Source organism: Boleophthalmus pectinirostris, unplaced genomic scaffold (assembly GCF_026225935.1).
Source record: "Boleophthalmus pectinirostris isolate CB_2022bp ecotype Guang Dong unplaced genomic scaffold, ASM2622593v1 HiC_scaffold_6, whole genome shotgun sequence".
NCBI lineage: Eukaryota > Metazoa > Chordata > Actinopteri > Gobiiformes > Gobiidae > Boleophthalmus > Boleophthalmus pectinirostris.
This window is the reverse complement of record NW_026571447.1, coordinates 30,238,076-30,453,869: the sequence shown is the minus strand read 5'-3', so window position 1 is coordinate 30,453,869 and position 215,794 is coordinate 30,238,076. Positions and strand designations below refer to the sequence as shown.

Sequence of the window (215,794 nt, the reverse complement as noted above, 5' to 3'; positions counted from 1 at the left end):
TCCTTTAATTCTTACAGAGAAGTTTAATCTAGGGGTAATGATCTACTGTTTGTTATGCTTTCAGCCCTCTGTGGTGTGCTCCCCTCCCCCCACCTTGGCTCTGGCTTTCACACAATCCTACCTGTCTGTATGCTGAGCGGACACACCCTGCTTATCCATGTCAACCAATCACCGCCTGCAGTCTCTGGCTCTAAGGAGGTGTACTTCCTATGTTTAGTGAAAGAAGAATGGGCAAGGCTTAAACTGAGAGTGGTAACTTGTTTAGCTTTGGGGTCCGCACAGGCCAGGCCGCTCTAATCGTCCCAAAAGGGGAGGGAGGAAGAAGACCTCTGGAGTTTTTTTGGACATGCTTAGCTTTCTTGGTGTTGATTTATTGTAGAGAGAGGACTAGCCCTGTGGAGTAACTGCGACTGAGAGCAGAGGACAAACTAAGAAAGAAGGAGGAGGAGGAGGAGGGTAGAGATAGTTGTCAATGTGTTGAGACTTGTTTGGGAATTTGAAGCAGGAGGGAGGTGAGGAGAGAAGGGCAAAAAACAGGGAAAGCAAGGAGAGAGCTAAGGCGTAAACATTAACTTATAAAAAAGCACTTACAAGAGCCAGTTGATACGCAGTTTGCAGCAGGATTTTTGCTATGTATGCTATGGCACCTCGACAATGAAAACGCTGGAAGGAATTTCAGTCTATTATGCAATCCAATGCTTGTGTGCTGATCTGGAGAGACCATAGGGGAGCCTAGATCTCCCCAAAGCAACAATTCAGGTAAGTCACTATATTGTATGCTGCTATAGTTCCACTTTATTTACATGTTTTTGAATACCGTTTGAGTACATTTGCTATGGGTTAACCAGCAAACCACAAATGCACTTTAGTTTTGGCTCACTTGTGACATGCCGTGCCTATGTGTCACAGGCCTCACATACTCAAATACTCAACTGTGTGTATTTGCAGGTGAGGCTTGTTAAGAAAAATAAGTAGAACCTATTTTTATGTAGTGTATGAAATTAAACAAATTGGTGTTTAATTGTGTCAAATTGTCAATGATCAGCTTGGGTATTTTTTTATCTCGAGATCATTAACTTCGGATTATGCTTATTTTTGCATAATGTCACTGATTTAAACTCTGCTTTGTCATGTTCATGTAATTAAGATTGAACGCCATATTTATTAAGACATTTTTATTGATCGCTATGAGTATGAATGCAAACACACTTTATCCCTTATCACCATGTCAAATGTCAAATTGGCCATGGTCTATTAGCAGGGCTGCTCAATATATCGTAATGACATTGAAATCGCAATTTCAAAATTACCAAAATCACAGAGGTAGTAATTTTAGGGTGATAGAATGGCGACTGCAAACAACAAAGTATACTGTATATTTAGGTAAAAAAAAAAAAAAAAAAGAAGTAACTTGAAATTTAAACCTTTACAAGCTGTTCAGAAATGCATGGGATTCTTGTGTTTCACAGTTCATATTTCAGGCTTCTCACAGATATTACTGGTAATCGACATGTTTAAAATATGCACCATGAGCTGAACGCTGATTTTAAGATATAAAATGCAAATCTAATCATAAAACTTGCCAGAAAAATTGTAATTGCATTTTTTTTCATGCTGCTCTAGCTATGAGTATATTTGCACTAGATTTAATGGTTTTTCAGTGAGCAAGTAACAAGCCTTAGCTATTTCAAATTTAGTAAAATGCTGCTCTAAGGTGGCAAGTTTCACAGCCAAGAGTTATATTTGTGAAGTATATGTTACTTTACTTCTAAACCAGTACTACAAGTTCTTGTAAGTAATATCGAGTTAATATAATGCTTGATATCTTTATTCATTACAGGCTATGGGGACACAAAGGCCCAGCTGGAGCGGCTTCGTCACTGTACCTACTGTAAACATGTCTGACCGCAAACTTCAGCCAGGTGGAAAAATCACCAGAGACCCAAGTCCGAGACCAGCGAGGACTGCCCAATCGGAGCGGGCCAGAGAGGAAGAGTGGAGAAGAGAGAGAAGGCGAGAGACAAAAGAAAGATACAAAGAACCCTTCGAACGGGACAGATACTATGACAAGGAGAGGAGACCCAAGATTCCCAAGGATGGAGAGAGGGAACGGCGGGAAGAAAGTAAAAATGTACGCCCCTTGTCCAATATCGAGATGGAAAATGCAAAAGAGGGGGACAGGGGAGTGAGGAAAGGAGATACTTTTCCAAGAAGCATGAGAGGCCATGGACCAATCATGTTAACTGCTACCCTGGAAGCAGAAGCGGGAAGAGAGGTGGCAGAGGAAGAGAGAAGAGAGAGATAGAGAGAGGGATAGAGGCAGGGATGGAGAGAAGGTTAGAGAAAGAGATAGACCAAGGGAAAAAGAAAGAGAAAGACCCAAAGATATAGAAGACTACAGAAGAACAGATGACAGCAAAGACGCAAGGGGTGAAAGAACGAGGGATAGATACCGCGAGTTTGATGACAGGAGAAGAGGCATGGATGGGGAAGAACGGAGGGATAGGTACGCCCCGAGAAAGAATGATAAACAAAGAGATGAGAGGAGGCCAAGAGAGTCAATGATGTTCTCAACAGATCGGAGGAGAGATAGGGACATGTATTTCGAGAAGGCCCAGAGGAGAGACGGAAGAAGGGACACGAGAAGCGAAGGAGAGATAGATGAAAGGGAGAGGAGGAGGGAGAGAGGGAGAGACAGGGATGAGGTGATGTATCATCATAGCAAGAGCGAAGGAGAGATGAGGGGCAGGAAAGAGAGGGAATACAGGGATCAGGAGAGGTACAGGGAGAAAGAGGGTAGACCCAGGTATAGGGATGATAGATATAGAGACGAAAGAGAGAGCGAGAGGTGGGTAAGAAGGGACAGAGCGGATGAAAAACCAAGGAGGAGAAGTCTAGATGACCAAAGACGAGAAGATGGAAATAGAGATTATGATCACTATAAAAGAGAAAGGAGATCATCAAGGGAGAGGACAAGGGAGCCAGATGTAAGTAGCCAATCACAGAGCAGCACAACGCCACTTCCTGCTGTCGGTCGCAATGAGTGGAGTTCAGAAATATCCAAAGAAGAAATGGAACAAAAAGTAAAGGAAAGAAATAAAAAAGAAAACCGGAAAATGTGGCTAGAACCAAGAAATCCAGGTAGCAAAGACGTAACTTCAGTCAGAGAAGAGATCGAGATTGTTGAAAGATACAGCGGTGAGGAGACAGAGGAGCTAAACGTAGATGGAGAGCTAGAGGAAATTTGGGAAAATAGGCCTGAAAGCTTTACAGGCAATTCTGAGGAAAGCGAAGAGGGGAGTGACGTAGCTTGGACACTGGACCAAGATCGAGTCCTGTCTGCAGAAGATGGGTTCGTAACGGTTTCCAGCGGCGATGACGATGAAGAAAGTGTGGAGTTTAAAGACTGCATGGAGTTCTGGGTGGGAGAGAAAGATGCAAATCAGGCATCGTCCAAAGAGGAAACAACGGATGAGTCTTCAGATACACCCGGAAGAGACACGCCACCAAAATTTGTCTTCTGCGTGATTGGTCAGCCTCAGTCGGATGAGTCGCGGGTTGATGATGAAACAGCAAACCAAGTGATTCTTCCTCAAATTAAACTAGAACATGAATACGATGAGGTTAGAGAAACGTTGGAGGACATGCACAGTCCTTCAAATGATCAAAATACTCTAACTCTAGATGATGTAAGACTTAGAAGCAATTCTTTTAACGAATTTGGGACAGTAAAACGAGATTCCCAAACTGAAAGACTGCTAGTGCAATGGAGAGAGAAGAACAGTGATCAAAATGAGGATGAGAAGGAGCGGTTTTCCCCTTTGCCAAGTAACCCCTACGCAGATGTCCCTGTCAAAATACCCTATGAACAAATACAATCCAATTTGGAGAAATCTGGTACTCTGACTCCCGAGGAAGAGGAGGCCATCCGAATTCGATTGAGTGGAGCTTGGAGCATGTCCGAGGAACCAAAGCGGCATTCCCAAGCCCCACATCTGAAATGGGCCACAAATGTGGTACGCGAGATCCTGGGACAATCTGATGAAAAGATTGACAGTGGTGAGGAAAGCCAAAACGAAAAGCAAGATGGTGCAGGAAAGATGGTGATTCCTGTTATAAAAGCAGATGACGAATTGGAGATGGAGGATGAGGAGTCATTGGAGATGGAGGGGTTAAGAGGTATGGAAATGGGTCGAGTTGACATGCATGGTGATTTGGGGGACGCTATGCATGCTGACACACACACAGCAGACATTTTGGTAAACACAGAAACCTCTCACGAGCAAGTGGAGGTGGAAGTTAGTGATGAGGCTAAGATAGCAGAGTCTGAGCAGTTAAACAATCATAAAGAAATGGACACGTATTTGACAGCTAGTAATACGCTGTACAAGCCAAGCAGCTGTCCTAGCCTTACTTATGAAACAGACGCCCCGGAGGTGTTAATAAGTTGCCCTGAAAACGAAGAGGACGAGCAAGAGAAGGAAAAGCAAAAGGAGTTTTCAGAAGTTTCAGAGGAGGTCACAGGGAAAGTTGAAATTGATGAGAAAAGAGAGAGAGGAGGAGGATCGGTGAACCTTAAAACCAGTTTTAGTTTTCGAGATTGGGGTACAGAGGCGCGTATTAGGAGACGGGGAATTCGCTTAACAAAAAAACAAGAAGACGCTGTAAAAGAGGAGGATGAAGACGAAGACGAAGAGGAGGAAGAAGGTGTGGGGAGAGATCGCAGAACCCGAATATTCTCAACATCAGGTAAAAGACAAGCGGACACTGGTGGTCTGCTGATTCTACTCTGCAAAAAGAGTTTCTAAAACCTTCTCCACATTAATGCCTTTTTTTTTTACAAGGTCCACATGAGTTAAAACGTGATAAATTCAAAATATTTAGTATTATATGAGTATTTTTTATTAGTTTAAATGTATTTAGTTTGTTGGTTTGATGATGTTTTTACTACATGGACTTAGTCACCGTAGCTCAGTCATACAATCAAAACATATACTTGGATACTTAAGAAAAGTGCAGTTCAAATACGTTTCAAAAGACACGTCACCTTTTTCCATTTAAGTTTTAAGTAGCCCATATATCGTAAAGCTCCACCGTGAAACCTTTCCTCTTGTGAACCTATCCTTTGTGAAATTACATAATAGATTTGACCTTTAACCAGCCCTGGTTCCAACACCTGGTTGTCTCTAAACTGAAAGATTAAAGTTGAAAGTAGAAAGTTAAAGTCCATACTGTAAAAAAAATGTATGCAAAGCAATAACATCTGTATCCACGGAGACAAGTAGGTAGCAGACGCTCAACTAGGAAATTTACATAATCCACCTTTAAAATCCAAACAATACTTTTTGGGTCAACATGAAAGAATTAAAAAGAGAAAAGTGACGTTACATATCGTACAGTAAACCTCTAATTTTCAGAGTGTAATACGAAAATGTGAATACAATAAAAAATATAAGAAATTAGTTGTTATCCATGCACTTTAAGATACAACAAAGTATCAAATTTATAATAAAAAAGGTGGAACAAGGACAGTGCTGTACAATAGACTTACTACTAATACTACTCAAAATATAACCGTAAAGTTGATGTTCATTAATCACTTTTCCTAGGTTTATTGGTTGAGTGTGAATGTGTGTGTTAATTGCGTATCATTCTCTGGAAAAATAACAATAACAAGATCAGTCAAGTCTTCTGTAATGGTGTTACACTTAATAGGACGTCACTTTGATGCAGTTATGCTGTGTGGGAGGTGAAGAGGAGGAGGAGGAGGAGGGACTGAAGGGAAAGCCAAAAGTTGAAAGAGAAGAGGAGGGCTCAATCGGTTTTGAATCAGTCTACCAGGAACATCCAATATAGAAACTCAGAAGTGTGATTGACAAACGCAGCTATTTATTTTTTACTTTGCTATTTTGTATTTTATTTTTTGAGTTTGTGAAATGTTGCTAGTGGAAGAAATGCTGCTATTGAAAGAATCCATTTCATCAGTTGGATTCTTCTTTCTTCCAGATGATGAGGACAGTAGAAGCAAAAGCTGGGGAGAGCTGGATCTAAGGTAAGACTCTACTTTTCTCTTTATTTAACTTCATAATTATATGCGATAAGTATAATATAAAATAACTGTACCTATTTTATGTAATAATAGGCTTCAAACTTACTTAAATGTAAATATTGCATCTTTTATCCTTTTTAAAAATGTACTTTAAGAGTAAAAAGTAAAAGTATTTGATGCATGTTTTCAGATGTAATGAAGCTTCAAATGTAGTGATTTTGATAAAGATTTGGGCAGAATTTTGATCAGTAGAAACAACTGAATCAATAGTTTGTTTCTAGCTGTTTTTCTTTGCATCTTTTTGTTTACTCAGATTATGAACATGATTTAAAAAAAAAAAAAACTCTCAGACTTTTCAGTAGGTTTCAAACAATAATGAAAAATACTTTTACTTTTCAGTCCTATTCAGTAATGTGTCTCCTGTATGTACTTAAGTAAAGTACAGATACCAAATTATATAAATTCAGGTACGGTACTTTCCACCACTTCTGCATTGGTATTATGTATTCCTTTATTTATTGCATGTAATAGTTTTTTTGTATCTGAACTAAACCTGGAACTAAACCTGAAACTAAATCAGGAACTAAACCTGGAACTAAACCTAGACTAGACCAAGACTAAATGTGGGCTAGACAAAGACTAAACATGGACAAGAGACCAGGACTAAACTAGAACTAAACAAGATACTTTCTAATAATCCTCTGGAAACAGTAAGAACAGGATCAGTCAAGTCATCTGTAATGCTGTTGTACTTAACACAATTAAACCTGGACTAGACCAGGACTAAAGTGACAAATAGACAGACAGATAAATAAAAAGTGAAACTTCCATGAATCTTCTACTAATAATTCCCTGGAAAAAGTAAGAGCAAGTCTAAACATAACAAGTGTGAACATGCCTTAATTGTCATTCAGAATAACACAAGCTTTAATGTCACAAGGTGCTGTTGTTTATTAAAGATTTCTTTTATTACATTTCTCTGCAGGAATGTTTTGCACATTAGAAAACGAAAGCCGAACTCCAAGTATTTCAGTAAGTGTCTTCATTTTATCCTTTTAATATTCAGGTAATGGAAGAAAACTTCAAATGCACACATGTACTAAAGATAAGTGAGGCTAGACATTGAATTGACGCATCTGGTCTGATTAAATCTACTCTGTCTTGGTCTGGGAAAACATGAGATGGGTTTCTTGTAATGTGCATCTTTCAAGTCTGTGACAACACTGTGGTTTGGGTTTGGGAGATAAAACTCTTTAAATATCTGCATTTGAGTAAACAGTTTGGCTGCTAGTCTCACTGGTGTCCACTTAGTATAATAAGGTACAATATGGAATAGTATATAATAGTATTTTATTTTATGTTACCATGCAGTCTTATATCTGTGTAATCCCTCAGTGGTTCAGGTCAGTTCCACAGTGGTCCATGGTGTGTACTAGTCTATGTGCTCTTATATTTGTGCTGATATAGCTCAAGATCATTCTAAAGTTATTCAGGAAAGGTTCATTTCTGTCCTGTAGATGTGGCTTTTTTAGTATCGGTACTTGCTCAGTTTAGCATCTACTTTCGATACTAGTTTTGATATCGATTCGTATCTGATTATCGACACATTTGACAACCCTAGGATGAATTACCAACAGTAATAGCAAAGGAGAAATTAAATTCTGTCAACTTCTTAAAATTCTGTCCACTTGACAGAATTGAATTTCCCATTTGCTATGGATCCTCTGGAACATAAAGAAAAAAGTGAACTTTACAGTGTCAATATCATCTTGAGGTTCTGTGTATTGTGTTATGAATGTTTGTACGGGCAGAAGGGGGTAGTACTCGGTTACATTTACTTCAGTAATTGTTTTATAGTATAGTACATCTCAGAGTAGTTCTCTAGCCATGCTATCATTACTACTTGGGTAACTTTTTATTGAAAAAATCTGTAAGTGATCATTTTTGTGGTCTAAGCTTTGACAAAAATTTAGATTTTATGTATCTTTATGTATTCATAATCTTTTGTCCTTCCCATTACGTTATTTTCAAATTAAATGTCACGTTAGGCCCAGAGAGTTACTAGTTCAGTAGTAACCTTTTCACTCTTGATTCATTTTTTAGATCACTACTATGTACTTCTACTTGAGTAATATTATTTTGAAGTGTACTCTTACTTGAGTGCTATTTTGGCTTCTCTACCCATCTCTGCATACATATCCCAGTAAAAAGGTGCTGAAGTCCTGAAGTGAGCAAGTTTTATAATCGCCCCCTTATGCCCATCTAGTGAAACACTGGTGACTCTTTTGAACAAAAACACATTTATCGCAGCACAAATCAAGATTTGTTGCAAAAGGTGGGACAGCAGAGTGTACTGCAGCCCAGCGCGTGTGTGTCTGCGCAGGAACAGGCAGGTTTGTGCATGTGCTCCTATCTCCAACAGATGCTGGCTCTGAAAATTCCAACAAGTTTGTGCTAAAGGAATGTCAAAGGCAAACAGCTCCTATTCACAAGTTTCCTGTTTGTAGGGGACATTTTAAGGACTTTTGACTATTCAGTATAATATTTTGTTATGATTGTTGATTGCTGTAGACTACCAGTGAAAAGTTATGACTCAACTTCTCATTCAGTGTTTTTTTTTTTTTAATATATATATATGTGTACTACTTTCTACATTTGATATAAAGTGAAAGATGAAGTAGGATATGTGGGTGTATGGAAAGTTAAATAACCAGTAAACATAAAAAAAAAAAAAATCATAACCAAATGCTTAAATCCACCCTTTGCTTTGTTGACTTTTTTTCTTTACTAAATAATATCATATATCTTGCTTCATCTATTTGATATTTTCTGTATATATCTAAAATGTAGAAAGTACTAAAAAACAAGAAAAAAAAAATGAACGAGAAGGTGTGTGTCACTAGTAGTGTACATGCAGTGTGCACACTTTCCATCACTCTGAAGCACCTGCTTTGGCTCACACTGGCCTGTATCTGGGACTGGGCACTACTGACAAAGATAAATAAGATTTATTTGACTATCACGATGATTATAGTACATCAGAAATGTACTTGCAAATGTCGTGTCGTATTTGAGGTTGAAGTATTATCCAAAACATGTAATAAAAGATTGTAATTAAGTGTAGATATACCTCTTATTTGAAATATTACACAGACTCAGTGTGTTTGTTTTATATTTTAGATTTAATCATCTCTCTTGCAGTGTTTTTAAAATGTTTTATAATAGACTATATAAAATTTCAACTCATTACAATGATAAGGATACTCTGCTCTTAAAACAAAATAATTGTTGTTCCTTTAATTTTACCATAAAGTCTTTTTTATACCAGTTCTGATACAAATCAAGGGCCAAGATCTTTGTAGAACTGATGTGGGAAGGTCCAATTTTGTCCTTGTTATGTTTTTTTTTTTTTTTTTTTTTTTTTTTTTTTGTATCGATACTTTTTCAAATCAGTGTCAACTTTCAACAGAGAGAAGCAGATTAGGGTCTGATTTCGCTGCTTTTGACTAATCGAGTTTGCTTTATTTTATAATTTTTTTATTTTTTTTGATATATCCACTTCTACCTTTATCTACTTCCTGCTGGTTTTACATGATTGTTCTGTCCATGCTGTATATTTTTGTATTTAACACCTTATTTTATGCATGTTTTATAATACCGTACATTATTCTAGGTCACAACAGTTACTAAAGCGACTAATCATTCAATACATGAAAGCTGGAACAATATTTTTTGTACTAATATTTATTGCTGTACAATAACAATTTTTTTGTTCTTTCTTTGGCTAATTATTGCTTCATCCCTTATTTGTTATAGCCCAGGCCTTTTAATGGCACTATCTGTTTAAAAATGGGATTATCCTGCTTTATGTTGGTGGCATAATGTAGTTTCAATATTATCAATTATCACAGTATTTCTTTGTGCTTTAAAATTAGTTGTCATGCCGGTACTTAATACGTTAAAGGGTCCATATTACGCCTTTTCTGATCTACTAGTATGTTGTTTTCTTATTACAAACACCTGGAGTTGTGTTTTGTTTGTTTTTTTCATTCACACATGTTTAACACAGAAATCCTGCATATTTTGGCTGAGTTCTTCTCTTAAACAGAACACGATGTTCCACCTTGTGATGTCATGTGGTAATACAGGAAGTACTCCACTGTGTTTTAAAAATAATAATTTTAAACAATAATTTGGATAATTTCAGCCCTGGAATTGCCAAATCTCTACTGAAATGAAAGTAAAAGGTTAACTTGAAAACTGTTACTTCATGACATCATAAGGTGGAGTAGAGCGTTTTGAAGGGTTACTCAAACATGTGTGAATTAAACAAAACATCACACCCGGTATGTTTTTGATGAGATAATAAGATTCTAACATGGCTTAAAGCTCACAGGAGTCAGTTTGTGTAATATAGGACCATTAATATTCATAATTTATTACTTTGATGTAAATGTATGTTCACTGACAATGACAATAAACCTTTTCTGATTCAGATTTCTTAACTTTAACCTTTCCTCGTCTGATTCGTCTCTCTTCCAGAAGCTACTCAGCTCTACCAGCAGTACAGCGAAGCCGCCCAGAACTTTGAAATCCTCCGGCAGGCTCGTTCGGATGTGGTGTCAGTCTGTGAACCATCCTCTCCTGCCACCTCCCCCTGCCCCGCTCGCAGAGCTCTCCCCCCTCTGCCCCAGGTCCCTCACCCACACTCCCTCTCCCACAGCAGCTCGGTCTCCAATGTAAGTAGTCTAAGCCCGCCACAGCCCCCCCGTCCACAGCCAGCGCAGAGCCTCGTCCCCGCGCCTCTCCATCTCTCTGGGGGGGTCGGCCACTCTCTGGAGGGAACTGCCCACCGTCGGGAACAGCCCCGAGTTACAAGAGCTCACAGAGGACCAGAGACGACTACAAGAGGTAATGTTATTGTACAATACTACAAAAAAATAACATCTTGAAAAGCCAAACTACTCAAAATTTGATGTTTTTACAATGACAGAACAACGGAACAAAAATATTTCAAGTTAATTTGTGCTGATAGAGAAAACTTTGAACTTTCTGCCAGTTTTTGTAATTACAGAGATACAAAAGGGCCCTCATTATGATGTTTTTTCCTTCAACAAAAAACATATTTCAGCCAATTTCTACTAAAGAAAAGATAAAAGTAGCTGTTAACTTGAAAACTGCAGCTTCATGAAATCGCAAGGTAGAACAGAGCATTTTGAGGTTTGGAGCTGTAGATGGACAGATAAAGGGTTTCTCAAACATGTCTGAATGGAACAAAACAGAACATGTATGTTTTTGATGCAGTAAAAATACTCCTACATGAGTCAGTTTTGCGTAATATTGGAATTTTAAATGTAAACCAGGCCAAAATGTGTTTTGAAAGACAAATTCTTCCACAGAGTTTTGACCTGCCCCCTAGGCTCAATGTTGAACTATGAGCGGTTTATGTTCTTTGGATTTGATAATGATGCTTGTTTCTTGTTCATATACAATTGCTCTGAGCATTTCACAATGATAAATGATTGTATTGTGAATGAATGTGAAGTAAGTGAAATGAAATTGAAAGTAAAATGAAAGGGACATTTTTACATAATTGCTCAATCCACAGTAGTCTAACAGTTGTCTGGCACTGGTCTGGCTTTAGGGCCAACAGAATACTATGTTGTTATTAGATTTACTTTAGATTTACTTTTTAACGCTTTTTTTAGGGTACACTTGCTAACATCTAACTACCTGCTGATTAACATAGTTGTAAATGGTTAATTTGTCATTAATTACTATTTATTCAACCCTTTTTAATGTCTAATTCCCCATACGCTTATTCTGCTATTAAACATTTACAAACACTTTCCTATTAATACACTCCTTATTACTGCTTATTAATATGATACTAGGCAATTTTTGTGTATTAATTATGATTTTAATAAACTAGTGTTGTTAAGGACTAGTACCACAAGAAGTGTAATTTTTACTTATTTGTGCAAAAAGCTTATTAGAATCATAATTCATGGACAAAAATGACCTACTATCATATTAATAAGCAGTAATAAGGAGTGTATTCATAGGAAAGTGTTTGTAAATGTCTAACTAATAGCAGAATAAGCTTATGGGGACTTAGACATTAATAAGTGCTGAATAAATACTAATTAATGACAAAATAACCATTTACAACGATGCTAATAAGCGGGTAGTTAGATGTTATTAAGTGTAAAATAAAGTGTTACCTTTACTTTTAACATTTTTGGCTTGGAATTCCATTCTCAATAATATACGACCATGACCAAAGAGTAAATCTATCCTAACTAGTCGTAATTAGCCAATTTCAGTAAAGAATTTCCTCAACAAACAGCAGAATATCTTTATCTCTATCTAGTTTTATTAAAAACATGCACTGGATTCTTGTTTGCATTTAATAGTATTCCAGTCTTCTCTCAAATGTTAAAACTCCTGGATGTTTACAATGTGAAATTTGAATCGCAATGCTTGTCCAAAAAAGCACAATAGATATTTTCCCTTACTACTCACTACTAATTTTAGTGGAGGTATTGTTTCACTTTTCCATTATAAATGACTAAATATTCAGTTTCACATTACTCAACCTATGCACAAATATTCCAATTTAAAGGAAAATATATGAATCAACCTTTCCTTTTCAAGTGCAAACAAGCTCCTAAACCAGCTTTACCGTCATCACTGTACCAGTAAACCTTTGTCTGTAGGAAATTTGAAATGGTGCAAGATGTGAATGCTTTTGACCCCCCAAGGTGTGACTCATAGTCTCCAGAAGTCAAACAAATCTCAAAACTAGATACGCATTTGAGAAAAAATAGATAGAATGATAATATAATTTCATGCGTTTGGACCTTGGTTTCATTTCATGTTAATTTATATGCATTTGTTAATTTTTTCTAGGTGAGGTTTGAGGTGGTCACATCAGAGGCGTCCTACTGCAGAAGTTTGGACATTGTTGTTGAGCACTTTGTTAAGTCTAAACAGTTGGGGGCGCTGTTGACCACTCAGGACAGGAACTGGCTGTTTTCCAGACTCTCTGATGTTCGGGCCATTAGCCACAGGTCATTTGAATTAATTACTTGTTTATTTCTGAAATTGTTACTGTTATCTCGCCTCTAGCCAATTTGATAACCACTAGAAGATTTTAAGTGTAGCTGCTGACACATTCAATCTCATCTGCCGCTTTGGTCTTTGGTCCATTGGGTTTCATGCTTTATCATTTTTTGCTTGTCTCCGTGGAGATGCTTTGGCTTTATCTGGAATGTTTCGCGGTATACATGGTGACCAGACGCCCCTATTTACCTGGGACAGTCCCAGTTTTGAGCCCTATGCCCCCTGTCCCAGCAGATTTATCCAAAACCACTGATTTGTTCCAGTTTTTTCAAGAAATGTCCCTGGTGTCCTTATTTTTGTCCAATTTGATCCCTGTCAACAGTAAAGAGAGGCATAAATTGTCACTTGTTTAGGTAAAATACAGAAAAGCTGCTTAAAAATGACCAAAACACAAAGAAAATGTGACTGTGCTGACTCACATGTTGATCATGAATGGGCCGAGTGCATAACAATTTTCCTTAATTACACACTCTTTTCAGAATTTTATTATTATCAACCAGCACAAACCTAAAAACCTGGTCACCTTAGTAATATAGCATTAAACATATCATATGTATTCAATTACATGTGTTTTTATTGCTAAAAAACTGTACTTACTATGAGCAAACTCAGCTTTCCAACTTGTAGTCACCTGCTTGTTGATAAGTTTAATGCCATACTGTGGAACATTCTAGGCAAAGCAACAACATCTCCATGGAGACCTGAAGAAAAGTTATATACCAAGCCAGTTTTGACCAAGACTTGTTAAGATTGTAAGGTTAAAACCCTGACAGTTATTAATTTCAACTCAAATTTCGTTTTTATTTTTCAGTTTTCTGGCCAAACTGGAGGAGAAGGTTGAATCGGACATCATGCACTTCTCTGTGTGTGACGTCATTGCTCGTCAGTGTCAGCGCTTTAAGATGGTTTACGTTCCCTACCTGACCAATCAGTCCTACCAAGACGCAACCTACCAGCGACTCATGTAAGACCCCTGTGCAACTGTAATGAGTCTGTACATCATCATTTTATCCTCTTGAATATACAATTTTTTCAAGAGTTTGAACAGACACATGAGGAAAATGAACTCTGATTGATTACATTTGGTTTGAACAAAAAATAATTAATGCTCCTGAGATGTAAATTGAGAAGCCAAATTGTTAAATGCATGTTGACCGTAATGATTTAGTATGTAATTATGTTAAAATCTTAAAGTCTTGTTTTGTGGGAACAGTGTCTCGCCCCACCCATATACACTACCGGTCAAAAGTTTTAGAACACCCTCATTTTTCCAGTTATTTATTGCAAATCAAGTCGTACAAGTCCAATGAAGAGCTTGAAATGGTAAAAAAGGAAAGTACTGAACAGCCAGAGGTTAAAAAAAGATAAAAGAACACAAGTCCAAGCTCTGCCAAAACTACATCTGCAAAAAAGAAGAAGATGGTAAAGCTTGAAAACATGGAGTGTCCAGCACAGTCTCCAGACTTAAACCCCATTGACGTGGTTTTGGGATGAACTGGACAGAAGAGTGAAAGTCAAGAAACCTACAAGTGCCACACATTTCTGAGAACTTCTGCAACAGACTTGGGAAGAACTTTATGAAGAATATTTGATTTCCATTGGTCAAGAGTAAAAAACTGGAAAAAGTGTGGTATTCTAAAACTTTTGACCGGTATTGTAAATGTGTGATTTCTTTTATTGACAAACCTGACAAAACTAAACTGCTGTTTTTCTTGTAGGAATGAGAATCCAGGGTTCAAGCGTGTTGTGGAGAAACTGGAGCGGAGTTCTGTGTGTCAGAGACTTCCTCTTCGGTCCTTTCTGGTTTTACCTTTTCAGAGAATCACACGGATCAAACTCCTGGTGCAGGTGCGACTTTAGACTTCACAACTAGTAATAGCTGGGTTTAAGGCTAATATACATTTTCTGTGATGAAACTGAAGATGAACTATGTAGCTTCTCTGGTGGGGGGTCTGCCACCTGCTTGTCTCCATGGAGATGTTATTGCTCTGACTGGAATGTTTTACAGTATGGCATTAAACTATTCTATCTTCATGGGGACAAGCAGGTGATGCCAAGCAAACACTTTTTTTCTTTTGTTAGAAATTTAATGCCTGTAATTATATATGTGCAAGATATATAAAGTGTTTAAGATTATATTTTGCTAATGTTCTGCAAATATTATTTTTATTTTTGTGTAGAACATTGTGAAGAGGACCACTCCAGGGACTCCTGAGGCGATACAAGCCATCAAAGCTTTAAGATTACTGGAAAAGGTACTTACATTGTGCTTCACTGTGACAAAAGACTTAGGTCTATGCACATGTTATGCTGGATTCCTTAAGACAAATTGCTGAATGTCTCTCCCCTCTCTTTACCCTCAAAATGTATATCTCAGTATTTATTTGAATTTCCTTGATAACAATAATCAGACAGTATTTTTAACAATGCATCAAGAATATCCTCAAATGTGCCTGTAAATGTTGTGGTTGAGGTTCAAGTGTCAAACAAAATGTGAATGGACGATAAAATGAACTACCAGAGTGCAGGACATATTACTTATGCCCTTGTTTGACTTCACTAGATACTGTATGTCTACGTCTTTTTGAGAATATTTTAATAGTTAAAAGTAGGGATGTAACAATATCCAAATTTCTCAGTACAATAGTTTCACAATTTACAACTACAAACAAAATTTATTGTGATATTGTAGAGGTGAACAGAATTACAATACTTTGGTTCTGCCATAATACTACTAATTAAGATTTCAAAGTGCTAAATAACAGAAATCTGCACTGAAACCGAGCGAAGAATCATGATCATGTAGTTGCTGCACCATAACAAAAAATTTAAGCAAGGAAACATGTAATTTGATATATTGTGATGGCCCACGTTATTATTGAGAGATTGTTGACGATACGATATCATGATATTTCGGTTATTGTTACATCCCTAGTTATAAGATATAATCAGTATTCAAATTTTGCATATCTCCAAAACAACCATTGGGATATTATCAATTTTTTTTTCCATCTATTTTACATTTTAGATTTCCAAGGGTTAATTTGTGCAGTAAAAAAACATGCTTTGCTCACCTTTATTGTCATGGTACAAGATACGCCACCAGTCTGATCAGGCATTCAAACTACACTGCGACCAGGGTGTGATGTTGTTGTGTCCTTGGGCAAGACACTTCACCCACTGTGCCTGTATATGAATGAGATGTTAGTGAGTGTTTGGCAGCCTCGCCTCCATCAGTCCTCCTCAGGGCATCTGTGGTGTGTTGTAGCGTACCACCATCGAGCATGAACTGAAAAAATAACGGATGCAATTTAATTTTTGATCATTTGGAAAAGTGCTATTTAAAGCTAATAATATTATGTGTTTCAATGATTTCTCTTGTAGTTAATTCAAGAAAGTAATGACAGCATCACACAAATGAAAAGCATAGAGTCGCTGGTTTCTTTGAGCGCTAAAGTGGACTTCGAATGCAAGGTAAATTCATTCACAAATTAAAATATCTGTAAAAATATCATGAATCATTATTAAACTGTTCTGTGTGTCTGTTCACTAGACCCTCCCTCTGATCAGCCAGTCTCGGATCCTGGTTCGTGAAGGCAAAGTCACCGAACTGATGGATTTCTCTGTGAAGGAACAAGAGAGGAGCTTATATTTGCACTTGTTCAACGATCACTTACTGGTCTCACAACAAAAAGAGTAAGTCAGTTTTATGCATTTAAACTGTTGAGAATTTAGAAATGACATGTGAGGCTGAGTTTACATGACGTCACAGCATTTTTAGAAGCCTATAGAGTTTCAGCTTTTTTTTAATCGAAATTGTCAATTGGTATGAAGCTAAAGGGCTGGTCAGAATAATTAGAATTAGTAGAATTTCCCTTTTAGCTGTCTAATTGCAGGTGTTTTGATCTGCTTTATGGTTAATATCTCTGTAATTACATGAAACAAAACAATTATATTTCTACATCCTCTCTGTACAAATCAACAAAGTGTTTTTATCTTTCACTTTATTAAGAAAGGAGCAGTATTATTCTAGCAAATATGCATAAAAATAGTGATTAATAGTGAATGAGTTGCTTTTAATCTCGCTGTGCATGTGTATACTGTGGATTGTACGTGTGTATAGTGACAATAAAAGGCGTTCTGTTCTTTTCTATTAAGATGAATGCATTTAACAGAGGTTTTCACAAAGCCACAGTACCTTAATTTAGGCTTAGAACAAATTTTAATGATTGCAGATGATTATTTGAGTACAGTACAGAACTAAAAACAATTAGTCTGAGGGTTTGGGCCATAGTTTAGACACCCCTATTACATCACCACACTCATTTACAGTAAGAGGCATGTGTAATATGCAGCTCCTGACTCATTCACCTGTTGCGTTTGATTGACAGGGGAGGCCGGTTCACAGTGATAGACACGTGTCCGGTGTCTGAGCTCCGAGTGGAAAACTTCAGGATCAAACTGCACTCGCTCCAGAAGAATGTGTTCAGACTGCACACGTCCCACAAGTCCCTGCTACTGCGCACAGCCACACAGTGAGTCTATATACAGGGCCCTGCTTATACAGCTGTGTGCTACTTCATACAAGGTTGTTAAATATACACTGCGTAACATTTCTGGCCAAGGGTACCATGTTACTGCTTTGTCTAGAATAGAACTGCAGGATTTGGGGGATAAAAAAAGAAATGCATATTGTTATTGCAGTTAGACTTGGGAAATATGCTTAAAAAGTAGGATTCTGTTCAGAGTACACATTGTAGAAAACGTTTTTAAGGGTGCTTTTGCTTCCCTAACCCCTGCTCGCTGGGTTAGGGAAGTAACCAAAACCAAGATGGAAAAATTTAATGAACAGGGATGTAAAAGGCAAAATAACAAAAGTGGTCTAAAATGTATACACAAAATAATCTAAACTAAGAAACTAAATAACAAGATTAACCAATAACAGGTTTTGTGTCAAAAAACAGGTCACGCAGGAGTATAGAAAAACACATAAAGGACACATAAAACACATAAAACAAAACTAAATCACAAATGACCCAAAATAAAGTCACAAAAACCACAAACAGAAGTATCTGTCTGACACCAAGTCAGACACATACTAGTACAAACAAAGTGACTGACACAAAAGAGACACAAAAAAAACACAAAATGTCAGTGGCCACAAAGAGCAGCAGTACCAAACATGTGTAACTGATCTGCTTACATAGGGGAGGGGGCTGCAGGTGAGGTGGGACTGGCCTGGTTTAGACATGCCCCACCAATCTGGGACCAGACTCCAGCAGCCAACCAAGACCAGGCTGGAGAGCAGACCACCAATTTGCTGCAAGGGCTCCCACAGCAGAAATCAGAAAAAGAAATTCAGGGCCTGTTTACGCGAGAACACTTATGGGTAAAAACTACTAAATATTTTAACGGAAGTGCCTTTTGTTTAGACACTGATGGCGTTTTTGGGGCTTAAAAATGCAAAAATCTGAAACCACCCTCCAGAGTGGAAAAGTTGAATATGCTCCACTGTAATGTTTCCGTCTACACTACCTAAGACGCAAAATTCTGGTCAGATCTGCTCACGTCGTGTACACGTTTTACGTTACATACATCAACATCTAGCGTCACCACCGAGCCGCCTGGCATGCATACCCAATTGAATTCCACACACTTTTGCATCACCGTATGCACTCAGATTTCCTCCCAAAAACACTCGTCTAAACGTGGAATAAAAAGTGAAGACGCGACGCCACTTTTGCGTCTTCTGTTCAGACCGTCATCATATAAACATAACCTAAATCACAAACAAAATAAATGGTGAACTGGAGTCCTGGGGCTGTAACAGGTGCTTTTTGACCCATATAATTGAAGAAATATAGACGATTTAATGCCATGCTTTGGAACATTCAAGGTAAAGCACTAACATCCACATGGAGACAGGCAGATTGCGTATCAGAAACTGTACTAGAAAAACTGCATTGTCCAATTGTGACATAATGAATAGAAGATTACAAAACTACAAAATCACAATTGCACTATTTAAAGCTACCATCTGTACATTTATTTGCTTTTTACCAGTCAGACCAAAGCAGGCACATTAATAACGTAGACAGCATCTAGTGGTGAAATGTGAGAATGCAACTGCTCCAGGTTGACCAATATAATTACAAATGGTATCTTTAAAAGTATGTGTGTGAAAAATGTTAAATTAGTCTGAATACTGTCTATCTGTGCGCAGGAGTGATAAGCTACGATGGATATCAGCCCTGTCCCGACCACATCCTGAAGTGGACTTTTCCACCGCACAAGGTCAGAATATCTAATGATATTTAACTTTTACTTTAGTTATACAAGAAGAACAAAAAAGTATCATGACATTAAATAGATTTTGTTTCGCATTACATCACAGTATTTTAGACTGTCCATTGGTAGTTTTCAGATTCCGATTTGTGATGGTGTCAAATTCCCAGATAGGGGGCAAGAGCCAGATTTTTGTATCGATAAAACTGAACTTGCGTATGAATTATTAAAGAGGTAAAGTTTAGACCTGGTTCACAACTGGAATAGACCTAGGTTAGACCGGATTTAGAACTGGAATAGTCTTAGTTTAGACCAGGTTTACAACTGGAATAGTCCTAGTTTAGACCGGATTTAGAACTGGAATAGTCTTAGTTTAGACCAGGTTTAGAACTGGAATAGTCTTAGTTTAGACCAGGTTTACAACTGGAATAGTCCTAGTTTAGACCGGATTTAGAACTGGAATAGTCTTAGTTTAGACCAGGTTTAGAACTGGAATAGTCTTAGTTTAGACCGGATTTAGAACTGGAATAGACCTAGTTTAGACCACGTTTCTAACTGGAATAGGGGGCAAGAGCCAGATTTTCTTATCTATAAAATTAAACTTGTAAATGAAATATTGAAAAGGTAACTTCACATATGTTGAACCTTGGTCATTTTTAGTAACGACTAGAACCATTACAACAGAAATTTGTGTTTTAATAATATTAATTTTAGCTGCCTCCATCTGTATTAAATCTTATTGTCCTAAAGAAGGTTGTGTTATCATGTGAAACAGTTTAACACTGAGCTGGAGGGCGGGCTTGGATTCTTTGGTTTTGCTTTTAAATGTCGAATTGCAGATTTGTTGACCTGGTTTATGGTTATTAATATCTCTGTAATTATTGGACCTACCCACAAGAAACCAAAACTGTCTCATGTTTTTTAAGTAGTGACATTATTCAAGCACAAATGCATAATTCCTCTGTTTAAAGGAAGTTAAGCCACAGGTATTAAGTTTGTGGACCCAGTCTCTAACACATAATAATCTGGTTTAACATTTGTTATTTTAAGTTTGTTGTTTCATTCATAAAACGTGACTCTCCCATATAGAGTTATATAAGAACACATAAGACCTCAAACATTAGAGTTTCAGAACAAAGTTTATTTAGTAGAGTAACGTGACCACGATGTTGGTGCTTGTTGAAAGGCCAGCTCATTGACCTAGTTCAAAAAATAAATATTAACATTAGTTTAGCTTTTTCCTGTGAAAAATCTCTACTGCTCCTGGAATACTCCTCACATAAAAGGAATGCCTCCACTAGTATGTGTTAAGATTAATCATGCTTTTTCTATGTTTACTGTTAATTGTGCATTGTCTTTTGCTAATGACTTATTTGTGAAGCACTTTGGTCAGCTAAATATGTTTTAAATGTGCTATATAAACAAGCTTGGATTAAATAGTTTAGATTTTTGAAGTATTTAGTAGGTCTTCATGACTGGTCAGTGGAGTAAGATTGCACTGAAAAGGTTGGCTATCTAACTTTAAACTTTAGATTAACAAGAGAAACAAATATTGATTCTGTCTGCACTATTTTATACTTTGTATGACACAGGTTGATGGATTGAACTCCACTGAATTGTATTTTCTTACTTATTTTCCAAAAGCATCTATTAACTTGAACTGTTTTTTTCTGTTTGCAGATTTTGCACAGATGCAGTGCATACGAGCTTTCGTCGGACAGCAACCAGACGAGCTCTCCTTAGACAAAGCAGACATCATTTTAGTTCACCAACAGAGCAGCGACCGTAAGTCTTTTGTTTTTAGTTGTTTGTTAGTTTAGTTTAGTTTTTTTCAGTTCACACAGTTCCACAGTATTCCATTAAGCTTGTTTTTTTCAATTACAAGTGTTGCTATTGCTAAAGAAATATCTTGATAAATGCATCTCTGAGTGAGGCAAGCTTGCCTCTCCACAGATCTGATCTGTAACCTGGTTTTGTGACCCCACCTGCAAGAGACAATCAGATGGCTCTCGCTCCATCAATAAAGTTACATAATGCCATTGTTGCATGTTTTATTATGAAGGGACGTGTGTTTTTTTTTTCTGGTGGAATGCAGGAATAATTTGGCAAGTTCAGACGTGACTTAGAACTAGAATAGTCCAATTATAGACCTGGTTTAGAGCTGAAATAGTCCTATTTTAGATCTGGTTTAGAACTGGACTAGTCTCATTTTAGACCTGGGTTACAACTGGAATAGTCCTAAATTTAGACCTGGTTTCTAACTGGAATAGTCTTAGTTTAGACCAGATTTACAACTGGAATAATCCTAGTTTAGAACGGGAACAGTCCTATTTTAGACCAGGTTTTCAACTGGAATAGTCTTAGTTTAGACCAACTTTACAACTGGAATAGTCTTAGTTTAGACCTGGTTTAGAACTGGAACAGTCCTAGTTAAGACTAGGTTTACAACTGGAATAGTCCTATTTTAGACCTGGTTTTGAACTAGAATAGTCTTAGCTTAGACCAGGTTTACAACTGGAACAGTCTTAGTTTAGACCTGGTTTAGAACTGAACAGTCCTAGTTTAGACCTGGTTTAGAACTGGAACAGTCCTAGTTTAGACCTGGTTTGGGTCCTGGTTCATTCCCTGTCTAGCTTGTTTTATCTGTATTGTAGGCTACAGATGGTTCACACTTCTGCCTTTTTTTTCCCTGCAGATTGGGTTGAGGGAACCAGATTATCCGACAGACACCGCGGATGGATCCCAGAGTCTCATTTGGACACCATCAGTATTCCTGAAATTCGACAACGCAACCTTTTAGATGCTCTTAAAATCACCACGGCAACAGCACAAGCTTGAACTGTGTGGGGTCAACCTGCGTTTGACCATGGACAGTGCGAAATGCCTAAGATTAATTATTAACAGAGACATATTGCGTGAAATCAACTTTTATAAGCTTTAAACCATGTTATAATGGTTTTCTCTGTGTAATAAGCTTACTAAAAGTTGCATTCAAGACTTGAGTGCTCAAAAAATATTGTTTTCACCTACCCCCTATCCCCACTCACATGTACTTACATTCTTGATTCTTTGATAAATTAAGACTCAGGGCCATACTTAAAGGGTTGCCAAATGTTTTGTAGCATTTTTTACAAACAAAAAAACACCATAACCAACTGTTTGCTACAGCTAAACTCTAATATGTTTCTCTAATATGAATATGGGCCAACAGCAGTGAATTAGTTGAGCAGTTTTGAGTGAATGGATCTGTTTCCAGTAAATAAATTTAGATCAATATTGGGGTTTACAATGAACAAAATGTAAAATAATGATCTGAAAAGAATAACATGTTTTCTTTAAGCGTTAAATAGCTCCAAATAGGCTTCAAATTTCTGTTTGAACTTTACAGAGAAACGTATCAAGTGGAATTATGTCATAGTGCTTCTTAAAGAGTCGGTCTCCAAGCCGCCTAAGGGCAACACTGAACTGTTGAGACATGTTTTCAAGATATCAACAAGCTTTTGAAAGACTTTGTACAGATCTGGATCAAGAGATTTTATTGAACAAATATATTTTAGGGTTGTTTAAATGCAGGACAATTGTAATTAAGAAATGGACAGTTAATATTGCCAAGTCTGTTCTGTGCATTTGTGAACTTTAATTGTCTTGCATGTCAGGAACAAAGTTTATTTTCTATGTTGTACAGACTTTTAACTGAACATTTCAGTAAATTAAAGATTTATAAACACTGATTGTGTAAATTGTATGTAAATGTTTTGTTGTTGCTGCTGTTGTTGTTGTTCTTTTCAATAATTAGGCAACTTAATTTACATATGTGGGGTAAAGGTGACCACATAATTATGAACAATACAGGCTTATAAATTAGATAAAAGTTGGCAATTTCAGACACGTTACAATTACAAAGTACTACATAATTACGTTGTCAACTAGAATGTGGGCACTTGATTACTTTAATACCTTTCTATAGACAAATTTGGCACTGACATGAAATTTTTAACTACATCTATTCACGAATAACAGAGATAAGAAGGCTCCTGAAAGTTTGTGCTGGAATGCGTCAAAATAACTTCATTCATGTGTGCAAATGACCTCTCTGTGCACACAACTATGCGCAAAGATCAAAATGCTGTGCTTCCAAAGTTTAGTACAAAGTGTGCACATCAAATTTACCATAGTACATTTAAAAAAAAGAAAAAAGAAAACACTCTCTGCACGTAGCTTCAATGACAAATACGTGACTGTAGGGCGTGACCAAGCGGAGATAAAGAACGTTTGGAACACTTTTAGAAGCGTACTATTGGCTAAAAATCCGTCAATCACTAAATATAGGGCGAGTTCGATAGTTAAATGACACGTAAATTAACCAATAGATTTGCGCCAGGACATGTTGGCTTGCTGTGATTGGTTAAAATTTCCAGTTCGGGGAAGAGTCTTGCTTCTGATTGGCCACAGCTGAGAGAGAGGCGGGACTTTGGGGTTTGTTGTTGTTTTCGTGGAGCAAAAGAAGTGGTACAGTCGACATCTTTACGCGCACGGCTTTCTCCTCGAGATGTGCAGATTTTAGGCCAAATTATTGAGTGTTTACCATAGCTGTGTGTTAGAAATCAACACGTGGGACCAAATCGCGTTGTGATATCGCCTTTTGTATCATTTCTCTTCCGCAAAGGTAAGAAATTGGCGTTTTATTCGTGCGAAAATACGCTTTGCTTGGCATTGTCTGAGTGGGCTAGCCTTGGAGCAAACAGCTGATTTCTGATCACAAGGATGATTTGGCAAAATATTACACACGTTTCATATGTAAATTATAGACACGACATATTTATAGGTAATTACACTTTGGATAGTTGTTTTGTTATTATATATACTGTATAACAAGCTCATAATAATAGTTTAGTAGAAAACATGTGTACTGCTGTTGATAAAGTGACGTGGCGTTAGCTGGGGCCTTTATAATATCTAAAATCAAGACTTAATAAAGACAAAATATCCCTTTTATTTTATTTATTTATTTATTTTTTACAAGTAAATACGAAAATACCAAACATTTCAACAACAGAGGAGAACAGGGGGGATTAGGCCTATGGGTGGGTGATCACAATCTTGCTCCACAATTTGCATAGGAAATACCGTTTATGCCACAATTTCCATATTTTAAACAAATGTAGGAGTTCATAGTGGATTGATATGAAAAGTAAGCTGATGTGTATTTTATTATAGGTTTTGTAAATCTTGTTGAATTGTTGCGAGAGGCGTGGTCTGACGGTAACAGCTGGGGACGTGCACATGCTTTCTGCTCCTCTGAACATTATAAGCTGTAGGGAAAGTAAACACGCAATTTAAACCAGCAATGTCTCACTTTTTAGCTCAGTAGTCTACTAAATGTTTGTATCCTTTGAGTTGTTATTGCATTATCTTGAATTTTTTTAACTCCTATCTCGCATTTGTTCAATTTCATGTGCATGGATAAAAACACCTTCTGTATAGATAAATATGCATATGCCATACTGTGGAATATTCCAGGTAAGGCAATAACATCTCCATGGAGGCAAACAGAAACAAGTGGTGGATAGGGGTGTGCAAAAATATTGAAATAACGATATATTGTATCACTTAATGTGATGATACAGTATCAATATTGTGGGCTGATGTATCGATATATTACCAAGAGTGTTTTTTGGTATATTTTACTCAATTATTTTGTTACAGCACTACAGTTTTGTTGCTTGTTCAGAGGAGGGAAACTCGTTTATACAACACATTTGACATTTTCACTGTTTTGATGAGTAAAATGGGTGTGTTTCATATTCACTTTGCACAAGAAGTGGTTTAACAAAGACTTTTAGTATCACAGCCATGATTTAGCCTTTATTTTTTATTGAACCATATCAATCAAATTGTAACATATCATATTGAATCAAAAATGCACTGTATCGAGATATGTATCGTATCGTGGCCTTTGTATCGAGGTATGTATCATATCAGCAACTTCTTAATGATACCCAGCCCAAGTGGTGGATCCTCAAGCAGAAAAATTGCATAGTTCAGCTTGAATGTGCAATGACTGTAAATAAACTCCATTTGGTCGCTTTACTGTGGTTGCTGTTGATGTTTATGTTAAGGCCTTTTGTTCACCCTTAGCCACACACATGACAACTGGGAATAAACTAGACTAAACCAGAACTAAAATAAAACATGTCCTGGGCTCAAAAGTTGTTTATGACTTGGTTAAAGTAGCTAGTGCCTTTTTGTTCACTTAAACATTTGACCTTTTTTCAATGACATTGTCAGCTTTTTATGGGAGGCAAAAGGGAAGTTTGGTTTCTTTTCTGGTGCTACTAAGACATTTTATAACTTCTTTTATAACTTTTAATTTGGTTTAGTTTGATTTGCTAGCTTCAGTTTCCTTTTTATCATTATATCTCTAATGCTTTTGTTTTTAATTTGACACCTGATTTAGTTGTAGAGTGATAGTACTTGAATTGGCAAAAAGTACTTACAGCAAATATACACTCGGTCTTACATTTTGCTGAGTTTAGTTGCATTATTTTTCTACAATATTATGTACTGCGTAATGGCTACTGATCTTAAAAACTGCTTTTTTGTTCAGATGGGCAGTCATTACCAGCGGTCTGTGCCTCTGGAGGTGAGGAGAGCTGAAGGAGAGAGAGTCCGGGCCAAACATCCAGACAAAATACCGGTCAGTCAACGATTTTAACCACAAAAATGTAACCTAAATATGTGGTTAAATTATACGTAAAGTTGACCATATGCTTTCTCTGTTTGATGCAGATCATTGTGGAAAGAGCACCAAGGTCCAGAGCGCCAGAGCTGGACAAAAAGAAATATCTAGTTCCATCAGATTTAACAGGTAAGTTACTTTGCAGCTTTTATTTGTAAGGACTTAAAATACAATGCCCAGTATTAGTTTTTTACTTTAATTTTGTCACTTAACTTTAATTAGCCTACTTTCTGAATGATAAAGTTTGTGAGATAAACATCCATACAAAAAGTACTTTCACCAAAAGGTTGTATACTAAATAAATATCACAGTATTTATTTCTCCAATTCTCCAAATATTTTCCTTGTTTTGTTTTAAGCTACAGTTATATTGTGATCTCAGTTATCACAAGTTTCAATTTAACATTTTTTTAGTTTGCATGTCTCAAATGTCTCAAAAATGCACAGAACTCACAGTTCTCAAGATCATCATTTGGTGTGTTCTATTATAATGTTTTTCTTACTTCCTATTAAACAAGGGCATGGCATTATGGCCAGTGTATCGTCTGGTCACTGTTTTAGTTGTTTCTGTTCCTTTTTTTAATAAATGAATATCTTTTCAAACCCTCCTTCCCATGACTTCTCTTTCAGTGGGGCAGTTGTGTTTCTTGATACGTCAGCGTGTGTCTTTGAGGCCAGAGGAGGCGCTGTTCTTCTTTGTCAACAATTCCCTTCCCCCCTCCAGCTCTCCTCTCTCCGCTGTTTACGAGGTAGACTCCGACCTGCACATGCACACGCGCACGCACACACAGAGAGTTCACATGAGGTCCCCCCTATAGGCACTACCATTTTAGAGGCCCTTGTGAATCGTTATAAAAGATACATGTTAGATTTTTCCTTACAAAACATTACAATCTTCACCCTCAAATCAAATATATATTTATGTATAAAAATATATTCAGTTATAAAAACTTGTAATTTGTTTATGTGCCTTTTTTTTCCCTTTGGTTCTTCACCCAGTTATCCAGTCAGAAAGCAGAACCCAATTACTTTTGCAAGTCGCTACAGCCCATTGGATTTCATACACACATACATTGTCAGTCATTTTAAAATATCTTTCCACCATTGAAATAGTACAAAATTACTCGTTTAGATGTGGGAGATCTATTAAAAATGTATAATATCCCATTTATTTTTTGGAGATATGCCAAATTAGAATATCGAGTAAATTGTCCATAATTAAAATGATAAAAAATTACCACAAAAAGGAACACAAATGTCTAGTAAAAATATTTTCTTCCCTTTTGTGGCAAATTTTATGGTCCCTTCACTTTTTGCACAATACTTGAACTTCACCCAAGAGATTTACTGGCACATTCTAGCACAGTGCAGATGTGCTGTTAAAATACTGAAATAGATATTAATTTTTGTCACTATCACCCACCCTTACACCTTGTTATATTTATTCATTTATTATACATTTATTGCTTGTTTTTAACTTTAGCAAATTAGCAAATTGGTGGGGGCTTTCCATCGTCTTCTATGTTAATTGTAAACACTGTATTTACCAGAGCAGAGCTGCTAATCTTGGGAAACACAGGGAAGTGTCAGTTTCAGCTTACAGGCGCATATACTCCCTCTGCTTTTCAAAACAACACGAGGCTGCAGCATTACTTCACCTTTGACTCACTGAACCGAGTCACCGAGTGTAAAAAAAAAATAATTACATGCTCAGTTACAATGCTTTGAGTTTCTTTTTGAGTAATTTGATTGATTTTTTTTTGCATACTAGACGTTTTACTTGTACTTGAGCAATAGGGCTGAATACTTCTTCTTTTCTGACAAGCACTGCAGTTTTTATTAGCTTTGAGATTTATGTTTTACTGATAGGTTTCTGTTCAAAGTTCACACGTTCCAAAGAATTGACAAAAAGACAAAGTGACATGGCTTTTTAAATTATGAATAAATCTTCTGTTTATAAAATACAGTATGAGAAGAAAGCCACGCACTTATCAACTAGAGAATAAGTTGTCAATTACTTCTATTGTACATTGAACTTTTTTTTTTTTACAAATATTGACCAAATAATGTAAAATATGCTGACTGAAGTTGGAGGATATTTGTGAAAAGGATGTGAAATATTGATAAGTAAAACAAAGTATAATTCTTAGTATCAAAGGACTTCTGACTTCTGCTTTAGAGTGAGTGTATAGTCCAGATAACCACTTTTACGACATTTATTCAAATAGTCAACCATCACTTTAGTGGTCAGTTAGTCATGATTATTCCGATACATAGTTGCAGTCTTACACTTGCTGCCTAATTACTATTCTTTCATTATTAATATGTGTAAGTTGTGTTGGTTTTGCTGAGCTGTTTCTCTTGTGTGTGTTACAGGAGCACCACGAGGATGACTTATTCCTGTACATGACCTACAGTAACGAGAGCGTGTACGGCTGAAGCGACGGAGACGCACGCAGGGCTCGGCTTTAACACTGTCCACTTTGAAACGCATGGTTCAAATTTACACCATTTAACCAGTCTGCAAGCCACAAAATATCTATGTATAATGCTCTTTGGCATAATTATACAATATGATACTTAACCTTGACAGTTTTTGTTGCAAATGTCGAGATGATAACAAAAGGCGTGTCTTGAAGAAACTATAGTATAATTACAAAGAAAGAAAACCCAATGAACCTAATCAGACTTCTGCTTCACATGTAGGACAAGACTAGTCAGAAATAATTGTAATTCCTTTTGCGTTTACTACAGGAAAATTATGTTAAAAGTTTAAGTTTACGTGTTTGTTTGATAATATCCAGAATAATCTTCCAGCACTGCAAAGGTTTTGGTTTCTGCATGGTTTAAAATGTGCTTAATTTGAATTGCTAATATGGCCTTAAATATATCACAGCATTTTGACTGCTTCCAAGATCATTTTAGCCCAATTTCAAATATGTTTAAACAACAGATGCAGTGAATTAGGGACATTTTGAAACAAGTGGGGGAGATTTATTAACCAAATGCATCTAAACTTGTCCAAGTTACTCAAGACTAATTCATATTCAGAATTGTTGTAATTTTAACTAACTTAGATCTGACTTTTTGCGTCAAAGATCTACAATAATTCCTAATGCCTAAAATTGTGGCTTTACGTAGGCTACTAGTATACAAAATCTACCTGTATTTTGCTATGTCTGGATTGTGTTATAGTCAAGCCCTGAGTGAAGAGAGGAGAGGCCAAGACGAGAAAGACAGAGGAGGGACAAATGCGTTTTAAGTCTTTGTAATGCTACACACTACTTATTATATTATTCCCTATGCGTTACTTCATTGAGAATGGCTTAAGGTTTGGGTTAACATGTGTCAGTATTTTGGGGTAAGCATGATTTTTATTTTTTATTATTAGTACTTATTTTGTTGATTTCTTTTAAAACCAGAAAATGTGTGGAAAAAAGCAAGAAAGAAGCACAGAAAAAAAGCCAAGTTATCAAAAAAGTGTCGGAAACTCCCGTCTTTCTCTGTCATCTGTATTTAATGCACATAGTATTTTTTTGTAAATTAATGTAAACTTTTGTTGAGAATAAATTTGAAAATGTTAAATGTTGTATTGTTTTGGTTTTCAGTTTCTAGTCTTACAGTTATAATGAGACAAGATTATTACAGTAAATCAGTGTTGGAACACAAAGGTCACAAACAGCAAGAAAATAGAAACATGCAATCAAGATCAATATACATTACATTTCTTATTTATTTTGCATGTAGGCCTATTTAATTCAGATGTTTCTTTATCCAGCTTTTAACCCTTTTGAAAACCAAATGACCAGAATAAATAACAGCCACCAGACATGATGACACCGAGAATTACCTACCTAACCTTCACCTGAGGAGGAAATGACACACCGACGCTCCAGACTTGAGTATGGATCAAGTGGTCATGGTCATTGATCCACAGTTGCCACGGGCACGATGGACCATAGGACGTGTCACCAAGATGATCCACAGTGACAACGGCATGATCTGAGCTACTGAGGTGGACATTAAAGGGACTATTTACACTCCGCCAGTAGCCATATTACAAATTCATTAACTGAATTTGTGGGCGGCTGTGCAAATTTCCCTGCTGTAACACTGCCATGCCTAGTTTAAGAGGATGTACTTAGTGCCCCTCCTTGACATGTGTACTGTAGCACAGGTACACAGTAAATTTCCCAGTGTAAAAAATCCATAGTAAAAGTTTTTTTACTGGAAGAGAAGATAATCATGCAGTGCATAAAGCTTCCCTCCACCCCAAAGCTGGATGACCTCCTGTTGGCTGCAGATCCTCAGGAGGATGCTGCTGGTGGTGCTGACTTTGGTAGGTTATTAGGTAATTTTTCAAATTATTTGTTAATATGCAAATGTTCTATGAGAATTTAAACTCAATTCAAAACTAACCTCTGTTTTTAAGTAAAGTAATTGTGTGCTTTTGTTTTAAGGCTGGCTTAGTGGCTTTGCTTCAGTTTGCTGCTTCTGCTGCATCTTGCTCAAGGCTGTAATAAAATGGAGAAGATGTCAGAATCTCAAGCAGAAAAACATCTTGTGGTCTTCAAGAAGGTGTGTAGAGTTTCTTGATCATATCATTGAAATTGATGTTTGTTTCTAATCATTATTATGATGTCATTAACCGACGTGCAGAATTGCCTCCATTTTATTTCTGTCTACAGATCACTTTTATGCTATTATTTAAAAACTAATCATCTTGTCTTTGTTTTTCAGTGTGGCACAAGTATTGAAGAGCATCACGACACTATCACTTGAAGCACTCGCCTTGCATTTGGCACCCAAAGGAACAGGATCAGCCAGTACTTCATTATCCTGGACAAGACTCATCCCCTGTATGTCTAACTTTTCTTTAAGTGTTGAGTTGTTCAAGACACATTTTGTGCACATCATACCAGACCATGTTGTACAACATGTACACATTCATTCAGACCACAATTTACAGTATTGATGTCAGCAAGGTAAGAGCAAGGTTACTTTAAAGCAGCTCTGCTTGTGTACAAGTCTCTCCAGGGCCGAGCACCAAAGTACATCTGTGACATGTTAGTGTCATATGAACCATCTCGCACTCTGAGGAGCTCAGGGACCGGCCTCCTGCTGGTGCCCAGAGTCAGGACTAAACAAGGGGAGTCAGCGTTTCAGGTTCATGCAGCTAAAACCTGGAACAGTCTTCCTGAACATGTGAGACAGACTCTTCTGTGATGCTGTTTAAATCCAGGCGCAAAACATTTCTGTTTAACTGTGCATATAACTGAAAGGTTTTCATTCCGAACTCTTCTCTCCAATTTATGTCTCTCTTTTTTAATTTTAATCTTCATGATTATTTATGTTTTGATTTGGTTTTATTATGATTTTAATGTATTTCTTATTCTGTAACGCACTTTGAATTACTTTGTGTACGAATTGTGCTATACAAATAGCCTTGCCTTGCCTTGCCTTGCCTTGCCTTGCCTTCTTCATTAACATTCATGTTTCTATGAAGTGCATTGTTTGCTGTGCTGAGTTTGAGTTCAAATATGCTTGCTAGTCATATTAAACAGTTTCATGGGTTTCTTCCAGAGACAACCTTTTGCCTTAGATGTGTTGAGGATTGGATTATGTAGGTTCCTTCTCTGGATTTAGAAAGCACTTAAATGCCAAGCACACTGACCATACTTTACTAGCTACTGAATTGGCTGATGTTGTCTGAGATGTTGGTGTTAAAAGTCCTATATTACGAACACTGACTCTTGTGAGATTTAAGTCATGTTCTAATGCTGTCACTTCCTCATAAATACCTTTAGTTGTATTTCATTTCATTCACACATGTTTGAGTAACCCTTTATTCTTGGTCTGTCTACATCTCCATTTCTCAAAATGTTCTGTTCCACCTTGTCATATCATGAGGTGGTAGTTTTCAAGTTAACAGCTCCTTTTATCTTTAGTTCAGTAGACAGGAAATTTCAGAGCTCAAATGATTCTAGTGAAGGTGTATGGAGTTTAAAAACACAGTGGAGCACTTAATGTATTGCCACATGACATCACAAAGTGGAACAGTATGTTGTGAATGGAACAAAACACAACTCCAGGTACATTTGTAATGAGGACAGAACATAGATCAGAAAATAGTGTAATATGGGTCCTTTAATTGTCAAAGTGAGACACACACAGAAGCCATTTCTGTGACACTGTCTATTTTGACCAACATTTCTATGCTTTTGAGATCCAACGGCATCCAGACAAAGTTATAAAAGTGTTAACAGTGAACAAGTTGTATTACTATAAGCCATTTAATGTTCAATTGAAGTGTGGAACATTGGATTCATCCAAGTATGTTGTACCTTATTGTAATTTTGTATCTTTGGTCAATGTTTTATTTAAATGTTTTAACAATAAATTGACATATTTGCAATTTGTGGTTTTATTTAGTAGTGTAAATTTCAATCTGCTACTCAATAAATTAGTGAAATTAACTCTTGCAAGAGTAAATATGATGATTAAATTTGACCCTTACAAAGAGTAATTTTTACTCTATTGTAGTGTTATTAGAGTAATTTTAATAACACATATAAGCGTCATTATTAGCAACACAACAGAGTAAAAAATGAACACTACTTTTAGTACTATTCACTCTGTGTAGAGTAAATAATCTGCCAGAGTAAAGTTCTGAAAACACTACAGAGTGTCATCATTTTACTCTGTAAGTGTAAATTTGACACTGAAAAATTTTACTCTGAAGCTAGAGTAAATCTTACTCTGTACAGATAAGGACCATATACACTCGGAAATAGAGTAAAATTTTACTTTTTATAAGTGTTATTTTGACACTTGAAAATTTACTGTGTAGCCAGTACACAGGGGGAGCCCCAAGGAGAAAGGTATGTGTCTGTCTTTCTCCGTTTAATATTCATGTTTGTGCATAAATGAAAGTAAGTATCTTGTTATGGACCTTGCTCTATATAGTTTGGTGTGCTGTTTTACCAAGTATTTTTTGCCTTATCCAACCTAATCTGTTCCTTGTAAATTTGTCAGTTCATCACCTGATCCACCCTTAATCCAACTCTGTACTAACTGTTCATCTCGTAATGAGGTAATCTCTGACACTCCCTGTTGGACATAGCCACTGTCTCTATACTGTACACTTCTAGGCCAATACCGTCCACTCTTCATACAATAGTGATTATCCTGTAAATATGTTCATTTGCATTGTTTATTGTATATATTTGTAATTATTGGTGTGTACAGTCCTAATCATTTGTATATTTCTTTCTGTTTGTTATAGATAACCACACACATACTCATATCCATAGACAACCCAGTCATCATTAAACTTTCTTCTTCAAACCTCTGTGTTTCGCTGCAGTTTTTCTGACCGAAGACTTAGGCCAGACTCCTGCACCCCAGCATACATTTTACATACAATATTTCACTGTAATAATTCAATTAAATTGTGAATCGAGTGCATAATTAAGGAAAATTGTTATGCACTATGCCCTAATGTGAGTCAGTATAGTCACATTTTCTTTGTGTTTTGGTCATTTTAAGTAGCTATTTTTATATTTTACCTTAATAAGTGACAATGGACATTTCTTGTATAAAACTAGTTTTGGAGAAATCTGCTAGGACAGGGGACACAGAGCGCAAAACTGGGACTGGGTAAATAGGGTCATCTGGTCATCTTAGTTTTAATGAAAGCCCATCTTTACTCAGATCTTCCGTTATGACTGTGTTGTAAACACTGTTAAACCAGTCCGAGTTTGGAGTTTCCCTGTAGTTGCCCTGATGCAGCCTTAATGTGAGTTATGGGAACAGCTACGACTTTTTTTTTTTTTTTTTTTTTTTTTTGGAGAACATATTATAGATCGATTTGGAGAACTGAGAAATAATTTTGATGAGTTGCCCAGATGAGAATAACCTTTACCGTGGTGAAGTTAATTTCACGCCAGACGTTAGATATTCAGTTACGCATCAACAGCGGAGATGTTCATTGCCTGTGCCCCGCTTGCTCGATCACGGTGCGGGGAGCTGTACACCAAAGCTCCGCTGAGTCCGCGGGTTAGGTACCGTCAATAAATTACCATTGCATTGAATGGAGTCTGCTAAAAAATAATAATAATAATAATAAAATAAATTAAATAAGAAAAAAGAAAAAGGGAATCAAATAAAAAGAAACAAAAAAGGGATTGTGCATGTACGTTTTATAAAATATTTGTTATTTTTATGTATTTTAAGGGTTAATTAGTTAATGCATTTTTTCAATATCTTCCAGGTCAATTAATCTAAAAACGCCAAACCAAGTTATTATAGTAGTCCTACTCCTCAGGTATCACGCACGCCTTATAGTTTTCCAATTTAACCCTTTATGGAATTTTTAATCTTGAAAATCTGTGATTTTTTTCAATAGCTTCTAAGGTAGATGACCTACCAACTCCAAACCAAGTTATTATAGTAGTCCTACTCCTCAGGTATCATGCACACCTTTTGGTTTTCCAAATTAACCCTTTGTGGGAGCTATTGAAAAAAAATCACAGATTTCCAAGGAAAAAAATTCCTTAAAATCCCACAAAGGGTTAATTTGGAAAAACAAAAGGTGTGCGTGATACATGCGGAGTAGGACTACTATAATAACTTGGTTTGGTGTTTTTAGATTAATTGACCTGGACGATATTGAAAAAATGCATTAACTAATTAACCCTCAAAATACATAAAAATAACAAATGTTTCATAAATCCCTTTTTTATTTCGCAGACTCCATTCAATGCAATGGTAATTTATTGACGGTACCTAACCCGCGGACTCAGCGGAGCTTTGGTGTACAGCTCCCCGCACCGTGATCGAGCAAGCGGGGCACAGGTAATGAACATCTCCGCTGTTGATGCGTAACTGAATATCTAACGTCTGGCGTGAAATTAACTTCACCACGGTATAAGCTTTGACCTCTCACCATGTCGCGGAGCTGTGAACGAAGAAAATGCGTAGTTTTACTGTTAGTTGGAAGTTTATTATTCCTGCTTTATTATGTTGTTTTTATAAGTTTAATATCCGTTTATTCCCACGTAATTACAGTTGTTGCAGCTATTATTTTCCTTTTTTTCTGAGCGATCTGTAGACTGACTTACGACCAGAGTCAACTTGTTTACACTGCATGCGTGTTTATCTTAGGCTATTTATAATATAAACGCACTTGAACAAAACGCGCTGGAATTTCTACGTCACAAATGGAAAGGAATGGTCTTCTCTCTGTTGTTGGAAGTAAACGCAACTCTCGCACACGGAGCTGGAGACAGCGGGAGGATTTCCTCCTGTCATTACGCACAGCGCGCACTTCAGGCGGGAGATAAAACTTTGGCGAGGCGCGTTCACAGACCGTCTGTACAGTCTGTGGTTCTGCCTTTAGCTGTCTACTATAGACCAGTGCGAAGACTACGCGAAAAACTGATGGGATCCTGACCGGTACAGGCACACAAAAGGTCTGGTAACCTCTGATGTATTTACAGATGTTTATTTCTAAATACATTGACATATGCATTCTTACTGTGAGCGGGTTTGCCTCTACACAGATCTGACTTAACCTGGTCTGCTTCATGTTTGTCTCTTTAATTAACTTAAAGAGACAAACATGAAATCATACTGCTGAATACTGTAGACAAGCATCACATATGGATGTAGTTTAGTCATTTTGTAGTCAGTTGTAGTTTTTGTCTGTCAAATGGAATACATTTTCTTTGTAGTTCAGATAAATAAATGCAATCGACAAAAACACATTTCTCCATTGACAGATATGTATTTACTCAAATAGGCTAAATATGAAATACTTTACGGGGTTATTGTAACTTACATATTAGCTTATTTTGTATATCAGTAATAGATAAAAATGGACCATGTCCTTAATTCTGTAGGCTATACATGATAAGGTTCAAAATTTTGTTTTTTTTTTACTTGAAAATGGATCATGATCACATATGGTGAAAGAATACTGTCCCTTGTCCCTTTGAGAGTAGCACATCCAGTGGTGGGAGACTACAGAACCCTTCTGAGGACCTGTATACCAACATCAAGACCGTCAGAGCAAAAAAATGATATTTCATATTTGCATTGTTTTTTAAATCCAAACTGCTTGCTGCTTGTTGAGTATCTAGCTTCTGCTCAATCAAGTAATTTATTGCATTTTAAAGGTGCACATACTTGAAAATTTACAATCCCAATATCACGTATGATAAAGGAATACTGTCCCTTGCCTTTTTTTTAGTGACGCATCCAGGGGTGGAAGGAGCTCTGAATGTTTGCAAGTAACAGTGCAGTTACATGGCTAATAATGTGCACTCAAATACTCGTACTGCTGCCAAAATTAAAAGTAAAAGTAAAAAGTATGCTTGAAAAATACTATTCTTGAGTTACTAGTTACTTTTTAACACAGTTTTAGAAACATTTTAGATCATACTTTTATACAAAACAGTGAAATTGTTGTTGTAAATCACAATTTGCATATTCTCTTAGATCAGAGCAGGTGATGTTGTCCTTTTATGTGTTTATCAGTATAGAGACAGCTGTGGATCGGGACAGTTGGGACTTGTACAGTGCTTATAACTTGTATGATTTTTAAATGTAACTGATTAGATTGCAAATACTCGAAGTAGAAGTAAAAATCCAGTTAAAAAAGTACAATAACTCCAAAATCTACTCAGTTATATTAGGGTGAGTAGGCCATTAGTTGATAACCTTTTCCACCCCTGGTATAATCAGTTACAATAAATATTGTGTATTCTTAATCTTGGAAACAATATTAATTTATAAAAACATATATAAAAAATTACAGGAAATCAAACAATTAGAGGAAGGGCGCATTTGGAAATGGGAAGTGCCTTCACCACTCGTCTCCTCTCTTAGTTTTGGTGATGTTAGATTTGGTGCTTCTTCTTTTTAGCATCGAATTTATGCCTCGTGATTGGCGTGTTGCTTAATACGCTCTTGTCTGCGTTTTGAAAAGACAAAACTGAAAGCTTCAGTTAAAGAGAAGAGCAGAGAGAAGCGATGGAGATGGAGGCGATCACGACAGAGCCAGACAGTGGAGAGGGAACAAGTGAACCCAAAGCCAAGACTGAAGGTACAAGAAATATATCTTCTATTAATACGTTTTTATTTCAGTTTTCTCTCAAATTAATGCTCCTGGAAATGTTTCAAATGTGCAGAATCTTACCATTAAGACAAATTGTAAATGTAATCTCAATCACAATGCTTGTCAGAAAAATCACAATTAAATGTTTTTACAAATCCAAAATCGTCCAGCGCTATTTCACATGGACTACTAAAATAAAATAAATAAATGAAATATTATTGTTATTAAGAAAATCCAGAACTGTAGTGACTTTGACTTTTGGTTAATGTAACACCACATTAACCAAACTGCTGTTTTTTGTTGTTTTGTTTTCAGAAGAAGCAGAGACAGACCTCTACTCCAAACTGAATAGCCCTTCTGAGGACCTGTATGCCGAAGCCAAGTATCTCTCTGATCCTTCAAAGAAAAAAAAAGGTATTTCATCTTTGTTTGCATTTTAAAAAAAATCCCAAACAACAATTTTTGCAATGTACTTTTCTAAAAAAGATAAAACTATAAACTTTTGCAGTAATGGTAAACTAAATTAAATAATATTAAATGATAATCTAGTATCTTGTCACCATTGGAAAATATTACCAGTAGTTATTTGTGTAGAAATATTTGCTTCTCAAAGTTGAATTGCCGAAGGTTGTAAATGTATGGAGGTTACTACTTATTGAGTATACATACATAGCTTCAGCTCAATCAAGAAAATTATATTATTTTAGAGGTGCGCGATGTAGCTTTTGTGATGAAGGGTCCAGCACCTGTTTATCTTAATGCTATTGCTTTGCCCGGAATGTTCCACAGTATGGCATTTAACTAAATCAGTCTTTATGGAGACAAACTGAAGCAGGTGAAAATCCATTGATTATAAAACCCATGCAAGTGAATAAATGCAAATGAAATGTGTTTGATGCCATAGAGGACGACTCCAGGCGATGCAATAACGTCTCCGTGGTGACAAGCAGGAAAGTTACATTATGCACCTTTAAATACCATAAGAGATGAATTGATGAATGATCAGAAAATGATCACATACTGCAAGATTGCACTGATTTGTCAAGAAAAAAAATTATTATTTTTTCAATAAATCATAATTCAGAGAGTACTAAGCTATATGTACAAGCAGCATTGGAAAGTAACTGATTATATATACTGAAAGTATGTATTCACTTTTTTTTAGTGATGGAAAGCAAATGTTTTTACACTATAATTTAAATTCAACTCGTGCTAAAAGTATTCGTAGTACTCTGAATACAGTACTCTGATTAGACCATGTATCAGAATATGTTACAAAATACATGTTAATGCAGCTTTTAGTATTCTGTAACTAAACACATTTTCAGAGTATTCCTCCTAAAACTGTGTTCATGTTGGTCAGTGGTGCAGGGTGCGTGGCTCTGGAAAGGAGGGTGTGTCTGCCTCGGCGCTCTCTGTCTGATCTTGCTCCTCGTGGTCATTGTACTGGCGCTGAAACGTGAGCTTAAACACCAAATCATTACTTCAGCCTTGTTTAAATTCTCTACTTTAATTTTAAAACATAAGTATTGTTAGTGTTTTATATACAGTACGTCAGGGGTGTCCAAACTATGGCTCGAGGGCTTCAATAACATCTCTTTATGCTACAGACCTAAAACGAATGTTAAAGGAACAACGGCTCTTTCAAAACTATAGAAACCCATTTGACGGATGCACATTATGGATCATTCCTGTGTGTTTGATGATGTGTCCCTCTGTGCAAAAAGTCTGGACACTCCTGCAATAGGTGGAGGCAAATGCACTCAGAGAAATACACTTTGGTTACTGCTGATTTCAGTTCACTGTCTTTTGGTCATCTTTGCTTCTTTATGCTTTATTCTCAATGCTTCTTTATTCTTTATTCTCAATTTTACCTCCCTTCTAATTTTTTTTGAGGAAATACTAGAAGTTATTTTGTGCTTTTGTGCTTTATGTGCTTTAATGCTCTCATTGTGTTTTTGCAGGCCAACAAGAGCGTCCCTGTGAAGTGAATATACCAAAACCACCATTCGTGAACAAGCCACCGTTTTCTCGCCAACGTAAGCAACAACTCTTCTCAGAAATCTTTCTACATGGGTGTATTTGTTTTAGAGGAAGTTTGTTTCTTTTCATAAAATTGAAATGGGAAATGATTCATCACTTTATTCGTTTCAAGTCATTTTAAATAGCCTATATTATTATATGTATATATGTATAATGAGTGTTTTGGACATTTCACTTCAGGTGATGGGAAATAACTTTTGTTGCCACAGCTCCCTTCATTGACGTCCCCTTCTGACCACTACCAAACACTCGCAGTCACGCCACATTTATACAAAGGCAAGATGGGCGAAGTGTCTTGCCCAAAGACACAGTGACAGTATGCACTAGTATCAAAAAACAGATTCTAATCAATACTACAACTAGCATAGAAAATTCTCTCATTTGCACTGGTATCAATACTAAAAAAGTCATGTGCAGAGACAGAAATGAGTAGAGAAGTGAAGAAATATGGGATCTGTTAAGTATAAGACCCCATAAACCAGACATGTCAAACTCAGGCCCAGGGGCCAGATTTGGCCTGTGATATAATTATATTTGGCCCGTGAGATCATATCATATATGTATTAGAGCTGCCCGCCGGCTACAGACAGTGTTGGGGAGTAACGGATTACATGTACCGCCGTTACGTAATCAGAGTACAAATTATGAGTAACTGTATTCCGTTACAGTTACTGTTTCAATGAGTGGTAATTGGATTACAGTTACTTTGCTGAAATAAGTGGATTACAAGGCGGTATTTTCCTGTTTTCACATTTTGTGCTACATCCCATTTATTTATTTTTTTATTTCGGTAATTTCACTCATTGCCGGAAACCCAAACAGAACGCGCGCAATAAATAGCGATGTAAACATCATGTTAAAGTTGGCGGTGTCAGTCACACAGTGGAAGCAGGAGTGCATTGGTAAAAACGCATTTGTGTCTTGGAAATTCTTCTCCCGATGTGAGATATATATAAAAAAAACAAAAACAAATACAAAATCGCCTACAACTTAAATGTGAAACAGGAGCTACTGGCACTGGTGAAAACAACCTGCATAGACTCATAATATCTGCACTACTGTCCTATACTGACCTGCCACATGAGTGGACGTGCACACAAACACAAACAAACACACATCTTCATCATCGTCATCAACCTGAGAACCCGCGGACCACGTCTCCTTCCGTAGTTACAGCGCGGACACCGCCGTCTCGTGCGCCGCGTGTGGACCGTGTTTTCTCGCGTAAACCGCGCTTCCGCCTGTGCGCCTCTAAACCAGAACTAACACCAGGACTAAACCAGGACTAAACCAGGACTAAAGCAGGACTAAAGTAGGACTGAACCAGGTTTAAACTAGGACTAAACCACGACTAAACCAGAAGTGAAGACCTGGTCTAGACCAGGTCTAAAATCAGGACTAAACCAGGACTAAACCAGGACTAAACAACATGACACCTAACAGTAGGTTGACATAATTTAAGGTGATCTCATATAAAAAATAATTTCTCTATCAATAATATTTTTTAATATTAAGGAAAGGCTGATCTTGTTACTGTCTTTTAACAGACAAAACCTCTTATATTAAGATATCGTGGTCTTTGTTTCTCTACAGCAAACAGTTGCTTATTCATGGAGACTTGGGCTCAGACAATTTGAAGACAACAAACAAGAATTTTCAGGATGTGGTTGCTACATTCATGTCGTTTAAAAAAACATGACAATATCAAGTAATCCAAAGTAATCAGATTACGTTACTCACTTTAAGTAATTTAATGGAGTACGTTACAAACTACATTTTGGGGTGTGTAATCTGTAATCTGTAGGGGATTACATTTTAAAAGTAACCTTCCCAACACTGGCTACAGATGAGATATAGAGACATTATTTATTTAAAATTTTGTTATTATTTTTCAATTATGCTTGTTCTGGATTCAGTGTTTAAGCAAAACTATTATTATAAACATTTATTTTAATAAGAAAAGGTTTAACATTACATATCTCGAAAGAAGAGGAAACATGCGGATGTTATTGAAAATGTTCAATAAATATTTAGTTTGGCCCACAGCATAGTCCCAGTTTTTAATTTTGGCCTCTGTGAATTTGAGTTTGACACCTCGGCCATAAACTATACGATCAAAATATCAAAGAAAGTACTACAGTTTAAATATCACATTTTATTGGCTAAAGAAAGAGTGTTTTTTTTTTTATTATTATTATTATTGTGGCATTGAAATTGTTTTTGAGTATCCAGTCTATTCCTTAGTATCGAAATCGTGCTTGAAATGTTCGTATTAGTATCATGACAACATTAGTATTCACTGATCCGCACGGGGCTTGACCCACTGCCAATGGAAACAAGTAGGCTAAGAAAAGGTCAGTAAAGTAAATCTGTTTTTACCTATTGTTGTGCTCTGTCTGTCACATATTTTGGGGTCTCTGTTTAAGTAATGCTGTAATTGATAAATCCTGTTTAGTGCATAACATTGATGTGAAATTATACAAAACTATGTAAAAAAAAAAAAAAGAAAGTTTTTTTAATGCATGCTCTTTACTTTTACTTAAGTACAATTTTGGCTGTAGTCTCTGTGAATGGGACCACATGTGTTACAGGTTGTCAGAGCTCTGTGTGTGATGACGGCTGGTTGTACTCGAGTCGCTACTGTTTTCTGTTCTCGCCGGAGAGAAAAACATGGGAGGACAGCCGCCAGTTCTGTGAGAAAAAGGGAGGGATGCTGGCAGTGATCACCAACCCGGACCTGCAGGTAGATAATATTATTATTAATAGTCTAGTGATCATGGGACTTTCAGCTCCTTTACTGGATCTGAATCTTTTGGACATGTTCACGTCAAAGAGCCGTTCAAAAGAATGGCTCTATTACGATTTATTTATATGACAGAAGCCAATGTGAGAACTCATTTAAACACCAAACTAATCACAGAGAGAAATGACCCAAGACTAAGATTTATTTTAAATGGTTCAGCTGGAAGCGCATTTATACTTTGAAATTTTGAAAATCTAAATAAAATGTTGCATTACAAAAATAATAATTATAGCTCTAACTGATTTTTGTGTTGTTTCAGAGTGAATTAGTGTAAAAACTCATATAAATTAGAAAGGAAAATATTAGGTTCTTTTAAAAAATGAGATCTGGTTCCAACGTTCCAACTCAAACATGTCCCAATCATCAAATCACTATACACTATAATATACTTCTTGTAATTGTAAATATGCATTACTCTCACTCTTACTCTTACTTTGTTAACTATATTCTGACATATTTGGTGGTTTAAAATGTGCAGTATTATATTATAACTGTTGTGGTGAGTGTTTCTGTGATTAAGGCTTTAGACATAATAAACAGGGCACTGTACATTAAGATGTTTTTAATCCTACGTTGCATTTCTTTAATTTATGCAACCTAAACTATTTTGAATACCGTTCCCTGATTCACATTACAAAATACACTTTAACACAGATATTCATTATTCTGTAGATAAAATAAGATGCATAATAAAATAAAAACAAAAAAATTTCTCACTTCAGCTAAATGTGCTTTCAAATGACACCTCTTGTATTTGTGGTTCTTGATGCTGTGTCTCATAGCTCAACGATGTGGCACAACTTCCTCAAAAGTCCAGTAAAACATTACAGAGCAGTAACTGTTGTTGATTATGTAATATAGGATTAACACCATTTTTCTTTTTAATCTTTTATGTTAAAGATGCACTATGTAACTTTTCTGGTCTGGTCCTTCTGAAGATGTTATTTTGCAGCTGATGTCTTCAACATCAACATCTAACTACAGGCATTGCTCTGTTGGAAACTCTGTTACTCAAGTTAGACTTTAATCTTTATTTTAACCAGATTGTAGATGGACCTTGCTAAGCATCCAAATAGAAAGTCAGCACTGAGGCGCTTCCAGCTTCATCGACTTCCAAAAAAGTGTCTCCCCTCTCTCTGCTGCTGCTGTGAGCCTTGTCATTTTGGTCTTAAAATGTTCATATTAACCTGCTCTACAAGATGATCCACATGATCCTAATATGGACCTGGCTTCAAAGTCGCCCCAGAACTGCATCATGAGCTTCATTTGACTGAAGTTGAACGCTGTGGGAGACGCCACACTCTCTTAGTCCACTTCTTTATGCAGTAGTAGTAGTAGTGTATGATTTTAACACAAACTGACCAGAAAGAGCTGACTTTGTTGAAACTACAAAGGTGAAAGTCATTTGTGCAGTCATTTAGTCTGTCTCTCACATATAAAATTACAGTAGCAAGCTTTCACCACAGTTTTTCAGTTACTCACATGATCATGGTCATGGTTTTCATTTCAAAAAATTATACGTGGAATTCTTACCAAACATTTTCATAGAGACAAAACACAAACTTCCCCAAAATTGCTTTTTGGACCAGACCGCTCATTTCCATATTAAGCAATCTTAAGCAATTTTCACAGAAAAGTAAAGAGGTAGAGCCACTCAGTAAGAATGCACCTTTTCAAGGATTTTTTTGTGCAATTAAAACACTTAATAATTGAATAAACAGAAAACAAATACATTTTATGCCATAATGTGTAATGTGTGTCCATCCAAGAAATGACATTGCCCCGTAAACATTTATTTCATAGAATTAAAAAAACAAAAAAACTAAAGATTGCATATTCTAGGATTTAAAGCAATTCCAGAATTTAATATAATCATGTATTAGTTCACGTTGTAGGAAAAAGTGATTTTGTGTTGTGCTTTTGCCAGACTTTTCTGACTAAGAATGCGGCGGTGCAGTACTGGATCGGCCTGAGCTACAAGGATGGGCGCTGGTCTTGGGTCAACGGTCAGGATCTCGAAGGAAAGTAAGTATCTATCATTACATCATGGTCTTGTTTGTTTGCACTGGTGGAAAGAGTTTTGAAGAGCTATATTCTTACTCGATACTCTAAATATGTACAGTTATTTACAGTTATGGCTAGTCCAAGTTGTGTTGGAAAATTTGTAAAAAGTACAGTATGCATGAAAGGTACTACGCAAAGTACTAGTTAATTTTCTACACACATTTTAGTAATATGTTAGATCATTCTTTTATACAAATTCTATTAATTAAACAACTTCAACAGCGTCCTGTGACCACACACAGTAAACCCTTACTCTCAAATATGAAACTAACCAAAACAAAGGGGAGGCTTGGAATGATTTCAGGATAAAAAGGAGGTTAAACTAAACACATTCAGTTCATGTTCATGTTCAAGTAACCGTGACTGTGGAACTGTTCAGTAGCTTATCATAGGACTCAGTATACGTATTTGAATAAGTAAACATGATCAAATCTTAGTATTTGATTTGAGCTAAAGATTAACAAGTGTACATAATGCCCTGACACAGACACATCTCGACCTAGCAGCATTTGATTGGTTGAAGAAAAATTTTTAATAATAACAGCATCATCTGGATACCCCATATCCACAGGCCTATACTGATTTCAGAGTGTAAAAAATAACTATACAACACTATAATAATACTTATATAATATGTTTGTTATATCTTTCTTTCAGTTTCTGGTTGGACTCTAACCCTGGAACAGGCAACTGTGCGATGTTGTTTGGTGTTAGAAATAATAAAACTGAGAATAACTGGGGCAAGAATCTCTGCACACGCCCCAAGTACTGCATCTGTCAAAAGCCAATGAAGGACTAATTTTAAAGCTAAAGGTCAATACGCACTTTGATAACTTTCTATTTTTCTCAAAATTAGTCAGGAAAGTCTAGGGAAGTGCTGTTAGAGATTAGTGATTCTAGTTAGCAGCAGGAGTAGCTTCAGCAGAAAAAGCAGCAGCAGCAGCAGCAGTAGTTGTAGTAGTAGTAGTAGTAGTAGTAGTAGTAGTAGTAGTAGTAGTAGTAGTAGTAGTAGTAATAGTAGACCTAGTTTAATCCTTGTTTTGGTTCTCATTTGGATTGGATTAAAACCTTTAGGACCTGGCTCAGAACTGGTTTTACCTCAGTGTAGTCCTTGTTTAGACCTGCAGTCATTTATAGACAGTCCTTATTGATTTAAATTTGCACAGTGTAACTTTTCTGGTGGAGGGTTTGCCATTTGCTTGTGTCCACAGAGAAAGTGAAAGCCGAAAGTTCCACAATATGGCTTTAAACTTCTGCATGTCAGTTGAGAGGGTGACTCCACCAAGCCAAATTACAGGCATTACAAATTACAGGTAGAGAGGCGAGCCTGTCACAGTAAGTATGCATAGGTAACTTTAATGCCATATTGTGGGGAATTCCAGGCAAAGCAATAACATTTCCACAGAAACAAGAAGGTGACAGAACCTTCAGCAGAAAAGTTACATAGTGCATCTTTAATGGTGAAACATTAACATTGTGTGTGTTGGATTTTTTTTTTAACTTCAAACAGGTTTAAAGCAGAAGTAGTGGTGCCAAGTAATGAGTTCAGCAGAAATTGATGGTGTAATATTTCAAATGGAGGACAGGGAGGAACTGATAGATTTCTGTTTGAAATGTGGTTAAGTTGCATTGTAACTTGCCTACTTATTAAAGTCTGTGTTTAAGAATTTATTAATTTGAAACAACCATTTTGAACTGCATACTCAAAATAGTTTAGGTTCATGTGGATAGGACCAGTAATGACAAAGTTAATGGGTAACACTCTATTTTAGGGTAACATCGAACTACCTGCTGATTAACATAGTTTTAGATGGTTAATTTGTCATTATTTAGCAGAGGTCAGACTTGAGTCACTATTTTTAGGACTTGAGACTTGACTTGATAAAATTAACTAAGACTTGGGTCTTGACTTGGACTTGAAGCTCAGTGACTTGGGGCTTGACTCGGACTTGAGGCCTGTAACTTGAGCAGACTTGATGCTTCTCCTAAAAATATATGAAAATATTTTTCTCTTTACAGTTGATAGATACGGTGATTTATTTTACAGGAACAAACTGGAACATGTCCGTCCCACTTTTTTATTTGTTACTTTGGATGGAACTGAAGTACTGTGATACTTAAAAGTACTACAGTAATATAAAGTAATATACAGTACAACACAGTGAAACAGAGGGAAATACAAAGAACATGATCCTTTAATTTCAGTGCAGACACACAACAAAATAACTGTTATTAAACACTTTTAAATCTGAATTCTCAGATCAAGACAATTAAAAAGGAAAAATGTCAATTTCCAAATCTTATATAAATACTCATATATAATATACACCATGACTTTTTAAGTACAATTTAGTTTAAAATTCATATAAATTGCAAAAATTTAAGCTATATTTGGTAATTTGGTTAAAAGAAATGAAATGACTTGAAGCTCAAAGCAGGCGACTTGGACTTGACTTGGACTTATGGGCCAGTGACTCGAGACTCCACTTGGACTTGCCTGTCTTCAACTTGGAACTTGAGTCGGACTTGAGGTAAAAGATTTGAGACTTACTTGAGACTTGCAAAACAACGATCTGGTCCCACCTCTGTCAATTAGTATTATTCAGTCTTTATTAATGTCTAATTCCCCATAAACTTATTCTGCTATTAGTTATTAGTTAGGTGCTATTAGTTGCAATTTGTTTGACATTTACAAACACTTTCCTATTAATACACTCCTTATTACTGCTTATTAATTATTGGTATGATACTAGATCATTTTTGTCCATGAATTATGATTCTAATAAGCTTTTGGTAATAAGCGTGTTCTTAAGGACTAGTAGCACAAGAAATGTAGTTTTTACTTATTTGCACTTAATAAATTTGGCTTAGTCTTCTGTAATAAAACACTCTCTGTTAGGTGAACTATGAATCACACATCAAACACGTCATAATACATGAATTAAGTGTGAAGAAGAAACCACTTTAGAATAGGGACCATATTTCATTTGTCTCAAACTAGTCATTTATTAGCTACGATCAAAACATCACTTTAGAATGGGGAACATATTGAGAGCTTCATGACTTAATTCATGGCTAGTTAAAGTCTATTAACACCTAACAGAGTGTGTACCCTAAAATAAAGTGTTACCATTAAAGTTATGGATGGAGATATTGACTATAAAAAGGTCAAAACATCTGCAGTTTAAATCTTTAGCAACAAGCTCCACAGAATTCCTACCTGTCCTCTACGTTAAATAAAATGTAACCTGTGTATACTGTATATTTGTATTACAATGCAGCTTTGTTCATTTTTACATTTGCTTTTATTTGAATAGAAACCTGCCGTTTATAAAACCACTGAGCTTACTGTATCCGCAAAGATTCACACGTTTGTATCAAGAGTTTTATTCTTAAATAAAAAGTCCATGACACCAACCCACATGTTCAATGTCTCTCTCTCTCTATATATATTACGTATTTTATATTACAATGTTGTTTACATTTAGGATATATGGAATTTGTATTAAAAATAGCACAAACACAATATTTATATATAATGGAAAAGAACACATATATTACTGCTACATAAGTATACAAAAATAACACACTTTTCTATAGCATAATACTGCAGTAGTAATTGCACCTATATAAAAAAGAGCAAGTGTCTCTGATGAGTTTGTTTAAAGGTCTTATATTACTAAAAAAAAATAGACTCTTTTACTCTTTAAGCCATGTTAGAATGTTGTTATCTCATCAAAAACACACTAACAGATATATTTTACGGTTTTGTTCAGAAGAGATTGGACAATTCCAGGTGTGAAATCACCCAATTGGAAACAAAACACACCCTCCAGATATGTTTTTGATAAGGAAACAACATTACAACATAGATCCGATAATGTAATATGGGCCTTTTAACTCCACTGGCAAAAATACAATGAACACATGAGCTAAAATTACTTCGTTTTCCAAGTACGAATCTAGAATTTGATGTTATAATTGATGGAAAATACAAAACTATAAAACTCTATGGGAGATTCACTGTTTCTAAATGAAATAGAAGAACATATGATTCATTATTTGTTTGGGATTGGTGAAACAAACTTGCTGTTTTAATCTTATGGAGTTCAAAAACAATGGGCTTGACTTTCTGAAGCTATCAGTATTTCACAGAGAAGGCCTAACTTTGGGCCTGTTCTTGTTTCATGTGGAGAGGTCCAGTAATTAAAGACATATTAACCCTAAAGCAGGTCAACAAATCTGTAATCTGAGAGTTAAACAGCAAATTTAACCAAAGAATTCTTCAAAACTAAGTTCCTAAACTACAATCTGGTATGTGTATCTTTGAACTCAGACATTATATAGCTGTAAATTGTCCTGTTATATAATATGTTAAGTATAAGAAAAAATATACTCTGAAGTAATTTTAACCCACATTTATATAGTTTTTTGCAGTGCACTTAGCTGTGAGCACATATCAGTCCTTTCCTCTTTGATTGCCTGAGCTTTAGACAAACTTAACGTCCTCCTCCTCCTCTGGTTCAAACGGTTCCATGTCCAGTCCCAGAGCGCTGTTCCTGATGAGCTGCCACCCGGACACCGGCCGGCCTCGTCTCTTGGGGCGGAGCTTCGGAGTGTCCTTCGTCGGGTCACTCTTCTCCTGATCCTCCTTCTCCTGCCCCGCCTTCTCTTCCTGAAAAGCTTTAATGTAGCGACGCATCTTCTGCACCATGGGGTCGTTACGGTCTTCAACCCTGGAAACAAGTAAATATATACGTAAGTCATAATGTCATGGGATTATTCTGTTAATTTTTGCTTATTTAAAGGTGCACTGTGTAACATTTCTAGGGTTTGCCACCTGCTCATGTTCATGGGGAGGCCATTGCTTTGCCTTGAATGTTTTACAGCACAGCATTAAACTCATCTAACTGCATGTAGGCAAGCAAGTGACACCATCAGACCATTTTACAGCCAAGTCAGATCATAGTCCTGCACGGGTCAATTTTTGGAGACCTGCATCCACCCTCACCCGCACAATACAGCACCACACCCGCCCGTTAACTCGTAATTATATCAAAGTTAAACCTGCATCCGCCCGGACCCGTTAACAATCCAGAAAAGTTATGACTTCAAGAATTACAATCACGAAATGATATTAAAAGGTTACACTTTCTTCAGTAAGAACACAAATTCACAGACGCGACTCGACTGTCATCACTTCACAGGTGTTAGCAGAAAAAACACTGATGGAGATGCCGCACTTTTGCACTGCACACGCCACGGACTGAACCAGGACTAACCCAGGACTAACCCATAACTAACCTACGACTGATTCCAGGACTGAACCAGGACTAAACCAGAACTGAACCGTCAAAAACAGACCTGAAGTTGTGTTTTGTTTCATTCACACATGTTTAACAGACAAACGCTGCAAACCACAGTTCTTCCCTCAAACAGAAAACACTCCACCTTGTCATGTGGTATTACAGGAAATGCCCCACTGTGTCTTTAAACTTCACTAGAATCATTTCAATAATTTCAGCTGAATTGCTATTTTTTTTCTGAACTAAAGGTAAAAAGCAGCTGTTAATTTGAAAACCACCACTACCTGACAGGGAACAGAGAATTTTATTTTGAGCTTTAGAGATGCAGACAGACTAATAATAAAGGGTTACTCAGACGTATGAATGAAACAAAACACAACTCCAGCTATGTTTTTGATGAGGTAACATGACTTAAAGCTCACAAAAATCTACTTTACGTAAATAAGCAACAAGTTAATAATAATTCTTTGGGATATTTATATAAGATTTGCATAAGTGCTGTAATAGTAGAGTGCCTCGTGCTGCTCATGATTCTGTGGCTGCAGAATGAGGTCAGTGAGTAAACAGGAATTTTAAAAATAGCAAAAGCACACAGGAACTCACACCTGATGTCACTGTTCTGAGAAATAGCCGCACAACAATTTAGGCTTGTCAAAAAATGAATGCGTAGGTGCTGCCTAAGTAAACAATAAAACTTTTATTTGTTAACCTTTATTAGCTGAGGACATTTGCTGAAAAGCTATAGATTAAAACTAGTATTATGGTGCAAGTCTTTACCTTTAAATTGAGTTTACAAGTTTTGTTTTGTATCAACTTCACTACAGTTTAGGATTTTGAGTAACCACATGCAAATCTATCAGTTTTCAAGGTTTATGATAGCTAAAAAATATTACCAGTTCCAGATATTTATAGACAAAACAGTAACTTCTATGACATTAAGGTTCATGTACCATTTGTTCTTTTGAATTTCAATTAAGAATGAAAAACAATAAAATGGGAAAACAGTTTGTTATTTCATTATTCCTCTTTAATGTTTAGATTTCAACCTATTTTTCCTATATTAATTTAAATATTAAATTAAATTCCAATTTAATTCAAAGTTGATTTCAAATAGCACCAATCAAAAAACGGTCTCGGTGCCTGTTTCAGTTTTGATATTTTATTCTCTTTGGTTTATTTGCCCTGGAAATTCTACTGCTAGAAGAGAATAAAATATCAAAATTGAAATAGGCACGATGTTTCTTTTTTAATTAGTGTTATTTGAAAAAAACTTTTAATTAAATATTGGAAATAGAGGTCAAAATCTGTTTTTTTGTTTGACACTAAAACACAATAACAAAATAACAAACAGTTTTGCCACTTTATTGTTTTTCGTTCTTAATTGAAAGGACAAATGGTACACGGACCCATTAAGACGGTAAAATGAACATTCCAAAGCACAAAAAGCCACAATTTATCAACAACCTTTATCATAATCTGGTACAATATTTTTTTTTTATTTTGTTTTGGTCAAACTAATATTGCACTCTGTCCTTTCTTAATTATACAGCCACTCCTTACCGTAGATACCAGCGCTCTGTGAGTCCATAGCTCTGTCCACAGACTCCGAGTCGAGGCCAGAGGCAGCGGGGAAGTCTCCTCTCCAGCATCAGCGTCGTAGCCACCACCTGAAAACAAACAGAACAGAAATCATAGTCAAATCATTAATTTTTTAAGATGCATTCTTCAGATTAATAAAAGCACAGGTATAAGGTATTGATGTGATAAGATGCTTTTATCAACACATCACATTTTTTGGGATTGTAAACTAGATTGAGGTAGCACCACATTTTTGTAGTTTATTAAGAGAAATTAAATGTATTTATATAACACAGTCGACACATTCACTGTGATTAGTGTATTAAATTAGTACATTAAACTACCTGTTCTATCTGTTAAATAATAAAATATAACATTCCCAAAGACTGAGTCAAGATCCTCAGGTGGGTCGCAAAAGATTTTTGGGGGGGATCGCCTTGTCATGATCTGCATGTAGTTCTGCAATATAAGTTTAATTTTGTTCCAATATTGCTGGTTCAACTGAATGTTGAAAAGAAAAATAATTTAATGTCCAAATAGGCGACTTATGGATCCTTTTATTGCTGGTTCAATGACTGTTTTTCACTGTTTAAAACTTGAGTAATACTAAGCGTTCAGAGAGACACGATCACTCAGTCAAGAAGAAAATATCCTCATAAATGTTCAATAATGGTCAAATCCAACTTTATTTTGTAATTTACGAATAATGTCTATTGTCTTGGGTCATGAAGGTTTGTGACTTTTAAAATATGGGTCCCCAGAAAAAAAGTTTGGGAAACACTGAAAAATAAGATGTAGTTTATTGATAATGACATAAGATAAGCCTTTACTGGTTAAAAAAACTGAAATTTGTCTAGAATATCAGGGGGGACAATGAAAATAGACAACATCAAAACCTAATTTCGTACAAAATGCAGTACAGTCAATACATATATCCCCCAAATCATGCCATTAATGTATTGTGAGCCATACAGTGTGAATTGTGTCGATTTCTATTTGATCCATAATGCAAAAAAGTAAACCTAAATGTAAAGTGCTTGTTGGTTTTACGCATAGAATTTACTGTATAAGGAAGTGGACTTGGGGAGTGCAACATCTCCCATAGTGTTCAGATCCAGTCCAATGAAGCTCATTGAGGCTTGAATTTATAGGGGAGAAATTTGAAGCAGATTTCGATACTTTGAATTCCTATCACAAGAATCAATAGTATCAATTTGAAGTGAGGCTGTTGAAGGGAATGCCCTTAAATTGTGTTAGCTCTGTCCATTTATATACAGTCTATGGTATTATATTTATCCAAGATGTAGTCCAGTCCTGGTTACTCTTGTTTTAGTCCAGGTGTAGTCCTAATTTTGAGTGTAAACGCAGCCTGTGATATACCTGAGTCCTCCAGAGCTCGTCCCTCTCCTGGGCCACCCTCCAGTGAGTGTCGCTCATCATGGCGATCAGCAGGTTCAGCAGTAGAATGTAAGACACCACAGAGAAGGTGCAGTGCAGGACATGGACTATAGGGGGCGTGATAAAGGTGTGGTCCACAGGCAAATCTATGAGTCCCACACTAAGCTCAAACTGAGAGAAGAGAGTGATGGGGAAGGAGTGATAGGCCGGGATGGAGTCCACTTCCTGAGTCATGTACACCACCCACAGAGCTGGAGAGGAGACAGAGGTATTCAGTCGAGCACAACACACGATAAAACATGGTCCACATACTTAAAATGACTTTAAATCAGAGTACTTTTCACTAATATTTACCTAAAATTACCTACATATATTAGTCTGAGATGTTTTCAAATTAGTTTTCATTGCAAACTAAACTGGGTACATTAGATTTTTTTTCTTTTTTGCATTAGCTTTGTGGTCTAAAACTGTAAAAAGAAAAAATTTAAATTAAAAGTAAAAGTAAAAGTAAAGTATGTACTTACAAGTGGAGAACCCAAGGAGTACAATAAAACTTAGCCACATGAACTTGGTCAGGTCGCCAAATATAATCTGAACACACACAAAAAAAAAAATCGATTAAAGGTGCACTGTGTAACTTTTCTTAAGCAGTATCCATCGACCTGTTTGTATCCATAGAAATTTTAAAGCATTGACTGTAATGTTCCAAGTATGGCATTTAACTAGGTTTTATAGGTTCAAAAATACTGCGAAAAACTTGCAAAGAGCAGGGTCACCTCTTCACAGATCTCACATGTAACCTGCCTTGGAGATATAATTAAATATCATACTGTGGAACATTCCAAGCAAGGAAATACAATTGTGGATCTTTAAATAAACAAATGGTCTATACAGTTCACAGGAAGCTGTTTGCAGTCGTACCTTCTGGATCATGATCACATAAGGACCCAGCATTTCAAATCCTCGGGCAAAAAACATGACGTTGCACCAACCCAGGACCAAACACACGGCCATCAGCTCAGCCTCTCCATTCAGCTGACACAGGCGGAAGACACAGAGGAGCACCACCAGGCAGGCGTAACTGATCCTGGACAACAAACATGCAGGTAATATAGGTTTAAATATAAATTCAGCTGAATTTACATCAATTAGCAGCTTATCTTTTCATAAATAATCTGAATTTATGTGTTTGGAGGATAAGCCCCTTGAGATGTCTTGCCATTTTGTTTTCAAGGGGGTCCTCATAGTTACAGATACAGATACAGTAGAGCAGACAGTAGGCTACATAAATTCAAATAAACATAGAAAAAACATAACAAAATCAACACAACCATAGACACTCACACTCACTCACACTTGACTGTTAGACATAATAAATCAAATCTGAACAAAAACTAAGACAGAGTTCAAATATAGTCACAAAATACAACAAGATGAACAACAAAATTCAACAAAATGATCAAAAACAATGACACGGGTAAATGTGTAAATATTAAACCAGAGCATTTTTAAATGAAGGGACAGAAGTTAATGTGCAAATAGATGAGGGAAGCTTGTTCTAATCAGAGGAGCTTTTTTCATAAATAACGCCTAATCTAATACTTGGTTTATATTGGAGTGATTGGTAGGATAGAAAGTTACCTGCCCCTTCTTTAGTCAAAGCTATAATATGGAACTTTTTTGTTTATTGCTCTAAAAAACAACATAAATGATACCCATTCCCGTATAGAATATTATGAAGTATGTTTTTAACTTTCTATTTCCAGAGAATTATGCAGGTGATGTACCACTTCCAAAAAATTTCATACTGTTGTTTAAAATATAATCATGATACATACAGGATGACGTGAAAGGGCCCTCCAAGTGCAGTCTGTCCAAAATAACGCTTTGCACCCACTCGAATGATGTCAGGAATCTGGGAGACAAAACAAAATGAGACCATAAGCCAAAGCAAATGTGGATATGCACTTGCTACATTCTTAAATTAGTTAAAACTATATTACAGATTCATATAATTTATCTTAGCATGCATTTCTGCAGCTTACAGCACATGTTAAAGCAATAGTACCTCTAACAACAGAATGACCAAAGCACCCAGCACACTGATGACCTCCCCAACCAAACGCAGACTGTCTTTGTGTGTCACATAGCTCTCCTGAATTAAAAAGGAAATAAAAATGATAGATAGTGGTTCATTTAAAATCAACAATACAATCTAATACTTAAGATATATTGTCAGGCATTTTTTTCAATTCTGTATCTTGTTATAAAGTTAGTATTAAGTTAGAATCGTACTTCTAATGTCTTCTGTATTCTTATGGTTTTGTCCAATTCTGACTGGGTGTAGTTCTCTGGAATGTCCTTTAGAGGGCGGTATGAGCAGCATAATGTGAAGGTGCCGATATAAAGCAGGTAGAGCACCAGCAGAAGCCTGAGACATGAAGCAGACACATCACATGGTCAGTTTAGGTTAATCAAGCGTTAAGTTCTGTAGTTTTTTTTCTCTGAAATAGGTTTAAATTTACCTGAAGTAGTGTTTGCCGTACAGATTCCACTTAAGACTGACCAGCTGACGGACAGGAGTCACTTCCAGGATCCTTCTGGCCTGATCACACAGAGCAAATAGTTTATTAAGAATGATTCAGGCTTAGTAACTATTTAATTTATACCCTAATTTGTAACCTTTAACCCTTTAATTAAGTAGTTACTAAGCCTGAATCATTCTTAATAAACCATAAGGCTGCAGTTACTTTAATTTGTTACGTTTTATTTTTTTTTTCCAAATGCTGAGCTCCATCATGTTAAAACTAATAAGTCCAAAGGTTAAATTGAGGAGAGTTAGAGCTGGTTGAGGGTGCGATCACACTTGCATAATCACATCGAAATTAAAAATAAAGTGAGGTTAAACCCAGAGCTAAATCAGGACTAAAACAGGCCCAATCCAAATCTACATTTATATTTGTTAGAATTTAAATTGGTCCCAAACCCTCCGGTCTAATTGTTGGTGGTTTAATCTAAACTTCAACCAGTGCACACGGTTGTTGTTGTTTGTTGTGTCCTTGGGCAAGACCTCGCTTAAGATTACCACCGTGTATGGGGACATTTGGAGTGTCTGGAATGGACAAGTACTTCATAACACTATTGCATTATGTTTGGCAATCCTTTACATCTTCTAGGGCTGGGTGTAATCCTGCATAAATCCTGGTTTAATACTGGTTCTTCCCCAGTTCATGTTCCAGTTTGGTCCTGTTTTAATCCTGGTTTAGTCCTTACATTTATAATATAAACTATATGCTGAGATGTGCCTCCTCCATCTGCATACGACCCTGTTCTAATGGGTCATATTCATTATATTTTAAATCCATGTGTTGTAATGATTGTACCTCTCTGTGGTGACTCCCCACAATGAGCTCCAGCACGGACATGTTATCTGCCCACGAGTCGATCTCCGTCAGGTCAAACAGGTTTGACGTCAGAGGACCCAGACTCCACTGGACAATCTTCCTTTTGTTCACCAGGTGCTGGAAGGCCTGGAGAAACAAAACAGACACAATTAATGAATTATAATCTATGATCAAGACATCGTTGAGCAGGGTCACCTCTCTGCAGATCAGACCTTTAACTCCTAGTTTCCTGCTTTTGTCCATGGAAATAGACATGTTTACTGCTGTACTTTTTTAGTTAGATGAAAATGTCAAGCTATTTTAGTCAACTAAATACACACTTATCCCTTCGGCCAACTGGAAAATATATTTTTCATTCTAATTACTATCAATAGATTGCATTATTTTGTTATGACTAATACGTAGATGCGGCCTTTGTTGATCTTTTGTACAGTCTGCCATGAGGCTCTGTGATTGAAACGCGGGAGCTCGGGTCTCATCTCTCTGCGCTTTGTTCATTTTGTTTATATTAATCAACTAAAATGTCTGTACTTAGTAGCTTATTATAGCTGAGTTATTAAATCATAATTCATGGGTTTCAGCTTCCTCTTATGGGCAACATTTTGAGGACTTTCACTTACGAAACAGTAGATTATTTTGTTTTAAGCTGTTAAATTGTTAAGTTAAATGATCAGGCTAATGTTAATCTTTCATTTTTATCATCCTAAAAGCCATGAGTAGTCGACAAAATGAACAAATCTGAGTGTTTTAAGTGTGTCTCACCACAGTGTTTCCTTCTTTGGCTGCCAGTTTGAAGGGGGTGAGTCCGCGGCTGTTGGGAACCATGTCGAGGGGCACGGCATGGTCCAGCTCTGCGTCTCGGGCCATGATCAGGTCCATGGCCTGGCACGCAATCGTCTTATTGGGCTGAAGTACCAGGATGTGGAGCAGTGTGTTACCTGGAGGGACACACCCAGATCAATATGTTAAAATTGACTCTTGTGAGCTTTTAGTTGTTACGTCCTCAAAAACAGACCTGGAGTTGCTTTTGTTTCATTCACAGTGTTTGAATAACCATTTTTTATCAGTCTGTCTACATCTCCAAAGCTCAAAATGCTCTGTTCCACATTGTGATGTCATGTAGTGGTAATTTTCAAGGCAACAGCTTCATTTTTTGATAATTTGAGGAAAGAACTTAGCCTAAATATGCAGGATTTGTGAATGAAACAAAACACAACTCTAGTTATATTTGTGATGAGGAAACATTTTAAGCCCAGTGCAGTTGAAATTAAATAAATAGAACAGAATAGATTAGAAATAGCAAAAATGTCCCAGTTCATTTTAACAGGACTGGTTCATCAGAGAGGACGGTGTTAGACTTTCAAGTACCCACAGCTGAGAATCAAAAGAGGAAGAGATTAAGGTAACTTCACAGGGAAGGCAAAGTTTTCGCCTTTTCACTTTTCTTAAAATATATTCTGTTTGAAATTACCAGTTTTCACAAAGATATCTGAATGCTTTGGCCATTCGTGCTGCAGAAAGTCAGTATCAAAACTCCCTAAGTAAAACATTCAATTGTACAACGTCTATGTTAAACTGTTTTTTTAATCAGTAATTTTGCTGTTTACTGCCATTTCATACAGGCTACATCTATGGGCTATCAGAGGAAGAGAGTTTGCTCTGTGACAAGTGAATGGTTAGTGGTTTGATCCCTGCTCTCACCAGTGCTGTGAATATTGTGTCCTTGGGCAAAACACTTTGAGTGCTGTCTGTGAGGATGAGCACATAAAAGCTTTTCCCAATGGAGGCGGAAAGGTGCCATGTGCATGTATAATTTTTTCATTACGAAGGTTGAGAGTTGTGAGTTGAACTTCCTGTCCAGATGTTTGGTTCATACCTCGATAATCCTGGACTCGGGTGCTGGCTCCGGCATTTATCACCATGGAGATGATGTCTTCATTACCCGCACAGGCAGCGAAGGACAGGATGTGCTCCCCTGATGTGGACAATAAGATTCATATGTAATATCACAGAGGATTCTTACATCAACAATAACACGCTGAGATTGGTTTTGTCCAAACAGAAATGTATTAAAATGCATTTTTACAAACATCAATGCCCGAGTATAAACGTGGCTACATTTCCATAAACCCGCTGGCAGGTGGATGTTAACTAAAGAAAACATGATACTAGCTGGTTTGGTAAGAGCTTAAAGGTGCACTATGTAACTTTTCTGCTAGAGGCTACAGCACCTACGGGTTTTTCTTTTACAGGAAATGTTAGAGGTGTTTTTATTGCCAAAGAATGCTTTGACAAACATGCCTTCTTGCCTCTCCACAGATCTTACCTGTAACTCGGTATGTGGCATAACCTGCATGTCTCCATGTTGATAAATACATTTAATGATCTCAGTGGAGACAAACATCTCACAAAACATACACCAGAAATGTTACACAGTGCACCTTTAACTGTTTAATGGTATTTCCATAAAAAACAAAAGGTATATAGGTCTAAAGCTATGAGCTATTATGTAATCTTATTTAAAGAAGACATTTTATACAGCCAGAACAACTGCTTTTAACCTCATTATTTCATATTCAACCCATTTGCTTGAACCACTGATATAATATTTGAATTTGAATTAATTAGTTTGGAGGATAAGCCCCTTGTCACCATCTCGTTTTCAAGGGGGTCCTCATAATATTGGAACCAATCTCAGCCAACATTGAATAGAAAAGCCTGGTTGGACTTAATCTTACCATAGTAGATGAGCCCTCCAATCCTCTTCCTGAAGTAGAGGCCGGTGGCTCTGGGAGTGGCCGCGTCCCCTCCTCTGATGATCAGGTGATGCACCAGGTTGATGTTCTGGTTCACTACAGCGATGTGCAGCGGCGTCACCCCTGGAGTCCAACAAACAATTCATCACATCGTTTGGTCTGATGAAGGCCAAATAATAATAACTTTTAACCTTGTCTGCCATGTGGTATTAAACTTTAAACTCATCACATCATTTTGCGTGTCCTGATTTTATCCTCACTAATCTCTTTTGTGTCTTCTTAACCACAACAGAAGAACAACAAATGTAATCTTGTTGAAATGTCCTGTGGATGATACTTTTCCAAATCTACAGTGCAATAAAGTCTCACACACACTCGATTAGACACCAGACTAGACACTATTGCTGGAGTTTGGGGAAACCAATGGTGCAGATTTGCAGCCTTGCTTCTGCCTGTCTACCCCAAGGCAGATGTGGCTACAGAAGTGCCTCCGCTCTTTTGGACCCCACGCAAGATTTCTGCTAGTACCTAACACTCCCTCATCTTGTAGTGCTTGTGTGTGTCCAAACCTTGGAAGAGGTCAGAGGTCATGGGTTCGTTGATGAGTTCAGGAGCTCCTTCCATCAGAGCCAAAGCGGCGTCCATGTTGTCGTGCATCACAGCCACATGAAGCGCCGTCTCCCCCAAAGCGCCTGGACAAAACACAGTTAGCAGGGCTCTGAACTTGGTCTGTCGGCACTATGTAACTTTTCTAGTGGAGGGTACGTCAAGTTGTCTCCATGGAGATGTTTTTGTCAAAATCTTCAAGGTAATTTGAGGGAAAAAAAGAGAAAGAAAAAAAAGAAAAAAGATAGACAATTGCAACATATCTTCTCCAAGAAAACAAAGATAACAGTCCCTCACCAGAGAGAAAAGTTACATAGTTCACCTTCAACACTGGGAATTGTGTATGAGTATAAAATGACTTGCAGTAGCATTTTGTCAAGGTTTTTAAGGAGGAGATTTGGTTACAAAACTCATGGGTTTTATTACATATGCACCATTTTGACTTTTGACCAAACAAAAGATAAATAACTGTTAATTGCCATGGAAACAGTCCTAAATTTCTGTCATTCTGAAACCCATGAATACACGAAATTAATGCTATAACTATGGATACTTTGCAGAAATATCACGCTGGGGGTGTTCTAGATGTATCTTTACTGGTAGAATATTCAGCAGTTACCTTGGTGACACTATGCACACATTAACAAACAGGCTCAAAACGTTTTAAGATCGTCTGAAAACTTATGAAAAAACACAAAATGAATTTAAACAACACATTTTCAGGAGCCTGTGATCGATATGAGCGTTCATGTTCGTGTTCAGGTGTTCGATTTTCAACAAAAAGGCGAGCGAAACTAATTTTATGTGTATGAGACTTGTTTAAGCACATACCTCATCTCACCTAAAACTTGTTAAATCCTGTGTTAAAATAAGGCTCAAAGTAAGTCTAACTTGCTGTAAAGTTTGGTTAAGGTGAGACTCACATGGTTCACTGAAATTAAATATAAAGTGTGCTGTTGAGGTTAGTATTTTGTTCCTCGTGTTTTACTATAAAATATGATGTTCATTTTTGGATATTGACACAGAGAGTGAACAGAGAGTGAACATAAAACAAACGCACCTCTCTCAAAGATGTTTGTGGATGAGGAGCTGAGCAGTTTCTTGATGCAGCCTGCACTGTTGGTCTTTGCCGCGTAGAAAAGAGGAATTTCATTTATGCTAAAAGTAAACACACCATGAGAAATGTTGTGCAGTTTAAGGATAACAACTTCTAACTGTGGGGGGAAAAAAAGTTGTTAGTTCCATTTTTTTTTTTTTTTTTTTTTCTTGAAGCTGTTATTGTTTATTCTGGCTTGGCTCCAGAACAACACTTACAAAGGCAGGTGACTTCTTTAAAAAGTTTAATAGTTAACAGCTGCTCTATAAAATAACTAACCCAAATTGAAAGGGACACTGTGTAACTTTTCTGGTGGACATTTCACTTGATGTTTCGATGTTGTTTGACCTAGAATGTTCTACAATGTAAACACATTTACATTATTTTTTATAATTCCAAGTTAATTATTCCGAATGAAATAATTTTAAATCTGAATTAAAGCTCTCATGTAAAGAGAACAATAAGATTCAAAACAAGTCTGGGATTAAACTCATCTATCTTATTATTTTATTGACAGATGTTTTTGTTGTGTGTGGGGTGGCCCACGGATCTGACCTGTAACTTAACCTCTTTTTTTTTTTTTTTTTTTTTTGCTTATCTCCATGTAGATAGAAATGCATTAGTCTGGAACATTCCAGGTAAAGTAAGAGAAAAGTTACATAGTTCACCTTTAAATACAGACAGCAGTGTACTACAGTTTTGAGTGTACTAAAAAGTTAAACATTCAGAGAGGCCTGTGTTCTGTACATCGCTGGATTAAAAAGATGACCTGATGTTGACGTGGACAGTGACAAAAATACATCAACCACAAGAGTCTCTCCAAATATGACACAGCAGGTAAAGCAGCTGCTGAGTCACGGGTCACAACAACACTGTGAAAAAGCAACATCTACCAGCTTGGATTAAAAACATAAGACTTTTGATATATGACCTCAATTATTTTAACAGTTAGTTTCACGACTGTTATCAATAATCATTTAGCTTGCAATAAAACAGTAACTCTGCTGGATGGTATAGGTGCACTTTTACAACTCCTTGAAATGAGAACCAATTTACTGAAACGTGTCAGCAAATAAATAAAAATAAACACATAAACAGAAAATAAATAAAGGTTACATTCACACTTGCACATAAACCACATCAAAATTGGGAATAAACTGAAAATGTGTTCAAGTCAAATGTGATCTCTGACTAGACCAGGACCAGGACCAGAACAGGACAAATCTAAACTGGGACAACATCAGGACTAAATCCAGACCAAACCAGGACAACCAGATTCAGATTTTTTGCCATGAAGAAGGCCTTTCATAGATTGGACCTGCTTTATACTACAAGGGAGGACCCTGTGAGACATCTGGTGCTAAACCAGGATCAAACTAGGACAAAACTAGAAATAATATAATACCTAAACCATTTTAACTCAGTGGGAATATTGTTATTGCTAAGAGGAAAGAGACTGGGAAATTACTGGGAAATCTGTCCAACCAGAACCAAACCAGGAAAAATAAATGAATATTCTGTATTAATTTTAACTCATTTTCAGTGTGTTACGTTCATTATTATAAATACTTTTAGCAAGACTTACTTCTTGGTGTGCAGGAGGAAAGTCTCATCCAGCATCTCATTCCATCCTTTTTTGTGTTGCAGCCGAAAGCGGAGTTGAGTCCACCAGTGGTTGAGCTCACTGGGAGCCGAGCGCGCCAAGGACGGAGACATTGTCACTTTATCCTCAACTGGAAACAAAGCAGAAGGTAGACTTACTTAAACTGACAACAATGTATAATCTATGTATTATTTTACGTAGTAGCTCTTTCTGGACATATTTGAGATTTTGGTTAATGGTAAAACTTGATAAAACTCACGGTTAAATTACGATAGAGGTGTTCATCTTGTCTCAGTTATAATAAAATCCAGTGTCTAAAATGTCCCAGTGGAGACGTAAAGTGTAGATGTTCGTGTGTTTTATTTGAAGGAGCCTGGAGGGAGGAGAGTGGGCGGAGTCGTGTGGACAACGGACAGGTAAGACAGAGAAAGTGGGCAGGTAATACACTCTCACCACTCAGTATGAATATTCACTGTAAAAAAAAAAAGAAAAAAAAAGTGATGTGTATGAGATAAGAGGATTTGAACTTAGAATGCATATTTCTTTTGAGTAGGTTTAATTTGATTTATTTAGCTAGAAAGTCTACATTAAACAAAATAAAAGCTGAATACATTATGTTATCTTTTTTGCATAATTATTTGGTTGTGATACGACATCATTTATATCTGTAAAATAAACTTAAAATTCATATGTTTGCGTAAAAAATAAATAATAATAATAATAGTAATAGATTTTTTTTTAAGTTTTTTTTTTTTTTTTTTTTTTTAAGATTTGGGCTTTCTGACTGGTTTCAAAAGTCCTGTCTAATTTCAAGTAAAACTACAAAAAACTACAGCAAGTTTGTTATCCTGCTCAGTCAATTTAATGAATGTCGCTCCCAACTCTCTCCCAATTTTCATACTTCCCTATCTGAAAAAAACAAACAAAACTAACTTTTAAAATCAACACAGTTATTTACACACTAAATTAATCTAACCTAGTCACAACCATATTTACATTTATTCATTTATGCAGTGTATTTACCACATTTTTGGAGCATTTTTGCAGTGTTACTGTAGTTTAAAGGTTTGGCATGGGGTCGAAGCAGAAACTCCATTATCTGAATTAATCTGAAATAATGGTCCACACACTGTCTGTATCTGTGGGCCCATCTCCAGCCCGGCCTGCATTCCCCAAACCTGCACGGCCACTATGAGATACAACCTCACCACATCAGCACATTCAAACGCCCGAAGAAACTGGTCTAGAAATGTTTGAGCACCTGCTGCTGTTTCATTCAAAGTGTCAAGAGATGTGTATAGATAAAGTGTAGAGGTGCTTTGTATGATTCACCTGAGACAATGCTCAAGAAATATAGTTATTGTTTATTAAATGTGAATGTGGTGGATACCTCTGCCACCCCTCCATAGTGTCAATATTATTTAATTTCATTTCATTTACATTAAGTTAATTACATTACACATCATTTAATTCCTTTATTTAGACTTATATTCTAATTTGAGTGCACACATTTTACTTAATATAAGTTTAATTTACTTACATTTGTTCTGGAGGACCCTTGGAAGAGACCACCATGGCTCAGCAAGGAGGGGGGAGCACTATTTAATTAGTTTTATTAAGTTAGTTTGTTTAGTTGCTTTAAGGTCACTTTATTATCACTTATTATTTTCTGTATTATAATAATTTCCTTTTTGCTACTTTGAATAAGTTAGTAGTTTTAGTTAATTATTTAGTTTAATTCCTCCTTCTTGTGTTCAGCTTTAGTTGGTCCTCAGGTTCCTTTGTCTGGTTGGATAAATTTTGTTCTGTTCAGTTAGATTTGAGTTACCCAAGTTGGGCTCAAGTTTTTTGTTAATAATTTGCTTAATTTGAACGTTTGATAAATTATATCTTTTTTTGACTTTATTAAATTTAAACTTATTTTTATACCTTGTGTTTGCCTTTCAGTTTGGTCCACTACAGTGAATATAAGTGAATGACGATGACAATGGTATTTCTACACATATATTGCTTTTTAACCTAATCTCCAAAATTCTCTTTTTTCCTTTCTTTCTTTTCTTTCTTTTTCTATTATGCAAACCCACTTGGCCTCTAGTATTTCTTGATTGGTTTGATTTTTGTTAATTCTAAATGTACTTGAATGTCTATTTTTCTAAAGGGGCACTGCTGGGTGACCAAATTTTCAAAATAAAAAACTGAGACACCCCCGGTTTATGGTGGTTGGTAATAATACATTTGTGAATTCAGTGTATAATTTAGTAAAACAGTTCTGCACTTTGTCCATTCACGACTAACATGAGTCAGTATAGTCACATTTTCTTTGTGTTTTGATCATTTTCAAGCAGCTTTTCTGTATTTTAACCTAAACAAATGACAATGTGTGCCTCTCTTTACTGTTAGTAAACATCAAATTGGTTAAAAATAGGGAAATTTTTTACACAAAACTGGGACAAATCCATGGTTTTGGATAAATCTGCTGGGACAGGGGACATGGGGCTCAAAACTGGGACTGTCCCAGAGAAATAGGGACATCTGGTCACCCTAGGCAGTGTGTAACTTCTGCCAGTTGCTAGTCTCCGTGTTTTTAAGCTGTGCCTGGAATCTTTCACGGTGTTGCATTCAGCATATCTATGAGCTGTGTGAGAGCAGTGGACCCATTCGATCAATTCCCGCTCTAATTAAGTTCTGTCACTTAACCCACCTTTCCAAGTGTGTGTGTTGGTCATGGTCAGAGATTTTCTAAAGGTTGTTTTTTTTTTATTTTGTGTAACTGAAGAAATATACAGTCTATATTCCACTTTTTAATATAATGAGACCTGTTATGTTCTATAATTATGCACTTGTTAAACAATGGTGATGTAAAAGTGAAAATAGTTGAAATGAGTGTATGTAAGGTGATTTTCAGAGCTGTTTGTGCCAGTGCCTCAGTCTGTCCCATTCATAGTGACTTAAGAGTGCAGCATCATTCATGTGTCAACACTATAAACCATCATTACCACATTACAAAGGCGTCATTTAGAGGTCGGCAGAAACACGTCCGAAAAGTCCGCCTCACTTTCCTCGCTGACCTGAAAACAAAAGTCCAAATATAGTCACAGCATCATTATTCAACAGGAGCAGTTTCTCTGTCGCTCTGTTTATGACCAAATGCACTGTAGAAAAATTATATCTACTGAATATATGACGTTAAACATAAAATATTCAAACGGAAAAACAAGTGACATCATATACAGTGTTTATTTAGAGTTAACATTTCACATTTTGGGGTAATCAGCATAAGGTGAACTAACTGCAATTCATAAATAATAAAAAAAATTGTTTTGTAACAGACACTTTTTTGGAGGGTCCACCACCTACTTGATGAAATATTCCCCACTATGGCATTTAATTAGAGATGCAGTTCCTATTCGGATACTGATACTACAGCTTTAAGCAGGGGTCAAATTTTTTTTGTCTGGTAGGCCACATTGTCACTCCTGCCTGTGATGGGGGCCGGGGTTGGGCTAGTTGTATAACAGAGTTGTACGACCCTGACGACGCAGATTATATTCTTTGAAAACCACCACACTTTCTTTACATATTAGACAAACTGCACGGTCCTTACACTAAACAAAAAAAAGGTCGTCCTCTGTTCTGAAAGCTCAGCACCCTCTGTCAACTTTTTGTACTTTAACACTTGCCATTTTGCTGCCCTTAACTGCACTACAGAACTCTGCTTGTACGTCGACTCTTACTGTTTGATCTTGAGGTTGTCAGGTGATGAAAATTCTGCATTAAATCTGAATATGTCATATAATTATTTAAATATAAATATAAATACTTAAGGTAAATAAATAAAAAAATAACTGAAAAAAACTACAAAATACAAGATGCAATTTGCCAAAAAGCAATAAAAAAAAATAGGCCATGACAACTTTTGAGGATTGTCTCATAGGACCAGTTCAAGTGGTGATGGGCAGAGGGGGCTGGGGGGCCGGTCAAAGGGGCATGGTGGGCCCGAATCAGCCCACGGGCCTTAGTTTGATGACCTCTGGTTTATCTGCTGATACCTCATATCAACCAATACCAGTGGCAGAACTAAACATAGACTGTATGTTCCTAAAATTTATACAGTATATTGATAAAATGTGTTATGTAGCTGTTATTTATCTGTCAAGAAACTACAGAACAGCTTTGTATAAACATTTTAACATTATGAGACTTTCTGGACCAACTATGAAGAATAATTAGTCTTATTACATCAATTTATACCATGTTTATACCATCATTTATATCAATTTATAACCAGGATATTGGCAGAACTGATATTGACCAATACCTGATCCAGCAAATTTTCCTGGATCTGCACTGATATTCGCGTTTCAGTATTTGTGCATCCCTACATTAAACAAATCCATCTTGTATTCAGTCAATTACAGGGGTTTTTAGCGATCAAAAATACTTTCTTCTATACCTCTCCACAGATCTGACCTGTAATTTGGCCTACATGTGCATGAACGCAAACAAGTGGTGAACACTTTCAGTTTTCTACCTCTAGCATAATGTTGAAACTGGTGAAAACAAGTAATGAAAACTTTGACCTACACATTATCTATCCAAAGTTCCTCAAACAAGTTACTAAATATTGTGAATTAAGGTCATTTGAACTCCTAAAAATGCCCTGAGTCTTTCTTTTACAGTGCAGATATTTGCTCCGTGGACAAAGGTGAAGTGCTGGTATTTTGCCGGACAATTATAGGCGATGACTAGAAGCCCGGGCACCGCAGGATAAACAGGATTTGTGCACTGACTATGGGAGGCCCTGCTAATGTAGTTGTCATTCACTTTAGTGCACATAATAGTTATTTACTGACCTGCTACTCCTATGTTTAAGCAGCGTCGTAAAGACCAGTGGTTTTCAATCTGTTGCCGTCTTTATATGGAAACAATAACAGCTTAAAAACACGAGTTTGTGGTGAGGGCGTCCTATGTTTTAGACAGGTGTCCGGTAGAGTTTTTCACAACAACATGTCACAAGGTGTTAAAGAACAACAAAAAACAAGTATTAACACACGACTGTGGTCCAGACAGGAAAGTGGGCAGGTTTTATTATTCAGAGGGTTAATGTTAATATATGTGGACAATGTTGACAATGTGAAGTGCCTGTTCCTATTCTATTCCCTTGCTGTTCTTGAACTGTGTGTTGCAATACTGAAATTTCCCAGTTGTGGGACAAATAAAGGGTCTCTTATCTAATTCAGAGTGACATTACATTTAAAATTGTGGTTATATATTGTTAAAGTGACAGTCGAGAATTTTGGACCTAATTTCCTAGTGAGCCAGAGTGTTGGAGACGTGTGGAGACACTTTTTAAAATATTCCATCCAGTCCTTGTATTTGAAGAGGTCACTGGTGCTAGGCTAGTGCATGTCAATGGCCATAGTTATCCTGCCACTAAAAACAGTCTTATCTATTATTACCCCAGACTATCGATGTAAATGTCTGTGTTGATAGAATATTGTTTGAAATAAAACTAACCTTGTATTGCATGAATCGTTGTATGCTGAGGGACTATTTTTTCATATATCAGTCCACCACTGCCAAGCTTTCTATCAGGAAGTACAACTCGGTGCTGCTGCTCAGACATAAATCCTTCAAATGCAAGGTTGGTTTTACTTCTGAAATTATTCTGTCAACACAGACATTTACATCGATAGTCTGGCCTAGTAATTGTTTTGCTTCAGGTGTTTTGTGGAGTGGGTAAGACTGTTTTTAGTGGCAGGATAACTATGGCCATTGACATGCACTAGCCTAGCACCAGTGACCTCTGCAAATACAAGGACTGGATGGAATATTTAAAAAAGTGTCTCCACATGTCTCCAACACTCTGACTCACTAGGAAATGAGGTACAATGTCCAAAATTCGGGACTGTCCCTTTAATATAAGCTTAGGATTTAGGATCCTATATTGCACAAAATTGTCTCTCATGAGCTTTAATGTAAGTCTTGTTATAATGCTGTTACCTCCTCAAAAACAGATCTGGAGTGTGTTTTGTTTCATTCACACATGTTTGAGTAACCCTTTATTATTAGTTTGTCTACATCTCCAAAGCTCAAAATGCTCTGTTCCACTTTGTGATGTCATGAAGTGATAGTTTTCATGTTAACAGCTCCTTTTATTTTTAGTTCAGTAGAGATGGATCACTCCCGGGCTGAATAATTCTAGTGAAGATGTATGAAATTTAAAGACACGGTGGAGCACTTCCTGTATTACCACATCACAAGGTGGAACAGAGTGTTTTCTGTTTGAGAGAACAACACTGTGACATGGATCAGAAAATAGTGTAATATTGACCCTTTAAGGTAAATTGTTCCTATAGGGAAGTTTGTCCTCTGCATTTGACTCATCCTTCAGTGCCAATGGTGCAGCCTGTCAGGAGCAGTGGACCATCTCCAGATATTGAGCTGGGCTTTGGCAGCACTTCCTTAAACGCCCAAGTCAACATAATTTGCAACCCAAAAGATGTACCACAGGTACAATACTGCAGCAAAAGCCCAATTTATGGTCATGCATCAAATCGCCTGTGTTGCGATGTAACGCTACGAGGTTAGGACTGTGTTTCTGTATACAAAATGAAGCGGGAAAGCGGAGTACTGGAAGTGTATGTAGAGAACCAATCACATCCCTTACTGTCTGCATCGCTTTCCCTTACTGTCTGCGCTGGTTCGACACGTAGTTACAAAATTTCGGAGGTGATTGGATTGGAGATGGTTTGATGCACAACTATAAATTTGGCTTTAGCTGGAGCATTTTACCTATGGTGCAGGTTTTGTATTGCAGATTATGTTGACAGTGAATATTTCAGTATGTTTTTTGATTATTTCAAAAATGACAATGGTAGAGATACCGTATACCCGACCAGACTCAGACTTTTCTTTTCAATCTGTCGATATCAACAGATACCAGAACAGAGACTGAACATACTTATTTTCTTTAAATTACAATATCTTATTAATAATAATAATAATTAATAATAATGTGTTAATGAACTTATCAATTTTTGTAAGTAACTATGGAACAGCATTGCAGAAATAAAACATAATTGAAATATGAGAAAGTTTATTTTCTGCCTGTTTCCATGGAAATGTTGTTGCTCCTCAGTATGGCATTAAACATTTAATAGAGAATGTTCTAAAGTAGTTTTAACTTCCATGGACTCATGCAGGTGACACACTGTTCCTTTAAAATCAGATCATCAGGGCTGTGCATGACAAAGCTCTTCCTATTAAAGTCCCCTATGACACAGTGTCCATGTGTAAGCATTTGTGTTATCAGGCCCACCTGACAGCCATCTGCAGCAGTGAATTGTGGGAAACGCACTCTAGGCAGATGTCATAGAGCGATTCCTCTCAAAGTGCTGACCAGAACAAAACCATGACCAAAGAGATGACTCCTTAACATTGTTACAAGGTGACACGAGTAGGGCTGCTGGCAAGATTAAACTGATAAAAAACTTAAAGGAAATTTGAAAAATTGAGAATTGTCAAATTTAGGGCTGGGCAAAAATTTTAAAAATATTAATCGCATTAATCGCATGAGTTTGAGTGAGATCGCGATTAATCGTATGTTATACACAAAACCAATTAATTGAAAATTAAAGCCGCGTAAGTGTAAACACAACACTAGTAATGTAATATTTAGATCATTGTTATAAACTTGAACTGATATTTCTTGGGAAACAAAGGTTATTTATAACCTTTTATAAGTTAATATAATGGAATAGAAATGGACCAATCACAATTTTTCTTCCAGTGGTATCTGGGTAAATCAGTGACTCTCCCTGCAGCGCTGAACCGGTGGCTGGAACGAGGTTTGAGATTGACAGTTGTCTTAGCCAATCATATTTCATTGAGTTATGGGCGGGATCATATTAGATATCAGATCTTCCGGGCCTTCGCAAATATCCTGTGACAGCATTATGTAAGTGAGACCACAGCGACGAAAACCGCACTGGACACCTCTGTTTGGACACCTCTGTTGGGACACCTCTGTTTGGACGCCTCTGTTTGGACGCCTCTGTTTGGACACCTCTGTTGGGACACCTCTGTTGAGACACCTCTGTTTGGACGCCTCAGGGGCGTCTGGAAGAAGGAAAAGACAAAGACCCATGAACCGGAGCGCGCGGCCCGGCTGGAGCTAGGAGCCTGCAGAAGCTCAGAGCCCACGGCTGGTCCGACCGCAGAGGCTCGGACACGTTGCATCTCACGTGGTCAGAAAAAAGTGAAAAAAGTGTTAAGGAAAGACATCAAACTTAAAGAAACGCTCACGGTGGACTTTTTCAAAATAAAATAATTGTCGGCAATAATGAATTGATTAGTTAACACAAAATTAACGCGTTAACGTGCCCGGCCCTAGTCACATTAGAAAGTTGTTATTTAGGTATTGCCCTCTGAAACAAAATATTCTGTCTCCTCACAACATTACTATGCATGAAACCCACTTGGCTTGCAGTATGAAATGCATGTGATTCTTTCCTGATCTTTGGTGCGTACAATGTGCAATGTGCACTGAAACAATAGTGAAATATGAAGTTTATTAAATAAATTCTTATTTATTTTACAAATTTGCACAGTTATGGAATACTGGTGAACATGTAAACACATCTAAGGTGTGTAGCCCGACACACTCCAATCTCACGGTCACATTTGAACATCTGAACACTCAAACATACAACAGCGCACAAAGCATTTCACCCTCTTCAGTAAAGTGTAAATGACATTTTCTTCTTCCTCCAAAAGCACACATTCACAATGCTTCAATGACAGTGATTTCACTTTGAACCAAACAAACAGTGAAATGTACAAAGGAGATGCTGCAGCTCAGTGCTCCTGGAGCCGCTCTGGACATGTGCCAAAAACAGGAAAAACAAGTCATCATTGAACTGTAGCAAACAAACATCTGCAGCATTAATAACACTGAGAGCTTTTTAAACACAAGCTGCATGGCAGTAGGTAGTATAAGGTCAGCCTTTTTTGCTCTTTTTTTCCACAGAATTGGGCCTTTCAGGTAAGAAAAAGTAATACATTTTTTACAAATATATAGGTTGATTGTCTGTCCGCAGTTCTCAGAGTGGAGATCTGTCCGATAATTACATAAAGTACAAAAACATGTCTGGATGCAGCAGTGATGTGAGTGGGTCGGAGGTAGGAGCAGATGGGTGAGGACGAAGTCAAAGTGAAGTTCAGTGACAAACATGGAAGAACTCAGAGTTCTGATCTTTAACAGTTCCTGGTCCAGTCAGAACCTCTCTTCAGTCACACTGGGACCAGACCATTTGACCTTTCCCCTTTTTCTTTTTAAAGTGCCCAGTTTATCAGACAGCACTGTCCAGTGGCATAAACATGCTCCATGTGATGATTACCATGGTAACTGGTACCATTTACAACAGAACTGAAGTACACAAGGGTCACACCTCCACCTGCCCCTGCGCCAGGAACGCCCTGAGCTGCTGCGCGGCGCTCACGATCTTCCTCTGGTGCCCGATCAGGTTCACCCCCAGCCCCGGCATCTCTCTGAGACAGAGAGGGAGAAAGAGGTTAAACTGGGAATAAGTGAAATAATAAACGATAAAAAATAGTGTCAAGTCATAACCAAATATGTGTTGTGGTCACTTACTCCATGGTGAGGCGGCTGACTCTGTCTAAAGAGTCCAAGTGGGCGCGGTCAAATGCATCCTGGTACCGCTCCAGCCTCAGTGCCCTCAGCCAATCACTGACGGTCGCCACGCACGACAGGTCTGTGGGGGTGGGGCTGAGCAGCGGCTGGGAGCAGCTTCTGTAGAAGAGCAAAACAGAACAAAACATCCTATCTTATTCTGATAAAAAACTGCTGGGCCAGTAGTGTACAGTATAAACATGTCCTGAAATGTAATTCTTATATTAGTACGCCAGTTCATATTTCATATTAGCAGAAGCAGAAGTACACAGCAAGGCCAAAAATTCAAGTTAATGCATCTGATATAAAAATGTATTCAACAGATAGCATATGTACTCTAGTTTATGAAACCGTTTACCTTTTTTCTGTACCATTTTTGGTTCTAAAGGTACATACGTTTTAAACAGACCATGTATGCAACATGGAACAAAAATTATTTCCCAAATCTGAAAGACCTGCAAATCATGTAAATAAATTGATGTATTTCATCATATCTTGTGTTATTTGATCTTTGAACTGTTGATGAAGGTACATGATTTTTCAAAAAAAATGTATTTAAAATTATAAAAATTTTGTTGGAAGGACTGACATATTTTATAGAAATAGTTTCCTTTCATTTTGAAGTAATATTATAGTATTCGGAAAATCATGCACTTTCTACTTGCTTGCACAATTTTCCCTCTGTTACTTTTCCCTCCGTTACCATGACCTTTCTTCATAAAAAATCTCATTACTCCAAAAGTAAGAGGTTTTTCAACCTAATCTTGTACCATATGGTAGAAAACTATATTAAGCAAATATTCAAACCAGTTAAAGTTTATTAAGGATATGTAACTGAGAACTGATAGTTATCGCTGTTTGTATTTATTGCCCAAAAAGTGCTGCATATTTCATTACCTCCGTTACCAACATGAGTTTTTAAATTTTTTGTCAACAACTTGAAAGAATATCGCAGGGTTAACTTTACCCTGTTGGAGTGTTAACTCTTTCCTACATTCTGATACCTTACTTATCTCAATAGTCCCTCTAGTTTCTGAATAAGAACTATTTGAATGTAAAAAATCTGCCCCTGTTTCCCTCCGTTACCGCTTGACCAGACCCATTCGTCAATTCTTTCTAAACTGTGAACAGAATCCAGTCATAAAAAAGTAAAAATTCAAACTAATTAAATGGTTTGCAGTGGTCCAGAGTTATTCCTTGCTTAATTTATGCATTCAGAGCATCCTAATTATTCACCACAAGTTTATAAGCACTTTTCACAACTTAAAGCTCTGTATTATTTGATGCAAACAGTACACAGTAGACATATTCTGACCTCAAGCTGCTTAAACAATATATCTGAATTATGGCGAGACAAATTTTGCTTATACATGGAAAAAAGGTACAGGCCCTTTAAAAGATAAACCACATATCCAATTGCAATTCTCATTGGATAAATCCAGGTTAGGGGGAGCCTGACCGTGTGGGCTCTGCTTTGAGGGAGGCGGGGTGTCGGATAAGTCTGTCCAATGAGGAGAGGAGGACGTCGAAGCCTGGCCGGTCTCCACGGTTGGCCTGCCAGCACTGGAGCATCAGAGAGTGCAGCGCCGCCGGGCAGTTCTGAGGGGCAGGAAGGCGGAACTGGTCAGCCACTGCCTTCATCACCTGTACATGAAGAGAAATGGGGCTAGTGTGTTTTTACAAAAGAAATAAACACAGACATAAAACAGTAGGCATGATGTCAGAGGGTTTCCCAGGGTGTCACTTCTTTTTATTTGAGTTAAAATTATGCAATTAGGCAAAAAATAGGGCTATATGTTTACACAATCATGCAGCACATTATTTTATATCCCAGATAAATACGTCTTTAATCATTTTTAAAAAAAGGAAAAGTTAATTTGTGAATGTTTCTATAAATGTATGTTCCTTGCTAAGAATTTCAACTGTTTAATACTGGTATCAGCAAGTACTAAATCATTTTTATGTTAGTCACAACAGGAAGAAGAATATTGGATTTTGGTATTGGCTCAAAAAGTAGACAAAACAAAAAAATCATTATTGAACTTTAAAGCAAAACTTAACAAAAAGTAATTTAGTCCATCCTTAATTTCATATACAGTTCATAATTCAGTGCAATCCAATTTATTCCAGATATCAGCTCCTCCTTAGTGAATATTTTAGAATTAGACATTAATAAGGCACAAGGTGTGAAGAGCGTGTTGAACAGCCCTGTAAAGGTCACCTACACTTGAGCAGAGAGAGACCACATTATGCAAATCCCTGCTCAATCATTACTGGTATTAAACGTGTCTGGTAAATGAATGACCACTCCGACCTCTGGCAAGCACAGGGTCCCTCATGATGCAAACTGATATGCAATAAATAATAAGGTGTAATTATTATAAAGATTCTCTGAAAATGTCAAATCACGGTGATGCTGCAGTGATTGATATACAAATCATTGCAACATATGTATGTAGTCCAACAGAGCCTTGTTCTCACATCTCGCCCAGCTGGAGAAGGACTGGAAGGTGAGAGCATCAGCAGACACCAGGAAAAACATCAGACATCTCAGTCCAAAAAAGTGCAGTACTAGAAACAAAGATACTGCGCAGAATTCTCAAGCTCCAAGGCCTCTGGTAAAGGACCAGAGCTGGATGACAGGGAGAGAGTTCCAACAACAGTGGAAAGTGAGGAATATAAAAAAAAAAAAAGTATATACTGATATATAAATTGATATATATCACTTTATTTAAATACACAACAAAAACTTGTGAAACATACAAAACATCTGAATACAGATATGTTGATATAGCAGCCTGTGATTAAAAGCGGCTCTGCTTGTGTACAAGTGTCTCCATGGCCAAGCACCAAAGTACATCTGTGACATGTTAGTGTCATATGAACCATCTTGCACTCTGAGGAGCTCGGGAACCGGCCTCCTGCTGGTGCCCAGGTCAGGACTAAACACGGGGAGACAGCGTTTCAGATTCATGCAACTAAAACCTGAAACAGTCTTCCCTAAGATGAGACAGGCCTCTACTTTGACAGTGTTTAAATTCAGACTCAAAAAAGGTTCTGTTTAGCTGTGTATGACTGAAAGGTTTTCATTCCGCACTCTTCTCTCTAACTTATGTAATTAATTAATGTCTCTTTCTCTTTTTAATTTCATGATGATTATTTATGTTTTGATTTGTTTTTATTGTGATTTTAATGTATTTATTATTCTGTAAAGCACTTTGAATTACGTTGCGTATGAATTGTGCTATATAAATACACTTGCTTTGCCTTGATCGATGCTGCATCTCCTGTTAAAACCCCACAATATACAATATTGTTATTTGGACATGTGCCACTAACTACATCTCAAGTAAGAATTAACCAAATTCATCATAAAGAAATAGTTTATAAAGAATAATTCAGGTTTGTTATCTACTTAATTCAGGGTAAGATATTTATTAAAGATGCCCTTTGTAATTTTCCTATATTGGTTCACTTCATTGCCACAAATGATCTTGAAAACATGCAACATTCTTACTGTGAGCGGACTTGCCTGTCCTCAGATGTGACCTTTAACTTGGCCTGATAACATCACCCGCTTGTTTCCATGGAGGTAGATAAGTTCAATGCTGACCACACCTTAAAGTATTTATTAAACCTGAATAATTCTTAATAAACTTTTTGGTCATTATGAATCAAGTCTCAGTTCATGTATTATAAAGACTAATTAAAGGCTAATTATGAGTGTTATCAATATTCAGTCCTCCTCGCACTGACCTCCTGGTTGCTCATGTCCCAGTAGGGGCGTTCTCCGTATGACATCACCTCCCACATCAGAACACCAAAGCTCCACACGTCACTGGCCGAGCTGAACTTCCTGTGCTGGAACGCCTCCGGAGCTGTCCACCGCACCGGGATCTTGCTTCCCTGTCCAACAGCCAATCAGGAGCAAGGATTAAGACCATGTGATGTTTTGGGGAATTAATTGCACTACAAAAAATCATATTTTTACTGTGTTAAAATTGTAGATTGTGATTTCTTTTTACTTGTTAAAAGATTGGAGTATATTTTCTATTTCTTTTTTTTTTATAATGCAAAAGATAATATAAAGGTTAAAGTAAATTTATCCATCCAAGTAGTTTTTGCAGTACATGTGAAACTGTAATATTTCACTTTCTAACTTTTATTGAAAACCAGTATAATACAAAGTAATCTAGACCCACAACAATATATCTAAGAGTGTAGAGAGTGACATACCAGTGATGCCGTGTATGTTGGGATGTTGTGGTCCAGCCCCCTCATGAGACGGGACAGGCCGAAGTCAGACACTTTACACACCAGGTTGGAGTTCACCAGAATGTTCCGAGCTGCCAGGTCTCGATGAACAAAGTTTCTCTCTGCAAGATACCGCATCCCTGCTCCCACTCCTCGCAACATCCCGACCAACTGCAGCACACTGAACTGGCCTTCGTTCTCCTGAGAGGATGAAGAGAGGAGGGAGTAAATGGTGAGTGGTTAATAATTTAAAGGAAAAATATTATATCTTTTCAATGGGGAGAAAGTCCTCAAATCAATGCATTTAACAGTAACATGATTTATTAATAAATGTTGTCCTGACCCTGAGGAAAGCATCGAGTGGTCCGTTCTCCATAAACTCGGTGACGATCCTCTCAGGAGTGGTGCGTGTGACCACTCCCTCCAACTTCAGGACATTGGGGTGGTCAAACTGCCCTAGGACCCCCGCCTCACTGAGGAACATGCCCCTCTCTCTGTCAGAAGCGCCCCACCTCAGGGTTTTCACCGCCACCAGCACCTCTCTGCGGCCCAGAGGACGGTAGCGCCCACGAGACACCTCTCCAAACTGGGCTGAGAACAAAAAGAGGGAAGATGTTGAAAATGTTTTGTCTTCTTTTAATAATAGATTAGGAAGTTTTAGGAAGATATTGGGATTTGTGTTTGCAATAATCGCAGTTGACTAAAAACACAATGCTGTTTCTTTTACACTGGTGATGAAACTTACCTGCTCCAATCACCTCCTCGATCTTCAGGTGTGTGGGGTCGATCTCTCGGGCAAATTCTTTAACAGCTTCACTGGGGTCCTCATAAGTCGACGGGTCCACATAATATTTGACCCCACCTAAAGGAAAACAAAAATGTACAGGATGTCCATTTCTCCCACGTCCAGGCTCTTAGATAAAATAGATTAGACCACAACGGAAATTGAAGCTATCATTCTGCTCTTAGATGATGAAAAAGCATTTGATCGTTTAAATTGGACATTTCTGGTTTATACATTACAGTGTTTCCCAAACATAAACCAATCTGTGGCACAGCGCCACAGAATGAAAATCCAGTGCCACAAATTGATTCTGAATCTTATTTTTTCAGCCTGATTCTGTCATTCTCACTCACAGAGAGAGAGAGAGAGAGAGAGAGAGAGAGAGAGAGAGAGAGAGAGAGAGAGAGAGAGAGAGAGAGAGAGAGAGAGAGAGAGAGAGAGAGAGAGAGAGAGAGACAGAGAGAGAGAGAGAGAGACAGAGAGAGAGAGAGAGAGAGAGAGAGAGAGAGAGAGAGAGAGAGAGAGAGAGAGAGACAGAGAGAGAGAGAGAGACAGAGAGAGAGAGAGAGAGAGACAGAGAGAGAGAGAGAGAGAGACGAGAGAGACAGAGAGAGAGAGAGAGAGACAGAGAGAGAGAGAGAGACAGAGAGAGAGACAGAGAGAGAGAGAGACAGAGAGACAGAGAGAGAGAGAGAGAGAGAGACGAGAGAGAGAGAGAGAGACAGAGACAGAGACAGAGAGAGAGACAGAGAGAGAGAGAGAGAGAGAGAGAGAGAGAGAGAGAGAGAGAGAGAGAGAGAGAGAGAGAGAGAGAGAGAGACAGAGAGAGAGAGAGAGACAGAGAGAGAGATAGGTCAACAGACTCACATACATGTCAATGGGAGCACACTTAGAAAACACTTGCACTATTTGTTCTCCAGACCCAACTCTCTCTGCCTTTGCTGCTGTGGGACGGGAAACTATTCCTCCTGCACCTCTAGGGACGCGGAGCCCATAGAGCAGGGTGTCCACAAAGTGCGATCAGGCGACGGCTGTGCTTAGCCCCATGGGGCGCGGTGCTCCACGCCAGTCCTTTCGCCTGCGGTCAGCTGACGGTCTACACTGCATTACATCAGTTTGGATGTGGAAAATATTTTATTGACTGGATTTAAATTATTTACACCTTACCCTACACCAAACAAAACAAACATGATTGAATCTCTCCAAGATTCAGAGAGGCAGCAGTCAAGGTTTTCCTCTTTTTCCATTGTTTTTCTATCTTTATTGAATGATCAGAACAGCTACTTTAAAGGTATCCAAACTGCTACTGTAAACCACAAATAAGTCTTTAAGCAGATGATGCACTACTCTTCCTCTCCTCTTCAATGTCCTTCCTCTCTTTAACAAACTGTCTCCTTTATAGATCAGTTCTCTTCAATCTCAGATTACTCCATCAATTGGACCGGAGCCCTCCTGGCATTCCACTGCAATCAACCAACATCAAATACATGGACATCACAGTTTTCACCAGCCTCAGAATCATATACTACTCTACAAATCAAAAATGACCTACAACAAGGAGGAATCTTTCTCATTTCATTAGATTCATGTGTCTAAACATTTTTTTATGGAAAGATAAACTGAATTTTTACTATTAATACTTTATTTAGCCAATAAACGTCAGCATATATGAATGTGGACACACGCATGGTTGGATAAAGTAAAAAACAGGAATCAAAAGTGGCAGATCTACCATTCATCAGCAGTCTCATTAAACGGCACAAGTGTTCTGACTAGATGACAATAAGCACGCCCTCTAAGCCTGGTGGGAATTCATTAAAATGACAGTTTCCACCTATCTGGAATAAATCAGACTTCTTGCAAAACAAAAAGCACAGTAAGGGCATAACTCGTCTTGAGAATATAACTGACAATGGGATATTTATCACATTTAAGACTCGATTTAGTCTCTGGCAATGTCCACTGATACAAAATTTAGGAAGGGGTTATGCTAAAACTTATCAATTTGGTTTCCCTCCCAATTCCTGTATCCCCCTCATTGTGTCTGAGACTTTTTGTACTCATGACCGTGGACCAAATTACTGCTAATATTCAAGCTGTACACAATAAAAATTGTTATGTATGTATGTTATGTCTTCATTTATTTGGAGAAAGGTAATCTATGACTAAAAACTGAATTGAATTTAAATCCTTGTGTACATGGGTGTAAATCCCAAACGACGTACACAATGTCAAATAACGTCAGGCATGGAGGAATACAGGAGGAGTGTGGTGTTGACCCCTGCCCTTATCTGTCTACACTCTTCCATACCCAAAATATAGGGTTTGGGGGACTGGTGTGAATGGGTTTCACTGCCCAAAAACAGTGGAGTTCATACCATGCAGTTGTGCAACTTTAATAGATTTTAACGCCACATTTTGGGAGAATCAGTCCAACCCCTGGCTAAACCTATCATCTTTGGGAGAATCAAGACAAGGCAAGGGTATTTGTATAGCAGAATTCATACACAAAATAATTCAAAGTGCTTTACAAAATAAGAAATACAATAAAATCACAATAAAAACAAATCAAAACATAAATGATCATAAAATTAAAAAGACAGAAAGACATTAAATTAGAGAGAAGAGGGCGGAATGAAAACCTTTCTGTCATACGCAGCTAAACAAAACTGTTTTGAGCCTGGATTTAAATAGCATCAGAGTAGAGGCCTGTCTCACATGATCAGGAAGACTGTTCCAGGTTTTAGCTGCATAAATCTGAAACGCTGACTCCCCATGTTTAGTCCTGACTCTGGGCACCAGCAGGAGGCTGGTCCCTGAGGTCTTCAGAGTACAGATGGTTCATATACTAACATGATGGAGCTGTACTTTGGTAATCTGCCATGGAGAGACTTGTACACAAGCAGAGCCGCTTTAAAGTCTATTCTCTGAGCTACAGGGGACAGTGCAGAGCCTTGAGCACAGGACTTATGTGCTCATACTTCCTAGTTCAAGTCAGGACCCGAGCTGCAGTGTTCTGGATATACTACAGCTTCTCACAGCTCAATCCAACTCCTGGCTAACCTAAACTCTCAAAGTCTAAAGCGCAGCACTGTCCTCCACACCTGCCTTGCCTTTGTGACCCGGCCTGAGCAGATATCTGCAGTCTCTACCCTCTGTACTCTTCCCTTTTCTCCGTCTCTCTTATTAATTTACCTTTATGTTATCTGCGTTCTTTCAAGATACCTAATTTTTGTAATGTCTGACCCCAACATATTACCTCAATGGTATTTTTATAATCTAGCTATTGCAGGCCTGGAAATTATCAATAATCTTTCTACCTTAAAAGGAGCCAGTTTGTGAATGTCATTGTGATGCCTGTTAATGTTAATGTCCATGCAGTGTTTGTTAAATGCTGCCCTTTAAGGTGCGTTAAAGTCTTTTTAAATTTGATATGTATTTTTTTCAAGTACACGAACAAAGTTTACCACCTACCTTTGTTACTCATGTATCTCTGCAGTCTATCGCTGTATGGGCTTTCTCTTCTCTTACTGGAAACGACAAATATAAATAAATAAAAATAAGCAGCTACACTTTTTGCAAGTTTTCATGACTCATCTAAAATGAGCTCACATGGATCTAAAAGGCGCGTCTGAGAGAATGAAGTATTGTCTAAGTGGGAAGCATTACAGGTGACACATGAATAACATTTGACACGATAAATCATGGTTTAATAAAATTAATCCAGGTATTATGCAAGGTTTAAACTAAGATTTAACCAGGACTACATGCAAACTAGGATTAAAAGTGGATTTAACCAGGTCTAAAATAGGGCTAAACCGGGACCTAACCAGGTTTAAAATGGTACTACAACGAGTCTTGGCAAAGTCTTAGTGAAGAAACAAATACTAAAACTAAACTAAGATATAAACAAGTCTAATCCAGGTCTAAACCAGGATTAGACCAAAGACTCCTAAATCCCAGACCCACCTGCGAAACACCAGGACCACGATGATGGCGATGACGACGAGGAGGAAGGCGGCCCCTCCCATCACGGAGCCCACGAGCAGAGGCAGCCGGTGCTCGATCTGCTGGGAGTGCTCCTCTGAAACACGGAGAGAAGAGCTGTTCACGTTAACATGCATAAGATATCAGCCAACAAGGCAAAAATAAACCAGGCGCATTTTAAATTAAACTTTAATGAAGTCTATTTGTGAACAACTGCATAATGTGAAAGATCTAGGATTTGGTCGTTTCTTTTTGATTTGAGGAGGACAAACATATGATATAACTAGGTTTAGATTAGAACTAAACAAGGTCTAAATTAGAACCAGAATAACAAAAAACATTCATTTTCAGGCTCATCCACAGATTCGAAACACCTTTTTTAGATATTAAAGCAAAGCAGGATGGACCTCTATCACACAACCACCCCACTCTCATCCCCAAGTGTATTTTAATGACATATAATAAGGCTCTTTCTTGCAGATTTAGCATTGATAAAATTAGACCACTGAGAGCTATCTGCGTCTTATTGTCTGATTTGGCCCTGCTTTTATTATAAGTAAAGGAAAAATAAATACATCTCTTCATTTATGTCAAACCTAATAATTCAAGTCAATAAGTGACATACGTATCTTGTGCTACAGATCATTTTGGTTGAGGTAGTAAGCAAACTTCCCAAAACAACTTAAAAAAAAATTTCTCTATTGAATTCAAATCTCTGTAAAAGTCTTGAAATGTTCATAATATACAACACAAAATAACACTGTGCATACCCAGGGGCAGAGTGGTGAAGTAGATGGTGTTGCTGTAAGGTCCAAATCCACGTTCGTTTCGGGCTCGGATCTGGAAGGCGTAGATGGAGCCGGGGACCAGTGAGCCCACACTCACTGTGTTCGTCTCACTGAAGATGGTGTGAGCACTGTCCTCATCTGACCCCTGAGACACAGGGCAAAGGGCAAAGGTCATGATGCTATATGGTTACAGTTTGCTTAAGGTGTTACTGTAGTTTTGCATTCTTTTAATCCTTTCCAACAGTATTTATTCAGCATTTCTTAGATCAGAAAGAATCACATTATACAGTTGCGTTACTCCTATTACCGTATTTTTCAGACTATAAGTCACACTTTTTTTCATAGTTTGGGTGGTACTGCGACTTCTACTCTGGTGCAACTTATATAATAAAATTTTCACACTGACAGACTCAAGAGGGCGCTCTAGTCTTGTGTGTCAGTATCTGATGCTCCTATTACTCCTGTACTACTGTCACTTGGTTCTACTGCACATGTCTCCTGCAGAAAAGCCTCTGTTCTGTCTGTATCCTGTCAGTCGATCGCACCATTACTTCTGTACCACTGAAAATAAAAAATTTAAATGACTTCAGTGAAAACTGAAACCATCCTGTCGGGATTCAGAAAGGCTGAAATAATTCAGCTACACAGAAGAGGAAGCGGCGCTCCGATTACCTCTGGAGGTCACAGAGTTGCTCAGAAGTGACACTGAGGATGAAGAATTCAATAGATTTAGAGTTTTGGAGTGAAATGGAGACTTTGGTAAACTTGTTGTGTTTTGTTGTTTATGCTATAATTATCTGAAGAACTGTTCATATGTGACATAAACACCCTGTTATTCTCTCTTCTATTGTTATTACTATAACTTGATGAAAGATGAAATGTCAGTTCCTGATCTCTAATTTTATAAAATAAATTTCCCCAAAAAAGTGCGACTTATAGTCCGGTGCAAATTAAACAAGCAACCACCCAAATACCAGATGCTCATTTAAACAGGTAAATAGGTAAAATGCATTATTTGCTGAATAGTTTTGTCTTGAATTGATTTGTATCAGAACTAGAACAAGGCCATGAGGTGATTTAAAAAAAACTACTTATTTGCATTTTGTAGCAAAATCAGTATCAAGTATCAAGATTTTTACTTAGAATCAAAATGGAGTTTTGTATCGTGAAAACACAACCCCCATCAGATATCCCATTACACTTTTGAACACGTGAGCATTTTCTAGTCACGGTAGATCTAACAGATAGTTGAATTGTTCTGGTAAAACTTCTGCACTTTGTTTGGAATTTTCCTACTTGATTTTACAATAATAACTACTCAAACTATTTTATTTACTCGTCCCTGAATGTTTAATTACTAAAAATTGTGGTAATAAAGGTGCGCTAAGTAACCTTACTGGTAGAGCGTACGTCAATTTGTCGTCTCCATGGAGATGCTATGGCTTTACCAGGAATATTCCACAGTGTGCTATTACACATACAGTATCTATCTCTAAAGAGACAAACAGGAAAGAACTCCAACTTATAGGTCAGATCTGTGAAGAGGCGGCATTGCTTACAGTTAGAATGCATGGTTTTTCAAATCAATAAAAACACCTGTTAGGATAAATGCTACATAAAATATCACAAAATATCACCTTAGAAACAAGCAAGCATATCCACCACCAGAAAAGTTACACAGTGCACCTTTAATATAAAGTTCATAAGAAGTTGGTTGATTAAATATACTTATACTGATATCCTGTCATTAACTGTCTAAATAATTAAGTGTGTCATTTTGAAGTGTTTTATGGAGCTGACAGGAGTGACCCACAGTGACCCTGAGGTTTCTTTAGCCCAGTGACCAGAGCTCAGAGAGAGAGAGAGAGAAAGAGAGGAGAGAAAGAGAAAGAGAGAAAGGGAGAGAGAGGGAGAGAAAGGGAGGGTGAGAGAGAGAGAGAGAAAGGGAGACAGAAAGAGAGAGAGAAAGGGAGACAGAAAGAGAGAAGGAGAGAGGAGAAAGAGAGAGAGAAAATGAGTAGGGGAGGGAGAAAAAGAAAGGGAGAGAGAGAGAAAGAAAGGACTGAAAGGGATAGAGGAGAGAAGGGGAGTGAGAGAGAGAAGGAGAGAGAGAGAGAGAGAGAGAGAGAGAGAGAGAGGGAAAAATACAAAGCAGCATGAGGCAGATTTGTTTACCCACATTCCTGCACACGCCCATGTCCACGATCACAGAATAACAATTTCAAGAAAGTTAAACTGCACTAGAGAGTTTACACGCCATTTGAACTACTTAGAATTAATGTGACCATTTTTGTACCTTAATTGTTTAGTTGTGCTTTTTGCTACAGTTCTGTATCTATTATTTTGCATTCTTTTGTGTTTTTTTTTTTTTTTACTTCTACAAAAGTAGAAGTAAAAAAGGATGAGTCCTTAGATCACCAACATTTCATGAAAACCAACAATATAAAAATATATGGAGGTGTGTATTACAAAACAGTTTCTTTTTCTAATTTTGTATCATCTAGTCAAGTGGTTCTCAATTTCTTCCCTCAAGTACGAGCCAAGAACTTTCCCCCTCACCTTGTCGAAGTAGCGGAGCTGGTACTCCATGATGTCTCCATTGGGCCGGTCGGGCTGAGGCCAGGACAGAGTGATGGAGTCTGGGGCGCGGCTCAGCTGGTGCATCATGGGAACTATACTGGGGACTGTGGAGGAAGCATAGGGAGAAAGTCAATGCTGAACTGGAGGCCTTTATCACAGAAAAAAAAATAAATAAATAATTACTTGAATTAACACAATTAACTCAATGTCTTCTGATGCTGCAGTTTATTTTATGGCATTTTCCTTTTGGGCAATTAATGAATATTAAAATGTTAGGTGATCTTTTTTTTTTTTGGTACTTTGCTTTTATTGGTAACATTTCAAACTATACAAAAAACAATATAACTCAAAAACAATGTAACAACAGTTTGGAGTTACGGGTTCTTATCTAAAAATGCATTTGGTCATGACACTTTAATGTATGATGTTGTTTTACTGGTGTCATTTATGAATGTATTCCACTTTTCCCATTGCTCATCATATTTATACCCTTTCAGTTTAACCTTTACAAACTGTTCTTAAGCCTTCACTATATGGTTTGGGTTAAATTTGACCCGGACCAAGAATTCCCTCATAGTAAGTGTCTATGCCAAATTTTGAACAACATATCTATTTAGAATGTCTAAATTGACTGTCCCACATTAATAAATATAATGTTTCAAAGAGCAGAAAGAGCATATTTTTCACATTTTCTTCTTCATCTTTCTTCTTTTGCATGTTTAAGACAACTGCGGTGTCCTAAGTGAAAACAAACTAAGAAGAAAAGCTCTCTCTCCCCCTTGATTGACTTGTGTTCTGACTTGTGCTCCAGGATAATCACTCCTTTCACTGTTTTGAGATTCCCCCTTTTCCCCTTCAAAAACCAACAAGTGTCTATTTCTGGAAACCTGGGACATGGGGGAATCTCAAAACAGTGAACTCTTGAACTCTGTCAACACTGTCCCATAAAAAAAATATACACAAACGATCTGTACAATTTCACAGTTTCAAGATTTCAAAAACTTCCATTTTCCTTCATTTGATCCGCACTGATAGATCTAAAATCCATCTCAACAGGATTAAACCTGAACCAGCCTCAGACAAAAACTTAATTTTTGTCTATTTTGGCAAAATTTAGAAGTCATCAAATATCAGGATAAAAGAATGATGCTTACCGTATTTTTACTACTCTTGAATGTCAAAACGAGTCAAATTTGAGCCGACTAGTATGCAAGGGTTAAGATTATATGTTATTCTTTCCATCACTGAAATACTCTCCACAATCCTGATCCAGTCTCGTTGTGCGGGTGGATCTGGTTGCAACCAACTCTTTGTAATTCCATTTTATAGACACAGCTAGAACAATTTTTGTCAGATACATGTCATGCTTCCTCACTACATCTGATATATTTCCCAGATACATCACAAGACAAGTGGTTGGAATTCCATAACCCAGAATACTAGTTAAGGCTGCGTTTAATTGTTCCCGATGTACCCTAATTTTCAGGCAACTCCAAAATACGTGTGTGATCAGCATCCATTTCTCCACACAACCTCCAGTGCTCCTGCGGGGTGGAGGTCTGCCTACTCTTGATTTTATGCGTAATGAAAAAACGTGTCAAATTCTTCGTTAGGAGATGTTTTTAGGAGGTAGTATGAGATTACATGCCAATTATTTTCTTCCAAGGTTAACTTAATAAGACCCAGGAGTTGTATACAAGACTGATAAATAAGGCAGTACAGGTTTTTCATACACATTTTTTTTTTAACCAAAAGGGATTGTCAATTTATGCACAAGAAACTTGAAACTTCACGGTGCTGGAAAGATTTTGAGCAGCAGCAGTATGCAAATGTCCACATGGGGGCGATGTTACAGAGCTCCAGGGAATAATTAGTAGAGCATAAATAAAAGTTAAACAGAGCTCAGTCTGGTCTCGCACATTAAGTAAAACAATGTAAATATAATGAGTTATACGTCTGGGTGAAAATGGCTATATGTTTAAGCTGAAAAAGTTTTTAAAATATTTCAATGGTCTTGTTGCATAATTCCCTATAGCAATAAGATAAAAATAAGGTAATGAAGGTCATTTTTACTGCAAAAATCTTCATGTTTGACCAAATACAGAGCCAATATAAATGAATAAAATCAATAAATCTAGTTTTATGTATCATCTTAAGTATCTTTTTTGCAGTGTACGTTGTTTTTGGCTATACGTTTAAGCTGAAAAAGTTTTTAAAATATTTCGCTGGCCTTGTTGCATAATTCCCTATTGCAATAAGATAAAAATAAGGTAATGAAGGTAATTTTTACTGCAAAAATCTTCACGTTTGGCCGAATACAGAGCCAATATAAATGAAAAAAATCAATAAATCTAGTTTTATGTATCATCTTAAGTATCTTTTTCGCAGTGTACATTGTTTTTTGAGCTTCCACATCTTTCATCGCCCTGTTGTTTTGTATTTTTGTATATTTTCAGTGTACCTGAGCCCTCCTGACACACTGTATTTCTTGTGTACATTGTTTTGTCTTTGATTTTGTGTTATTTTGTTGTATTTTTACAGTATACTCGCACCCAGCGGACCGTACATGAATACATCTAGTTTAACATGTCTTTTTACAGTGTACATTGTTTTGCCTTTCATCTCACTGGCCTCGTGTTGTGTTGCTGCTTTTGTTGTACCCACCTGACTGACTGGTGGTGAAATTGATGCTTGTGTATCGAGCTGGAAAAGGACTGAGAGCAGACACCTCGTTCATAGCCTGCACCTGTCAGTAAACACAGCACACGCACGTGAAATCCAAAGCCTTTTATTTACTTTAATGCGCCGCAGTGTTTGAAGAAGCAGACGCACGGACGGCCTCTGCTCTGTCAGCTGTTCAGGAAATACTACGACATGAAGAAATATCTGTCCTTTATGAATAAAATATAAAACATAGGTTATAGTGCAGGGGTGGGCAAAAATCAATAGGCTTGTGGTTATGTCCCATCTTAAACCAGTGAATACACAAAACATATACTATATACAAAACAAACCAGATTAGACAAATATTTTTAATGTACTAATTTTGCAGTACAGGCTAAAGATCTTACTCAGTTTAATCTTTTAGACAGTATGGCCACTTAAAAACTATGTATTTGAGCTGTGTGAGGAAAAAAAACACGATCCTCTCCTCCCCTTTTCCAGGAAATGTGTGAAAAAACAGGTTGACACTGTGTTGAACAACTGGACAAGCCACATGTATAAAAGCTGAGGGGGGAAAATTACAAACTACCAGGTTACATGTAAATGTTGTGGTGGAGACTATGCCACCTCATGGAGATACTATTACTTTGCCTAAAATGTTCCATAATATGGCATTAACCATATCTATATCCAAGCGACAACCATGTAACACGACAAGGGTAAGTTACAGGTAGGATTTATTGAGTTTATAGAGTTTTTCAAAAAAATTTTGACAAATAAATACACCTGTAAATGCATGCTTGTTTAATGCCTTACTGTGGAACATTCCAGATAAGAAAAAAATAAATAAAATTGACGTGGTTTGGTAGAATCAGCACAATTCTTAATCAAGATACACTTCATTTAACATTAGGGGTGTAAGAAAAAATCAATTCAGTGATATATCGTCATACTTAATTCTCGAATCAATTCAAAATGTATCTGAATTGATATTTAAAATAATATTTTTCACAAAAATGTATTAGTTACATTCACTGTTCTCATGATTTTAAAAAATAAATAAATACTGTGTTCTCCTGAAGGTGTAGTTGACAGTTTTATTAGAAGTAATTATTTGTAAGTAATTATAGTTTTATTAGAAGTAATTATTGATAAATCGCATCATTTAATGTTTTAATATCAGGATATATTGAATCGTGACATGCAAATCATCAAACTCAAGGCAATGCACACCTCTGTTTAACATATACGTATATTCTTTGTCTAAAAAGTGAATTCTAGGGAAGGGATAAGATCTCACAAGAAAAAAAAAATCACAAAAAGCAAAAATACTAAATAATCATTAAAAAATACAAAAATATGTATATATGAGGCCAAAATTATGAACTGAACTGTACAAAAAACTGTACCACTGTTCAGTTTTTTCAGCTCCAGTGTTAGTATTTTTACTTATTAATGTAAAAATAATGTATAGAGTTATTTTTTTCTTCCTTACAGTGTGGTGTGTTGTACCTGTATGAGATAGGTGACTCGGGTGAGCAGGTTGTTGAGCGTGACTTTGGTCTGCTTCAGGTTGGTCTGAGAGGGGCTGAACGTGACCCCCTCCCCACACCAGGAGCAAAGGGCAGGGTTAGAAATTGTAGGCGAGGGGCAGATCCGACACACCACGCCATACCACACCTCGCTGCGACCGCCCATGTCCAGCGGGGGGCGCCACCTCAGAGACACGCCTCCATCACCGCTCTCGTATTCCCAGGTCAGGGCCACGGGGGCAGAGGGAGGAGCTGCAGGCAAAGCAGAAGTTTTGACAAATGAACTTACATCATGTTGATAGGAATGTTTTAGACGTGGTTTAGACGTGGTTTAGACCTGGTTTAGATCTGGTTTAGCCCTGGTTTAGACCTGGTTTAGACCTGGTTTAGTTCTGGATTAATTATGTCTTAGGTTTGGCTTAGATCTGTTTTATACCAGGTTTAATACTGGTTTAGTCCTGGTTTAGATCTGGTTTACACAAGGTTTAATCTTGCATTATTCCTAGTTAATTCATTGTTTAGATATGGTTATGTCCATAGCAATAGTACAAGTTTAGACCTGGTTTAGTCCTGCTTTAGTCCTGGTTTAGATCTGTCTTAGTTCTGTTTTATACCAGGTTTCATACTGGTTTAGTCCTGGTTTAGGCCTGGATTAATCCTGGTTTAGATCTGTTTTATACCATTTTTAATACTGGTTTAGTCCTGGTTTAGATCTGGTTTAATCTTGGGTTATTCCAGGTTAATTTGTGATTTAGATATGGTTATGTCCATAATAATAGTACAAGTTTAGACTTGGTTTAGACCTGGTTTAGTCCTGGGTTAATCCTGGTTTAATTCTGTTTTAGGTCTGTCTTAGATTTGTTTTAAACCAGGTTTAATATTGGTTTAGTCCTGGTTTAGATCTGGTTTATACAAATCTTGGGTTATTCCAGTTTAATTTGTAGTTTAGATATGGTATGTCCATATTAATAGTACTATCTTAGACCTGGTTTAATCCTGGTTTATTTCTGGGTGTTTGCTTTTTTTTCTCTGACTCAGTGGTTTTTTTTCTGACTCATTGTTTTTTTTTTCTGACTAAAATTTACATTTGCTTTGTGTTGCTTGGTTTATTTGTGGTTGAGTCCTGGTTTAGCCCTGCATTATCCCTGGATTAGTCCTGGCTAAATCTTGGGTTACTCTTGGTTAAATGCTAGTTTAGATCCATATTTCCATTTTCATTAACGCTGGTAAAACCTGGTTTAATCCATTTACTTTTACTTAGTGCTGGTGTGGATTTAATTGGTTGGTACAGATCCTGATTTAGAATTATGGTTATCGATATATGTTATTGTTTACTGTGATTATACAGTATCGTTATCATGGGCTGCTGTATAGATATATTGCCAAGAGTATTTTTTGGTGTATTTTACTAAATTATTTTGTTATAGCGCTACAGTTTGGTGCTTGTTTGGAGGAAAGAAACCTTTTTATGCCACACCTTGGTCATTTTCACTGTTTTGATGATTAAAATGGGTGTGTTTCATATTAACTTTGCACAAGAAGTGGTTTAACAAAGACTTTTCGTATCACAGCCATGAGTTAGGCTTTATTTATTTTTTTATCGTATCGACTCGATTTGAAATGCATCGTATTAAATGTATCGAATCGTAAGCTCATTGTATCGAGGTATGTATCGTATCGGCAACTTCTTAATGATACCAGCCCTAGTCTAGTTATGGTAAAGTCTTGGTTCAGTCCCACTTAAAACCTACTCTTGTTGTGGTCTTGTCCTGATTTGACCCTGGTTAAAGCTTCATTCAATCATGGACTAGTTTGCACCTGGATTAGTGAATTTTCTTCTTTAGATTTGTTTTGTGGTGTCTCATGCCCTGATTTGGTTTTTGTTTAGTCATGGTTCAGACCTCGTTTAGCCCCATCTTAGTCTTCATTTTGTCCTACTTAAATTAAGAAAAATACCAGTGAGACCTCTAGGGTGCCTTGCTGCAGAGAGCACTAAATTAAATGAGCAGTTGCACATCCATAATGTATGTGGACCTCACTTAGATGAAAGCGTCTGCTAAAAAGTTTAACATCTTAGCTCTGAACTGGAAAAGTAATTGACTAAGAGAGGAAACTTTGTGACAGTCTGGCAGATAAAAAACTTTGCACTAAACACTTTTTATTTCTTGGAAGCTGACATAAGTTTTGTACTACTTTAGTGTAATACCAGAAGTGTCAAAAGTCGGTGACTAAGTTTGTTCCGCCTAAACTATTGCAGATTTTGTAATTTTCTGCGAGTAACTTTGTCAAAGACGTGACTTGGAATTTGTGCGTTTAAAAAATAATTTCATCATTTCAATCACTCAAAGTGTTTCCGGGTGACTCACTAGTGCAGGCAGAGGAGTTGGCGTCGTTGGCCGCTCGGTAGAAGCCGCTTCGACACTCGCACACAGAGGCTCCGTCCAGACTGGTCCGACTGTTGGGGGGGCACAGCGCGCAAGGGCGGGGCCAGACAGAGGCTTGAAGTATCCGCTCGGACACGCTGTGGACAGAAAAGAGAAGACCCTTGAATATAATCTGTCACGGTGATGTTCACAGGTATTAATCTGTCTGTAAGATAATGTCTGTTGTGTTTTGGGGCAGCCTTTTAGTTTTCATTACAGAAGATGCTCACACTTCACATTAAACCTGGAACTAAACATAGGACTAAAATAGAACTAGACCAGGACCAAACCAAGTCTACATCAAGACTAAACCAAACAAATACAACTTATAAATGTGCCTTGCCAAAGAAGCGGGTTGTTCACAGAGAGCTGTATCCAGGGATATTCATAAAAAAAATTGAATGGAGGAAAAAAATGTGGTAGGAAAAGGCGCACCAGCCAAAAGGATGACCGCAGCCTTCAGAGGAGTGTCAAACAAAATCCACTCAAAAACTTGGAGGAGCTTCATAAGTAGTGGACTGAGGCTGAAGTAAATGCATCAATAGCCAGTAAGCACAGATGAAGCCAATATGGCACAAGAGACGATGTCAGGAAAGTCTTACTACATCCACACCACCGCACATTGATGCAGTAATTCATGCCAAAGGAGCCATAACCAATATTGAGTCCATAGAAATTAACATATTTTTCCGAAGTCTAATATCATTTTTTGATTGATTCTAATTTCTGAGACAGTGAATTTAGTTTTTTCATTATCTATAAGCCACAATCATAAAAATTCAAGAAAATTACTTGAAATATTTCACTCTATGAACATGCATGAACATTCACACAGACAGTGGCTCCCTCTTTTCTACATCACTCGAGGACAAAATAAAACTAAAACATAACAGTAACCACATCAGTCCATAAAATGCTTCTTTATAAAAGAAAAATTGATATTTATAATATAATAATATATAATATAATGTATAAATTGCTATTCTATGATTTTGCTCTTATTTTTATTTTTATTAATTTAAGCATAGTATAATTAAATCTGAGATTTTATTTGATCACTATACTATTATTGTTGTTATTAGTACGTATTTGTGCAGCACTTTGGAAACTGTGACATGTGCTATATAAATAAAGTGTATTGGATTGGATTGGATGAGTCTACACAATACTTGGGTTTGACTTTCTGAAAAGAATGGCAAAAAATATTGAACATTTCCATGATATTCTAATTACTTGAGATAGACTTGTATACCATTTATACCATGTTTTGTTTGTTTTCTTGGAGTTACTGTGTATAAGTAATTTGCCTAAGGGAGATGGTAGCTGGTTTTGTCCTGGTTTAGTCCTGGGTGCTGACATGAAAGCTGAGCCACAAGAATGCATATGTTTTATTTATGATGCATACTTACAATAGTATCTGAGGCATTGAGTATAACGGCATTACAGGTTGAAAGTTATACTCTGCACCTGTTTATTACACAGCAGATTAACACCTCCACATACGCCACTGCAGTAGCTATATTCTACATTACAGCACTCAGCCTTTACTTTAGGACATCTTATCCTTGATCTTTCACTTTGAATAAACACTGTGGTAAACAAATGCATCTGTGTTTATAATACACCAGCAGAGGGCGCAAAGACTCCAGCTTTTTGTTTGTTGAACAATAGCAGTTTCAGGTGAAAAACAGTGTCTGCTTCATCAAAGTTGGTTAGCTGTATGAGGGAATTTTAATGCTGAAATGAGTATGAACTACACAGACTACTAGATAAATAGAAAACAATTAACATCTGGTGTAAATTCAGAAATCTGGGGCCTGAGAGTGAACTTGGACTGAGGTTCATCTTGAGGGATTCCAAAATATTACTGCCTACTGTGTGTAATTGGTTTGTCCAGCTGCAGTCTTATGCTTTTGTTTACACAGAAAGCAAATCTGAAATCTCCAGACAAGTGACCAGTCAAACAAACAAAACTCTGGCCACTCTCCCTGCTTCAGTTCCTGAGTAGATATGTCTAGATGAATCGGTTTATAAATAACCACTAGGGGCTGGGTATAATTAAGAATTTGCCGATACGATACATACCTCGATACAGTGAGCTTTTGATTCAATACAATTCAGTGTGATATATTTCAAGTCGATTTGATATGCTTCAATAAAAATAATGGCTAAATCATGGCTGTGTAGGGGTGGCAGGGTTCACAAAATTCACGGTTCATATTGCGGTTTAAGGTCGCGGTTTTCAGTTTGGTACGGTTATTGTTGTAATTTTTTCTTTTTAATCTCTAATCTCCAGAAATATACTTCAACATATGCTATGTTAGTTTAATTATCCACAATGTAGGATACAGCATTAAAAAAGTTATACAATTATAGTTAGTATTGTAATCATGCACAAACTGAATTTGACTTGACTTGAATGGAGTACATTATTATTGGACATAGGCAGCTGTTGTGCTTCGGTGAAAAAATTTTACCACCTTCCTAACCCTCCTCAGGAGTCGGGATACTTGGTTTAGTGAGATTGCACTCTTGGCTGCAAAGTCAAGGGCCTGGCTCCACTGCAAGCGTCAGCGTTTACGCGCGTAACCTCATGAAACCACAGCCACGTGTCAACGTAAAGGCGGCTCCACCGGCAGCTGCAGCAGGACGTACACGCACAGCACTGGCTCTGTGTTTGTCAAGGGGAAAGACGATCAAACTTGACTGGGCGCGTTTAGCCACTTGTATCAAGTCCACAGTGAAACTAAAAGCTGAACAGACTTGTATTTTCCTTCTGTACAGGCTCACCACAGCATACGCGAGGATTTCAAAAGTACATTTTAAAGCACTTATTAACAGTCTTTCTGGGCTCTTACACACGACACAGAAATGGCTCAAGAGCAAGTTGTGCTGATGGTAAATGCACAAATACACCCAAAGATTCATGCTCTCTGTGTATTTTGACGGAGACACACACGCAGGGTGTGCTGCTCCAGTGCTGCTCAATCACTTTCAATGCATCCTAAAAGTTATGTGTCCAAAAGTTGCAGGTTTTACGCTCGCATAGAGCGAAATACGTGTGCAGTGGAACCAGGCCCTTAGTTTCACTGTGATCTGATACAAGCGGCTAAACGGGCCCTGTCAAGTTTGATCGTCTTTCCCATTGATAAACACAGAGCCAGTGCTGCATGTGTATGTCCTGCTGCAGCTGCCGGTGGAGCCGCCTTTACGTTGACGCGCGGCTGTGATTTCGGGAGGTAACGACACGGGTGCATCCTCCATCTCCTGGCAGCCCTCTTCTCTCCTACTTGCCATTTCTACACGTGACGCGCAGCATCCACCCTCCACACCTCTTCTATTGCGTCAAAGAGAAACAAGTCACATACGGGCATGAGGCTACAATGTGCAAGCCGGGAACCATGTAAACTGTGTGGTACGCGCACATCCCGAACTGTGACAAGCGAACCAAATGGTTTGTTTTTTTTCATGTACCGTGGCACCCCTATGGCTGTGATACTAATAGTCTTTGTTAAACCACTTCTTGTGCCAACTTAATATGGAACACACCCATGTTTAATCATCGAAACTGTTAATATGTCAAATGTGTTGTATAAACAACTTTCCTTCCTCTAAACAAACAACTAACTGTAACGCTGCAACAGAATAATTTTGTAAAATATACCAAAAAATACTCTTGGGGATATATCAATACAGCAGGCAATGATATCGATACTGTATCATCACATTAATTGATATGATATACCGATATTTCAATATTTTTGCACACTCCTAATAATCACTTATCACAATTAATTCACATTATAACCATTAACAACAATTTTTCAATGTATGTATTTATATTAATGAGACGGAGACAGTGCACAATTTATATTCACCTTAACAGAAGACATGCATTGTACCAGGTCATAGCACCAGTGCTAATTTCCACCTGTAGTCCCTGGGTAGGTTCATTAATTGATATTTAATTGACCTTAGCTATCAGCTATTCCTCCTGAAGACCGATGTAGCATATTTTGGGTTGATGGAGGAAACCAGAGCGCCTGGAGAAAACCCATCGAGACATGGGGAGAAACATGCTAATTCCACACAGAAAGGCTCAGGTGACAGCCACCGTGCCACCAACTAAAAAATATGATCATGATCATTTTAGAAGCAAAACAAAATAGTAAAATTTAAACATGAAGTAGTTTTTATTTTGCTGTTTATGTCACAGTTACCTTTACATGATCATAAAGTTTGATTTCATAAAGCTGGTCACGTCGGCTTTACTAAAGGAATGTAGCTGAAGATCTGGAGATGGGTGCTGAACTGGAGTTGCCCCACTACTTCTGACAAATTGCCCCTCTGGCATTTAAGCACGGGCCAAAGGCATTAGAGAAATTTCCTATATATATGGATTTCAGTCACATTATTCTCTCCTGTTCATGGTTGCCATTTTGAGGACTTTTTTGCTTTGAACTGTTAATTGTTATGGCAGCAGTCCAGATTTGTCATATCTCAAAAATCCATGGATAGTGACAGTGTTATGTGTTCCTAATCCTTGATGCTTCTTCTGGAAAAGTGTTCTAGTAATTTCCGACATGTGGTAATAGAGAAAGCCTTTTAAAACATGAAATAATGTAAATTGCACACATTTTATCACACCTGAAAAAGCCATTAGAGCCAGGAGCTGCGCCTCTTTTACTGTGGAAACTGTGGAGCGTGCCAGTTGTTAATGTGACTGTTGGGAGTGCTATGCTCGGGGGTCAAAGGTCAAGGTAGCGCCGCACACAGGACGTCCTGAGCACAGGCAGAGTGGGACACTCTGCCATACACAGCACTGCCTCCGGGCCCAGGGACATTTTTATTCTGACGTCCTTTAGCTGTGTCCAACAGAGGGAACAGCGGTCACTAAGAGGAGAGTCAGGGAGAGCATGGTTCAGCTTGTGTCAACAGATAATTATAGATAAATCAGTCCACAGTAGGAGATATACTGAAAAATTATAATATTGAAATAGTTGCTTTGGAGAACATTTTTATATTGAGTAAATTATCTGAAATTAAAACAATAAAAACTACTTCAAAAAAAGATAGAAACATCCAGTGTAATCTATTAAACAAAAAGTAATATTCCTGCACTTTACCGTATTTTCCAGACTATTGAGTGCACCTGAATATAAGCCGCATCAACTAAATTTTAACAAAAATTTAAAATTGTACGTATATAGGCCGCACTTGTATATAACCTGCAGGTGTCCACGTCTTCAAGAACGTTTTCAAGTTCGGGCCGTCTGCTTTTATCGCTTTTTGCAGTGAGTCAGTTCATCACGCTGCAGAGGCCAACGTCTCACCATGGACTCACTGATGCAGAGTTCATGTGCAGCAGCTCTGTTTTGTTCTTCGACAGCCACATCAATTGGCGTTAACTTAAAAGCTGCATCATCTACATTTCTTCGTGTGTTTTCCATGAGGAGAGTGTGTGTATGAAGCGTAAAATAACTGTTCGAAACATAATCAAACAAATACCTTCCTTGGTGCAACACCCTTGTCTCTGCCCAAGCTCTACTGCACATGTCTCCTGCAGAAAGAGCAGCTGTCCTGTCTGCATCATGTCAGAGTCTTGGAGGATTTCAGATTCTCTCGGGAGCGGGGCTAGTTCTATCAGTCAGGTATGAGTGGATGTCCGGCTACTACAGTTTGAGACGTTTCTTCTTGTCATTTACGCAGAGGGGTAAGACGTATCCCCCTCACTAATGTTCATTTAGCATTATAACTTATTTTATCACATGGCGATAAACTATTTGAGTGAACTGACAATATCTCTAGCTAGTGTTGCAACTTCATGTGAACCCTAGATCCATGTGTTAATCGCACAGACAGCGGCATTTTCCACACTCAGGCTGCAAGTATCCGCTGTGTTGCCAAACCACAGACCGTATATACAATATGAATGGACAATGTGCCAAACAAATAATCCGTCCATATATTCGCTGCATCGTTTTATTAGCCACAGGATCTTATAGTTTGGAATTTACGGTAATTGTTCATATTATGATTCATTCACATTTTATACTAGACTTGAACCTCAACCAAGGCATTCACAAGAAAATCCAATATCATCCACCCCTGACTACAGGCATATCCAGTATTAAATGTATGGTATTAAATGTACCTTTTCATAAGTTTCAGCCTCCTGCTATAGGCATTTCAAGACTTTTTCCTATTCAGAAGCTATAATATTTTTAATTGCTTATCGCTATGTCCACTGTACAATTTTTCATCATTCGAAAACCAGTCGACATGTTAAATTGACTTCACCGGAATTTTTTTCCCCCATGGGTTGCAGAATGATGAATAATTAGGATGGTTGCTATAGCGATTAACAATTTAAAACTAAATATTGCATGTTAAAGGACTTTTTCCAGTCTACATGGAGACAGACGCAGTTAATACCATCTGTAGATCATTCCAGCAAAGCAATAAAATCTTACGAAAGCAAGCAGATGGCACGGCATAACCTGCAAAATGTACACAATGCAGCTTTAATTAATCTATATATATATATATATATATATATATATATATATATTTTTTTTTTTTTTTTTTTTTTTTTGCAGTGTTGTGTTGTGTACTCTTGTGGTATGATTCAGTAAGAGTTCAGTCAAAGTTGATATATTTATGAAAACTTGTCAAGATCAGGTTTAAATCTGACCAAGTGTATGTGCTAGACGCTCCTGCAGAGACCAGAAAACACAAGGCACTACGTGGAGAAGGGGAAAAAATAAACATAAAAGGCTTTCTGTGTTCACACTTGTCTGAAACAGTGGGTTGAGCTTTAAAACAGGTGAGAAGAGGAGGGCAGGAGGAGATGGAGGATGGACAGAGTTTGAAGAGAGAAGTTAAGACTGAAAACACAGCGGTAGAAATGCATGAATGAATGAACAAGCCAGTGCATTACCAGATGTGTCCAAGAACACATCTGACACTACACTGCAAAATATTCATATCTAGAGGAAGGATTTTAAATATTTATCTGGGTTTGAATATTTTGGTCTAAGTCAAATTTATTATCTATTGGACCTGTATAGGCTTATGTTTTCAGGCTAAATTAGGCATGACTGTGGGTCAGTAACCACACAAACTGTCTTTATGTAGACCTGGTTTGGTCCTTTTTCAGTCCTGGTATGTTCCAAGTTGAATCCCAGTTTAAATTGGGATTTTATGAGCATAGTCTGTAATGCATGACTATTACATTATCTGCCAGTGAGGTAAGAAAATTGCACTTAATTGTCTTTTTATAATACACAAAATAGATTCTTGTGACATTTAAGCTATGTTATAATGTTGTTAGATCCTCAAAAAACTACCTAGAGTTGTGTTTTGTTTCATTTACATATGTTTCAGTAATTCTGGTTTGTTATTCTTTCCACAGCTCCAAAGCTCAAAATGCTCTGTAGAGAACAATGGCAATTCCAGGCCTGAAATTATCCACACTAATCTAATGAAGGTGTATGGACTTTAAAAACACAGTGGAGCACTTCCTGTATTACAAAATTTTTTATCAAATTATGCAAGGCTTTTGGGTTAAACATGTGTGAATGAAACTAAACACAACTCCCGGTATGAGGAAAATATTATAAAACATTATAACAGAGCAGAAAATAGCATAATGGCAGTTTTTTCCCCTTATTTCAAGCCAAATTATCTTGAAAAGAGTAAAAAATGTCCAATTAGTAAATATATGTAACTAGTCACATCTTCAACGATCAGAATACTGGTCATAACCCCTGCCATGGACACAATAAATGGGTATCTCTGGAGCATACTTCTAGCCTGATTCATCAGCTGGTTTCACTTTGTGTTAGAATTCGTTCGCTTGATGGTAGGCGGGTACATTTTTTTCATTTACCCAATTGCTGCTATTTGGTCGTGACGTATCTAACGGGGCTAACTGGTATATTAAGCTTTTCCCAAGTCCGGTAGGAAGAAGGGCTATAAAGTCTTTTTCCTTGATAAAATTCACCAAACATTCTCTTTGTTTCAGCTTTAAAACCTCGAGCTCGGGAATCGTTGCCAACACAGAATATATGGCTCTTCGCTGATTGGCTGGTGCCCGGACTCGCACTTCCGGGGTTCTTGCACACTGTCTAGTGTATTCCGATTCCTGATCTAGTCGCTGGAGAAAAATGAAATAGAGCAGAGACACTAGGTGGCGCTGCCTGGCTAGCATATTTCTGGTGGCAGGAAAAAAGGCCATTACACAAACTGCGCCAACAATCAAAGACTGGTCAGAAATTATAAATGAAATTTGAAAAATGGGAAAAATAACATTTGGATTTAATTAGAAAATTGACCTCTTTTACAAATTTTGGACAAAATGGGACTCATACGCTGGACGTAGTGTGCTGTAACATTATTTAAATTTAATTGTAATTTATAACATAGGATGCAATTTGTCTAATTTGTTGTCTGTATGTCGTGTTCAGTGTTCGGTGTTAACAGTTTATCTTTTCAGAAATGCTGAAAAAACAAAATATTTAAAAAAAAAGAATACTGGTGGTCATATGATATTATTTTTTGCAGTGTGAATATGACACTTCTTGAGACTCAGTCCTCAGTGAACTCCCCTTTGTCTTGTTTTTATCCGGCTGGTTAAACTGACCAACGGGAGAGCATGGCCTCTGCCCTTACATTTTCACCCTCAACCCCCTCCTCTCCTCCTCCCCTCCTCCCCTCCCTCGCCTTGTTCCGAGCTAAGTAGATGCTTCGTCCTCATTTATAATTAATTAACAACGCACAGACATGCCTTAACATCATCAAGGGCCATTACAACCATTTTAGTAAGTCGCGGGATTTCCTCTTGCTGTTTTTCTTATTTTTCTGATAAAAAACAAAATTTAATCTGATACAATAATTAACTAGAAACCCCCTTGCGTACTGTTCATAATTGAAAAGTGGTTTTGTTTACAGTTTGAGGGAGAAAAATGTATTAAAAAGTATATTTACATAAGCGGATGACATGAACAACATAATATACTGTAGTTACTAATGATTATGTGTTGAGTTAATGGGAGACGGCAGGTCAAATAAACAGGATAAAGAAACACTGGTGAGTAATTTGACGTTAACATAATACTTGGGAATGTAGATCACTGACCCAATTTCTTTTTTCTATGGCGTTCCCTTGTTCATGCACTCATTCCCTCTTTTGGCTCCCAGCGTAATCTCCCTCCCTCTCCCTCTCTCTCTCTTTCTGCCGCTCCTTCGCTTATGCGTTCTCTCTTCCTGTATCCCAGTCCCGATCCTCTCCTCCTTTTCTCTTATTCCTCTCTTCCTGGTTTTTCTCCACCTCTCCATTCTTAAACTTCTCCATCTTCTTCTTTCTTCCTCTTGTTTTTCACTCCTCACCCTCCCTCTCTTTCTCCCACTCTGTCTTCTCTCTCTCACTCTGTTCTGTCTCTTCCCAGTCCCTTTTTACTCTCTCTTTCCTCCTTCACTCTCTCCTCCCTCTCTCTCTTTGTCCCTCTTCTCCCTCTCCTTTTCTCCCTCCATCCTCTCTCTCCTTTTCCACTTTTCTCTGTATCCCAGTCTCGATCCTCTTCTCTTCTTCTCTTCTCCCTCTCTTCCTGCTTTTTTCCACCTCTTCATTCTTTAACTTCCCCATCTTTCTTTCCTTCTTTCTTTCTCTCTCCTTTTTCACTCCTCATCCTCCGTCTCTTTCCCGTCACAACTCTCTCCTTTCTCTCCCTCACCTCTCCCACTCTCTCACTCTGTTCTGTCTCTCTTTGCTGTCCTCCTCCTTCACTCTCTCCTCCCTCTCTCTCTCTCTCTCTGACCCTCTTCTCCCTGTCCCTTTGTCTCTCCATCCTCTCTCTCCTTTCCCCCTTTTCTCTGTATCCCAGTCCCGATCCTCTCCTCCTCTTCTCATTCTCTTCCTGCTTTTCTCCACCTCTCCATTCTTTTAACTTCTCCATCTTCTCTCCCTTCTTTTGCTCTCCTTTTTCACTGCTCACCCTTCCTCTCTTTCTACCACTCTCTCCCTTTTCTCTCGCACCTCTCCCAGTCTCTTACTCTATCCCTCTTTGCTGTCGTCCTCTTTCTTCACTCTCTTCTCTTTTTACTCTCTCCTCCCTCTCTCTCTCTGCCCCTCTTCTCCCCATCTTCTCTCCCGTCTTTCTTTCTTTCTGTCCTCTTTCACCTCACCACTCTCTCCTTTCTCTCCCTCACCTCTCCCACTTTCTCACTCTATCTCTTCCCAGTCCCTCTATGCTGTCCTTCTCTTCTCTTGTTACTCTCTCCTCCCTCTCTCTCTGTGTCCTTTTGTCCCTCCATCCTCTTTCTTCTCTTTCTCCCGGCTCTCTCTCCCTCCTCACCTCATCCCTCTCACTCTTTGTCCCTCTCTATTTCTCTCACCCCTCCTTCTCTTTTGCTCTCTCCCCTCTCTTTCTCTCTTTCGACTGTCCCTTCCTCTCTTTCTCTCTTGCTCTATCCCTCCTCTCCTTGTCAATTTCTTTCACTCCTCCTTCTCCATTCTTTCCCTCTCCTATCTTCCACTCTCTCCCTCTGTTTTGCTCTCTCCTACTCTCTCTCCCCTACCCTCTATCTCTCACTCATCCCCTCTCCCTCCTCTTTCTCTTTCTCTTTCTGCTCCCCCTCTCTCCCGCTCTAATATAATCTGTACACATGTTCCTAACTGTGTATCTCCTCTTCTTGTCAGTTATTGTTGTTGTCACTGATGCTATGAGTTCACATGATCCCTCCATAAGCTCCTATAGCTGCCATATGTACAGTGCATAATCCTATGGCTGCATTAACATTCATAAACAGGCTTATTTTAATACAGTAGACTAGACACGGTTAAAGCCACAGTATGTAACATGTGTCCTTAATGGTTTAAACACGACAGCAGCAGTCTCTTTCAAAACATACTGACATCCGTTTTCTGATTGGACAGCCAGCCAGCAGCAAAATGTAAACATGATCACGGTTTAAATCATGAAATATGACATTAACACAATCTGATTTCAATTTACACAACCTTTAAAACTTCAAAATCTTCAGTGTTCAGTGCAATTTTAGTTTAGGATTGTTTTAAAGATAAGATAAGAGAATCTTTATTGAGAGCGAAATGGGGAAATGCCAACATTAAAATGCAAAGTATAAAAGCAGAAGAATGGAAACATCAAGATAAAGTGTTTTGGTTAAATATACTTAAACCAAAAATATTACAATATACTTAGAAAATTAAGGTATACAAAACGGAGTACAAGTAATGATAATAAAAATAAATGTATGTATTCAAATATTAAAATGTCCTGGTTTGGTCCAAGTTTTTTCTGCTCTGAGTTAGTCCTGATTTTTTCTGTACTTAGTCATAGTCTATTCCTGTTTACATGGAAAATGAAACACAAGAATGCATACTGCTTTATTTATTATGCATTCTTACAATAGCATCTGTGGCCTTGAATATTATTGCATTAGAACCATAGTTATAAACTGCCAGGCCTTTCACGATAACACATGCGATATATTGGTGAACTATATATAGACGATAAACGGTAATATCAAAACCAAACCATAAACCTGAACTATCCCCCAAAAGTGATCAAAATGTACAAAAAAATGAGCTGCAATAAATAAATAACAGAATGCAACAGCCATAAAAGTTCATAATTTGACCTTCTACATTTCAAGTCTTATCATATTGCAAAAGAAAAAAAATAATTCACGATAAAGATTAAAGTCCCAGAAGTATTGTTCTATCTGTCATGTATTGAACGATAAGTTGATAAAAGTATTTATCGTGACAGGCCTACAAACTCCTGGCGCCACCTAGTGCCTCCGCTCAATTTCATTTCTCTCCAGCGACTAGGTCAGGAATCGGAATACACTAGACGGTTTGCAAGAACCACAGAAGCTGTAGATCGTGCACTGGCCAATCAGCGAAGAGCTGTGAAGCCATGACGTCAAACTCAAGCGCCTGTCTGGGTCCCTTTTATGGTACAGGACAACAGTAAACAAAGCGGTCGAAATGGATGTAGACCAGGGGTGAGCGAACATTTTGACTCGTGGGCCACAAAGGGTTCTAAAATTTGATGGAAGAGCCGGATCAGGAGCAGATGGATGGAATTTTTTGGTAATCCACCTCATGAGAGAAAAATATTACATGGGATATGTAGAAAACATATCCCATGTTATTGAAATATCCCATAACTGAAAATCATCAAGCATTACAACAAAATATCTGCCTTTCAATTCCCACGGTATTTACTATTTACTGAAATGACTTTTAAAACACTGAAAATCATTATTATTATTATTCAAATTCTACGGGCCAGATTAAAAAGACCACATATAGCACCCGGGCCGTACTTTTCCCACCGCTGATGTAGACAAAGTCATACATTCTGTGTTGGCAACGATGCCCGAGATCGAGGATTTAAAGCTGGAACAAAGAGAATGTTTGGTGAATTTAATCAAGGGGAAAGACGTTATTGCCGTTCTTCCTACAGGATTTGGTGCATTACATACGTGACGACCAAATAGCAACGATTGGTTAAATAAAAAAATACCCACCTCCCATCAAGCGAACAAATTCTAATGCTGCGAGGTCAAACGGTTTCCACAAAGTGAAAGCGGCTGATGAATCAGGTTAACAAACTCCACCCATTTACAAAGTTTATAATTACTATATTATTGTAAACTTCAGTATAGTTAATGAATATAGATTTGTTTCCCTTGATAGCATGCAGCCTTTACAGCCTTTACAGCACATCGCATAGTTGTTTTCTTCCATTCAGTCCAATGAGAGTCAATAGCTGCTGGTGTCATCAATGTCAACAAGTTCATTATCACTGAGTCTGACACGAGCCAGTACTGTCCCCTATCGATCTGAGCCGGAGTGAGCTCGCAGAAGGATCTGATCGACTGCTAACCTCCATGATTAGGCTCTACATTGACAAGAAGCCCACATGTGTACTAACTGTAAAACGTGACATCAATAGGGCTCTTTCTGGAAAATATGGACTGTTACAAATGGGATTAGACTTGCACCTTTTTTTCTAAATTAAGATTCAGCTCAAACACAACTTGCAAGGTCAATATGAGAGAGAAGAAGGAAATACCAGTTGTTTTACTAATGCAAAAATCCCATGAATGTTTGTAGCGGTATAGTGAATTTTATACATTTTAGGGCAAGACAAAAAACATATAAGTGCTATTTAAAAGTTATGGTAGGTTTGTAGTTTAAGCTTTGTTTAATAATGTTTTCAAAAACCAAATGTGCTTTAATACAATCAAAATATTGTTCCCTTCTGTCCTTGATAAAACCCACTAATCATGATTTTTATTGATAATTTCTGTGGGACATTGCGACAAAAAAATTCATATATGAGTTCACTTCTTTATTCTTTGCCAACTGTGATAATTCAAAGTGCAATTTCGGTTTCTCTCACAGTCCTATATATAAAACAATTATGAGTTAGAGACATAATGGAAGAGTTTTTGGCACAGATCCTCATATAAACTCTTTAGAATATTTCCTCTGACAAATGTAGTTTTTTACAAGAACATGCCTTGGGTTAGGTCGAGGAAGTGCCGCAGCAGAGGGAGCACTGGGGATGACAAATCGGGACACGGTGGACATGAATATTTCAGTGTCATCATGAAGTCACACGCAACGCGAAACATCCACAGATATTGGTCCAAATGAACTCAGAGCCACTAATCCATGTCCCAATTCCTCGATGTGATTGAGAGTAAATAAGAGGGGAGGGAGAGGGGATGAAAACATGACACTATTGACATGTCATAACAGTGGACAACAATCTAGTGATTTTTATTTTCTAACATTAAATATGATGATGATTATATCTCTGTTGCAAAAAAAGAGGATTTGCTGTGAGCTTGGTACTAGAAATACAAAATAGAAGGGGCTCGCAGAAGTGTAGAATAATTATTATAATAATTTAACTAATACATTTGCAGTATATAATGTATGATTGATTTATTTGTGTAAATTATATCAAAATATTGTTTAGTTCTTAAGGAAAGCCTCAAAGTCTCAAGTCTCATATTTGACAGTGGAGCTAATGTAAGATGTGACATAAAACATGTTTCATTCCCCCAAACCAGGATTGTCATAGCCAGGCTGATGCCACCTAGTGCCACCGCTCAATTTCATTTCAATTTGATACACTAGACGATTCACAAAAACCCCGGAAGTGCGAGATTGGGCACCAGTCAATCAGCAAAGAGTCATACATTCCGTGTTGGCAACAATTCCTGAGATCGAGGATTTAAAGCCGGAACAAAGAGAATGTTTGGTGAATTTTATTAAGGGGAAAGATGTTATTGCCCTTCTTCCTATAGGATTTCGGTAAAGATTAATATACCAGTTAGCCCCATTAGCATCACATTACATACATCACGACCAAAAAGCAGTGATTGGTTAAATGAAAAAAGTACCAGTCTACAGTCGAGCGAACAAATTCTAATGCTGCGAGGTCAAACGGTTTCTACGAAGTGAAACCGGTTGATGAATCAGGCTAGGATTGTCCCACTGAGCATTATAATTTTATTTTCAGGTAGTACTGGGCCCATGTTAGTTACTTATAAGAAAAGTAAAGATGGGTGAAGTGTCCTCTGATTATTGGGCGAATGCTTTTCCACTAGGCCACTGCGGGCTCTACAGGAGGACGATGGAACTGCCTGGACCATCCATGGGTTTCAGAATGATGAAAATTGAAAATTAATTCTGATGCCTTGGAAATTAAAGATTTAAAAATAATTATTATAATATTTAGTATGGGGAGAATTCCTCAGAACGTTATCTTTAAACATGAACTGAGACCCATAAATAGTCTAACCTTCATGGTGAGTTGTCGCACATGTGGCTGAACAGGTATAACATTATTTCATGCTCAGTCTGCTCCTTTGCTCTGGGCTCTATGGCTCTGTGTCTCTTTGTGTCTGTCCCCTTGTCTGTCCCTGTGTCTCTCTGTGTCTCTGAGATCCAAATGTCAGGAGGACGTGGCCTTTTGCTGTGGGACAAACAGGGGAATAACAGTGGACAGCTGCCTCGTGTCATCTGCCTGTGTCCTCATCATCTCCATCAGAATGAGCACGAGTTTGTCCAAAACTGCACTTAAATGTCACTGTGCTCCAGCTGCAGTAATAACATTCAGAAAAAATACATTATATAACAAACTCTGTCATTGTGTCACGGGAAAAAACTACTGTATATCTGCTTTAGTGTTGTCACAATAGAAAAATGTATAACGCAATTTCAATAAGGAATAGATTTGATATTCAATTGTGATTTAGATACCACAATGGTAAAAATACTGTTAATAATAATTTTCAACATTAAATCATAGTACTTTCTTTAATATTACCATGCTGTATTGTATTTGTGTAAACCTTCATTCGTCCAGGGAGGTTATGTTTACTCATCTATGTTGTTCTGATACAGCTCAAGCTCAATCAAAAACTATTCAGGAAAGGTTAATTTCTGTTCTGTGACCATTTCAGTAACGGATTAGAGCAGTAATCATAACTGTAACAATTGCACAGCCCTATCATCATCATATTTGTATTTTTAACATCAGTTTCCTTTAGGGTATTTGCACAAAAATTGTCTCTCCTATAATAAAAACAAAACTTAACAGATGTGTGACAGCAGCCCTCTGAAACAGTACAAAGTCTGTACAAACCCATTTTCGTGCTATTTTTACATGTCCTTGGTCCTAATCTAAAGGAACAAAAGGTACAAGTTATTAATGATAAAGCTAGATGCTCTAGTTTCTGTAAGCAGCTGTGGCTACTATTAATACCCCAGCACAAATGCATGGACACTGGACCATCTGCCTCCTCCTCTGCTTCATATGGGACTGTATATGACCACAGTATATGCCCATGATATTCAACACATGAGATTAATCGTAATCGCATTAAAATCAAAATTTGAATGGCTACAAAACTGCAGTTACTTATGCTGAAGTTGTGAGATGAATATTGTACATGTACTGTCATAAACTCCAATTAATTCCCAAAAAAGATAGACTTGAAATAAGGGAAAACTGTAGTACTGGCCATGGTAGCTAAAATTTGATAGCACATAAATAATTGTTATTGTCAGATATTTGGGATACAATTTCCAATCAATCAATCAACAATTTTATTAGTCCCTAAGGGCAATTCAGTTCACACAGCTCTGGTCGTGCACAATCTATAAATAATAAAAGAAAAAGAAAAACAAACACCATACATTCAAACCTCAGTGCATCAGGGACACAACAGCAAATTCGCTTTCCATTTAAAAGCCTTATGGCAGAAGGAATAAACGATTTGGTGTAGCGATTAGTCTTTTGCTGTGGGGTGACATACAGTATCGACTCCCAGAGGGCATTTGCACAAACATTTCCCTCATATATTCGTGATTATAACTTTCTTCCTTGATCAAACAACTCTAAAATTATTTGAGCAGGTAACGATACAAAAAAAAAAATAATAATCACATTAACAGAACAGAAACTAACCTTTCCTGAATAGTTTTAACAAGACTAGACTTATATCATTACACAGATATAAAGCTACATGGTAAAAAAGTAAAAGATAGTAATATGATTTAATAGGGGGTGTAACGATATCCAAGTCTCGTGATATGATATTGTCACGGTATGAATCTCACGGTACGATATTTATTGTGATATCGTGGGAAAGCTCACGATATGGTTGGTAGGTTCAGGATATTACGATATTATACATAATAACAAGACTGACATTATAAGATGCTTTGACCAGTCATTTGGAACAACATTTATTGTCATATTCTAGGGATGTAACAATATCCAAATCCCTCTGTACAATATTATCATGATATACATATTTATTGTGATATTTTGAAGAGGCTAATAATTAAAGATGGGACCCTTTTTTGCTTTTAAAATATTTTGACAAGACGTTGGTGTAAATTATTACCATCATAATCCCAAGAATTCAAGTAAAAAACATATTTCTTCATGTTGTCTGCACTGAAATGAATCATGGGATATGGAGTTCTCTATGTTTATAAGCTGTTGCTACTATAAAACCATGCATTTAAGCAAAGAAACTTGTGATTCGATATATTGTGACAGCCCATGATATTATTGTGAGACTTTTGACGATACGATATCACGATATTTTGGTTATTGTTACATCCTTATGATTTAATGTTAAAAATCACATTCTCTTGTGTAAATAAAGTACTTTTATTATCATTGTGGTATCTGTATTGGGTAATCTCTTAGTCTAATCCTCAGTATCGAAATCGAGTTGGAAATTATTCTATCGTGACAAGACATAACAACATGACTGGGGCGAGTACAGGGCCAAGCCAACGTGACAGAACAATCACAATTAGTCACGTATCCAAAATCGTTGAGCTGTAATCTATATGAACAGTATGAGAAGTAATAGACCAGTGTATAGGATCAGTCATGGGCTTCAGTCTGGGCTCTGCGGTGCTGCTGTCTGATCCTAAAGAACTCAAGTGTCACAAAGTATCCGTCAAACAGCACAAACAGGCAGCAGATGCAAACTAATAAAGCATGAACACATTACACAGACCAGTTAGCATGATCCGTCAATTAGACAATGAATTAGCTACGTGGTTCGACGACGGCCTTGTTATGATGCTCGTTTGGGGTTTAGGAGCAGACAAACACGGCATTGAGTTAAAGTGCAATGAATTGAAAAGTCCACAGCCGATCCTAAGTAAAAGTGTATTGTTTGGAGCTATTTTTTTTATTTTAGCAAGACAAAACAGCATTGAAAACTGTGATTATTTTCTTGTGAAACTGCGAAGCCAAGTTACAATAGAATCTCCTTGTGCTATTTGTCAACAATCATTGTCGTTCTTTTTCTTTTTAAATTACAATTTCACTTATCGAAAAAGCTCGTTTAGAGACTGTTCTAGCCAATTTGCCTTGAAGTAATAGTATGGAACTTTTTTTTTATCGATTACCTATCCACGGAAATAGAAAGTTAAAACGATACTTTGTAGATTACAGTTAAAAGAACAACATTTCTATGGATGAAAGCCGGAGAGAGGCAAGTCCATCCAGAGTAAGGACCCATGTTTTTCTATGTTTTTCAGTGCAATAACAAACAAAACAAAACAAAAAACTTTAACTTTAGTCTATTTTTTGGGTAAAAGTTACATACTGTGGCATTAAACCAGTTGTGTGTTTATAAATAAACAAATAACTGCATTTTTTTCAACCAAATTGGGACATTTTGCATCTCAGTCAACCAAACAGTGTCAGTAATGTTGTGTCCCCAGTTCCTCGAATCATTGGAACTTGCATCCTTTTCAGTGCATCCTCCCCCCCTTCCCTTGCTCAATCTATCTACCCTCCTTTCTCCCTCTCTCCTCCCCTCTTCTCTCTCCGTCTCTTCCTTTCTTCCTCTCCCTCTCTTCTCTTTCTCTCCCCACAAACCCCCTCCCTCTCTCCCCCTTTCTCTCTCTCTCTCCCTCCCTCTTTATCCCTCTTTCTCTCTCTCTCTCTCTCTCCCTTTTTATCCCTCTCTCTCTCTGCCCCTGCGGTTTCTGTCACTTGTTCACAGACGAGTGACCATTACGTCGTCATGACCTAAATGTGTCAGACTCCGCTTCTCTCTCTCTCCCCTCCTCTCGCTCCGCTGTAGCTCGTCCTGTCCGTCTGGATGCTCCTCTCCCCTTTGTCACCCTCTCATTCGCTCACAACACTTTGAACGACAAAATGCACACACCACTTTTGACCAGATTTGCACTTGTGAGGTGTGAGGCTGCCACTGTACCTCGACTCCCTTAAAAAGACACCTTAAGGTGAAATCCTGCTTCAGTTAAGGTTTACAAAATAAATGTCAAAATTAAATTGTGATTCTTGCTGAATATTATTAGCCAGGCTCACGCCACTTAGTGCCTCTGCTCAATTTAATTTCTCTCCAGCGACTAGGTCAGGATTCGGAATACATTAGACGGTTTGCAAGAACCCCGGAAGTGTGAGTTCAAGCACCAGCCAATTAGCAAAGAGCCATACATTCTGTGTGGGTAACGATTCCCGAGATTGAGGATTTAAAGCCAGAACAAAGAGAATGTTTGGTGAATTTTATCAACAGGAAAGACGTTATTGCCCTTCTTTCTATGGGATTTGGGAAAAGCTAGCCCAGTTATCCCCGTTAGCGGCACAATACACATTTCATGACCAAATAGTTGCGATTGGTTAAATAAAAAAGTACCCGCCTACTGTTGAGCGAATGAATCCTAATGCTGCGAGGTCAGACAGTTTCCACGAAGTGAAACCGACTGATCAATCAGGATAGAATATTATGGGCATTTTACAAAATCATATTCTTCCTTGGTATTACTCTATTGTCAATCAATTGCTGATGATTTGATATCACCTTACACAATGTTTTATGAAGGTATTTTATTTATGTAATAATAATCAACCATATTAACCTTTTCAACACAATAAAAAAAAAAAAAAAATTCAAATTATAGACTTACAGATGCTTCTGTTCATTTATGTGCATTTAATTCTATATGTATGCCCATATTTTATTAATATATAGTATGTCTAATGATTTTCCGGCCTGAAGGCTTTCTTGAACAGGATGTGGGGAGAAAGAGGATAGAGACATTCAGTTAACAAACCACATAAGTGCAACACTTCAAACCACCACACATATCTGTATCACATCATATTTAAAACACAATGACTCCCAGTCCTGTCCTGTCCCATGTGCCCGTTTCCCTTTCATTTGTCCAGGCTCCTCTTGGCTGCTCTTAAAGTCTGCCACACATGACTCTGGTATAAAGACATGAGTGACTCTGAGCCTCTGGTCTCTGCATCAAACTGAGCTGTGCCTCAGTGACAGCAGCTCTTTAATATTGATCCAGCCCAGGACACCGCTCTGAGGCCGGACCGACACTTTTAATCATTACAAGTCCTCTTTACTTTGGCTCAGTCTGTTTCACCTAAACACGATTGTGTGATGTGATTTGTCACGGTAACAAATTTCGAAGCACAAAGCAATGCTACAGATGTACTGAATATAATGATAATATTAAAACTACTTTAAGTCAATAACACAATAACAATGAAGCAGGATAATTCCAGTACAATATAATTTAAACAGACAGACAGTATCATTAAAAGGCATGAGCTGCAACAAAAAATGAACCAGTTATTAGCCATAGAAGTTCAACTTTTCTGCAGCTCATACACAAAATAAATACTGAGCTTCAAAATATATTGTTCCATCTATCGTGTTAAACGGGCCTGACACCTGGATAGTTTTTCCTTTCCTTTTTTAAATTGCTGCATCAGAGGATTTACGATTCGTTTAAGACAAAAATGTAAAACAATGCCTTCGTAGCATATATTATGTTTGTATTATGTATTCCCGAATTATAAATCTGTGTGACAGTATTGCACAGTATTTTGAAATAATATTTTTGCTAACCTCTACATTGATGATTATTCATGTCTAGTCCATTTGAATATTTTTACAATTACAAAAGAAGAAAAAAGACAATTCTAATCGTATTTCCATTTATGTTGGGTGCTCTCTCCCCTGCTGGAACTCAAACTTAATTTAGAACTTATTAGAATTTCAAATCATTGTTCAAAATGATCTGTCATAATTTATCATTTTGTATTTTATTCATTTTTTCTCATGTTAAGTGTCTTTTTTGCTTTGTTTTTTTTATTTGTAGTAATCTTTTATTCTTTGGTCATTATTATAAGGCAGCCCTTTAAATGTAAAGTAATTCCGTGTGTTTTTGCATTTTTGTAGGAGCCAGGATTAGAAGCTCCATTTTCCCATGACCACAAACTAAACATGACTGTGGCTGTTTTAACCCTTTCACATTTTTCATTTCAGCCCATGACAGATGACACGAGTATGTAGTTGTACAGATGAAAACTTGTCAACAGTGTAAATATATGTTTTCCGTGGATTGCAAGAGAGGGTCGTTGCCATAGTATTCGACAATTTCAAATGGCAATGGTCTTCAAAAAGTCCTTCAAAACAGAAAACAGAAGTTACGTAACTGAAATAATTTGTTTTTAATAGTCTAATTTTCTGCCATACTGACTTTCCTCATCAGAGTCATATGCACAAGGACAAGGACTAAATGAAGTGTTTTTCTATAAATGCACACTGTAGTAAGTTATAAAAAAAGTACAACCAAAGCTAAGCGATTCAAAAGTCCTTTTAAAAGCCTGAATATCTCATCTCGTCAAGGTTCTAAATTAAGAAAAACATTTACCGTTTAATCATGGTATGTTTTATCCTTATGACCTTCATTTTTAAAAACAGATCCACGTCACGTAATTATTTTATTATTAGATTAACATGATTTGAAAGTCAGATATGGGTTAAATTACCTATCTAATTACCTCTCTGTGTCCCCAGATGATGTAAACACGTTCAAATCAAAGCTTTTACTGATAACAATTGTAATGTTGATTTATTCTTAATTACATGGCCATGATGGCTAAGTTGATTATGTTATAATGTGTTTTTTATCCAATTATCCAATCAGAAAGCAGAGTGAGTACAGACTCACTACCTAATGCCCCCGCACATGCAGCCAATCATTAATCAGTGGTTCGGCCTCTGCAGCAGATGATGTCCATATACTGAGAATGAGAAAAACATGGATGTGTCATCTATCTGCAGGTTTAGATACTGACAATCCAGGTTCAATTTGTGGTTGTAGTTTTTAAAACACTATTCCTTTAAGGTTAGGCAAGTACTGACTATGGTTAAGGTTAGGATCACTCTCCAGGAAATTAAAGTAAGTCAATCTAACATCCTCAAAAAGCATGTAAACCAACATACATGTATGTCCAGTCGCGTGTTCTTACCGAGGCACGCTGAGCCGTTGTGGTTGGGTTCATAACCTTCATCACAGACACATCCTCCCACAGGCACCATCCACTCTCCCTCTGCGTTACAGTGCATGCGCGGAGAGCCGCCCTGGGCTTTGCTGTGGGGCACACATGTACCCGTCACTGGCACCAGGGCCGTGGGCTCGGCCCCGGAGGGCGTGGCTGGGTACGACGCCAAGTGCAGACTGGTGCCAGGACAGCGGCGGTAAAAGATAGATACTCCCATAAGAGAAACGCAGGCTCCACTGTCCACAATGGCTAGCACGAATCTGGTGGACAAGACAGGAGTTAGGCAGAGTTTTGCATTGTGGGAAACTTTAAAAAAAAATATAAATTTTTTTTTAACAAATATGTTTAATGTGCATTAGTTGGCAGATTTCTAAAGCACTGTTCCCTATTTGTTCTTTCTCATCTCTTTACATACACTATGCACATGTGTATTTGCTTTAGTATGTGAGCCTGCAGGCACCTCACAAGCTGTTATTGTTGTTGCATTAAAGGTGCTCTACAAATTAACTGAACTGGAATTGCTTCAGTCGTGGCACAGACTGGCAACCTCGCTTCTGTCAGTCCGTCCCAGGGCATCTGAACTGAGTGAATGAATATGTACAATATTGTAAAGCGACTGATCATCTGGAAAAGCACTATATAAAACTAAAACAAAAACATTATGTGAAGTTACCGTTCCTACAATGTGAAAACATGTGTGTGTGAAGTTTACCCATTGCGTGTGAGCGGGGCAAAGCTGCGCGTCTTCACGTTGATGCGGCTGTATCTGTTTGGCTGGTACTGGTGCGGAGAACTGGGCTCCACTTTAGAGAAGCTTTTGTCAGCCGCAATGGTGTCGATCTTCACCCAGCCCTCTCTTGTCTCCCTGTCCCCACTGGATGGCTGGACACGTACAACAAAGAGTTAGATTAGAAGGTTTTGCAAAAAAATTATAACGTAGGTCTGGGCAATATTGTGATCTCATCTCATGTCTGAAAAGATTTTGGTCACCATTTCTCTGTGTAGGCTAATGCAGCTGGCCATTCCAGCAGACACTTTTCTCCACCCACTACTCCTATTGGTCAGCCTCTGTCACACATGAGTGACTGACAGATAGATTTAACCAATTACAGTTGTGGTTGTACTTTCAAAAGAAGCAAATGGTTTTATATATTCAATCATATATAACATAAAAATACGAAGTGTTTGGGAATCGTGAAAAAAATCTTATCATTAATGATGTCGGGGGTGTTTGCCAGAAGAACAATAGACAAAGTAACTCAGCAAACTCATACACTGTGAAATAAATGAAGTTAGATAAAAACGCAGCAGTATTTCTGTAGAGTGTGTTCGTCTGGAACAGCTTATTGACAAAGTGAGCACGCCATTGCAGAACCCCACTGGGGTTTTGTGCACGACTTCCTGCTCCTCTGTACTCTCTCATTCCTCATCAGGATGTATCTGCATTTAAAAGCATCTTATTTCCTTCAGAGAAACGCATTTATATAAAAACACGTAATGAATGCCTTGCCATGGCTCGCCTGCTCATTACAGTTGGATTTTCAAAGCAGAGGCCGTGTTTACCATTAAAATCACTTCTGTTTTAGTCAAAGCTTTGGTTGGTTTCCTGTAATCAGCATAAAGTGGTCACTGCTGTTTACTTTGAGCCTTACAGATGTCATTAGCGGCGCTTAAACGATGTCGCTAAAGGCCAAAGTGACACACTGTTGTATTTTCTAAATTATAAACATGTGTTTCACACCAACGTCGCCGCAGGAACATGTGAATCTCAACCGTTTTTGTCAACGTGCCACAAGACGAGTGATTACGGCTCATCAGGAAATTATAATTTGGAGCTTTTTTAAACACAAATTTACCAAATTTTAAACAAAAAGTAGTTTGTATATTGATTGATGTTTCATGTGCACTTCCGTAAAAAGAAATTAGTCAGCATTCAGAGTCAAATAGACCTGCACCATTCAAAGGTTTGAAAAGTGTATGGTTTTAAGATGTGGGATGGTTCATATTAGTGTCTTAATTTTTCTTAGACCTGACCTCTGGTTCAGCTGTGCATATTCAGGTTTTCAGTACAGTTTCAGTAAAGTTGAACTGTAATGGTTTTTGGCATGTACCAGTGTCACAGAAAAGTCTCTCTGGTGATGTAAACAGGTAGAAATGGCTTAAAAACTTGCTCTGGGCTTTGTCTCTGCCAGAGGACAAACTTTGGGATAACAAGATCTTGCTTCGAGTTTCAAATGACATCACAAAGTATTGATCTAATTTGCAGATGAATAATTCATTGGTGGCTCTTCCCTTAATGATATTTCGTTTTACCTCTGGGGATGGGAATAACAGGGTCTCTCACAATTCAATACAATACACATATACAAAGCATGGGACACAGAGGAATGCACTGACAATAATATGAATATACAGCGATTATTGATTACCCCAAATGATTGAAATACACACACAAGTTTACTCTCTCCAAATAGGTGAAAGCAATAATGTGACTGATTAAAAAAAAAGATCATTTGTTTTAGACATTGGAATCATAAATTAGACCAATGGTTCCCAACTTTTTCTCACAAGGAGCCCTATTTCACCTGTTGATACACTGGTGACCCAAATATCCTTCTCCCACCTAATACGTCTTATGAGGAATAACACAATTACATTCTGCTTAATAAAAAATGTTATAGGACAGTAATGATAATAAAACACTCTATAGAAAGAATTAAGATGCCATCCCTTCATTAAAATTCACACAATCTAGTTTGACCCACTTTTATCAGAATCCCTGGGGACCCCCTGAGAATCTTTGGGGACCTAAATTTGGGTCCTGAGCCTCAGGTTGGGAATTACTGAGTTAGACAAAGGGAGGCCACTCTTAACTATTGGGAGACACTTACTGTATCAACAAATAAAGTAACAGGATTTAAAAGTATTTTACTATTTTTTCACAGCTCGCGTTTGACAAAAATGTTGATATATTTTTGCATCATGATAACTATATTCAGGCATCAGAAATGTGCTGAAATGTGCTTAGTAATGTCTTTGCTGAGGTTCTAGCACAAAAAGATTACACTAGACACTCTTTTTGAGGTATTTTTTTCGTTATAATTATAGATATTATATTGATACTTGCTATTCCAGTTTCCAGCATATAGAAAACAACAACTGCGATCCTATACATTTTTCAAAATATTCATCTGTTGTCCCAGCCCTGGTTACCTCTGCTGCCCAGGTCCTCTCCAGCTCCCTCTGTGAGTCGGCCTGTTTGTAGAAGAGTGTGAGGGTCTCTCTGCAGGAGGGGGAGGGCGACCGCAGGCTGGCACAGTCCCGGACAGAGAACGTGAGGGTGACGAAGATCCTGGGAGCAGAGCGTCGGAGCAGGAATGGAGTGGCCAGCCAGTTATCCTGCTGCCGAGAGTTCTGGTTCACATTACACACCTCAAACGTCCGGATGAGCTTCCCTTTGTCGTCCAAAACAGAGACCTCATCCCACTGAAACACAGGGAGGAGGACACTGTATTAAATAGGGCTGCAAGACAAATCAAAATCACATCAAAAACGCAATTTGAATGGAGCAATTAACAAATCACAAAAGCTGCAAGTTGCCATAATTTCCTCTGCAAACAATAAAATATTCTGTCTTATTCTCCATAAAAACTGCTAACCCTGCAGTTCAGATCTACACTGACATGCTCTGAAATACGTGATTATGTGATACTTGTGTTCATTTGTCAGTTCAGGTCATTTGTTTTTTTTTTTCAATTCTTCTGGGCATGTTTAAAATGTGAACTTTGAACAGAATCCGACAATCCGTGTATCGTTCGTTCATTTGTTTTTCAATATAAAACCAAAAATAAAAAAACAACTATTGTCTTCATTATTTGTCTCAAAAACCAAAATGAAAAAATAAATAAACGGTTTGTTTCCGCAACTTAAACTGCGATGCTGAACTTTTGCACCGCATACGGTCTGAACCCGGACTAAACCAGGACTAAACCAAGACTAAACCAAGACTAAACCTTTTTCAGTCCTGGTCTGGTCCGCATCACACTTTAAGTCACAAAATGGTAAACGGCCTTATCCATTTTTTCCATTATTCATTTAAACACAAAATCAAAAACTGAAAAAAAAATAAAATAAAATCATTATCTGATTTTTTGATTTTGGAAACAAAAAGTATTTTCTTATTTTAGGTTTTATATTGAAAAACGAATGAACAAATGATATACGGATTTCCAGCAATTCTGTGCTTTTACGGTTAGTGGATTGACGTCTTGATAAAAATGGCCAAAGCTCATCACTGACAATTAGACATGATCTCGGTTCTTGATCTCGGGTAGAATTGAATTAATATAACTCCATTTTACGGTAAGCAGCTCTGATCTTGTTTACTTATCTTTATAATTTGTGGAAGCTTTTCTAGAATCAGAAAATTACCTTACATATCAGCTAATGTTTCTCATACGCCACTGCTGACACTATGGTGGTGCAGATAATGTGTTCAATCTGTTCTTATTTTATGCAATTTATAAGTTTAATCTCTAATAACCTCCAGTTATTCATCTGTAATCAAGCTTTTGTTTGACTAGCTTAGTTACATTTGTCTATGCAAGTGCCATAAGCTACTAATATTTCACATACTAATTTGGAGGAGGAGACTATAAGCGACAAGATAGACTTCTCTGCTAATGGGAAACACATGGCAGTGGGACTGAAAGATGAATAAGAATTAAATAAAAGTCAACGTAATTACATTAACCATTATAAAGTCCCACAGAGAACAAAATATCCAGGGATAAGTGTATGAATGAAACCTCCTATCACTATAGCTCAGATCTCTACAAAAGCATGCCATTTTTAATACACAAATATTTCAAAGGAGCACCGCTAACCAAATCCACATCTTGAATCTAATCTTAATTGCAACATTAGTCAGAAAAATTACAACTACATATTTCAAACATTTCCTACAATATAACAGCCTGTGGTTTACATACCAAAAAAGTATTCCAAAAATGAAATGGTTCTGACTGACAGTGGTTTGAAGAAGCTTTACCATAAAACGGAACAACATTATATTGAACTTAAAAATAAACTCGCACTGCTGTATTTGAAGTGGTTGGTATTATGCCTCCGTATAGTCCATGGATTTTCCCTGAGGCGGGCTGACTCATACACAGTGAGTGGTGTTTGCTTGTATCCCTGTTACTGTGGTCCTCTCCAGGTACTCACCACTGCCCAAAGACAAACTCAACATGTGTAGGTGTATTGTTCAAATAAATCCCAAAGTGTGTGAGGGGAGGGCCAGTCCCTCCTACTTTGTTGCTGTTCGAATGTAGAAAACTCGGGAAATAGACGATAGTGGCATCAGACAAGTGTCCAGTTTTGGAATGTGCCAATTAGGCCATGATAACCAACTCTTGTTAATGCGTTTATGTGTTTTTATTTGGTCAATACATACATTATATTCAGCCTGATGTCATAAAACAAAACATATTCAGTATAGGCTACGTTCAGACTGCAGGGCTTAATGCTCAGTTTGGATTTTTTTGTGAAATGAGTTTTTTTTGCGAGGGCTTTCACATTTCACATGTATGTGATCTCCAGTGTGAACTTTAAACGCCCCAAAAGTGTCCTGCATGTGCATTGGAGGACACAACGACGCCACAAGCTGCAAGTGTGCTCAGTGTTACGAGCATTGAGCACCTTCCGATTTTAAAGTTGCTGTCGTACTGGAGCTAGAACTTGTTAGCTTGATTCATCAGCCGGTTTCACTTCATAGAAACTGACTGACCTCGCAGTGTTAGAATTCGTTCGCTTGACGGTAGGCGGGTACTTTTTTTCATTTAAACAATCGCTGCTATTTGATCGTGAAGTATGCAATGTGCCGCTAACGGGGCTAACTGGTATATTAAGCTTTTTCCAAATCCCATAGGAAGAAGGGCAATAACGTCTTTCCCCTTGATAAAATTCACCAAACATTCTATTTGTTCTGGTTTTAAATCCTCGATCTTGGGAATCGTTGAAAACACTGAATATATGGCTCTTTATTAATTGGCTGGTGCCCGAACTTGCACTTCCGGGGTTTTTGTGAACCGTCTAGTGTATTCTGATTCCTGACCTAATCGCTGGAGGGAAATGAAATTGAGTGGAGGCACTAGGTGGCGCCAGCCTGGCTAAGAACTTGTACCACTCTCGCAGGAGGAAACATGTCTTTGGCAGCCTATTTCAGTGAGCAAACATGTCGGCGTTGGGCTGTATTGGCTCACAACAGGTGCTTGTTTCCACACAATAGCCGGCCAGGTTGGATGAACGCGACCAGGTCATTCAGACTGAAGTCACATGTCAAAAGATTGGATATGTATCGGTTCTAGGAGCACATATCCAAGTGGCCTGGGTCACATTTGAAAAAATCGGATCTGTGTCTGCCATTAAAAGATCAGATACAGGTCGCATGGGGTGAAAAAATCAGATTTGGGTCACTTCAGGCTGCAGTCTGAACATAGCATTAGTAAGTCAATGACCAGGTGCAGCCAGAAGCTAAAGCTTATTGTGCCTCCCTTTATCTCCAACTATAGCACGTTAATAGACATTCATCTCAAAATTTATGACATTAATGCAACATTTTACTACATCATAATGAAAAATCAACAGTTATTCTAATTATAACAAAAATCTCTTTACTGTCATTATATTTTTCCATTACTATTTTCTTGAAAGTTATTTTGATAATTGAATAATAATAATTGAACTCCTTTGCTTGATAAGCTGTGGTTCTGACATATGGCCTGCTGAACATACAGTACATGTACCTCTTAGATTATATTTACTTTCTCTCTGAGTGAACATTGCCTGCAAAGAAAGAGGAATTTCATTATGTTTGACTTTGTACATGAACTTAGCCATGCACAAGTCGACCAAATCATAGAACTTATGCACTTTTAATTGGATGAACAAAGAGTTACTGGGTCAATGAAAAGGTGCATGGTTAATCAGTCTAATGGCTTTTTTGGCAATAGAAGGACTGGATTAGTTCTAGTTTTATATATGCGTTTCCCCAAATTTCAAGGCCATATGTTCGGTAAGGTGTGATGAGAGAACAATGTAGTAGATGCAATGCAATTTTGTTCAGAATATACTCTAATCTATATAAAATTCCAATCATTTGAGACACTTTCTTCTGTACATGTTATATATGAGATTTCCATTTTGCAATCTATAATCATTCCAAGAAATTTGATATAATTTACAGCTTTCTATTTCATGTTCATTCATTTTCATTTTGATATAATTCTCTATTTTCTTTCTGAAATGTGATATACTGTAACCGGAAATATTAACTAATAATACTGAAACAACTTTACGCCATTGACACAAAGAATAAACAGAATAAGTATTATCTTATCTCCCTTATCTCAAAAAAATATGAGCTCGATAACAAATACTGATGTCTGATCTATTGCTGAAGTGAATAAATATAGACGATAAACACTAATACTGAAAGTTATTTATGCCACTGACACAAAAATCCAAGAGCAGATTTAAACCACAAAAAGTATTCAAAATATATAATTTAGTTAAAAATCTTGAGCTGCAATAAATAAACAGCAGAATGAAACACTTTAGTACTTCGTTTGCATCTGTATTGAGTCAGAGAAGTTATGAATTCAACCTTTTACATCTTAAATTTTACAATATAGCCAAAAAATAACCAAAAATTTTCCAGTAGTGCAAAGAAAAGGAACATACGATAAATACTGACCCCAAAAATATCATTGTAGCTTTCATACACAACCAGTCAAAAGTTTGGCTGATGTTTCTTCTTTATTTCCAAGATTATTTTCATAGATTCACTGAAGGCATCAAAACTATGAATGACGCTTTTGGAATGTAATACACAAAAAAATCTTGCAAAATAACTCCAAACTTGTCTTAGCTTTTAGTTTGTTAAAAAAAAAAAAAGCTTTTACCTTTGGTTTGAACCCATTTTTGCACTTTTGGCTTTACTTGACCCAGACAAGGCACAAATGTAAAGTGAAAACTGAATAACTTTTTTTTCTTTGTTACATAAATGTTTATATCTTCCATCATAAATGAGATATCTTCAAGTTCATTTCCAGTATATAAAATGTAGAAAGAAGTAAACAAAGAAAAAAAAACATTGAAAAACAAGGTATGATTAAACTTTTGACTGGGAGCATATATTGAATGATAAGTCTATATAGTAATTATTGAGACAGGCCTGAAAAACATAGCAGTAGTTAATAATAGTTTATTGAAGCGTTTCAAAGCAATGAACTGTGTTATTATTGTTGATAATAATAATAATCACTCTATATTCAATGGTGGTAAGTACAGCTGCCAATGTGCACCATCGGCCCCTCTGACCAATCACTCACGTACACACCACATTCGTACTAGGCAAGGTGGGTGAAGCGTTTTGCCAGAAACACAACGATAGGACTTGGTCCGAAAGCGAATCAATCCTCCGACCTTCAGCGAGTGTCTATAATGAGTCATAGAAGTTACATCAATGTGGAAAAAGTGATTCATCAAGATTGAATAGAGCTGTGACAGAACCCAGAGATTGTAGGTCCGTTAGCCTTGGTTTCTTTGGAGGTGTGTTACGTAACCAACACATTTTCGTCAGGCTCAGAGAGGATGGAGTAATAAAGCCACATTACCTTGGGCGGCTCCACCTTTGTCAATGAGCCGCTGCGTATCAGATGTGTAAATGTGGGCGCATGTTTTTAGCTGCACCAATTACTCCGTACAGCTGCTCCACAGATGAAAAGAGTGTGATTCAAGGCTGTGTGGCTGTGACTGACAAGCAGGGCCCTTTCTGTTGTATCACACAGGAATTATGTATTAGCCCTCATCATCATTATTCACCTCGACACAATAGCTCCGGGACAAAAGGTCTTGACACCCTATCGCGCTGCTTTCACTCGGCGGGGCTGTTTGCCGCTGGGCTCTTGTGGCCATGGCAGGAGATATGAATGGAATCACGTATGACAGAGCGCATTCATGTTTGGGCTCAATTGGAATAATGATCTGATGATAGATGGAAGCAGATAGGGGAGTGCGGGGAGCTGTCACAGAAAAGGAGGGACAGGACAGTGCGATTCAGATGCTGTCGGACGCAGGGGTGAAAGATGGAAGTGGAAGCTCGGGGGGTTCTAAACTATTTGTATGGGGAGGTACATTTGGGAAAAGTTGGGAGATAAAAAGAAAATAATTCACAGGAAATTCTGAACAAAAAAATGGGAAAGTGTATTGTGATTGTGGCACTGATCCAGCCTTTCTGTCCAGCACTGTATAGACTTTATTCTGTCCCGCCCACTTTTGTTTCTAAATACTACTAAACCCCACTTTCTTTGTAGTGGGACTTCCGATTAAGCAGGAATTTGACAGATGAAGATTTGCCTCTAAAATATGATAAAAATTTGATTGATTGTTGTTAAATATTCAATGTTTATGTGCATCAACAAGTAGGGCTGAGTATCATTAACAAGCTGCTGATATGATACATACCTAGATATAAGATATGCACCTTGATTCAGTGAGCTTTCGATTTGTTACTATTCGATATGATCTACACAACCAATCAAAAGTTTTAGAACACCAAACTTTTTCCATTTTTTTTTTACTGTTTACTGTTGACCAAAATGTATTCTACTACTTTTGATTCATGAAAGTGTCTACCTTTGGAGAATATAACAGCTGAACACACTCGTGACTCATTCTTTCTACAATAGAAATCAAATGTTCTTCAGAAATTTCTTCCCAAGTCTGTTGCAGAAGTTCCCATAAATGTGTGGCATTTGTAGGTTGTTTGTCTTTCACTCTTCTGTCCTGTTCACCCCAAAACCTAAACGAGGGGTTTAAGTCTGGAGACTGTGCTGGATACTCCATGTTTTCAAGCTTTACCATCTTGGTTTTTTTTCCTGAGGTAGTTTTGGCAGAGCTTGGACTTGTGTTTTCTTATCTTTTATCTTTTTTTTTAACCTCTGGCTGTTCAGTACTTACCTTTGTACCATTTCAAGCTCTTCATTGCACTTGCATGACTTCAATTACAATAAATAACTGAAAAAATTGCTCTAAAGCTTTTGACCGGTAGTGTATTTCAAATCAATTCGATATGGTTCAATAAAAAATATCATGGCTGTGATACTAAAAGTCTTTGTTAAACAACTTCTAGTGCAAAATTAATATGAAACACGCCTATTTTAATCATCAAAACAGTGAAAACGTTAAATGGGTTGCAAAAAAGAGTTTCCTTCCTCTAAACAAGCAACAAAACTGTAGCTGTAACAAAACAATTTAGTAAAATATACCAAAAAATACTCTTGGTGATATATCGATACAACAGCCCACAATATCAATACTGTCATTACATTAAACCATTGTTTCCCAAAGACTGGGTCGCAAGAGATTTTTTTTGGGTTGCCTTGTCATGATCTGTATGTAGGTCTGCAATAAACATATACATACATCTCCGAGCACCCCTGCCCGCTCCTCACTTCTTCTTCATGCATGGAATCTCTGCGCACCCCTCCCCCTCTACTCCTCACTTTTTTGGCAGCACCACCTTGCCTAAACAATTTTCTGTGGGAAACACTGATTACTGTTTTTTCATTGTTTAAAACCTGAGTAATACTAATTGTTCAGAGAGACACAATCACTCAGTCAACAATAAAATATCCTCATTAATGTTCAATAATGGTCACAGATTTATTTTGTGGTTTACGAATAATGTCTACTGCCTTGGATTGCAAAGATTTGTGATTTTTAAAATATGGGTCCCCAGAAAAAAAGTTTGGGAAACACTACATTAACGATACAATATATTGATATTTCAATATTTTTGCACACGTTACCAACAAATCAACAAAACACTGATCCTCTGGGAACTTTTATAGTAGCCGAATATAGAACTCATTCACACCACACAAATAATACAACCCGAATGATGACGGCGGCGCCCACGGCAACTTCTGGAATGAGGTCAATAAACTGGAAAATCTGACATTCACTGACCACAATAGCCACTAAACAGTCTGCACAAACATTCATTGATTGGCCTAACTCTAAACTGATATAATGCAAATTAGTTCATGAGAGAATACAAGTAAATAAAGTGTAAGCTTTGTATTAACAATATTTAGTAACACTGCTCTGAATCTGGGTCATCTGAGTGAGTCTTCTTAATATAAAAATAACTGTAAATGTTTTAAATGCTGTAGTTGAGCTGTAATAGTTTTGCCTGTCTATTTATGCATCTCCCCACAGACCTGACCTGTAACTTGGCCTTGTGGTATCATCTGCTTGTCTCCATGGAGATAGATGTACTGTGGAATTTTTTTGGCAAAACAATCATTTTTTTCTTTGAGAAGCAGATGATGGACCCTTTGTCACAAAACTTAAATAGTGCACCTTTAAATTATCTTTTTAATTACTCTGTACTCCTACCTCTAACTCTGACCACACCAAAAACACAGAATGTGGTTATTCAAATCATTTACAACCACTCCTTTAGAGAAATTTATATTTAAGCAATGCCAATAGAATGCCCATAGTCCGCTTCATTAAACACTTTACAGGACCAAACATTCCAGCTTTACTCTTGGATCTTTATGAAGCTCTGACCCTTTACCCACAATGCCCCATTCCCCCTCCTGATGCGGCTTTTGTTTTTTTTCTCTGATGAAAAAGTCCAGATTAGGGAGGAGGGGCGTGGGGAACGTTGGAACAGGGGAGAAGGAGAAAAATAGGGACGACTCATCTTTGTGATCTGATTTGAACCGAAATACCAGAGCGAGAAAGGCCGAGGCCAGGAGAAGCCCACCGTACAAACACTACAGGACATATGCAAACCAATGGCTATGGGCCATTTAAACACCCCTAACACTTACTGACACTGGAAAAAAGGAATATCTTACGTTTTACTTCTTTAAAGCTGCACAATATGTCACTTTTCAGATTCGGTCTCCTGCTCGCTTTGACAAGAATGTTCCGCAGTGTGGCATTAAACTTACATTTCTTGTATTTATTCAGTTACCTCTGCAAAGATCTGATCTGTGACTCAGACGCATTTATCTGTAACGAGCCTTATGTGTTTTTGCATGTGTGTGTGTGTGTGTATGTGTGTACGTGTACGTGGGTGAGACTGCACGTAACTGTGAGTTGTATGGTTGTGTAGGGTCGGGCAGTTGTGGGGGTAGGGTGGTGGGTGGAAGGTCATGAGGGATTGTTTTTTTCATAACTGTAAAGCGCTTTGTGTAATATTTTTGTACATTTTATAAATACAGTTTAATTTGATAAGTGAAATTACAGCGGAACATTCCAGGCAAAGCAGTAACATCTCCATGAAGACAACCACTAGGAAAATACACAAATAAAGAGGAGACATCTTGACTTAAACTCAGAATATATATCTCGTTTAGGTTCAGAATTTGTTTTAAGTTGGCTTGAATATTTTAAAATCTTCTCAAACTTAATTATCTGCCAGACAGACTAGGGATGGTCAGGCTGGCGCCACCTAGTGCCTCCGCTCAATTTAATTTCTCTCCAGCAACTAGATCAGGAATCGGTATACTCCAGACGGTTTGCAAGAAAGCTGGAATTTGTAGACCTCACACCGGCGAATCAGCGAAGAGCTGCGAAGCCATGACATCAAACTCAAACGCCTGTCTGGGTCCCTTTTTGTCGTACAGCACAACAGTAAACAAAGCGGTCGAGATGGATGTAGACAAAACCATACAATCTGTGTTGGCAACGATTCCCAAGATCGAGGATTTAAAGCCAGAACAAAGAGAATGTTTGGTGAAGTTTATCAAGTGGAAAGAGGTTATTGCCCTTCTTCCTATGGGGTTTGGGAAAAGCTTAATATACCAGTTCGCCCTGTTAGCGGCGCATTACATACATCACGACCAAATAGCAGCAAATGATTAAATACAAAAAGTACCCACTTACCATCAAGAGAACGAATCCTAATGCTGCGAGGTCAGACGGTTTCCATGAAGTGATGATGATGATGATGATGATGATGAATCAGACTAGACTAGAGCTGGAACTAGGAATTATCTTCAAATTATCATCAAATTATCATAAAAAGTCTCCAAAACTGACCCGACATTATATTTTAATTTCATTTATTTAGATAGTAAATCTACATGTATTGCTGTTTTAGCGTGTATGGTTCTGTTCTTACTGCAGGTTAAATTATCTACTAGTGCTACTGACCAAATCTGCCTACGCTATACATGAAACAGCTCCAAATATAAATAAGACATATTCCTTTTGCAGAGGAGACACTGAAAGGCAAAGGCTATGACAGCTTGTCAGTTAAAGAATACGTACAATACAGAGGGAGGAAAACATACACGGTGCCTGGAGCAAAAGACAGGGACGGTTTATGAAGGGAATCATGAGTACTGGGTTAAAAAGACTAACCCACCTCCTTCTTTTATCTCTCTCTTCCACTCTCTCCCTCCCTTTGGGTCTTTCTCTCTTTCCCTGCCTTTTTTTTCCCATTTCTACCATTTCTCTTCCATCTCACCACCACACACACAACCCTCTCACTCTCTCTTTATCTTTCTTTTTCTGTCTATCTCTACTTCTCTCTCTTTCTCTTTGGTCTCTCTCTTGCTCCCTCACTCCTTCGCTCTCTCGCTTGTCTGTTGTTCTACTTCTTCGAAGCTCGGAGCCCTGGGGTCAAATAACCATATCTCCATCTCAGAAACACTTCCCATCTCTGGGCTGTAAAGAAAGAAGAAAAAAGTCAGCATCTCTCCCTTACTCCCCCCCTCTCTTTCTCTCTCTCTGTACCATCCTCTATCTCTTTCCACCTCTCTTTCTCTCTCACGCTCCCTTTAACTCTCTCTCTGCCTTTTTTTCTTTCACACTTTCTCTCTACCCCTCCCCTCTCCTTATTTCAAATCATGTATAATCCGCCTCTCTCTCCCTCTCCACACCTCTTTCTCTCTTGTCACTTCCTGTCCCTCTTTCCGACTTTCTCTTCCCCCTTTCACCATGCTTCTATCTCTCCTCCTTACTCTTATTTACCCCCCTTTTGCTCTGTCAACTCCCTCTCTCCCCCTCTTCCTCTCAAGGTCCCTCTTTCCCTTCCCACCTTTATTTTTCTAATTTCTACCTCCCTATCTCTCTCTTCTTAATTTTGCTTTCTCTCCCTCTCTCCTTCCTTTTTCTCTCTCTATCCTTCTCTCCCTCTTTCTCTCTCCCATCCATCCCACCTTTCTTTCTCTAATTTTCCCTCTTCCTCTCTCTCTACACGCCTCGTCCTCCGTCTCGTCTTACTCTTCAACTCTCTTTTTAATATTCATTTCTCCCGCTACCTCTCTCCCTTTCCCCCCCTCTTCTCCTTCCCTCTTCTCTCTCTCCATCCCCCTGTTCCTTCCTTATTCCTGTCTCTCCCTTCCCCATCTGTCTCTCTCTCTCTTTCTCTCTCACGCACAGTCAAACCAGATAAATAAGCACGTCCTTCGCCTGCAGCTGCCAGCCGGGTTCACAGTCCCTAAACTACATCAGCCACTAATTAATGAATCCTCGTGTACAATTATGACCTGACGCGGAGGGCCACAGGGGGGCGATACTGGCAACGCGCTGGAGGTTTTGGTCTTTGGTGAGGACAGACAGAGGTGGAGTCTGCAGATGTTTCAGACAGAGTAATGTTTACTTTGGGCTTTGAAGACAGTTTGTGGTTGATGCCTCATAGTTTTTATAGACAGTTTCCATTTCCAGTATCTAAATGTGGAGGTGGAAAGTTCTCAGTGCGCAAAAATCCAACAATATTTTAATACAACTCACTAGGCACGTTTTGTGAAATGTCTGAATGTTATTTTCAGAGAATTATATTGCTAACTTGAGACCTTCAACAAGCACTTTCCTTTAATTCTTGTATTTAGATAAGTTGTAATCCATTTCAAATTTGTGAAATTTTTTGTTGACCTTGTATGATTATTTTATCGTTTTACTCACTTGTCCCAGTAAAAAGAAGACTAAAAAGGTGCACGCGAGGTTTGTCAAAAGAGCTGAAAATGAGATGTTATTGTAAAACCAGATACTCCTTTAAACCAACATGAACAAAGACAAAATATGACCCTGCCTGAATAGTTTTAGAATAAACTTGAATTTTGATCTTTATCAGAACAAGTAAGAACACATGAAAATAAATGAAACTGGTCTCTGGTATTGAAACTGGCATCGAGAATTTAGCTTTTTCCTTAGAATCAAAATCAATACATTTTAGAATCATGAAAACACCCATTGTGAGTGAAGGTTTACTAAATAGACTACAGAGCATATTGTAGCTTTCATCAAATTCACAATATTTGCGCACCTGCATATTTATTTGTGATACAATACAATGGGATATAATACTCTTTTGACAAATTGTGTCCTGTGTACAGTTCAGATAACTATTATTGATTATTAAATAAATCCCTTTTACTCTGGTTATAGCTACTGCAGCCCTCTGAGCTTAGCCTTGGGTGTGGTGCAGTGAAAACAGCAGTGACTGTATGGCATTACTTATACTTTAGATATTCTGTTCTTTGCTGATAGCGCTGCCAGTGGCATTAAACTTCACAGAGTTGCCTCCCCTCTCAGATGTACTTTGAATATTTTATGGACTATATATGTCGATGACATCGACGGCAGTGTAGTATATAAGTGTAATTAGGAGCCATATTAGGTCTCAGCCACAATCACTCACAGACCAATGATTTGAACTGACCCGAGAGTTGACCCTGGCACAGTCACGCAACCGCACACACACATTTAGACATACACACTAAGACATATACACACACTTTCACACAAAGACATATACACACACCTTCAGTCACACACACACACACTTACACATGGAGGGTCTTTGGAGAGTGAGGAGGGGGCAGAGAAAGAGGCGATACAAGAATGTGCAGTTTAAGAGAGAAGCAGAGGACAGTGGCCCACAGCCATTTAACACCTCACTCAGTGAAGAAACTTAGGCTTTAACTCGCCACGAAATCTCATCTTTTATACGCGAAAAAGAAAGGAAACATTTTGTCCTTAACAATACAAAGGATATTTGAGAAGGAATGTCTTCCACATTTGAGAGACTAGCGCTAGAACTATGTGGTTGTGCTTGCCAAAACACCACAGACGAGATTTTACAATTTTCTGCCGCTTTTTTTTTTTTTTGCTGCTGTATTGCTTATTAGTTTTGATATATATTTTAAGTAACTCTTAAGATGACTCTTAACTAGTCAAGTAACTAAAAACAAGACTCGTTTTAAAGATGCCATACTCTGGAACATTCCCAGCAAAGCCATAAAATCTCCATGGCGGCAAGCACACTGATGATACCCTAACACTAAAGTCTTTAAATACTAATGGTTTTCTTCATTTTCAAAGCTTAAAACACTTTGAAATAAAGTGATGACGGAGTATTAACTGCATCGCTAGTTGCTGTAATTGTTAATGTCCGTTTTCCTTCCTGTTCTGGAGTGATGACATCCACACTTCCACACACTCACAGTATTGGACCATGTGGTGAACACATTGGACTGCCCCCTCCTTTAAGGTCCAGCAGCTCAGTGTATTAGAGCAGCAGGAACGCAACTCACCCCTGTGTCCGGATACGTGGTCCACCCCAGCTCCGACGTCGACTCTGATGTGTCCAGCAGCATCACTGCAAAAAATAAACAGACACAGGTCAAATACAATTTTACAGTGTATATTAGGACTTTGAGATTATTACATTGCAATTGAATAGAAATCACAAAGACTGCGGTTATTTAAAAGGCATTTGAGCAAAACTGCAGATATGTTGTATAAGCAGCAGCAGTGCAGCAAAACTCCACTTTGAAAGTTGTGAAAAAGCTCTTATAAAGTAATTAATATTAACACTTCACACTAAGTTAATAATGAATATGCTCAGAATGCAAATGATAAGTGAGGAATAACTTTGGACCACTGTTTAAAATGAGCCAGTTTTGTTTTTCATGTTTTAACTCAAACCCTTATCACAATGCTTGACAGAATTTTTTTTTCAGCTCTATGGCAATCTCAATGTCAATGTTATAATTTGACCCTTGTTAAGAGCAGAGTCTCAAATTGGTCATTCACTTCTTCACTCTTTATATTTTCTCCTCAGTGTAATAAAACCTATAGAGGCTTGAGCTGTGAACCTCTGTCAGAAGAGATAAGTGTCTTCATGCAGTGGTGCATTCAAGTGTCAAGTCCCAGTGTGTAAAAGTGGAGACTGATGGAGCTGATGGACTCTGTGATTAAAGGTCGTGTCTTCTGACTGTAAAGGCCAGAGCTGCGTCTGTCGCCTCGCGCTGAGGAGAGGAGGGTGAGGCCCGCTGATGTGAAACTCATCTGAGAAAGACGTCAGAGAGTCCGTTTCAACTTTATTAGATTCATCCAAAAAACTACGACCAATAGAACTAATCAGTTCTACACATGTATCAATCTGGTATGACTCTCATGAAAGTTTATTGTGAGAAACTGGAACATCATGATGAATACTTGAAGCTGACTGGTCAACGTTGAAGCCGACAAATCCACATCCAGTCGAGAGAAGCACACAAACATACTTCCTGTCCACAAATGCACAAAATGTATTTCCCTCTGCAAGTTTTTCAAACACAAAATCGTGTATATTTCTGCTAAAATAGTCTGAAGTCTTCCATCACCTTTGGCTTCCACCCAAACCACAATGCTGCCCTGTGATTGGTCCAGTCTCCAAACCACTGGTGGCCAGGACTAAAAGCACCAGCAGAAACATTTCAAGATGGATTCTCATGAGTTTGGGAACTCACAAATATAGCAAGAATTCATCTTGGTAAGCAAGGTTACATCATAGTGCTAACATGTAAAAATAAAAAGACAAGAATGTTCTGAAAAACATGTGATTTTTCAGTTTAAGGTGTTCTTATTTCACTTTTCTCTCAAATTTCCTGAACGATTCAAATATATGGAGTGCATGTGAACAGAATTTTGCTTTTAAACGAATGAATCACAAATCTAATCACAATTGAAATACTCGTGACAAAAATCACCAATATTTTTCCCTAATAGTTCAGCCTTAACACGAACACAAATAGCTTCTGACTCGTGCTCTGAAGTGCATTTGGACATAATTTACTTTTGGGTTTAAGTGCTTAAAAAGGAGCAGGGAGATCTCAGATGCAGATGCTGAGTGCTTCAGGCCGACACATGGAGGAACACTGAAATTTCCATTAGTATTCCAAAGCGCTGAGACTATTCCAGTCTGGCACCGTCTGCTCCACTCAGTCGAGGAGATGAGAGGAGAGCCAGCCAAACTTTGTCATGTTCAGAGGTGGCAAAAACAGCAGCTTCAGATTACACTGCAAAATATGATCAGCTGCTTAAATGACTTTGAATTTTAAACTGGTTGGTTAGAGTTTAGATTTAGTTAGTTAGTTAATCTTGAGTGTTTTTGACCAATTTCAGTGTATTTATGAGTGGTTTAAACTTTTTTTCTTTTCCAAATGATCTGACCATGGAGTAACTTTTTTCACATATTCAGGGATTCACCCAGTGGCGAACTGTGCATTTCACACCTAGACCTTCAGTCGTGCTCTGTCTGAAACAATCCACTCCTCAATAACTATTTTATGGTTATAAAAGCATCTTATTATACAGAAACACAGTATAAAGAGCCGTGGAGATTCTGTGCAAGGAGAAGTGAGGAGAGGGGGGTGCGTGGTGCATGCAGAAGAAGTGAGGTGCACTGGGGTGCTAAACCAGAACTAAACCATTTGGGATGGGCCCAAAGGTGCACCTGCATAGACTGTTGGGTGACCGCAAATGAAAGGACTGCGCCTGGTGAAGTTCTGGTTTAGACCTGGTTTAGTCCTGGTTCTGCTACATATGCAGTTTGCTGCCTGCTAGAAGGCCCTGATGACACCAACTCAAAATCTGATTGGCTGAAGCAACAGTTTCATGGACATTTATTTTGTGTTCGAGGGCCTTCAGAACGGACTGTGAAGGCCTCAGGCAGACTTCTTTGACTTTGACTCTGCCTGGTAACAAATGGCGGCTGAAATGTGATTGGTCAAATGCTTTAATCTGAAAATACATGTCTGGAAGCAGCACAAGCATCGGAAAAGCATTGAAAGGAAGTGGTCAGAACATTTGGAATTATTTAATTAATTAAATAATTAACATTATTGTGTGATTCAGATATTTTTTTAGGCCAGCAGAGAAGGCCTTGTAGGCCCTGATGGCCCACCACTGGATTCACCAATACTAGAATCGGCTCTGATTCAGAAGATTTTGCTGAATTCAGCCCATATAAGGAATAAAATAAATACAATTAGTTAATAATACAGCATTTATATACAGTACAGTATTGATATTGATATCAGAACTGAAAAGGCTGGATTGGTGTTAGGGGTAACTGATTATCACAAAGAACTAGATCATGATTTTGATGTGATCACAGTTCATGTTTTCTTTGAAAGCACATGATGGATTCTGACCAAAACAGGAAAGTATCTATTTCTGAGCATAGAGCTGCATAAAACAGAAAAGCCAGGAGTCACAATATGTCAAAAATAGCACATTTTCACAGGAAATAGATTTTTATCGCTATATGGCCTACCCTAATCGGTGCATTAATGGTCCTATATTGCACATTAAAAACATACCCAGAGTTGTTTTGTTTCATTCACAGATGTTTCAGTAATCCTAATAATTAATTAATCTGTCTACACCTCCAAAGCTCAAAATGTCCTGTTCCAACTTGTGATGTCATGAAGCAGTAGTTTTAAGGTTAACCTTTATCTTTTACATTTTTCTCTGTAACGATAGGCAATTCCAGGGCTGAAATCATCCAAATGATTCTAGTGAAGGTGTATGCAGTTTAGAAACACAGTGGAGCACCTGTATTACCACTTGACGACATCACAAGGTGGTACAGAGTGTTTTCAGTCTGAGAGAGACACGTGTGAATGAAACAAAATACAACTTTGGGTATTTTTTTTGATGTGGAAAGATTATAACAGAAATCCATTCCCACTCTTTTTCACTGATAAAATTTCAGAAGTTTTCCATGACTTTTTCATGACCTAAAGTGAATTTTCCATGACTTTAGGGCACCCTACATCTGTAGAATTGATCAGACTTTTAGAGCTTATTATGAAATGTTAACTGTGTCCACTCACCTTATGGTCTGGTATTATAATTTTTTAACATTCAAAATACTGTCAGTGCATTTATTGTTGTCTCTTTTAAACAAAAGGCGCATACGTTTGGAAATAATCATAATTGCTGAATGATAATAGAAAGCTGTATTTGCGAGAAATTTACAAAATTCTATGACTTTTCCAGGCCTGGAAAATGAAATTTTCAATTTCCATGAGTTTTCTAGGATTTCCATGACCGTGTGAACCCTGGAAATCAGAAAAAATATAATACCCTTTAATATTTAGTTAAATTAATTAACATTTATGGAAATTTTTCTTTTCTAGAAATAAGAAAAAGACACTGCAGCCAGAAACACGCTGAAACAAATCCAAAAATCTAGTCCAATTAACATCATTAGAACCTCTCAAACCATAATTATTATTCTCATTTCAAGTCATTTTAGCTCACATACATAATATTAATTTTTGCAGTGCATGCGTAATAATGAACAGATGGGGCTAATGGGCAAAAACTGCTTAGCTGCTCCATCCATTATGAACAACACTGATCACGTAAAGAGCCCCACTTCCTCACAGTCGTGCATATTCAGAGAGCAGGCAGACGCTGTGTTTACAAATAAATCATACCTCCCCTGTTTGTACCATACAGTTTTAATATGCTCCTCTTTCATATCACACAAGCGCTGACCACAAAAGAGCCTTTATTCTGGCTGTGAGGAGCAGATAAAGAGGGATAGCATAGTAATATCTGTGTATACTCATCACTGGTTCTGGCTGTGATAGGAAAAGACTTGCAGTTTAAAACAATGACCCACAGAGACAGCTCAATTTCACTCAGTATGTGTCCATCTCCCAGATTTAACTACAAATATTTGAGACTGTGAGATGGTGCTGTCATGATACTGAAATTTCAACTTCAATTTACATATTTAAAGGTAAAATAATGTGCAAAAAAGACTCTTGTGAGGTTTAGGCAATGTTATAATGCCGTTACCTCATCATAAACATACATGGAGTTGTGTTTTGTTTCATTCACGCATGTATAAGTAACTCTTTATTATTATTGGCCTGTCTACATCTCTAAAGCCCTAAATGCTCTGTTCCACCTTGTGATGTCATGTAGCAGTAATTTTCAAGTTGACAGCCATCTTTTATCTTTTGTTTAGTATAGACTGTACAGATATTGTGGGTCTGAGAGAAGAACTCAGCCTAAATATGCAGGATTTGGACGGGTTTGTAGGTGTGAATGAAACAAATTACAATTCCAAATATGTTTGTGATGAGGGAACAACATTATAACAGAGAAGAGAAAATAGTGCAATATGAGTCCTTTAAGAACAGGCTCAATTTTGATACTACGTGTTGTTTTCCATGTGTTTAAGGCAGTAAAAATCAGCTACAGTGCTTTTAAGTCCTGCTGTTCTAGTCCTGGTTTGTTCCCAGCTTACCCCCATGGTGTGTTTGCAAGTGTGAACTGAGAATTGATTTGCATATTTTTTGACAACCATACCATAAGAATGTATTCTGTGTCTGTGTTCCTCATTCTAAGCATTTGTGTAAACTCATTTTTTAGGATGAAACCCACAGATGGAGCCTCAAATCTGTCAGTCAGTCCGTCGTCTGCCCCTCCTCCCGCCGGCTGCACCCACGAGCCTGTCTTTATGTCAATCTCTCTGAATTCACACGTTTTTTCCATGGATGTGCTCCAGGATTTAGACCGATACCAATTGTGAAGAGAAAAGAAAACAAATGGACTATGACAGCAGAGGCATAAGCTGCAGACATCAGAGAGAATAAATAGTTTAGTACGAGCCTAGAGCGGTGTTGTCACGATACTAAAATTTCAAACTTGATTTCGATATTAAGATTTGATACTCAACAATACTGACTCTGATACCACAATAATAAAAAGACACTCGTTCTTTAGACAAACCATGTGATTTTCAACATTAAAATCATAATACGTTCTTCTATCTGTTCTTCTTTCTATGTGCTCTTATACTTGTTCTGATACAGCTCAAGGTCATTCTAAAGATATACAGAAAAGGTTCATTTCTGTCCTATGAATATGACTTTTTAAAACCACTGGAATTCACTAGACAAGGCGTCAGGGTGGCTTAAGCTGAGTTAAACAAAGTGTTCCATTTGTTATTTCCAAATTACAGGATTCATCCTGTAAATATTCATTGCACAACTGTGGGAAGGTTCATCGTCTTGCAGAAATTCAACTTTTTAATCCTCTTTGGCCAGAGTTGAAATTTTTTCCCCTCATATTAGACCACAAATTTCTATTTGATTAGATTTTTACTGGATCATACAATGTTACATACTTATTATAGCTTTCATCAGTTTCATTTAACACAAAAATAATCAAATTTAGCGAGACTTGTAGACAGTCAAATGAAAAAGTCCCAAATTGATCATTGACAATTCTAAACTATATGATTTATATTCCATTAAAGGGCCAGTTTGGAATTTTGGACATAGGGCCTCATTTCCTAGTTATCCAGAGTGTTGGAGACATGTGGAGACACTTTTCAAAATATTCCATCCAGTCCTTGTATTTGCAGAGGTCGCTGGTATTAGGCTAGTGCATGTCAATGGCCATAGTTATCCTGCTACTAAAAACAGTCTTACCCACTTCATTAAAAAACACCCGAGGCAAAACAATTTTAATGCCAGACTGTCGATGTAAATGTCTGTGTTGATAGAATAATTTTAGAAGTAAAACCAACCTTGCATTTGAAGGATTTATGTCTGAGCAGCAGCAGCGAGTTCTACTACCTGATAGAAAGTTTGGCAGCGGCGGACTGATATATGAGAAAATAGTCCCTCAACATGCAAGGATTCATGCGATGCAAGGTTAGTTGTAGTTCAGACATTATTCTATCAACACAGACATTCACATCGACAGTCTGGCGGAATAATAGGTTTATTTCAGGTGCTTTTCAGAGGGGGTAAGATTGTTTTTAATGGCAGGCTAACTATGGCCATTGACATGCACTAGCCTAGCACCAGCGACCTCTGCAAATACAAGGACTGGATGGAAATTTTATTTTAAAGTGTCTCCACACGTCTCCAACACTCTGGCTCACTAGGAAATGAGGTCCTATGTTTAAAATTTCGAACTGTCTCTTTAAATGTAATTATAAACTGAGGAAGGACTTGGAAGGAACCTAAACAGACACTGGAAGAAGATACAAACCCCAGAGTGAAATGCTCTGGTTGATTCGGGAATCAGCCAGAACCCTCTCACTGTGAGGTGAGTAGCTTTTAGATAAAAGTGACAAAAGTGGGACAGTAATACCATGGGAATTGTCTATTGATCTGTTCCCAGGCTCCATGACCTGACCCCCCCCCATGGCCCTCCTCTGATTGTCAACATAATCAAAATATCATTCGGAGTTTACGTGCGTCATGACTGAAATGCTGGCTCACTAATCATGACCTCAATAAACAGATTCCATTAACATCAGATCGTGAAATACGCAGCAAACGTGTCATTCCAAATTCAATTAACCCTTCGCTTCGGGGCAGAGCTGCGCATAAATAAAATATGTCAAACTATTTAAACATGAATATTTCAGCTACTTAGCCTCCCTCTTAGTGACGCTTACAGAGCCTGGCATCATGTTCGCTGTGTGCTCTCATGTATGTGCGCTATACGGGCTGGTGACTTAGATGTAGGGCAGTAAGAATATAAATAGCAATTTGAAAGGTCATAATTAGCAAGTCACAAAGTCCACAATGTATTTAGGTGTTATTATTTACAAAACATATCCCCCCGTGTCTTCTTATTATATGTAATTAAACCTGCCAACCTGGTCGTTTAGACCAGGGTTGACAAAAGTTTTGATACCCAGGTAAACAATAGTAAAGCTATCAAAGCTATAAACACGTGTATTTGAATCTGAAGTATCAATACTGAAAGAAGTCTAAATTTGACATTTGTTTAAGTTTTAGAAAGGTCTTGGTTTGTATCATAAGGACTAGATCACATGGTAATTATTAAAGAAACTTTGACACGATTTTAACTAGGGGTGCGCAAAAATATCAAAAGATTGATATATCATATAGTTTAATGTGATGATACAGTATTGATATCGTAGGCTGCTGTATCAATATATCGCCAAGAAGAGTATTTTTTGGTGTATTTTGTAAAATTATTTTGTTACAGCTCCACAGTTTTGTTGTTTGTTTAGTGGAAGGAAACTCGTGTATGCAGCACATTTCACATTTTCACTGTTTTGAGGAGTAAAATGTTCATTTGAACTTTGTGGTTTAACAAAAACTTTTAATGCTGCAGCCGTGATTTAGATATTATTATATTGAACCATATCGAATCGATTTGAAATATATTGTATCAAATCGTAAGATCACTGTATCGAGATATGTATCGTATCGTGGCCTATGTATCGAGATATGTATCGTATTGGCAACTCCTTAATGATACCCAGCCCTAATTTTAAGAGTATTATTGTGTTCTATTTTGAAATTTGCATAGAAAATCAAAACTGAAATCAAAACTGAAAGGTCTGTTCTGTATTGCTCAACTAAAACCTTTAGTTCTTACTTGCATGTGATCCTTTCATTGCATTAGTTTAGTCTGCAAGTTAATATTTCAGTCAGCTCTCAAAAGTTAATGCTCCCATCATAAAACTTTAAAATGTGCACAGAATCTTGATTTAGAAAAAAAAAAAATCCAAATCTAATTGCAATTGCTATACCTCAAAAAAAAAAAAAAAAATCTCAATAACTTTAAACTATTCTTGATGATTGTCGACGCTTACACTAAATCCATAAGGCTAACATATTTTTTGGGGGGTCAATACTTATAGTTGTACTTTTTCTTTGCACAATTGGGAGAATTTGGGTATTTTTTTTTTTTTACCATATTATGATTTGGCTGTGAAGATTTTAGCCACAGAAGGTTGGATTAATAACTTCTATGATTCATTATGTTTGATTCTATTGATTTATTGCAGATTTTATACATATTGGTATATATATTTTACAATATTATACACTTATTGTCAACTTCAGCAGCATATCACACTTGAAATTTTGTTAAAGTGACAGGTCTATGAACACCAAGCTGAGAAACCCATGAGTAGGACATATTGTAGAACAGACTCTAGGTTTGGTGCCAGTTCAAAAATAGAGCACTATATTCCGGTGGTAAACCTCCTCAGATAGTCCCTGTGTTCTTCTTGGTGCAGTGTGTGAGTTGTGGAGGACTGTCTAACTTTGCTGACAGTTGTGCTTCGCGCTGAGTCGGCTCTCCTCCTGAGTGCTTGTTAATGCACGGCTCCCTGATGGCTCTTTACTCTGCTTTGCTTTGGTCCCAGTGCGCCCTGTCCCATCTCCCTCTGCTCTCTCTCTGCATGTGTGTATTATTCATCTGCAAAGTGACAGCTCTGTACGTTAAACCAGGAAGCACGAGGCTCCATTATTGATGCCGGTTCTGTTGTTTGTTTGGAGCGTCGTAAAAACCTGGGGGGAAGAGAAGACAGCAGAATGTGGCACAACTGTCACCAGATTTTTTGTAGTTTTAGTTTTATTCGGAAATGTGATGCTAATTTAGTCAAACAATAGGCAGGTTGCTTGCATGATGAATGTGAAATCTAAAGTAAAGTGTCCTCTTAAAAAGGTACCAAGCATTTGACACAAACTGAGGCAACTTGACAAATTTAACACATACTCCAAAAGAGCTGGGAATCAGGGTCCCTCATGACTTAATGCCATACACGACTCATGGCTCCCAATACCATAGTATTACAGTACAGCAATAATCAATATATATTGTAGGGATATTCAAATTTCTCGGTGCAATATTATCACAATATGCTTCTCTTGGTATGATATTTATTGCGATATTTTGGAGAGGCTGATATAATTGTAGATAGGACAGTTTGTTTCTTTTAAAATACCTTGACAAGATTTTGATATGAATTATTTCCATCATAATCCCAAGAATTCAACTAAAAACATATTTCTTCATGTTGTCTGCGCTGAAATGAACCATGGGATATGTAGTTCCCAATGTTTATTAGCTATTGCTACTATAAAACAGTGTATTTAAGCAAAGGATTTTGTAATTCAATATATTGTGACAGCCCACTGTATTATTCTGAGACATTTGATGATATAATATCACCATATTTCAGTTTTTGTTACATCCCTAATATATTGCACATGATAAATCATAATAGGAACCAATGCATGCATGGAATGACAGCAGATCTTTATGAAACCACTTCCTGTGCAAAGTTAATATGGAATGCCCATATTATGCTATTTTCTGATCCAAGTTATAATGTTGTTTTCTCATCAAAAACATACCCGGAGTTGTGTTTTGTTTCAATCACACAAGTCCTGCATATTTAGGCTTCTCTCAAACACTCGGTTCCACTTTGTGATAATCCATCCATCCATCCATTTTCGTCCGCTTATCCGGGGCCGGGTCGCGGGGGCAGCAGCCTAAGCAGGGACTCCCAGACTTCCTTCACCCCAGACACGTCCTCCAGCTCCTCCGGGGGGACCCCGAGGCGTTCCCAGGCCAGCCGAGAGACATAGTCCCTCCAGCGTGTCCTGGGTCTTCCCCGGGGCCTCCTCCCGGTGGGACATGCCCAGAACACCTCCCGAGGGAGGCGCCCAGGAGGCATCCGGAACAGATGCCCGAGCCACCTCAACTGGCTCCTCTCGATGTGGAGGAGCAGCGGCTCTACTCCGAGCTCCTCCCGTGTGACTGAGCTCCTCACCCTATCTCTAAGGGAGCGCCCAGCCACCCTACGGAGGAAACTCATTTCGAGCGCTTGTATCCGCGATCTCGTCCTTTCGGTCACTACCCAGAGCTCATGACCATAGGTGAGAGTAGGAACGAAGACTGACCGGTAAATCGAGAGCTTCGCCTTTCGGCTCAGCTCCCTCTTCACCACAACGGTCCGATACAGCGACCGCATCACTGCCGAAGCTGCACCGATCCGCCTGTCAATCTCTCCGTTCCGTCCTTCCCTCACTCGTGAACAAGACCCCGAGATACTTGAACTCCTCCACTTGAGGCAAAGACTCCCCACCCACCCGGAGAGGGCAAGCCACCTTTTTCCGGTCGAGAACCATGGCCTCGGACTTAGAAGAGCTGATCTTCATCCCAGCCGCTTCACACTCGGCTGCAAACCGCCCCAGTGCACATTGCAGGTCCTGGTTCGATGAAGCCAACAGGACAACATCATCCGCAAACAGCAGAGATGAGATCCTGTGGTCCCCAAACCGGACCCCCTCCGGCCCCTGACTGCGCCTAGAAATTCTGTCCATAAATACAATGAACAGAACCGGTGACAAAGGGCAGCCCTGGCGGAGTCCAACATGCACCGGGAACAGGTCTGACTTACTGCCGGCAATGCGAACACAGCTCCTGCTCTGGTCATACAGGGACCGGACAGCCCTTAGCAAAGGGCCCCGGACCCCATACTCCCAGAGCACCCCCCACAGGACACCACGAGGGACACGGTCGAATGCCTTCTCCAAGTCCACAAAGCACATGTGGACTGGTTGGGCAAACTCCCATGAACCCTCGAGCACCCTATGGAGAGTGTAGAGCTGGTCCAGTGTTCCACGGCCAGGACGAAAAACACACTGCTCTTCCTGGATCTGAGGTTCGACTATCGGCCGGATTCTCCTCTCCAGTACCCTGGCATAGACCTTACCGGGAAGGCTGAGGAGTGTGATCCCCCTACCCCCAGACCTTACGCCCACAGCTCCGAGCAGCCGCATCGACAATAGAGGCCGAGAATGAAGCCCACTCGGACTCCATATCTCCAGCCTCCCCCGGAATCCGGGAGAAGTCCTCCCGGAGGTGCGAGTTGAAAGTCCCTCTGACAGAGGGCTCCGCCAGACGTCCCCAACAGACCCTCACTACACGCTTGGGCCTACCAGGTCTTTCCGGCTTCCTCCTCCGCCAGCTAACCCAACTCACAACCAGGTGGTGATCAGTTGACAGCTCAGCCCCTATCTTCACCAGAGTGTCCAAGACACGCGGCCGGAGATCAGATGACACGACTACAAAGTCGATCATCGACCTCCGGCCTAGGGTGTCCTGGTGCCACGTGCACTTATGGACACCCTTGTGCTCGAACATGGTGTTTGTTATGGACAAACCGTGACTAGCACAGAAGTCCAATAACAGAACACCGCTCGGGTTCAGATCGGGGAGGCCGTTCCTCCCAATCACCCCTCTCCAAGTGTCACTGTCGTTGCCCACGTGGGCGTTGAAGTCCCCCAGGAGAACAACGGAGTCCCCTGTCAGTGCACTGTCTAGTACCCCTCCCAAGGACTCCAAGAAGGCCGGGTACTCAGCACTGCTGTTCGGCCCGTAGGCCGACACCACAGTGAGAGACCTGTCCCCGACCCGAAGGCGCAGGGACACGACCCTCTCGTTCACCGGGGTGAACTCCAACACACGGCGGCTGAGCTGTGGGGCAATGAGCAGGCCCACACCAGCCCGCCGCCGCTCCCCGCGGCCAACGCCAGAGAAATGGAGAGTCCAGCCCCTCTCAAGGAGTTGGGTTCCAGAGCCCAAACTGTGCGTGGAGGTGAGGCCGACTATATCTAGTCGGTAACGCTCAACCTCCCGCACAAGCTCAGGCTCCTTCCCCCCCAGCGAGGTGACATTCCATGTCCCCAGAGCTAGTCTCCATGTCCGGAGATCCGGTCGTCGAGGCCCCCGCCGTCGACTGCTGCCCAGATCTCTCTGCACCGGCCCCATATGGCTCCTCCTGCGGGTGGTGGGCCCACGTGAGGACGGCCCCACGTCGCTCCTTCGGGCTAAGCCCAGCCGGGCCCTGTGGGGGAAGGCCCGGCCACCAGGCGCTCGCTGACGAGCACCCACCCCAGGCCTGGCTCCAGGGTGAGGCCCCGGTGACGCCAATCCGGGCGACGTAACTGGCCTCTGTGTTGCACTCATCATAAGGGGCTTCTGAACCGTTCTTCGTCTGACCCGTCCCCCCGGACCTGTTTGCCTTGGGTGACCCTACCAGGGGCATGAAGCCCCCGACAACATAGCTCCCGGGATCATTCGGGCACTCAAACCCCTCCACCACGATAAGGTGACGGTTCAAGGTGATAATCTGATATTAAATGCTCCATACATCTTCAGTAGAATCATTTGGATAATTTCAGCCCTGGAATTGCCAATCTCTACTGAACTAAAGGTAAAAGGTAGCTGTTAACATGAAAACATCAATCAACAACAAAACAGCAATCACTTCATGACATCACAAGGTGGACAATCCAGTAATAAAAGGTTACTTAAACATGTTTGAATGAAACAACACACAACTCCAGTATGTTTTCAAAGAGGTAACTTTCTAACATGGCTGAAAGCTCATAAAAGAAAAATTAGCATGATATAGGGCATTTAACGATGAAAACAGTACAAATGTATTCCATTAACAAGTTTCCTTCATCTAAACAAGCAACAAAATTATAGCACAGTCACAAAATAACTGTACAATATACCCAAAATACTCTTGGTGATGTTGACACAGCAGTTCACAATAACAAAACTGTATCACCAAATTGATCACAACATCAATATTTTGATACTTTTGCATGTCCCTATACTGCAACCTCTCTCTCTCCCTCTAACATGGCAAAGGCAAACAAAGACAGATTACAAAACAGTTGCCTGCGCAAATCATGACAGTAAACATTTCATTTAGTCATTATTTAGTTTTAGCAGCAAAAATATAGCATTGGTGAAAATCAGGATGAAAATAATGTAGTGCACAAAATTTGCCCTGGTAGTGAGGTGGATTATATGAGTGTTCAGTGAATAGGAGGCTGATGGGCTTGTGTTTGTGCATATAAATGTGGTGCTTTGGTTCTGTCTGTGTCTTTATTCACTGCAGTGAGAGTGAATGGTGTTAGAGCGTTTCAGAGGTGACCTGTATTAGCTGGCCCTGTCCTCTGTGGCTGGAGTGCTCTCTTCAGCTCACTGACCCTCGGCTCCACTCAGTGTGTCCATGCATACATCAATACACTTGCACTTGAGTAATGTCTTTTTGGAAGTAGCACCACTCTTATATAAAGGTTTTAGTAAATTTAAAAGTGACAAAAAAACTGTATGTTGACAATGTTCACAAATCTCAACATTTGTACTTTTTGCATCTTTCAGATATGATCTTGCTTCTGATTTTTGTGGTATATTCTATTCTATGTCAAACTCAAATACACAGAGGGCCAAAATTAAAAACTGGGATTAAGTCGTGGGCCAAACTAAAAATGTATTGAAAAATTTCAACAACATCGGCATGTTTTCTCTTCTTTTAAGATATGTCATGTTAAACCTTTTCTTATTAAAATAAATGTTTAATAAAAGTTTTGCTTAAACACTGAATCCAAAACAAGCATAATATAAAATAATAATAATAATTTTAAATAAATAACAATTTAAAATAATGTCTCTATAGCCTATCTGTAGCTTTTGAACTCCTTTTAAATGTGTTTTGTTTTTTTTTCCACAGGCTAACAGCCAGTCAAAAACAACAACTTGCTTCAATGAAAATCCAATCTTTCAACTATGAACAGTCAAAAATCATAAGAAAACATTCGTCCAAGATCAGTTTGCTAGACTGTGATTTAGTCTGATGCACATGGGTCCAAAGCAGATACAAATACTTGGCATCTCTTCTTAGATACAAGTTCATCAAAGTAGTAGTATTAGTATTAGTATTAGCAGTGCTTGTGCCCTACTGGCACGGCAGCCAACGGACCAACTCTAATACATACTGTATTTGATATGACCTCGCAGGCCAAATATAATTATACTGCAGGCCAAATTCGGCCCCCAGGCCGGAGTCTGACATGTTTGTTCTAAGGCATTCGTGGCATAATCTGAGGACAGTGCTTCTCTTTATTAAAACCATTTGATTCAAATCATTGTCAGCTATTACCTTACATTAGTGTACTAAGTAACTTTTCTGTTGGAGGTTACCCCACCTGCTTGTCTGGAGATGCTGCCTGGAATGGAAATACAGGCATTATTACTGTCAGTGGGGTCACCTCTCCACAGATCTGACCTGTAATCCAATCCAATCCACTTTATTTATATAGCACATTTTATAAATATGACAATTTCCAAAGTGCACAGACAAATTAATGCAATAAACGACAGCAAATCAAAGTGTTAAAATGCATAAAGCAAAAAATTATAAAACTGTAGCTTGGCCTAGTGGTGCCACTTGTTTGTCTACATGGAAATAAATGGAAGTTAAATGCCATGGAAAGCAATAAAAGCTCAATGCAGATAAGTAAATGTTGCAGATCCTCCAACAAAGTAACAAGGTGAATCTTTAAAATTTGATATCAGCTGTTACTTCTAATCAGACAGTCACTGAGACAGGCTTTGTTTCCTCAATCCTTTTTACTCTTTGTTCATTCAGATGTGCTGGTTTGTTTATATCTGTGCTCTTGTTGGGTGTGAATGGCTGCGTTTTAGAGGTGACCTGTATTCTGTGTCTGTGTGTGTGGAGTGCTCTCTTCAGCTCACTGACCCTCTCTGCTCCTCTCATGAGCCCATGCATACATCTACACTCAGCTCCAAGTGCAGCTCTGACGCTCGTGTCGCGCCTCTCTGCTGCTGGTTAAAGCTACTTCACTGCACATTTTTCAGGCTCTCCGCGTCCCACGGAGATGTGGAGTGTTAATATTAACACAAGGGTCTGAGTGTGGGAGCGTGTAATATGCTTTAACAGCAGCAGCCAGTGGGACGCACACTAAATGCACTTACACACTATAACAAGTTACACACATGTAAGCACTCTCACATGAGCAGCGCACTGTTTGGTCTTTGGTCCTAGGCCTGGCAGGAAATATGGCTGATTCTGTTATTAAACTAGACAAATAAATATGACTTAAATATGACAATAATAGAGTCAGACGTAACCTCATCTCGAAGAAATTCATTCTTTCCAGGATGATTAATAATTCACCAATGGCCTATGTGTCTAAAATGTGTATTAGTTGACTAGAATGCCAAATGATTTAATAAATAAAGAACAGGAACTGGAAGAAGAAAGCGTGGAATGAGTTAGCTGAAGTTCTGGGAGTGCCTCTTTACATACAAATATGCAGATTACTTCTTTGAATACTTAGTAGTTTCTAGTGAACTCTGATGAGCTCCGTCTTGTGAGTGCAGTTTGGGTCAGATAATAAAGATAATCCTGTCATGCCTCATCCCCTTTGAATAAACAAGTGACTGCACAGAGCGTGTCTTTAGCCGACTTCAGCCCTTATGCTTTCCACTTCAGTGCCATAAAACACACAAAGGTCTAAACTGTGCTTCAAAATCATTTCCCAGCCACTGGATTGTTGACCTCGCCAGTATGAAACCCAGAAAACGATTTGATCATGTTTCAGTTAAATACATTTTCATTTAAAAGTTCAATACAGAGTCATACTGCTGGAGAAAACTATTACTGAAAACAGCAACAAAAAATAAACCAAAACCACAACAGTTACAGGCCTGTTTTAGCACATTAAAGATGGATTGTAGTAAAATCTTAATAGTGAATACTGGGATGGTAAGAAAACATAAATACAATAGCACTGAGGTGTTGTTGGGTTTCAGAAGACATCACAACATTATCAGTAGAGATATATTTGGATTTGTTACCATATCAGCCTTAAATCTCCAGCACAGGCCGATACTTTGTCTTTCTCGCTTTGCTGCCTAAAAATGCAGAGAAAGCTTCACTTTAACACTTTAGTGCGAAGAAATAACTGCACAAAGTGAGACTCTACATCCTTCTTTAAGATTTGTGGTTAAAAGAAGGGCTGTGGGTGAGTTTATGGTACATTTAAATTACAGAATTGAAAGAAAATAATCAAAATTGGCACTACATATGAGCAGGGCTTTGTCGGCCTTTGGGTTCTCTGGATTCTAAACAATCGTATCGACATTAGCCATGAAAAAAATCCAAATTGGTCACTCTGTAATTATAAACCAATATTATTTACAAACAAGGCAGCCAAAATTAATACAGCGAGTGTTTGAATCTAATCAGTAATAGAAATTATCACCGTTAACATTTGTGAATTTGCCTTTTAGATATTTCTTGTGAGAATATAATGTATGAAAACTGGCTCTCGTTCCACCATCTGGGAGTATGACGCCACTTTCTAGAATCAGAAAACCACCATTACATGTTTGTTAACATCGGCCCCCTCCAGCCCATGATGCGTTCACTTTTCACCATCATTTTTGTTGTTCCACTTTTACCGCCCACAGACATTGAAGAGCGCGTTTACAAACCCACTCCAACACAGAGCCACAACCACAGAGACGCTCGGAGACATGGAGGAGGGGCCAAGGGATTAAGACGATTCCACAAATAAGCACGAACACGTCAAGTCTTCAAAAAGCATCATTCAAACTAAAGTGCCTGTAACAAACAAACTAAGGAAAGTTACATGACAAAACAGGACAGTAAGCAGCAATAAGAGAGGTTTAAAACAGACATGAGCTGCAAAACTAACCAATAAAAGCCATATATTACATAAAATGAATTCTTGTGAGGTTTAAGTCTTGTTATAATGCTGCTACCTCATCCAAAACATACCTGGAGTTGTGTTTTTGATGTTTTTGATGAGGAAACAACATTATAACATAGCTCAGAGAATATTGTACCGGTAATATGAGCCCTTTAAAAATTGATTTTTTGTTATTGTTTATATTGTTGCTGGATCATTGAGATGTCAAACTGTATTTCACTGTTATTTGTTTATATCTGACAAGGACAACAGACCTTGGATTCAGCCATATATTGCTTATAATATACCATTATTGCCTTTGGAGGAGACATGACATTTCAAATATTGCAATATAATCCTGTACACTGCAGCAGATTTTTCCCTTTAAAACAAATATACAGTACAACTAACGTTGAGAACATCTTCAGACATGAATTGGGGATGCTCTAAAAGGGAGACGAGGGGTGAAAAGAAAAGAATTTAATTGGGCTGAAACAAGTTAGTACAGATATTATAAATTCCACCTTTAAGTATTTTGTCCAGCCTCGGTTATATGTTGCCTATTATATGTAGGAATAGACTGATCCAGCATTCAGTTCCGATACTGAAAGGAACATTTATTTCCTTAAAACAAAAATAACATAAGACAAAACTCCAAGTGTGTTATGTAGCTGTTATTTATCTGTTATTTAAGTCACTAAAGAACAACTTTGTATAAATATAAGTTCAAACATTTTGACACTTTCGGCCAACTAAGATCAGTAAAGAGTCGAATTACATCAATTTATATGTTCAACTAAAATATCGGCTGAACTGAACTATTTGGAAGCCGATATCCGATCAGACCAATTTTTCTGGATCAGCAGTGATATGAGATATGAGTATCGGATCGGCAAATCCCTAATTATATTGTTATTGCAAATTTTATACAGCGAGAGTAGTGCCCCACCCCTATTCTCTATGTTGTATGGGGGATACGCTGTTATATTTTGGTTTTACCACACTTTACAGGCACCAAAAGCAACTCTATTGTCCATGTTTAAGAGGGGAAGGGAAAAAAAACATATGCAGACATATAAAGAACATGCAAACGCCACACAGAAATATACTCTGTTCCACCATTTAAACTTAGGACCTTCCCAAAGAGTGCGCCCATACCACTGTACCACCAGGATATGTTACCACTTGAAATATAAAGGGATTATGAAGGTATGAAATTACAAAAAAAGGTTCTATATTTAGTGTAATCCTGTGTCATTCAAACTAAGCTCTCAGGTTATTTGTCAGCAGCACTCACAACTTTTAAGTCGCCTACTGCTGCCTCACTGTGAAACTGTAGAGCAATGTGTTACATACTCCATCACCTCAAGCACCTTCATGAATGCAATGTCCTGTAAACGACCACCAGGACATGACCAGGACTAAACCCAGACTGTGTTAAACCTGACCCCTTTGAAGCATAAAGGATACAAGAAATATTTTCAAAGGATCCACCAATTATTTGATCAAATACAATAGTGCCAGATAGGGATGTTACAGTAACCGAAATATTGTGATATAGTATCGTCAAAAGTCTCACAATAATATCTTGGGCTGTCACGATATATCGAATTAAAAGTTCCTTTGCGTAAATGCATTGGTTTTATAGTAGCAACATCTTATAAAAATCAGGAACTACATATCCCATGATTAATTTCAGTGCAGACAACATGAACACATGTTTTTTACTTGAATTGTTGGGATTATGACGGAAATAATTCACACCAAAATTTTGTTGAGGTATTTTAAAAGCAAAAGGGTTTCCTATCTACAATTATATTAGCCTCTCCAAAATACCGCAATAAATATCGTACCATGAGATGCATATGGTGATAATATCGTACCGAGAGATTTGGATATTGTTAGTGCCAGATATAATATAGATTCAATAACTGTTATATCAGTCTAAAGTGCACGCTAGTAACTAACTATCATTTACAAATTTCAAATAAATGTGATTTCAATTACATGATTTGGGGCCAATTGCAAAGAGATTCAGGCCCAGAGTGCACATACTCCAGGAGCATTAAGATTTGAGAGAAGAATGAAACATGAACTGATAAACTTTTACAAGAAGATGTTTATAGAGGTCTAAAGAAAAGTTAGTACCAGGTTTTTGTGCAAAGGACATTGTATTACCTAAATAACTGCAGCCCTTGGGATTTGACAACTGCAGGAAAGATGACAATGACAATGTGATATATTGTGTGTGTTACTTTTGTACACACCAAGCAGCCTTACTATATAAAAACAGACTAAGATTTGCCCCATTGTTACTAAATAATGTGTAGTACTGCTAACGTCCCTGAGTGCCACCACAAGGGTACTATAGATTGAGAACCAGTGCTTTGAAGGACATACCAAAGCCTCATCCCTGGAGCTGGACTTGGCTGCAGCTTGTTGCCAGGTCCATCCAGTGGTTTTATCAGCGCTGAGCCACCATCACAAAGACTGACTAAGAGCAGAGAGCTTTAGCGGCCATCGCCTCGAGGTCTCACCACTCACTATACAAATGACACATTGCGTGATTCACTTGCGAAAAGCGCATAATGCCATCAACACAGTGCAAGAGCAAACAGAGGTAGAAAATTAGCCAGCTGCTGGAAATCTGACAAGCAAAACAGCATCAAGGATAATCTCCAGTCACTTAATGTTATATAATGACACTACCTACCTGTAAGACCTCACAGATTCGAAGGATAGAATTATCAAGTGAGTAAATACATTTTGGTTAAAGTGCTCTATGCAACTTTTCCGGTGGAAAGTTGTCATCTGCTCGTCCAAGAATTTTATTGCTCTTCCTCAAATGTTCCACAGTATTTGCTTGCCTTCATTTTTTTGTTTTATCTTCATGAAAACAAGCACATGCAACCAGTCCAAGTTATAAGCAAGATCTGTGGAGAGAGGAACGCACTCACAGAAGGGATGCAGGTTTTTGAAGGCATTTTTGAGAAATAAAAACTCAATAAATGCCAGATAAATAGTCTTACATTGAAGAAAATAAGGTGGCAGACCCTCTATCAAAAAGGTTACATAATGCACATTTAAATAAATTCGTTTTGCGCCTCAGTTTCTACAATATATTCCGTTCAGTATTTTAATCTCCTGAAGTTTTTGCAGTTTAGTAAAGGAAAAATCATTTAGTAGCAACTAGAAAATAGCCTAAATAAGATAGCATTTGTTTTGGGTGACCAGATTTTCCAAATAAAAAAACTGGAACACCCTGGTTTGTGGTGGTTGGTAATAATAAAATTGTGAATCGAGTGCATAATTAAGGAAAATTGTTATGCACTTGGCTCTTTTACGACTATCATGCGTCAGTAGAATCACTTTTTCTTAGACTTAGACAAGCTTTATTGATCCACAAGAGAAATTATTTGGACACTGTAGCTCCCACACCACAATATAATATAATATAATAACAAAGAATAAAAAAAAATAGATGGTAATAATAAATTCTAAATAAGTAGCAAAGAGATAGCAAGAGACAGGTGTCAGATAAGGCATAATTATATAAATGTGTATATACAAGTCAAAATAAGAATAGAAAAATAAGCAATTAAATATAAAATCACAGATATATACAAGAGGTCTTAGGAAGACAGTGCAGCAATTATGATTATTGACAGGATATAGAGTTTCTATGTGTTATTTCTTTGTGTTTTGGTCATTTTTAAGCAGCTTTTCTCATTTTACCTAAACAAATAATAATATATGCCTCTCTTTACTGTTGGCAGGTATTAGATTGGTTAAAAATAGGGACACTAGGGACATTTCTTATATAAAACTGGGAGAAATCGATAGTTTTGGATAAAGCTGCTGGGAAGGGCTCTACTTCTATTACCATACACGGATTAATCAGTCATAGCATAATTACCAAATGTGGTGAAAACAGACCTCTTATAACACGCCCTATGCTGATGAAAATTAAAAGCTTACCAGACAAGTCGCTACGAGGTAAGATGAATTTTTTCCAGATTTCTCTGCGCCACACACGTGTTAGCTCCAGACCTGTGCTAATGCTAATGCTAATGCTAACGCTAACTCATCTTTATTTTCTTTGCAAAATTAGGACGAATGATGCGACTTAAAAGGTAAGTAAAGAAAGGGACCTATAGACTTCATCCATAAGGTTCAAAACATTATCCAAAACCGGCTCTGACTGCACGTGGCTTTGTTCTGACAGCACAGACAAACATGATGTATTTTTAATGCACGTTCAGATCTATTTTTCCCATGGCGTTTGGGCAGAGAGTAAACATCTTTTAACTTTATGTGAAATGTGCTTGCACAGTTGCACTCCAAACACTTGAAAATGTGAGCCCGAACCTTTTAAATAAATAATTTTGCAGAGGAAATTGGATTTGATTTTTTACCAGTATAAAACATAAATAGTCAGTTTGTTGTACATTATTAAAGTTGGGTATCAATAAAAACTCTTTGAATGGCAATTTAAATTTTAATCACAATGAGCAACTTGAATGGTTGTAAATAAAGGGTGACCAGACACCCCTATTTACCCAGGACATTCCCAGTTTTGAGCCCAGTGTCCACTCTCCCAGCAGATTTATCCAAAACCAGTGATTTGTCCCAGTTTTATACAAGAAATGTCCCTATTTTTAACCAGTTTTATACCTGCCAACAGTAAAGAGAGGCATAAATTGTCATTTGTTTTGGTAAAATACAGAGCAGCAATACAAAGATGCTTAAAAATGACCAAAACACAAAGAAAATGTGACTATACTGCCTTACATTAGTGCCGAGTGCATAAAAATTTTACGTAATTACGCAATTCTTTCACAATTTTATTATTACCAACCAACCCAAACCAGGCATGTCCCAGTTTTTTATTTTGAAATCTGGTAATTCCATGTAAATAGCAAATAACAAAGACATAAATTATGCAAGTAAGATTATTTAATCCCGTTTCATTATGTAAAGAAAACATGACATGCGCTGACATGTTCTGAAATGCTTGGGATTTTTGTACTAGTCGTTAGGCCATACATTTCACATGTCTTCTCTGAAATGTTAATGCTCCTAGATGGAAACCCTAATCTAATCGCAATGCCCATTCAAGATTGTCAAAAAAACTCATTCATATTTGGACATTTCTCTAAAATCGTTCAGACCTTATATGTATGAGTAATTAATGTTCATTTACACCGTTCCAGCCTGATCACTCATTGGGAGGTGGACTGAAAATGACGGTTTGCAAATATAAAACACAGTAATTGCTTACTGATCTTATAATAGGTTTGATTGGCTTGGCATAAATGTTCTGAAGATATTTCCATGGGTTTCAGACTGATGAGAAATTAGGACAATTGCCATTCCGATTCAAAATATTATATCTTTTGAATGGGAAAAAGTCCTCAAAATGTTGTAGGGTTGTCAAAAGTAGCAAAAATCCTACTAATCAGCCTACTAATCATTACTAAAACTAGTATCAAAACTAGATACTCAACCGAGCAAGTATCAATACTTAAAAAATCACAAATTAACCTTTCCTGAATAGCTTTAAAATGATATTGAGCTGTATCAAAACAAGCATAAGACCGTATAGACTCTTAATATACACAAACGGAACGCTATGGAACATACACGGCCCACTGAGGGATTATACAGATATAAGACCACATGGTAATATAAAAGAAAGTACTATTATGTTGAAAATCACATTCTGTTGTCTATTGTTTATCATCATATTGGAATCTGTATTGAGTATGAAATCTGTTCCTTAGTACTGAAATTAAGTTCGGAATTCCAGTATCATGACAACACTAAAATGTTGCACGTAACAGAAATCTTCAAAGCACCATACATCCTTGAGTAATGTATAAACTCTGTATTTTCCATTAGCCTTGTTTCTCACAGGGCAAAAGGGCAGCCAACATATTTGTGCAGACTGGGGTTAGGTTTCACTAATGAAAAGAGGTTAATTTGTGATGTGCTTAGCTGAGTGAGCTTCGGCGCAGCTCCACTCATCCATGAGCACAGAGCTATGGGGCATCAGGTGTGCCTCCCCCTGCGCTCCCTGCCCCTACAATATGCTCCCATAATCCAATGTTAACACGCAATCCCGGAGTAGCCTGTTTCACTCAAAGTATCATGATATTATTAGTCACAATCAGGGCTGCACAGTGTATTGCAATCAAACCAAAGTTGCAATATATTAAATCACAAAGGCTGCAATTAGTTAGAATGTCCCTATGAAAAACAAAATACCCTATCTTTTTATAGAAATATCTTGTGTCTTGCATGGGATTTTTGTATTAGTTTATCAGTTCAAGCAGACCTATGCAGAATCGGCTTTTCAGAGCGTTTACATAATGATCCACGGGAGTCATTATAACTATATAGCAGCTCAAGCACAATTGATTTATTTCCAAAACTGTGCAGCCCTAATTGAATTTTGATTTTAGCACAGTTCTCCAAGATGTAAAGTACTTTTTATCTGCCTGCTTATGTCTTAGGTTGATTTCATAAAATACTAAAAAAGCTACAAGATACAAATTATCTATTGTTATTAGTATTGATCTGTAAAACCTTAATCACAATGTATGTATAATATGTTGGCGTAAATGTCATGGTATCAAATATTGTGATTATTGTGAGGGAAACATTTGATTACTATCTTTCAGTCCTGAATAATCACTATTATTTACTAAATAATCTTGTGCTGTCAAGGCAAAGCTATCCAAATCTCAAAAATCTCAAAAAATACATATTCAGGTATTTTAATTGGAAATGAGCAAATCTCACACTGACTCACACAATAGGAAGTGTTAGATTAACAGCTGGTCAAAAACCTGCTCAGGTGATCTGTAAACACTGAGTTGTTGTCACACATCTCAACAGTCTGTATGGGGCAAAATCTTGTGCCATAAAATCTTGCGATATAAAATAGCCACAGGATTGTGCAGAGATTTTCAGCCCGCATGTTTACATTTGGATTGAACAAAGAGGGACTTAAGTGCTAAAGTTATACCTCCTTGAAGCGGTAGTTACAAAATGGAGTGGTATAATGACAACAAAAATATACCGTAACATAAATAGAAAACATAAAATTGTGAACTGGAATACACAATTTATTTATCACTAATTATGTCAAAATCTCTTGTCTCGTTGCTGTGGACCCAATCTTCGTGTTACACCTTTTTGAAGCTGTAGTTCTAAAATGCAGTGTTATAATGGCAGCAAAATATTAAATAAATTTAAAATAGTTTTGGTCAAAATTGTGAACTGGAATGCATGATTTATTTATTACTAATTATGTCAGAATCTCATCTTTTCTCGTTCTTATGGATCTAATCTTGTGTTACAGCTGTAGTTTGTAGCTGTAGTTCTAAAATGCAGTGGTATAATGACAATAAAAATATAAAATAAATGGAAAATTGGTCAGAATTTTGAGCTGGAATGCATACACAATTTATTTTTTATTAATTATGTCGAAATCTCGTCTTGTCTCATTCTTGTGGACAAAATCTTGAGTTACACCTTTTTGGCGCTGTAGTTTAAAATGGAGTGGCATAATGACAACAAAAAAACAAAACAAAACTATAACATAAATAGGAAATACTTTGGTCAAAATTGTGAACAGGACTCCGCAATTTATTTATTACTAATTATGTAAAAATTTCATCTTGTCTCATTCTCATGGACTTATCTTGGACTTGTCTCTACCTTTTTGAAGTTATAGTTCCAAAATGCAGTGGTATAATGACAGTAAAAATATAAAATTAATTGAAATTTGTTTGGTGAGAATTGTGATCTAAAACGCACAATTTATTTATTACTAATTATGTCAAAATTTCGTCTTGTCTCATTCTCGTGGACCCAATCTCGTGTTATACCTTTTTGGTGCTGTAGTTTAAAATGGAGTGGTGTAATGACAACAAAAATATAACATAAATAGATAATAGTGAACAGGACAGGAATTTATTTATCACTAATTATGTAAAAATTTTGTTTTGTCTCGTCTCGACCTTTCTGAAGCTATTGTTCCAAAATGCAGTGGTATAATGACAATAAAAATATAAAATAAATGCAAAAATCTTTGGTCAAAACTGTGAGCTGGAATGCACAATTATTCTGTACTAATTATGTCAAAATCTCGTCTCGTTTCATTCTCGTGTTTTGTCTTTTCTTGTGGGAATTCCGTCTCATTCCTGATCAGACTAACTGCTGGTGAACAGACTTGCCTAATATGACAGTAAATACATTAGCAGCCAGTTGGTCCAGACACACTCGTCATTCACTGTGATGAAAACTGAGGCAGACACCAAATCCTCCGCTACGTGCCATAACAGGATGCCTGGTTTATAATGTGGATTTATATGGACCTTCGCGCTATTGGGTTAATACTGTATTAAACTGCGAGCTCTATTTCAATTACCCATGTAGAGAGAAGCGTCAGTGGGCCAGTAGTGCCGCTGCTGCCTCTGTCCTGTCTCATCTTTGTCCAGGCCATCTGTCACAAAGCTCATCTGATCTCTGTCATGAGGCTCATACTAAACATGATGATACCGTTAACAAAACACAAAGATAAGAAAATGTAGCTGGTACTATAGCTCAGTGATTCTAGGCTTTTTATTTGCATGTTTGCGAGGGATGTGGCAAGATCTCGCAAGATGAAATTGCCAAACCAGTGCTATTTTTGCTTCTTATTTTGAATTTATTAGTAAGCTTTATATTTTTGCTCTGCGTTATTATACAGGGTAGCCACGGGGTCTTAAAAGTCTTAAAAAGGTCTTAAATTTCATGTTCTTAAATTAAGGCCTTAAACAGTCTTAAATTACGTTGTCCAAGTCTTATTTTTTTCACAAAGGTCTTACATTTCATTAGCTTGTTTTTTATATACTCAACCGGGCTGCAGTGCAATGTTAAACGGAGGGAGGCAAAAAAAAACAACAACGTGAAATCATGTAACGTAAATTTGGAGTATGTGCAAACAATACTTTGGTTTCTGGCACCGGCGGCAATGAGTAAACAATCAGTACAGTGGAGGAAGACATTGGATGGATCATGGGGAAGTGTAGGTTTAATCCACAGTGGCTTTTAAATTCTAGATATAGTAGTTGGTTGGTCATTATTAGAATTGGATCTGGTGTTTTTCGCCCGCATAATGGGTGTATTGTTGATCTTAATTTTCATTTAAAGTGGTCATAAAAATGTCATAAATTTTGGGTAGCCAAAGCTGGGGATACAGTGTTACAGTATATTCTGATTTGTGAGCTACTGTGTCCAAATAATTTCCCTTGTGGAAGTCTAAGAATGTTATTTTGTGAGATTTTCTTCCTTGTTTTTTACATTTGCGTTGAACAAATTAAGCGTTAAGTGCTGTGGAGTTAGATCTCTTGAGAAGCTGTAGATCCAAAACACAGTGTTACAAAAATATGAAATGAAAAGAAAAATGGTGAAGGCCAAAATTGTGAAAAAGAATTGCACCATTTATTGACCGTCAATCATGTCAGACTTTTTTGTTTTTGTCTTGTTCTCATGGACCTAATCTCCCAACGTTCACATTCGGTTCCTGGTTGAGTCCTAGTTTGGGACAAATGTAAGTCCTAATGTAGATTAGGTTTGGTCCTGTTCCAATCCTGGTTTAGTCTTTGTTTAATGTAATCTCAAGTTTGATTTACCGGTCGTGATTGTGCAAGTGTGCATGCACCATATGTCTCATACCACAGCACTAATCTGTGTTGTGTTTTGTTAGTAGGCAAAAGATCATGTGATTATTTTAGTTTCAAAAAATGCTTGTAAAAACACACAAATTACAAGTATGTTTACCACATATTAAATTGTATAAAGTGGAAGAGAAATAATTCGTATAGCTTATGTACTAATCCTTTTTTTGTTTTGTTTTTCAGATTCAGATTTAACGTTATTATGAGGAGGACCAATGACGTTTTCAATTAGGTTATGTAACTTCTAACAGACATAAACCCAAATTGCGTTAGATGCATTGAGACATTCTTTTTTAATTAAATTATGAGTCTGTGAATTGTATCGAAATAGTGATAGCAGAATAGTCCAGATTTTAAAATGTACCTTCTTCGCAGTCACATAGGCTTACATTTGCACTAGGTCTTTAAAATAAGATCGTTAAAGTGGTCTTAAAAAGTGTTTAAGACCACTTTAACTTTAACGCCGCTGCTAATGATTTATGCCGCATGTATGTGTTGTCACTTGTTAACTTGATGGTTTTTACTAGACTTTTGTAATGGACTTTTTATAAGATGTAGTTTTGCTGATATGTCAAGGCACTCATGGGGTTTTTCCACTATAAATAAATCCGGTGATGTCAATAAATACGTCAATGGATTAGCAAGCTAAAACTACAGCCCAGGCATTATAAAACGTATTGGCAAGAGTTTTCATTTAATAATTACCTCTCATGTATGAAATTATATACTTTAAACCATAGGTGCGCCTTTGTTAAAGCTGCACTGCACCACATTTCTTGTGGAAGTGACTCCAGGGAAATATTATTGCTTTGTCTAGAATGTTCCACAGTATAGACTAAACTGCTGCAGCACTACGCTACATTACAAATCAGATCTGTGGAGAGTCTCACATATTCACAGAAAGAATTATTACTAGTATTTTGGAGCAGTAGAAACACCCGTAATGAATAAATGCTAGATGTATGTATAATGTCATATCATGGGACATTCCAGGCAAAGCAATAACATCTCCATGGAGACAAGTAGGTAGCGAACCCTCCACCAGAAAAGTTGCGCAGTGCATCTTTAAACTACAGAGCCCAGTTTGGACAGTGAACAGGTGCCATTTCCGACGTGCTTCTTGGCTCTTTCACAGTAATTGCGTGTTGAGTAAAAACCTTCTCAAGTGTTGGGGTTGGATATGTAAGCTATGTATAGGCTGACGTTTATACAGGCATGTGCCAATAAAAACACACACTTATAAAATGACCAGCAGACACAGAGCAGGGTGGAGGGAAGGGAGGGAGAGAGGGGGGGTATATATGGACATATCTGAAACAAGCTTTTAAGGGAAAGTCTAGGGTCTGGGGTCTCATGTATAAAGTGCATGTGTATGTACAAAAGTGTTACATACATGACTTAACTCTTGATTTAAATACTAATGAATAGACTTTATACTCAATTTGTACTCATCTGTAATACAACAATAATAGAAAATACTATTTAGTATTTAAACAGTAGAATTTATTTTCCAACATTAGATTGTAGTACTTTCTTTTGTATTACCATGTGGCCTTTATGGGGGTGCCAAAATATTGAAATATCGATATATCGTGTCATTTAATTTGATGATACAGGATTGATATTGTGGGCTGCTGTATCGATATATCGCCAAGAGTATTTTTTTGTATATTTTACTAAATTACTTTGTTACAGCGCTACAGTTTTGTTGTTTATTCAGAGGAAGGAAACTCGTTTATGCGGCACATTTGATATTTTCACTGTTTTGATGATTAAAATGGGCGTATTTCATTTTAACTTTGCACAAGAAGTGATTTAACAAAGACTTTTAGCTTCAAAGCCATGATTTTGCCTTTATTTTTTATTGAACCGTATCAAATCGATTTGAAATGTATATTGTATCGAACCGAACGTGCACTGTATTAAGGTATGTATTGTATCGTGGCCTATGTATCAAGGTATGTATCGTATCGGCAACTTCTTAATGATACCCAGCCCTTTTGGCCTTATATTCGTGTAATGTCTCAGTCATTCAGAGGTTGCATAGTGGTCCATGGGCGTATACTAGTCTATGTGGTCTTATGCTATTCAGGAAAGGTTCATTTCTGCTCTATGATTGCGACTCCTTTCATTTAGATGCCTGCTTAAATGAGTATCCAGTTTCGAAAAGACAACTTGATGTGGAAATAAATGATCCGTGTAAAAACTCTGAACTTTGAGCATCAAAGTATTAAAAGTTGAGACAGAAGGATATCGGTGCTCAGAGAGACGAGAAGAGGGAGTTTGTGGAAGTTTGTGGAAGCTTGTGTTCTATTCCTGCTGGGGCTGCAAGATTAATTGCAATCGAATAGAAATCGCTATTTGAATCAACACAATTAGCAAATCGCAAAAGGCTCCAGTTTTTGAAGTACCATAAATTTCTTCACAAACAACAAAGTATCATGTTTATGCCGTGTAAAAACTGCTAACGCTGTAGTTTAGAAGTGTGCAAGCGTGTTCTGAAATATTTGCCAATTCTTCCAAATGCGTTTCATATATGAACTTGTTATTAAAATATAAACTTTTTTTCCCCAAATCATTCAGCCTTAGTTTGTACACACACTTTCAGTAAAATATCCATAATAATAAAGTATAAATAAGCCTCTTGTGTTTAATATTTTATAGTACATCTTAAGAATACATTAAATGTTCATTAAATCAATGCCTGCATACTTCGTGAATACATTCGTAAACACTTCTAGGAGGAGTGCCAAAATATTCTGCTGCTTACATCAAATTCTAACAGTAATGTTTGTAATGAGCAAGCAGAGGGAGACTTGTATCCACTGAGAAAAACAATGCATTAAATGAGTGTTTAAATCAATTACACCTGATTAAAATGTGAACACCTGCAGACGCGGAGTCCAAACATTCTGCTCCCATCACATTGTAACAGTATTTAGTTTGTTATGAGCAAACACACAAAGCCACATCCACTGAGCAAAAATGATGAACGCCCCTAGATGTCACGCTAAAATATTCGGTTTACATCAAATCATAACAGTATTTTCCTTTCATTGTGCTCATAGGTTATCAGTGAGCAAAGGACGCCTAAACTTCACCCGGGACACAAATGATGGCTGTGTGAAGGGTCAGGGGTCACCTCCTGACACATTTGTGAGGACATAAGCGACGCACACAAACAGGTTACGCAACGCATTATTCATTTTGCTCATACAATATTTCACTGATCATTTGTCAGGGCTTTGATAGGCCCTGGCATGCTCCGGGCACTTCTTTTTGTATAAGATATGCACGTCGACTTCCACCGCAAATGAAAAAGTACTGATTGCATGTTGAAGTGACTAATATTGATACTTGGCACTGAATTCATATGCAAAATTATAACATTGAGGATATCATCTGTAACAGTGCAACAATGGCAAAAAGTTGATAAATTAAAGAAACTTGCAGTATCTTACAAATGAGGATATCAAATGAGATTTCCACACTTTTGAGTTTAATTTGACTGCAAATTCATTTACTATGCTACTTAATTTAACTACTTAACTTGAACCTCAACCAAGACTTTTGCAAATGCATTTATGATAAAAATATTAGAAGATTATTGTTAATATTGTTATAATCCCATAATAAATATTCTTTTTCAGTATCACCCAACTTTAACTCCATGCAAATAAATTACCATTTTTATTTAATATTCAAAAAAAGAAAGAAATATTACGATGCTTTCCACAGCAGCCAAACAAGTGTGCATCTATAATTTGCAGACAACTGAGCCAATGGAAATGTTTAAAATGCAAAATGCATCAGCAAACACATCTTAAAATTATGATCAAAAGTTATTTCCTCACCTTCCTCAGCTGAATTGGGCTGGAAAACCACACAGAACGCCAGTAAGATACTCCACATCTCCACAACTGAATGACACTGACAGAAAGAGAGGGAGGGAGAACGAGTGTGCGGAGCGGGCGAGTGAGGGGTGAGGGAGGAGGAGGAGGAGTCTGCTCACTCGCTGCCTTTATCACACTGTAAGAGAGAGAGAAAGAGAGAAGAGAAAAAGAGAGAGAGAGGGATTGGGGCAGAATGATGGATGGGTGGATATGTAGATAAATATTTACAGAGGGAAAGAAGTGCTTTAACCTGACTTACCACAAGAACCAGTATGGTGTATTGATTTAAAGAGGGAGTAGGAGAGGTAAAAAACGCACAAGGACTATATTAAAACAATGAGCGCTTTAATAACACATTTGTTTAGTCATTCGCACCATAATTGTCCAGACTTGTCTAATTGCGTCCTTCCAAGATTCCCCTCACAGCTTCACACATAAAATATTTGTGAAAAGAAAATATCTGGCCAGCACTGGAGTCAACTCCTCCAGCACAGCACTACATCGGAAGAAAACCAAATATTTTGTCACTAAAGCTGCGCTCATATTTAGTCCTGGCTTAATTCTGGTTTATTTCTGGTTTAGTCCTGGTTTAGTTCTGGTTTAGGCCAGGATGTGTCCTAGTTTAGTCCTGATGTAGACTGGGTTTGGTCCTTTTGTAGACCAGGTTTAGTCTTGGTCTAGACCGGGTTTAGTGCTGGCTTTTGTGTCAGGCTGCGTTCACACTTTCATACAAACTACATCAAAGCTGGGACTAAACCAGGACTAAACCAGGACTAGAACAAGACTAAAGATGAAGTCTAGATCAGGACTAAACTGGACTCAAACCAGGATCAAATCCACTACCAGACAAGTGTAAACGTGCCCTCAGTTTAGTCTCAATTTTGATTTAGTGTTGTTTTGTTGTGTATCGCAACATATACTCAATTGTATTATTGTATTATGGTCTAGGCTGGGTTTCCTCTAAAACTAATCTGTCTAATCTGTTTTTATTTATGGAAACAAAAATCATGTCCTTATGAGGTAATTCATAATAACCATCATAATTCATTATTATGACAGTGTGATTTACAGTTAAGGTTAGAATTTAGGCCAAGGTTAGGCAAGTAGTGATTATGGTTATGGTTAGGCTCAGTCTCCAGGAAATGCATTTAAGTCAGTGTAATCTCTCTAAAAAGCACGAAACCCAAAACAAGTGCGTGTGTGTGCAAGAAATTTTATATAAAAACAAATTAATCATATTTTATAAACTTGCTTTATATTAAATGGCTATTTGTTCTCTGTCTCAGTTCAAACAGCCTCTTTAGACAGGAGCGAGACAGAGCGCAAACAACCCAGCCCCCCACCAGCCCGTCCACACCACCCGCTGGTCGCATGGTGGTACTGCAGCTTGTTGTCAGCCCTTCATGCTCCAGTTCACTGCAGTGAGAAAAACTTCAGTAGACTCTTATTGGAGATGCTTTCGTCTGGTTCCATGGCCTCGTTCCCAAGCACCCGGGGGTCCCAGGCTTTGTGCTCCGAATGACTGGGGTGCAGAAGGTAAACGAATGGCCATTTATAGAGCCATTAAAATTAATGCGTCTGTACACATGCCCTGGATATGTAGCAGCACCTTTAACCTTTAAGAGCAGATGATACTTCCATAAGAAACAATATAGTACTAGATATGGGTATTTAAAGATTATATTGACATAGTTTGTGGAAAATATGCAGAACTAGCCTAATTAGTATCTTAACTACAATAAGCTACAAAAGGAGTTGGTAAAAAAAAAAAACAAAGAGAGAGAGAGAGATTAGAAAGTTGTCTAAGTAATTTAAAGAGATTTGTGGTTAATTTTACTGTTAATTTAAGTTCTGTCCTCAGTCAAGACAATTACACGCATGTTTATTACAATGTGATTAGGAATGTATCGATCCAGCTTTTTAATTTCTGATACCGATTCCGATACTGTAGCTTTAGGTATTGCTGATACTTGATATAAACCAATCCCAGAGACTGAAAAGAGCATTTATTTCTTTTAAACAAAAATCAAATAAAACTCCAAATGTGTTATGTAGCTGCTGTTGATATCCAAATTAACTTTTAAAAAAATCTGATATCATGAGACTTTCTGAGTGACTACGGCCAGCAAACTACTTCAATTTATACACTACCGGTCAAAAGTTTTAGAACACCACACTTTTTCCGTTTTTTTACTGTTTACTGTTTACTGTTGACCAAAACGTATTCTAAACTTCATGTTTAGATTCATGAAAGTGTCCACCTTTGGCAAATATAACAGTTGAACACACTCGAGGCTCGTTCTTTTTACAATAGAAATCAAATATTTTTCAGAAAGTTCTTCCCAAGTCTGTTGCAGAAGTTCTCATAAATGTGTGGCACTTGTTGGTTGCTTGACTTTCACTCTTCTGTCCAGTTCATCCCAAAACCAGCTCGATGGGGTTTAGGTCTGGAGACTCTGCTGGACACTCCATGTTTTTGAGCTTATCATGTTGTTCTTTTTTTCTTGAGGTAGTTTTAGCAGAGTTTGGACTTGTGTTTTGTTATCTTTTATCTTTTTTTTTTTACTTCTGTCTGTTCAGTTCTTACCTTTGTATAATTTCTAGCTCTTCATTGGACTTGAATTGCAATAAATAACTGGAAAAATGAGGGCCGGTAGTGGTTGTCCAACCAGGATATCAGCTGAATCATTATTCGGAAGCTGATATCCAGTCCGGCAACTTTTATCCAATATCTAATACCATTATCGGATTGACTCATCCCTAAATCTGACCTGGTGATTTTTAATGGAAGTAAACCAACAAATGAAATGTTCGTTTTATCTTCACTGTACAGTGTTTTACTCCTTCATGCTGGGGCTAATAATAGTTACACTAACCATTTAGGACAGCCAACTGTGTGTGTCTGTGTGTATTAAGGAAGCCCCACTGCTCATGAGTACAGCTAAAAACAACTTCAAAGATTTACTTATTTCTTTGGTCGTGTTCACACTTGTCCTCGGTTGGTCCTAGTTTATCCTTGGCATAGTCCAGGTTTAGTTCCCGGTTTAGTCCCTTTGTAGTCCATAATACCGTGTGCTAGTGTGAACACAACATTATAAAACATAAATCACTCTTATTTTTACAACTGAGAAGCATATTTTATTGATAGTCGCAAAGGTCCAGTCTTTTTTCTTTTTTCTGTCACATCACCTCAGGCATTTGTTTTCAACAGAAAACTCAAAAGGGCAAAATATACATAAACAGTCCACACACGGCAAGCAGCAAACTGACATTCAGAATACTAATATTAATAATAACAATAGCAGCAGTTGTAGTCTTTAATGCCTTGTGTAATTACAATGGATGCAACAATAGACAATTCTCTCTGCAATATTAATCAACATGGTATTTACCCCATTGTGTATTTAATTTGAATTGTGAAATTGTGTGAGTTTTTCAGTTAACATAACTTTAGTGCTACCATTATTGTCAAGTTTTAACTGTGTAATAACAAAACTTTCTTTACGATGGCTTTTGGATTGTGGTCTTGGCAGTTCCCGCTGTTGTTTTAACTTGCTACAACAGAACAATGCATTTAGGTGTTGGATGGATTCATATGTTGAAGAATTTTAATATTTTCACATTATTTTATCAGTGTTATTGTTTCATCCATTTTCAAAACAGTAAAATTATGAGTTTGATGACCAAGTGCAACTACAACCAGCTGTATACTGCATCCACATCATAACATACAACATTTGTTCAGTCTCAAAAAGTTAAATTTAACATTTTACACATTATTTTACACACTGACAGCGCATAAGACAGGCTCTGTGCTTTAACAGTACAATAAATACAAATATATTATTTTGCTTTTAGTGTCTCTTGACCTCTCTTGCACATTCAAACAGCAAACGTCCATCTTGCATCCCTCAACGATGATTAAACTTGATTAAAGGCAGTTCGTACAGTAATATCAGAAACGCACATATCATTCAATATTTAGTTCAGGCTTTTAAATACAAAATCCTAAACAGTAAACGGTACCCTGATCCAGACCATCAAATGTGTTCAATTGGGATGTGTTTATGAACTACAGTCTTATCTGTAATAATATTAAAATATATATATATAACAATTTAAATTGAAAAAGAGGTTGTGCTTCAAAAAATGCCCATGTCTTTGATGTAGGTGACTACCTGTTTTTATTACTGTAATTACTTTTTGAATGTAGGACCAGAGGTGGGTAGACAAGCAAAAAATTGTCTGGACATAATTTGAATTACTTGGACGGATTAAATAATATACAAAATTCAAGGGTCATACCACAAAAATGAGAACAAATCATGGCTAACGGAGCTAAGCAAGAAACACAAATGTCCAATAAATATGGTCAACAGTACGATTTTGTCACTTTTAGACAAAGGGAAGTATTATTACTCAAGTAATAGTACTTTTACAGTGTAAAATATATTACTCAAGTTGCAGGAGTAAAAGTACTGAAAGTGACTCTAAGTACAATTGTATGTAAGAGTTTATCAAGTAAATGTAACTGACTACTACTCACCTCTCACTATGACACTAGTTTCATTATAGTCAAATAATTAAATAAATATCTTGTCAAACATGTTCTACAGTTAAAATAAAACCTGTAGCATTCTTCAGTGTATTTCTTTCTCCTCAGACAACATTGGTCCCTTCCTTTGGCAGAGATTCTGATATGTCTTTTTGGGTCAAGCTACGTGCTCCAAAACCAGCTTTTCAGCCTGACCTCAATACAATAAACCCCAAATCCTACAGCCTTTTAACACTGGGGGTGGTAAGGGTCTTAACTCGGAGCATATGTTGATCCTCTTATATGGCAATATGCATGAAGCTACCATTTGGATGTCATTGGTAATGTTAAGCCATCGTTTGAGTTGTACAGAAAGTAAACGTTATTTTTAAATGTAAGGCCGCAAGATTTTGCAATCAAAATCAAAATTTGAATGGTCACAATTAGTAAATTACAAACACTAAATAACTATTTAATCTCCAGAAAACACATTATCTTGCCTGATTATAGATAAAAGCTGCTTTACAATTTAAATCACTGAAAACATCTTCTGAAATACTCAAATTTCAAACTCAATTTTGATACTAAGGAATAGATTTGACAGTTAATGCCAGTTCCTTTACCATGAAGATAATAAAAAAAAACCCTCTTTCTTTAGACAATAGAAAGTTATTTTCAACATTAAATCATAGTACTTTTATGATACAGTCTTATATCTCTGCAATCCCTCAAAAGTCCACGTATGTTCCATAGTGGTCCATGTGATCTTATACTTGTTATGATTAATTTCTGTACTGTAAATGCAATTTTTTTTTTTGTATCGATACCTGTTCAAATGAATATTTAGTTTCAATACTAGTTTTAGTATTGATTAGTATCTAATTTTGGACTTTGACAACCCAAGTTTGACCAGAATCCTACTGTTAAAACACAAACAACAAATTGTAACTCTAATTGCAATTAACATAAAATAAATTTTAAAAAGCCCTACCAAAATATTAACTGTGAATAAAACATGACTTGTAAATTAAAAGTGCACTACAGTATTTAACTTTTGTTGGAGGAGAGTAGTCTACACTACCTGCTCATGTTTCCGTAGAATGTTTCACAGTATGGCATTAAGTCAAGTAACAGTTCAGATTCAGGGAAAGACAACTCCATTCACAGTAAATATGCGAGGATATTTTAAGTATGGAAATAAAAAGACCTGCTTTTAAATTGAAGACATATTAGTTAAGCGTCATGCTGTGAAACATTCCAGGCAAAGCAAATACATTACGGTAGCGGACTCTCCATCAGAAATGTTACATAGTGCACCTTTAATGACACATAATACAGAAATAAAACTTGGTATGAGTGAAATGTCTTGTTCTATTCATACTCTGTTGTATGTAGCTGCTTGATTGTGTTCTGTGAGTTGCCTTTATTAACTTTATTTTGTGTTTAAAACCTGTGTTACATCGTTGTCATTCATCATTTCTTTTCTAGCGGCAGATCCACCATGGGTACTTTCTCATTGGGGGACATTGGGGGAGCAGGCTCAGACCCACCCACCACCACCGACTCTGGAGCAGGGGACGAGGCTGAAGTCTTCCCCGCACTCGCTGCAAATCCCTGCGCAATATCGTCAAAAGTCCTCCCTTTGGTCTCCTGGGACGCGCAGGAAGGTGAAGATGAAGAAGAAGATCAAGAGGACCATGAAGATGAGGAAGACATAAGCGTCACATATTTCCTGAAAAAAGGTGAGACAAGTTTAGAGACGCACACTTCATGAATTATGTTGAAATTTTAGACTTAAAATTTGGGAGAAAAAACATTGTCAAACAAAATATTCAGCTATTTTCAGCTTGATCACTTTTTTATTGGTTCAACAAACTAAATGTATTGTTGTATCTTATGACCTAATGACCTATGACTATTGTTTAGAATCATGTTGTTATGAATGGTATACACCGCCTGGCCAAAAAAAAAAGTCACCACCTAGATTTAACTAAGCAAATAGGTATGAGCATCCTATTGGATAATTACTGTATGGACGATTAACTGGCAACAACCCCAATGGGGCAATGAGTTGCAACCATGTTCACATGGTGGTCATGGAAAAGATATTAGTCTGTAGAAGGGTCAAGTCATTGGCCTGCATCAAGCAGAGAAAACATCTAAGGAGATTGCAGAAATTACTAAAACTGGGTTAAGAACTATCCAACGCATTATTAAAAACTGGAAGGATAGTGGGGACCCATCATCTTCGAGGAAGAAATGTGGGCAGAAAAAAATCCTGAATGATCGTGATCGGTGATCACTTAAACGTTTGGTGAAATCAAAATGAAGAAAAACCTCTACCATCATCAATGCAAGGTCTTGGTGAAAAATTAAAGTATCGCTGGATGGAAATAAATCTTGTGACATTGCAGAAGCTTATCGAAACAATGCCACAGCGAATGCATACCGTAATCAAAGCTGAAGGCGGTCCAACAAAATATTAGAGTGTGTGACCATAACATTCTATACAACCACAACCCATAGATGCATAATATACTAAATTACATATAAGTGCATTCATACCGCCAGTTTAGGAAATCCTAGCCCGACCAGGAAGTTGGCGGTCCAGTTGGAGAAGCCGGACACAGCCATGGCAGCCGGGCGCGGACCTTGGGAGAAGAGCTCAGCCACGATGAACCATGGGATTGGACCAGGACCCATCTCAAAACTCGCCACAAACCCAAAGACAGCTATGATGGCCAGGTAACTCAGAGCTTGGTTTGTCTTCTGCTCAAGAGGGAAAATAAAATGAATTAAATAAAATGGTCCACTCAGTACAATTAAAAGTAAAGTATAAAGTACTGGTAAAGGTGCAGAAGTGGTTGCAATTATAGGCCTATTTGAAATGGGAAGAATAAGCCAATATTTTACTCTAAATAAGAGTAATATTCAACATTGTAACACTCAAGTAAATATTGTGTATGTGCCTGTAACTATATGTAGCTACTAACTGATATTATTTATCCAAAAATATTTCTGTCACGTACCACCAAAGCAAGGGATATGGTCATCAGCAGTGCACAAACAGCCATTCCAGCTAAACCAATCAAATGCAAGGTCCTACGTCCTGCCCGTTCAACCAGGAAGAGCTTCATGAAACAAAATCAACAAATCGTTATAAATATGAACTTCTCAAATATTTAGATAATTTGTGGATTTTGTGAAAAACTCACAGAGACAACAGTGAACACAGTGTTGACGACTCCAGCTCCGATTGTGGCGTAGATGGGTTGAGTCACTCCAGCCGTAGTAAATATGCCAGTTGAGTAGTAAAATACCTGACAGAATAAAGAGAAATATTAATATTTTGTATTATTATTTTGAAGACTTTGGCTTCATTTTTCTGGACAGTTACGTACTTGACTACAATAGAGCACAGAAAACACTTTTTTTCATAGCAAACATGCAATTTAATTAGCTACACTTCATGTAAGAAGATGTTTGTGTATGAATGTTTGTACCACGCTCTTTAGCTCTCCTCATTTCTCCATGCACAGAATCTCCACGGCTCTTTATACTGTATTTCTGTATAATCAGATGCTTTTATAATCAAAAATAGTTATCGAGGAGTGGATTGTTTCAGACGGAGTACTACTGAAGGCCTAGGTGTGAAATGCACGGTCCGCCACTGAATTATTGCAAATGTTAGAAGAGATTCCTAAATGTTATCAAGCTACTAGGTGATGTACAGTAGCCTTATAAGCAGAATGTGTAGAGGAGTGTTGAAGTCTCTGTTGCCATGTGCTGACAGGGTGCTGGTACTCACTGCGTTGATGCCGGACAGCTGTTGTGAGAGCTGCAGGATGATGGCGATGATGATGGGCTGGCGGTAAACAGGAGATCGGAAAAGCTCTGGGATTGTGACCTTCTTCTCCATGGACATTTTGAGACCCTCTTCCTTCATCTCCTTAACATCATCGTTTATGTCGTCGTGGCCACGCAGACGCTCCAGGGCTACAGGGAATCAGAGGTGAGATAAGCATTTAAATTAAATAAGCTTATAACTTTCACGTAAAATGCCAAGTTAGTCCAAAACATGCATTGAAAAGTAGTCCTGGCCTAACCCTTAATCTGGAGGTGGGTTCATCTACAGCTAGGTTGCTAGATATAGACAGAGCTCAAAAGGTGTAGTTACTAATATAAATTATTGGGTTCAACCTTTGTGAATTTTCATGTTGGATATTTACGCTAAAAAACAGGTTATCGATAGGTTAGGACAGGGGTGTCAAACTCAAATTCACACAGGGCATTTTCTTCCGCTTATCTGGGGCTTGGTCGCGGAGGTAGCAGTCTAAGCCTTTTCTTATTAAAATAAATGTTTAATAACAGTTTTGCTTAAACACTGAACCCAGAACAAGCATAATATAAAATAATAACAAACATTTTGAATAAATAATGTCTCTATAGTCTATCTGTAGCCGGCGGCCAGCTCTAATACATATTTGATATGATCTCGTGGGCCAAATATAATTATATCGCTGGCCAAATTTGGCCCACGGGCCTGAGTTTGACATGTCTGGGTTAGGAGTGTGTCCCTAAACCCACTTTCCTCACTAAATCCTAAATTAGCTTTAATTTGATCTTGGTTCTGTCTGTTCTGGTCTGTCTGGTAAACATGCACATATAAACTGAAATTACTGTGTCAAAAAATACATTAAGTTATATCAGTATCACAGCCATATCACATATCTCAATATTTTTCGATATTGTGCAGCTTTTATAAGCAGCCCCTTTTACACTAAATGGTTTTCAGATTCAATAGTTTTTCTTATTGACTAACACTGTACTTTGCCATGAAATATCCAAAAGGTAACTGCACAATCCACAAATGTTGAAACTGATCATTTGACTAGGTTCCACTGAACTCACTGCATTGCCTGGTTTCAGATGACATCACATAAATTAAAATAGCTAAAATGCAAATGATGTTGTAATACATTGAATTTTTTAGTTTAGTTAATAATTGGAAATACCAGGTTCAACATTTCTGAATTTACTTATTGGATATTTCATGGTTTCAAGTACAATGCAATCAATAGGGAAATCTGGCTCTTGTCCCCATCTAAGAGTATAAAACCGTCACATTGTACAATCTGAAAAGTACCAGTTACAACAAAGTTCTGCATTTTAACATTAGTATTTTAATATTAATTTTATGTGTCTATCTGTATCAAATATTATTGGTCAATAGAATGTTGTGATATACTATGAAATCTATCAATATTCAATTCAGATTGTTACACCAGTACATGAATGCAGCCTTATATAGATGAGTATATATGTCCATACTGTTTAAAGTGCATAGCCTGACCTTTACGGGCCTCGTCCTCCTTGTTGAGGTTGATGAGGAGGTATCGGGGGCTCTCGGGGCAGAAGGGCAACATAATGCACTGTAGCACCGCGGGCAGGATGGTCAGAGCCAAGAGCAGAGGCCAGAGCACGTCTGAGCCCAGCAGGAACTCCAGGCCAAAGATCTGCAGCAAACAGCAGCAAAACAAGTTCAATTCAGTTACATAACAATAACAAGACACTGCAAAATCCAATCTCAAAATTTAAATTAAGATTTGAAGTACACGTGACAGGTTAGGCCACTAAAACATTGTTAACATGATTATATTTAAGGTACAAAGTCTTTTCTAGTTTTGTAATTTTGTTGTTTTTAATTTTATTTGCTGTTTAGACACAGACAACAGATACAGCAGTAGAGGCCAGGTGCCACATTGAGGCACCAGTGGCCAAAACTGTTGTCCTTAGGCAAGACACTTCACCCACATTGCCTAGTGTGAATGTGCTGGTTGTGGTCTGAGGGGCTGATGGTGCAGATTGGCAGCATTGCTTCTCTCAGTTTGCCCCAGAGCAGCTGTGGCCACAATACTAGTTTACCACCACCAAGTATGGAGTGAATGAATAATGCATGAAATTAAGAAAAATAAAAGACTAATGCTTTATTATTATTTAAAACAGGACAACAGTATGCATTTGGATTGCACTATGTTACTTAAATTGCACTTTTCTAATGTGTCTGCTTGCCCTTGTATACTGCACATCTTTGGTGCAACTACAAGAAAAAGAGTTTGCAGAGTTTGACGGTGGCCTATAATGACTCTTTGAGAATATTACTGAAAGTGCTGAGGTTCTGTAGCGCCAGTGAAATGTTGGTAAATTGTGGTGATTTATTAATTTATGTGTAGAGCAATGAATCTGAGCAATCAAATCATTCAAGCTCTTGTGGGTCCTGTGAGGAGCTCTGTCAGATTCACCTCTGAGCTGTGGAGACACTGGCGCTCTTGTCTGTGTACTTTACAACATGCACTTTATATTAACTTTTTTATATTCTTCTTATTATTTTTTTATGCTATGAAATATATATTATGTGTTCTTAATAAAGATTGAATTTAAATTGAATATGTAACTTGGTTGTTGTAAAAAAATTATTACATTTGTTTTTTTTATTGCCCAAAAATATATGGTCTTTAGATTAAAAAGTTGAATGCCTAAAAAAATTATTCAGTTGTTTTTTTTATTGCCCAAAAATATATGGTCTTTATGGAGATTAAAAAGTTGAATGCCTTCTCTCGTTTAAAATAATATACATGTTTGCAGTTAGTCATAAATTCAAGTTGTACCTGTGCGATGAGGATGCCTATGACCACTCCGAGCTGATGCAGCGTCCCAAAAGCTCCTCTGAGGGCAGTGGGGGAGATCTCACCCACGTACATGGGCGTGAGGCCAGTGCACAGACCACAGAAAACTCCTATGATCAAACGCCCAATGATGATCATCTCATAGGACCGACTCAGACTGGACAGGCCCATCAGACCTCCTCCCAACAAGGCCAGGACGTTTGCCAGCAGCATGGATTTACGCCTGTACACAAACACAGAGAAAATATAAACTACTACTATAAAACCATTGACTGTGTATAAAGGAAACTGTGGAATATTATTAGTGATTTGACTAGTGGCTACATTAAAAAAAATACATAAATAAAAGGGAAATATCTACAGTAAGTTACAGCTACTTGAAATCAGGGTAAAGAATTCAGCCTGCTCAGAAATACTCAAATCCAGATTAATGTACAGGATTAAAGACATTTAACTTCTTTGCACTGTAATTTTTTTCAGGTTAAATTAAATTGTATGACCTAGAATACAAGAAATATTATCTAGCAATGGGGCAAGCGCTGATTTCTGACCCTACTGGCAAAAACACATTGAAACAAGTTAGAAATGTTGTATAGTTTCATCAACCAACTAAATCTTAACAAGTAAAAAGTTTTATCAATATAAATTCTACAAGTATCTATAGTCAGTCAGTCATATTTTCACCTGCCGAATCTGTCCACCATGGCTCCCACAGAGAAGGAGCCGACCATCCCTCCCACACTGAAGATGGCCACAGCGAAACTCCAGACCATGGTGTTGGCTCCAGGAGTAAAGGGCTCCCCATACCGCTCGATCGACACGTTTTGGAAGAACAGACGCAATTTCTGTCAAATCAAAAAATTTATTAAGATCAGGGTTTGTATTTATTAAAGCCAGGGGTGAAAAGTAATACAAATTTTCTGGTGTACTTGCACTTTTTATGTGAACTTGTAATTGCAATGGAGTATAATTCTAGCCATGTAATTGTAAGTAGCCACATATAACCAGAAGATACACAGTAGGCCTACAGCAGGAGTCCCAAACTAAATTTCCACCATTTAATGAAACAGAATTTACACTGGATAATGAAATATCTATCATAAATTGACTTGAATTTATTCTGGATCGTATACCATAAATTATTTTGCTTGTTTCTGGACATTTCTGGTTGGTGAATTGCACTATATAAATGGGACCATGTAATTTAGACTGAAATAAAAGCACTACATATCCAGTAGGGGTGGGACAATAAACAATAATACCATTTATTGTGATAAAAAGGGTCGACAATAGTCATTCGTGGCACATTTTATATAATCGTGATAGTTGCCAACAAAGATATTTGCCATGAATCACCAGAATGCACAGAAAAAAGATACTTATCCATGATCTTTTTTTTTTTTTTTGCTTTCACTTACAAAGTACAACACTATACCCGTTGTAAAATATGGAACCTATTGATAATATTCAAATTTTTATTCAAAGCCATAACTTTGGCCATGATAATTGTCACACAAATTTCTATATCGTCCCATGCCTCATATCTAGTGGAGTAAGTGCTCGTTACTTTAGCTTGCTTGAATCAAGAAGTAATGTGTTGAATCAAGTTTTGGTCCAATGTGTAAATACATCTCAAATCTATATATATATATATATATATATATATATATATATATATATTTTTTTTTTTTTTTTTTTTCAACAAATGTAGATGGTCCTTTGTGTAATGCTTTTTGTGTTTTGTACAATGTCCACTTGAGGGCAGTATTAAGCAATATATTTATATACAATTAATTAAAGAGGGTAGTAGCACAACAACATATTTGAAGGGAAAAAGGAAAAATTGTCTCCAAATATGTCTAAAATACTTTTCGATTTCTCCACAGAGGCGTACCTGCTCGGGCGCGTTGATGACACCTGTGTTGTAGCCGAACTGCAGAGACCCGATGACAGCCGTGGACACACAAAACAGAAGGTAAGGAGTGATGGTCTTCTTTGGCTGAGGGCAGAGAAAACGGAAGATGATTTAGACACAGTGTGACTGTAAGATATTAGAACAAACATGCAGGATTTGGTAACTTTGGTTAATATGACAGAAGCAGTATTGCAAAATCAGATTACAAAGCCCAGTTAAGCAAAGATGTACCGTACATTACTTGATTTCAAACAGTGACAAAATAAAAAAAAAAATTACAGACTAAACCAAGACCAGAAAGGCATGTTTTGTAAGAATTTTTAAAAACAAGAACAACAAAACTGCATCTTTGTCAAGTTAGATAGTCTTAAAATAGTCCAGCCCAGCAGCATTCAAGGACAGGTCAAATGCAGAAGACAAATTTCCCTATAGAAGTGTTTCTTAATCTTAATCTTTTAATCTTTTCTTGCTATATGGATACTGTGTCAACTAATATTGTGTTATAATTAATTTGCGTTATATTATTCAGCTCTAATACACAAACATTATACCAGTGGACGTGTCAGTGCCCAATCAGTTGTCTGTATGAATGGCCTGTTCCTGCTTCATTCACAAAGCTCCTGTTGTTTATTTTCAGGCCGGTAATTAGACACAATGAGCCTTTCTCCTTTTCTCTCCCTTGATTTCAGCTTTGTGCTTCAGCAGCTGCGGTCCCTCTATATCCACTGTACAAGGTTATACAGTATACAATGTTATACACTGTTCATCTTTTTAGGAACAAGACGTTCAGTTTTGTTCCAGCTGTAGAGAATTTTCATGCAAATTCTGGTAACTAAATTGCTGCCAGTAAAGTATTTTCGACCACATTTAGATAAGGCTTTGCACTCTTAACAACTTTATACAAAACTTCTCTCTGGTGTTCATTTGGGCCTATTTTAGTTTTAGGCTCACTCGTTTCTGGTTTAGTCCGGATGTAGACTTGGTTTGGTTTTGTTCTGTGGTATAGTCAAGGTTCAGTTCCTTGTTGCCTATCACACAGCCCCTTTTTTTTTTTTTTTTTTGCACTACAGAGTAAAAAAAATCACTTTGTTTTACAAATTTTTGCTCAGTTTTACTCAATCATGATTTTTCAATGTATTTTGTATTAATAAAAACAAATAGGAATGTCAATCAATCAGTATTCATTACCTGAACATAAACAATGCAGGCTTTTAATCATTGCCATTGTGGACAAACAGAAATAGTAAGATTTTTTTCTCCAAAGTCCAAACTCTGCTCCAAACCACATGCATTTACTGACAGAGGTTTGTCTGAAGACCTCTCAATAAAAAAGCTGTTTATTGATGATTAGAAATGACTGAATTTCAATCTCAATTAAAATGTAATAAATTGCACAACACTGCGAAAGAGTATTCTTTTAACATCTGATTCAAATTGTACTGTTTCATTTGGCTCTGAGTCTAGTCTCCACTTGTCCCCACAATTAATTTTGCTTAGTGTTGTTTAGTCAGCCACATATTTGTACTTTTAGTCATCACTACGTATTTGTTTTCGTCAGTAACATTAAGCAAAAAAAGAAATTTACACTGACGAAAAATATGATGATGATGAAATACATTATTCAGTCAACAGTGTTGCACTATGACCCTGGAAGGTTTTCTCCTTTTAAGAAGCTGAAGGAAACCCTTGAGTTAATAACATGGAATCCTATTGTGAATATTTCCCTGCTGCTTTTAGAATTATATGTGGGCTTAACCCATAATAATAGACTAATACCAGGGCTGCTACTAATCACCATTTAGCTAGTTGAGCAGTCAGACATTACTTTTAATTAAAAACTAGTGAAATTTGGATATCGCCTTGAAACCTGATGAAAATATGTGGACAAATAAGTTGTATTTTGTATTAAACTCTCAAACTGAAATGATAAAACCTCTCATCTCTGGTGAAGAGTAGGCAAACTCCTTGTCTTTGCCTGAAATGTTTCATAGTATGACCAAAAATCTATCTATCTCCATGGAGACAAGCAGTTACACCACAGCTTACAAATTACAAGTTAGGTCTGTGGAGAGGAGAGAGAACTGTGCTCAGAGTAAGAATATTTTAGGGTGTGAAACATTTGATTGATTTTTATCTCTAATTGAAAAAATTATAATTAATTTTAATGCCATACAATGGAACCTTCCAGATTAAGCATAAACATCTGGAGACGAGCAGGTGGGGGAACAGAAAAGTTACACAGTGCTCATTGAAATTTAATTAGTCATGATTACTCAGATTAGTCATGCAGCCTTACATCTGTTTTTTCCCTTATCTGACCTTATTATTTATAGTGTATGTATTCATTTATACAAAGGGATGTTGGAAATGTTTGCTGCGTGTGTTTTTTATTTATTCCAGTCTGAGATAATAAGTTGTTCTCAAGCTGTGACTTGTTACTTACTGAACATTTCGTCCATAAAAGCATTTAAACGAATCATGCCTCATAATATTATCACAGATGTTGGAACTTGTTCAGATTTGTTATAACTATGTATAATATTTGACATACATGACATAAATCTTTGGTGATTATGAAGATTATGATTTCGCATGGAAGATGTCTGTCATGGATTGTCAAATACTGAAATATTATTTGTACTGTTAAGCCTTATTGATCTTGAGTAATACACATGAATTAATTATTAAGACCATTCTGAGCAAAGGTGTGGTCCTGGGTTAAGATGCGGGAGTCAGAACTACGCAAGCCGCTGCTGGTTGTATGAACATGCCTGCAGACACGTGTTCTGAGCACATGCACTGTCATGTTTTACAGTGTCTACAATATGAAGTACAGACATGGCTTTGACATGCACAGAATAGATGTTGTTTTGGGGTAAAATGTTCCTATATTAAGCAAAATTGACTCTTGTGACCTTTTAGTGATGTTAAAATATTGTTACCTCCTGAAAAACATACTCAAATTTGTGTTTAGTTTCACTGCCTACATCTACAAACCTCAAAATGCTTCCGTGTTATGTAATGGTAGTTTTCAAGTTGACAGCTGCAGTTTATTTTTTGTTTCAGGGCCGAAATTATCCAAATGATTCTAGTGAAGGTGTATGGAGTTTAAAAACACAGTGGAGCACGTCCAGTATTGCTACATGACATTACAAAGTGTTTTCCATTTGAGAGAACAACTAAGCCTAAATATGTAGAATTTGTGTAAAAATTTATGTAACAAAACACAACTCCAGATCAGTAAAAATCATGATATACTCTCTTTAAGCACATTGCATAAACATGTAATTGCAGTTTCTTCTCGTATAAAAAAGCTTGCCATAGCTATGACGTAATCTGAGCTATTGTTTAATACTAGCTTTTATAGTTTAGTCACATTTATACAATTTTATGTGTAGTTGTTGCATTTGGGAGCCTGCTTGCCTCTCCACAGATCTGACTTGTAACTCAGTCTGGCGGTATCAGCTGCTTGTCCTCATGGAAATGGATACATTTAATCCCATAACTTTCGGGGCAATATAATAACTTCTCCATGGTAAAACGCACAAGGAAGGCTTTTTCTGGCTGTTTAAACCTTCGTTTAACAAAATAAAGATGTTGTCGTTTATTTATATTAGTGTAATCATAATTTTTGTGCAGTTTAGACAAGTTCTGGTACTTGTTTACATTATGGCTCCTAGAATTACCTCTACATATGTCATATCTGTAGCCCTGTCCAAACAGAAAAAAATACAGAAAAAAAGGAATGATTTTTTTTTTTTTTTGACTATTTTTTTTTACTTTTATATATATATAATTAGTTTACCCAAGTAGAAAAGGTAGTAGAAATATATGTTAAACTGCTGGATTACCGTAGGCAGTACATTTGTAAATGCAAGGATTTTGTGGTTAAATACATTGTAATAAAATGTTTGTGGTTTTCTGTTAGTTTGGGCAATAGACCTGATGAAAATCGGTTAAGCAGTCAACTGCACAACTCAACTATTGGCTGGAGATTTCAAAAGAAAACCAACAACGTGTGCAACATCTGCTGCAGCTGAAAGGTACAGGAAATCCTTTACATGGTTCAAGAGAATCAAACATTAAAATAGAAATAATTTGATAACGAGAGCTCAGTTTGTGGATCGCCGTGTGTTGTAAACATGTCGTACCTGAGAAAGCTGGAAACTGTAACACAAGTTGCTACATGCTCTATGCCCACCGTCATTGTTTTGACCTGACCCAAGTTTTCATTGCCAAAGAGGAAAAGTACAGACTGCCAGTCCTGTACATGTGTATACTTGACTCATTCATTACAAAACACTGGGAAAAAAAACTACAAAAAACTAGAATAAAGTCGCCTGGAACTATGAAAAGTATCTGTTTAATTGTATAAAACAGCTAACCCTATAATTAGACATCTACACATGTTCTGAAATTCATGTATTCTTGTATTTCTTTAACAATTCATATTTCAGTCTTATATGTCAGTGCTCCTGGGCATGTTTAAAATGTGAAATTTGATCAGAATCCTACCTGCAAATCATAAATCATAAATCTAATCGCAAAGCTATATTTTTCCATTACCGTTCTGTAAATAATATGGTGTTCTATATGTTTCAGTAATAGGCGGCTTACCTTTTCATCCTCCATCCGCTGCATTTTTGTAGTTTTTTTAGACAAATCCAACCACTTCAGAGGTAAAACTTAAGTAAAATGTTTCACTGGATTTTCAGAGCAGTAGAAAAACCTGAGAAGATGAACACAAATGAGACAGTTTGTAGAGCCCACCTCAGTCGTTTCAGTATAAACTCCTCCCACTGCATCCTCCTCTCATTCACTCACATCAGAAGTGAAGTGAGGTCAGCTCTGAAAACGACATTATTATGCCTCGTTTCACACGTAGCAACAAGTTAGTGCGTGATTTATTACCACTAATCCTGTCACGATAATCACTGTACTGACGTATCGTTCAATATATGAAAGCTGGAACAATATATTTTGGGGCAAAATATTTATCGTGTGTTCAATTTCTTTACAATAATGAGGAGATTTTTTTTAATAATTTGTATGTGTAACTCAAGATTTAAGCTGTAGGGGGTAGAAAAAATATTGGTTCATCCTGCTATTTATTTGGTGCAGCTCAGATCTTTTAATGACCCTGTCTATATTTAAAACAGGTTTACTGGGATTATCCTACTTTGTATCAGTAGTACAGTATTATCTTGTATCACAAATTTGTATTGTAATGACATGGTGCAGCAATAGCTAAAAAAAAAAGACAGAGGGAACTACATAGGCAATGATGATTTGCTCCATTACTGTGTAGACTAGATGAAGAAATAACAGTTCTAAGCACTTTTAAGTCTTAGTTCTTTGGAAGTCTTGCTCAAGGCATTTTAAGAGGAAAAAGTAGCATATTAACAGTTTTGTTTGTAAGCCTCCACAAAATATCACAATAATGATCATACCGAGAGATTTGGATATTGTTACATCCCTAAGCGTAAGCCTCCCCACCATATCGTGAGCTTTCCCACGATATCGCAGTAGATATCGTACTGTGAGGTTCCTACTGTGTCGATATCATATCGTGAGACTTGGATATCGTTACACCCCTAATGGTTACACAAAATTAGATATGTGAAATGTATGTGGAATATATAGAGGTCAGGTTAGAGAGTCTCAAATATTTTTTACCACTTACAGGTGTACTGCGTAACCTTTCTGGTGAACCACCTGTTTGTCTCCATAAAGATGCTTAGAGTTGTTTAAAAGTTCCATAGTGTGGCATTCAGTATATTTGTCTTTATGAAGGCACGCAGATGCCTTCATAACCCTAGCCTAGCCTAACCCAGCTCACAGTAAGAATTAGTGGTGTGCAAAAATATCAATATATCGTATTGTTTAATGTGGTGATACAGTATCGCTGTGTTGCTATATCGCCAAGAGTATTTTTTGGTATATTTTACTAAATTATTTTGTTACTGAGCTACAGTTTTGTTGTTTGTTTAGAGGAAGGAAACTATTACTAACACATTTGACATTTTTACTGTTTTCAAGAGTAAAGTGGGTGTGTTTCATATGAGCTTTGCGCAAGAAGTGGTTTAATGATGACTTTAATATCACAGCCATCATTTAGCCTTTATTTTTTTACTGAACTATACAACTTGATTTGAAATATATCATATTGAAACAAAAGTGCACTGTATTGAGATATATATTGTATCATGGCCTATGTATCGTATTGGCAACTTCTTAATGATACCCAGCCCTAGTAAGAATGTGTGTTTTTTATTATATTTGTTATATTTTTGTATTTTTAAACAGCAGTAATTAAATAAATGCTAGACTGAATAGTTTAAAGCCTTACTGTGGAATATACGGAAAGCAGTTACAGTTAATCCATATTTATTTAGATTTTATTATAGAGGATGAAACCATGACCAAAGTAGTTTGCTACATGGTCTGAGCTTAAGGAGGACAAAAACTGATACAAATTAATCTGCAGATATTGGAATAAAAAACATGGAACAATAAAAGCTATAATTTCTTTTGAGTTGTCTTCAAAATGTCTTCAAAATGTCACCAATAATTGGAAACTTGAACCCATTTGTTGGTTTTGCGCTGTATAAATAAAGGAGGCCTCACACTTAATAAGACTAAACACTGCTGACATAACCCCACGTGTAACTGGGGACAGGGGCAGTTGGGGCAGTTGTAGCAGGACAGGGCTGTGAAAGGGGGCTCTGTGCCTGTGCCCTGCCTGCGCCCGCTGCTCTCGGAGGGGGCGCGGACACAAAGCTCGGTCATGCACAAATCATAAGACCAGCTCAGTGGGTGGCAAACAAACTGGGAGCCTTCCTAATTCTTCATCAACTAATCTTCACAGCCCACGTAAAACCCTCAGGAATTTTACAATGCTGCGGAAAAGGGAAAGTTGTGGACATTTTAAATAGCTTTTCCAGTAAATGGTCTCTATATATTTCATGTACTTAAGGTGCAGCGCATATTTTCGTCTGTAAATGCGTTTCTCAAGCTGTGGTTACGCAGGCTTTCTCTGGTGGTATGCAGGGTACTCTGAAGGCCGAGTGTTGTTAAGAAGTCACTGATATGAGACAAACCTCGATACAGTGCGCTTTCGATTCGATACGGTTCAGTAAAAAATAAAGGCTAAATCATGGAAAATCTTTGTTAAACCAATTCTTGTGCAAAGTTCATATGAAACACAAACATTTTAATCCTCAAAACAGCGAAAATGTCAAACGAGTTTCCTTCCACTAAACAAACAACGAAACTGTAGCTGTAACAAAATCATTTAGTAAAATAAACCAAAAATACTCTTGGTGATATATTGATAGAGCAGCCCACAATATTGATACTGTATCATCACATTAAACGATACGATATATCGATATTTCAATATTTTTGCACACCCCTCTACTCTTTATCACACGAAGACCACAGTTCTTTAGTTTAAGGTCATGGTTTAAGGTCAAGGGTATATTTCCTCTGTTATTTCTGGCCATTTTTGTTTTATAATTGAGTTGTTTTGTAAGTGTTGCTGTACTTACTGTTACGCAGATAAAAAGTGCGACCTACTCTGTGAAATCTACTCTGTAAAGTCTCCTCTGTGAAGTCTACTGTTTGAAATCTTTGTACGATTTGCTCTGTGTCAAGCTCAGCTAAATGTGCCTTTTCCGTTAAACGATATGTGATTTTCGATTTGTGATTTGCGATTTGCGATTTGCCTACTCTTATAATCTCCCCGAGGCCAAACAAAGCTTTGAAGTTTAGCTTTGAGTTCCGGAGTTGCCATGGTAACAAGGCTTTATTGAACTTTACATGTATGATGTCATCGGCGCCGTGAACCTGATGGAACTGGGAGGTTTTCAGGTTCTAGAATGTGATGATATACTCCCAGACGGGGCAAGAGCCACGTTTCCCTGTTGACTGAGGCCGAGTGTTGTTAAGAAGTCACTGATATGAGACAAACCTCGATACAGTGCGCTTTCGATTCGATACGGTTCAGTAAAAAATAAAGGCTAAATCATGGAAAATCTTTGTTAAACCACTTCTTGTGCAAAGTTCATATGAAACACAAACATTTTAATCCTCAAAACAGCGAAAATGTCAAACGAGTTTCCTTCCACTAAACAAACAATGAAACTGTAGCTGTAACAAAATCATTTAGTAAAATAAACCAAAAATACTCTTGGTGATATATCGATAGAGCAGCCCACAATATCGATACTGTGTCATCACATTAAACGATACGATATATCGATATTTCAATATTTTTGCACACCCCTCTACTCTTTATCACACGAAGACCACAGTTCTTTAGTTTAAGGTCATGGTTTAAGGTCAAGGGTATATTTCCTCTGTTATTTCTGGCCATTTTTGTTTTATAATTGAGTTGTTTTGTAAGTGTTGCTGTACTTACTGTTACGCAGATAAAAAGTGCGACCTACTCTGTGAAATCTACTCTGTAAAGTCTCCTCTGTGAAGTCTACTGTTTGAAATCTTTGTACGATTTGCTCTGTGTCAAGCTCAGCTAAATGTGCCTTTTCCGTTAAGCGATATGTGATTTTCGATTTGTGATTTGCGATTTGCCTACTTTTATAATCTCCCCGAGGCCAAACAAAGCTTTGAGTTAAAGCCCACAAACCTTTGAAGTTTAGCTTTGAGTTCCGGAGTTGCCATGGTAACAAGGCTTTATGGAACTTTACGTGTATGATGTCATCGGCGCCGTGAACCTGATGGAACTGGGAGGTTTTCAGGTTCTAGAATGTGATGATGTCATACTCCCAGACGGGGCAAGAGCCACGTTTCCCTGTTGACTGAGGCCGAGTGTTGTTAAGAAGTCACTGATATGAGACAAACCTCGATACAGTGCGCTTTCGATTCGATACGGTTCAGTAAAAAATAAAGGCTAAATCATGGAAAATCTTTGTTAAACCACTTCTTGTGCAAAGTTCATATGAAACACAAACATTTTAATCCTCAAAACAGCGAAAATGTCAAACGAGTTTCCTTCCACTAAACAAACAACGAAACTGTAGCTGTAACAAAATCATTTAGTAAAATAAACCAAAAATACTCTTGGTGATATATCGATAGAGCAGCCCACAATATCGATACTGTGTCATCACATTAAACGATATATCAATATTTCAATATTTTTGCACACCCCTCTACTCTTTATCACACTGTACTTTGCCACGAAATATCCAAAAGGTAAACGCACAAATGTTAAACCTGGTATTGAAATGATTAAAAAACTCACTGTTAGAACACAATGGCCACGTTCACATGATGTTTTTTAATTGTTCTGGATTAAATAGTTTGGACTTAAAATATTTTCCTTGGAGTTTACATGGAAATAATAATTCTGAATATCTGGGTTTCACGTGACATTACAGGGCGACGTTTGTCAGCACGCAAAATCAGATGGAGGGCAAGAAGTGAACCGACTGGAGGGAAATGCCGATGAGTTGTGCAGTTTACGGCTGTGCCAATTGTTCTAACCGAGAGAAGGAAAAGCGATTTTTTTAGAGTACCGAAGATAGTCGTCCACAAAGGTCAGAAATGGGAAAAGCTGACAGAACAACGCCATAAAAAGTGGATTACAAACTAGAGCCCGACCGATATGGATTTTGCTGTGGCCGATATGAAACCGATATAATGGCAGTTGGCGCTGCCGATATCCGATATAATCACCGATATATTTAGTGATGTAAAAATTCACTGTAAATGTTGAATTGTTTAAAAAACTTAGGTTTGGCTCTGGTGGATTTTAAATTGGGTTTATTTAGGCAACATTTATTGTTATTCTGCCTCTTTACATCATATTTACAGACAGTAGGTTGGTTTAATGGCATTTTTGCATCACATTCTAGACACTAGTGATGGGTATTCCAGTTCTTTTTAGAGAACCGGCTCTTTTGGCTCGGCTCACTAAAAGCTGCTGGTTCTTTTGGCTCCCAAGTGGCTCATCAGATTGTTTTGTTGCAAGCAGGACTGAATCAGGACTGAACCAGGTCTAAACCAGGACTGAAAAAGGACTAAACCGGGACTTATTTATTTTATGCTAAACTACAGTCAAATATGCTCGTTTTTTTAATTTTTATTTTCTTTAATCCTACGTACACGCAAATTTCTCAAAGTTTCGTTTTTAGCCGCTGCCGCTGTCAAACCACGAATCACGCGGCGTGAAGAGAAAAAAAGTGAGAGAAAGAGAAAACACGGCTCCCAATAAGGATCAGGCTCCCGTCGTTCCCTTTAGAGAGCCGGTTCTAAGAGTCATTTCGTTCGCGACGGACCCATAACTAGTAAAGAAAGTAGCGCTATTAGCCTTTAGCCGTAAATACGTGCGCGCCGCGGTAATTAATTATATGCGCAAATGTCATAATTCACACGTCTGTTCACAGCTCATTTACATATCAGTGCAGGTCCAGTAGCAAATATATGGCCAATATAGTCACTTTAGAACAGACCAATAGAAAACAGTCTGTTTATGTGCGGGAGCTACAGCAGCTAACCCATAACAAATGACAAAAACTAGCTTCAGAGTCGACATATTTCCAACACTCACCGCTCATACAGGCTCCTCCTCACATCACAATTCTGCACTAATAAATGTCCTTTTAATCCAGACTCAAACCGATTGTCCGTAAAAAGAATATAATCTCAGTGTTTGGATCTGTGTCTGCAGGTCTAAACAAACACATGTGAGTGACGACTCTGTGGTGTGTTCAGGGACAGTACAGACACACACAGACAAATGACTCCGTAGATAAATACTGATGTGGAGCCACATATTAGGACATTTATCTGTCTGTAAATTGGATTAAATGAACAGAATGTAGAGAGTCTAAGCTTTATAACGAGGTATAACATGCCCATGTGAAATATCGGCCCCTATCAGCAAGCATATCGGCCGATAGCCGATATGCCTGAAGTTGCACATATCAGCCGATAATATCGGCCAACCGATATATCGGTCGGGCTCTATTACAAACCTACGTTTGCGGTCGGGAGGAGCAGAAGCCGCAAATGCTCGTGTCTGCAGTGAACACTTCGTCAAAGGTTTGTTACAAAGCTAAATTGTTGTTTGTGGTTTACCTAAACATAAATGAATCATTAACGACTAACGATGTTTGTTGACATTAAATAGTTCGGATAGATCGGTTACTGCCGATACACTGGGGTCCGGTCAAGCGGTAACGGAGGGAAACGGGTAGATTTTTGACATTCAAATAGTTCTCATTCAGAAACTAGAGGGACTATTGAAATAAGTAAAGTATCAGAATGTAGGAAAGAGTTAACACTCCAACAGGGTAAAGTTAAACCTGTGATATTCTTTCAAGTTGTTGACAAAAAATTTAAAAAGTCATGTCGGTAACGGAGGGAATGGTCCAAATGAGTTCAGATTTGACATGTCACATCTACAGACAGCTTCACTCAAATCTTCCATGTTTTTGGGATACTCCTTACGGTTCGCCCGTAGCACGCCGGCGAATAACGCCTTCATTTCCTGTTTTTTCGGTGACCTGTCACGGCCACAGGCATTGTCCTAGAGAACTCAAATTCAAATTACAATTGCGTGATCCAGGCCTGAATGTGATGAAATATGAAATTTAATAAAAGTGAACTCTGTAGCGCCCCCTAGCATAGACGTGAAACGTCAACATTATCGGATTAGTACCAAATTCGGGACATAAATTCTATGTATGATTACAAGCAAAAAAGTCTATTACGGACATGGTGCATTTTCCACTATTGGCCAGCAGGGGCGCAAAGACTCCCCCAAAAAATAGTTAAAAAATTATTACACACACAGGCTTAGTCCGATCGTGCTGAAATTTGAATCACTAATGCCTGATCATGGCCTGAATATAATACACTATAAAACAGATGAAAAATGAACTCTATAGCGCCCCCTAGCATTGACAAACATCAACATTATCGGATTAGTACCAAATTCGAGGATTAAATTCTATGTATGATTACAAGCAAAAAAGTCTATTACGGACATGATGCATTTTCCACTATTGGCCAGCAGGGGCGCAAAGACTCCCCCCAAAAATAGTTAAAAAATGATTACATGCCCATGTTTAATCGGATCGTGCTGAAATTTGAATCACTAATGTGTGATCTCAGCCTGAATATAAAACAGTATAAAACATATTAAAAGTGAACACTATATAGCGCACCCTACCATTGACATGAAATGTCAACATTATCTGATTAGCACCAAATTTGGGGATTAAATTCTACGCATGATTACAAGCAAAAAAGTCAATCATTGTGCACCCCTATGACGAACAGGAAGTCGGCCATATTGGATCAAACATTCGCCGCCGTTTTGACTTGGGGGTCTACAAAAAGATTCAAGTCCCCGGGGTTTGGTCCAAATGACCTCAGATTTGACATGTCACATCTACAGACATGAACTCACAGAAGTTGCCAAATTTTTTTGGGATACTCCTTACGGTTCGCCCGTAGCACGCCGGCGAATAACGCCTTCATTTCCTGTTTTTTCGGTGACCTGTCACGGCCACAGGCATTGTCCTAGAGAACTCAAATTCAAATCACAATTGCGTGATCCAGGCCTGAATGTGATGAAATATGAAATTTAATAAAAGTGAACTCTATAGCGCCCCCTAGCATAGACGTGAAACATCAACATTATTGGATTAGTACCAAATTCGGGGCATAAATTCTATGTATGATTACAAGCAAAAAAGTCTATTACAGACATGATGCATTTTCCACTATTGGCCAGCAGGGGCGCAAAGACTCCCCCAAAAAATAGTTAAAAAATAATTACACCCACAAGGTTAGTCCGATCGTGCTGAAATTTGAATCACTAATGCCTGATCATGGCCTGAATATAATACACTTTAAAACATATGAAAAATGAACTCTATAGCGCCCCCTAGCATAGACATGAAACGTCAACATTATTGGATTTGGACCAAATTCAGAAATTAAATTCATGATGACAAGCAAAAAAGTCTATTACGGACATGATGCATTTTTCACGGTTTGCCAGTAGGGGCGCAAAGAATCCCCCAAAAAATATTTATAAAATGATTACAGGGACATGCTTAGTTCGATTGTGCTGAAATTTGAATCACTAATGCGGGATATTGGTCTGAATATAATAAACTATAAAACATATGAAAAGTGAACAGTATAGCGCACCCTACCTTAAGGCCCGTTCAGACCAAAGCATCAAAGCGTCCACTTTCTATGTAAAGTCTATGTGGACGCGCGACTAGAGCGTCCTGCGTTTTTGCGGCGCGTTTTCGGCGTCAGCGCGGCGCGAATCTGGCGTCGACGCGGCGCGTCTTGAGCGTTTTGGCGTCAGCGGCCAAGACGCGCGTCCAAAGCGTCAGCGTCAAGAAGTTGAAAATGCTGAACTTTTCGCGTCGAATATAATAAACTATAAAACATATGAAAAGTGAACAGTATAGCGCACCCTACCTTATGAAATGTTAACATTATCGGACTTGGACCAAAGTCGGGGGTTAAATTCTATGCATGATTATAAGCTAAAATGTCTATTACAGTCATGGTGTATTTTTCACGGTTGGCCAGCAGGGGCACAGAGAATCCTCCAAAAAATATTGTAAAAATTATTATATGCACATGTTTTGTCCGATTGTGATGACATTTCTATCAGTTATACACTGCATGACCCTTATTCCGTTGATATGTCAAATACAGTTATCAGGGATACAGCGCCACCTATATGAATGCACACAATTTATTATTGTGTGACATAAAATTAGTTTTACATTCATTTGTAAAACTTTGCCAAAACATTCACTGACGTACTCCTCATCATAAAAGTCTGTAAGACCTATGCCCTAGTTTTACACTTTGGCCTCTAGAATAATTTCACTTCTGAGAAATTTAAAGCCACACTATGTAACTTTTCTGGTGGAGGATGTGTTTTCATGCACTTAGTCTTAGTGTGACAGTGCTCTTGACCATTAAAGTCACGTGACCTGTGGCTTAGTGTCTACAGTTTGTCTCTAGAATCATTCACTTTATCCAATTTTAAAGGTACACTATGTCATTTTTCTGGTGGACGAGCTGTTGGCCTCGGGAGCTGTCGGGAAGAGAGGGTGACGTGCCGGGGCGGTCGCGAGTCCCTGGAGGTCGCATGGGGGGGCGGTGCGCGCCCGGGGCGAGGGCCACCATCGCCGCGCGCGGCTTTAATTATCACTTATTTTTCTATTTTATTTTGACTTGTACATATACATTTATATAGAGTATATATTAGCAGAACTAAGTAACTTTGGCGGTAGTGCTCCCCCAACAGGTCGCTAGTGAAAATGCACTGTCGTAAATACTCTCCCCACCTCTCCCACTGCTCAGGTGAGTGCTCACTTTTGTTTTCACAAACCTGGTGAACATGGTATGCAACAAAATATCTCAGGTGGGTAATGTTATTTTACTCTTTAAATAAATAATATCATTTGAAATTCCCCTCGAAATTCCAAACGGGCTGATCCAACACAAATGCGTTACTAAACATACGGGCTGATTTTAGTTGTTCGTTGCGACAGAAGCACAGAACAGGCTCACCATAGCAGAACACCCCTCTGTCACAGAAAGAACACATATATTCCGCATCAAACTTAACCGCATCAGCGCACAACAGCGAGCTGTTTTTTGAGAGCTCAGTTTATGCAAATTAGCCATGTGGTTTTAATTTTCGTTGCTGTAAAACGTAAACAAATATGTTCAAAGCTCTGTGGATAGGGAAGGTTTACGGACACAGAAGGGACATGTCTGGACGCAAATCGTTTCCAATACTGTGATACGTTTCAGTGTAAACGTAGCCATAAATATCACGTCAGGGCTAAAATTCCAAATTGCACTTGTGTTTGCTCACTGACAACACAAGCTGTACATATCCTGCATGCAGATGAGACATGAGCTGCTCAAATCAAACGATTTATACAACGTGTGTCAATCTAATGGTTCAGCTTCATAGCTACAATGGGAAACGGAGCATGCTAATAACAGCATCTACGAACAAGATAAATGTGTACTAAAGGTAACAATTTCTCAAGTTACATAACTACAACAGTGATACGAGCAGTGCAATTGAAACTTACATGTTCAATAACAATATCTCCAGATCTGCGTCACTCTTTTTCTTTTCTTGAGCTCTGTTATTCCTCAAACTCCTTTCCCACATTGACTCCTGTGAGCTTGGTCCTGTCCCATTCACGTTTTCTTTTCCTTGCATCCTCGACAAAGGCTTCCGCTGTCTCTCAGCTGGGTGTGCCATGGATGACACCTCACAAATAAACACTAGATATTTATTCTTGCAGTGATCTGCAAATAGCATCAGTAAGGGGCGTGTCGCTAGCTAGTTACCTGTGTGTATGTTGAAGTGCTGTAAAGCAATTTGGGTCTCGCGAGAACGAGAACAGAACCCCATGAGCTGACACCGGGTCGGTACCCTTCAAACACCCCAAAATGACATATGTGACCATCAGAGGGTCTTTGAAAGACATTAATTAAGGTAAAATTTTTACTTAATTCTGCTTTAAGTGTTCTAAATATAATTTTGTTGTTACTTGTGACACTGACAATAAATCCTTGAATCCAAGTACCACCTAGAAAAGATCATCCTTTCAGAGTACCACCAGATCTAAACCAGGTTTTAATAAGACTTCATCATTGTCACAGGATTGCAACAAAAAATTCAAAGAAAGGAAATATGTGGTAACTGAAAATTTACAGTGAATTTTAGCTCATCGGAAACTGCAAAAATATCCTAAAAATACTGAGACGTGTCAAAGTAGCATCCTTCTACTTTCTAGACAATATAGTACAAGGAAAAACTATTTCAGGAAAAAACAAAAAAATTCACAGTGCAGGTTTAATGACCTTATTAAAAGCTGATTACAGGAAACAAAGACGCCTGTTCAAAAATTGGTCACATTTTATCGAAACTTATGTGACAGGAAGAGAGTCATTCGCACAAGTCTAAACAGGAAAGATAGCAATTCACTGAGATAGGACAGAGCAAACCACATATGTGTCAGTAAAAACACATGACTCTCTGACATAACACATATTTGTCTAATAATAAATAGATCACATAGCTTACTTTTGTTATTGTATAGTTAGTCAATGCTTCTAAAATGACCTCTTCGGGTAGAATATGGGCAGAGTGACACTGCAAAAATAAAAGTTTTGCATTTGTCACATTGGTTTTATTGTTTTAATACTAGTAACAAAAAAAATGTACCTTGAATACCTTTTGTTGTTGTCCTTTCTGGTCTTTGGTCTCAGTGCAGTTTTTTCCTTTTTTGCCATCCATCCAAAATATCTTGGTAGAAGTACTGCACAAAAAATTATGGATATGGATATAAACTTTATAAACTACTCAAAAGTATTCCCGTTTAGATTACACAAGAAAATAGTCAACTTATTTTGCATCTTTTTGTCAGCTTTGCCATTTTGCATCTCTTCATTATAATGTAAATGATATATTCTCCAACTTAACCTGTAAATCATCCCATATATAATTAATTTGACAAGGCTTTAATCAGACAAATAGTGAATAAACTCTGTTATTTCTAATGACAAATTGTCACAATGTAAGACAGAAATCAGAGAGCGTGTTTTACTTGAGTTTTGTAAGAGGTTTGGGTAAAGTAGATCTAAATGTACTGGACTGTATTTACGTTTGACTGCTTTGAAAGTACTACACTGCCCTCTTGTGGTTAAGTCAGACAGACACATAACCAATACTCAGTTCAAAAATTATACACATGGGATATCGCTTCATCAAAGTAAAAGCAATCAAATACTGTAGCTGAAATCAAGTAGAATCACAATATGTTTTATAAATTACTGCCAAGGGTTTAATAATTAACTAATTCGACATAATTTTAGTAGAAATTATTAAACTATCAAGTCTTTTTCCTTAAACATATCAATTTCTAAAGTGCCATTACAACAGCTACATTACATTCAGTAGTACAGTCCATTCATTAAAGCAAAAAAAAAAAAAAACTATCTTCTCCTCAGTTGTTTTGCCTGGATGTTCAAAGCACAACAGCACCATCATGTGGCAGAAGGATGCTTGAGCAATTGGTTTTGCAAAACCTCGACTTCATAATTACACTTTTTCATTAATAAGGGGAAATTCTTTTAATTGCTTATTTTCCAAATTCTTCCACCGTCATAATAATGTTATTAATGCTTTATAGAAATGATACTTTAACCTTAATTAATAATTATCTACTGTAACCGCTTGTACATTAGTTTTATAGATATTACATTAATAATACCACTTAACGCAGGCCAAGTGTAGAGTCAATCATCTTTTATTTGTTTTCAGTCTAGCAAAACATTTATAAGACCATTTTATGGATTTGGAATTATTGTGAACAATATTCATTTAAAAAAGGACTTGAGAAACCTTTCATGTTTTGACAGTAAAAAGTTGTGCGTGGTTCAAATTTTACGGTAACAGAACAAGAGTAGTGTGTCTGTGTAATGGTTGAATATGTCCTTAGGCACAGTACGGAAGGGTGTCACATAATTTAAGTCGACTGTCCAGGTCGGAGGTGCTACATTTAAACTTTTCCTGCAAAACTGCCGCTCTCAATGCCTTCATCCCAACCGTTCACCTGAAGACAAAAAAAAACAAAAAGGCATGAATTTTACAATATATTTCGACATAGCCAATTGAAAGAACTAGGTGTGTACTATTCATTTTTTCCACAATACCCATAATTAAACAAAATAAGTATTTAAATAACAGTCTCAATAAGTACCATAAATTTAGTAATTACTTAAAACCATTAAAAAAGAGTTATGAACAGAAATATTGTTATACAAGTTCAGACAATTTTCATTAAAAAAAAAAAAAAAAAAAAAAAAAAAAAAAGAGAGGAGAGGAGAGACTTAAATTGGTTTGTATAATTTGTGCTGGGACTTCCAAGTAACTTTCTATAGAGCTGTCAGTGTTATCTGGACCCAACAGATAATTGCTTTGAATATTTTTTTTTACTGAGAAATAATATTAACAAAATAAAACCAGCACTACCCATTGATGAGAGAAAGTGTGTAAGTATTATTCTAACCACTGTTGTAAACTTACCCATCCTGAGGGGCAGATGCTTTTGTACACCCTCTGGTACCAGTCACAGGGGGATGTGTCCTGGTCCTTCTCTGACAGGGCCTTGTTGCACCTGTGATAATCTGGGTAAGAGAGAAAACATGGAATGAAATTACCACAGTCAGTATTTAGGCCTGTCACAATAATTCGATTTATTCATCTTCAGCATCTAAAAAGGTAAACAATATTAACTGCATGTACCTTTTTTTTGCATTAGTATACCATAAACTAGTAGGGAAGACAAGTGTTTATTTTGTAGTATTTGGCCTGTGGTAAGACTTTAGTTGTGGATAGCAGAACAATAAACATTACAGATATAATTCGAGGTTTGCAAAATATTGAAATATCAATATATTGTATAATTTAATGTGATACAGTATTGATATTGTGGACTGTTGTATCGATATATCGAGAGCATATATATTTTTTGATGTATTTTGCTAAATTATTTTGTCACTACTGTTTTTTGTTTTGTTTTGAGCAAGGAAACTCAACACATTTGACATTTTCACAATTTTGATGATTTAAAACTTGTGTGTTTCATATTAACTTTGCACAAGAAGTGGTTTAACAAAGACTTTTAGTGTCACATCCATGATTTCACCATAATTTTTTGGAATCAATTTGAAAAATATATCGAATAGTATTGAATCAAAAACTCACTGTATTGAGATATGTATTGTATCAGCAATTTGTTAATGATACCCAGCCCTAGATATTATGGTCTCAGTGTGGTAGTTTCAGTATTTCTGCTTACTGTCCATTTTTTTGCGCAAAATATCTTTGTTAAAATATGTTATTGTAATAGGCCTTGTTATTCATCAAGATGTCAGCTGATAAATTACAGCAAAGTCTTCAATAGATATCATTGTTATGGTAAATTTAAACCATAGATAATACTTTTATCATGTACATCTTGTTGTCCAGTTTGTCCAGTTAATACAATGACCCTGGTTCTTACCTAGGTAGTTTTGGAAGCAGTTACGGGTCTGGTTGGTGTTGGGAAACCTGGAGTCAAATGGAGCAGTCCTGTAGTTCTTGATCTTTGTTTCAATAGCGTCGGCCATGTTGTCAGGTTTTTAGTTTTAGATCTGGGAGAGAAAAGATATAACACATGAGAATCCACAAGGTTAGCACGAAACACAAGAGAAGCAACATTAGCTGTCAACAACCAAAGACACCTGTACCACGACACAAATATTACAGCAAGTAGTTTATGCTCCTAAATAAACAAGACATGCATCGTTCATCGTTTTAGCAGTGATTTAAACATTTGTTGTCGCCGTTGACGCTTTTCGACCTGAAAGCTACATCATCATCTATTAGCTTAGCGTTAGCCCAATGCTAAAATCATAAGATACACAAGGTTAAATACGCCGAATGAAGTCCAATCCGGGTGTCAAATTATCAACTACAATATTAAATTCACTTCAGTTTATTTATAAACTGCATAAACGTAAGATTAAGAGCGATAAATAGACGTAAACTTACATCTTTAAGAGCGCCAACAGCGTCGCTTTGCCCTCTGATGTCCTTTCAGTCAGCCGTAGAGAATGACGGGAAATTGCGTCATAGCGTAAATGCGTCTGTTTTTGAGGCCTCCTGTAAGAAATAAACAAATGAATAAATAAATAAATCCTTAAACGACAATGATGATGATTATTGTTGAATTAATATAACATAAGCAACTTTTTTGAACATTTATAACGAGATAGATACATCTTATACCATACTGTGTGAAATATTAGAGCCAAAGGAACATCATTTAGACTTAAACTTAGACAAACTTTATTGATCCACAAGGAAAATTATTTGGACACAGTAGCTCACTCATTAAATTTAATATAATAACAAAGAGTAAAAAATATAAATGATAATAAGAAATTCTAAATAAGTAGCAAAAAAGATAGCAAGAGACAGGTGTCAAATAAGACATAATTATATACATGTAAATGTACAAGTCAAAATAAAATAGAAAAATAAGTAATAAATTATAAAATCTCAGCTGTATACAAGAGGTCATAGGAAGACAGTGCAACAATGAGATAATGATTGACAGGACATAGGGTTATCTATTGCATACACCCTTATGCAACAGATAACAGACAGTTGTTGTACAGTTGCAGGAAGTATTATCTGTTGTATAAATTTCTGAGACAAGCAGACAGATGCTTTCTTTCAGGCCAAAAAAGAGTCAAGTTTGTGGAGAAGCAAGACCACTTCATTGTAAGGACATGTTTTTCTAGCCTTTTAATGCAACTGAAACATCCCCAGTAATAAAACATTTTTGTATTTTACTCAGTATCTTTACTCAGTGAATCCTAAACCTATCCGTCTGTAATCCATTCTCACAAAGATTATGAAAATATAGTAATATTAATTATAGTTTTTGAAATTCTGTTGGATCAGTCATATGCCTATTTAAGAAATTTATTTTTTAATATGACGGTAAAGAATATGTATATAAAAAATCCCTATTACTTGAGTGAAATGTTAAGACTGAGATGCCTATAAAAGGTCGTAATATGTTTTTCCTCTCTCAGTCAGGACAGGGCCTACTGGACTGTGACGTACCAGGCGCAGAAATGTGGTTTTGCTCTGGACGTATTCCCTGATGTGGGACACAGGAGGTCCTTTCTCTGCATCTTCCTGTCGAGGACAATGTCAAAGATCACAGGTGTCTGGTGTTTCCTGTCTCTCAGTGGGCTTCCTTCTTTCTCTTTCCTGTAAAATCCATAACTTTACTGAACTTAAAGATGCTCTATGTAACCTTTGTGGTGGAGGTTCACGCCACCAATCTGTCTCCATGGAGATGATATTACTTTACATATCTAGAATGCTCCACAATGTGACATTAAGTTCAATTATCTCCATGGAGACCAGTAGGGGAAGCCATTAATCCAAGTTAAAGGTCAGATCTGTGGGGACTGGAGCGCGCGAACAGTAAGAATGCACATTTTTACAGGTGTTTTGGACATACCTGTACTTGACTAAATGCAGGTTAGACGTTTAATGCCATATTGCGGAACATGCCATCTTCATGGACACAGGCTCTATATCTCCATAAATTACACAGTGTATTTTTGACTTGCAAATGAAACTTTACGCCTGTAACTACATACTTTTACTTACAGCAATTAATAATAATGATAAAACTAAAATAATGTAAGCACTTTGCGTTTAATTTAAGAATAGCTTGTTTAGTTTATAATGCGCCCCAACTTAAAAATAGTTTCAAACATTTAACGTGGCATTAAACCAGTCTATCCCTCTCTCTCTTTCTCAGTCAGGATATAGGTGTTGTCCACTACAAAGGAAGGAAATTCTGTCACTAAGAACAATGGGCCCGTTTCTCTATCTATAGACCAGAAAAGTTAGGGAAAGCTGGAGGGAGCAGCACTCATTCAGTTACAGATTTCAAGTTTAATTTTTAGTTTTATCAAGGCACGGAGTGACATAAAATGGGATATAACTATGAAAAACAAGAAATGCGGTATATAAAGGGATTAATTTAAGCGTATGTGGAATTCGTCTGGTTACGGATCATTATAAAAGACTATACAAAGCAGAAGAAAAGACTGGGTAAGTTAAAATATATATTCAAATACTAAACTTTTGCTCTGTTTGTTTATTGTGTGATTTCCAATGTCTTTTTTCACCTATATATACTATTTTTATCTTGTAATACAATTTTATTTAACATTTTTAACAGTGTAATGTAATATAGTGGAAGTGTGAGTAATTATTATTATTAAGTGGTAACAAAATACAGTCCAACCAAGCATAAAGGATTGTACTTTTTTTCATGGAAGACTTGCCCAGGCAAAGTTCGGGGTAATTCCATTTTCAACAGCTGGACCAGAGACTTCCTGTTTGAAAACCTGGAACACGAACAATATATTTTTAGGATTAGGATACTCTCGGTTAGCTTCAGTGTTGACAGTGTTATTTCCTGTTGATTTTGTGACATCATTCTATTGTTTTATTGTAAGAATTGTGTGCACATCTGCATTATGAGAAAGCAATGTAAAGCAATACAATGAGGAGCACTGTACTGAGATATAAAAAGAAAAGCAAAGTTACAAAATTGTGTGTATTGTGACAAAAATTAGCTGAAAATGCTTAATTAAAGGCGCACTATGTAAATTTTCAGTTTGGGGGTCCGTCACGTTCTTGTTTCAATGGAGATGTCAATGTTCTGTTTCCAAATGTTCCACAATATGACATTAAACAGATCTCCTTTACATTTACTCCATGACAGGTGCTTTTACTACTCAAAAATACCTAGATGTTAGAAAGTTTTAATGCCATATTGTGAAACATTTCAGACAAAGCAATAACATCTCCATGGAGAAAAGCAGGTGGTGACAGTCCATCAGAAAAGTTACAAAAAGCATGTTTAAAGGAGGTACATGATGTGACTTTTCTGGTCCTTGAATGTTCCACAGTATGTCATTTAGCTTATCCATCTCCATGGAAACAAGCAGGTGACACCATTAGGCCAAGTTACAGGTCAGATGTGTGGAGAGGTGCCCCTGCTCACAAAGTGCAATAAAAACACTTGAAATGAAATAAATGCAAGATAGATCCATCAATCAATCAATTAATCAACAACTTTATTAATCCCAAAGGGCAATTCAGTTCGCACATCTCCGTTTAAAGTGATAACTTCTCCATGGATACAAGAGGGTACCTGACCTTTCAGCAGAAAAGAATAAAAAAAAAAAAAAACAATAAGTGGTGACTGTAGCTCAGTTGGTAGAGTGTTTGTCCAAAAATCCGAAGGTTGGTAGTTTAAATCCTGCTCTTGACATGAATATGATTGGTTGAGTGGTCAAATCCACTGACTTTGCTGGTGTGATTCCAGCTCCCACAGATGAATGCTGCCATTGTGTCCTTGGGCAAGACACTTAACCTATTCACCCCCAGTGTCTGCGTACACTGCTGAATGAGTGAGTTCCTTGATGTAAAGCGATTTGAGTGCCTCGAAGGTGGAAAAGCACTATATAAAAATGTGACGATTTACCAATCTGCAGTTTTGTGTCCCAAGACTGTTTGTGTGATACTTGGATCTCAAACAAGACATTTATAGAACAATTTTTGATGGATGACAATACTTTAATCTGATTATTGCTATTAAGATTATCCCATAATGTCCATCCAGTGTCTGTAGAATTTGCGACATATATTTTTGGGATTAGGTTGCACTCTTTACAAGTTGTTTCCTTTAAATTTCACGATATCATTGTATTGTTACTTTGTTTGAGTCATGGTTATGTATGTATTATGACAAAACAGTTTATATATTTTTTCCTCTCATGTCAGATGGAGGGGTCTGGTAGTCCCCGTGCCAGGAAGCTCCATTTCCCTGTCGGTTTGTGGATCAACTCCCCTCGAAAACACTTTGCAAAGTTAGGACGTCGTTGGCCCAGTGCTGTCTCTGTCAGGTGAGTCTAAAGATTTAAAATACAGTCAGTCCCATACACTTATGCATGAAACTGATTTGACAAATGCTATTAAGGTGCACTATGATACCACCACATGCTTGTCTCTATGGAGATGTTATTGCTTTATGGCTTTAAAGTTATATCTTCTTTTCATTCAATTCAAATTCAAGAGCTTCCTGAAAGTATCTTAGGAAAAACATGCTGTCTTTTTATGAGCAGGATTGCGACTCCACGTATCTGACCTGTAACTTGTCCTGGTTGTGTTACCTGCTTGTCTCCATGAAGTTTAATACTGTACTGTGGAACAAAAGCCCCCTGAAAAGCCATACAGTGCACCTTTAAGTTTGATACAATACATTTATACAATACTATTTATACTATAAAAAGAAATCAGTAGAAGGCTTTTTTGTGTGTGCTTATGCAATGCTGTTTATTTATTTTATTTTTTTTAAGTTGTTTTGTTAAAGTTTTACTGTAATTGCACCTCTGCATAAACACTGATGTGCGTTGCAGATTGATTTGAAAAGTCAGTCCCATGTCATAGGATGCACTGATGTCATTACTTCCACTGTCGCATTTCCTGCAATCTGAATCCTGTGTTATTTTAGACTTTGTTGTTTGTGCTTTTTAGACATAGACATAACTCACAGCTGACTGCCCTCTTCCTCTTTTTCTCTCTGCCCCTCTTCTGTTCCCAGATCTACCACCAGCTCTGACGCAGCCTCCCTCCACGAAGCCCCCTCTGCCCCCTCCTCCTCCCTCTCAAACTCCACCCCCTCCCTGGCTTCCCCCACCCCATCGCCCTCTCCGTCGCCCGCCTTCCTCCGCCCTCGTCCCGCCGCTCCCCAGTCTCGGGCGAAGCGTCTTTCTCACCTCTTCCTGCGGGGGCGCTCTAACAGTGACCGGGACAAGGCAGTGGGTGAGAGAGAGAGGGAGGTCTGGGCGCACTCTGCTGCCCCCTCGTCACATCACTACCTGCCCCCCGGGTCTTCTTCTGCCCCTGGGCTAATAAAGATCTATGGTGATGCGCTTTCCAGTGGGGCTAACTACCGCTCCCTGCTGGCCAGTGTTAACTCTACAGCTCGGCAGCTCATCTGTCAGGTCATTACACGCTACACGGAGAGAGAGAGGGAGGAGACAGAGGACACAGGTATGGGAAGAGGAATTTTTTATCCAATATACTGTATATTCCACATCTAGGAATGTCGAGATTAGATGATTAATCATGAAAAATACAGGTCACAATAAAGCAGTATAATAGTAATTTCAAGTGAATGTATACTCCTAAAAAGTTATTAATTAATTAATTAATCATTGTATTTATATAGCGCCTTTCAAGATACCCAAAGCACTTTACAGTTCATTATTCATTCACTCCAGACTTGGTGGTGGTAAGCTACTACTGTAGCCACAGCTGCCCTGGGACACACCGATGGAAATGAGGCTAACAATCTGCGCCATCGGCCCCTCCAACCACCACTAACATTCACACACACCACATTCATACTTAGCAATGGAGGTGAAGTGCCTTGCCTAAGGACACAACAGCAGTTTTTGCCACTGGTGCCCCACTGTGGCACCTGATTTTCCTAGTGTTCTCCCATCCAAGTACTCATCAGGCCCAGCCCTGCTTCTGAGACCTGATCAGGCTTTATGGCCACAATAGAAAAAGTAACACTAGAACCCTAATGACACATTAAAGGTGCTATGTACTAGGAACTATGTACCAGTAACCTTTCTGTTTGAGGGTTCGCCATGTGTTTGAGATTCTACTGCTTCACCTGGAACAGTCTTAGTCCAGTTTCTGTTCATTTTAATTGCAGCATTCTTGCTGTGAACGAGGTTGCCTTTCCAAAGATCTGACCTGTAACTTGACCTATAGTGGTGTAATTTACTTGTTTCCATGAAGACAGATGAGTGAACATCAAGGCAGAGCAATAACAACCAGAAAAGTAACAATACTGCAACTTTTAACTTCTTTCTAGTCACATAAGAGCCGAGGTGTCCAAACTAGACCAGTTTCTGTTGGCCCTCAGGCTTCCTGCTGAGTTTGTGATTGATCACAGACAGCACTTTTAATGGCAAATGTAAGTATTTCTACTACCCCTATAACCTCAATAACATCATGTTACATTATGATACAGACTTAAAACTGAAGTTCACAACCTTATTAAAGGTAAAGTGGCTCTTTCAAAAATATGTGAAATGCACCATCTTAAAAACTCACTGTATTGATCACTGGTCTATGGCCCTCTTCTTGGAATGTGTTTCTATATTCGGCCCTGTGGGGAAAAAAGTTTGGATACCCCAGTACTAAAGGAATGGTGATCTAATATAAATGAAAGTTAGTTATTTTTTGGCCAGTCTCATAAATGACTTTAATAGTATATTATAGATGGTTAAAGGTCTATTTTTGTATTATGTAAGTATGGATATTGCATAGTTCTGGTTCATTCCTTTTAACATTGTTGTTATTGTACTTTTGCAATACTGACATTTCCCGATTGCGGAATATTGTAACATTCCTACTTCTAACTGCCATTGGAATAATATAATTTAATACATAAACCATTCAGTATTTCGTTTCTGTTTGTTCTGCTTTTTCTCTCCTTGTTTCCTTGTAGTTCTTCAGAAGTACAGCCCAGAGGACTTCCTGTTGTGTGATGTCATTGGAAAGCCCGTGCAGCAGCCAGATGGAGCGTTCAAATGGGAGACGGAGTGTCGCAGATGTGTGGCCCCGTGGGAATGTCCCCTGCTCCTAGTGGACATGTGGAGACCCAAAGACGGATTCGAACGGCGCTTTGAAATACACAGAAGAGATGACTACGAGAGAGAAGAGAGAGAGCGGGAAAGAGAGAGGGAGAGGGAAGGAGAGAGGGAAGGTTGGTTTAAGACTAAAGATATTGATTAAGCCTGCACAATCTTTCTGAGTGTTGCCAATAGATGAGAGATTCATGTTTTCAAATCAAGACTTAGTTCACAGTGCATGTTTTAAACACACCCCAAAATCATTAACATTTGAGAGAAAACCACAGTATAAATTTTTTAATAGATGCAAGAATCCAATGCATTTTGGAGTTTATAGATGTCTAAACTGCAGGCGTAACAAATTGTCTATAAAAAGACACTGTCTGCACAATTAATCATCAATGAAATAGCAATTATCAAATCACAAAGGCTACAATTACTTAGATAATAGAACAAAACATTCTGTCTTTTTATAGAAGTATCTTGTTGTACCTGTAATTTAGACCTCTACAAACATGTTCTGAAATGCATGAGATTTTTGCGTTAGTTCATCAGTACAATTTATCAGATTTCAGTCTACTCTCAAATGTTAATACTCCTGGATTGGTTTGCTCTCTGAATGGAAACCTATCCTTTAAACATATATTGCAAATCACAATTGCAGTACATTTCAGATTTTTTTTCTTTTTTTCCAAAATCATGCAGCGCTAATTTGCCACGGACATTCAAGTACCTAAATAACTGCAATATTTTCGATTTAATAAATGGCTTTGAGTCACCTGAGACTGTACGACCCTAATATTGAATAATAAATGTGTGTGCGATTATACCTTTACCATGTGTATTCTGTGTTTTTAGGTGTTCGCTGGCGCCGTAGCAGAATGGCGTCAGGAGGGGGTCCCGAGGAGGAGCGGGGCCATCGAGGAAGAAACACAGAACTGAGAAGAAGCATCAGTGACATGAACCTGAGCCGGAGCCGTCGCCAAGGAAACCACGTGAGCAACGACCAGCGCGGGACAAACAACCGCACGAACAACAACAGTTCAGAGGGGCCGGACAGGAAGAATATAGTGAGCATGATCAGCCCACAGCCAGGAGAGGTAAGGAGCCATACATGTGAGAGACTATCCTGTAAAAGTGGTGTATCCAATCTCACTTAAAATGATTTGAATTAAGAGTATTAATCTGGTTTGAATAGTTTTGAGACGTTTGGGTTTAATGAATTATGCATCAAAGAAAATTTCACTGGTTTCAAGATATTTAGGTTCAAGTTAACAAAAAATAAGTAATTTTAACTCCTCTAGGAATTTTATTTTTACTGTGTAACAAGACAGAAGCCTTTTAATGATCTATTAAAACTGATAATTACAGATCAGACCCAGACCTGAAGCCAAAGTTGGATGGACTCATCAGACTGCAGAAGAAGAGAAGGACTACTCCACCTGTGACCTGGAAGTGATGTCCCAGAGTCTGATCCTCCCTCCGACCGACCGACCGTACTTCTTGCTCCTACAAGGCTACGATCAGAGCAAGGTAACCTGGCATTACAACAAGGGACTTCTCCGAATCTCAAGAAGCAGTTTGTAAGGCAGTAGTGCACTAACAGGGCCGCCAGTTTAAATAGCTGACTCTATTATTACCACATTTACCACAGATCAAAGTGAGAGAAGGTCACAAAAGTATAACCCAAAACAGAAGTTCACAAGAGTAAACATATTTTAAAGCAGCTCCTCAGGGTGAAGTCATGAAACTGAAAAAATGGTGGGAAACACTGACCTATGTACAGAACATATGCTTGCACATACAGTAGCATTTATGTCTAACAGTCAATTTGTCTGAGCAGATTTGAGTGTAGGTCCACACACCCAGATGACATCAGACCTGCATGTCTGTAATCGCAGCATACCATCAGCCTTTCCATCCCTGCGCTAACCTCTCCCTTTCTGCATCCCGCATAAACATCGTCATAGCGACAAAAAGCCTCAACAACCTGCCTCTACAAAACACACGTCCTCTGTGTGCGGTTCTCACAGTAACATCACAACGTCTATTGTTTCAAACTGTGGCACACTTCATTCCTTATCATCTGCTTCTGCTGAACGTATCATCTTCAGATGAGAGAGAGATTCATTTAAACCATAACAGTCCAAGATAACAGACCTCCCTGTCTTCTGCAGGACTTTGTGTTGTACATCATGACAGGACACATGCATGTTTTTGGGAGGAAGCCAACGCTCAAGGAGAGAGAGAAGGACAGAGAGAGGGAGAAGAAGGGGAAGAGGCCTCTGAAGGTTGACACATTTTTGTCGGCTCCAGATCTTTTGGCTCGACATTTGTTGATCCGCAGAGACTCGGCTGTCCCCGAAGCGCCCTCTGGACAAGGTGCAGTAAACACACAGAAGATGTTTAGGGCGATAAACTGATACACGGTAAAACATAACACGCTAAACATAGACCTGATGTTGTTCTGCTCCTCCTAGCTTTGATGAGGCCCTTCAGAGGAGGAGCCGTCACGCACAACGGGGTGTGTGTGTACAGGGAGACCGTACTAAAGCCAGGAGATGTCATTGGTGTTGGGGAGCATTTCCTCTTCTTATACCGGGACCCTCGAGTGTCTCCGGCTCCCCCCCTAGCTCTGACTCTGCCCTGGCAGAGCGATGCCACCTCCACCTGCTGCCCCTCAGGTCTGGTGGATCGACAGGAGGCCCTAAGGCAGTACCTCGGGTCAAGTGAGGCCATTTTGAAATTCCACCCTCGTCATGCGGACACCCTGTTACAAGTAACAATAATATCATGCAATATTCCTCCTCTTGTTTGGGAACAACTCATAAATGTTGACTTTTGTTTCAGGAAATCATCTCCAAAAATTCTTCTCCAGACTCGGGGGGTGGGCCTTTAGCTCCTGCATATTTGCTGTCAATCATGATTGATCATGCTTCAAAACACTTGGACCCTGCCCTCACACCACAAATACTACTAAAAGCAGCTAATCTGATTAAAGAAATCGTGTGGGTAAGTGAAAGACACACTAAGAATAAAGAGTGTTTGGGTAACTGGCTTGGGTACTGACTAATGTGTGAGGATAATTGAAGGCAGACATATGAAGATCTCCAGGTCCAGTCAGAAAAACAAACAGACATGAGTCTTCACTGTGGCGCAGTGTTGTGTGGTCCAATGCCGTACAGCCGCTCTTCATTGTGGTCCAGTGTTGTGGACAGCGTGGCAGTAGCTTAGTTAAAGTGATCTCTGAGCTAAAGGTCAGCAATTCGAAATCCGCTCTGGATGTAAACATTGTTGGCAGAGAGGTCAGATCCATTGATCCAGAGGTTGGCGGTTCGATCTGAGCTCCCACAGATGAATGCTGTTGTTGTGTCCTTGAGCAAGACACTTAACTCTGATGAATGTGTGTGAATGGGTGAGTGATACTTTGAGTACCTTGAAGGTAGAAAACACTATATAAATATGACCACTTAGTATTTGTTCATTGTGGCCCATGTTGTGGCCCAGTGTTGTAGACAGCAGAGGGGATGAGTTGATGTCACTTCCCTGCTGCTGGAAAATGTGCTGTAATTGTCCTGGCTGCAGGGCGAGACTCTGCTCCCCTCCGCCCCCACAACCCTCTCTTCTGTGTCCAACTCTCTTCACAGGATAACATCAAGGAATTTGGGGATAAGCATCCCACGCAAAAGTAAGAGCACTTTTCATTCATATTTGTGAAATGAAAAAAAATATATATATGTTTACTGCAACAAGTAAATTATAAGGTAAAACTACATGGATTAAGAATATATATCTGGTCTCCACTGAAACATCATTGCTTTGTTCAGAATGTTCCACAGTATGGCATTAAACTTATCTATCTCCATGGAGAAAAGCAGGTGACACCACCAGGCTGAGTCATTTCTCCACACCAGCTGTGTGGAGAAATGATCATGCTTACTGTAAGAATGCATGATAAGTTTAATGCCCCTCTGTGGAACATTCCAGGCAAAGCAATAACATTTCCAGAAAAATACATGCAGCAGAGATTATAGATATTTTTACTTGTCAGGTTAAATCTACTCAAGATAAAATGTTCTTAATTCAAGTAACTTTAATTTATATAGATATTAGTTTTTGCAGTAATATGCATTATATTTTTGCTACATTTTGGTTTCTTCACTCAGTTCCACAGAGCAGGAGACAGAGATCAGCATGCCCAGTGTGCAGGCCCTCTCCTCGGATCTCCGGCCTCTAATGTTCTGGATGTCCAACGCCACTGAGCTCCTGAACTTCTTCCAGGTCAAAGTGGAAACCATGGACAAGGAGTGGGAGTTTGAAGGTTTGAACCATAAATTATGTATAAAACACAGGAGAACAAACAGGGTATAATTGCTGCACTGCTCTGTAGTTTATGCAGGATTACAGTACACTTGCATGCTTATACAGTATATGGGCACATCCACTGATAATTATGTTACTTATTTGTCAAAAATGAATGTTAATAAAGTTTTTTTGTAGAAAACAATGACATTAGCTAAAGCAGGAATACAAAAAAGTAAAAAAAAAAAAAGGCTGCTTGAAACTGAATAGCCCTTACTATAGGTCACCATGGCAACAATTCTTCTTGTGTAATATATACCTGAATGCACGGAGTTGTTAGAAAATAATAAAAGAAACTGCTGACTAAAAAAAGAATTACCTTTCCCTTGTAATCTATGTAATACAGAAGTGCAGCCAACATAAAAATTAGAGCTTGCGTTTGGTCTTTAATCTGTCTTAATGGGTGCCTCTCCGTAGCCCCGGGCGACCCTGTTTTGACGGCTGACATGGACACCTGCTCGGAGGCCCTGGCGCAGCTGGATGATGTCATTATGCACACCTTTCAGCAGTGTGTGTATCATCTCACTAAGGTGAAAACACTCCCTAAATAGAAACACTGGGACCACTGTGTTAAAAGTGGCTTGGATTGTGAATGTTTGTCTTGTGTCATTTGGATACATTTAGGTGGTGGTAGGTCTAGATTCCTATTTTTACTTCACTGGTTTCAACATGGCTATGGTCATACTTGCACATGCACCACATGAAAATTAAGACCAAGTCTACAGTCTAAACTGGATCAAGCCAGGACCCAGCCAGGGCAAATGTGAATGCAGCAGTTTTGTCTTGTTTTAAAGATGCACTATGTGACATTTCCAATATAACATTACCCCAATATTGGGAGGTCCAATACCTGCCTGTCTCATGGAAATGTTATTGAAGAACTACCTGAAAAACATGCATTCTGACAGTGACCAGGGTTGACTCTCTACAGATCAGGCCCGTAAGTTGCCTGCTTGATACTTTTAATGCTGCACTGTGGAACTTTCCAGGCAAAGCAATAACATCTTCACAGAGACAAGCAGGTGGCAGATTCTCCACCTAAAAAGTTACTTAGTGCACTTTTTGCAAGATTTATTTAGAGAATTTGGCATGGGTGCATCTCAGTGGTCGTGTTCACCCATAAATTAAAGGTTGGTAGTTGGTTCCCAGCCATGGTTAGCCGAAGATGAGGTACAGTTATATGTCTATAAAACATAACCCATTATCCAGTTATCAGTGTACAAATTTAGGCATAAAAAGTATAAATTTACAAAGGAAATAGGCATTTAATCAGTCAAATTTGAAGTATTCAGCACAATATGTGCAATTCAGAAATCCCTTGGCGAGCTACAGGTTGGAAACCCCTGATTTAGATGTTAGCAGAAAAGCTGGAAAGCTGAATTGTGTAAACTGGACATGGAACCTATCTGTACGATTACACAGACATCATTTAAATATTGCTATTTTGAACCTCATATTGCACCAGAATATTATTTGCAAAAAAATAAATGAACCATGCCTCTTCTTTTTCCTCACAGACACTGTACTCTCTGCTCCCTGCTCTTTTGGACACAAACCCGTTCTCCAGTGAAGACAAGGACAAAGAGAAGGATGGAGGAGCAGGAGCAGAGGGAGAGGAGAAGAGGGACGTGGACGATGTTTCGGCCTTACCTCCCAGAGTGGCAGGTCTGGTGGAGGTTTACCGCTGCTCCCTCTTGCTCTCCAGAGAAGCCTGTCTGTCGCCTCCTCTCACCTCCCAAACATTTGGCTACCTCTTCTTCTTCACCAACACCTCGCTACTCAACACGCTGTTGGAGAGAGGTAACAAAATACAAGCTGAAAAAAATAAACTAAACCCAAATTAAAAACAAAATACAAATTTGCAATTGCGCTCCATCTTTGACTTTTCAAAACCAGATTTCCAAACTTGGGGCAAGTTGGCAGCCACATCAGTCAGCCCAGCCCCAGACAGCTTGGCTATGGTTATAACTTGCCCCCATTGAGTGAAGAACCACTCAATGCGAAAAAGAAAATATTCCAAGTGCCACCAGATCTAAACCAGGTCTAAAACAGGACTACACAATTATTCTACTAAACAAGAACAAACCCAAATGTGGATTCAATCGACTCTAAATTCTGCAAATATTTGAACTATGGGGATTGTACCCACCAAATATGGTACATACCACAGTTTGAGAAATACTGCAACACAGAGCTGACTACATGTAACAACTATGGCACATTGTCACGCCTGGTGAAACAATGGCTCCTCTCAAACCAAAACTGCTCCCATAATGTGGACTGATGTGTGTGTGTGGTCTGGAGAGGGTGTGAAGTTCTGGAGTGAGTGAACTGAACTGAGGATACAGACCATTTTATGCCGCTGAGAGAACTGGATGTGAATAATGTTACAGAAAATTGATTTTATGAACTATAACATCAGCCTGCCCAGGGACTACAGGTGGAAATTAGCTCTAGTGCTACAATCAAGGTTAATGTAAACTATGGACTGTCTGATTAACTAAATAAACTACACTATAAAGCTTTTCAGTGGCCAAAAAGATCTATACTTAATCAAAATTGTCCTTTACAGTTAATATTGTGGCTCTTCGTAAAATGTAAAGTATATAATGATGCAATGTGTGTTTCAGATGGTCTGTTCTCATGGTCCAGAGCTGTTCAGATCCGGACTAACCTGGATCTGGTGTTGGACTGGCTCCAGGGAGCAGGATTAGGAGATATTGCCTCTGAGTTCATGAAGAAACTGTCTGTCATAGTCAACTTCCTGTGCATTCCCAAAACCAGACTCATCCAGGTCAGTGCACCGTCTACACCGCAGCATTTCTCATTCTTTCTCAGACTGATGCACTGCAAAAGATGAAAAGAGCTAGTTTTAAATGACTTGGATTCAGAATTCTCACTTTAACCAAACTAAACTAAATCTGGAAACAACTAAAATTGGACTTGAGAGCCATTTCTATTTCCATTTTCTTACATCAAGCAAAATGATCTATAAACACTCGCAAATGTCATCAAGTTAAAACAGCCTACAGACGTAATTATTATTTTTATTAATTATTGTGAACATAACACGATATTGTTCTGTAGTCGTCCTGGAGCAGCCTGCAGGAGGACCACGCCTTGTTGAGCCCAGCCCAGCTCCATCACCTCCTCACCCACTACAAACTGGGTCCAACGCGGGCACCTCCATCCTCCTGGGCCCCACCTCCAGGCACCGATCTCAGCGGAGGTAACACAAATAAATATGTAACAGCTCCAGTACATGACTTATTGGTATACATGAAGAGCCATATTTTTTTATGCCTTTCAAGTTGAATTATTAAAGAGACGGTCTTACACTTGTATGGAAACACATAACATATTTAGATCACCATGTTACCTTTTATTGTTTTGACATGCTATATTTGCAACATATTATGGAAAATTGCTGTGTGGGCTTGTGGGCTGAGCATTGGACAGAATCAAACTGTTAACCATAAGGTGTGTTTGAAAAGGGCCTAGGAGAGATCACTATATTACTCAAACATGTATGGATGATGTTTAAAGCCACTTCAGGCATGTTTTTGATGCGTGAACAACGTTATGGCAGGGTAGAAAGCTCAAAAAGTTGATTGCATAATACACCCTCCTTAAGTTTAAGCAATTTTCATATTCCCTCTGAGAGTAATTTGACCAGAAATGAGAAAATAAAATGATCGAAACAAATTAATCAAAAACAATACAGACATATTTCCAAAATGAATGTATCCATGGTTTTTGGTGACAAGACATTTTCCTGTAGGGTATTTCATTTTTCAAAGGATTGCATAATAGTTAATAGCAAATCCAATTCTTTCACCACTTAAAGCCCATTATGAATATTTTTCTGCAGTACAGATCAAACAAGCAGCTTTAACTGTCGTCATTGTTTCTGTTTTGTGTCAGACATCTTTGAGAGCTTCCTGGACCACCCTCCTTTAATCCTCCCAAATGAGACTCCCAGACTGGACCTGTCCCAGCCGATCCCGAGCCCTGAACTGCAGAAGGAGGTCACCAGGCTCCGCACCTTCTTGTGGGGACTTGACCAGGACGAGCTGCCTGCCAATCAGAGAACCAGGCTGTGAGCGACGCCAAGAACTGACGCAAGACTAAAGGTTTTTGAAAGAAACTACTCCTGCATGTGGTGGTTAGTTAATAGGTTGCGTTCACTACACATGACAGTGGTTAAAAGAACACATTGTTTAAAAATGAGGTGGAGGGCAGGTCAGAAAGCTATCAGATGTTTTGATCTGGTTACGGTTAACATCCTTGTGATTAATGGTTCTATCAAGATAACTAAAACGAGCACAATTTTCAAAGGCTTCAGTACTTTTAATATAGTGGCAAAGGCACCAGAAAATATTTCAATATATAAAAGTATGTGAAGTTATTAAAGGTTCATTCACACATTTGGTCTCGGTGTGATGTAGACTTGATTCATGTTCTAGTCCTGGTTTAGTCTAGTCCAGATTTAGTTACAGGTTTTTTTTGTTTGTGCAAGTTTGTGGATTTTCCAGTGAGGACGTTTTCTTCAAAAATAGCCATCTACCACATAGACTTATATTGCACCCTTGATGATTATGACAGCATCAAATTCTTGGATCGTGAACGCAACCTGTGGGGCAGTTAAGTGGTGACGCCATAACTCTATTTCCGGGTCCAGTGGAATTCCAGCCTCGTCACTACAAAGGCATTTTGGAAGATTTGAATCTGCTCCAAAGAATAAGCTGTTGCACCAATAACTACCGTAAACTCTCAGATTTTTTGTTAGATAATATTCAAACACAAACAAAGGTGCAAAACTGATTGTCTCCATGGAAGTGTTATTGCTTTGTCTAGAACAGAGGTGTTTTATTGCTTTCCTGGCATGCAAAACACCCATTCTTACTCACCGTCTCCGCAGATCTCACCTGTAACCTGTTGACTTAGTGATCACCTGCACGTCTACCGTGAGAAAGAACTGTTTAATGCATTATGGTGAAACATTCCAGACAAATAAATAACATTTCCATCGAGAAAAGCAGGTGGCAGTCCCTCTACATGAAAGGTTACATATTGCACCTCCATCCATCCATTTTCTTTTACTTATCCGAGGCCGGGAAATTGGGGACTCCCAGACTTCCTTCAGCCTGGACACTTCCTCCAGGTCCTCCAGGGGGACCCCAAGACATTCCCAGGCCAGACAAGACATCCCTCCAACATTAAACAATATATTTTATTGGGCAAATCAATACTCCTACTGATATTTTTAGCTTTAAGCAACTGTTTCTACCCCTTGATATGTGTTTAAAAGTCCCATTTGTGTTGTTTTACTGTGGGACTGTGGGACATTTGGGCTGGTGAAGTCACACTTAGCAGTCATTTGTTATGGAGATAATAAATAGTCTTTGAATTTTGCATATCATTTCATTTATAGTGAGACATTACAAATTTGAAGTATATTGCATCTGGTATTTCTCCCAGATATTACTTGAGTGAAACCAGTGTATTTGTCTATGTTGTGTAATGCTTTACGGGCCTGTTTGACTTGGCTTCTGTGCTTGGGTTTAACAGCTTGTTTTTAATAAAGTTTCAATGTAAAAGACCCAGAGTTTCCGTGTAATGTTTGACGAGTCTATTTCCCACAGACAGGCCCCTGGGGTTTGGCACTGGCCTCGTTTCAATCACTAATGATCCACTAGGGGGCAGTGCAGCTCTCAGTCCTCTCTGATTGTAAATTATTAGTCTGCAGGTAAAGAGCAGAGGTGGATAGAGTGGATTAAAATTGTGCTCAAGTAACGCTACTACTAGAATAATATTACTCAAGTAGAAGTATTGATTCATAAAATGACTCAAGTAACAATAAAAAAGTATTTAGGGAAACTACTACTCGAGAGTCTAGACGGAACATTTGATTTGTAATTTAAAGTTGATTTAATTGTGAGGAGAAAACCTTAAATAATGCACAAAATCTGTTATTTTCAAGGACAGATGTTCAAATTATTTATATGGTCAACATGAGGTTTTGTCTATAATAGACTTACTCACAAAAAGTAAGAGTACTGTTTAGAGATGTAACAATAACTGAAATATCGTGATATTGTTTCGTCAAGTCTCTCAGTAATATCGTGGGTCATCACAATATATATCGAATTACAAGTTTCTTTGCTTAAATTCACTGTTTTGGTGAAGCAATAGCTAAATAAAAAACAGAGGGAACTACACAGCCCATGATCCTCTGCTCTATTTCAATCCAATTTACATGATGAAATTACTTATTAAGCACTTTTAGATCTTAATTCTTAGGTTTATGACAGAACAAAAGTCTTGTCAAGGCATTTTAAAGGAAAAAGTAGTGTATTCACAATTCTGTTAGCTTCTACAAAATACCACAATAAGCATCGTACCATGAGATGCATATCGTGAAAAAATCGTACCGAAAAATTGGGATATCGTTACATCTCCAGTACTGTTACGTCAAACTAAATATTATATTATTTTATAAAAAGATACTCAAGTAAATGTTACTGAAGGACTAACTATTTTTAAAGAAACTACTTTTGCATGTTAGTGGTTGTGGTTAGTTAAAGCTGCTTGTTGCCATGGTGGAGATGTTGCTTTGTCTAAAATGGAGAAAAGCGGGTGGCGTCACTGGGCAACGTCTAGGTCAGATCTATGAAGAGGCAACCCCACAGTAGCAATCTTCTAAGAATACCTGAATCCGATAAAAACAAGAAGAAGGTTTAGTCCAGGTTTAGTTTAGGTCTAGTCCAGATCAAACTTAGTCTCAGTATTTTCTACATTTTAACCAAAACTTTTAGACCAGTAAGTGCTCAAGTGATTACTCAAACAGGGCTGCAGTCTGAAAACGACTCCAAGAATAATTATTTCCTTTAAAGTTACTCAAATAAATGTAACTCAAGACTGCGCAGCTCTGGTACCTGACTAAAGATGCAATCACACCAGTGCACTGTCATCTGCTCCTATAACACGCTCTCATTTCCTGTAATAATGGCAGCACTTCACAAAGGTTAATGACTCAGGACACAAATGAGGCAGTTTGGACCACACACACACTACCTTTAACTAAGGTAAGCTAATGCAAAGGTTAAGATGGTGAGTTAAGGGCCCATGGGAGATTTTAATTTCCCTTTAGTGGAAGTGACACCAGTTTCAAGTGGTATACACACAGTGACTGGATTACCGAATTTTATTTGAACAACGCAGTAGGCTAGATAAACAGACAGCGCATGTTGGCAGCTCATAAAGTCATAATGATAATAAAGATTTTGATTTATATAGAACCAATCAAAGTGTGTTACATAGCATTTTTCAGTCACTATATTTGAGGTTGGGAAGATATTTCTGAAGCCACAGCTGCCTTGGGGTAGTGAGGCTGCCAATCTGCACCATCTGCCCTCTGTGCCCCCACCTTACACATTGGCATACAGTTTAATCACAAAGCCAGACGACACAGTGCAAAATAACTTGAATTTTAGTAATAACCTGTGGTTTGACTACATTATATTGAATTACCAATAAGATTTAAGGACACAGTCACATTGGGGTGAGGACATTGTTTTACCTATTGGCAAATTAGTTTAATAAATATGCTTGAAATAAGACGTAATGTACTGAACTAAGGCTATTAACAAAATACATCTGAACAAGTAAAAACAAACTCAAATTAAATGCCCACTATGTAACTTTTCTAGTCAAAGGTCCACCATCTAGTTGGATTTGCTGGTTTCTCACAGCATTAAGATTCGTTCACTCAGCGGTACGCAGGTACTTTTTTTTTTAACCAATCGCTGCTATTTGGTCATGATGTATGTAATGCGGCACTAACGGGACTAAATGGTATATTATTATATTATTATATTCCCTTGATCTCGGGAATTGTTGCCAACACAGAATGTATGGCTTCATCTACATCCACCTCGACTGATTTGTTTACTGTTGTGCTGTACCACAAAAGGGACCCAGACAGGCACTTGAGTTTGACATCATGGCTTCATCATGTTCTTCATTGATTGGCCAATGTGTAGTCTACAACTTCTGGGGTTCTTTCAAACCATCTAGTGTATTCTGATTCCTGACCTAGTCGCTGGAGAGAAATTAAATTGAGCGGAGGCACTATGTTATTTCATCTCCCACCTGCCCAGAAGGTTCCACAATATGGCATTAAACATTTCTATTAAGATAAGAAGAAGAAGATAAGCAGTTGATGCAACCAGGTCAGTTACAGGTCAGATATGTAATAAGAGTAATTGAATATACCTAAGATAGATAAGTTTATTACATACATGTAAACTTTAAATAAGTAAATAAATAAATAAAATGTAACTAAACTTAAATTAAGAAAAAAATGATTATTCGATATATATATATATATATATATATATATATATATATATATATATATATATATATATATATATATATATATATATATATATATATATATATATATATATATTCATATTGTAGTATTCATGGATTCCATTTTCCTTTTATGAGCAACATTTTGACCTTTTTCCCATTCAAGAGGTATAATTTCTGTGATGACAACAATCCTACTTTCTCATCTTACAAAACCCCATGGATAGTAGCCAGCAGTAGGTCAACAGGTGATACAGTCAGACCAGTGTCTCAGTAGCCAGACACTTTTATTAAACAACTGAGCTCCACCTTTGTTTTCAGAAGCTCTGTGACGTCTCCAAACTCAAAGATCTCATCTGGACTCTGGCCAAATGGCTTCCTTTCTTCCGGTCAGTTTCCCAGTTGAATTCTTTTACGGTAACAGCTAAAAAAAATAGATCTCATGTTAAACCCTTCTTACATCATCACACTTGTCTGCAGACTACATAACATAGCGTAACATGAGACCCCAAACATGCAATAAGAAATCTATTTATAGCCTGTGATTCACTGGAAGATGAACCAAGCGGTCAGATTTATCAATTAAGTGATTGTAATCAGTCTCATTATGAATTCATTGTGGTGAATGAGTGAGAGTGAGATGTTATTGTATTTCCAGTAAAGCCATACAGATGCAGTATAATTTAAAGCAGATGGGGCCCAGACTGTGTAGGTTCATGTTGTCATTCAGACAGTGACCAGTGTCTGAGGACTTTACTAAGCTAGTGACACACGAGCAGCTCTATGGGGGCTCCGTCAATGACACATGCTTTGTAAAAAAGAATATTAGAGTGAGTAAAAACTAGTGGGTCAAGACCAAAACGTGAGTAGTTTAAGGGGGTCATAAGGCCTTTGGTTTTACATGGTTAGCCTCATCAAAGCTAGATTTATTGCATTATGTCTTGTAAACAGCCTGACCAGCATTCTGTTCAAATCCAGAAGCACCTGGAATCGTAGCCAGGCTGGCGCCACCTATTGCCTCCGCTCAGTTTCATTTCTCTTCAGCAACTAGGTCAGGAATCAAAATACACTAAATGGTTCGCAAAAACTCCGGAAGTGCAAGTTCAGGCACCAGCCAATCAGCGAAAAGCCATATATTCAGTGTTGTCAACGATTCCAGAGATCGAGGATTTAAAGCCGGAACAAAGAGAATGTTTGGTGAATTTTATCAAGGAGAAAGACGTTATTGCCCTTCTTCCTATGGGATTTGGGAAAAGCTTAATATACCAGTTAGCCCCGTTAGTGACACATTACATACGCCACAACCAAATAGCAGCAATTGTTTAAAAGAAAAAAGTACCCGTCTACCGTCAAGCGAATGAATTCTAACACTGCGAGGTCAGACAATTTCTACGAAGTGAAAGGCTACTAGAATCGACCATAGAGCCTGAAATGTATAACTTATTTTACTCGAGGTAAGTAATAGTTTGGTGCTTTGGTAGTTGATTATGAGAAAAATCCATGTTGTTTTTCAGTCCTTTATGTTCTTGTTGTTGTGTTTCTATTTTTCACGCTTAAACAGCCATTGTTTTTGACTCTAACAGCGCATCCGTCTCTCTGATTGGTTAACCCGCCTGTCGATCACATCCACTGAAATCAGGAAGATAGATCCACTCATCTTTGTAAAGTTGTGTCAAAATCTAGGTATGTTAAAATAAAAAATAATATAGACTTGCATAGAAAAATGATCTATCAATTTAATAACATATCCTTTTTTTCTATAGCAATGTTTAAAGATATTTGTAGTCTTATCTTCAAAGTACTGAATAATTTTGAGTTGTACTGAAAAATGTATGAAAGGTAAATATAATAATACTTTACATACAATTAAATATGAATTGTATGAAATGTTTTATTATAATAACTTTACTTTTCCATTTTTTCAGTTTACAGCAACCTCTTTAGCTTCATTGGTGTTGGAAAAATAAAGACCGACTCCCATGATTCACTGATACTGATACAGATACGAACACTTTCTCCGTGTTTCCAGCGCCGGCGCTCACCGTCTTCGTGTCCCCAGGTGCGCGCTCCACACCTGCCTCTGCCTCTCTGTAATTACCCGACACAATTACCACCGAAGCCGAAGGAGAGTGCAGGACAATGGGCCACTTCTTCTCTTCCCCCTATCATCTCTGCCTCTCCCGCTGTTGAGTAATGAAAGATTCTCCTCTCTTCAAAGCGACGGAGTTTCCTACAAAAACAGCTGAGTCAGAGGAGGAGAGGAGCGAGGGATGAAAAGAAAAAGCAGAACAGGAGCGGGCAGAGCTGTAATGTAGAGACCACAGTGATAGAGCTCATTGTTGGAGTCGTTTTCAGAGGCAAAAAGCGCTCACGGCTCTCAGACTTCACTTAACTGTTACAAGCTGCTCAGTGTCTATCTGTGATCTGGGACCACTTTACCTGTGAGGGCCCCGGGGCTGCACAGGGGATCCAGCTTCTACGTCACAACGGGAAAAATACAGAGATAACACACTGCAAAAAACATCTACTGTATATAAAGATGATAAAATTATATATGTTTTCTAGTCACCTGCTTATATCCATGGAGATGGCTGTGCCTGGTATGTTTTACAGTACAGATTTCACCAAGAGAAGCAGGTGATGATGACACCAGGCCAAGATACAAGTCAGATCTGTGAAGAGGCTCGCAATAAAATATCCTCATGCATGTTTTCCAATGTACTGTATTGAATAAATGTATAATTGTAAGTTTACTGGCATACTGTGGAATATTCCAGACAATAAATAATAAGCAACAGCATACCCATGGAGAGAGCCAGGAGAGGACTCCACCACAAAAGTTAGAAAGTGCATCTTTAATCTGAACTGGTCATAGTGGTGGCTGTGGACATTACATTGTTCTTTCAGCTGCTGCCCTGGAGTTGACAGACAAAGACATGGCTGCCAATCTGCACCCAACAGCCTCTCAGACTAACACTCTTCACACACCACATGCTAGATTGGTGTCTTGTCCAAGGACAGTATAAACCCACTGGGCTTGACACAAAGTTGAACCCCCGACCTGAACCACTGTTACACCATTACATAGAATGTTTAACTTGATTCTTCTGCTTTTGAAAAGTTAAGATCTTTTTACTCAGGACATATTGTAAATTATTTTATTATAACATTTCTCTTTGGTTTCATGAATCAGCTGAAATATCGTGTCATCAGGTTTTCCAGATACTGTTTCATTCATGGCCTCAGGATGAAGAGTGAGTTTATGAAAATCTGAAATCATTATTTCTGAGCTGACAGTGGAGAGTCCACAGAGCTGGTGCTGGTGGTGCAGTCTCCGGGGCAGGAAGGCGGCAGGAGTGAGCCACAGTCCAGAGGAAAGGTCAGAGGAATGCCCAGAGCCGCACACAGACAAACACACGCACACACACACGCACATACACGCACACACATACATATACACAGACACACACAGACACAGTGTGCAGAGAAGGCTGTGGGGAGACAGCTCAGCCTCAGTGAGGTGAGCTAAAGGCTAGAGAAACCTCTCCACGGCTTTCTCAAGAGGCAGGTCTGTTTCCCCTGGTTACGTCATTCTAAATGTAAAACGCACACAAATACACACAAACACACACAGGTATAAAGGAGCCCTGTGAGGTC

General features: G+C 37.8%; 7 protein-coding genes across 11 annotated transcripts; 3 read left to right on the top strand and 4 right to left on the bottom strand.

Moving 5' to 3' along the window:
- The first annotated feature begins 23,958 nt into the window (after positions 1-23,958).
- Positions 23,959-29,782, top strand: zgc:92606 (uncharacterized protein LOC100000242 homolog). The gene is made up of 5 exons (XM_020927902.2): positions 23,959-24,125; positions 26,067-26,156; positions 26,249-26,327; positions 26,828-26,946; positions 28,574-29,782. The coding sequence occupies exons 2-5, from the start codon at positions 26,067-26,069 to the stop codon at positions 28,634-28,636; spliced, it is 351 nt and encodes a 116-aa protein (XP_020783561.1). The 5' UTR covers positions 23,959-24,125; the 3' UTR covers positions 28,637-29,782.
- A 5,687-nt stretch (positions 29,783-35,469) lies between these two features.
- Positions 35,470-47,643, top strand: si:dkey-26c10.5 (uncharacterized protein LOC563797 homolog). 5 transcript variants are annotated; one of them, XM_020928018.2, is made up of 8 exons: positions 35,478-35,670; positions 37,188-37,304; positions 37,632-37,730; positions 38,680-38,775; positions 39,281-39,355; positions 41,951-42,102; positions 44,090-44,187; positions 44,884-47,643. In XM_020928018.2, exons 2-8 carry the CDS (start codon positions 37,232-37,234, stop codon positions 45,023-45,025), a joined length of 735 nt encoding a protein of 244 aa, XP_020783677.2. In that variant the 5' UTR covers positions 35,478-35,670; positions 37,188-37,231; the 3' UTR covers positions 45,026-47,643. The 5 variants fall into 5 exon arrangements, with proteins under 5 accessions (XP_055019405.1, XP_020783678.1, XP_020783677.2 ...); XM_020928016.2 differs by having other exon boundaries at positions 35,486-35,670; positions 41,921-42,102; XM_055163430.1 differs by lacking the exon at positions 38,680-38,775 and having other exon boundaries at positions 35,470-35,670.
- Positions 47,644-48,715: 1,072 nt separating this feature from the next.
- On the bottom strand, positions 48,716-62,299 carry trpv6 (transient receptor potential cation channel, subfamily V, member 6). Its single transcript, XM_020927972.2, has 17 exons — positions 62,233-62,299; positions 61,956-62,103; positions 60,335-60,432; positions 59,238-59,360; positions 58,651-58,791; positions 57,789-57,887; positions 56,675-56,850; positions 55,892-56,038; positions 55,034-55,113; positions 54,804-54,939; positions 54,577-54,663; positions 54,347-54,423; positions 53,430-53,595; positions 53,033-53,099; positions 52,491-52,759; positions 51,093-51,199; positions 48,716-48,962 (listed from the first exon to the last, which is right to left on the bottom strand). Exons 2-17 carry the CDS (start codon positions 62,084-62,086, stop codon positions 48,716-48,718), a joined length of 2,151 nt encoding a protein of 716 aa, XP_020783631.2. The 5' UTR covers positions 62,087-62,103; positions 62,233-62,299.
- An 8,288-nt stretch (positions 62,300-70,587) lies between these two features.
- ephb6 (eph receptor B6) lies at positions 70,588-159,951 on the bottom strand. Its single transcript, XM_020928116.2, is given in 20 exon segments — positions 70,588-71,525; positions 71,629-71,787; positions 73,127-73,311; positions 75,424-75,573; positions 75,904-76,122; positions 76,265-76,512; positions 76,667-76,783; positions 80,180-80,235; positions 80,675-80,789; positions 81,463-81,625; positions 84,040-84,164; positions 86,725-86,806; positions 88,237-88,508; positions 90,623-90,736; positions 90,739-90,777; positions 112,564-112,856; positions 113,309-113,478; positions 115,810-116,082; positions 129,222-129,286; positions 159,886-159,951. Coding segments are annotated over 20 exon segments (3,009 nt in total). The 5' UTR covers positions 159,944-159,951; the 3' UTR covers positions 70,588-71,419.
- Positions 159,952-163,036: 3,085 nt separating this feature from the next.
- Positions 163,037-177,852, bottom strand: slc2a3b (solute carrier family 2 member 3b). Its single transcript, XM_020927904.2, is given in 11 exon segments — positions 163,037-166,108; positions 166,110-166,190; positions 167,024-167,227; positions 167,488-167,589; positions 167,674-167,778; positions 168,267-168,454; positions 169,812-169,974; positions 171,127-171,367; positions 171,829-171,989; positions 173,039-173,143; positions 177,677-177,852. Coding segments are annotated over 11 exon segments (1,551 nt in total). The 5' UTR covers positions 177,701-177,852; the 3' UTR covers positions 163,037-165,931.
- Positions 177,853-190,388: 12,536 nt separating this feature from the next.
- LOC110163082 (cytochrome c oxidase subunit 6B1) lies at positions 190,389-192,816 on the bottom strand. Its single transcript, XM_020928009.2, has 4 exons — positions 192,693-192,816; positions 192,163-192,292; positions 191,184-191,284; positions 190,389-190,710 (listed from the first exon to the last, which is right to left on the bottom strand). The coding sequence occupies exons 2-4, from the start codon at positions 192,266-192,268 to the stop codon at positions 190,657-190,659; spliced, it is 261 nt and encodes an 86-aa protein (XP_020783668.1). The 5' UTR covers positions 192,269-192,292; positions 192,693-192,816; the 3' UTR covers positions 190,389-190,656.
- A 928-nt stretch (positions 192,817-193,744) lies between these two features.
- On the top strand, positions 193,745-209,361 carry rasip1 (Ras interacting protein 1). Its single transcript, XM_055164265.1, has 16 exons — positions 193,745-193,878; positions 196,527-196,648; positions 197,347-197,798; positions 199,273-199,530; positions 200,255-200,496; positions 200,768-200,929; positions 201,574-201,778; positions 201,877-202,175; positions 202,247-202,408; positions 203,044-203,084; positions 203,563-203,717; positions 204,176-204,288; positions 205,276-205,558; positions 206,389-206,552; positions 206,846-206,987; positions 207,683-209,361. The coding sequence occupies exons 1-16, from the start codon at positions 193,816-193,818 to the stop codon at positions 207,859-207,861; spliced, it is 3,042 nt and encodes a 1,013-aa protein (XP_055020240.1). The 5' UTR covers positions 193,745-193,815; the 3' UTR covers positions 207,862-209,361.
- Positions 209,362-215,794: the final 6,433 nt, after the last annotated feature.

Bases quoted from the DNA above. Each gene is read 5' to 3' on its own strand.
- si:dkey-26c10.5 (XM_020928016.2), top strand. From the start codon at position 37,232: ATGGAGATGGAGGCGATCACGACAGAGCCAGACAGTGGAGAGGGAACA. The intron at 37,731-38,679 runs GTATTTCATCTT...CATGTTGGTCAG, and splicing joins TCCTTCAAAGAAAAAAAAAG to TGGTGCAGGGTGCGTGGCTC. The intron at 38,776-39,280 runs GTGAGCTTAAAC...GTGTTTTTGCAG, and splicing joins CATTGTACTGGCGCTGAAAC to GCCAACAAGAGCGTCCCTGT.
- trpv6 (XM_020927972.2), bottom strand. From the start codon at position 62,086: ATGTCTCCGTCCTTGGCGCGCTCGGCTCCCAGTGAGCTCAACCACTGG. The intron at 53,596-54,346 runs GTATGTATCATG...TTTGTTGTCCAG, and splicing joins GGGCCCTTTCACGTCATCCT to GATCAGTTACGCCTGCCTGG. The intron at 53,100-53,429 runs GTACGACTGCAA...GTGTGTGTTCAG, and splicing joins ATGTGATCATGATCCAGAAG to ATTATATTTGGCGACCTGAC.
- rasip1 (XM_055164265.1), top strand. From the start codon at position 193,816: ATGTGGGACACAGGAGGTCCTTTCTCTGCATCTTCCTGTCGAGGACAA. The intron at 197,799-199,272 runs GTATGGGAAGAG...GTTTCCTTGTAG, and splicing joins GGAGGAGACAGAGGACACAG to TTCTTCAGAAGTACAGCCCA. The intron at 203,085-203,562 runs GTAAGAGCACTT...TTCTTCACTCAG, and splicing joins GATAAGCATCCCACGCAAAA to TTCCACAGAGCAGGAGACAG.
- zgc:92606 (XM_020927902.2), top strand. From the start codon at position 26,067: ATGGGCAGTCATTACCAGCGGTCTGTGCCTCTGGAGGTGAGGAGAGCT. The intron at 26,157-26,248 runs GTCAGTCAACGA...TGTTTGATGCAG, and splicing joins AACATCCAGACAAAATACCG to ATCATTGTGGAAAGAGCACC. The intron at 26,947-28,573 runs GTAGACTCCGAC...TGTGTGTTACAG, and splicing joins CTCTCTCCGCTGTTTACGAG to GAGCACCACGAGGATGACTT.
- LOC110163082 (XM_020928009.2), bottom strand. From the start codon at position 192,268: ATGGCCGACGCTATTGAAACAAAGATCAAGAACTACAGGACTGCTCCA. The intron at 191,285-192,162 runs GTAAGAACCAGG...TCTCTTACCCAG, and splicing joins CTGCTTCCAAAACTACCTAG to ATTATCACAGGTGCAACAAG. The intron at 190,711-191,183 runs GTAAGTTTACAA...TTTTGTCTTCAG, and splicing joins GCATCTGCCCCTCAGGATGG to GTGAACGGTTGGGATGAAGG.